The following is a 288,358-nucleotide window of genomic DNA, read 5'->3' on the forward strand; positions in this document are numbered from 1 at the left end:
TTCCACAGCTTTTAAAGGTGTTGCCACTTACATTTGTGCATAGGATTCACAGCTGATGTTGGCAGGAATGAGCTCCAGTTGACGGATTGTGAAGCTCGGGATCAAAGAAAACAAGTACAAGAACCAGAGTTCATAGTCTTTGGGCTCAAACTCTTGGAGCTTTGGAACAAGCGCTCTCCAGGTCATATTTAACATGATGTCTCTTACTCTTGGGTTTGTTATGTATGTGATGTTTCTCTGTAAAAAAAAAAAAGAAAAGAAAAAAAGGGTTCATTTTGGAAGTGAGGGCATAAAAACATGTTTTGTAACTTATTGGAGAACTTGTGAACTAAATAGAGATTTGGTAATGTGATGTTATTGTCGTCCATATATATTTGATCATGTTTGCGTAAAAGGATTTTACCTGAATGCTGGTGTTTGAAAAGACCTCAAAGAACTGAACAAGCTTATTATCATCATCCATGTCGTCATCATCATCAGCAGCCGGCTTTGTTAGGCTCTCAAACACTTTCTTGACGATGGTTTCATTCTCTAAAGCGCCACTCTCTGGATCCAGGAGCAGTTGTGCCTTTTGGTTTGGTGCGAGAGAGTCCACAATTTCCTCCTGGTGGGACAAAGAAAATGTTTCATATATTTTCATTGAAACTTAAAAAAACAAACAGGCTTCTTATAATGTGGTCTTCTCTATTGGTGGGAGATGTTTACAATCCTGGGTTTACCTGCGATAAATTGAAGACTCTGAGTTCGGCGTAACTACACAATTTCTTGAATGGGCCAAGGTTTATCTCCAGCCAATCAGCGGATGTTTCAATGCCGTTGTTGCATTCTAGGATGTATGGAGTTTATGTTAGCACATTTGTGGTGACAGTTTTTGCATCGTTTTATGCAAGCCTCAGCTTGTAACAACTTTTGACCATGTGACAAATCTGCTCTCAACCCCTACCTGGTTTGGTGATCATATTTGCAGGGTTCTTCAGGTATTGCAGAAGAACAGCTTTTAGTTCTTGCAGCCTTTTCCGACTCATGCCCGCGTAAACTCCGGACAATCCTTTGACACTGATCAAACAAAGCAGATTTATAATTCAAAGCACTCCCTATGTTCACAATGGAGGATTTCTGTTGTTGCCTGATTTAATGAGACTTACACAAAGCGATAGTTTGTGCAGTTTAGGTCTCCTGTCACTGTCCTGAGCATCCGAGGACTGAAGTTTGGAAGGACAGGTTTCAGTTTCACAACGAACCAGCTTTTCCAGTCATTTTCTTTGAAGGTGCGGAACTGGGGTCTGATTATGGCAAATGTACGATTCATGATGAGATCACCGGCATCAGCTTGTAAAACTGGGGGCTGTCAAATTGAGCATAAAATGACGATTAGATAAATGTTATTTACTGAGTGCAAGCATTGGACGACAGAGCAATCCACTCCGGACCCTCAGTGTTGAGGAACAACCTACCACTCCTTCAGCCAGCAGTTGAGTGAGAAACTGGTCCAAATTTTCCACAAGATCTCCTTCCTCTAGTCGGTCAAAGATTTTCACAATTGTGCGTGTGTCATTCAGGGCCCCTGAGCTCCGCGACAGCTCTGCTACCTGACCAGGGGTCAGTGCACTCAGTGTCTCCTCCTGTAAAAAGGGGACCATCGTTTGATCAAGGAAGAGTACGAGTCAACATGTTGGAAAATGTTTAGGGCTGAGTGGCCTCTTCATATGCGCTCTATACTTACAATGGAAATGTTTGGATTGAGGCTTTGCAAATCCTGCACTGTTGCAAATTCAGAGAAGCGGCCTAAGTTGTCCTGCACCCAGCGTCTGCTATCGTTGGAGGATAAGCGGCAACCAGGATCTGCAAAGAAAAAATCAAAAATGGAAATCTTTAGACTTGAGACATCTCACCACATGAAAAAATATACTTTAGGTGAAAATCTGTACCTGATCGGTTAGTTCTTGAAAGGAATGGTTTGATCAGGTGGGAGAAAACGTCTGGCGCTGCATTACGGTCCATGGATGTACTTTGGCTGTCGAAGGTTCGGATTCTGTAATGTGACATAAGAAATTTAGAGTCAATCAGGTGAAACTATTGCACTTTTGTTATGTTTAGCAGTGTTCTATAAAACTGAGGCTTACACAGCGTGGTAGCTGGAGCAGCTGAAGTTTCTGGAGCTGAGACAGAAGAGAAAGTTGCGCGATGGGGAGGCTAACAATGGGCGGATTTGAGTTTGGAACCAGTTTCCAACAAAGGTCTGATTTTGCAGCTGTGCGCTGTTAAAGCTGGGTGTTTGTATTTCTCCAATTGCTTCAAGAGCCGTTGACAAGGACGGAAAGCTCATGTTCCCAACCTGAAGAAAATAAAACAACAAATTGATAACATCTTTGCACTGGAAAAGGCAGCTGATGTGCAGCAGGAAAAAGAGATTTACCATGCTGGAGAATGTCTCAAGAGCTGCGTCAAGCACAGGGGACGCTTTCAGGAAGAGGAGCTTCCAGACCCGTGCGGGTTCCTCTGGGCCTCTTCTTGAGCATTTCAGGATGTTGGCTAAGTTGTTGGCTGTGATAGTCGTAGCCTTGAAAGAACATTGTCAGGAAAGAGCAATGTATTAGAGACGATATGCATGTGGCAGTGGGGGAATATTGGAATTAGATCTGATGTTGAGTGAAACAGTTGAAATCAGACATTCTTACCATGGAACAGGCGTGCTCAGTGACTGTGTAGTTGCATATTGTCTCTGATGATGCGTCGGTTGAATGGGTTTGTCCGAGTTTTGACCTAACAAGTCACAAAAATGTTGTGTTTACCCACACATGCATAGGTGACCCAAACTACTAAAAGCGGACCAAGTGGCTTACCTGTTTATTCCAGAGCAGATCAATTCGTCTGTAAAAGAACATTTGTTACATGTGAGAAACTTTGCATAAATATCTGGGCCACATTTGAAACGTCTTCATTGATCACAAACTTACCATCGACTTGGGTCTCTTGGCACTGTGAAAAAGAACAATTTCATTAGGGTGTGAAAAGTGTCATGATTGTAGTATTCCCAAGATTAAAAAAAACAAGCCCTACTCATTTCATTTTAAATGTCAAAAACTGATATGTAATGGGTGACAAGAATAACACTGGGTATTTCTAATTGAAACTAACTTACCTCAAGTGTAGCTTGATCTGAACAACCTGCACAAAGACACAATCCAAAGGAAACAAGTCATTACAGCAGTCAACAGAATCAATTTGTATTTTTTCTTTTTATGAGAGAGGGGTTATTGTGAATATTTGTACTTACGAGGATATCTGGCCCTTAGTGCTTGCTTAATGACTTCAACTTTACGGAAAGGAGTCAGAGGCACAGAGACCGAACTTTTCACAAAAGCAGAGTCTCTGAAGGAAGAAGACAACAAACGTCACAATTTGAGCAATGGTTTAATTTACATAAAACTTTCCACAGCTTTTAAAGGTGTTGCCACTTACATTTGTGCATAGGATTCACAGCTGATGTTGGCAGGAATGAGCTCCAGTTGACGGATTGTGAAGCTCGGGATCAAAGAAAACAAGTACAAGAACCAGAGTTCATAGTCTTTGGGCTCAAACTCTTGGAGCTTTGGAACAAGCGCTCTCCAGGTCATATTTAACATGATGTCTCTTACTCTTGGGTTTGTTATGTATGTGATGTTTCTCTGTAAAAAAAAAAGAAAAGAAAAAAAGGGTTCATTTTGGAAGTGAGGGCATAAAAACATGTTTTGTAACTTATTGGAGAACTTGTGAACTAAATAGAGATTTGGTAATGTGATGTTATTGTCGTCCATATATATTTGATCATGTTTGCGTAAAAGGATTTTACCTGAATGCTGGTGTTTGAAAAGACCTCAAAGAACTGAACAAGCTTATTATCATCATCCATGTCGTCATCATCATCAGCAGCCGGCTTTGTTAGGCTCTCAAACACTTTCTTGACGATGGTTTCATTCTCTAAAGCGCCACTCTCTGGATCCAGGAGCAGTTGTGCCTTTTGGTTTGGTGCGAGAGAGTCCACAATTTCCTCCTGGTGGGACAAAGAAAATGTTTCATATATTTTCATTGAAACTTAAAAAAACAAACAGGCTTCTTATAATGTGGTCTTCTCTATTGGTGGGAGATGTTTACAATCCTGGGTTTACCTGCGATAAATTGAAGACTCTGAGTTCGGCGTAACTACACAATTTCTTGAATGGGCCAAGGTTTATCTCCAGCCAATCAGCGGATGTTTCAATGCCGTTGTTGCATTCTAGGATGTATGGAGTTTATGTTAGCACATTTGTGGTGACAGTTTTTGCATCGTTTTATGCAAGCCTCAGCTTGTAACAACTTTTGACCATGTGACAAATCTGCTCTCAACCCCTACCTGGTTTGGTGATCATATTTGCAGGGTTCTTCAGGTATTGCAGAAGAACAGCTTTTAGTTCTTGCAGCCTTTTCCGACTCATGCCCGCGTAAACTCCGGACAATCCTTTGACACTGATCAAACAAAGCAGATTTATAATTCAAAGCACTCCCTATGTTCACAATGGAGGATTTCTGTTGTTGCCTGATTTAATGAGACTTACACAAAGCGATAGTTTGTGCAGTTTAGGTCTCCTGTCACTGTCCTGAGCATCCGAGGACTGAAGTTTGGAAGGACAGGTTTCAGTTTCACAACGAACCAGCTTTTCCAGTCATTTTCTTTGAAGGTGCGGAACTGGGGTCTGATTATGGCAAATGTACGATTCATGATGAGATCACCGGCATCAGCTTGTAAAACTGGGGGCTGTCAAATTGAGCATAAAATGACGATTAGATAAATGTTATTTACTGAGTGCAAGCATTGGACGACAGAGCAATCCACTCCGGACCCTCAGTGTTGAGGAACAACCTACCACTCCTTCAGCCAGCAGTTGAGTGAGAAACTGGTCCAAATTTTCCACAGGATCTCCTTCCTCTAGTCGGTCAAAGATTTTCACAATTGTGCGTGTGTCATTCAGGGCCCCTGAGCTCCGCGACAGCTCTGCTACCTGACCAGGGGTCAGTGCACTCAGTGTCTCCTCCTGTAAAAAGGGGACCATCGTTTGATCAAGGAAGAGTACGAGTCAACATGTTGGAAAATGTTTAGGGCTGAGTGGCCTCTTCATATGCGCTCTATACTTACAATGGAAATGTTTGGATTGAGGCTTTGCAAATCCTGCACTGTTGCAAATTCAGAGAAGCGGCCTAAGTTGTCCTGCACCCAGCGTCTGCTATCGTTGGAGGATAAGCGGCAACCAGGATCTGCAAAGAAAAAATCAAAAATGGAAATCTTTAGACTTGAGACATCTCACCACATGAAAAAATATACTTTAGGTGAAAATCTGTACCTGATCGGTTAGTTCTTGAAAGGAATGGTTTGATCAGGTGGGAGAAAACGTCTGGCGCTGCATTACGGTCCATGGATGTACTTTGGCTGTCGAAGGTTCGGATTCTGTAATGTGACATAAGAAATTTAGAGTCAATCAGGTGAAACTATTGCACTTTTGTTATGTTTAGCAGTGTTCTATAAAACTGAGGCTTACACAGCGTGGTAGCTGGAGCAGCTGAAGTTTCTGGAGCTGAGACAGAAGAGAAAGTTGCGCGATGGGGAGGCTAACAATGGGCGGATTTGAGTTTGGAACCAGTTTCCAACAAAGGTCTGATTTTGCAGCTGTGCGCTGTTAAAGCTGGGTGTTTGTATTTCTCCAATTGCTTCAAGAGCCGTTGACAAGGACGGAAAGCTCATGTTCCCAACCTGAAGAAAATAAAACAACAAATTGATAACATCTTTGCACTGGAAAAGGCAGCTGATGTGCAGCAGGAAAAAGAGATTTACCATGCTGGAGAATGTCTCAAGAGCTGCGTCAAGCACAGGGGACGCTTTCAGGAAGAGGAGCTTCCAGACCCGTGCGGGTTCCTCTGGGCCTCTTCTTGAGCATTTCAGGATGTTGGCTAAGTTGTTGGCTGTGATAGTCGTAGCCTTGAAAGAACATTGTCAGGAAAGAGCAATGTATTAGAGACGATATGCATGTGGCAGTGGGGGAATATTGGAATTAGATCTGATGTTGAGTGAAACAGTTGAAATCAGACATTCTTACCATGGAACAGGCGTGCTCAGTGACTGTGTAGTTGCATATTGTCTCTGATGATGCGTCGGTTGAATGGGTTTGTCCGAGTTTTGACCTAACAAGTCACAAAAATGTTGTGTTTACCCACACATGCATAGGTGACCCAAACTACTAAAAGCGGACCAAGTGGCTTACCTGTTTATTCCAGAGCAGATCAATTCGTCTGTAAAAGAACATTTGTTACATGTGAGAAACTTTGCATAAATATCTGGGCCACATTTGAAACGTCTTCATTGATCACAAACTTACCATCGACTTGGGTCTCTTGGCACTGTGAAAAAGAACAATTTCATTAGGGTGTGAAAAGTGTCATGATTGTAGTATTCCCAAGATTAAAAAAAACAAGCCCTACTCATTTCATTTTAAATGTCAAAAACTGATATGTAATGGGTGACAAGAATAACACTGGGTATTTCTAATTGAAACTAACTTACCTCAAGTGTAGCTTGATCTGAACAACCTGCACAAAGACACAATCCAAAGGAAACAAGTCATTACAGCAGTCAACAGAATCAATTTGTATTTTTTCTTTTTATGAGAGAGGGGTTATTGTGAATATTTGTACTTACGAGGATATCTGGCCCTTAGTGCTTGCTTAATGACTTCAACTTTACGGAAAGGAGTCAGAGGCACAGAGACCGAACTTTTCACAAAAGCAGAGTCTCTGAAGGAAGAAGACAACAAACGTCACAATTTGAGCAATGGTTTAATTTACATAAAACTTTCCACAGCTTTTAAAGGTGTTGCCACTTACATTTGTGCATAGGATTCACAGCTGATGTTGGCAGGAATGAGCTCCAGTTGACGGATTGTGAAGCTCGGGATCAAAGAAAACAAGTACAAGAACCAGAGTTCATAGTCTTTGGGCTCAAACTCTTGGAGCTTTGGAACAAGCGCTCTCCAGGTCATATTTAACATGATGTCTCTTACTCTTGGGTTTGTTATGTATGTGATGTTTCTCTGTAAAAAAAAAAGAAAAGAAAAAAAGGGTTCATTTTGGAAGTGAGGGCATAAAAACATGTTTTGTAACTTATTGGAGAACTTGTGAACTAAATAGAGATTTGGTAATGTGATGTTATTGTCGTCCATATATATTTGATCATGTTTGCGTAAAAGGATTTTACCTGAATGCTGGTGTTTGAAAAGACCTCAAAGAACTGAACAAGCTTATTATCATCATCCATGTCGTCATCATCATCAGCAGCCGGCTTTGTTAGGCTCTCAAACACTTTCTTGACGATGGTTTCATTCTCTAAAGCGCCACTCTCTGGATCCAGGAGCAGTTGTGCCTTTTGGTTTGGTGCGAGAGAGTCCACAATTTCCTCCTGGTGGGACGAAGAAAATGTTTCATATATTTTCATTGAAACTTAAAAAAACAAACAGGCTTCTTATAATGTGGTCTTCTCTATTGGTGGGAGATGTTTACAATCCTGGGTTTACCTGCGATAAATTGAAGACTCTGAGTTCGGCGTAACTACACAATTTCTTGAATGGGCCAAGGTTTATCTCCAGCCAATCAGCGGATGTTTCAATGCCGTTGTTGCATTCTAGGATGTATGGAGTTTATGTTAGCACATTTGTGGTGACAGTTTTTGCATCGTTTTATGCAAGCCTCAGCTTGTAACAACTTTTGACCATGTGACAAATCTGCTCTCAACCCCTACCTGGTTTGGTGATCATATTTGCAGGGTTCTTCAGGTATTGCAGAAGAACAGCTTTTAGTTCTTGCAGCCTTTTCCGACTCATGCCCGCGTAAACTCCGGACAATCCTTTGACACTGATCAAACAAAGCAGATTTATAATTCAAAGCACTCCCTATGTTCACAATGGAGGATTTCTGTTGTTGCCTGATTTAATGAGACTTACACAAAGCGATAGTTTGTGCAGTTTAGGTCTCCTGTCACTGTCCTGAGCATCCGAGGACTGAAGTTTGGAAGGACAGGTTTCAGTTTCACAACGAACCAGCTTTTCCAGTCATTTTCTTTGAAGGTGCGGAACTGGGGTCTGATTATGGCAAATGTACGATTCATGATGAGATCACCGGCATCAGCTTGTAAAACTGGGGGCTGTCAAATTGAGCATAAAATGACGATTAGATAAATGTTATTTACTGAGTGCAAGCATTGGACGACAGAGCAATCCACTCCGGACCCTCAGTGTTGAGGAACAACCTACCACTCCTTCAGCCAGCAGTTGAGTGAGAAACTGGTCCAAATTTTCCACAGGATCTCCTTCCTCTAGTCGGTCAAAGATTTTCACAATTGTGCGTGTGTCATTCAGGGCCCCTGAGCTCCGCGACAGCTCTGCTACCTGACCAGGGGTCAGTGCACTCAGTGTCTCCTCCTGTAAAAAGGGGACCATCGTTTGATCAAGGAAGAGTACGAGTCAACATGTTGGAAAATGTTTAGGGCTGAGTGGCCTCTTCATATGCGCTCTATACTTACAATGGAAATGTTTGGATTGAGGCTTTGCAAATCCTGCACTGTTGCAAATTCAGAGAAGCGGCCTAAGTTGTCCTGCACCCAGCGTCTGCTATCGTTGGAGGATAAGCGGCAACCAGGATCTGCAAAGAAAAAATCAAAAATGGAAATCTTTAGACTTGAGACATCTCACCACATGAAAAAATATACTTTAGGTGAAAATCTGTACCTGATCGGTTAGTTCTTGAAAGGAATGGTTTGATCAGGTGGGAGAAAACGTCTGGCGCTGCATTACGGTCCATGGATGTACTTTGGCTGTCGAAGGTTCGGATTCTGTAATGTGACATAAGAAATTTAGAGTCAATCAGGTGAAACTATTGCACTTTTGTTATGTTTAGCAGTGTTCTATAAAACTGAGGCTTACACAGCGTGGTAGCTGGAGCAGCTGAAGTTTCTGGAGCTGAGACAGAAGAGAAAGTTGCGCGATGGGGAGGCTAACAATGGGCGGATTTGAGTTTGGAACCAGTTTCCAACAAAGGTCTGATTTTGCAGCTGTGCGCTGTTAAAGCTGGGTGTTTGTATTTCTCCAATTGCTTCAAGAGCCGTTGACAAGGACGGAAAGCTCATGTTCCCAACCTGAAGAAAATAAAACAACAAATTGATAACATCTTTGCACTGGAAAAGGCAGCTGATGTGCAGCAGGAAAAAGAGATTTACCATGCTGGAGAATGTCTCAAGAGCTGCGTCAAGCACAGGGGACGCTTTCAGGAAGAGGAGCTTCCAGACCCGTGCGGGTTCCTCTGGGCCTCTTCTTGAGCATTTCAGGATGTTGGCTAAGTTGTTGGCTGTGATAGTCGTAGCCTTGAAAGAACATTGTCAGGAAAGAGCAATGTATTAGAGACGATATGCATGTGGCAGTGGGGGAATATTGGAATTAGATCTGATGTTGAGTGAAACAGTTGAAATCAGACATTCTTACCATGGAACAGGCGTGCTCAGTGACTGTGTAGTTGCATATTGTCTCTGATGATGCGTCGGTTGAATGGGTTTGTCCGAGTTTTGACCTAACAAGTCACAAAAATGTTGTGTTTACCCACACATGCATAGGTGACCCAAACTACTAAAAGCGGACCAAGTGGCTTACCTGTTTATTCCAGAGCAGATCAATTCGTCTGTAAAAGAACATTTGTTACATGTGAGAAACTTTGCATAAATATCTGGGCCACATTTGAAACGTCTTCATTGATCACAAACTTACCATCGACTTGGGTCTCTTGGCACTGTGAAAAAGAACAATTTCATTAGGGTGTGAAAAGTGTCATGATTGTAGTATTCCCAAGATTAAAAAAAACAAGCCCTACTCATTTCATTTTAAATGTCAAAAACTGATATGTAATGGGTGACAAGAATAACACTGGGTATTTCTAATTGAAACTAACTTACCTCAAGTGTAGCTTGATCTGAACAACCTGCACAAAGACACAATCCAAAGGAAACAAGTCATTACAGCAGTCAACAGAATCAATTTGTATTTTTTCTTTTTATGAGAGAGGGGTTATTGTGAATATTTGTACTTACGAGGATATCTGGCCCTTAGTGCTTGCTTAATGACTTCAACTTTACGGAAAGGAGTCAGAGGCACAGAGACCGAACTTTTCACAAAAGCAGAGTCTCTGAAGGAAGAAGACAACAAACGTCACAATTTGAGCAATGGTTTAATTTACATAAAACTTTCCACAGCTTTTAAAGGTGTTGCCACTTACATTTGTGCATAGGATTCACAGCTGATGTTGGCAGGAATGAGCTCCAGTTGACGGATTGTGAAGCTCGGGATCAAAGAAAACAAGTACAAGAACCAGAGTTCATAGTCTTTGGGCTCAAACTCTTGGAGCTTTGGAACAAGCGCTCTCCAGGTCATATTTAACATGATGTCTCTTACTCTTGGGTTTGTTATGTATGTGATGTTTCTCTGTAAAAAAAAAAGAAAAGAAAAAAAGGGTTCATTTTGGAAGTGAGGGCATAAAAACATGTTTTGTAACTTATTGGAGAACTTGTGAACTAAATAGAGATTTGGTAATGTGATGTTATTGTCGTCCATATATATTTGATCATGTTTGCGTAAAAGGATTTTACCTGAATGCTGGTGTTTGAAAAGACCTCAAAGAACTGAACAAGCTTATTATCATCATCCATGTCGTCATCATCATCAGCAGCCGGCTTTGTTAGGCTCTCAAACACTTTCTTGACGATGGTTTCATTCTCTAAAGCGCCACTCTCTGGATCCAGGAGCAGTTGTGCCTTTTGGTTTGGTGCGAGAGAGTCCACAATTTCCTCCTGGTGGGACAAAGAAAATGTTTCATATATTTTCATTGAAACTTAAAAAAACAAACAGGCTTCTTATAATGTGGTCTTCTCTATTGGTGGGAGATGTTTACAATCCTGGGTTTACCTGCGATAAATTGAAGACTCTGAGTTCGGCGTAACTACACAATTTCTTGAATGGGCCAAGGTTTATCTCCAGCCAATCAGCGGATGTTTCAATGCCGTTGTTGCATTCTAGGATGTATGGAGTTTATGTTAGCACATTTGTGGTGACAGTTTTTGCATCGTTTTATGCAAGCCTCAGCTTGTAACAACTTTTGACCATGTGACAAATCTGCTCTCAACCCCTACCTGGTTTGGTGATCATATTTGCAGGGTTCTTCAGGTATTGCAGAAGAACAGCTTTTAGTTCTTGCAGCCTTTTCCGACTCATGCCCGCGTAAACTCCGGACAATCCTTTGACACTGATCAAACAAAGCAGATTTATAATTCAAAGCACTCCCTATGTTCACAATGGAGGATTTCTGTTGTTGCCTGATTTAATGAGACTTACACAAAGCGATAGTTTGTGCAGTTTAGGTCTCCTGTCACTGTCCTGAGCATCCGAGGACTGAAGTTTGGAAGGACAGGTTTCAGTTTCACAACGAACCAGCTTTTCCAGTCATTTTCTCTGAAGGTGCGGAACTGGGGTCTGATTATGGCAAATGTACGATTCATGATGAGATCACCGGCATCAGCTTGTAAAACTGGGGGCTGTCAAATTGAGCATAAAATGACGATTAGATAAATGTTATTTACTGAGTGCAAGCATTGGACGACAGAGCAATCCACTCCGGACCCTCAGTGTTGAGGAACAACCTACCACTCCTTCAGCCAGCAGTTGAGTGAGAAACTGGTCCAAATTTTCCACAAGATCTCCTTCCTCTAGTCGGTCAAAGATTTTCACAATTGTGCGTGTGTCATTCAGGGCCCCTGAGCTCCGCGACAGCTCTGCTACCTGACCAGGGGTCAGTGCACTCAGTGTCTCCTCCTGTAAAAAGGGGACCATCGTTTGATCAAGGAAGAGTACGAGTCAACATGTTGGAAAATGTTTAGGGCTGAGTGGCCTCTTCATATGCGCTCTATACTTACAATGGAAATGTTTGGATTGAGGCTTTGCAAATCCTGCACTGTTGCAAATTCAGAGAAGCGGCCTAAGTTGTCCTGCACCCAGCGTCTGCTATCGTTGGAGGATAAGCGGCAACCAGGATCTGCAAAGAAAAAATCAAAAATGGAAATCTTTAGACTTGAGACATCTCACCACATGAAAAAATATACTTTAGGTGAAAATCTGTACCTGATCGGTTAGTTCTTGAAAGGAATGGTTTGATCAGGTGGGAGAAAACGTCTGGCGCTGCATTACGGTCCATGGATGTACTTTGGCTGTCGAAGGTTCGGATTCTGTAATGTGACATAAGAAATTTAGAGTCAATCAGGTGAAACTATTGCACTTTTGTTATGTTTAGCAGTGTTCTATAAAACTGAGGCTTACACAGCGTGGTAGCTGGAGCAGCTGAAGTTTCTGGAGCTGAGACAGAAGAGAAAGTTGCGCGATGGGGAGGCTAACAATGGGCGGATTTGAGTTTGGAACCAGTTTCCAACAAAGGTCTGATTTTGCAGCTGTGCGCTGTTAAAGCTGGGTGTTTGTATTTCTCCAATTGCTTCAAGAGCCGTTGACAAGGACGGAAAGCTCATGTTCCCAACCTGAAGAAAATAAAACAACAAATTGATAACATCTTTGCACTGGAAAAGGCAGCTGATGTGCAGCAGGAAAAAGAGATTTACCATGCTGGAGAATGTCTCAAGAGCTGCGTCAAGCACAGGGGACGCTTTCAGGAAGAGGAGCTTCCAGACCCGTGCGGGTTCCTCTGGGCCTCTTCTTGAGCATTTCAGGATGTTGGCTAAGTTGTTGGCTGTGATAGTCGTAGCCTTGAAAGAACATTGTCAGGAAAGAGCAATGTATTAGAGACGATATGCATGTGGCAGTGGGGGAATATTGGAATTAGATCTGATGTTGAGTGAAACAGTTGAAATCAGACATTCTTACCATGGAACAGGCGTGCTCAGTGACTGTGTAGTTGCATATTGTCTCTGATGATGCGTCGGTTGAATGGGTTTGTCCGAGTTTTGACCTAACAAGTCACAAAAATGTTGTGTTTACCCACACATGCATAGGTGACCCAAACTACTAAAAGCGGACCAAGTGGCTTACCTGTTTATTCCAGAGCAGATCAATTCGTCTGTAAAAGAACATTTGTTACATGTGAGAAACTTTGCATAAATATCTGGGCCACATTTGAAACGTCTTCATTGATCACAAACTTACCATCGACTTGGGTCTCTTGGCACTGTGAAAAAGAACAATTTCATTAGGATGTGAAAAGTGTCATGATTGTAGTATTCCCAAGATTAAAAAAAACAAGCCCTACTCATTTCATTTTAAATGTCAAAAACTGATATGTAATGGGTGACAAGAATAACACTGGGTATTTCTAATTGAAACTAACTTACCTCAAGTGTAGCTTGATCTGAACAACCTGCACAAAGACACAATCCAAAGGAAACAAGTCATTACAGCAGTCAACAGAATCAATTTGTATTTTTTCTTTTTATGAGAGAGGGGTTATTGTGAATATTTGTACTTACGAGGATATCTGGCCCTTAGTGCTTGCTTAATGACTTCAACTTTACGGAAAGGAGTCAGAGGCACAGAGACCGAACTTTTCACAAAAGCAGAGTCTCTGAAGGAAGAAGACAACAAACGTCACAATTTGAGCAATGGTTTAATTTACATAAAACTTTCCACAGCTTTTAAAGGTGTTGCCACTTACATTTGTGCATAGGATTCACAGCTGATGTTGGCAGGAATGAGCTCCAGTTGACGGATTGTGAAGCTCGGGATCAAAGAAAACAAGTACAAGAACCAGAGTTCATAGTCTTTGGGCTCAAACTCTTGGAGCTTTGGAACAAGCGCTCTCCAGGTCATATTTAACATGATGTCTCTTACTCTTGGGTTTGTTATGTATGTGATGTTTCTCTGTAAAAAAAAAAGAAAAGAAAAAAAGGGTTCATTTTGGAAGTGAGGGCATAAAAACATGTTTTGTAACTTATTGGAGAACTTGTGAACTAAATAGAGATTTGGTAATGTGATGTTATTGTCGTCCATATATATTTGATCATGTTTGCGTAAAAGGATTTTACCTGAATGCTGGTGTTTGAAAAGACCTCAAAGAACTGAACAAGCTTATTATCATCATCCATGTCGTCATCATCATCAGCAGCCGGCTTTGTTAGGCTCTCAAACACTTTCTTGACGATGGTTTCATTCTCTAAAGCGCCACTCTCTGGATCCAGGAGCAGTTGTGCCTTTTGGTTTGGTGCGAGAGAGTCCACAATTTCCTCCTGGTGGGACAAAGAAAATGTTTCATATATTTTCATTGAAACTTAAAAAAACAAACAGGCTTCTTATAATGTGGTCTTCTCTATTGGTGGGAGATGTTTACAATCCTGGGTTTACCTGCGATAAATTGAAGACTCTGAGTTCGGCGTAACTACACAATTTCTTGAATGGGCCAAGGTTTATCTCCAGCCAATCAGCGGATGTTTCAATGCCGTTGTTGCATTCTAGGATGTATGGAGTTTATGTTAGCACATTTGTGGTGACAGTTTTTGCATCGTTTTATGCAAGCCTCAGCTTGTAACAACTTTTGACCATGTGACAAATCTGCTCTCAACCCCTACCTGGTTTGGTGATCATATTTGCAGGGTTCTTCAGGTATTGCAGAAGAACAGCTTTTAGTTCTTGCAGCCTTTTCCGACTCATGCCCGCGTAAACTCCGGACAATCCTTTGACACTGATCAAACAAAGCAGATTTATAATTCAAAGCACTCCCTATGTTCACAATGGAGGATTTCTGTTGTTGCCTGATTTAATGAGACTTACACAAAGCGATAGTTTGTGCAGTTTAGGTCTCCTGTCACTGTCCTGAGCATCCGAGGACTGAAGTTTGGAAGGACAGGTTTCAGTTTCACAACGAACCAGCTTTTCCAGTCATTTTCTCTGAAGGTGCGGAACTGGGGTCTGATTATGGCAAATGTACGATTCATGATGAGATCACCGGCATCAGCTTGTAAAACTGGGGGCTGTCAAATTGAGCATAAAATGACGATTAGATAAATGTTATTTACTGAGTGCAAGCATTGGACGACAGAGCAATCCACTCCGGACCCTCAGTGTTGAGGAACAACCTACCACTCCTTCAGCCAGCAGTTGAGTGAGAAACTGGTCCAAATTTTCCACAAGATCTCCTTCCTCTAGTCGGTCAAAGATTTTCACAATTGTGCGTGTGTCATTCAGGGCCCCTGAGCTCCGCGACAGCTCTGCTACCTGACCAGGGGTCAGTGCACTCAGTGTCTCCTCCTGTAAAAAGGGGACCATCGTTTGATCAAGGAAGAGTACGAGTCAACATGTTGGAAAATGTTTAGGGCTGAGTGGCCTCTTCATATGCGCTCTATACTTACAATGGAAATGTTTGGATTGAGGCTTTGCAAATCCTGCACTGTTGCAAATTCAGAGAAGCGGCCTAAGTTGTCCTGCACCCAGCGTCTGCTATCGTTGGAGGATAAGCGGCAACCAGGATCTGCAAAGAAAAAATCAAAAATGGAAATCTTTAGACTTGAGACATCTCACCACATGAAAAAATATACTTTAGGTGAAAATCTGTACCTGATCGGTTAGTTCTTGAAAGGAATGGTTTGATCAGGTGGGAGAAAACGTCTGGCGCTGCATTACGGTCCATGGATGTACTTTGGCTGTCGAAGGTTCGGATTCTGTAATGTGACATAAGAAATTTAGAGTCAATCAGGTGAAACTATTGCACTTTTGTTATGTTTAGCAGTGTTCTATAAAACTGAGGCTTACACAGCGTGGTAGCTGGAGCAGCTGAAGTTTCTGGAGCTGAGACAGAAGAGAAAGTTGCGCGATGGGGAGGCTAACAATGGGCGGATTTGAGTTTGGAACCAGTTTCCAACAAAGGTCTGATTTTGCAGCTGTGCGCTGTTAAAGCTGGGTGTTTGTATTTCTCCAATTGCTTCAAGAGCCGTTGACAAGGACGGAAAGCTCATGTTCCCAACCTGAAGAAAATAAAACAACAAATTGATAACATCTTTGCACTGGAAAAGGCAGCTGATGTGCAGCAGGAAAAAGAGATTTACCATGCTGGAGAATGTCTCAAGAGCTGCGTCAAGCACAGGGGACGCTTTCAGGAAGAGGAGCTTCCAGACCCGTGCGGGTTCCTCTGGGCCTCTTCTTGAGCATTTCAGGATGTTGGCTAAGTTGTTGGCTGTGATAGTCGTAGCCTTGAAAGAACATTGTCAGGAAAGAGCAATGTATTAGAGACGATATGCATGTGGCAGTGGGGGAATATTGGAATTAGATCTGATGTTGAGTGAAACAGTTGAAATCAGACATTCTTACCATGGAACAGGCGTGCTCAGTGACTGTGTAGTTGCATATTGTCTCTGATGATGCGTCGGTTGAATGGGTTTGTCCGAGTTTTGACCTAACAAGTCACAAAAATGTTGTGTTTACCCACACATGCATAGGTGACCCAAACTACTAAAAGCGGACCAAGTGGCTTACCTGTTTATTCCAGAGCAGATCAATTCGTCTGTAAAAGAACATTTGTTACATGTGAGAAACTTTGCATAAATATCTGGGCCACATTTGAAACGTCTTCATTGATCACAAACTTACCATCGACTTGGGTCTCTTGGCACTGTGAAAAAGAACAATTTCATTAGGATGTGAAAAGTGTCATGATTGTAGTATTCCCAAAATTAAAAAAAACAAGCCCTACTCATTTCATTTTAAATGTCAAAAACTGATATGTAATGGGTGACAAGAATAACACTGGGTATTTCTAATTGAAACTAACTTACCTCAAGTGTAGCTTGATCTGAACAACCTGCACAAAGACACAATCCAAAGGAAACAAGTCATTACAGCAGTCAACAGAATCAATTTGTATTTTTTCTTTTTATGAGAGAGGGGTTATTGTGAATATTTGTACTTACGAGGATATCTGGCCCTTAGTGCTTGCTTAATGACTTCAACTTTACGGAAAGGAGTCAGAGGCACAGAGACCGAACTTTTCACAAAAGCAGAGTCTCTGAAGGAAGAAGACAACAAACGTCACAATTTGAGCAATGGTTTAATTTACATAAAACTTTCCACAGCTTTTAAAGGTGTTGCCACTTACATTTGTGCATAGGATTCACAGCTGATGTTGGCAGGAATGAGCTCCAGTTGACGGATTGTGAAGCTCGGGATCAAAGAAAACAAGTACAAGAACCAGAGTTCATAGTCTTTGGGCTCAAACTCTTGGAGCTTTGGAACAAGCGCTCTCCAGGTCATATTTAACATGATGTCTCTTACTCTTGGGTTTGTTATGTATGTGATGTTTCTCTGTAAAAAAAAAAGAAAAGAAAAAAAGGGTTCATTTTGGAAGTGAGGGCATAAAAACATGTTTTGTAACTTATTGGAGAACTTGTGAACTAAATAGAGATTTGGTAATGTGATGTTATTGTCGTCCATATATATTTGATCATGTTTGCGTAAAAGGATTTTACCTGAATGCTGGTGTTTGAAAAGACCTCAAAGAACTGAACAAGCTTATTATCATCATCCATGTCGTCATCATCATCAGCAGCCGGCTTTGTTAGGCTCTCAAACACTTTCTTGACGATGGTTTCATTCTCTAAAGCGCCACTCTCTGGATCCAGGAGCAGTTGTGCCTTTTGGTTTGGTGCGAGAGAGTCCACAATTTCCTCCTGGTGGGACAAAGAAAATGTTTCATATATTTTCATTGAAACTTAAAAAAACAAACAGGCTTCTTATAATGTGGTCTTCTCTATTGGTGGGAGATGTTTACAATCCTGGGTTTACCTGCGATAAATTGAAGACTCTGAGTTCGGCGTAACTACACAATTTCTTGAATGGGCCAAGGTTTATCTCCAGCCAATCAGCGGATGTTTCAATGCCGTTGTTGCATTCTAGGATGTATGGAGTTTATGTTAGCACATTTGTGGTGACAGTTTTTGCATCGTTTTATGCAAGCCTCAGCTTGTAACAACTTTTGACCATGTGACAAATCTGCTCTCAACCCCTACCTGGTTTGGTGATCATATTTGCAGGGTTCTTCAGGTATTGCAGAAGAACAGCTTTTAGTTCTTGCAGCCTTTTCCGACTCATGCCCGCGTAAACTCCGGACAATCCTTTGACACTGATCAAACAAAGCAGATTTATAATTCAAAGCACTCCCTATGTTCACAATGGAGGATTTCTGTTGTTGCCTGATTTAATGAGACTTACACAAAGCGATAGTTTGTGCAGTTTAGGTCTCCTGTCACTGTCCTGAGCATCCGAGGACTGAAGTTTGGAAGGACAGGTTTCAGTTTCACAACGAACCAGCTTTTCCAGTCATTTTCTCTGAAGGTGCGGAACTGGGGTCTGATTATGGCAAATGTACGATTCATGATGAGATCACCGGCATCAGCTTGTAAAACTGGGGGCTGTCAAATTGAGCATAAAATGACGATTAGATAAATGTTATTTACTGAGTGCAAGCATTGGACGACAGAGCAATCCACTCCGGACCCTCAGTGTTGAGGAACAACCTACCACTCCTTCAGCCAGCAGTTGAGTGAGAAACTGGTCCAAATTTTCCACAAGATCTCCTTCCTCTAGTCGGTCAAAGATTTTCACAATTGTGCGTGTGTCATTCAGGGCCCCTGAGCTCCGCGACAGCTCTGCTACCTGACCAGGGGTCAGTGCACTCAGTGTCTCCTCCTGTAAAAAGGGGACCATCGTTTGATCAAGGAAGAGTACGAGTCAACATGTTGGAAAATGTTTAGGGCTGAGTGGCCTCTTCATATGCGCTCTATACTTACAATGGAAATGTTTGGATTGAGGCTTTGCAAATCCTGCACTGTTGCAAATTCAGAGAAGCGGCCTAAGTTGTCCTGCACCCAGCGTCTGCTATCGTTGGAGGATAAGCGGCAACCAGGATCTGCAAAGAAAAAATCAAAAATGGAAATCTTTAGACTTGAGACATCTCACCACATGAAAAAATATACTTTAGGTGAAAATCTGTACCTGATCGGTTAGTTCTTGAAAGGAATGGTTTGATCAGGTGGGAGAAAACGTCTGGCGCTGCATTACGGTCCATGGATGTACTTTGGCTGTCGAAGGTTCGGATTCTGTAATGTGACATAAGAAATTTAGAGTCAATCAGGTGAAACTATTGCACTTTTGTTATGTTTAGCAGTGTTCTATAAAACTGAGGCTTACACAGCGTGGTAGCTGGAGCAGCTGAAGTTTCTGGAGCTGAGACAGAAGAGAAAGTTGCGCGATGGGGAGGCTAACAATGGGCGGATTTGAGTTTGGAACCAGTTTCCAACAAAGGTCTGATTTTGCAGCTGTGCGCTGTTAAAGCTGGGTGTTTGTATTTCTCCAATTGCTTCAAGAGCCGTTGACAAGGACGGAAAGCTCATGTTCCCAACCTGAAGAAAATAAAACAACAAATTGATAACATCTTTGCACTGGAAAAGGCAGCTGATGTGCAGCAGGAAAAAGAGATTTACCATGCTGGAGAATGTCTCAAGAGCTGCGTCAAGCACAGGGGACGCTTTCAGGAAGAGGAGCTTCCAGACCCGTGCGGGTTCCTCTGGGCCTCTTCTTGAGCATTTCAGGATGTTGGCTAAGTTGTTGGCTGTGATAGTCGTAGCCTTGAAAGAACATTGTCAGGAAAGAGCAATGTATTAGAGACGATATGCATGTGGCAGTGGGGGAATATTGGAATTAGATCTGATGTTGAGTGAAACAGTTGAAATCAGACATTCTTACCATGGAACAGGCGTGCTCAGTGACTGTGTAGTTGCATATTGTCTCTGATGATGCGTCGGTTGAATGGGTTTGTCCGAGTTTTGACCTAACAAGTCACAAAAATGTTGTGTTTACCCACACATGCATAGGTGACCCAAACTACTAAAAGCGGACCAAGTGGCTTACCTGTTTATTCCAGAGCAGATCAATTCGTCTGTAAAAGAACATTTGTTACATGTGAGAAACTTTGCATAAATATCTGGGCCACATTTGAAACGTCTTCATTGATCACAAACTTACCATCGACTTGGGTCTCTTGGCACTGTGAAAAAGAACAATTTCATTAGGATGTGAAAAGTGTCATGATTGTAGTATTCCCAAGATTAAAAAAAACAAGCCCTACTCATTTCATTTTAAATGTCAAAAACTGATATGTAATGGGTGACAAGAATAACACTGGGTATTTCTAATTGAAACTAACTTACCTCAAGTGTAGCTTGATCTGAACAACCTGCACAAAGACACAATCCAAAGGAAACAAGTCATTACAGCAGTCAACAGAATCAATTTGTATTTTTTCTTTTTATGAGAGAGGGGTTATTGTGAATATTTGTACTTACGAGGATATCTGGCCCTTAGTGCTTGCTTAATGACTTCAACTTTACGGAAAGGAGTCAGAGGCACAGAGACCGAACTTTTCACAAAAGCAGAGTCTCTGAAGGAAGAAGACAACAAACGTCACAATTTGAGCAATGGTTTAATTTACATAAAACTTTCCACAGCTTTTAAAGGTGTTGCCACTTACATTTGTGCATAGGATTCACAGCTGATGTTGGCAGGAATGAGCTCCAGTTGACGGATTGTGAAGCTCGGGATCAAAGAAAACAAGTACAAGAACCAGAGTTCATAGTCTTTGGGCTCAAACTCTTGGAGCTTTGGAACAAGCGCTCTCCAGGTCATATTTAACATGATGTCTCTTACTCTTGGGTTTGTTATGTATGTGATGTTTCTCTGTAAAAAAAAAGAAAAGAAAAAAAGGGTTCATTTTGGAAGTGAGGGCATAAAAACATGTTTTGTAACTTATTGGAGAACTTGTGAACTAAATAGAGATTTGGTAATGTGATGTTATTGTCGTCCATATATATTTGATCATGTTTGCGTAAAAGGATTTTACCTGAATGCTGGTGTTTGAAAAGACCTCAAAGAACTGAACAAGCTTATTATCATCATCCATGTCGTCATCATCATCAGCAGCCGGCTTTGTTAGGCTCTCAAACACTTTCTTGACGATGGTTTCATTCTCTAAAGCGCCACTCTCTGGATCCAGGAGCAGTTGTGCCTTTTGGTTTGGTGCGAGAGAGTCCACAATTTCCTCCTGGTGGGACAAAGAAAATGTTTCATATATTTTCATTGAAACTTAAAAAAACAAACAGGCTTCTTATAATGTGGTCTTCTCTATTGGTGGGAGATGTTTACAATCCTGGGTTTACCTGCGATAAATTGAAGACTCTGAGTTCGGCGTAACTACACAATTTCTTGAATGGGCCAAGGTTTATCTCCAGCCAATCAGCGGATGTTTCAATGCCGTTGTTGCATTCTAGGATGTATGGAGTTTATGTTAGCACATTTGTGGTGACAGTTTTTGCATCGTTTTATGCAAGCCTCAGCTTGTAACAACTTTTGACCATGTGACAAATCTGCTCTCAACCCCTACCTGGTTTGGTGATCATATTTGCAGGGTTCTTCAGGTATTGCAGAAGAACAGCTTTTAGTTCTTGCAGCCTTTTCCGACTCATGCCCGCGTAAACTCCGGACAATCCTTTGACACTGATCAAACAAAGCAGATTTATAATTCAAAGCACTCCCTATGTTCACAATGGAGGATTTCTGTTGTTGCCTGATTTAATGAGACTTACACAAAGCGATAGTTTGTGCAGTTTAGGTCTCCTGTCACTGTCCTGAGCATCCGAGGACTGAAGTTTGGAAGGACAGGCTTCAGTTTCACAACGAACCAGCTTTTCCAGTCATTTTCTTTGAAGGTGCGGAACTGGGGTCTGATTATGGCAAATGTACGATTCATGATGAGATCACCGGCATCAGCTTGTAAAACTGGGGGCTGTCAAATTGAGCATAAAATGACGATTAGATAAATGTTATTTACTGAGTGCAAGCATTGGACGACAGAGCAATCCACTCCGGACCCTCAGTGTTGAGGAACAACCTACCACTCCTTCAGCCAGCAGTTGAGTGAGAAACTGGTCCAAATTTTCCACAGGATCTCCTTCCTCTAGTCGGTCAAAGATTTTCACAATTGTGCGTGTGTCATTCAGGGCCCCTGAGCTCCGCGACAGCTCTGCTACCTGACCAGGGGTCAGTGCACTCAGTGTCTCCTCCTGTAAAAAGGGGACCATCGTTTGATCAAGGAAGAGTACGAGTCAACATGTTGGAAAATGTTTAGGGCTGAGTGGCCTCTTCATATGCGCTCTATACTTACAATGGAAATGTTTGGATTGAGGCTTTGCAAATCCTGCACTGTTGCAAATTCAGAGAAGCGGCCTAAGTTGTCCTGCACCCAGCGTCTGCTATCGTTGGAGGATAAGCGGCAACCAGGATCTGCAAAGAAAAAATCAAAAATGGAAATCTTTAGACTTGAGACATCTCACCACATGAAAAAATATACTTTAGGTGAAAATCTGTACCTGATCGGTTAGTTCTTGAAAGGAATGGTTTGATCAGGTGGGAGAAAACGTCTGGCGCTGCATTACGGTCCATGGATGTACTTTGGCTGTCGAAGGTTCGGATTCTGTAATGTGACATAAGAAATTTAGAGTCAATCAGGTGAAACTATTGCACTTTTGTTATGTTTAGCAGTGTTCTATAAAACTGAGGCTTACACAGCGTGGTAGCTGGAGCAGCTGAAGTTTCTGGAGCTGAGACAGAAGAGAAAGTTGCGCGATGGGGAGGCTAACAATGGGCGGATTTGAGTTTGGAACCAGTTTCCAACAAAGGTCTGATTTTGCAGCTGTGCGCTGTTAAAGCTGGGTGTTTGTATTTCTCCAATTGCTTCAAGAGCCGTTGACAAGGACGGAAAGCTCATGTTCCCAACCTGAAGAAAATAAAACAACAAATTGATAACATCTTTGCACTGGAAAAGGCAGCTGATGTGCAGCAGGAAAAAGAGATTTACCATGCTGGAGAATGTCTCAAGAGCTGCGTCAAGCACAGGGGACGCTTTCAGGAAGAGGAGCTTCCAGACCCGTGCGGGTTCCTCTGGGCCTCTTCTTGAGCATTTCAGGATGTTGGCTAAGTTGTTGGCTGTGATAGTCGTAGCCTTGAAAGAACATTGTCAGGAAAGAGCAATGTATTAGAGACGATATGCATGTGGCAGTGGGGGAATATTGGAATTAGATCTGATGTTGAGTGAAACAGTTGAAATCAGACATTCTTACCATGGAACAGGCGTGCTCAGTGACTGTGTAGTTGCATATTGTCTCTGATGATGCGTCGGTTGAATGGGTTTGTCCGAGTTTTGACCTAACAAGTCACAAAAATGTTGTGTTTACCCACACATGCATAGGTGACCCAAACTACTAAAAGCGGACCAAGTGGCTTACCTGTTTATTCCAGAGCAGATCAATTCGTCTGTAAAAGAACATTTGTTACATGTGAGAAACTTTGCATAAATATCTGGGCCACATTTGAAACGTCTTCATTGATCACAAACTTACCATCGACTTGGGTCTCTTGGCACTGTGAAAAAGAACAATTTCATTAGGGTGTGAAAAGTGTCATGATTGTAGTATTCCCAAGATTAAAAAAAACAAGCCCTACTCATTTCATTTTAAATGTCAAAAACTGATATGTAATGGGTGACAAGAATAACACTGGGTATTTCTAATTGAAACTAACTTACCTCAAGTGTAGCTTGATCTGAACAACCTGCACAAAGACAGAATCCAAAGGAAACAAGTCATTACAGCAGTCAACAGAATCAATTTGTATTTTTTCTTTTTATGAGAGAGGGGTTATTGTGAATATTTGTACTTACGAGGATATCTGGCCCTTAGTGCTTGCTTAATGACTTCAACTTTACGGAAAGGAGTCAGAGGCACAGAGACCGAACTTTTCACAAAAGCAGAGTCTCTGAAGGAAGAAGACAACAAACGTCACAATTTGAGCAATGGTTTAATTTACATAAAACTTTCCACAGCTTTTAAAGGTGTTGCCACTTACATTTGTGCATAGGATTCACAGCTGATGTTGGCAGGAATGAGCTCCAGTTGACGGATTGTGAAGCTCGGGATCAAAGAAAACAAGTACAAGAACCAGAGTTCATAGTCTTTGGGCTCAAACTCTTGGAGCTTTGGAACAAGCGCTCTCCAGGTCATATTTAACATGATGTCTCTTACTCTTGGGTTTGTTATGTATGTGATGTTTCTCTGTAAAAAAAAAAGAAAAGAAAAAAAGGGTTCATTTTGGAAGTGAGGGCATAAAAACATGTTTTGTAACTTATTGGAGAACTTGTGAACTAAATAGAGATTTGGTAATGTGATGTTATTGTCGTCCATATATATTTGATCATGTTTGCGTAAAAGGATTTTACCTGAATGCTGGTGTTTGAAAAGACCTCAAAGAACTGAACAAGCTTATTATCATCATCCATGTCGTCATCATCATCAGCAGCCGGCTTTGTTAGGCTCTCAAACACTTTCTTGACGATTGTTTCATTCTCTAAAGCGCCACTCTCTGGATCCAGGAGCAGTTGTGCCTTTTGGTTTGGTGCGAGAGAGTCCACAATTTCCTCCTGGTGGGACAAAGAAAATGTTTCATATATTTTCATTGAAACTTAAAAAAACAAACAGGCTTCTTATAATGTGGTCTTCTCTATTGGTGGGAGATGTTTACAATCCTGGGTTTACCTGCGATAAATTGAAGACTCTGAGTTCGGCGTAACTACACAATTTCTTGAATGGGCCAAGGTTTATCTCCAGCCAATCAGCGGATGTTTCAATGCCGTTGTTGCATTCTAGGATGTATGGAGTTTATGTTAGCACATTTGTGGTGACAGTTTTTGCATCGTTTTATGCAAGCCTCAGCTTGTAACAACTTTTGACCATGTGACAAATCTGCTCTCAACCCCTACCTGGTTTGGTGATCATATTTGCAGGGTTCTTCAGGTATTGCAGAAGAACAGCTTTTAGTTCTTGCAGCCTTTTCCGACTCATGCCCGCGTAAACTCCGGACAATCCTTTGACACTGATCAAACAAAGCAGATTTATAATTCAAAGCACTCCCTATGTTCACAATGGAGGATTTCTGTTGTTGCCTGATTTAATGAGACTTACACAAAGCGATAGTTTGTGCAGTTTAGGTCTCCTGTCACTGTCCTGAGCATCCGAGGACTGAAGTTTGGAAGGACAGGTTTCAGTTTCACAACGAACCAGCTTTTCCAGTCATTTTCTTTGAAGGTGCGGAACTGGGGTCTGATTATGGCAAATGTACGATTCATGATGAGATCACCGGCATCAGCTTGTAAAACTGGGGGCTGTCAAATTGAGCATAAAATGACGATTAGATAAATGTTATTTACTGAGTGCAAGCATTGGACGACAGAGCAATCCACTCCGGACCCTCAGTGTTGAGGAACAACCTACCACTCCTTCAGCCAGCAGTTGAGTGAGAAACTGGTCCAAATTTTCCACAGGATCTCCTTCCTCTAGTCGGTCAAAGATTTTCACAATTGTGCGTGTGTCATTCAGGGCCCCTGAGCTCCGCGACAGCTCTGCTACCTGACCAGGGGTCAGTGCACTCAGTGTCTCCTCCTGTAAAAAGGGGACCATCGTTTGATCAAGGAAGAGTACGAGTCAACATGTTGGAAAATGTTTAGGGCTGAGTGGCCTCTTCATATGCGCTCTATACTTACAATGGAAATGTTTGGATTGAGGCTTTGCAAATCCTGCACTGTTGCAAATTCAGAGAAGCGGCCTAAGTTGTCCTGCACCCAGCGTCTGCTATCGTTGGAGGATAAGCGGCAACCAGGATCTGCAAAGAAAAAATCAAAAATGGAAATCTTTAGACTTGAGACATCTCACCACATGAAAAAATATACTTTAGGTGAAAATCTGTACCTGATCGGTTAGTTCTTGAAAGGAATGGTTTGATCAGGTGGGAGAAAACGTCTGGCGCTGCATTACGGTCCATGGATGTACTTTGGCTGTCGAAGGTTCGGATTCTGTAATGTGACATAAGAAATTTAGAGTCAATCAGGTGAAACTATTGCACTTTTGTTATGTTTAGCAGTGTTCTATAAAACTGAGGCTTACACAGCGTGGTAGCTGGAGCAGCTGAAGTTTCTGGAGCTGAGACAGAAGAGAAAGTTGCGCGATGGGGAGGCTAACAATGGGCGGATTTGAGTTTGGAACCAGTTTCCAACAAAGGTCTGATTTTGCAGCTGTGCGCTGTTAAAGCTGGGTGTTTGTATTTCTCCAATTGCTTCAAGAGCCGTTGACAAGGACGGAAAGCTCATGTTCCCAACCTGAAGAAAATAAAACAACAAATTGATAACATCTTTGCACTGGAAAAGGCAGCTGATGTGCAGCAGGAAAAAGAGATTTACCATGCTGGAGAATGTCTCAAGAGCTGCGTCAAGCACAGGGGACGCTTTCAGGAAGAGGAGCTTCCAGACCCGTGCGGGTTCCTCTGGGCCTCTTCTTGAGCATTTCAGGATGTTGGCTAAGTTGTTGGCTGTGATAGTCGTAGCCTTGAAAGAACATTGTCAGGAAAGAGCAATGTATTAGAGACGATATGCATGTGGCAGTGGGGGAATATTGGAATTAGATCTGATGTTGAGTGAAACAGTTGAAATCAGACATTCTTACCATGGAACAGGCGTGCTCAGTGACTGTGTAGTTGCATATTGTCTCTGATGATGCGTCGGTTGAATGGGTTTGTCCGAGTTTTGACCTAACAAGTCACAAAAATGTTGTGTTTACCCACACATGCATAGGTGACCCAAACTACTAAAAGCGGACCAAGTGGCTTACCTGTTTATTCCAGAGCAGATCAATTCGTCTGTAAAAGAACATTTGTTACATGTGAGAAACTTTGCATAAATATCTGGGCCACATTTGAAACGTCTTCATTGATCACAAACTTACCATCGACTTGGGTCTCTTGGCACTGTGAAAAAGAACAATTTCATTAGGGTGTGAAAAGTGTCATGATTGTAGTATTCCCAAGATTAAAAAAAACAAGCCCTACTCATTTCATTTTAAATGTCAAAAACTGATATGTAATGGGTGACAAGAATAACACTGGGTATTTCTAATTGAAACTAACTTACCTCAAGTGTAGCTTGATCTGAACAACCTGCACAAAGACACAATCCAAAGGAAACAAGTCATTACAGCAGTCAACAGAATCAATTTGTATTTTTTCTTTTTATGAGAGAGGGGTTATTGTGAATATTTGTACTTACGAGGATATCTGGCCCTTAGTGCTTGCTTAATGACTTCAACTTTACGGAAAGGAGTCAGAGGCACAGAGACCGAACTTTTCACAAAAGCAGAGTCTCTGAAGGAAGAAGACAACAAACGTCACAATTTGAGCAATGGTTTAATTTACATAAAACTTTCCACAGCTTTTAAAGGTGTTGCCACTTACATTTGTGCATAGGATTCACAGCTGATGTTGGCAGGAATGAGCTCCAGTTGACGGATTGTGAAGCTCGGGATCAAAGAAAACAAGTACAAGAACCAGAGTTCATAGTCTTTGGGCTCAAACTCTTGGAGCTTTGGAACAAGCGCTCTCCAGGTCATATTTAACATGATGTCTCTTACTCTTGGGTTTGTTATGTATGTGATGTTTCTCTGTAAAAAAAAAAGAAAAGAAAAAAAGGGTTCATTTTGGAAGTGAGGGCATAAAAACATGTTTTGTAACTTATTGGAGAACTTGTGAACTAAATAGAGATTTGGTAATATGATGTTATTGTCGTCCATATATATTTGATCATGTTTGCGTAAAAGGATTTTACCTGAATGCTGGTGTTTGAAAAGACCTCAAAGAACTGAACAAGCTTATTATCATCATCCATGTCGTCATCATCATCAGCAGCCGGCTTTGTTAGGCTCTCAAACACTTTCTTGACGATGGTTTCATTCTCTAAAGCGCCACTCTCTGGATCCAGGAGCAGTTGTGCCTTTTGGTTTGGTGCGAGAGAGTCCACAATTTCCTCCTGGTGGGACAAAGAAAATGTTTCATATATTTTCATTGAAACTTAAAAAAACAAACAGGCTTCTTATAATGTGGTCTTCTCTATTGGTGGGAGATGTTTACAATCCTGGGTTTACCTGCGATAAATTGAAGACTCTGAGTTCGGCGTAACTACACAATTTCTTGAATGGGCCAAGGTTTATCTCCAGCCAATCAGCGGATGTTTCAATGCCGTTGTTGCATTCTAGGATGTATGGAGTTTATGTTAGCACATTTGTGGTGACAGTTTTTGCATCGTTTTATGCAAGCCTCAGCTTGTAACAACTTTTGACCATGTGACAAATCTGCTCTCAACCCCTACCTGGTTTGGTGATCATATTTGCAGGGTTCTTCAGGTATTGCAGAAGAACAGCTTTTAGTTCTTGCAGCCTTTTCCGACTCATGCCCGCGTAAACTCCGGACAATCCTTTGACACTGATCAAACAAAGCAGATTTATAATTCAAAGCACTCCCTATGTTCACAATGGAGGATTTCTGTTGTTGCCTGATTTAATGAGACTTACACAAAGCGATAGTTTGTGCAGTTTAGGTCTCCTGTCACTGTCCTGAGCATCCGAGGACTGAAGTTTGGAAGGACAGGTTTCAGTTTCACAACGAACCAGCTTTTCCAGTCATTTTCTCTGAAGGTGCGGAACTGGGGTCTGATTATGGCAAATGTACGATTCATGATGAGATCACCGGCATCAGCTTGTAAAACTGGGGGCTGTCAAATTGAGCATAAAATGACGATTAGATAAATGTTATTTACTGAGTGCAAGCATTGGACGACAGAGCAATCCACTCCGGACCCTCAGTGTTGAGGAACAACCTACCACTCCTTCAGCCAGCAGTTGAGTGAGAAACTGGTCCAAATTTTCCACAAGATCTCCTTCCTCTAGTCGGTCAAAGATTTTCACAATTGTGCGTGTGTCATTCAGGGCCCCTGAGCTCCGCGACAGCTCTGCTACCTGACCAGGGGTCAGTGCACTCAGTGTCTCCTCCTGTAAAAAGGGGACCATCGTTTGATCAAGGAAGAGTACGAGTCAACATGTTGGAAAATGTTTAGGGCTGAGTGGCCTCTTCATATGCGCTCTATACTTACAATGGAAATGTTTGGATTGAGGCTTTGCAAATCCTGCACTGTTGCAAATTCAGAGAAGCGGCCTAAGTTGTCCTGCACCCAGCGTCTGCTATCGTTGGAGGATAAGCGGCAACCAGGATCTGCAAAGAAAAAATCAAAAATGGAAATCTTTAGACTTGAGACATCTCACCACATGAAAAAATATACTTTAGGTGAAAATCTGTACCTGATCGGTTAGTTCTTGAAAGGAATGGTTTGATCAGGTGGGAGAAAACGTCTGGCGCTGCATTACGGTCCATGGATGTACTTTGGCTGTCGAAGGTTCGGATTCTGTAATGTGACATAAGAAATTTAGAGTCAATCAGGTGAAACTATTGCACTTTTGTTATGTTTAGCAGTGTTCTATAAAACTGAGGCTTACACAGCGTGGTAGCTGGAGCAGCTGAAGTTTCTGGAGCTGAGACAGAAGAGAAAGTTGCGCGATGGGGAGGCTAACAATGGGCGGATTTGAGTTTGGAACCAGTTTCCAACAAAGGTCTGATTTTGCAGCTGTGCGCTGTTAAAGCTGGGTGTTTGTATTTCTCCAATTGCTTCAAGAGCCGTTGACAAGGACGGAAAGCTCATGTTCCCAACCTGAAGAAAATAAAACAACAAATTGATAACATCTTTGCACTGGAAAAGGCAGCTGATGTGCAGCAGGAAAAAGAGATTTACCATGCTGGAGAATGTCTCAAGAGCTGCGTCAAGCACAGGGGACGCTTTCAGGAAGAGGAGCTTCCAGACCCGTGCGGGTTCCTCTGGGCCTCTTCTTGAGCATTTCAGGATGTTGGCTAAGTTGTTGGCTGTGATAGTCGTAGCCTTGAAAGAACATTGTCAGGAAAGAGCAATGTATTAGAGACGATATGCATGTGGCAGTGGGGGAATATTGGAATTAGATCTGATGTTGAGTGAAACAGTTGAAATCAGACATTCTTACCATGGAACAGGCGTGCTCAGTGACTGTGTAGTTGCATATTGTCTCTGATGATGCGTCGGTTGAATGGGTTTGTCCGAGTTTTGACCTAACAAGTCACAAAAATGTTGTGTTTACCCACACATGCATAGGTGACCCAAACTACTAAAAGCGGACCAAGTGGCTTACCTGTTTATTCCAGAGCAGATCAATTCGTCTGTAAAAGAACATTTGTTACATGTGAGAAACTTTGCATAAATATCTGGGCCACATTTGAAACGTCTTCATTGATCACAAACTTACCATCGACTTGGGTCTCTTGGCACTGTGAAAAAGAACAATTTCATTAGGATGTGAAAAGTGTCATGATTGTAGTATTCCCAAGATTAAAAAAAACAAGCCCTACTCATTTCATTTTAAATGTCAAAAACTGATATGTAATGGGTGACAAGAATAACACTGGGTATTTCTAATTGAAACTAACTTACCTCAAGTGTAGCTTGATCTGAACAACCTGCACAAAGACACAATCCAAAGGAAACAAGTCATTACAGCAGTCAACAGAATCAATTTGTATTTTTTCTTTTTATGAGAGAGGGGTTATTGTGAATATTTGTACTTACGAGGATATCTGGCCCTTAGTGCTTGCTTAATGACTTCAACTTTACGGAAAGGAGTCAGAGGCACAGAGACCGAACTTTTCACAAAAGCAGAGTCTCTGAAGGAAGAAGACAACAAACGTCACAATTTGAGCAATGGTTTAATTTACATAAAACTTTCCACAGCTTTTAAAGGTGTTGCCACTTACATTTGTGCATAGGATTCACAGCTGATGTTGGCAGGAATGAGCTCCAGTTGACGGATTGTGAAGCTCGGGATCAAAGAAAACAAGTACAAGAACCAGAGTTCATAGTCTTTGGGCTCAAACTCTTGGAGCTTTGGAACAAGCGCTCTCCAGGTCATATTTAACATGATGTCTCTTACTCTTGGGTTTGTTATGTATGTGATGTTTCTCTGTAAAAAAAAAAGAAAAGAAAAAAAGGGTTCATTTTGGAAGTGAGGGCATAAAAACATGTTTTGTAACTTATTGGAGAACTTGTGAACTAAATAGAGATTTGGTAATGTGATGTTATTGTCGTCCATATATATTTGATCATGTTTGCGTAAAAGGATTTTACCTGAATGCTGGTGTTTGAAAAGACCTCAAAGAACTGAACAAGCTTATTATCATCATCCATGTCGTCATCATCATCAGCAGCCGGCTTTGTTAGGCTCTCAAACACTTTCTTGACGATGGTTTCATTCTCTAAAGCGCCACTCTCTGGATCCAGGAGCAGTTGTGCCTTTTGGTTTGGTGCGAGAGAGTCCACAATTTCCTCCTGGTGGGACAAAGAAAATGTTTCATATATTTTCATTGAAACTTAAAAAAACAAACAGGCTTCTTATAATGTGGTCTTCTCTATTGGTGGGAGATGTTTACAATCCTGGGTTTACCTGCGATAAATTGAAGACTCTGAGTTCGGCGTAACTACACAATTTCTTGAATGGGCCAAGGTTTATCTCCAGCCAATCAGCGGATGTTTCAATGCCGTTGTTGCATTCTAGGATGTATGGAGTTTATGTTAGCACATTTGTGGTGACAGTTTTTGCATCGTTTTATGCAAGCCTCAGCTTGTAACAACTTTTGACCATGTGACAAATCTGCTCTCAACCCCTACCTGGTTTGGTGATCATATTTGCAGGGTTCTTCAGGTATTGCAGAAGAACAGCTTTTAGTTCTTGCAGCCTTTTCCGACTCATGCCCGCGTAAACTCCGGACAATCCTTTGACACTGATCAAACAAAGCAGATTTATAATTCAAAGCACTCCCTATGTTCACAATGGAGGATTTCTGTTGTTGCCTGATTTAATGAGACTTACACAAAGCGATAGTTTGTGCAGTTTAGGTCTCCTGTCACTGTCCTGAGCATCCGAGGACTGAAGTTTGGAAGGACAGGTTTCAGTTTCACAACGAACCAGCTTTTCCAGTCATTTTCTCTGAAGGTGCGGAACTGGGGTCTGATTATGGCAAATGTACGATTCATGATGAGATCACCGGCATCAGCTTGTAAAACTGGGGGCTGTCAAATTGAGCATAAAATGACGATTAGATAAATGTTATTTACTGAGTGCAAGCATTGGACGACAGAGCAATCCACTCCGGACCCTCAGTGTTGAGGAACAACCTACCACTCCTTCAGCCAGCAGTTGAGTGAGAAACTGGTCCAAATTTTCCACAAGATCTCCTTCCTCTAGTCGGTCAAAGATTTTCACAATTGTGCGTGTGTCATTCAGGGCCCCTGAGCTCCGCGACAGCTCTGCTACCTGACCAGGGGTCAGTGCACTCAGTGTCTCCTCCTGTAAAAAGGGGACCATCGTTTGATCAAGGAAGAGTACGAGTCAACATGTTGGAAAATGTTTAGGGCTGAGTGGCCTCTTCATATGCGCTCTATACTTACAATGGAAATGTTTGGATTGAGGCTTTGCAAATCCTGCACTGTTGCAAATTCAGAGAAGCGGCCTAAGTTGTCCTGCACCCAGCGTCTGCTATCGTTGGAGGATAAGCGGCAACCAGGATCTGCAAAGAAAAAATCAAAAATGGAAATCTTTAGACTTGAGACATCTCACCACATGAAAAAATATACTTTAGGTGAAAATCTGTACCTGATCGGTTAGTTCTTGAAAGGAATGGTTTGATCAGGTGGGAGAAAACGTCTGGCGCTGCATTACGGTCCATGGATGTACTTTGGCTGTCGAAGGTTCGGATTCTGTAATGTGACATAAGAAATTTAGAGTCAATCAGGTGAAACTATTGCACTTTTGTTATGTTTAGCAGTGTTCTATAAAACTGAGGCTTACACAGCGTGGTAGCTGGAGCAGCTGAAGTTTCTGGAGCTGAGACAGAAGAGAAAGTTGCGCGATGGGGAGGCTAACAATGGGCGGATTTGAGTTTGGAACCAGTTTCCAACAAAGGTCTGATTTTGCAGCTGTGCGCTGTTAAAGCTGGGTGTTTGTATTTCTCCAATTGCTTCAAGAGCCGTTGACAAGGACGGAAAGCTCATGTTCCCAACCTGAAGAAAATAAAACAACAAATTGATAACATCTTTGCACTGGAAAAGGCAGCTGATGTGCAGCAGGAAAAAGAGATTTACCATGCTGGAGAATGTCTCAAGAGCTGCGTCAAGCACAGGGGACGCTTTCAGGAAGAGGAGCTTCCAGACCCGTGCGGGTTCCTCTGGGCCTCTTCTTGAGCATTTCAGGATGTTGGCTAAGTTGTTGGCTGTGATAGTCGTAGCCTTGAAAGAACATTGTCAGGAAAGAGCAATGTATTAGAGACGATATGCATGTGGCAGTGGGGGAATATTGGAATTAGATCTGATGTTGAGTGAAACAGTTGAAATCAGACATTCTTACCATGGAACAGGCGTGCTCAGTGACTGTGTAGTTGCATATTGTCTCTGATGATGCGTCGGTTGAATGGGTTTGTCCGAGTTTTGACCTAACAAGTCACAAAAATGTTGTGTTTACCCACACATGCATAGGTGACCCAAACTACTAAAAGCGGACCAAGTGGCTTACCTGTTTATTCCAGAGCAGATCAATTCGTCTGTAAAAGAACATTTGTTACATGTGAGAAACTTTGCATAAATATCTGGGCCACATTTGAAACGTCTTCATTGATCACAAACTTACCATCGACTTGGGTCTCTTGGCACTGTGAAAAAGAACAATTTCATTAGGGTGTGAAAAGTGTCATGATTGTAGTATTCCCAAGATTAAAAAAAACAAGCCCTACTCATTTCATTTTAAATGTCAAAAACTGATATGTAATGGGTGACAAGAATAACACTGGGTATTTCTAATTGAAACTAACTTACCTCAAGTGTAGCTTGATCTGAACAACCTGCACAAAGACACAATCCAAAGGAAACAAGTCATTACAGCAGTCAACAGAATCAATTTGTATTTTTTCTTTTTATGAGAGAGGGGTTATTGTGAATATTTGTACTTACGAGGATATCTGGCCCTTAGTGCTTGCTTAATGACTTCAACTTTACGGAAAGGAGTCAGAGGCACAGAGACCGAACTTTTCACAAAAGCAGAGTCTCTGAAGGAAGAAGACAACAAACGTCACAATTTGAGCAATGGTTTAATTTACATAAAACTTTCCACAGCTTTTAAAGGTGTTGCCACTTACATTTGTGCATAGGATTCACAGCTGATGTTGGCAGGAATGAGCTCCAGTTGACGGATTGTGAAGCTCGGGATCAAAGAAAACAAGTACAAGAACCAGAGTTCATAGTCTTTGGGCTCAAACTCTTGGAGCTTTGGAACAAGCGCTCTCCAGGTCATATTTAACATGATGTCTCTTACTCTTGGGTTTGTTATGTATGTGATGTTTCTCTGTAAAAAAAAAAGAAAAGAAAAAAAGGGTTCATTTTGGAAGTGAGGGCATAAAAACATGTTTTGTAACTTATTGGAGAACTTGTGAACTAAATAGAGATTTGGTAATGTGATGTTATTGTCGTCCATATATATTTGATCATGTTTGCGTAAAAGGATTTTACCTGAATGCTGGTGTTTGAAAAGACCTCAAAGAACTGAACAAGCTTATTATCATCATCCATGTCGTCATCATCATCAGCAGCCGGCTTTGTTAGGCTCTCAAACACTTTCTTGACGATTGTTTCATTCTCTAAAGCGCCACTCTCTGGATCCAGGAGCAGTTGTGCCTTTTGGTTTGGTGCGAGAGAGTCCACAATTTCCTCCTGGTGGGACAAAGAAAATGTTTCATATATTTTCATTGAAACTTAAAAAAACAAACAGGCTTCTTATAATGTGGTCTTCTCTATTGGTGGGAGATGTTTACAATCCTGGGTTTACCTGCGATAAATTGAAGACTCTGAGTTCGGCGTAACTACACAATTTCTTGAATGGGCCAAGGTTTATCTCCAGCCAATCAGCGGATGTTTCAATGCCGTTGTTGCATTCTAGGATGTATGGAGTTTATGTTAGCACATTTGTGGTGACAGTTTTTGCATCGTTTTATGCAAGCCTCAGCTTGTAACAACTTTTGACCATGTGACAAATCTGCTCTCAACCCCTACCTGGTTTGGTGATCATATTTGCAGGGTTCTTCAGGTATTGCAGAAGAACAGCTTTTAGTTCTTGCAGCCTTTTCCGACTCATGCCCGCGTAAACTCCGGACAATCCTTTGACACTGATCAAACAAAGCAGATTTATAATTCAAAGCACTCCCTATGTTCACAATGGAGGATTTCTGTTGTTGCCTGATTTAATGAGACTTACACAAAGCGATAGTTTGTGCAGTTTAGGTCTCCTGTCACTGTCCTGAGCATCCGAGGACTGAAGTTTGGAAGGACAGGTTTCAGTTTCACAACGAACCAGCTTTTCCAGTCATTTTCTTTGAAGGTGCGGAACTGGGGTCTGATTATGGCAAATGTACGATTCATGATGAGATCACCGGCATCAGCTTGTAAAACTGGGGGCTGTCAAATTGAGCATAAAATGACGATTAGATAAATGTTATTTACTGAGTGCAAGCATTGGACGACAGAGCAATCCACTCCGGACCCTCAGTGTTGAGGAACAACCTACCACTCCTTCAGCCAGCAGTTGAGTGAGAAACTGGTCCAAATTTTCCACAGGATCTCCTTCCTCTAGTCGGTCAAAGATTTTCACAATTGTGCGTGTGTCATTCAGGGCCCCTGAGCTCCGCGACAGCTCTGCTACCTGACCAGGGGTCAGTGCACTCAGTGTCTCCTCCTGTAAAAAGGGGACCATCGTTTGATCAAGGAAGAGTACGAGTCAACATGTTGGAAAATGTTTAGGGCTGAGTGGCCTCTTCATATGCGCTCTATACTTACAATGGAAATGTTTGGATTGAGGCTTTGCAAATCCTGCACTGTTGCAAATTCAGAGAAGCGGCCTAAGTTGTCCTGCACCCAGCGTCTGCTATCGTTGGAGGATAAGCGGCAACCAGGATCTGCAAAGAAAAAATCAAAAATGGAAATCTTTAGACTTGAGACATCTCACCACATGAAAAAATATACTTTAGGTGAAAATCTGTACCTGATCGGTTAGTTCTTGAAAGGAATGGTTTGATCAGGTGGGAGAAAACGTCTGGCGCTGCATTACGGTCCATGGATGTACTTTGGCTGTCGAAGGTTCGGATTCTGTAATGTGACATAAGAAATTTAGAGTCAATCAGGTGAAACTATTGCACTTTTGTTATGTTTAGCAGTGTTCTATAAAACTGAGGCTTACACAGCGTGGTAGCTGGAGCAGCTGAAGTTTCTGGAGCTGAGACAGAAGAGAAAGTTGCGCGATGGGGAGGCTAACAATGGGCGGATTTGAGTTTGGAACCAGTTTCCAACAAAGGTCTGATTTTGCAGCTGTGCGCTGTTAAAGCTGGGTGTTTGTATTTCTCCAATTGCTTCAAGAGCCGTTGACAAGGACGGAAAGCTCATGTTCCCAACCTGAAGAAAATAAAACAACAAATTGATAACATCTTTGCACTGGAAAAGGCAGCTGATGTGCAGCAGGAAAAAGAGATTTACCATGCTGGAGAATGTCTCAAGAGCTGCGTCAAGCACAGGGGACGCTTTCAGGAAGAGGAGCTTCCAGACCCGTGCGGGTTCCTCTGGGCCTCTTCTTGAGCATTTCAGGATGTTGGCTAAGTTGTTGGCTGTGATAGTCGTAGCCTTGAAAGAACATTGTCAGGAAAGAGCAATGTATTAGAGACGATATGCATGTGGCAGTGGGGGAATATTGGAATTAGATCTGATGTTGAGTGAAACAGTTGAAATCAGACATTCTTACCATGGAACAGGCGTGCTCAGTGACTGTGTAGTTGCATATTGTCTCTGATGATGCGTCGGTTGAATGGGTTTGTCCGAGTTTTGACCTAACAAGTCACAAAAATGTTGTGTTTACCCACACATGCATAGGTGACCCAAACTACTAAAAGCGGACCAAGTGGCTTACCTGTTTATTCCAGAGCAGATCAATTCGTCTGTAAAAGAACATTTGTTACATGTGAGAAACTTTGCATAAATATCTGGGCCACATTTGAAACGTCTTCATTGATCACAAACTTACCATCGACTTGGGTCTCTTGGCACTGTGAAAAAGAACAATTTCATTAGGGTGTGAAAAGTGTCATGATTGTAGTATTCCCAAGATTAAAAAAAACAAGCCCTACTCATTTCATTTTAAATGTCAAAAACTGATATGTAATGGGTGACAAGAATAACACTGGGTATTTCTAATTGAAACTAACTTACCTCAAGTGTAGCTTGATCTGAACAACCTGCACAAAGACAGAATCCAAAGGAAACAAGTCATTACAGCAGTCAACAGAATCAATTTGTATTTTTTCTTTTTATGAGAGAGGGGTTATTGTGAATATTTGTACTTACGAGGATATCTGGCCCTTAGTGCTTGCTTAATGACTTCAACTTTACGGAAAGGAGTCAGAGGCACAGAGACCGAACTTTTCACAAAAGCAGAGTCTCTGAAGGAAGAAGACAACAAACGTCACAATTTGAGCAATGGTTTAATTTACATAAAACTTTCCACAGCTTTTAAAGGTATTGCCACTTACATTTGTGCATAGGATTCACAGCTGATGTTGGCAGGAATGAGCTCCAGTTGACGGATTGTGAAGCTCGGGATCAAAGAAAACAAGTACAAGAACCAGAGTTCATAGTCTTTGGGCTCAAACTCTTGGAGCTTTGGAACAAGCGCTCTCCAGGTCATATTTAACATGATGTCTCTTACTCTTGGGTTTGTTATGTATGTGATGTTTCTCTGTAAAAAAAAAGAAAAGAAAAAAAGGGTTCATTTTGGAAGTGAGGGCATAAAAACATGTTTTGTAACTTATTGGAGAACTTGTGAACTAAATAGAGATTTGGTAATGTGATGTTATTGTCGTCCATATATATTTGATCATGTTTGCGTAAAAGGATTTTACCTGAATGCTGGTGTTTGAAAAGACCTCAAAGAACTGAACAAGCTTATTATCATCATCCATGTCGTCATCATCATCAGCAGCCGGCTTTGTTAGGCTCTCAAACACTTTCTTGACGATGGTTTCATTCTCTAAAGCGCCACTCTCTGGATCCAGGAGCAGTTGTGCCTTTTGGTTTGGTGCGAGAGAGTCCACAATTTCCTCCTGGTGGGACAAAGAAAATGTTTCATATATTTTCATTGAAACTTAAAAAAACAAACAGGCTTCTTATAATGTGGTCTTCTCTATTGGTGGGAGATGTTTACAATCCTGGGTTTACCTGCGATAAATTGAAGACTCTGAGTTCGGCGTAACTACACAATTTCTTGAATGGGCCAAGGTTTATCTCCAGCCAATCAGCGGATGTTTCAATGCCGTTGCTGCATTCTAGGATGTATGGAGTTTATGTTAGCACATTTGTGGTGACAGTTTTTGCATCGTTTTATGCAAGCCTCAGCTTGTAACAACTTTTGACCATGTGACAAATCTGCTCTCAACCCCTACCTGGTTTGGTGATCATATTTGCAGGGTTCTTCAGGTATTGCAGAAGAACAGCTTTTAGTTCTTGCAGCCTTTTCCGACTCATGCCCGCGTAAACTCCGGACAATCCTTTGACACTGATCAAACAAAGCAGATTTATAATTCAAAGCACTCCCTATGTTCACAATGGAGGATTTCTGTTGTTGCCTGATTTAATGAGACTTACACAAAGCGATAGTTTGTGCAGTTTAGGTCTCCTGTCACTGTCCTGAGCATCCGAGGACTGAAGTTTGGAAGGACAGGTTTCAGTTTCACAACGAACCAGCTTTTCCAGTCATTTTCTTTGAAGGTGCGGAACTGGGGTCTGATTATGGCAAATGTACGATTCATGATGAGATCACCGGCATCAGCTTGTAAAACTGGGGGCTGTCAAATTGAGCATAAAATGACGATTAGATAAATGTTATTTACTGAGTGCAAGCATTGGACGACAGAGCAATCCACTCCGGACCCTCAGTGTTGAGGAACAACCTACCACTCCTTCAGCCAGCAGTTGAGTGAGAAACTGGTCCAAATTTTCCACAGGATCTCCTTCCTCTAGTCGGTCAAAGATTTTCACAATTGTGCGTGTGTCATTCAGGGCCCCTGAGCTCCGCGACAGCTCTGCTACCTGACCAGGGGTCAGTGCACTCAGTGTCTCCTCCTGTAAAAAGGGGACCATCGTTTGATCAAGGAAGAGTACGAGTCAACATGTTGGAAAATGTTTAGGGCTGAGTGGCCTCTTCATATGCGCTCTATACTTACAATGGAAATGTTTGGATTGAGGCTTTGCAAATCCTGCACTGTTGCAAATTCAGAGAAGCGGCCTAAGTTGTCCTGCACCCAGCGTCTGCTATCGTTGGAGGATAAGCGGCAACCAGGATCTGCAAAGAAAAAATCAAAAATGGAAATCTTTAGACTTGAGACATCTCACCACATGAAAAAATATACTTTAGGTGAAAATCTGTACCTGATCGGTTAGTTCTTGAAAGGAATGGTTTGATCAGGTGGGAGAAAACGTCTGGCGCTGCATTACGGTCCATGGATGTACTTTGGCTGTCGAAGGTTCGGATTCTGTAATGTGACATAAGAAATTTAGAGTCAATCAGGTGAAACTATTGCACTTTTGTTATGTTTAGCAGTGTTCTATAAAACTGAGGCTTACACAGCGTGGTAGCTGGAGCAGCTGAAGTTTCTGGAGCTGAGACAGAAGAGAAAGTTGCGCGATGGGGAGGCTAACAATGGGCGGATTTGAGTTTGGAACCAGTTTCCAACAAAGGTCTGATTTTGCAGCTGTGCGCTGTTAAAGCTGGGTGTTTGTATTTCTCCAATTGCTTCAAGAGCCGTTGACAAGGACGGAAAGCTCATGTTCCCAACCTGAAGAAAATAAAACAACAAATTGATAACATCTTTGCACTGGAAAAGGCAGCTGATGTGCAGCAGGAAAAAGAGATTTACCATGCTGGAGAATGTCTCAAGAGCTGCGTCAAGCACAGGGGACGCTTTCAGGAAGAGGAGCTTCCAGACCCGTGCGGGTTCCTCTGGGCCTCTTCTTGAGCATTTCAGGATGTTGGCTAAGTTGTTGGCTGTGATAGTCGTAGCCTTGAAAGAACATTGTCAGGAAAGAGCAATGTATTAGAGACGATATGCATGTGGCAGTGGGGGAATATTGGAATTAGATCTGATGTTGAGTGAAACAGTTGAAATCAGACATTCTTACCATGGAACAGGCGTGCTCAGTGACTGTGTAGTTGCATATTGTCTCTGATGATGCGTCGGTTGAATGGGTTTGTCCGAGTTTTGACCTAACAAGTCACAAAAATGTTGTGTTTACCCACACATGCATAGGTGACCCAAACTACTAAAAGCGGACCAAGTGGCTTACCTGTTTATTCCAGAGCAGATCAATTCGTCTGTAAAAGAACATTTGTTACATGTGAGAAACTTTGCATAAATATCTGGGCCACATTTGAAACGTCTTCATTGATCACAAACTTACCATCGACTTGGGTCTCTTGGCACTGTGAAAAAGAACAATTTCATTAGGGTGTGAAAAGTGTCATGATTGTAGTATTCCCAAGATTAAAAAAAACAAGCCCTACTCATTTCATTTTAAATGTCAAAAACTGATATGTAATGGGTGACAAGAATAACACTGGGTATTTCTAATTGAAACTAACTTACCTCAAGTGTAGCTTGATCTGAACAACCTGCACAAAGACAGAATCCAAAGGAAACAAGTCATTACAGCAGTCAACAGAATCAATTTGTATTTTTTCTTTTTATGAGAGAGGGGTTATTGTGAATATTTGTACTTACGAGGATATCTGGCCCTTAGTGCTTGCTTAATGACTTCAACTTTACGGAAAGGAGTCAGAGGCACAGAGACCGAACTTTTCACAAAAGCAGAGTCTCTGAAGGAAGAAGACAACAAACGTCACAATTTGAGCAATGGTTTAATTTACATAAAACTTTCCACAGCTTTTAAAGGTATTGCCACTTACATTTGTGCATAGGATTCACAGCTGATGTTGGCAGGAATGAGCTCCAGTTGACGGATTGTGAAGCTCGGGATCAAAGAAAACAAGTACAAGAACCAGAGTTCATAGTCTTTGGGCTCAAACTCTTGGAGCTTTGGAACAAGCGCTCTCCAGGTCATATTTAACATGATGTCTCTTACTCTTGGGTTTGTTATGTATGTGATGTTTCTCTGTAAAAAAAAAGAAAAGAAAAAAAGGGTTCATTTTGGAAGTGAGGGCATAAAAACATGTTTTGTAACTTATTGGAGAACTTGTGAACTAAATAGAGATTTGGTAATGTGATGTTATTGTCGTCCATATATATTTGATCATGTTTGCGTAAAAGGATTTTACCTGAATGCTGGTGTTTGAAAAGACCTCAAAGAACTGAACAAGCTTATTATCATCATCCATGTCGTCATCATCATCAGCAGCCGGCTTTGTTAGGCTCTCAAACACTTTCTTGACGATGGTTTCATTCTCTAAAGCGCCACTCTCTGGATCCAGGAGCAGTTGTGCCTTTTGGTTTGGTGCGAGAGAGTGCACAATTTCCTCCTGGTGGGACAAAGAAAATGTTTCATATATTTTCATTGAAACTTAAAAAAACAAACAGGCTTCTTATAATGTGGTCTTCTCTATTGGTGGGAGATGTTTACAATCCTGGGTTTACCTGCGATAAATTGAAGACTCTGAGTTCGGCGTAACTACACAATTTCTTGAATGGGCCAAGGTTTATCTCCAGCCAATCAGCGGATGTTTCAATGCCGTTGTTGCATTCTAGGATGTATGGAGTTTATGTTAGCACATTTGTGGTGACAGTTTTTGCATCGTTTTATGCAAGCCTCAGCTTGTAACAACTTTTGACCATGTGACAAATCTGCTCTCAACCCCTACCTGGTTTGGTGATCATATTTGCAGGGTTCTTCAGGTATTGCAGAAGAACAGCTTTTAGTTCTTGCAGCCTTTTCCGACTCATGCCCGCGTAAACTCCGGACAATCCTTTGACACTGATCAAACAAAGCAGATTTATAATTCAAAGCACTCCCTATGTTCACAATGGAGGATTTCTGTTGTTGCCTGATTTAATGAGACTTACACAAAGCGATAGTTTGTGCAGTTTAGGTCTCCTGTCACTGTCCTGAGCATCCGAGGACTGAAGTTTGGAAGGACAGGTTTCAGTTTCACAACGAACCAGCTTTTCCAGTCATTTTCTTTGAAGGTGCGGAACTGGGGTCTGATTATGGCAAATGTACGATTCATGATGAGATCACCGGCATCAGCTTGTAAAACTGGGGGCTGTCAAATTGAGCATAAAATGACGATTAGATAAATGTTATTTACTGAGTGCAAGCATTGGACGACAGAGCAATCCACTCCGGACCCTCAGTGTTGAGGAACAACCTACCACTCCTTCAGCCAGCAGTTGAGTGAGAAACTGGTCCAAATTTTCCACAAGATCTCCTTCCTCTAGTCGGTCAAAGATTTTCACAATTGTGCGTGTGTCATTCAGGGCCCCTGAGCTCCGCGACAGCTCTGCTACCTGACCAGGGGTCAGTGCACTCAGTGTCTCCTCCTGTAAAAAGGGGACCATCGTTTGATCAAGGAAGAGTACGAGTCAACATGTTGGAAAATGTTTAGGGCTGAGTGGCCTCTTCATATGCGCTCTATACTTACAATGGAAATGTTTGGATTGAGGCTTTGCAAATCCTGCACTGTTGCAAATTCAGAGAAGCGGCCTAAGTTGTCCTGCACCCAGCGTCTGCTATCGTTGGAGGATAAGCGGCAACCAGGATCTGCAAAGAAAAAATCAAAAATGGAAATCTTTAGACTTGAGACATCTCACCACATGAAAAAATATACTTTAGGTGAAAATCTGTACCTGATCGGTTAGTTCTTGAAAGGAATGGTTTGATCAGGTGGGAGAAAACGTCTGGCGCTGCATTACGGTCCATGGATGTACTTTGGCTGTCGAAGGTTCGGATTCTGTAATGTGACATAAGAAATTTAGAGTCAATCAGGTGAAACTATTGCACTTTTGTTATGTTTAGCAGTGTTCTATAAAACTGAGGCTTACACAGCGTGGTAGCTGGAGCAGCTGAAGTTTCTGGAGCTGAGACAGAAGAGAAAGTTGCGCGATGGGGAGGCTAACAATGGGCGGATTTGAGTTTGGAACCAGTTTCCAACAAAGGTCTGATTTTGCAGCTGTGCGCTGTTAAAGCTGGGTGTTTGTATTTCTCCAATTGCTTCAAGAGCCGTTGACAAGGACGGAAAGCTCATGTTCCCAACCTGAAGAAAATAAAACAACAAATTGATAACATCTTTGCACTGGAAAAGGCAGCTGATGTGCAGCAGGAAAAAGAGATTTACCATGCTGGAGAATGTCTCAAGAGCTGCGTCAAGCACAGGGGACGCTTTCAGGAAGAGGAGCTTCCAGACCCGTGCGGGTTCCTCTGGGCCTCTTCTTGAGCATTTCAGGATGTTGGCTAAGTTGTTGGCTGTGATAGTCGTAGCCTTGAAAGAACATTGTCAGGAAAGAGCAATGTATTAGAGACGATATGCATGTGGCAGTGGGGGAATATTGGAATTAGATCTGATGTTGAGTGAAACAGTTGAAATCAGACATTCTTACCATGGAACAGGCGTGCTCAGTGACTGTGTAGTTGCATATTGTCTCTGATGATGCGTCGGTTGAATGGGTTTGTCCGAGTTTTGACCTAACAAGTCACAAAAATGTTGTGTTTACCCACACATGCATAGGTGACCCAAACTACTAAAAGCGGACCAAGTGGCTTACCTGTTTATTCCAGAGCAGATCAATTCGTCTGTAAAAGAACATTTGTTACATGTGAGAAACTTTGCATAAATATCTGGGCCACATTTGAAACGTCTTCATTGATCACAAACTTACCATCGACTTGGGTCTCTTGGCACTGTGAAAAAGAACAATTTCATTAGGGTGTGAAAAGTGTCATGATTGTAGTATTCCCAAGATTAAAAAAAACAAGCCCTACTCATTTCATTTTAAATGTCAAAAACTGATATGTAATGGGTGACAAGAATAACACTGGGTATTTCTAATTGAAACTAACTTACCTCAAGTGTAGCTTGATCTGAACAACCTGCACAAAGACACAATCCAAAGGAAACAAGTCATTACAGCAGTCAACAGAATCAATTTGTATTTTTTCTTTTTATGAGAGAGGGGTTATTGTGAATATTTGTACTTACGAGGATATCTGGCCCTTAGTGCTTGCTTAATGACTTCAACTTTACGGAAAGGAGTCAGAGGCACAGAGACCGAACTTTTCACAAAAGCAGAGTCTCTGAAGGAAGAAGACAACAAACGTCACAATTTGAGCAATGGTTTAATTTACATAAAACTTTCCACAGCTTTTAAAGGTGTTGCCACTTACATTTGTGCATAGGATTCACAGCTGATGTTGGCAGGAATGAGCTCCAGTTGACGGATTGTGAAGCTCGGGATCAAAGAAAACAAGTACAAGAACCAGAGTTCATAGTCTTTGGGCTCAAACTCTTGGAGCTTTGGAACAAGCGCTCTCCAGGTCATATTTAACATGATGTCTCTTACTCTTGGGTTTGTTATGTATGTGATGTTTCTCTGTAAAAAAAAAAGAAAAGAAAAAAAGGGTTCATTTTGGAAGTGAGGGCATAAAAACATGTTTTGTAACTTATTGGAGAACTTGTGAACTAAATAGAGATTTGGTAATGTGATGTTATTGTCGTCCATATATATTTGATCATGTTTGCGTAAAAGGATTTTACCTGAATGCTGGTGTTTGAAAAGACCTCAAAGAACTGAACAAGCTTATTATCATCATCCATGTCGTCATCATCATCAGCAGCCGGCTTTGTTAGGCTCTCAAACACTTTCTTGACGATTGTTTCATTCTCTAAAGCGCCACTCTCTGGATCCAGGAGCAGTTGTGCCTTTTGGTTTGGTGCGAGAGAGTCCACAATTTCCTCCTGGTGGGACAAAGAAAATGTTTCATATATTTTCATTGAAACTTAAAAAAACAAACAGGCTTCTTATAATGTGGTCTTCTCTATTGGTGGGAGATGTTTACAATCCTGGGTTTACCTGCGATAAATTGAAGACTCTGAGTTCGGCGTAACTACACAATTTCTTGAATGGGCCAAGGTTTATCTCCAGCCAATCAGCGGATGTTTCAATGCCGTTGTTGCATTCTAGGATGTATGGAGTTTATGTTAGCACATTTGTGGTGACAGTTTTTGCATCGTTTTATGCAAGCCTCAGCTTGTAACAACTTTTGACCATGTGACAAATCTGCTCTCAACCCCTACCTGGTTTGGTGATCATATTTGCAGGGTTCTTCAGGTATTGCAGAAGAACAGCTTTTAGTTCTTGCAGCCTTTTCCGACTCATGCCCGCGTAAACTCCGGACAATCCTTTGACACTGATCAAACAAAGCAGATTTATAATTCAAAGCACTCCCTATGTTCACAATGGAGGATTTCTGTTGTTGCCTGATTTAATGAGACTTACACAAAGCGATAGTTTGTGCAGTTTAGGTCTCCTGTCACTGTCCTGAGCATCCGAGGACTGAAGTTTGGAAGGACAGGTTTCAGTTTCACAACGAACCAGCTTTTCCAGTCATTTTCTTTGAAGGTGCGGAACTGGGGTCTGATTATGGCAAATGTACGATTCATGATGAGATCACCGGCATCAGCTTGTAAAACTGGGGGCTGTCAAATTGAGCATAAAATGACGATTAGATAAATGTTATTTACTGAGTGCAAGCATTGGACGACAGAGCAATCCACTCCGGACCCTCAGTGTTGAGGAACAACCTACCACTCCTTCAGCCAGCAGTTGAGTGAGAAACTGGTCCAAATTTTCCACAGGATCTCCTTCCTCTAGTCGGTCAAAGATTTTCACAATTGTGCGTGTGTCATTCAGGGCCCCTGAGCTCCGCGACAGCTCTGCTACCTGACCAGGGGTCAGTGCACTCAGTGTCTCCTCCTGTAAAAAGGGGACCATCGTTTGATCAAGGAAGAGTACGAGTCAACATGTTGGAAAATGTTTAGGGCTGAGTGGCCTCTTCATATGCGCTCTATACTTACAATGGAAATGTTTGGATTGAGGCTTTGCAAATCCTGCACTGTTGCAAATTCAGAGAAGCGGCCTAAGTTGTCCTGCACCCAGCGTCTGCTATCGTTGGAGGATAAGCGGCAACCAGGATCTGCAAAGAAAAAATCAAAAATGGAAATCTTTAGACTTGAGACATCTCACCACATGAAAAAATATACTTTAGGTGAAAATCTGTACCTGATCGGTTAGTTCTTGAAAGGAATGGTTTGATCAGGTGGGAGAAAACGTCTGGCGCTGCATTACGGTCCATGGATGTACTTTGGCTGTCGAAGGTTCGGATTCTGTAATGTGACATAAGAAATTTAGAGTCAATCAGGTGAAACTATTGCACTTTTGTTATGTTTAGCAGTGTTCTATAAAACTGAGGCTTACACAGCGTGGTAGCTGGAGCAGCTGAAGTTTCTGGAGCTGAGACAGAAGAGAAAGTTGCGCGATGGGGAGGCTAACAATGGGCGGATTTGAGTTTGGAACCAGTTTCCAACAAAGGTCTGATTTTGCAGCTGTGCGCTGTTAAAGCTGGGTGTTTGTATTTCTCCAATTGCTTCAAGAGCCGTTGACAAGGACGGAAAGCTCATGTTCCCAACCTGAAGAAAATAAAACAACAAATTGATAACATCTTTGCACTGGAAAAGGCAGCTGATGTGCAGCAGGAAAAAGAGATTTACCATGCTGGAGAATGTCTCAAGAGCTGCGTCAAGCACAGGGGACGCTTTCAGGAAGAGGAGCTTCCAGACCCGTGCGGGTTCCTCTGGGCCTCTTCTTGAGCATTTCAGGATGTTGGCTAAGTTGTTGGCTGTGATAGTCGTAGCCTTGAAAGAACATTGTCAGGAAAGAGCAATGTATTAGAGACGATATGCATGTGGCAGTGGGGGAATATTGGAATTAGATCTGATGTTGAGTGAAACAGTTGAAATCAGACATTCTTACCATGGAACAGGCGTGCTCAGTGACTGTGTAGTTGCATATTGTCTCTGATGATGCGTCGGTTGAATGGGTTTGTCCGAGTTTTGACCTAACAAGTCACAAAAATGTTGTGTTTACCCACACATGCATAGGTGACCCAAACTACTAAAAGCGGACCAAGTGGCTTACCTGTTTATTCCAGAGCAGATCAATTCGTCTGTAAAAGAACATTTGTTACATGTGAGAAACTTTGCATAAATATCTGGGCCACATTTGAAACGTCTTCATTGATCACAAACTTACCATCGACTTGGGTCTCTTGGCACTGTGAAAAAGAACAATTTCATTAGGGTGTGAAAAGTGTCATGATTGTAGTATTCCCAAGATTAAAAAAAACAAGCCCTACTCATTTCATTTTAAATGTCAAAAACTGATATGTAATGGGTGACAAGAATAACACTGGGTATTTCTAATTGAAACTAACTTACCTCAAGTGTAGCTTGATCTGAACAACCTGCACAAAGACACAATCCAAAGGAAACAAGTCATTACAGCAGTCAACAGAATCAATTTGTATTTTTTCTTTTTATGAGAGAGGGGTTATTGTGAATATTTGTACTTACGAGGATATCTGGCCCTTAGTGCTTGCTTAATGACTTCAACTTTACGGAAAGGAGTCAGAGGCACAGAGACCGAACTTTTCACAAAAGCAGAGTCTCTGAAGGAAGAAGACAACAAACGTCACAATTTGAGCAATGGTTTAATTTACATAAAACTTTCCACAGCTTTTAAAGGTGTTGCCACTTACATTTGTGCATAGGATTCACAGCTGATGTTGGCAGGAATGAGCTCCAGTTGACGGATTGTGAAGCTCGGGATCAAAGAAAACAAGTACAAGAACCAGAGTTCATAGTCTTTGGGCTCAAACTCTTGGAGCTTTGGAACAAGCGCTCTCCAGGTCATATTTAACATGATGTCTCTTACTCTTGGGTTTGTTATGTATGTGATGTTTCTCTGTAAAAAAAAAAGAAAAGAAAAAAAGGGTTCATTTTGGAAGTGAGGGCATAAAAACATGTTTTGTAACTTATTGGAGAACTTGTGAACTAAATAGAGATTTGGTTATGTGATGTTATTGTCGTCCATATATATTTGATCATGTTTGCGTAAAAGGATTTTACCTGAATGCTGGTGTTTGAAAAGACCTCAAAGAACTGAACAAGCTTATTATCATCATCCATGTCGTCATCATCATCAGCAGCCGGCTTTGTTAGGCTCTCAAACACTTTCTTGACGATGGTTTCATTCTCTAAAGCGCCACTCTCTGGATCCAGGAGCAGTTGTGCCTTTTGGTTTGGTGCGAGAGAGTCCACAATTTCCTCCTGGTGGGACAAAGAAAATGTTTCATATATTTTCATTGAAACTTAAAAAAACAAACAGGCTTCTTATAATGTGGTCTTCTCTATTGGTGGGAGATGTTTACAATCCTGGGTTTACCTGCGATAAATTGAAGACTCTGAGTTCGGCGTAACTACACAATTTCTTGAATGGGCCAAGGTTTATCTCCAGCCAATCAGCGGATGTTTCAATGCCGTTGTTGCATTCTAGGATGTATGGAGTTTATGTTAGCACATTTGTGGTGACAGTTTTTGCATCGTTTTATGCAAGCCTCAGCTTGTAACAACTTTTGACCATGTGACAAATCTGCTCTCAACCCCTACCTGGTTTGGTGATCATATTTGCAGGGTTCTTCAGGTATTGCAGAAGAACAGCTTTTAGTTCTTGCAGCCTTTTCCGACTCATGCCCGCGTAAACTCCGGACAATCCTTTGACACTGATCAAACAAAGCAGATTTATAATTCAAAGCACTCCCTATGTTCACAATGGAGGATTTCTGTTGTTGCCTGATTTAATGAGACTTACACAAAGCGATAGTTTGTGCAGTTTAGGTCTCCTGTCACTGTCCTGAGCATCCGAGGACTGAAGTTTGGAAGGACAGGTTTCAGTTTCACAACGAACCAGCTTTTCCAGTCATTTTCTTTGAAGGTGCGGAACTGGGGTCTGATTATGGCAAATGTACGATTCATGATGAGATCACCGGCATCAGCTTGTAAAACTGGGGGCTGTCAAATTGAGCATAAAATGACGATTAGATAAATGTTATTTACTGAGTGCAAGCATTGGACGACAGAGCAATCCACTCCGGACCCTCAGTGTTGAGGAACAACCTACCACTCCTTCAGCCAGCAGTTGAGTGAGAAACTGGTCCAAATTTTCCACAAGATCTCCTTCCTCTAGTCGGTCAAAGATTTTCACAATTGTGCGTGTGTCATTCAGGGCCCCTGAGCTCCGCGACAGCTCTGCTACCTGACCAGGGGTCAGTGCACTCAGTGTCTCCTCCTGTAAAAAGGGGACCATCGTTTGATCAAGGAAGAGTACGAGTCAACATGTTGGAAAATGTTTAGGGCTGAGTGGCCTCTTCATATGCGCTCTATACTTACAATGGAAATGTTTGGATTGAGGCTTTGCAAATCCTGCACTGTTGCAAATTCAGAGAAGCGGCCTAAGTTGTCCTGCACCCAGCGTCTGCTATCGTTGGAGGATAAGCGGCAACCAGGATCTGCAAAGAAAAAATCAAAAATGGAAATCTTTAGACTTGAGACATCTCACCACATGAAAAAATATACTTTAGGTGAAAATCTGTACCTGATCGGTTAGTTCTTGAAAGGAATGGTTTGATCAGGTGGGAGAAAACGTCTGGCGCTGCATTACGGTCCATGGATGTACTTTGGCTGTCGAAGGTTCGGATTCTGTAATGTGACATAAGAAATTTAGAGTCAATCAGGTGAAACTATTGCACTTTTGTTATGTTTAGCAGTGTTCTATAAAACTGAGGCTTACACAGCGTGGTAGCTGGAGCAGCTGAAGTTTCTGGAGCTGAGACAGAAGAGAAAGTTGCGCGATGGGGAGGCTAACAATGGGCGGATTTGAGTTTGGAACCAGTTTCCAACAAAGGTCTGATTTTGCAGCTGTGCGCTGTTAAAGCTGGGTGTTTGTATTTCTCCAATTGCTTCAAGAGCCGTTGACAAGGACGGAAAGCTCATGTTCCCAACCTGAAGAAAATAAAACAACAAATTGATAACATCTTTGCACTGGAAAAGGCAGCTGATGTGCAGCAGGAAAAAGAGATTTACCATGCTGGAGAATGTCTCAAGAGCTGCGTCAAGCACAGGGGACGCTTTCAGGAAGAGGAGCTTCCAGACCCGTGCGGGTTCCTCTGGGCCTCTTCTTGAGCATTTCAGGATGTTGGCTAAGTTGTTGGCTGTGATAGTCGTAGCCTTGAAAGAACATTGTCAGGAAAGAGCAATGTATTAGAGACGATATGCATGTGGCAGTGGGGGAATATTGGAATTAGATCTGATGTTGAGTGAAACAGTTGAAATCAGACATTCTTACCATGGAACAGGCGTGCTCAGTGACTGTGTAGTTGCATATTGTCTCTGATGATGCGTCGGTTGAATGGGTTTGTCCGAGTTTTGACCTAACAAGTCACAAAAATGTTGTGTTTACCCACACATGCATAGGAGACCCAAACTACTAAAAGCGGACCAAGTGGCTTACCTGTTTACTCCAGAGCAGATCAAGTCGTCTGTAAAAGAACATTTGTTACATGTGAGAAACTTTGCATAAATATCTGGGCCACATTTGAAACGTCTTCATTGATCACAAACTTACCATCGACTTGGGTCTCTTGGCACTGTGAAAAAGAACAATTTCATTAGGGTGTGAAAAGTGTCATGATTGTAGTATTCCCAAGATAAAAAAAAACAAGCCCTACTCATTTCATTTTAAATGTCAAAAACTGATATGTAATGGGTGACAAGAATAACACTGGGTATTTCTAATTGAAACTAACTTACCTCAAGTGTAGCTTGATCTGAACAACCTGCACAAAGACAGAATCCAAAGGAAACAAGTCATTACAGCAGTCAACAGAATCAATTTGTATTTTTTCTTTTTATGAGAGAGGGGTTATTGTGAATATTTGTACTTACGAGGATATCTGGCCCTTAGTGCTTGCTTAATGACTTCAACTTTACGGAAAGGAGTCAGAGGCACAGAGACCGAACTTTTCACAAAAGCAGAGTCTCTGAAGGAAGAAGACAACAAACGTCACAATTTGAGCAATGGTTTAATTTACATAAAACTTTCCACAGCTTTTAAAGGTATTGCCACTTACATTTGTGCATAGGATTCACAGCTGATGTTGGCAGGAATGAGCTCCAGTTGACGGATTGTGAAGCTCGGGATCAAAGAAAACAAGTACAAGAACCAGAGTTCATAGTCTTTGGGCTCAAACTCTTGGAGCTTTGGAACAAGCGCTCTCCAGGTCATATTTAACATGATGTCTCTTACTCTTGGGTTTGTTATGTACGTGATGTTTCTCTGCATAAATAATTTGTATTAATCAGTAATTGCAGTCTAAAATACATGGTACACATTCATATTTACTCTTCTACCTTTTCTATAATGTTTGAAAACCTTTGAAAGAAGTTTTTGAGGTCCTCCATTGCTTTTGTGCTGTCAGATGTTATCCTTTCAAATATATCAACAACCATATTTCCACCGCTCTGTGCGTCCAACAGCAACTCGTCTTGTTGCTTTTCCGTCAGTCTTTCCATTACCTCCTCCTATGGAATAAAGGCATTTTTAACCATTGTCTTTTATTTTCATGTTTTTCATTTTACTTTTAATAATTTCCTTACCGCAGCAAACTTGTTGTTAAGTCTTTGTAAATCTTGGAGTGTTGCAAAGCCTGAAAAGTTTCTAAAGTTTTCCCTGAGCCATTCATCACTTCCATTCGTGTTTTGAGTGCATCCTGCATTTGATCTCATCAAAAACCTCTGAATAAAGCTTTGGTAAATAGATTGCCTTTGTGTCAGAGTCATTGAGTTGTCATTGCTTAACAGATTGATTCTGCAGGTGGGAAAAAGAAAATCGTACATTTGTATTATTATATATAAAAAACATAGACATTGAATCAACATACAAACATTTCTAGATCTTAAATTAATATCACATACATCAATCACATTACAGTTTAATCAATTTCATTCTGATTGTCACGGATTTCATTTTTTTTTTTTACTCATTTGCTCTGGACATTTTCTGTGCAGATCAAATGTTGACTATTTCCAGATTAGTTCAAAATTTCCATTTCCAAACGGCGCTTTGACTTTTGTGTCTCATACTTACATCTCTTGGTAAGATCTACAGCTGAAATTTCGGCTGCTCAGCTCAATCCAAGACTCTTCATCAGCAAATGGCAAAAGAGGGACCATCTTCGTTGAAAACCACAGTCGGGTGAAAACGTGGTCACTCAGGTCGCTCTGTTCGAGGTCTTTCAAAACATCAAACAAGTCCAATAGACCTGACACAGACCTGTTGTTCCCCTGCTGTAGAGGTAAGCACAGGGGTTGGGATTTCATTGTTCACTATAGCATGCTGTGCAGTTTTTAAGTTGCTTTTTTGTTTACCAGGTCAAGAAGGACTTTGAGCGTGGAAGCAATAATCTGCTTGAGATTTGCCTCCACGTCCCTGGTGTCATTTGCTGATGAACCTGAATCATTCCGGGTCTGACAGTGGAGTTGGTCAGTGAGTGCAAAAACAGCAGCTGAGATCTGAGGGAAAAGGCAGATTGTAATTACAGGTAGTTGAACACTAGAGGGCGGAATGCACTTTCACATATATTGGCATTGCCAGTGTTGGGGTGGAGTACCTTGAAACTATTTAGTTACACAATATCGAATACTAGCTTTAAAATATATTTTGTAACATATTCCGTTAACTGGTCCAATCAGAGTAGTGTATTCTGAATCCACCGAATACTTTCACGTTGATCTACATTATATTCATGCATTAAAGCGTGCAGCGTGCATGCAGCTACACTTATTTTTTACATCACTTGTTAAGAACGTCTTTACTACTCATTCGGAATGCAAACAAGTACTTTGCAAATGCCCACAGCCCAAATAACATAGAGTGAACAATTTCCCCAGGTGTTTTGATCTTTTCTCACTTATTGTTGTGAAAATGAAACAAAAACGCAATAATTAAGTAGTCCAAATTATTCCTTTGATACTAGGAGGACATTAACTGTATTCCAACATCTTTTATTCTAATCTCATACTGTATACATGCCCTTACCAACAGACTTAAAGGGATATTTCAGTATTTTTGACATAGGGCCTAATTTCCCAGTTATCCAGAGTGTTGTTGATTTCTGGAAGACATTTTTTTTTGTAATTAAAGCAGTTGCGTGGAGCTAGGCTAGTGCAAGGCTAGCACATTTCTACGGTATCAACTAGCCTGCATTAAAAACAGTCTGACCTACTCCACAGTGAACCTGAGGCAAATCACTTATAACGTCAGACTAACCATATAAATGTCTGTGTCAATAGAATAATTTTTGGAAAATAACTGACCTTGTATCACATGAATTATCGGATTTTGAGGGACTATTTTCTAGCAGATCACTCCGCCACCGTGTAGCTTATACAAACACGAAGCTGATGCTGCTCAGATATAAGTTATTTTAAATGCAAAATGGTTAAAATCTATTTACACAGACATTTATATGTTTAGTCTGGCGTTATAAGTGATTTGCCTCAGGTTCACGGTGGAGCGGGTCACACTGTTTTTAATGCAGGCTAGCTGACATCGTAGAAATGCGCTAGCCTTGCATTAGCCTAGCGCCAGGTAACTCTTCAAATATAACAACTGCATGAATTACAAACAGAAATTCTCCAGAAATCAGCAACACTCTGGATAACATGAGGCCCTGTGTCAAAAATCCTGAAATATCCCTTAAAGTTTCATCTTAAACATCATGCCAATCGGATGGACTGTTCTAACTTTCAGTTAAGGAGAAGAATAGTCTCTCAGTTGTTGCTACCCATTCTGGACAATGCAGATATTCTGCCACATGTTTACACTCTCTTGATGTGGTCTTCAACTGCCTGTGCTGATTCGTCCTTCGCTGCCTATAGGAGACATCATTGTGTGCCAGTTGTCCTGGCTTGCACCGTCAGCCAGAAGACAATACAACTGGCTACAGCTCATTTTAAATGTATTTTACTTTCAATATTCATATTATTTCTCCAATATAGCCTTCGTCACAACAAACATATCTTCTTTATTGTCCCTAGAGTTAAGAGAGGCATTGGGAATTATGCTTTCTGTGTTAGGGCCCTTCGTGACAGGAACAACCTAGCTTCCAGCTTCCATTCGCTCACTTACGTCGTTTCCTCTGTTTCGAACTGCTCTGCTAACACATCTTCAGAATACTTAAGATGTTTCTAGCATTTCATACTTATCAATATATGTTATGTATGTGTGTATATATGAATGTGTTTATGTATGTATATGTACATATGGTCAATCTGATGTCACCAAGTAATTAAGAGTCCAGGGCCAATGTTCAAGCAGCCAATCACCCTAAGCCTAGCATTGGTCTTGGGCAAACAACTTTACATTGACCCTGGACTCTTAATTACTTGGTGATATCAGATCCACCATTAAGATACATACAGGTGCTCGTCATATAATGAGAATATCATGAAAAAGTGCACTTCTGTTATTCAAGTTTAACTGTGAAACTAATATATGATAGACTCATTACACGCAAAGTGAGATATGTAGCCTTTATTTGTTATAATTTTGATTATTATGGCTCAGCTGGTAAAAACCCCAAATTAAAATTAATTATTAAAATTATAATATTTTCAAAATAGACTGTTACAACAAATAAAGGCTTGACACTATGTCACTTTGCATGTAATGAGTCTATATAATACATTAGTTTCACATTTTGAGTTGAATTACAGAAATAAATTAACTTTTATTAACTGAGGAGCACCGGTAGAAATGTTGACTTCTTCAGTTATATTTGTAGTAATTGTGCAATATGTAATATGTTACACCAGTGGTTCTCAAACATCTCACACTAAGTACCCCTCTTAAAACGCTTGCCCTCCAAAGCACCTTCATGCTGAGTCCTAGATCAAAAATGTTGTGTGTGTGTGTGTGTGCGTGGTGTGTGTGTGCACGTGTGTGTGCGTGCGTGTGTGCGTGCGTGCGCTGCTTGTCGCTTACCTGGCGAGTGGCATTCTGTGGACTTTTCTCCTGGCAGGTTCCTTGGAGAGGTTTGCTCACTCTAAATGTTCAAAGCAGAATTCATGTATTAAACCATGACACTGGTAATTAAAATTCTAAGAATGTTTCCTGCATACTCACCCAGCGCCTGTGAATCCAGGCCCTAAAACAATGAATCAATCATAAGTATCACATCTTTATCATTATACACTATCATTACTGAAGTAGAGGTAAAACACAGTGACAAACATAATTACTCAAGTAAAAAGCAAACAACAATTCAGCAAAAATACTAAGTGAGTATTCTGATATATCCAAAGAATAACACCCTGGAGCTAATTCTTAAGATACAATACAATAAAGGTTTTTCAAGTTTGAATGATCAAAACTTATACTTGAGTAAATGCACTACCACCCTCAGGAAGAAAAAAAAATCACTTTACCTTGAGTTGTGTTCGACTAAAAAAAGAAAGAAAAAAAATGCACTTATAATCTGAAACATTTTACTGAAGATTACATTTCTGTTTTTTTTTTGTATGAGGAAAATACTTACTGATGCTGATATCAGGGTTGCCATGAAAACTGGATTATAAAATAAAAAATCAAGTTATAATAATATATATATAATAATTTACATCATTTTGCACAAATAGTGACACTTACCAAGCAAGATGGGATCAAGCTTTAGGACCACATTTAAGGTCCTGCAGCCTCCCATACTGAGAAACTGGCTGCTTAACTCTACGCCCCAGTATACTCTTTCCTTTTGACGTCTTCAATTCAAAAAGCAAACTGTGGATTTTATGCAACAAAACATAAATAACACATGCAAATAAAACAATGCAAAATGTAAAAATCACAATGTAATTTCCTTTTTGCATGTCATTACCTATTTGTTTGTTTTGCTAATGTAGTATATCAAATATAAAGAAGAAGCTTTTAGGTTTCAATAGTTTTACATTAGTTATATGCTATACAGTGATAACTAAAGCCTTTTCAACAAAATACCCTTCAACTGTTTTATGATTAAGTGAAGTTGCAGAGAGCTGTCTCACCTGTGTTGTCCCTGTCACTCTCGGTGAAAAGTGAGTGGCGTCAGGGCAGGTGAGGCAGCTTTAGTTTGGGTGGAGTTCTGAGGCCACATCAAATTCAAAATATGCTGAATGCATAAACCTGTCATTAGCAACATCATTATACGGTTGTGATGAATGATATAGGCTACAGCAATTGTGAGAGCAATTAATGGGACAATGTATCAGTTTAAACAAGTAATTACTTAAATGCATAGTAACATTATTGTTTAATGGGATTTCTTTTATTATTGATAATAAAAATGATAATAGTTTCACATGCATCACCAAGAGAGTACTGCAAGGACACATTGTGTGTTATTGTAAGGATGGGGTCTTTCTGTGTGACTTTAACCATCCATCTGATAATACTTAGTAGGGCATCTTCTCTGTTTCACAACCAATAAAACGCACAGGCCTTATTCAAGTCATACCACTTTGAGAATGTAAGGTAAGCAGGGTTGGGCCTGGTTAGAATGTGGATGGGAGACCATGAGGGAAGGTGGAAGTGCTGATGGAGCAGATCAGTCTATCCCAGGGAAACTCGGACTGTACGTGGTTTATTATGTTTTGCATGTGAAGAGAGTATACATGTTTTGGATTATTGTGTTTGATTAGAGCTATAATTTAAGAGACCGGTTTGGTCTCATTGAAATCGATCCCCCATCCCTCCATTGTAATGGACCTCTCAGTTAATGATATATGTCGCTTGAATTTTGACGACAAAAGATTACAAGTGTGGTATTGTTCGGCATGATAAGTTTTATTGTTGAAGAAGAAGAAGAAGAAAAAGATCTTTATTTATATAGCGCCTTTCACAGACGTTGTTGCGATCCACACATGTACAGAATTTACAGCTGCACTGACAGGGTTCCACCTACAGCATGTATTCCAGTGTTCATACCTGAAAGAGTGTTTGGTTCAGTGCTGTCAGACAAGTGATACATTGAGGTATAGAACACACTTTTTGCATGATATCTTGTATAATACTGGTACATTTTAGTCCACTTAAAGTTATGGTCTACTCTTGCAGATACGTACATCCCTCCGAAATTCCCCACTGGTCTAACATTTTCTATGGTTTGAAGTGGTCACAAAAACACTGAACTATTCTGTTTATATATTTTAGGTACAGCTTTAACATACGTCAGGCAATGCCAATAAAGCAGACTTGACTTTGAATCACATGATGTGTAGATGCAGTGAAAGTGTATTGTTGCACTGTCAGTGAACAATGGCCTGCACAAATCACATACCACATTGACAAGACTAATCTACAGTTGTCATACTGTTTGGATAATATGAGTCACTCCATTGAGTATGAAACAGATGCATTTACAAGTCATACAGTGAACGAAAGTTGCTCAAACAATGAATGAAGCCTCTTAAATCTGCCTTGTTTACATACATTATTTTTTATTTGCATAGATTTTTTATTAATAGAGAAAATACCATCATCAAAATATGTACAAACTATAGAAGAGACTTGTATATAATGCAACATCAGACATCAGATTCTCACATTTTTAAATCAGGCATCAGTTCTCAACCTTGTGCTATTATAACCATTCATTTTTGGACTTGGAGTTCTGTAAACAATTTGTTGTATCACCCGAAGCACTTGCAATAAAGCTCCTGTCACCACTGGTATAGTATATGCCCCTAAGAAAATTAAACATTACAGACAGAAATATATTAAAATGCGACAATTTGCATTAAGTACTTTTTTGTGACCTCAGAAAGTATTTACTGAGAGTCTTGCCTCTACAGACCTGGCTCGTGACTTTGCAGGGGGCGGGGCACCGCCAGCTCATCTCCTGGGAGTTATAATTTGCTTAAACTGAAGGTAGCTCAACATAAGGGTTCATTTTGATAACCCATCGCAAAGAAACTGCGTCATCTGAGTCTTACTGAGCATCAGGAGCATGTTCAGAATCACGGCACGGTTTATTTTTCAGCGTTTCACCACAGTTTGCTTTTAACATACTATTATACCCTGAAATCTTCCACAGCATGCCTTTCATGAAACCTTACCACATGTTTGAATAATGCCGGAATAGTATACATGATAACTGATCAAGCTGGAACCGACCAATAAATACAATCAAAATACAAGAGTAGTTTGCCCTGCACTATGAGAGCTGATCACTGACTTATTTCACAAACTACTGCAGTTGCTGGCCTAATTTGAAACCATGGTAACAGGAGCACAAGGCAGCACCAATTTTCCAGAGGACAGCATCTCTCCCTGTCGTTCTCTGTCTGGACACTGTTGATAAAGTTTGAGTCATACATGTAGGATACTTATCATTTAAAACTGAGCCTTCTCTTGCCAAATCACCAAATTCATCGATGGTATTTGATCACAAGGAACATAATCTGAGGGAAACGTCCCGAGTCTGAAGGAGTCAGGGAGGACTTCAGTAATATCGCTGTTGTCACAAACGAGCCGGGACATCGACGTTTTCACCAGTTCGGCTTTCTGATGCCGAGTAAACTGACCGGCAGCCTCCCACCAGAACCTGGAAAATACCACGAGATAAAACATAAAAGTCGTTTCTTGATTATTGATGTTCTTTGAAAAGCAGCACAATACCTATCACCATCACGCAGCACTTTCATCTGTTTTGCAATCAGACATGAAAAAAGAGGACCGGTTCTGGAACCTGGCAAAAGCTTTTCAATAAGACCTCCAAGCCACACATCGATGTTGTCTGGATCTTTGTAAAGACTGAGAATCTTCTGGGCAACAGTTTTATCTCCCATAACCTCAGACAAATCTTCTACAGTTTTAATGGGCTCCAGTCCACAGAAGCTTCGCCATTTGTTGTAACCTGACAACGAAAACACAATGTCAAAACAAGTACGCCAGCATTTTGTTCCAGTTCACATTGTTTTTTGTTTTGTTTAATTGTTTTGTGAACCATGGGTATTGTCAGTACCAATTAGCAGGGCAGAGTTGGAGCTCGACATTAGTATTACCAAAAGTATGTTGTTATGAAGTGGTTTATAGGTACAAGTGACAACAATGGCATGGTGTGCTGTCAAAGGGCAGGGCATGTCCATGGGAACTACACTGACAGGTGGATTTGTTCATCCAGAGTCGAGAGCATTAGTTAACCCTGTGCCTGAGCCGCTCTTACCCGGCACTGCGTGGTCGCGGCCTCTCTGCAGATTGAGCGCCGCTAAGTCCATTTGTCGAGGAATATTGAGGACCACCAGTCGCTCAGTGAGCTCCTCTGTCAGCAGCATGTCTATGTGAATAGCTGGTGCTGCAGTCCCAGTGAGACCTCTTAGGATTGGCTCAATTCCCCCTAAAGACACAGAGGCATGTGAATCTATTGTAAATCATCCATTTACATTTTGTACACACCCAAAATTATCTGATCCCACAAATTTAGGATGACAAATCTCTCTTCTATAAAAAGGTTGTTTAGGTATGTGGCGGGCTTTGTTAGTTTCACATTCAGCAAGGCTAATATCTCCTAAAAGATTAAGTGAAGCTGTAAATATTATTGTAATACAAATATGTAAAAGATCTGTCGGTGTTGGATACTAGGTTTACTGTTTACTGTTGACACTGACCTTCTTTGACGATCCTCCAGGGGCTGAAAAATGTCTGATGCAGCCGGAGATGTGGAAAGAGCTCGTGTTCCTGGAAGCTTTCGTTGAGTCTCCGGAGGATTGGCGAGATAGTTGCGTGGCCAAAGCGGAATGCTGCAGTGGCGAACACATTGGAGGCAGAGGGATTGACTGCTGGGTCGTATCCTCCGTATGGTCCGATGTGATTTTCAAACGACTGAGGACCGACAATCTTAGGAACGTAGTCCCTCAAGGTTATGATCTACGGGGAATAAAAGAAGCGTTGTCAAGCCACTGTGTTCTGATGAGAGCTGATGCATGCTGTTAATTAACATTCCCTCGAGTCTGAAGCGCTGTTGGAAGTAAAAAAACATATTCTATGCTGTATTTATAAAGTAGGACACAAAGTCACAGAGAGGTTAGCACTATACACTACAATAATGGTCCTATTGGATAAGACTATTGATACATTTACAGCATTTTGCTGATTGATTGATTGAGTTTTGAGTGAAAAGTTGTCCGTTGGTGTATGTTACTACCGATCCAGACCGTATCTGTCAATTGCTCATGCTGGTACGAGCATGGGCACCAATATGGACTGTTTCTTAATAATGAGAGTTGCTAAATATATTTCATTTAATATATTTTCCAATTAAAAATCACACAAAGATTTTGTTTTATATGTATTTTTTCATCCAAGGAAACATCAGGCTTTCACAGAGTATGAAGATAACTGGTGGCCTAACCATTTGTCTTGCGAGCCGCCACTCCCTGACAGTCTAAGTGGCAGCCAATAGACAGTAGGCTGCAGACAGACTTGCCATGATGTTGATCTCCAAAAGTGAATCAATTAATATTAGAAATTAGGGTGGGAGAACCTTAAATAAGCCAATTTTCATGCTTTTTTATAGTATTTATTAATGATTTATGTTCAAACATAACCCATTAATAAATAGACATCATAGCAAAGTCCAAAAAGCCCAAAGCCCTTTGTTACAAATACTTTGAAACATAATACCTTACTGTAGCCTATCCCTTGTAGTTACCTTCTACCTTGCACCCACTACTGTCTGCTAGAATGAGCAGCCTGGGGGGAGTGCACTGACAGCGGCTGGGAGAGTGCCATATGGTCCGAAAATCCAAAACAATGAGCTGGAAGAGCCTGAAAGCTGCAGAGTTGGCTCTTTTAGAATCACTTCATTACAGGGCTAACTTTTTATGTGACTTTGGGAATTTACTGCATTCATGCAAAAACAGTGAACTGAAAGCACTTTCTTTCTAGGTCTATACTTCAGCAATAGAAAAAGATTAGTTAATGGTGACCTAAAACAGTGATCGATGGGAGCTGTGTGTTGCGTTTGCTCACTCATTATTGTTGTGTGTGCTGCCCTAATATATGAAAGAAGAGGACTAGTTTGCATGCTATGTCTTGAAGAAATATACCACATGAATGTAAGCATGTGTAAAAATAAGAGACCTCTCTATTTACCACTTTTCACAGTCAATGCTTTTGTTTTTGATGCACAGATGAACTATCCTGCTTATATATAGCTCTGAAAGAGGCACTTACAACTGGAGTTTTATCATGTGCTAGTTGCTGAACACTCATAATTTGCAGATAATTAAAAAAGAAAAGAAAAAAAAAAGTCCACCAAAAAGCTCCTCCAAATGGCATAACAAATATCTACTTGAAAATTCTTGTTGGTAATCTATGTATGATTTGCATATAAATCTTCCCCTTTTATAAACAGTCATGTTAGTGACGGTAAGTGGCGCCACTGACTGTATAAGAATGCAAAGATTCCCTGCGGTACAGACTACACCTGCAGTGCTATCAGAGTATGAAGTGGCTACTTGTGCAGCTTATTTCCTGTAATTGCCTTGTCTAAGTAGCAGAAATCGGTGTGACGTTTGTCAGACCTCTGCGGGACATTTTTGCAAGCTCCATCTGAAGCAGCTGCAGTCTGATAAAGAGGAGGATGATATGATGCATAAGGCTCTGCACAAGTGTCTAAGAGCAAAGATGTGAATCGATGCCTGATATCGATCAGACGCAGTTTCTATGAACACAAAGAAACATAAATCAACTTGAAGTCCTTTGATAAGGTTTTTATTCTCTGTAACAGGTCGCCTCCATCACGGCCTGACAGGAATATATGCGCTCAGTCTTCTTTATTGTGACAAGCAGCACTGCAGCAGGTATACACCACAGAATTAGATGTCAGATCAACTGTCTTTAAACACGAATAAGTATATTCAACGTCAGATGCTGTGAGCCTGGCAGGAGTTGTGACTTTTTGGCTTTAAATGCTGTTGAATCGCTCTTCCTCAGAAACCTGCCCACTTCAGAAAGCCCTCGGTGATGCTCAATCAGCATCACCAGCAAAGTACAGTTAGAGATGTTCTTTGGAGACGCTCTTAGAGTCAGATGACATTTTTAATTGCTTATTCAGGGCACTGGAAATGCTTACTTACTGTATACCTAAAAGTTAGACCATGCACACCAAGAGGGTATTCTCGCATTTCTCGCATACACATCTGAACTGAAACACTGGCGAACATTTAAATCAGACATTTCAGATGAAAGTTTTAAAAGTACAGCCCAGACAGCCCTAAAATGAAGTAAGAGGCTTGCATTTTACCGTGAAACTAATCTGGGGGATTTTCAAAGTTAGTCATGGTCGCTGCTGTAGTATGTAAATCCCCTACCTGCCGTCCCTTCATCCGTGCAAATTATTTCAAGACGTTTTGTGTCACTTTGACCCTATCTTTCTTTTAATATTTTGTCCCGGAGCTGGTTAAAATTAGGGGGTTTTAATCCACCGGTGCAGTCAAATGTCAGCTGCCAAATCTCACAGATTAAAGACTGCATTTCCGCACTGCTTCAGGGGTATGCTGCACACACAGTGAAGTAAAATATCGCTCCAGATAGAACTGAAAAACAAAAGCAGAGAGGAGATATGGCTCTGCGGTGAAATTAGGCTGAATTCCTTAAAGACCAAACACATAAAAGCTTTGGTGGATGTAAGGAACTTTTTTCCCATCGATATTTGATTCATCGTATGACAGTCTTAGTTAGGAGTGGTTTATGATCTGGTAAGAATGCACAGTCCAGGTTTTTTTTAGCATGTTCTATTGTTTGAGGCAGTGTTTCCCAGAACAGTATTAGGTGTGTTGGTAATTATATTTTGGTAAGATCAGGCTGCACCATCGCCCTAACACAAGCAGTTCTCATCTGATTTATGAAGGACACGATGCTGGGCAACTCCCCTGACTTATAGAACGAAAGAAGTATGTCAAGTTAGTCAAGGTTGAGTCATTGTAGTAATTTGTTCCATTTCCTGATGGTCCAGTTCTATTGCATCCACCTGCCACTCGCGCATCTGCCCCAGTGTTCAATCATCAGTGACGTAGTGGCATCTACATGGGCCTGCAGCCTCCCACTGACAATTCTTCTACTAATACTATACTGCCTTTCTCTCAAGATCAGCCGGCTCTAATTCTGAAACTTGTCACAAATGGAATAAACTCTCAGGCCTTAACTTCTTTATCAAACCTACAAAACACTTTTGACAGAAGCAAAAGCACACTGATCAACAGTTGAAACACAATGGTAACACCTTCTTTTTTCCGGATAAACACCAAAGTGCTACACACAATTATCACCATGTCTATGGACCAATAACGCTGATGACAAAACAGACTAGAAGCTCTTTTAGAGACAGACCACAGAAGGAGAAGATTGTGGGTCTATAATGAAATGAATAATGAATATCCAGTATACTGTGATCTGAGCCAGGCCCTGATCCAACACAATTAATTCAACAAAATAAAGCATTAGAGTGTCACATATCAGCAAAATTAATCTGGCTAAAAACATTTTAACAGTTGTACAACTAGTTTATGTCCCCTAATGGCACAAATCTTAAAGGGGCTAGATGCAAGTTTGCCATTTTATACTCACTACTGCCACTTCAGGTCATACGTGTAACTGCACCTTCTATATTAAGCTTGTGCATGACGGCACTTCAGACCCGAATCAACACCTTTTTGAGTGACAGTTCATGATTTTAGAGGCAGTTGTGGTGAACAGGGGCTGGGCTCATTCTACACATTAGGACATGGCTGGAACATGTAGGGGGAGGAAAATAAATTAGTTTAACATTTTTAAACTCTGTGAAGTCCCTTTAAAGTGTGTTAGATTTGTGCAGTATCTCGACTCTCAACTGAAGGGTCAGGACCCATAAGTGGGACGCAAATCCATTTTCATTTTGTGATCTTTCCAAGAAAACACTTTTAATCAAATGAAAAAGTGTAGAAATACTGTTGGAGTCTTAAAAATAACTGCTTTCAGCTTTATAGGTGTTTTTAACATTCTGAAATTGTTTGCGACTTGCACAACCTTTGCAAATGATGCACTAGAAATCCATAACACGTTTTAGAAAATCCGCAAATGCAATCTTTGAAAATAGAATAAAAAAGATGGTCCTGTTTGGCCAATTTTGAGGAACATCATGTACCAGAACTCAGTAATCAATGCGAGATAAAAACACAATGCAGATTGCTTTGGAAAGTTTTACCGTGTCAGAGGAGTGGTTCAGCTAGATTTTATAGCGGTGAATCATCTGCAGAAAACAGTAAAAGTCTCCACAATGTACAAAACATAAAACACATTGAAAGCGTTGAGACAAAACACTAGCTTTTGTCAAACAGCTCAGACGGCTGTTTTAAAGTTTAGTTTAATATTCAGTCTTTCATAGTTTCTTTTATGACCTCGACATTCAGTATATTGTATATCCTAAATCTCTTCAGTGTTTTTGACTTGAAAGGGCAATGTGAGTGGAAAAAAATGCAAGTGTTGAAGAAGTCATACTTGCAGTAGAAAGTTTTAGTTTAGTGAAACAAGAATATTTTGTATGACTCATTAGTACTTGATTAGATTTTGCGGAGACAAGCAAAATTTTTACTCAATTACTAGACAATAAATCAGAGGTAAGTCGGAAAACTTCTTGTCATTGTGTGGGGAAAAAGTGAAATGACCAGTATTTCCAGAAAAGTAAAGTAAGGTGTGGCTGTAAAAGAGGTTTAGATGCAAACTTAGCATTTGACAACTGCTTTCTAAGTCTACTCGTGTAAAGGCGAGAAAGGGCATCTGGCGTCAGACAATTCTCCAATGACACTGTTATATCTGAAACATTTATTTGAAAGAGAAGAACCTTTCCCACATCAGTAGCTTGCACAACGCACATGGTTGATCGATTTGAACCTTATCTGACCCGCTCACCTGGTGCATTGCTCCGATGATCTTGCGTGTCTCCTGGTAAACAGTGTCTGAGCTCCAGTGAGCGTTGAGGGCCCTCAGCTCCTGCGCGATGCGGTTGTGTTCTCTGAGCCATACAGTGTGGAGGGCAGTGAGGGGCAGGCCTTCATTCGCCCGACTGTCTCCCGCGTTAAAGCACTCCACTCTGGGCTCCCCCGCCTGCCGTGTGTCCTGCAGACAGCCAGAGGGCAAGGGGGACACGGGGGGTAGGAAAGGGCGCCCTCTGGGGTCACTGAACTTATCGTGGACAGACAGTTTTCCATCCAGACCCCGCAGAGAGGCCTGCAGGTCATCGGTATGGCCATAAACAACAGAGGCATCGATGAAGGAGGTGATGGAGTTCATCTGTTGCCGCTGTAGAGTTTGTTTGAGGTCAGGATCAGTGGAGCAGGCCGGAGAGGAGCGGTGGAAGGGCATGCAGCCATCACTCGTCTGAAAATATTATTCATAAAATATTTTTTTTTCATAAATGAACCGGTCCAAGAAGAAAACAACTAAAAAGTTTATTAGAACAATATAATGTCATGTGTGTACATTTTGAAGCATTATTTTTGTGTAGTGTCAGCAGGAACATGGAGTCATGGACTGTCTGGGAAAACTGGAGGTCAGATGAAATAGTATTTTTCATTATGTTCAGTAATGTAATACTCATAGCATTCTTCAAACACTGAATTACCTTTACAGGGAAACATGGATGCACATTGTCGCACGTGTTGAGGCAGGTCATGCTGGTGGTTTGTGGGGTGAAGGTGATGTCATGGTCAATGTACTGGCCCCACTCCACCAGCAGCTGGGAATATGTGTCATCGGTGGGTTTGCTGGAGCTTTGCAGGATCTGCTTGCTTACGTCCCACACCTGTAACATAAGGAATGGTCTCTAGCATTTTGGTAGCAAACTGTGTTTTCTTCCAAGTTTGGACGAGTAGGGTTTACAGTTGTAAAGAGATAATCCAAGCCAAACACTGTTATCAAAGGCAAATATCATCTCTTATGTTGGACCTAGATCAATACTTGATTACCCAAGAGGCACCAAGAGCACCCCCCCGCCACCCTTCCATCTGCAGCACAGTGGAGGCGTCACAAGAGGCACTACAGGAAACAAAAAAGGGGCAAGCGAAGAGCTGGTGAAAGGCCGTTGTGGTGCGGAGTGAACTGCGCAGGAGGAAGAGGAAAGAGGAGGAGGTGGAGCTGACCGGTGCAGGACACCACGCTCTGAAACAGGGACAAACCCAGGAGGTGCTGCACCGCTGCAGAGGATCACTGAAGGCAGGCTGCCAGGTGTCCTCCGAGTACTCCAGTTTCCCCTACCTCCAAAGGAAGGGGCTCAGGCGCAGTGGCTCAGGACTAACCCAACACCTGAACCTAATTTTGTTGTACAACCCTACAATGACAAATAAAGCACTGAACTTAACTTAATGCTCTATCAACAACTCTATGTGAGGAAACACTGTGTGTTAATATGATGTGTTATTACATTAAAGGAATAGGCCACCGTTTTTACATACTGAGATATGTTCTTACATTAGCTTAGACGAGTTGATGTGTACCTGTCTGGTCTTTGTGCGTGCGCTCAGTCACGCAAATGTTGTTAGGTATAACCCCAAACTGGGGTGAAGTTAGAAGCTACCAAGCTGTTCGATGTTTTTGTAGCCTGGTAGAGCTGTATCCCCCACCTCCTCCTCTTTGTGTGTCTTGGTGTGGCAACATAGGTGTAGGGAATCAGCTCTGGGAAACACTCTCTCTACTTAAGCAGCAGACGCACACCACTCTGTCTCTCTCTGTCTCTGGTTATACCTGTCCAGGTAAAGCACAGCAGCCCTCTCTACCTTTCTAAACAGCATACACTTTAATCACTTAACTTGATTCATATTTACCTTAAAACAAGTGTTGTACATTTGACAAACTCTCTCTGGTCTCTGGTTATAGTACCAGTCCAGGTGTGTGGAAGGGGGAGCTACGGGCGTGGCCCTTAGGAGAAATGAAGTGGGTCGACGGCTAAACTAAGGTCCCATAAACCACAGCCCAGCAATGCCTTGCGTCACCGCTGCATCGCCTTGCCATTTGGACCAGCGGAATTGTCCCAATGCCTCCACTGACTTCTCCCCTTCCCGACCATTACGCACACCTGCACCTTTGGACAAATGCCCCATTTTATCATACCTTTTAACATTATAACCTTTTGTAACAATAAAACTTAACCTTTTAAACTAGAACCCGGCTCAGCACTTTTGTCCACATATTTGTTGGTCAGACAGAACTCTGGGCGTTACATTTTCCCTATTTCAATACAGTTATATGAGCCAAGTGTAGTTACACAAAATCAAACATTGTCTAAGCGGATAAAAAGGGTACTATATTGCAAGGCGTAATGACATAGGAGCACTTCGACGTTCGCGCAGCAATATCTAACTTTACTGCACGGATTACTACACCTTACAATATAGTACCCCTTTTTATCGGCTTGAAAAATCGTCATGTTTGATTTTGTGTAGGTAGACTTGGATCGTGTTAAGGCTCACGTAACTGTGTTTAAATAGGGAAAACGTGGAACAGCTTGGTAGCTTCTAACTCCCCCCCAGTTTGGAGCTATACCTATGCTGGGAGCGGCTAAATGCTAACAACATTTATGTCACTGAGCGCACGCACAAAGCCCAGACAGTTATGCATCAACTTGTCTAAGCTAAAACAGTGGCCTATTCCTTTAAATTTGTATTTGGACCATGGGTCGACATGATAGGTTGTAAATTGGGTCCCAAACTACATTAGTTAAGAATCACGTTTCAAATGTTTTGTGGTTCTGCTTATATTGTATCACTTGTCAGAGAAAAAATATTTTAACCAGTTCTGTTCTCTTTCATTTTCCTACTCCAGATAGAAACTCCACTTTGGCATTTAATTAAACTGATTTATGAAATGTATTTAATAAGCAGGCATGCTGTTAACCCAACTTCACATTATGAAGGAGGTCGTTAGCATCAAAGATTATTGCTTTTCTCAAACACATTAGTAAATGAATGCAGCTCTATATGGAGGTAAATAAAGAGGCTCCATACAAATAATGTATATTTGATGAGTTTCTTTTCTCATTAAAGAACCCCCGTGCTAACAAGTGCATAAATTACTGCAACTGCAAAGAAATGAGCTTTGTTAGTAAGAGAAAGAAGTGAGAACTAAAGGCACTCGACTTGTTTAGTATGGGATGCATTCTGAATGGAAAAGGCTGTTATATGTTTTAATATTCTGCTAATTCTTCACTTTTTTACTCATACGAACAGAGGTTATTAATGTTATCCTTACATAAATTGAGGAAGCCTACAAAACAAGGTCAAATCGACAGTAAGATTAAAGGTTTGCTTTTATTGCGAACCTTAACATCAGAGGAACAGGTCATGTCAGGAGACTGCGATGGCCTGTTAGCTTTGGTTGTAGGATGAGCTGACTTTATGTCTAATTGTGTCCCCAGACTGTGGTGCCAGCAGCGGTTTGCAGATTACCGAGGGAAGTTGGAATCCGTTGTGGAGGCGCGCTGAGTTCCAACCCTTGGGTTCTCTCTCCCCGTCCTCATATTCTGCTGGAAGCCATCTGACCAGTGCGGTGTTGGCTGCTCCCCAGAGAGGATTTTGCCTGACAAAAAGAATCAAGAAGCCTCTCCAGAAATACGGCACTACCTACTGCACAGGGCTCCAACACACAATGACAACACCATTTGTCTTCTTACGGTTGTTAAGCACAAATCATTTCAAAGTCAAGTTAAAGACAGGCACAACGTTCAAAGCTAACGGCCGAGAGCACAGACTTTACAAAGACATTTCCGCTATCTCGCAATGATAACAGTGCACAGGCCTAAACAGAACATTCTAGTTCTGGTGTAAATGCAAAACCATGTTGATGTGTATTACAGCTGCTAATCCGGATTCGCAGTTCCCCCTAAATATGTACAATGTAAAATAGCGCTTCAGTCTTGAGCTGCTTGTGTCACCTGTTGTTGCAGAGTCCGTTGATGGAGCGGTACTTTCGGTGCCGTTCATCCTGGCACATGGCGGTGCTCGGGGCACAAGGGCACTGGGACAGCACGGACATCAGCTCTACATCATCCCACAGCAGCAGATCTAAACATCATCATGAGACAGTACAGGACGCATCACCCAATGTCAATCTGTCCATAAAACAACAGAAACTGAGGGAAAACGTGTTGGAAACAGTACAAAGTCTGCCCAAGGCATGAAGCAGGACAAAAACACACAGAGAAAAACAAGACCAAAAAAGGACAGGTCAAAGCTAGAACTCAGAATGTGCTAATGTCGGACTATACTAAGCAGAACCTTTTTGTATTTTGTACAGTTTATTGACCCAATAGGCCCTGTCCTGAATACATTTGACCCTTGTTGCTTCAGTGCAACCACTCTGGAGCACTCAGTGACCATTAGGGCAGCACAACATTATTGATTACTATTTTTCTAAATTATACATTTATACTTTGTTGTTACATCTACTGGGCCTATTCACCCTGAACGGCCAGTATCTACCAGATTTAAAGCAACAGCAAATGCACTAAGCTTGGTTTCTATTTCGGTGAAATGCAACAAATGACTTTCCGTAAGTTTCGCTTTTGTAAATATTAGATCTACACCAAAAGAGGGCAGAGCCTGGGAGGGACTGAAGACACACCCCAAGAATGAAGAGCCGAGAGGCAGACCAGACTTGACTTCACCTACTGAGCTGAGAATCATTTAAAACTGCTCTGAACCTCTTTGTAGAACTGGTCCCCAGCGAGGACTGAATGCTCTTCTTATGTATATCATGATGAAAGTTTTTCATCACAACTGGTCCACTTCCTAGTTATCTCTATCACAATCTTGTATCTGTGTTACTTGTATCTCAGTAACTTCGTCAAGATCAGAATCAGAATTGCATTATTGGCCATTGTTAGTGACGACTAACTCGCAGGTGATTTCAGCCTACCCACAGTTGTGCTCAAAAGTTTAAATACACTGACAGAATTTTTGACAATTATGAAAGATAACACAAAAAGGTTTTTTTCCGCTCATAGTTAGTGGTTGTGTGAAGCCATTTATGGTGTAAAAAGTTTGCTCTTTTTAAATCATAATGAAAAAAGAAACTACCAAAATTACCCTGATCCAAAGTTTACATGCCCTCATTCTGTGTATTGCTCCCTTTAGCATCAATGACAGCTTGGAGTCTTTTGTGGGAGTTGTGAAGGTTCTGTAAATAATCTAATGGTAAAGCGGCCCGTTCCTGTTGATCATAAACCTTGGATCAGGGTCCTTTTTGGTCTTTCTTTTTTCATGATGATTTAAAAGGAGCAAACTCTGTTGTTTCACCATAAATGACTTCACAAAACCACTGACTGTGAGTAAAAAAACATTTCTATTTTTATCTTTCATATTCTTGGAAAAATAGTCAAAAAATCAGGGTCTGTAAACTTTTGAGCACAACTGTATGTGTGTTTTAGGTTAACGGGGAAACAGATGCGAAGAGATTGGAAAATACACAGAGAAAGCCCCCACCTGGCCTGGAAATCCAATCCTAAACACTAACAGGAAGCAAAAGAACCAAATAAATATGCTAACCAACAAAGATTTAGATAAAAATGCAACCTAATTAGAATTGAACTGCAAAAAAGCTCAAAATGGATTGTAGAAGAGATTTTCAACTGCCCGTTTGAAAATCACAACTAATCTGAATATATAATTCAGAGGGAAGGGATACCATTCGGGGGCTCACCACTCAGAGTGTGAGAGTGTGAGGATAATGCCGTTTGAAACATCTGGACTGTTTATTCAGGACATCACTCTTTTCATATTTCCCCATGGATGTGATGAGACGAAGTGGAGTCTATACCTGCCTCTGTCACATCCCTCTTGTATCTCCGTCTCACTCGGCTCCTGAGCACTTGAAAAGTCGTGTGAAAAACCTCCGCAGCCCGTGACAGCTCCAGCGTCTGCGGCTCCGCCTTCCGCAAGAACATGGACATGTGCGTGCTCCGTCTGCTCCCAAAACACATGAATGACTATTTGCTCCACTACGTTTTGGTACATTACGCATTAACCAGTCCATTACCTTTCCCTGGAGTGGAATAGTGCCCCATTTACAATTTCCAAACCTTCTTGATATGATGAAACTAGCAAGTCTCTCATTGCTGTAGCTGAAACAAATGATCAATATTTCACATGCACAAAAACAAATCAATAATCACATGTAATTCAACATATTTACTTACAGTTTAATTCTCTGCCAGTTAGAAATGGTACATGAAATACAAAAAGGCAAATGAATCTAATAAAACACAACATTATGGCTGAAAACATCAGGATCACCGGCTTGGTCTTCTTCACCAAAAAGCAGAGCGGACATGGTTTTATATTCTCATAACAGCCTTCCCCTTTTGCCATGCTAAAGTAAACCTGAGCATCCCTCCCTGCGTTGAGTTTTCGGTTTACTGGTCTGCAACAGCACTCACAAGCAGGCAATATGTCAGCCACTTCAGAATATGCCAAGCTCCGGAAAAACCTCGGAAAACAACAATTAGAGAGAGGAGACAAGGAGGAAACAGACATCCTCCTGGGAATGGAGATGTTTTAAAGAGGGCCAGCATACACCATCAGATGTGTTCAGCTTTGAAAACAGTGGCACAAAAAAAAGGAATATGATAAGACTCCAAAGAGAAAAAGCACTAATGAGGAGCTGCCTGTTTAAACTGTCATTCCAGCAGATCCATTTGTATACATATATTAACTGGATATCACAAAGCTCTCTGTTCAGCTTTGGTGACTGTGAAAAGTACATCATGTAGTTTCCTTTTTATAAACGAAACAACACAGGTATAGTCGAGGCATCGTCACTGGAAAACATGTAGTGCCCAGATTTTGACGTGATGGTGGTTGAAACAAGTTTGCTCAAATACCTTTTCTTTGTAAGTCAAAGTGGAGGGGAGTAAATGAATCTAAATCAAACAAATCAAATTGGAATCTAAAATAATATAGACATAGCAAGTAATGATTTATAGAGGGGGAATTTCAGCGCAGAAATTATACAATGAAGTTGTCTGGAATTTAAAAACTAAAGGAGAGCTAGATAGGCGAATGTTTTGAACTGTTCATAAGGAGGCCTAATATGTAAGAATATGTAAGAAAACTAAACCTAGGTGTGATTTTGAGAACAGAAAAAAATGATTAAACATCACAGAGCAGACCTTTGCTATGTGAATCCCTCAAAGTTATTTGTTAACATTTTTCCAGTTTGCATCAAGGATCCCCCCAGCTGCGAGTGTCACAACCCATTGACAGCTGAGCAGAAGCACTTGAAATGTACGCTCCACGCGCCTCTGGTGCAACGCTATGATCTCAGTGTGTGGCAATGGAGCCAGTGGAGCTGGAGACCACTGTACTGCTGTCGTCACGGCAACTGCGTCAGACATCGAGGGAGGCAAAACAAGGACAGGGCTCCAGACTACAGTGTGGTTGGTTGCACTGGTCATTAGGACATTATTTAGGCGTACAACTTTAAAAATGTCTTCTACATGTGGAGTGCCCCAAGGCGCTATACTTGACCCTCTTTTGTTCTCCTCCCGCTTGGGTCGATCTGCCGAAAGCACAGTGTCATTTTTCATTTCTATGCTGACGACAGTCATGAAAACAAGGAAATGGTGACTACACCAAACGTCTTCTAAAATATATTGAGAAAATCAAAGCTTGGATGCCCTTAAACTGTCTTCATTTTAATGATAAAAAGACAGAGGTCCTGGTGCTTGGTCCAAAGGATGCTCCCCCCTCTCGAGTCCCTGAGGTCCTTACCGAAAACACACAAGCTCAATGTGACACTGGACAGTGCACTGATTAGCTCAGTTGTTAAGTCAGTTGCTCACTTTAATTCATGCTTTGTTACAAATCGCTTGGACTACTGCAATGCACTTTATGTTGGGCTTAATGAGTCGTCTCTCGTCCACTTGCAACTTGTCCAAAATGCTGCTGCTCGGCTTTTAACTGGTACCAAAAAACACACATTGTAAACACTGGTTCCCTGTTCCTTATCGCATTGAGTTACAAAACCTTCAATTTGTTTTTAATTTCCTCCATGTTCTTCTTGCCCCTCAGTATCTGTGTGACCTGCTGCAGCCCTACTCTCAGGTCAGTAGATTTACTGTCCTACGACCAAGAGGGAAATCATAGGGGATTGCTCTTTTTCAGCTGTTGGTACACAGCATGCACTGGTCACTTGTTCTACAAATAATTAAGGATTGGATATTTAACAATGCTGAAAACTCCACTGAAATCCTAAGTTAAAGTGTTGGCAGACAGTTTGAGCCTGAGCTGATGCGGTGAGGCTGTTCTGAGGCTGATGATGGAGCAGTACTCATCAGCAAAGTACAGCTTAACCTTAGCCTTAACTAGAACACAGCAGCAGCAGCAGCAGCAGGTGAGCAGAGTGAGTCTCTTTTCATAACTGTAGAGATCTTAAAATGCTCATCTGATTAAATTCTCCTTGGCGTTTGAGCTGTGCACATTCTGGTCAGTGTTTGCAGTGATAAGAGTTGGCGAGGCCTTACAGGGATCCAAGATAGCCCTCGCTTGTGCAACCAAACCAACCATTTTGGTTTATTTGCATCATTTAAGCGCACATTCCTAAAAACAGAGTAAGCTGATACTCAAATTATACACTTATTACTTATTACTTAGCTGTATACTCTTTCAATTCTTCTTTTATAAACTACATTTTACATTATGAAAAATGTTTATCACTGATCTTTTTAGTTTGATGCAGAAGGGTTTGGGTGTGGACAATAAATTGATAAAAATAGAGGAAAAAATAGAGGTACTATTATGTATCTTAATTAACTTAAATGGAATGTAAATTATGGTAAAGGGCTGGTGCACCAGTGCAACCGAGGAAAAATATAAAGCTGAACAGATACACATTTTGGTCGTAATTACAACCAATTTGGGTCCCCTCTGAAGCCCTGATGGATCGTGAATGAGCAGGTCAAAATCATAGCAGGTTTGCAGAGCAAATACAACTTCAATTGAGATAATCTGTATCATTGCAAGATATTTACCAACATAAACAACTTATTACGGTATTAAAAAAACAATTGTCATTTGGAAATGACAACAAGAGCAAAACAACTGAACAGTGTGCTCTTTCCATCCTTATATAAATCTATATCTACTAGCTGAGACCCGGCCTTCGGCCGGGCCTCGCTAGTCTCCACATTTGATATTCAGAGATTGTGAGAGACTACAAAGAAATGTCCAACCCGTCACACAGTTTAGCTGTAGACCAGTGGTTCCCAACCCATTCCAAAAACTATGGCCACTACAAATGAGTAAAAGAATGAAGGCTCAAAAAAATTTCAAACAAACTGCAATTGGAGTGTTTGATGCACCCGTGCTCCTCTCTTATAAACTACGACAGTATTTTCGCTAAACTCGGGGAACAGGATTGAAGAGACAGTGGAATAATTATGGATAAATATTAGGGGTTCAGCTCTAACGGTTTGGTTCACGGTGCAGGACCCGTGGTTTGGTGCATCACGGTAGTTTTTTTTTTTTTAACTGAAATAGCCTAATGATCGTTATTAGACAGTATTTATAACCTTACAATAAAATTGGCAATGCGTTCAAAGCTGCTTTAGAATCAAATATAGGCTACCTCTGGGCTCACAATACGTGAAAGCAAAATAGAAAACAAAAGGTACAGCAGCAAAGGAAAAAAAAAAAGGAAAAAAAACTACGCAGTGCAGGCCATGCGCTCGTTAAGTGGTTTCATTTTCGCTTTTACTCACACGGAGGATAAATCAGTCGGAGCAGCGCGTTTGATTAGAGGCTCGTGTTTGAGCAGATTAATCAAATTAATCGCAAAAATAATTAATCGCGATTAATTAAATTAATCGCGATTAATTTAATCATCCTATTTAAACAAAAAAAAATATATATTTTGTTCTTATATTCTATTTCATGAACCTAAAAGTTTGCAGTTTCTGTCCTAAAGGTTCAGCACAAAAGAAAATGTCTCTAAAAAGTGAGTTATCAATCCCGGGATCTTCAGCCATTTCTGAATATCCCGGTTATCAGCTGTTGGGCTTCTCACATAAATATGAAACTGTGGATTTGGTCAATGAAATGTGCAATCAGTAATCACATGCTTTAAATGTAAGTGTTTTATGTTGGATAAAACATAAAAACAAAAAAATGAATATAATTATTAGAAAAAAATTAACTGTGATTAATCACGATTAATCGCATTTCACAAGTGCGATTAATCGCGATTAAAAAAATTAATCTATTGACAGCCTTACTATATATCTATATATCTATATATCTATAGATAGATAGATAGATAGATAGATAGATAGATAGATAGATAGATAGATACATAGATACATAGATAGATACATAGATAAGGAAATCTATGGAAAGCCCTTTCATGCTTCTATAAATTACTTTCCTCTGTAATGCACTTATCCGACTTACCTTAAACAACAGTTTAAGTGTCTTATGAAAATAGCTCAGTAATGTACTGGCACAGTGCCCAGGTAATTTCCTTTCATAAGGGTGGAACCTCTACATGTTTTTTTGATGAATCATGATTATACTAGTGTCACCTGTATTAGAAAACAAATACCAGAGAATCTACTTGCTGGTAATTACAGAAGGAGGAAGTTAAGTAATGACAACTATACAGTATTTAGCTGTTTGTTTACATGAGGTTAAGGTTGAGGTATACTTTACTGCCCCCAGGGAAATTTGCATTTGACCCATCATCCAAACCTGTCAGGAGCAATGGGTGACCGCAGTGCAGCGCCGGCGACCCATCTCCAGATGAGTTATTTTCTTCAGTTATGCATACCCAAATCTCAAAGCTTACAACTTAAGGTTAAGCTTAAGCTATTTTTTTAGAATTTGCAGCGGGCCAATTAAAAGTGGTCCGCAGTTGACCCGCCGGCCGTAGTTTGGACACCCCTGGCTTACAGCCTATTATGCCTATGTGATAGGCTACCACATTTGAAAGCCAAGACCTTCTAGATGTTTTTAAGAAAATCAGTGTGAGTGAAAGGGGTAACATTTCAGATTATTGTAAAGTACCTTTGGGTATTTGTCCAGATCTGAAACAGATTTCTGACTTACAAGCACTGATGATAAGGAAACTGGAGTGTCTGGACAAAAAACAAAAAAAAAACATTCATATACACATTATCTGGGAACCCAACCTGTGACCTTTTGTTTGCTTCTTGAATAATTGGCAGATTTACTATGGATATCAATTTATTTAGAAAAATCAGAACTGAATCCATTACATGAGTAGACTGAAGATACATTGTTTGGTTTGGTTGTATGGATAAACTGTAGCGGTCCAATCACATTTCAAGTGCTTTGTTGACTACCAATATACTACTCAAACAATATATATATTTTATTTTTTTCATACAAAAATATGATCAAAAGTTTTGAAATGATCGTCTTTGTGCATAAAAATCCAGCCAATGTGCATCCGGTGCCTTCAGGAGTTTGTGTAGTTCCCAGGGCAAGTCTGAGTGCACAGGAACAGAGGGTCCATAGAAGCCACTTTGGCGGCAATGAAGGAGTGGATGCAATGGAGGACCGCTGTTAGGTTAGCAAACTCCAGCTCCTGAAAACGGCAAGGTAGAGAATATTATACCAAATACACATTGTTGTTTGTTTTGAACAGAAGGATTGTGTTAACACACGACGTACCTTCATGTCAATTTGCTGGCTTTCAGCATTCTTGAAAAGGAGTTTTACCCTGGTTTTTCCATCGTCAGATGAGCCTTTGAGTTGAGAAAATTTGTATCGCCACAGCAGAGTCTGCAAGACAGAGAAGAGAATAAAAAATTGCTCTCATCTTCTGAAAATGCTGCATATGCTCTGTTTTGGAAGGACCTACAGTATAGACTGATTTAAAAGACGCCAAATCAATCAAACCATACATTAACCTAAGAGAAGGAATGACTCACCACAAACAATGACTTTTTCATTTTGTTGAAAAGTACAAATAATTCTCTCTTTTCAAAATGTCCAAAAATGTAATGATTGTACTATAATGTCATGCCTCGGGAACACGGCACACTGAGCTGCTTTGTCAATGTGAAATGCGGAGGAGAGCTTACCTTGGAAGTACTTTCTGAACAGCTGAAACCTGATTCGAAGTCCATGGTGAAGCACAGCACACTGCCCTGGCTGCTGCACATGTAGCTTTTGGTCTGTGGACAAAACACATGCCATGGTCAATAGGATGATGTAGAAATGGCAAGAGGCTTTGTTCAAGGACATCATAACGGACTAAAACTCCTAATTACTCTTTATCGTTTATGGTCAATATTTCTGTAATTTACTTCACAGAAAACAAAGCATATGCACAACAGTACGTATAGTATACAGTTTATGTATAATGGTATACAATGCTTATTTGCTAGTACAATAAAATATCAATATGCCGAATGGCAACATATTATGGTCACACATATTCAGCTTGATAATTTCTTTATGCTTTGTCAGTCTCCCATGTCAGACCCTTCCGTGTTGAGCTGCTAAAAGAAACATTCCACTGGCATCGAGTCAAAATGTCAGGCAAATTCTTCTCCTCCTAACAACCTGAGAAAAAGAAAGAAGCTAATTATAAAACAGAGTTTGGTAGCAGCCAAAACCTAAGTGTGACCGAATTATGAGCAAAATCTGTATTTCAAACGAATTACTCAAAATAGAAAATGACAAAAACAAATGAATTTGGATTCATGAAAAGAAAACTGAATGCAATGTGCAATGTGTCTAGTCTAGGCTATTTCATCAACACAAGGAACACAGCTGTCATTCAAAACACAAAGCCTGTAAAACAAAACTTTGCAACCTGTCAATTAATAGTGTGAGGAGAAGCCAACTTTGTTGTACGAAATGTAACCGCGTAAATAAGGGTCCTCCCCTCTTCTTGGGGCGCATGTGGATGAAACTGCAATTCTTGTATTGTTTTACACTGCTTGTTCACAAACCACATAAATTAACTGCTAATCTGATAACATGACAGCCCTGCAATTTTGTTCCCGACATTTCTTTGGCTCTAGATTCTTCACTTTACCTTTCAAGTTAGGTTAGGTTAGGTTTTGATTCACGAAACATGACATAAGCTGAGCAGTCAGGTGCTTCCAGCTAATTAAGCTAAACTATGAAATGCCGAGGCCAGCACAGGCTGCTCACGTGACACTGTGCCACATAAAAGGCGTCACACCTTCTAATGTTAAATTAGCTCAAGAGACAACGCCACTCAATCACTCACCATTTCATTTTGAGTGATCCTGAAATCTTTTAATATGTTGTCATAGAGATCAATCAATCAATCTTTATTTATAGAGCGCTTTTCATACACATACACATACACATACACATACACATACACATACACATACACACATTAAAAACATTATCGCCCGTCAAACCCTCCCACCCTCCTAATATATACATCTACACCCCCTACCCTTTACTCTAAACTCATACTCACACACAGAATCGAAATCAACACCACACCCCCACCTGGGCACCCACAGGACAGCACCCACACAGCCAGTCACCGCTCCCGAGGCAGAGGGCTCCTTCGATGATCCATATAGTGTTATGCTTTGTTTTTACATGAGAAAATGTATCTACCATATTGGGGATCCCTGTCAGGTATGGGACAGCCAGGCAGACAATTGGCTTATCTACACTGTTGTCCTGCCGTGACATTTTAGCTCTGAAAGGTGCAGATAACAACTGCTCGGCCTCAGTGAGAGCCATGAGAGCGCACTTTGGAGTCCCCGATAATTGACATTGACAGAGGAAATACATTTCAGAAGCCATCAATCTTTAACAGTCATTTGCCGTGTCCCCAGCACAAACAAACCAGGGGCTCGCGGGGCTTTTCACAACTCTTTGGAAACTAGCCATGTGGAAGAAGCTCTCCGCCTCTCTTAAGACTTCTGACGTGTGTACACACAGTCACTGAATAACGAAACGTGGATCGGGATGTCCTTCATCATACTCTGTGGTCTGACCAGAAGGCATGGCATATTTAACTATCTAGAGTTTGAAGGATGCCCAGGGACACATGACACTTCTTCACCCTAATGTTTGTGCACACAGACCTCCCGTTTCTGTCGTGAATTCAGCTGTGACTGGGATGAAAAAATAAAGTATAGCCGCAAAGCAGACTTTCTATTTGGCCTGTCACCCTCTCAGGGTTTGTTGTGATGTAGTAAGCACTGACTACACTTCACTAATTGGACTCTTCAGTGGGAATTAACTGAATTTAAAAGGCAACAGAAAATATTCTCAAGGAAAATCTCTTTGGAGTGTCAGATGAAAATGTTGAACGTGGGATATGAAGTGCTTTGAACTTCATAAAGTGGCGGTTAAAGGTATACAAAGGTGAGATACAGTCAAACTACTGGGATCTAACTATAGGGTCGATGACACTACTTTGCATTTCACAAAAGTATTTACTGGCAGAAGGGCAGTCACTTTGAGGTGGGCTAACCAGGTGTGGCCGGGCTGGGACGGAGCCTGGGACTATTTGTGTAAAAGAAAAAAAACAATAACAATGTTCAATACAAAGGTCCAATTTTTAACAACAGCAAAAGGACCCTCGGCACATGTAATTTCATCCAGAATAGAGGGAAATACAAACCCCCACCTCCTGACCAAAAGGCCATACAGGCTTGGAACAACATGATTTACAAACTGCGTAACCGATGACAGCCAAAGTGGACACAACTCATCCCAATGGCATGACTGCTGACTCAACGGAGTGGCAGGTATTTTCATTCATGTTCGAGCAGCCAAAAAGAACATCTGATCATGATGGAGAAAAATCAGCGAACCACACCCAGACACACCTTGGAGGAAAGATCAGGGTCAACAAAGGCTTTGGAGACAGTGTGGAGGTCAAAACATGATTAAACTTTCAGAAACAGATGATTACTCACTTTTACATGTTTCCCATATATAAGAAAAAAAAAGAAGAGAAATGGTGAGGTGAACATGAAGTGCTCCCCATTTCAATAAAACCCCCTTATTATGCTATAGATCTACCCTCATCTGCATTTATTATTTGCCAATAATAAACCCTTTCCACAATACACCACCTCAGGGCCATTGTCTCACAGAAAGATCACTTTGAAAATAGAATATTCTGATAATAAACACAAAGCATTCTAGGATCAAACAAGAAAAAGGAAGTGAATTTGAAAGAGCTTTTGATCTACAGTTTTTCTGACTCAACCTCTTCTCCCACATTCTGAGAACAGAAAATCTCACCAAAATATCCCGCTCTCATCTTTTTAAATGGGAAGTTACATGTTTGTGCTTTGTTCATAACTTTCAAGACTACACAGTATTATTGAGTGATGCCGGCTGAGCCAATCACAACAAAGTCTGAAAACATATGGTAAAGCAATTGAATACAGTTTAAAGAATTTGTTTTTTTGTGTATGAGCTCAAATATTGTTATTGATGATGCACATGTAAAGCAAATGAAACAAAATTCATGGTGTCCACAGGAAGAAGCCGCCATTTGCCGTTTAGTTGCCCTCTTTGGTGATAAGTAAAGTGATTGATTTAGTCCGTTGAACCTGGCACAGAACAAGACTCTGCGCTCTTTTCTCTGATGGCATGAATGAAGAGGCTGAGATGAACACAGTCTCTAGCTTTGAGATAGCAATGTATGCGTGCATGTATGTAGACCATAGACGGTAAAAAATAATGTGACTCCTCCTCACTCCACCTAGTTTGCTATAATAACTATGTCCGAGGGGGAATCATGGAGGATTTACAGACTCCACCTCCCCAGCTCTGACGAAGCATGTTCCTAAAAAAGGCAAAAGAGCGGGAGCTTCACTGTAGACTCGGCCCTCGCAGGGCGTAGAGTTTGGTTGTAGCCATTAGCTCTAATGCTAACAGCATTAATCAATTAATTATACAAGATTTCTAAAATGTACCCTACGAAAACCAGCCTGGTCCCTTTGATTGCCTAACCCAGTGTAGAAGGTTCCAAAAAATTAGGCACCAGGCTTTAAAATTGTTTTAAACGTGTCTAAAGTGCAATGGTTTTTAATGGGAGACTAGCGGCTATATGGCAAGGCAAGGCAAGGCAAGTTTATTTATATGGCACATTTCATGTACTTGACAACTCAATGTGCCTCACAGTAACACCAAACAGAGCAAAAATAGAATAAAAAGCATTAAAAACACAATAAAAAGCATCAAAAACACAATGAAAATCAAGAAAACAAATCATTAGTTACAATTACATTAACATTTCAATCTCCATAGGCAGCAGTAAAAAGGTGTCCTTTCAGCCTGGACTTAAAAATGCTCAGGGTTGAGGCCTGTCTCAGATCCTCATTGAGGCTGTTCCAGACTTTTGCTGCATAAACCTGAAATGCAGCCTGACCATGTTTGTTATTGACTCTGGGAACCACCAGGAGACGCCTCCCTGACGATCTCAGGGCCCGAGGTGGTTCATACAGGTGTAACATGTCAGAGATGTACTTAGGTGCTTGACAATGAAGGGACTTATACACAAGCAGAGCTGTTTTAAACTCTATTCTCTGAGCAACAGGAAGCCAGTGCAGAGACCGGAGCACTGGACTAATGTGGTCGTATTTCCTGCTTTTGGTCAGGACTCGAGCCGCAGCATTTTGGATGTACTGCAGTTGTCTAACAGCTCGTTTAGAGAGGCCAGTGAACAGACCGTTACAATAGTCTAACCGGCTAGAGACAAAAGCATGAATTAGTCTCTCCAAGTCTGGTTTGGACACTATGTTTTTTATTTTGGCAATGTTTTTTAGGTGGTAATAGGCCGCTGATGTAATGGACTTGATATGATTGTTCAGATTCAGGTCTGAGTCCATGATTACCCCGAGATTTCTAACTTGACTTTTGGGTGCCAGTGAAAGAGCTTCAAGATGACCAATGACAACCTCTCGGTGTTTTTGTGGGCCAAAGACGATTATCTCAGTTTTATCTGTATTCAGCTGGAGGAAGTTATTTTGCATCCACGCACTAATCTGTTTGATGCAATGACACAGTGAATCTATAGGCCCATTTTCACCCACTGTCAATGAAACATAGATCTGCGTATCATCTGCGTAATTATGATAAGATACATTGTTACCTGATATTAATTGGCCTAGCGGGAGCATGTACAAATTAAACAAGAGGTACTACAGCAATGGCAGTCCCTAGTATCGCGGTTGTAAAGCTACGGCCATTGATGTAGACCCAGGGGGTCTTTCATCTCCCTATCTGGCCAGATAACCATGCTTACAACTTTCCCTGTCTCCGACCCGAAGACCCAATACATACTAATGGAATCACAAAGAAGCTAACTGGCTAATGGGCAAGCTAACTCTGGGCTAGCACCAAAAGAATTTACAGCCACGTTTGAGGGAAAAAAAATATCCCCATTGTGTAATTGGATGTACAATATCCCTCTCCCTTTGTCTTTTCTGTCAGCATAGTATTTACTCAATTAATGAGTAAAAAAACTTAACATGCTACGACACCTGCAGTGGCGCTTATGGCCTCTAGGCCATTTAACTTTTCAAAAATGGACTATCCAACAACACCCAAGTGCTCATACAGGTTGCCCCAGCGGCACTGAAGGATGGGACAAATGCAGAGAACGAATTTCAACTAAAAGTATACCTTAACCTTAAAAAAACAAATGCATAAACATGCATGTTCTTCCATTGACAAAAGCATTAATTTTCACCAACAAATTCTACTTGTTATTCCTTTGAACTATACGGCTGGCCCTATGTGCTGCTCACCATAAACCGCATTGGACAGGTCTGTGAACATGTTAGGAATGAGGTCCCATGCCGACACAAAAAAAATCACTCCCAAAACCCAAGCTCAAATTTACATTGGATAATTACATGCTCCTGAAGTTGACCCAAGCAGTTCTTGCGCCGTTGGTGATTCTAACTCAGTGTGACAGGTGCATGGCTTTGTAATATTTATAAATGTCCCCACTTAAGAGTCCGGTGCAACAAGACCCTTAGGCCTTATCATGTTTTTACACCTTATTTGCGCCCGACTGCACACACGAGTGAGCGGAGAGTCAAAATTAGGCCAAATTAAACACAGACAAGGACTGACGATTCAGACCTGGCATGGGGTATCTGCTTCTTAATGCAAGATGACACTTAATGGAGAGGGATGTAGAAAACTGCAGAGATGTGTATGGGCTGCTATATGCACACGAGCGACACATCAGAGTGGATTCTCAGGAGGCCACTGCGTTTCCTCTCTTATTATTCCCCTTTGAGTTAGTGATGGTGTCTTCTCTAATTCAACAAATGCCTCAAGATAACAACGAGTTAATGGTGGACAGTTACTAGCATCATGTTCAAAAACGTCACATGATCTGGATATTGGAGGATACTTAATACATGTCTTTGTCTTGAAGCTAATGGCTATAGAGCATAAAACAAAAATTAAACTAGCACCAAGACTGCTCAAAAAAATAATCGGCCTGTCTTTAGTACACATACTTTTTTTTTAGCTGTTTCATTTTTGTGGTGTTTTTACCCCCCCCAACTTTCATTCTGAAGCTTTCCTTCAGCCTTCACCACACACCTCAAGTATGTTGTTCAGGATTCTACAACTTTTCTGATAATAAAATGAAAAGCATAGCCAATTATCGTAGTTGAACAGAGGGGCAGGAAAACGTCCACTTAACAAATGGTTTTGGTAGAGGACGTCTGAGCATGTCAGCTGACAAAGTGATGGACATAACTGAAAGAAATCTAATAAAATAGACATCTTCATAAAGGACCAACCCCTCGCTGTAGCTGCTTGGAGAATTTGTAGAAAGTTATGTTTTGGGGGTTATATTTATAAGCTACAAGTTCTGTTAACAATAAACAAGAAAAATATTAATTTGTCCCTTTACTGACACCTAGTGTAAAAGTTCATGGGTGGTGTCTAAAAGAAAGTAAATGACATGCGCAGGCTTTGTCATTCCAGTAAATCTGGCTGCCATGTTCAAGAACATTCCAAGTCCAATGAAATGACTTCCTTTATAACATATTAAGCATCTAATAATATTATGAAACAGAACAAGTGTAGCAGAGGACACAGAAGTAAAGTGCTCGTCCAAAGTGATGAGGCTGCACTCTCCATGAGTTACATTTAACACACGGGTTATTAGCCCATGAAGCAATTTAATGGCTCATTGAGGTGGAAGACTTATTCTTACAAGGGCTAAAGACATTTAAATAACAGTAGTATTTAAGAAAACACACCATCAGCATACGCTAATTTAAAGCATTTTCACTTGTAGTCACTGCAGATCTGGGATATTTTCTCAGCAAGTCATGATTAAAACAATTTTGGTTGGTAAAGTACTGTATGGCTAATCTAAACTCTACAATTTATGGCATATTTTGCTATTTGATCTGAGCCACATACTCGTATCCGCTGCACCTCCATGAAGACAGCTCTTTGGAAGGACTTCTCCCAGCCAGCCAGGTCTGAGGCCAGCTCCACCCTGAAGCTGTGGCTCTGCCCGTGGCCCACCAGGATACTGAAGCTCAGGGATTCATCCTGCTGATCTGGGGAGTGCTCCAGACCCAAGTAGAGGCGCGCCTGCAGCCAGCAGTCCTCTGTCATCCACAACTGCAGCACATGAGGAAAATCATAAACATACACATTAGGACAACCACAAACATATGCAACATTATTTAGCACCACCACACGGCATTAGCAAGGAATGAGAACAAGGAAGGTTTCTGTAGAGGATCAAAGCAGCACCTCTGGTCCACAGTCCTGTTTAGTACGCAGCTCAAAGACTGCTTTGTTTGTAAGACCAGAGAAAGTGCCATCTCTGCCAAGATGAAAACACACTAATTATATTTTCTACAACCTTGATGCCCACTCACAGCAGTGGGCCAGACTTACCTTGTGAACCTTGAAGAGAACCTCATAGAGGTTGTATGTTGTTTCAGCTTGTCCCCAGTCAGCAGCACTGATCTGAAAAACAACCATCAGAGGGAGAGAGATGAAGAGAAAATAGTCTTGTGTGCACTTGTTAGCACTCCTCTCAAGACTGATATTTAATGCAAATTAAATTTACACAGGTGAACAATGTGTGAGAGCACAATATAAGAAGAAAAGACACAAGACCTGCATCTGAAATAAATAGAAGCAAAAAAAGAGAGAACTAATTGAAAATGCACACCTGTGTTTTTAAATATAGTAGTAATATAGTAATAACAAAGCTTTACTTTACAATGTGACACGCCAGTCATGTTTAAACGAACACTTGATTATAGGCCTGTGTCTACAAGAGAGACGGCACATTGATAATAGAAACATTACTTATGACAGTAGTTACACAATCACCAGAACAATGAGATCAGATCCACTCTCTGTAGCAGCTGAAGAGGTGCTTCTCACTGCACTGACGCAAAGGAGCAATGCCAGTCTGTGGCAGTCGACTGTATGAGGAAGTCATTTGTGACTGTGTGCTTGAAGCACTCAAAAGAAAATGCAATGAAGCAGTCTCCGGGAACCGCCCGATAGGGGGCTTCAGGGACAGACATTTGAGACCATAACAACATTCAAGGTCTTTACGGCCAAACTGGTAAACATCGAGTGGAAATTAAATGTTGGCAGTGATGCAGCTTTAAAACCTTAAAATTACTAAAAGCAAAACGCTGTGACTGAAATAACTTTGTGCTAAATTAGTCTTGTTCAGACAAAGAGCAAAAAGGTTTGACACATGAAACACTACAATAGAATAAGAAGTAACCACCAACAACCATCAATGTCAAGTTTTCACTCACTAATCTACTGTACTCTCTGTATCCCTTCAATAAATCATTCATTATACCTCATCCAAATGCTTGTGTTTATACACGCCTCTCTTCAAGTCTCAAGGCCCAGGCAGCTCTGTAGAGGACAGCCTTATGTGACCGAAAAATGATAATATCAAAACTCTAGAATGCTGTTTATTCATGCAACTTTACTCTAATAAAAAGTTTAGCCCTCTCAATTTTAAACTCCTCTGAAAGAAGATTAGATGTAAGAGGATACGGCTGTTGCTCCTTTGAGGGGAGTTGAGCGTGTGAGGGAGATCTTGTTATATTTAAATGATGACTTGGCTTTCAGTGGAGCAGAGCTGTCTAAAACAGGTTATAAGGTTATAAACGAACTGATGGACTCCATCTATGATTTAGAGATATTCAAATTCAGTTGCAAATGCAGTTGATATTAAATATAATCAGTCATAGTCGAATGGTCTTTGGTCATTAAGGAAACACTAATATAGTATAACAGGCGTGACTAACAGTATCACATTTATAAATCAACACAGATTTAGGTATGGACAAATTCAAGACTCACTGGTGGAGTTTTGAAAATAGAAAAGTATGGCCCCCGCAGTGCCAGGAACTTGAAGGCTGCTGTCCGGCCAGTGGTGCTGCTTACAAGGCTCTCGCAGGCCCAGCCCATGTGGACAACCTGCGCAAAAAAGAGCAAGTCATGTAAGGCAGTTCACCACAGTTTTACCAGGATAAGCTGAAGTCTTCAGAGCTAAACGTCCGGTCCACAGAAGCTCTGACGGAATGAATAAATCAGGAAGTACAGAGCAGATGTACCGTTCCCACTGTGGAGCTGCGGTGCTTTGATCTGCCAAAGACGAGCGCTCATGCAGTCATTTCCATTTTTACATTAGTCACATGTGCTGTGCTTTTAATTGTGTGGGCTCTGCGTTCCATAATGAATCGATAATGGCTATTCAGGTGAGGGGCGGCGCAACAGCAGGGATTTCTTGTCGAAAGAAAATCTCCCACACAAAACAGAACTGCAGTAGTTTATGCAGTGCAGTGTTTTTCTGCATAATCAAAATAATTGACTGAGATTAGTGCTTGTTTTCAGCATAAGGTCGTGATGAAGAGCTTGCTGATACAGAACAGTCTGATAATGTATGTACGGCATATTTTAAAGTTTAAAAAAACATATTGCTCCACAGTTTTTTTTAATATGCCTCCACGCCAAAACTAATCTAATATATGGAGATTGACATATGCAAACGCAATCGTACCTGATCATCTGAGGAGCAGAACTTGTTGATTATTTTTATCTGTGGGAAAGGAAAAAGAAATTGGTTACTAGACGCACAAAATGTGTCCCACATTTAATTGCCTTTCGATCCTCGAAATATGCAAAAGTGAAAATGCATGTAACCACAGTCAAAACATTGAAATATCCGTGGAAAGCAAACTAACAACCCACTCCAGCGGTTATCAAGCACATACGTTGCGCCGAGAGTGTCAGAGAGAGGTCGCAGGTTGTTGAAACAAAAGTTGCGCTCTCTCAAAACCTCGAAACAATCATCCGCTGATTGGCCATTTAGCAATCACACCGTGCGTCCGTGACGAGGTGATGCAGACGTGAATTCATCAGACGCTTTAAAGAAGGCAGCTGCGCAGGCCTTACAGTAGCATGCACAGAGACCGTCTGTGTTAATCAAAGTGGAATGGGAGGAAGGGAGAGACAGAGAGGCGGTGCATGAGCAGAATGACTACTTAGCAGTCATTAATTTGCTATGAGAGAGGGTTTGTCGCTGTGGATGTGAGCTGTCGGCACATGGTTCACTCGGTTCTGTGTCAGCTGCATCGCAATTATCAAAGGATCATGTACTGTCGGCAAAACACATCAGCGAACAGCTCAATAGCATCTCCATAAGGATGCAGCTGTCGAGACATAAACATTTAATAAAAGGAGCATTTCATGAGTTGTTAACTGTTTATTTTGCTGCAACGCAAGCAATATCACTTTGGTAAAGCAAGCGAGACTGAGAAATTAATGTTTTATTTGACAAATGACATTCATCTAGGTTCACAAATAGGGACCAGTTTGGCTGCATATTCAACAATTACACAGTAACAAAATTTGAAAAACGGTTTCAATCTATCACTGCTTTGTTCCTCACCTTTAAACACATTTTTCCCCCACTTTGTTATTTTACTGAAGAATTGTTCCCACTTATTTCCTTTTTATTCAATTCAATGTGTTTTCTGAGCTTTCTTAAAGTATCTTTTGTGTTTTGACAGTTGGTTTGAAATCCCGCACCTTGTACACTTTTCTTTGAACCCCTACGGAAGCCCAGCAGGATCATGTTGGTGTTCTGGAACTGCCACGGCAGAAATTGGCCACATTATGAGTTCACTTTACAAATCAATTCAGCTTTTAGACTCTTTAGCTCAGTTTGGTCCACTCCGCTGGATTCTACCAAGCTCCTAAAGTGAGTTACTTTAATGCAACTGTGCACTAGAGAAGAACAACAATTCTGCGCATTGTAGCAAAAAGGATTTCAAGTTGATATTGGTGCTGGGATGTTTAAGCACTGCGGACGTTTCGCTATCTTCCTGATCTATTTTTAAAACGACGAAAGTTTATATTGAAAAGCAAACTATATCTAAGCCTAGCTTTCTTCACAGGAATCTTTTCAACTTTTATGAATTGCTGGAGGACACTGTTCACGTTCTTTTCATGTGATTATCTGACAGCTTCAAATCCATGCACTGGCTGTTGTATAATGATAGCATTTAAAAAATAAAAAAAAGTGAGATCAAATAATCCCCCAAAAATGCGTAGATAGTTTTTTTCAGGGTAAAAGCTGTTTTTAATAAAAGCACAAAAAAATGCTCATATCGCGTCTGGCGTGTGTCGAGGTGGACTCACATTCTCCTGTGTCAGATCATTGATATTGGTAGATATTGCTTGGAGCCAGTCGGTGCTCTCCGCTGCTGTACAAAATTGAAGTATATAGGTGCCGGCTCCTTCCATGATGAACACTTCAAAACAGTTGGACCTGGAGGAACAGAGAGAGTGGAATTAGGCTCGAGTGGTGCGCCAGATTGAGAACACTACTTAGGCTTGAGTCACCGCCGCTGCAGTAAATGGGCTGTTCAGTGATTAGGACCCTTAGTTTTCAGGCAACAAACAAATATAGCATTTTGTGGTGGAGTTATTTTATTTTTTTCAAAGTTTAAAGACATTTCAGAGAAGGGGCCTAAGGACAGGGGTTGCTTGCTGCTTCACAGTATCCTTTATTTTTTATTGTTGATCAGCTATTCTCTTTTTTAGGAAATTGTTTGCGTAGCCCTGTGAGGTAACACCTGATATTGGACTCTACAAAATGAACAGACATGAATTTAAAATCTTTTTTTTTTCTTATCTGCATTTAGGACGGTCCCATTTAGGGCTGGATCCTTTGTGGTAATCAGAAAAGATGGCTCTCAGTCATGTCGGAGTGTCTTGTTGTTTATATGCACTGAGTTGTTGCTCATGATGAGTCAGTCTGCTACTTAATACTATAAGTAAGTAAGTAGGTAAGTGATTTATTTGTCATTGTACAAACATACAACAAAATAGTGTTCAGATGTTTGCCCTGAGCCGCAACAGTCTTTCACCATATTCTGAGAGGAGCTTCGCAGTTAATCTGTTAAATTCTCCATTGAACGTCCATTAGCCAGAACAATAGGAGGCATGTGTGGATTAGCTGTGAGTCTCGCCCGGATACCTCCTTGTTTGTCCCTTCCTTGATTCCTGTAGCTCCTCTTGTGACATGTCCGTTGTGCTGCAGGTGTAGGGGGTCTCAAATGGGTTTAGCAGATGAGCTAGCTGTTTACTTTTAAAAAGCAGCTTTCTACCATTAAGGACTCTTTGCAGTAAAAATCCACGATCCCCACAAAAACATGGCAAAGAGATACAAAAGTATCCAGAACAACAATGCGGAACACAGAAACCACAAATGCAGTTTGCAGAAAAAGGCAAAAATGCAGCTGTACCGAGAGAGAGGGAGGTTGCTGGCTGTTTACACGTCGCCATTCGCTATGCACTCTAATTTCAGTGTTTGACAAATCCTTTGTGGTGAAAGGCGAAATTCTATTGATGCCAGAAAAATGAACCAGGTTTATGTACTGGTACCAGAACAAAAAGGAAAAGAAAAGTATCCCATTTATTGTCAACAAGGAAAATATTGAAATAAATGTATGTATGTCTTATGTATGCAAGACTTGTGCCATGGATATTTTAGGATCGCACTTATAAGTGAGCGAAGAGTTGTGCCGGAATGCAGATATTGGGGCAGTTGTTAGCATATGCTCCATATTAGATAGATTTTGTGATGGTGAATTGCATACTGCTTTATTTAGCTGTTATGCAAGTCTGGTGTCACTATTCCACAGTTCAAGATAATATTTGAACTCCCCAACTATTCGAAAAAGAGATCTATTTCCCTTCTGGGCTCATAGAACAGTTTGTAAATCCCTGAGGGTCACTGGGGTCAGGGCTGACAGTTTTAATAGCGTGTGTTGATGAGCTGCTGATGAGGTGCTGTCCCAGAATCGCACGTATCCTCCTAATGTGCTGCTTGAACCATTGCACTAACACCATCTGCCACAAAAAAAAAAAAAAACGTCTATTCTCGCCTCAAAAAAGTCAGTGTACATGAGGAAAAAAGAAAATCCCACTTGATAACTGTGAAAGGTTGAACCAAGGCTGACGGGGTGTTGTTAGTAGTTGTTACAAGCTTGTTTCGCACAAATGGAGAGAGGAGATCCATGCAGACGTTTCTTAAAGCTAACATGTCGGCTCATCTGCAGCACACAGCAGGCTGTCTGTGATGCTAGAGTCAGCGCATCTCACAAATCCCCCACCGAGCTCCACTTAGACTGCTTCTATAAGGGCCTGGTTTGAAATATGACGGGAGAGGTTTGGGGTCCGACAAGGAGATATTGTATGTGGTTTGTAAAGTTGTTGAACCGTGTGGGGTATTTCAACTATTTCAATATTATTCATGGTTGTACTTATTTCATTTCACATATTGCAGAGGTGCATAGTTTTGAAAATTCATCTTTTAACATCAGCAGAGGTCTATACAGTTGGGAGGTCTAATACATAATATGATTCCATTAATACGATTTATGAAAACTTCACTTTCACTTCTGTCAAATATTTCACATGAAGTCCAGTAAATGACTCTACAGTACATAGTGCATGATTTCAAGCTTGTATGAAAACAATGGGGTTTCAGTGTATTATTCAGCGGACATGCAAAAGCAACCTCCTGCCAATCCTTACATGTTCATATGCGTTGACAATCTGACAAGTTTAAATCACACTGTTTAAACAATGTTGACGTCTATCTTATGGTGCAGGCATGTTCTGGCGCACCCTGTCCAACATAAAGCACTTTCTAAACTTACTAACTTACTAAACCTTCATGTGTGTACTAACATGTGCATTTACTTTCTTGTTCCTGTACCTACACATGGAACATGCGGGCTGTAATCTAAAGTGTTATCACCATTTCATCTTGTATTGCCCTATTCCGGAAATTCCCGCCATGTATTGGCCCGCCCCTACACCCCTCTTGCACACTAAGGTGAATGGGGTTCTCAAGATAATTAAAACAGGAAGTGTAATGGGCCAACCAGGACTGGCTCCAGAGTGCTAATAGAAGGAGAATGTTGTTTAGCACTCGACTGTAGCAAAAGTTCTTCAAAGTAATCATCTGGGCTGGATTGTTTAAAGGTTAGAATGTTTGGCTTGTCTCACCTTTTGCCTGTTCACACTAAGCCCTATTCACCTTATTCTGGAAGTTCCCGTGGGTGCCGCCATTCATAGCGGCCGCCCCTTCTCTCGCATTAGTTTACCGAGGACTGCAGACGTCACGCGAAAACTACACGGGTGCACGGACACAAAGCCGTTTCCAGAAATGTCATGACTAATGAATCGCTGATCCGTGGGAAAAAGAGACAAAAGTGGGCGGGGCGGAATAAGGTGAATACCAGGGCATGGAAGAACCAAGCCCTCCCCTCAGCTGGAGATCTTAAAGGCACACTGTGTAACATTTTGGATTATATTGTTGCCATCAATACAAAACATGCTCTCAGTGAGCAGCTAGACACAGAAAATGCTATTTCTGCAGTGTGTACTCAAAAAATGGATCAACATCTCCATGGAGATGAGCTGGAGACGTACCCACTCTCGGTAAATTTACAGTCATGTCTTAGGAGAGCTGAGCTGCTCACAGCAAAGGCACATGTTTGTTTGTACATTTATGAGGTATTTTATAATAAATGCTTGTATTTCAATTTTATTTATTGGGTAAAATTGTACACGGTGTGGCTTTAAATTTTGCACAGGAATTGATAAAGATATAACGATATGTCAAAAATAATAATAATTTAAAAAAGAGTAAAAACACATTATGCAAACCAGAAATCTGGTCGAAACCATGGAAGTTTTTAGGGTTCCAACTTTAGGGGTGCCTAGCACCTGGCAAGGTTCTCCTCCATTATGTAATTCCCTTTACCGGTAATTTGATGCATTGTTAATGAACTGAACACTGCAACACAATTGTAAAAATACATATATTTAAATGAGACATTATTTATTAAAACACTGTATAAGATGCGTATCAGATTGTGGCATAATTGTCTCTTAAGAGCATATGACTGTTATAACAATTTATTTTCCTGTCCAATTGTGCCATTGAGTGAGTTACTGTTGTATTGTGTCACTAATGAAACATACTTTATTTTCATACAAATATAATTAAGATCAAAATCAGTAGAAATAATAAAAAACAACGACATAAAAACCTGCTTTGCCCTTAAGGCTGAGTTAGACACATATCCTGTGTTAGTGATTCTCAGTGGGGCTCAGCCCCTGGTCCTCTGCTGCCTGTGCTCCTGCAGTTTGTCCTCTCACAGACACAGGGCTGTGACACAGGCTGCAGACGAAACTGAAGTCTTAAACCTCGCCCCTGGTCAAAACTATCTGAAATATTGCTTTGCTTCTGTAAAACAACAACAACAACACAAACATAGGTCTCAGTGCCCCTTGCAGAACCATGGTTGTATTAGTTTAGTTCACATTAAGTGTTCTCTTAAATGTCAGTGCTCCTCAACAAGTGCACTGTGAACGGTTTCCTAATTTTAAACCAAAAAATGCAAATCTGGTTGCAATACTCATAAAATACACACATATATATATATATAAAATCTTTCCAAGAGTGGTAAGCCATATCATTTGCATAACTCCCTGCATCCTCCGTGTGCTTAGCTGTGGACATGTGCTGCCTGTGATGAAAGAGAAGCGAATGAAGATATAATCAAAGCAATGGACAGCTGCCTGGTGGATCACTGTCAGGGAAGAGTTAGATCTCCAGAGCCTCTCCACCTTCAGAGAGATTGGACAGACATCCCCAGAGCATCATGGGAAATTCTACAGGGAGGGTAAATGTTTTATACATATGCACTGTATCCGCAAAGCAAAGGTGCGCCGAATGATGTCTGCTGACCAGGCAGGACTGACAGGGGAGATGTATGATCAGACAGCATGCAGACACGTACATGGAAGCCTCACAGAGGAACGAGGAGACCTGGAGAGGTGTACGCAGCTGCTAATGTGAATAGTAATGAGTGCAAAAAATGTGGCGCAGTTTTAGCAATTAGCGAAGCATGCAATGGTGGAGGAGCAGTGGGGCACTTGCAATTAAATGAATAGGAGAAACATGTTGGCTTTGAATTTAAAATGCACAGATAAGAGTTGAACTTTGAACCCACAGGAATGAAAGTTGTTACTTGGGTAAAAGGAATGGTACTTTGTGCTAGTAGCATTATACCTTACATTTCTAACTTAGGTGTAGGGCTGCTCGATTATTGAAAAAATAATAATCACGATTATTGTTGTCGTAATTGAAATCACGATTATTCAAACGATTATTTGTTGCCTTTAAAAAAAAGTATTTATTTTATGTATATATTTATCAATTAAAAAAAAAACGACGCTGAATATTTTCTGTTTTCTGAGCAGTCATAAAAGTACAAATGATTTCATGTATGCCTCGATTAAGGAGAGGTCTCTGTTTCACACCTGCCCCCTGCTGGCCAGCCCTCACACCTGCGCAAGTAATGATGACATCATCACACAGCACTGTTTGTTTTTATGTCAGGCAAAAGAATGAGCCATGGCACGTGAAATGTGAAGGGAAAATAATCCCAGCGCCATGAAATAATGCAAGTCTGCTTTGCCAGAAAAAAAAGGAAAAATAAAAAAATAAAGTAAAAAATAAAATAAAAACAAACAAACAAACAAACCATTATGCTAATTTTGTAATCGTTTAGTGTAATAATCGAAATCGTAATCGAATATCGATTAATTGCACAGCCCAACTTAGGTGCCTCAAATGCAATACAAAGGCTTTGAATGTCTGACAACTACTACAGTATTACAACTAGTACAACTGGTACATATCAGGTAAAGTAAGGTGGCACTTCATTGTCCTGTTATGGGCAACATTTGTCCTCCATCCGTGACACTGCAATAGCCACAGTGCAGTGGCTTTTAATCCCCGTCCTGGATCGATTAAATATGCATGTTTTAGGTCGAGAAAACACACCCGGACATGGGAAGAACATGCAAAAACACACAGACCCGGGACTCAAACCTTCTACCTTCTTGTATTTTACCATTTATTATTGTTATTATTTAATTATTGCCGCCATACAAATCAGATTATAGCGTCGTTTAAAAAATGCCCACTCCAAGATGAGTAATTCTAAAACTACTCTATTACACTTTCTCATTTACGTCTATTAAGATCTGGCATCATGTTTATCGAAGATGCCCGTGTCATTTTTGATCAACAGTAGACTACACTTTATCACTGAAAAGTGCAGGTTGGCAGTCCTTTCTCCCAAACCATCTGATATGACAGGTTGAACTATTCGGTGAAAGTCCGTCGAACTGTTAGACCAGCTCTGGCACTTCACAAACTGCTGCAGCCTGCACAGATTCAGGTGGCCTCGTTCTCACTCTGTTTTCACTTTCAGATGAAAAACAATGTGCGGTTTCACAATGAAGGGCCACTTTGCAGTTGGAGTGTACATGTTGGAAAAAGGTTTTCTTTGACCAGGATAGCACGACTGACTGCAATAGAATCAAAATCACACTTTGAATGGTCATAGGGGCGTGTCCAGACGTTTAAATTATGGTGGCACTAAGTAATTGTGCAAGGGTGGCTGTACATTTCAGCATTCAATGGTGCAATTCCTCAGGGTTGTATGATGTTGTCTGCAATCAACCAAATATTTCCTCTCTTTCAACCTATAGCTAATCTGAAGTGCATTCTCCAAGTCGTTCAGTCATATTTTTTTGTTTTGTTTTACAAAGTCAAACATTATATTCCCGCCACTGAAAGCATGTCTTTGGGAGAACTATGGGAGAGGGGTGAGTCATCTCTGGACTGACAGGAAGCTCTAAATGTAGACTTCAATTACACCCGGGCACTAATGATGTTTAGCCACGGAACGGCAACTGTTGAACCGGAGCAAAAGACCGGACTCGTGACTTGAAATCACTAGAATCAAACAGACCAGGTTGGAGATCTGGAGAGGGAAAACTGCACAGCGGAATATTACGTGTAGTGAGGAGTTAGTCAGGGTGAATGAATATCAATGTTGCATTACACTTGAGGCCAATGGTGCACAACACGTGTATAAGATAGAAAAAACAATGACTTGATTTTTGTCAAATGTGAAAGGCCAATAAAGCAATTAATCATAATTAGAATGTGGAAAGGTGTCAAGCCCTGTGTGTGAAACCTGTAATTACATCCTAAATTTGTCTGCATGCTTGTCATTGCTTGAGTTTGAAATAAAAAAGAAGCTGGATATATTTTTTAAAAAAGGCAGACGTCCAGCAATTTTTTTATTTATTCTTTGAATTTATGACGTAGACATGCTTGAGAAAGACCGTTCTTTCCACTCAAAGACAAAATGGCAATTCTGATTTATCTTTTCCAATTATGGGTGAATTGGGTGAAAAATACAGGGGGAAAATCTCAAGTGTCACTCAGTGGCAGATGTGCTCACCACTCCATCACTGTGCACATCTTGTACAATCATTTCGAAAAATAGCCTTGATTCTGTGCAAAGTGGTTCATGATTTGACCAGCTGAGAGACCCACAGTTGTGTGTCTATTTTTTTTTTTTATCAACTAGAATAATATTAGAAAAGTGAATGTGTCTTGTGCTGACCACTTGACACTGAGCAACAAAGTTCATCATTATGATATTTACTGTAATACATGCAATTAATAAGGCCTATCGACTAAATAAAGAGTCCAGTGCCCTCCATTACCCCCATCAGCCCTTCATTGATTGTGCGTTTGGGTGCTGGACTAAGTCATAGAAGTCTATTTGGATTAGATATCAACAGGTTTTTTTTTTTTTTGCCTAAGGGAGCCTCGGAGACTCAACTGCAAAGTTCTGATACGGCCCCGGCTCATTAATTTCACTGTGACCACTGCAACTACATCGATACTGCACTCACATTTAGCAGTTATTTAAGATATCAATGAGAATCTGCATTGAAATATCAATAGAAAAATTAAATTCTAAAAAAACCCAAGAACTTGTTAAAAAAAAAAGATGGCTGACCCCCCCAGTTTCATCCAATAAGTCTCCAATTCAACACACGCACATCTTCACATGTGAATCTTCACCCGTGCGTCACCACTCTGGCTCTGCGGCATGAATGCCAAAAAAGTCTGTGTTTTTAACAGATGTCACACCAGCTTGAATTAATCTGAACAAACTGTATTGAGCCAGACAAAATAAAAAATGAGACAACTTAATTTTACCGTTTCAAGATGGACTATATCACTTGCAACACGAAAAACAGTTTCACCTGCATCTTTTCACAAAGTTTGACACCCTTGTGTTTGGTTTACTTATAATGTGGTACAGAGATAGGGTAGGTCGAGAGGAGCCATGTTCAAAAGCAACAAAATACAGTTAATTGGCATGTCCATCAAGCAACATGGAGTAATTGATTGACTGCGGAATCCTTCCGGTTTTCACGTTCTTTATTATTATTATAGTATTTTTTTCCAAATTTTCTGCAGCTTTCACAACTTTCACAATTTCAGCGATTTCCACAAGTTATACATCAAAACGTTCAGCATGTTGGAGAGAATCCTGCTATTACTTTTGGGAATTCTGCAACTTCCGGTTTTTCCGCAATCGGCCGATATTCGGCCGATTTTTCCTATTAGTTATAATGGGGCTCCCGCAAATTCACAGATTCTGCAGTTTTTTCCACAGTTTCAGCAATTTCTGCAGTTTGTGCTTGTTCAGCTTCCACAACTTGTCAGTTTTCTGAAAAAATTAGAGTTCTACAGTTTTCGTGTTTTTTTCTACGGGCTTGGGAATTCTGCCATTGATTTGTATGGGGAATTCTGCCCATTCATTTTAATAGGATTTCTGATACAGTGAAGTCTGTGAGTGATTTAAACAGTTTATACAATGTTAAGACCTTATACAATGTCAAGTTTCTGCAATTTCAACAGTTTTTACAGTTTCTGCAACAAAATAGGGATTTTTGCAATTACAACACAATTATGCAACTAAATAGGGATTTTCACAATAAAAGCACTATAATGCAACTTAATAGGGATTTTCACAATAAAAGCACTATAATGCAACTTAATTGGGATTTTCGCATATAAAGCACTATAATGCAACTTAATAGGGATTTTCACATGTAAAGCACTATAATGCAACTAAATAGGGATTTTCACAATAAAAGCACTATAATGCAACTTAATTGGGATTTTCACTATAAAAGCACTATAATGCAACTTAATAGGGATTTTCACAATAAAAGCACTATAATGCAACTTAATTGGGATTTTCGCATATAAAGCACTATAATGCAACTTAATAGGGATTTTCACAATAAAAGCACTATAATGCAACTTAATAGGGATTTTCACAATAAAAACACTATAATGCAACTTAATAGGGATTTTCACATATAAAGCACTATAATGCAACTAAATAGGGATTTTCACATATAAAGCACTATAATGCAACTTAATAGGGATTTTCACAATAAAAGCACTATAATGCAACTTAATAGGGATTTTCACATGTAAAGCACTATAATGCAACTTAATAGGGATTTTCACATGTAAAGCACTATAATGCAACTTAATAGGGATTTTCACATACAAAGCAGTATAATGCAACTTAATAGGGATTTTCACATATAAAGCACTATAATGCAACTAAATAGGGATTTTCACATATAAAGCACTATAATGCAACTTAATAGGGATTTTCACAATAAAAGCACTATAATGCAACTTAATAGGGATTTTCACATGTAAAGCACTATAATGCAACTTAATAGGGATTTTCGCATGTAAAGCACTATAATGCAACTTAATAGGGATTTTCACATATAAAGCACTATAATGCAACTTAATAGGGATTTTCACATGTAAAGCACTATAATGCAACTTAATAGGGATTTTCACAATAAAAGCACTATAATGCAACTTAATAGGGATTTTCGCATATAAAGCACTATAATGCAACTTAATAGGGATTTTCACATATAAAGCACTATAATGCAACTTAATAGGGATTTTCACATGTAAAGCACTATAATGCAACTTAATAGGGATTTTCACATGTAAAGCACTATAATGCAACTTAATAGGGATTTTCACAATAAAAGCACTATAGTGCAACTTAATAGGGATTTTCGCATATAAAGCACTATAATGCAACTTAATAGGGATTTTCACATGTAAAGCAGTATAATGCAACTTAATAGGGATTTTCACATGTAAAGCACTATAATGCAACTTAATAGGGATTTTCACAATAAAAGCACTATAATGCAACTTAATAGGGATTTTCGCATGTAAAGCACTATAATGCAACTTAATAGGGATTTTCACAATAAAAGCACTATAATGCAACTTAATAGGGATTTTCACATGTAAAGCACTATAATGCAACTTAATAGGGATTTTCACAATAAAAGCACTATAATGCAACTTAATAGGGATTTTCGCATATAAAGCACTATAATGCAACTTACTAGGGATTTTCACATGTAAAGCAGTATTATGCAACTTAATAGGGATTTTCACATGTAAAGCACTATAATGCAACTTAATAGGGATTTTCACAATAAAAGCACTATAATGCAACTTAATAGGGATTTTCACATGTAAAGCAATAATGCAACTTAATAGGGATTTTCACATGTAAAGCACTATAATGCAACTTAATAGGGATTTTCACAATAAAAGCACTATAATGCAACTTAATAGGGATTTTCGCATATAAAGCACTATAATGCAACTTATTAGGGATTTTCACATGTAAAGCAGTATAATGCAACTTATTAGGGATTTTCACATATAAAGCAGTATAATGCAACTTAATAGGGATTTTCACATATAAAGCAGTATTATGCAACTTAATAGGGATTTTCACATGTAAAGCAGTATTATGCAACTAAATGAAGATTTTCACGATAAACGCACTCTCTTACACTCTTATGCAATTATGAATTTTTTCACAATTTTTATGCAATTTTTGCAATTTCTGCATTAGTAGCCTAGGATTCCGCAGTCAATCGCAATTGCGCAGCAATTGCAAAATTTTCTAGTTAGTAAGTATAGTTGATCTTAGCAGTAAGGGACTTATTTAGCCCATAGGGAAACTTCTCTGCATTTAATCCATCCCGTGTCCAGATTCTCCAAATTTTGCTGCGATATATTCTTCCAGTGAGGCACGAGCACTAACCACTCGGCCACCACTTGTTTTGTATTTGTTAAATGTTAGAGATGGACTATATGAGTGGTCAGAATGGCAAGGACATGTTTATTAAACTCATATCACATCACTGCTGAATTCCTGTCATAGAAAAGTAAAGCTAAAAATCTCCATATAATTCAAACTCACGCATCATTTTCCAAGAAGCAGATGGCAGAGATGATCCCAAAGAATGCAGAGCATAGCTGTTTATTATAAGTACAACACATATTAAAATGACTTAATATACAGTATATCACGGTTATTACAATTATTTATTTTATTCGGCAAACACTTGAGGTAATATTGTGCTTCTTGGTTTGAAAATAGAGCACTCTGAATGAATGGGCCTTTCCATAGAAACAGGGTTGGCATAATAATCAAAGACATTTACAAGTTTCGAGTTGTGTTCCTGCCACTGCTCTCTCCCTCCGTAACCTTTGCCGTTAGTTCACGTTATGTCCGTGCATAGATATTGGCATTAAACTGAAAGTGCTTTTTGCGTATGCCCAACAAGTGTGTGGGCTGGTCTGTGCACCTCAGGGTTGTATCTTATCGTCCCTGGATGAGCCCTTACCTTAATTTGTCCGCGCCTGCTTTGTATCTGGAGACGCGAGCCATCAGCAGGGGCAGGCAGACGTCATCCAGCCAGCGCTTTTCGTACTTCAGGGGCTCATTAGCTGAGGGCGACGGGGGCGAGGGGGCCTGGTGTCAAAGAACAGAAAGCAATCAGTTTATTTTTCAAGAGGAAGCCTCCCGCAGCAGCCTACAGGTTATTAAGGATAACTTTGCATAAATTGTTATATTGTGCATACACTTTTTAAATTCCATAAACTGGTCAAACTGTTGCTGAAGTGACGAAATTGCACCAGCTGCAGAAATGACTGAAAGACCTGGAGTCCCTGAAATCCTATTAAAATGAATGGGCCATATTCCCCATACACACTAATAGGCCAGATTCTACATACACACGAATGGGAAAAATTCCCTATCCCGTAGAAGAAAAACAGAAAACAGCAGAAGGTGTATCTTTTTCTGGAAACTGACAAGTTGCGGAAGTTGAACATGCAGAAATTTCATAAATTGCATAAAATGCGGGAAAAAATGCTGAAAACCATGAATTTACCCCATTATAAGTAAATGGGAAAAATGTGCGGTATTCCGGTCGATTGCAAAAAAAAAAATTGCAGATGTTCCAAAAGTAAAAGCAATAACTTCCCAAATATGCGGAACGTTTTGATATATAATCTGCAGAAATTTCAGAAAGCATGAAAGCTGTGAAAGCTGCAAACAAAATGAAAAAAAAAAAGATATAATAATAAATCGCATGAAAACCAATTATTGACTGTGAAAAGATTCCGCAGTCAATCAATAATGCAACACTTTCAGTCAAGTGCAGTTTAATCAAGTGTAAACCAACACGGTATAAGTAATACTTATTGCTAATGGAATTTTCTTCTCTAAAAATGATGGTTTCAAGCAGGAATTCTCATATACAGGATGATGAGTCCACTAAATCGATATGGGTGGACATGACTATTCAAGACGGAAATGTTCTTCCCTTTCAGTAATGCTCAATTTGTTCAAAATGGTCACCTGTTACATCCAGCTAGGTGAACTGTAAACACTTCTTTAACAGGATTGGTAAAAAATAGATTAAAAAAGAAAAAAAATGATAATGCACACACCTTATAATGAATTGAATAAATTGCAGTAAAGCGGTGCAAAAACATTTTCTTTTCTGAGTGCTGGTTCATAAACAAGCAAAACGTCCTCTTCACACACTCAAGTGGGTTTCTGAAAATGGACTCAAATTGGCCCATCGCTAAAATAAAAGCAAAACAGCGTTCTACCCTCTGGCTAATGACAGGATCAGAGGAGCGCATTTGAAACTATCTGTAAATACATAATGCTGTTTATCCTGATGGCTCACAATCACGCTTGCGGTCTCTCTGAGTCCTTTTGACTAAACTTCGCTGAATAATGTGCATTTATTATTATGTAAAAAGGTCAAAACGCGTTGATTGTGGCATGGCTTGTACTGTAAAAAAAAAAAAAATAGAATTATTTTCTTTTAATCCTCATCAACAACATCATCGTCAGCTTTTGTAAAGGGTTGATCATTTTTGTCTTTTTTTTCACTTTTTTGTCATTCGGCTGGCCAGAATTTTCCCTAGACGAGCAACGAGCCGGGCAGGACTCGAACCCAGAGCAGCCACGAAATGCTTAGACCACAGCACTACAGCCTTTTACTTATTTGAGCAGAGGTGTGTGTAGCAGCAGCGGTGGCGCATTGCACTCCAATGTGGACCCTATTGATAACAATGGGCTAAAAGCTTTAAAGCAGTGTGATGGATTGGTGACAAAGTAACAGCAAGGACACAATTTAAAAGGACTAAGTGGTCTTCACAATGACAGAAAATGTCAATACAGCTTACCACAAAACAAATTGAATTCACTTTCGGGGAAGTTTAATCCAGGGCAGCCTAAAATGTTTTCCACGAGCTGAATTCTATTACTGCGGCTCCTCCTGAGAGAAGAGAGAACTGGCAGAGCAGGCGAAGTCCGGTCGAGGGGAGAGGAGTTCAGCAAAAAAAAAAACACACACACCAAAAGACAAAAAAAAACAAGGATTTCTTTAGTGGACGCGTGGAATGGAGAGCAGAAACTTCACGTAACACAGGCCAGGACAATGTCACAATTACATCTTTTAGCTGCTTTGATATTAGCAAAACTAACACAGAGCAGCGTGAAAGGGGGTAAAGAGGAGCGGGCGAGTCATTCAGCAAATCATTGGAGCTGGAGCGATGTGCAGAATACTGTACATGTGTTGCAGCCTAATCCGCTTGGCCAGCGGTTCTCAACAGGGTCACTTTGGGCCGTCGCCTTCCACGTAGACAACTTTACGGATACTAAAAATGAGGATATTTGTCAGACACAATTGAGCCTTTGATTAAAAAATACAAAACACTTTCTTTTTGATGTACAGATATGATATTGAAGGCATAGTCAAACGCCTTTATCTGTATAGACGTTTCTCCATTAGCCGACACAGCGGGAGTGTCTGTGTGAAGTTTTCTGAATTTTATCGCTGTTTGCTGCCGATGTGTGATAAATTGTTTGCCCAAAAGCACATTCATCTCAATATGTTGTGCGGGAAAGTCCTGAAGGAGCGGCACGTTTAAGAGCTAATCACCCGCTGTACATAATAACAAACAGATACGTTATCTAATGAGGTACAAGCTCGGGAAGAGGATGAGAATCAAAGAAAAGAAAGATGAACTGTAAAATGTCATGCTTTTGCTAAGACACTGAGAAAACGACGCACCGTTATTCTCTCCAGAGCTCACAAAGCATATGCTTGAGGAAGGTGTGACTGCAAACTCACAAATAATGTAAGTAGAAATCAAAAAGAGAACAGTAGTGAAACAACAGAGCTACAACACATTTTCCCTCTGGTTTTTCAATAAAACACAGCATATGGCTGGGCGCTCTGTTGACATGATCAAGTGAAACAAAGCTACACAGAGCATCCTGAATTCTACAGTGGGCAAGAACAATATGACAAAATGATTAAACTTAGTAATTCATTCTAAACCTATATGATGTAAATTGCCAGCTTGATCACACATACATCATATTGTATTGATTTGATGCAATGTGATCACAATACAGAAATCTGAGACTGATACTTAAAGCAGTACTCAGTAACTCATGCCCCTAGAGGCCATAAGCGCCACTGCAAGTGTTGTAGCATGTGGCTTTTTGTTACTCATTAATTGTCCGTGAGAGTAAATTCTACGCGGACAGAAAGGACAAAGGGAGGGAGGGATATTGTACATCCAATTACTCATGAAGATAATTTTTTTCACTCAAACTTGGCTGTAAATACGGTTTAAGTGGAGCCAGCCCACAGTTGGCTTTGCCCGTTAGCCTGCTAGCTTCTTCTTCGCGATTCCATTAGTGTGTATTGATGACTCCGACCCGGAGGCAGCGAAGTTGTAATTGTGGTTTTCTGGCCATAGACACCAGGGGGAGATGAAAGACTTCCCAAATCATCCATTAACACTTGTATTGCCCCCAGAGGGACTACGGAAAGGATTTATTAAGGTAAACAAGTTACTTAGCACTGCTTTAATATGCTCATTTAGTCATTTATATTATGAAAAACACAAGGTAGTGAAGTAAGCACAACTTTCTATGTCCAAATATAGTCACAAATCACAAATGACTTTCTCATGTATTACACAAACAACTCATAAAAGTGTTATATAAATATATGGATGCAGAATGATCAGCTCACCCCTAAAAATGACCAGCTCAATGACATTTTGAACTAACCTCATCATACAAAATCACTCTACTAAATCCCTCTCTTTGAGCGATGGTTTGACAGTCGTGTAATCTCGATTCACTGCATGTGCTTTACATGTGGTAGAATTGACAATAAAGTTATCTGAACTTAACAACCTTCAATGTATTTAACAATGAAAAGAAAGCCGGTATACCTCTACACGCCCCTCCTGACAGCCTCTCCCCCGTAATTTCCTCATCTGTACAGAAATGATCATCCCCTGCTCCACTTGTGTCAGCATGAACAAAGAGCTTGGGTCGAGAGAATGAACAGAGGGGCTGAGCATGGAGCAGGTGAGGAGGAGGAGACACAAAACTATGGGCTGTCAGACAGGATTACACACACCTCTAAATCTCTACAATCCCAAAATGAAGTAAAAGCACTTCCATGTTCTAAAGCAGTTCATGTCTGCTGTACTTAAAGAGAAAGTATAAGTATATATAAAAATACGGACCACATTTGTTTTGATTTTCCCAGAACAATGAACCATATCAATGACAAATTTATTCAACAAAAGCCTCCAACCTGACTTGTCAATTAATCGTGAGCAAAACAAAAACATGAAAAGCATTTTGAGTGAAAACTGAAGGTTAGGAAAATTACTCTGCACTCTGTAATCTGACAAACCCAGATGAAAATTAAGTTGAAATCACACATTGTTGATTTATTTATAAGTCCCGGAGTGCACCCACCGACTTCACTGTGTTGATTGGTCTATGAAAAACAACTGTCAGTTGGATTAGTTCATTATTTCAGAAACTGTTTTGTGATGTGCCAAGAATCTATTATGGATATAGATGACTATGCATAAATGTACGTAAGTAGCATTGTAAATTAAAGCCAAATTGTGGAGCTGGCAATATAAATTGGGACTAACCCAAGTCACAGCTTGGCACTCCAACGTTTAAAATACTCTGAAATAGCTTTGTCAGGTGTAGATTCTGTTTCCCAGACTGTAGCACTACAACAATTCAACACACATAATTGGCAGCTTAAACCACCCAACATAACTTCACAATCCTATTTATGTCTATCCCATAAACTGCAAGGACAAACTCCTTTGAGAAACCCAAGTGACCTCGTTCATTATAAACCTGCGTGCAGAAGCTGATTAGATACAATATCTACCTTACGCTGGTCCCACTTTTCTGTTCAGTTATCTGCCCGTCTTCTATCATTATAACCACAATTTAAAGTACTTGTGCTGCACTACAAAAGACACAACACGCAATTACTCCGAGCCAAGAAAACAACACTTTTATAATGGCCCTGCTGAATCTTCCCTGGCACTTGTAATTTAAACTAACTGCAGTCCAGCTATTTTCACACCACTGTTTCTCATAAGTGCCACTTGTCATCTGCAAAGACGCTCGAACCAGTGCGGCGCTCCCTGGTGAATCCGTGCCCCGCCTGGTACGACGCTGAGTCCCAGGCTTCGCTGCTCCTTTCTAATTTTTGGTTTTGTTTGTTCTCATGCCAGTTTGTATGAAGCCAGCATTCATATTCTATTTTTAGTTGGCATTGGATGCTACATCTTTTTAAGACAATGCATAATGAAGACGGAAAAAACATATATAAGTTGCCCTGGAGAATAAGTCGCACCAGCCTTGGCAACTACGTGGGCATGGAGGCTTAACTGAACCATTGACAAACCTCTCCCGGCAGCATGTTGTTGAAGCACCCATTTGTGAACTCGTGATTAGCTTTTTTTGTTTTCTTCATTGCATTTTGTCTGCTGCTCAATTACCATTTATTTACATTTTCAGTACAGGAGCAGCAGATACTGGTTGGCTACACAAGCCTAGAGCGCCCTCTAGCGGGTGTCAGTATGAAAACAACAAACATGTGAAATTATATATATTGATGTATAAGTCGCACCTGAGTATAAGTCGCACCCCAGCCAAACTATGAAAAAAAAGTGTGACTCATAGTCCGGAAATAATAGAGTAATAATCTTTGTATTGATCAAACTCAATGTTTTGGGGGCATGTAGGTAGGACAGCACAGGTTGACTGGAACTTGAATCCGCAGCACCCAGGCCAGTTTTCTTTTCTTTTAATCAATATGGATTTTACTAATACGGTTTCTGGACATAGACACAATAAACCTTTTAAATAAGCCTCAACAAACAAACAAACACACTTAAAATCGATAAAAGGCTTTTCACTTCAGTACCACATAAATTGCTTAACACAAAAAAAGCATCCATTCGATTCCTCCAAACTTGTTGAACTGCCCCAGGATTGGCAGTAGACCTGTAGATGAAAAAGCCTGAGGCAACTACCGATTTGTCTACAAGTATAATCCCAGTTCGATATCAATATTCATTGCACAGCCCAAATGCTCATGCTCTCACATTCAAACAAACCAAATACACTACAGCGTATCGCACTTCAGCTGTTTCTGGTTCATACTTTTGTTGTGTCACTTTGTCGAAAGAGCCAAGTTTGGAGCACCAGGAAGTAGAAAAGGTTCCCCGAAGTCACGTGACCTGTTGTGTCACCTCCAGTCAAAGCGTAGTTAGCCCGAAAGAAGTGTGCCAGGGTCGATTCGGCTGCGCTCGCTCAGATAAATGCCAGCCCATCGCGGGACCTGCCGGGAGAAATGCAGAGCACGCAAAGCCAAAGTGCACACTGAAATACATTTCCTTTGCCGAGATTTTCTGCTCGGAATTTAAATGTAGATTATCTGTGAAAGGGTAAAGTGGCCACCTGCTGCCCCCTGTGCTACGCTGAATTATTCATGTTAACTATGGTTAAGAGATACGGACTGGATATATTTATTAGACAGCAGTATCCAAAATCCAACACACACCTACCAAAAAATCCAAAAGATTGGCAGTTGAGATTTCTCTGCATATTGCGGTTCATAAAATGTTCAGACAAACTTTAACTATTTCTGTCATAATTAATTACATGGCCTGATACTAAAGCAAATAGGCTACATTTCTTATCTATGGTTAAAAAATTGACACAAAATATCATACAATACATTTAAAAATATATGTAATTGTAAAAAGCTTTGGCACTTTACAAGCCTGTATTACCAAGTTTCTCTACACTGTTGTCATTATTCTATCACTCCATACTCGGTGGTAGTAAGCTACTGTTGAAGCCACAGCTGCCCTGGTGTAGACTGACGGAATCGAGGCAACCAGTCTGTGCCATCGGCCCCTTCGACCACCACCAACCACTCACTCGCTACATTCACCCTAGGCTTCCTGGTGTTCCCAAACGGTCTCCCATCCAAATACCGACCAGGCCCTTCCCTGCTTAGCTTCAAAGATCTGGGATTGGGCAGAGCAAAGGTGGTATGGTCCTCCTACCCCCGCCTGAACCTGTAATGTCTCAGTTGAAAGCTAAGACCTCTAAAAGTGATCCTAACTTTTTTGTCACATTTTTGATGTGTTTTGTCGTGTTTTTGTCCCTTTTTTGTCTTTTTTTGTCATTTTTTTTGGGCTTTTTTTCATACCTTTTGTAGCTTTTTTGTTGCTCTTTTTTGTTACATTTTTGTCACTGTTTTTTGGCTACTCAAATTCATCCTCGTATTTGTTGCAACTTTGCCGCTTTTTTCAAGAATCTTTTAGATTTGGATAAAGCCAAACTGGAAAATGTCTTGCGTTCACGTGGGGGTTAAGAGGTTAAGGAAGTGAAATGGATACAGAATCTGTAATTAGCGCTGCTGGCTATCTTCAAAAATGCCCTTCTAACTACTGATGTACTTTTAATCACAGCTTGTAATTAACTTTTATAACAATGCTTTACACACTAAAGGTTTAGCCTTACACAGACACCTGCTTGTGTCTGTTCGTCTCTTTGTTTGGCTGCTAACCAGACCAGATCTCACCGCATATACTTCACACAAAGACCGAAATATTTCTCTGTGGAGCAGTCCGAAACCATCTGCTCCGACACCGCACGGCTCCTGCTACTACAACTCCCCAAAGTCCACAGTGCAATTACAGCCATCACCGCTCTGACATCCAGCTCACCCGAAAGCCAATAAACTCCAGACCGCTGCCAACTAATAAGATAAGGCTGTTTGTTTTTGCATCTGACCCTGTGCTCCTCATACAACACTCACTCATTATTATGGTCTAGACAGATAAACTATTGTCAATACAAAAACAAGATTACAATTTAATCGCCAATCCAATTGAACAACAAAAGATCCTTAATTAGTGTCACCAGAAAAAATCTATTAACTTTCTCAGCCAAATAAAGTAGTAAGGGAGCTTCTCAAAATGTGTTTGTTTCTTTGGTTGGTACAGTGTGTGTTAATGAACACACACGGGACTCATGCATGTAAGTACGACACGTCGGTAGTACACCACAGTAGTACAGCGGTTCACAGCTAGGAGGTCCGGGTTCGATTCCCACCAGGGACGGAGCCTTTCTGTGTGGAGTTTGCATGTTCTTCCTGTGTCTGTGTAGGTTTCCTCTGGGTTCTCCGGTTTCCCCTACCACTAAAAACATGTACAATAGGTGAATCCTCCAGCCAGGTGTTTCTGGCCACTAGCCTGGCTGCACATCATGGAGATGGGTCCCCGAGCACCGGCCCACCCTGGCAGCTCACTGCTCCTACAGGTCGCCCCAGGGGCATTGAGGATGGGTCAAATGCAGAGAATAAATTGCCCTACGGGGATTAATAAAGTATACCTTTACCTTAACCTTAACGTCAGATTGTAGCCATCAGTAAACGCTCAGCTGTAATACAAATTTAAAACAATGACAGGTGAAAACGCTACAATAGAGGATGTTATACAATAATGCTCTGAGTGAAATGAAAGCATTCGCCACTTACTAGACCACCAAATCAATGGGGACCAACTTTATTCCATGTTTACAAAATAATTAGAAATTCTGAGGAGGCTAAGCTGCTGAGCCCTAACCCGCAAAATACAAAAATACATAAAGAAATCCAAAGCATTTGCAAAAAGGCTTAAAACCTGGGGGACATGTGATTTACATATATTACTTTGCATTCGCAGAAGCGAGCTGGCGAACGATCCCATCACCCCCTGGCCCTTGCACGCCCCTACAAGTAGCATGCCAGCAAATGTGTCCACTCCAAAGACAACGAAGCCTGGGTGTAAAAGTCCCTCTGACCTTTGTAGACAGTCGGGCCCGCTGAGAGCGAGCAGCAGCAGCAGCAGCAGGAAAAGACGGCTGATATGAGCTTAATGCTGCAGCCTGTTTTAAAGCTCTAGAGTGGAGCAGCAGATACCAGGCACACATGGACTCTGTGCAGAGGACATCTAGGATTACCTCACTTTCAATAACACTAAGATTTGAACCAGGCAAAGTCCAGGGGCTGTGGTAAGAGATGATACTGGAACTGCAACCTGGGGAGGGCTCAGGCAATAACAGAGGGAGGAGAAAAATGTCCAATAAAAAAAAGAATTGTTCCGATTGCCTTCAAATGAGTGTGTCCACTTCCAAAAAGCAAACAAACCAGAGCAGATTCGGAGCAATCACAGCAGGAAAACCCTTGGTGTTACTAAAGCCATAAATAATGGATGTGTGTTAGTGCTGTCCCAGAAAATCCAGCATTGGAAATAGACAATTCATCCAAACAGGAGTCGCCAACCTTTTTAAACTTATAAGCTACTTTTACGTGACAAAAATGGCAGAGAGTTACTTGGGCTTCAACAATACTTACTTACATGACTACGTTATTACACGACTTAAGTGGAGTTCACACTAGTGAGTTTGTAGCCAAGATGATATTTCCACATGATTGAAGAAAACGACTTGCTGAGCTACTTGGAAAGGGTTGAGAGCGACTTGTTGGCAAACCCTGCATCAGAAGGTCCCATTGAGATCCAACCATGCATACACCCAGAGACTGTTGCTCGATGATGCACAAGGCGACGGGGCGCAAGGCTCGACTGAACATTGGAACTTGGACCTGGGCAACATTTTTTTATTTTTTATTTTTATTTCTGCGTTTCAGTTGTTAAGCCGGAAAGTTTAATGAGGCATAAACAAATAATTAAACATACAGGGCTGTTAAAAATCAGATACAATTCTCTTTATGTAAAGTAGCTGGTCTATTTAAAATCTTTGAAAACATACTGTAGCAGCATGTTTTTGGAGGTAGGGGAAGCCGGAGTACTGCCCTCAGTCTCCTCTGATCCTCTGAAATGGTTGCAACGCCTCCTGGGTTTGTCCTTGTTTCAGAGCGTGGTGTCCTGCACCGGTCAGCTCCTTCCTCTTCCTCCTGCGCAGCTCCCTCCGCTCCACAACAGTCTTTTACCATCTTCTGGGGAGTGCATAGCAATTAATCTGTTTATTCTCCAGTGAAAGTCCATTAGCCAGAACAATAGAAGGCATGTCTAGCTTAGCTGTGAGTCTCGCCTGGATATCTCCTCGTTTGTCCCTTCCTTGTTTCCTGTAGCGCCTCTTGTGACGCCTCCACTGTGCTGCAGGTGTGGGGGGCTCTTGGTGCCTCTTCAGTGTCTCAGCAGAAGACATTTCTAGGTCTTAAATGGGTTTAGCTCATAAGCTAGATGTTTACTTTTGAAAAGCTGCTTTCTTCAGAGCCATTATGGTCTCTCTGCAGTAAAAAATTCCACCGATGCGCACAAACACAAACACGGCAAAGACGACAAAGGTATCCAGTATAACAATGTGGAACACAGAACCCACAAATGCAGTTAGCAGAAAAAGGTAAAAAATGCAGCCGTATCGAGAAAGAGGGAGGTTGCTGCCTGTTTACACGTCGCAATGATGTGACATCACCTAGATACCCTCTAGTAAGAGGTAGCTATTTTAGTTTGCACATAATATAACTCAAAACATACAATAGAAGATTAATATTAAAGGGACTGGATGCAAGTTGGCCATTTTTATACTCACTACTGCCACCTCAGGTCTTATGCGTAACTGCAACCTCTATATTAGAGAGTGATTAGAGGCAGTTGTGGTAAACAGGTCTAGGCGTATTCTACACATTAGGACATGGCTGGAACATGTAGGGGGAGGAAAATACATCATTTTAACATTTTAAACTCCATATAGTCCCTTTAAATAAGTAATCCTTTTTACCAACTAAAAATGGTAGGTATCTCTACAAAGACTTCCATCACCTGTGATCCATTCAGTGCATTATTGGGCAGGTGGTACTTACAGCGTTTGTTCCATTCAAATGCACTCCACTGTCAAAGAGCGGCGACGAGACGCGGCTGCTGTAATTGCTGGACGGCCCAGGCGAACCTAACAATAACAAAAATTATTTTACACAAAGTCATCGTTTACCACTCAGTCCAAGCACATGCCAAGCCTGACACGCTCTTTATTTCAAACCGATGGGCAAAACGATGGGCATTTTGTGCGGCGCGTGGTTCCATTTTCAAAGTGTAAGAATTACTAATGATGTTTAGTGCTGTCCTGGAGTGGGGATCACAGGGTGTGTCCAGGGGAAACGAATGCTGCCCTTTGATATGACACAAGCCTGGCTCTGCTTTCGGTCGCACTCCGGCAAAGTGTGGCAAAGCAAAGCGCCGCTGGCTCCCCCTGCGCCGCTCTGTGCCATGCAGAAACAAAGGAAGGGCTCAGAGCGGACACCACCTCGACTGTTTTATTCAGAAACAAAGCATAGCCCACAGCCAAACTACCTCCGTGAATGTTAACGTGTTAAGACTGGCTTTCTCTTTGAGTTTAGGAGAATGAAGGAGTTCAGGAAACAAGCTATATATATATCCACACAATTCCACTCTTTCTAATTCTCTGTCTTTGAGTGTAGTGTTCTTGGCCGCTATTGGTGAAATTTCATACCGCAATTTGGAATCTGGTGTCCCTCCTCAGTAGAGTGAGTAGCCCTTTAGGGACACACTGTGGTCCAGGTACAAAATCCCCGGGGAAATAGGACAGATGATGGAACAGGAAGTAATGGGTAATGAGTTTTGCTAAGCTGACTTTTTTTTTTTTTTCCTGTCATATTGCTAAAACCCTTTTTCGCATTCTCAGAAATTATAATTGCATTCACAACCTCTCCGTGTGTGGTGCGAAAAGTGTACAAAGAAAGTCCAGAGTAATTATCGGTTTGATTAAATTGTCAGTGTTCTATTCAACTTCATATTGCATTGTGTTGCTATTCAGCTCAAACTTTTGCTTTGTGAGAATATATTTTCCACTAGGATTCATATTCATATTACGAGGTGACACAATAGACTGCAAAATCACTGAGATTGCACACCTTTTTTTTCTACTAACACAAGCTGAAGCAAAAAACCATAGTCATTTAAATAGAAATCAATCTTTAAATAGCAACACTGTAACTTGCTAAATTTCTAACTGTACTTTTATAAGTTTGTTGGCTGCCCTACTTTTTGTCATTGTGAATGTCATTCAATCTATCTCTCAGACACGGCATGTGGCTTCTTCTTCCTCTTATCTCCCTCCATTTTTATCTTGCCCACACATCCCCGTTCCTAACCTCTTAGTGTCTCCGCTCGGGTGATTCAAGGTTTTTTCTCGCTTTTTTTTTTCTCTTTTTTCATCAGTTTGAGCAGCTTTACTGTACATCATGACCAGAGGCTGTGGGTGTTTGTGACATTACTGCTCGCGCCAGGCCAGCGAGCAGGCAATTTATTACAGCGAAATAAACACTCCGTTCCAACGGCTTTAACGTGTTTAGCCTGAGCCCCCCCCCTTCCCCACACACCCCCCGAAATCTTATAAAGGTGGCATATTATTTTAGTGCCACATAAAATAGCAGTTTCATAGTGGTTTCACACGGTTATAAAGGTGTGGGAATGGTACCTAGAGGCAGTTTGAGGAACGATGGCACTTCCCGCAGGTAGCGCACGGTGATGGTGACCTCGTCTCCAGCCGTCCGCAGGAGATGTACCTGGCAGAGATGGGGGGCAGAGATACAGACGCCGACAGAGATAGTGTGATAAAAATGTAATCTTACAGACGAGCAGGGTATAAGTAAAAGACAGGACAAGATAGAGAGGAGGGATGATGAATAAAATGGGGATATCACTGTCTATGGGTCTATATTTCTGTCTGGATGACACTGTGCAGCGGCAAAGAGTTGTGCTTAGGCCGTGGACTTCTGCAGGGATTACTTTCTCTATCCAGTCAGAAATGGTCCATTAAAATGCACCGATCCAGCTTATTTGCATCCGATACCGACACTGGGGGTTGAGTATCCGTTATTACCCGATACCAAGACACTTTCTTAAAAGTTGTTGCTGTGAGTAAAAAAGTAGTTCCTCTTCTCCATTGTGAGATCAATAAAATATTTTATTGCAAACAAGATGTTATCAGTTATAGGCTATCTATTAATAAACTAAAAAACATTAATCAAGAATAACTGAACTTTTCTATTCTAATATACTAGCTGTCCACATGTGATATTCTGCGATTATGAGTTATTCCAAAGAAATGTCCACCCTAGTCCCTGTTACCCGTCACTCAGTATAGCTGTAGACCCGCACTAAGTAGACCAGTGGTTCCCAACCATTTTACTGGAAGCACCCACAGAACATACCATTCCAAAAACTATGGCCACTACAAATGTATGAAAGACAAAAACAAACTGCAATTGGAGTGTTTGATGCACCCATACTCCTTTCTTATATTTGATGATTTGTACTCCTGACCTAACCCTTTGACCAGACAAAGCTCTGAACCTCTGCAATCCCAGAACTGCTGTAATGACTGTATAGTCTCGTGCAAAGTTACCTACTCACTGTATTGTGCAGAAAGGAGTGAGCCCGTTGTCCAGAGCACCAGCAGAATGAGCAACTACATCTACGAAATTTTCACGTAACTCAGGATATAGAATTCAAGAGACAGTGGAATATTAGGGGTTCAGCTCTCACGGTTCGGTTCACGGTGCAGGACCTGGGGTTTGGAGCATTACGGTGCAAGCGCAATAAAAAATAAAAAAAACGTTGGATTTGAAATGAAATAGCCTAATGATCGTTATTAGACAATATTTCTAATCTTTGAATGAAATTGTCAATGCTTTCAAAGCGGCTTTATAATAAAATGTACCTCTGTACAGCACCAAAGAAAAAAAAAAAAAGCAAAGCAGTGCAGGCCATGCGCTTGTTAAGTTATAGTTTCATTTTCGTTTTCCTCACACGGAGGCTGAAGCACTCGGAGCAGCGCGTTTGAAGCTCGTGTTTGGCCAGTTGTTGGACAACATTGTGCGTGTACTGTGTTTCGAAGACAAAGCTTTTGAGACGGAATATGGCCAGGATTGGACGCATTGGTCTGCGCCTCTGACATTACGCAGCACTGGATCTATAATTAACCACAGCCACGGTCGCCTGCAGGAGAGACTTAAACAAAGACACGCAGATGTGATGTGTTTTGGAGGATGTCACTGTACCGGTGCGGAGCGTCTACAGCTGCAGTTTAGCGGTGAGTGACGATGACACACATCGCCCTGTTTGGATGCTCGCACACAGGCACAGCAGTCAGATCTCGTGCACTTGCGTTGTTGTGACGGCGGGTTGTCCTCGGACAGCGGTACAGCAATGCACTGCGGCCCATATGGACCCGTGGCCAATGGTCACGGCCGGTGAGACGGTCACGTGGTGGCCCCTGGCCAATGCCCGCGGGCGGAGGGACCGTCACGTGGGGGCTGCCCGCGGAATTCTGGGAAATAAACATGGCGGCGCCCTTATGGAGCTTAAGCCCCGCCCTACTCTCGATTGTGTTTTATATTATAGATGACCAGCTAATTTGGCTAATATGAACTCAGCGATTGAATTCTCTGCTTCAAAACGAGGAGGTGCAGCATGCCCATATTCACTTTTATTTAGCAGTACTAAGTAACTTGTATACCTTTAAAAAATACTTTTCGGAGGGGTGTTAATGAGATGATTGGGGGTCTTTCATCTCCCCATGGTGTCTCTGGCCAGAAAACCACAATTACAACTTTCTTGCATTCTCACACTAATGGAATCACGAAGAAGAAGCTAACGGGCAAAGCTAGCTGCGAGCTAGCGCCACTTAAGCCAATATAGCTGGCGTGGCCGAAAATTACGGTAATTGGATGTCCAATATCCCTCTCTAAGTAAAAAAACGCAACATGCTACGACATCTGCAGTGGCGCTTAGTATACCGGATAGCATATTTTTTCAGATATCGGCTACGATATCCGATACCAGTATCGGATCGGTGCATCTCAAGTTATACCTGTACCTGGATTGAAGATCACTTTTCATTTCCAAGCTACTATAAACCGGAGGTGGGCAATTGATAATGATCTATTTTGTCATACTGAGGAAGGAGGCTTAAACACATTCCTTCTCCAAAGTCAGTTTCCAAATGACTAATCTACCGTCAAATTAACTTTTCAAACTTTAAATCTTCGAGGTGATCTTCCTAAAACCCAAATCCCTTTTCCTCCCTTCTTTGCGTTCCTATTCTTCCCCATCTGTCGTCTCTGGGCGGGGCAGTCTAGGTTTTTACAGCCAGTTAGTGCAGAGGAAGTGCTTGTTGTGTGTTCTTGATGCTGTCGAGGTACAGAGAAGACAGTGAACAGCTTGTCTGGGCTGAGAGGAGCCGACGGCTGACGGACGTGATCAAGTATTCTCACAGAAAGACTCACCTGAGAGCAGTGACAGACATTTTTAGACGCTGGATTGGAAATATTACAGGCTTAATTCCACTGCGGCGGTAGATAAAGGACTCTCTGCTTTAGAGTTTATCGCTCGCAAAAGAATAATAGGCTTTGCACATTTCATACAGTGGAGGGGATCAGACGGGGAGAAGCGTAAACAGTAGCTGACCCCCTGATTGCGGAGCGCCCCATTGTTTTGCATGACTTTGATGCATCGCACAAAACATGAATGCCTCCACACAATTTTACTGTGTACACCTGTCTCCGTTTTGTCTGCGTTTTATGTAAATTTGTTTGATCTGTGCACATTCACAGAGGGAGGAAAGCGGCTCTATAAAAGCATAACAATGTTAAAAGAAATTATTTTTTAGGAACTTCGAGGGACTTCAAGGAAAGGAGTTTTTTAAAGATTCAAAAGAAGCAAAGTTGTCTTCAAGTCGGATAACAGCGAAGAAGTTCCAATTGTAGTGTTAGTGACAGTACAGCTAGCTTTCACAAGTAGTTAAGCAATCTTCTTAGGGCACAGTCAATTCACAATTAAGTGCATTTGTATTTCCCTTTTAGACATACATACAGTTGCCAAATTATCTGCCAAGACTTGTGACAGCAATTAAATGCATGATATCATTCTTTGAGATTAAGATTCAGCTCACTGTGAAATTTGAATGCGGTCCAAAAACATGAACATTTGAGAGAATACTGAAATCCTGTATTAAATGCTGAACTAATATACACAACATTTTGGAACTTTTCGTAGAGGCCAAACAAGAAGGTGGATATTAACTCAGACACGTACTTTACTTTTACAAATCAGGACATTAAACTCTTAATCTCCACTTTAACGGTGCACATTTTCTCCAGTTCGACTTTACCCACATGTAAAAGCTCAGCCAAAGGGCCAGTATAACGCCGCATTTGAAAGCTAAGACCTACAAAACTGATCTAACCGTGTTTCCATGCATTGTTGCCGCGTCATTTTTCACGCTTTTTTGTCACATTTTGCCACATTTTTGTTGCTTTTTATCAGCGGTGGGACAAAATATCGGATCGGATTTGAAACGCAATACTTTGTGCTGCAATACCAGGTATCGCACAACTTTCAACACTTGCGTTTGGAGACATTCCAGCAACAATTACACGGCACCTTGTTACTTTTTGTGCTAATGCACTTTTCAGTCTTAACACATCAGTAAATGTTAAATGGCATTTGGTTTATAAATTTTGGACACATGACTTTTTACTGTTGTGGTCCAGCCACTCCTCCCTTTCTTCCTTCTCCCCCTCCCCTAGTGTGTTTACCTTGTTTGTCAGTTCCTGGGCGGTTCCTTCATCAGTTACCTGCTGTGCTTCCCACCTGCGTCTCATCATCCAATCAACTCTACAGAAAATGCCACCAGACCTCCACTCCTTTGCCAGATTGTTCCGTCACTCATGCGGTGATCACCTCTCAGGCTATTTTGACTGTTTTCGTACCTTTTTGTGATTTTTGAGACTAACCTGCCCTTTTTTCGTGTCCTGTTTAGTTTTTGGAGCCAGTCCTGTTTCACCACCATCGCCATCCGTCCTCTGTCTTTGCACCTGTCTGGATTCCTCACCAACCACCTACTTCCCCTCCGCTGCCGCCCAGGATCCCCCTTCCACTTACCTGCCTTGCCGCCCCGGATTCCCCCCTTTCCACTTACCTTCCTCGCTGTCCCGGATTCCCCCCCCCCATCCAGTTGTGTTGTCACTAATAAAAGTTCGTTCACTTCTGCATTTTTGGGTCTGCCAGTTCTTTGTTCACGACATTTACACATTTTAAGGTAAACATGTTACATAATTCCTTTCTGTATCACAATACGTATCCTGAGTATCATGATACATATCGGATCGTGTCCAAAGTGGATCATCCCAGCCCTACTTTTTATGTCACGTTTTTTATCACGTTTCTGTTACTTTGTTGTTTTTTATGTCATGTTTTTGTTTTGCTTTTTTGTCACATTTCGTGTTGCTTTTTCATAACTTTTTTGTTGCTTCTTCATCTTCGTTTTACATCTCATTTTCTGTGCTATTTTGACGCTTTTTTTCAAGAAGCTTTTAGATCTGGCTAATGCCTGGATAATAACTGAAGGAAATGTGCTTGGTTAAGGTGGGGGTTAAGAGGATAAACTCATATCACTTTTTTATGTTTACAATTTGGAAAAGAAAGGTAAACTCACCACTTCCTCGTGAGTGCAGTGCTCCACATTAATGCCATTGACCTAAAGAGAGAGAGAGGGTGTTGGTTACAGCTATGAATATTTGAAACACAGCCCCCTCTGGCACTGTTATAATAAATATGCAAATAAATGCAATCTTAAAAAAAAGATATATAAATAAGTATCACTCTGTAATGAAGCAAAGGTGGAGGCAAACGCAATTCAGATTATAATAAGCGCAATATGAATGTTTAATATTGCTCAGCTGTCCAGCGGATCTACTTGATATTCTGGATAAACAGCAGATCCAATAAAGCCGGGCCCCTGCCAGACGTACTCAAATTAACTTTTTAGATCCGCATTAAACGAATTTCATCATTAAATAAGACTTTTTTTTTTTTTTTTTTAAGACAACTCTGCGATCAAAATCAGTCTTTAGTGGTTTCCTGAATCCGAATTAGAACAGAAGCAATTATCTGAAATGAATTGTGCTGCATCACGGTTGAGTATATGAAACAATAATATTCCCGCCCGACAAAAGTAATGAGCTAATTTTCACAATGAAATTACAGCGTGCCGGAAAAGCAACTGTCGGACGCGTGTGTGTAAAGTGTGCGCTTGAAATCTGATTGCTGACCTGTAACACCGCGTCTCCCACAAACAGCATGCCCGTCTGATCGGCTGCGGACGAAAGGAAAATGTCAGAGGTTAATGAAAACATGGCCAAATAATTGCTCTTCCGACACACGCGGCGATGTAGTGGAAAACGGTAATCAGTTTTTCTGCCTGAGCAATCACAAGAATTGGTCAAAACAGGACACAAGAGAGGATGTAAAAAAAGAAAGAACAATAAAGAGCAAAGACAAAGGCAGCATTTTCAGCATTTATGGACAATTGTTGAGATTTGTCGTAGTGTAGTCGAGAGGTAATTAAATATTAAAGGGATATTTGGTTGTCCCAAGGAAGTCGCGCAGTTCGAGTTCAGGAACAGGAACAAACATTGAACACAATAAAATATACTGTCGATATCAAACAAAATAAAAAGTAGAAAAAAGGGGGAACAACTCTGTAAGCTGCTGGGTCACGACTATAGTAAACAAATCTAACACAGTGCAGCGTCCAAATACTTTTATGTGAACAATATCTCCACAGTATTACATTTTGAAATCTCCATGAGTTTATTGTTTTGGAACGTGGCATGTTTCAAAGAGTATGTTTGTGCAGGGCTCATCGTATTTGTCGTAAGCTTAACTTTTAGGGCTTCGAAGAGCAGTTGTCTGGAGAGCACCGACGTCGCTGATCTGCTTTGGTTAGTTTTGGAGGAAATCGTGTTTAAAGGAAGTGCAATGATTAAGGAGTAGATTTCAAAGGTTGCCTATTTCATTGGTTCCCGACCTCGGGGCGTCTGGGATTGCAAGGGGATCTGGCTCTTTTCTTGGGCAGAGAGTCGGGTCATAAGATAGATGATGGCAGAGGACACATGCAGAAAACACCACCATTTATGTATATTTGTTTTTGTGTTATTAGTTCATACATGGGCATTGGCCAGCAATTAATCCATATTTACTGTTTAGCACTGTTTTAATTTACTTTATTGGCACAATCAAATACAATTCAGTAGTGCAGCCAGATGGTGGTTCTAAATCAGAAGGATAACTCGAAGTCATCAATTCACATGATTACATAAATAAGACAAAAGCCAAAGTCATGTTTTCCTTGTGCATCATGTCGAAGAAGAGAAGTGGAAGCCTCCTCAAGCAAAAATCAATTGCACAAATCCAATCAGCGATATTGAAATCCACGATCTCGCCCGCATATGAGTTAATACTATATTCCCCCTTCCAATAACGTGCCTGTGCGTATGTTGGAACAAATTGAATAGACGATGGACTACCAACTTGTTAAAACCAGAGGCAGAACACCCTGAGGCGAAATAGCATGTTGATTGATTTTAGCTGATTCGCAGGTAACTAGCCCTTACAAGCATAAACAGTACCAGCATAGCAAGGAGTAGAAGGCATGGCTGCAATCCTAATCGCATCCTGGTTTATGGCACTCCATCAGCAGTGATCACAGTAGTAGTAGTAATAACAATATCAGATGTAGTAAAGTAGCAGTGGAAGTGGAAGTAGTCTGGAAGGAGCTGTGATAGAAATGATAAGACTCGTGTTTAAGGCGCGTCATGGCCACTAACTATGTTTTATTCAACATAATAAGAGTAAAGAAATGCAGTACTGCTTTTCGAATAAACACTTGATGTACTACTTCAATCGTAAGTTTAACCTTTAATCAAATCCAAGTTTGAACTCAATACTTGTTACATTTTTCATGAATTCCCTTGTGTGCTCAGTATGTTCTGACATATGAAGAACTCCTTGTACAAGAACAGCATTGAATATTTAATATCACGGAATACCCCAAAACCCACTTGTCTGAAAATTCTCCACTGTATTTTCCGGACTATAAGTCACACTTTTTTCAAAGTTTGGCTGGGGGTGCAACTTATACTTTTCACACTGACAGCCGCTAGAGGGCGCTCTAGGCTTGTGTACCAGTATCTGCTACTCCTGTGCAGTTGTACAATGACAAACAAAGCACTTGCTTACTTACTGTACCATTGAAAACAAAATTTAAAAAAAGGTAAAGTTTGGAGTCAGCAAGGAAAACAGATGTTACTCTTAGTGCAATGAAGAAAACAAAAAAATCTAATTGTGGGATAAAAGCTAGATGGCCGCAGCTTGAGGCACAAATTTGCAAATGGGAGCTTGAACAACGTGCTGCCGGAAGAGGCTTGTCATGCCCAAGTCGTTGCCAAGGCTGGTGCGACTTATACTCCGGAGCAACTTATATGTGTTTTTTTGTCTTCATCATGCATTTTTTGGCTGGTGCGACTCCGGAGCGACTTGTAGTCCGGAAAATACGGTACTTCTACAAACATCATCCCACCAGTGACCCCACAAAACCACGCTCAGCAATCTCTTACCGACTTGGTCTTTAAAAATCTTTGAGATCACCACAGGCACGTTGTGTTCTGCGCCGCCCTGGAAAGCACAACAGCAGTAACAAAAAAAAAGAGGTGAGAAGCAGCTGAATTTCTCCACTCAAAAAAGAAAAGAAAAAAAAAACTTGCCAAAGCCGCTTTCTTAGACACACACGGCATATGTGCCTCCCAAAGCTTTTTCATCTTGACTCCTCATAATCAAAACTGCTTACTTTGATGCTTAAGCCCAGCCCGCCAGCCGCCTGTCTTCGGAGTACAACAGTTCTGTGCTTTAGAAAGGGGGAGAGTTTCTTATTGGCAAAAAGGATAGCGAGAACATTCACAAAAACTGCTTCTTCTTTTTTTTTTTTTTTTTGCCAGTTATGCGGAATGAATGACAATGCGACTTACATTGACTTGGGATTCGCTTCCTTGCGTGCACACCACATCCAGCCTCTGAAGGGTTAAAGCCTCTTTGGTCAATTTCAGGCAAACGTCGTAAGTATTGTTGGTCTCTTCATTGTAGAGCAAGGCAATCCCCGATTTTGTCTGCAAGGAGAGAGAGAGAGGAGCATTGACATTTTCGACAGAACGGAGCAATTATAAGCACAATGAGCATTTTAAGCCTCTTTAGTGAGTGCGTCATTTGAGCCGCAAAAACATCATCTTTACCGGGCTAGTTTAGGGTTAATTGGTTTGCGTGGCATCGGAAAGTGGGGACCTTTGATGAATAATGTGTCATGAATTTCAGAAAATGGCAAACAGACAAGAGTTCATATATTTATATCAGAAATATGAGCGTAAGACAGAGAGAGAGAAAAAAAGATTTAATAGTGGCGCATTTTTAAAACAGCACAGATTATACCCACACAAATTATTTTTACAAAAGATGGAATGAAAAGACGCAAAAGCCATTAAAAAATATTATAATAATGTGTTCTATGCTGTTCTGCATGAAAAATATAATATCTGCACCCAACATCTCTCCTCCTATTCCTCTATTCATTCTTCTCTTCATCAAAGCCCTTTCCAAGTAACAACCGAAATACAGCCGCCATCTGCAAACATTTAGGCACATATAGTAATGTCTTCCTTCACTCAAGTCATTGTCTTCAATTGTGTTAGAATATCTTGGTGCTAACTCTCCAGGATGAGCGCCAAAGCTGCATCGAAGCGTAAGCCGCTTTTGTTACATAAAAGAATCCCACAGGGTGAAAAAGGTTGGAGACCCTCTATAGGTACAGTTCACATAAACATAAAGGAAGTAAAATATTCCACGAGTCCTATATCAACACCAAGTAGGGGAGACCGGGGCTATTTGTCACACTTTTTTTTCAAGATCACTGCTCATCAACAGAAAATCTCACAATCTTGAACCCTTGACTTGAAGTAGATATCACTTTTCTCTTTTTTCTATCATACTGACAAAAATGTCCCATCATTTATGCCCCATGTGACAAATAACCCCTCAGTTTTTGTGACAAATAACCCCGAGTCTCCACTTTACCAACAATGTAAGCTAGCTAACAAATGGCTTTAGCATGTTAGCTCTAAAACGGCTCAAATCAAGGCTAACGTCTCTGTCTTTCAGATCAGTGTCTCAAGGTTCAAGGTTCAAGGTCCTCTCCTCATGTCTTCAGTGCAAATGAGAAACTTATTATTGGAAGAGATGAAGAACACCAATACACATATTACATATCAGTACCAGTGTACAGCGCCCTCTAGTGTGGCTACAAAAAGCAATGTGACCAATTTACCCTGCGTGACAAATAGCCCCGGTCTCCCCTGTATGTAGAACAACAAATAAAACTGCATGACATTGCATCTGTTATCAGGGGAATTTGCAATTTATTCTTAAAAATCAAGATTCGGTTCACTGTGCACATACACGTCCAGGAGCATTAACATACAAGAGAAGATTGAAATATGAACTGATAAACAAATACAAAAATCCCATGCATTTTAAATCATGTTTGTAGAGGTCTAAACTACATAACAGGGCTAGCATGTTTTTTTTTCTTCTAATAGTATAACCTCATGGAGACAGGAAGTTAAGTTGTTGTGAAGGATATTGCACAGTGCACTGCCTAAATGATTGTGATCCCCCCCCCCACATTTTTATTCCAGGATTTTTTTTTTTTTGCGTGGTTTCCATTTGATCCAGCTCCTCCAGAGTTGCCGGTAAATGACACAGCTCTCACCACGATCAACTGCGTTCCCCACACTTTCACCGATCGCGTTTCTATGAGAAAATATATCCAGGCAGTGATTGCAAAAGCGTATAATTTTTCACATTTTGCCTGACTTCGCTTGTCATTGGGTCACACACGCTGCCTGAGATTTAAAGCAAAAACAAGCAAAAAATGGTTTGTAGGAGACGTGTGCGCATTGGCATTTTCACACAGGCCTTAAAATACATATTCATAAGACTGTGTTTGGTGGAACTGGAAGGGCACAAAGCCATAACATTATGATCAAAGGAAATAAAACAGCAACATGCACAACATTTTTACTCTCGGCTGTGCGCGTTTAATGCTGATTTTAGCTTAATGTGCAACAGCTGAACTGCGCAGCGTTCCAGTGTTTTTAAAGAGCGGCAAAGCAGGCAGAGGAGAGGAGTATAGGAGTTTTGTTAGTCACAATGTTTACATGCTGCATCAATGGTTACAATTTTACTTTGCAAAATGTCACACAGCGAAGTCAGAGGAACAGTGTGCTACGAGCCGGAAAACAATCTTAACGCACCCCACGCCGGCTGCAGCAGTTGAGATTTCTCTTTTAAAGGTGCCACAAGAGACCAAAACAACCTCCCAAAAAGTTGCAACTTGGTATCTGTTTCTGACATATTTATTCAGATTTGTATGCCAGACGTTTGTAAAGCAGATTGTCTTCGAATGAGCACAGAAAGGTCTTGAACCTCAGCCAGGCCAGGGTAGATTAGATCGAATGCCCTTTGTGTCCACTGGATGGTTACCTCTTATTATCCAAAAGTATTTGACAGCTGACTTTGACACGCAGACTGAACTGCGAGAGTTCAACCGAACAAAAGACATGCCGCTTTCGGAGAGTGGAACTGAAAGACTTTGGAAGGTAAATATGTCAATGTGAGTAGCATTGCGATTGGATTTCTGATTTATGTTTTCATTGCTGATTTACTGCTCCACATTCGGCATGAGCTTTATGTAAATGCGTGAACACTTGGCAGGAGTCGGACGGAGAAAGTGAAGAGACAGTTGGTGTTTAGCCCGGGCCTGTGCGCACCCCTGACCTCGGCCGTGCGATCCGTCTCACTCCGGTGCTTATGCCGTAATGACAAAGGAATCAGCCTGAGCTTTACTCTGTCACTGTCCGTGCCACCGCCGTTATAGACCCAGAAAATGACAAATCAATCCAGCGTAAGATTCATGCGGTATTCAGGAACGCCAAGGAACAAGAGTTAAGTAAGATTTATTGCTTAGGAAAATTGGTAAGCATTCCTATTGCCATCAGTGAATACTGGGGCAGATGTGGCTATAGAAGATGGCTACTAGCACAGAACATGGGGAGTGAATGAGTAATTCATGAACAACAGTCAAGAAAAAAGCGCTTACCATCAATTTATTAATAGTAGAAGAAGCAGGAGATTGTTTTGTGACATGAAACCATGCTGTGCCAAAAAAAAAAACGAGTGACAAAACATATCATATAGTGCTATTATTGCCTGTTGCTGAAAATGTGCAAGTATTCAAACAAATGAAACCACAGCCTCAGCTAAGTATAGAAACTTGCACCGCCAATACAAAAGCCGTTTTTTAGGACAAAGTCAAGCAGCATTTAAAACAGGGAATCCTACTCCCTCGATCACAAACTTTACTCATGCACAAAGTGACCCAGTTAGTTATAGCAGCTTTGGAGAAAACTATTGTGACACTGTGTGGTACGATTTTAACCGAGGGCCAAAGTCTCTTGGTTTTTGCGTAAGAGGCAACAGTGTGGGGCGGTGGATTCAGCCGCCAAGTGACAGGCGGCTGAATCCTCTGCACTATCGTCACATGAAACTGTACTGGAGGCTCCCACACAGCAGCAGCAGCAGCAGCAGCAGCAGCAGCAGGGTGCAAACCCAAGTTCAACATCCACACAAAGGCTGCAAGATTATTTGTACTGGAGTCGAAGAACGAAGACGGTAATACTATCAATAATCAACATGACGCTGCAAACAATAAAACAATGTGCAGGAACTTATTATGGACAAAGTTAAGACCCAAATAATGATGTTGGCATATTCTCCTCATGTTTGCATATTGTTTGTTTTCCACTGCTTTAGTTCGATCCTGTGGCTCCTTATGTGTCTGCACAGTTAGATTTTTTGTTGTTGTTCTGAAAAAAAAATCTGGTAAAATCTTAAATATTCCCATTTTGTTATTATGCAACATAGCCCAGTCTTAAGCAAGCAGCCACTAGTAAATGCCAAAGACAATAGAATGTTGAGGACACTGGAATTGTGTCCTCAACAAAGTGTCCTCACCTAAGGATCCCTTAGCTGGAAGATCCCTCTTTAGGCCCTCACATGATGTGGGAATCGAACTCAGGACCATCTGGCTTTGCGCTGATAGTGCTGATATAATCACTTTGCTACTAATGAGCTGGCTTACATCCCTGAGTAATCGGTGCTGGAATACCAAATCCTCTTACTCTTCCCTTTAGCCACGCACAGCCCATTTAAACTACTGAATCCTAATCCCAAGTTATGGAAGTAACTGTAAAGACATTCAAAATAGTTTCGCCTGAACTTGCCTTGAACTCACTGGCGCTATAGTGATGACTGGCTTCCTAAATGATCTCTTCTGACAGCTGTACGTGTGACATTTAGACGCATCACTGTCTTGGTCCCGGCTGTCCAACTGTCCAGTGTCATTGTGTCCACTTGCTCTTTGGAACAGCTCACATGTGCTGTTTTAATAATAAACCCCCATTCACTATGAGGCTTATTCTCATTTCCATATTCTCCTTTCAGTTGTCAGACAATGGGCCCGCAATGCAATAGTAATTCGCCGGCGCTTCATCCAGAACTGACGGCTTTCCAAACTGCTGCTCTGTGATAACAACTTCCTCATATTTAATTATCTGACAACACAAGCCTACGCTGCTAAGGAGAGCTTTGGCATTTAAGATGCTCTATTACAGAGAACTGCAAAGTGACAGGCAGTTTTTATAAGTGATTTGTATACCAGACCAGAGCAGTGTTTAGTATTTCAAGATTGCGGCTTGTTTTCACAGAAGCAAAGAAAGTTGATTTCTCTAGTTGCTGTTGGGTTTCTCGAGAAAAGACATTGAACGACAAACTGTCATTCTGTCCATCATTTATTTTATCTATAGTGAAGGAAAATGAAGTGTGCAAATGAAAGACATGCTTATTTTTCATCAGTTTGCACCAGGGCATCGGTGGTTTTCACTCAGTGATGTTTGAACCAGTCCATTGTTGTGTTGTCCATGGGCAAGACATTTAACTTGCTTTGCTTCCAGTACAGTATCTCTGTGTCCTCTGTGATTAAATCTTTACGGCAATGAATTACTCTTATCCATGAGTTATTACTCGGGACAGAAGGCATTGTTTACTTTCTGTTTTATCGCTTTATCTTCTGAATTTGTCTGAGCTTAGTCCACCTTTTACTCACAGGCTGGCCAACAGACACCCGAAGCCAGCCAAGTTTTACCTTTTGCACCTTTAGCCTGCATATAAAAAGAAGAAAAAAATACTACATTTGCCAGTCAGAAATCTAATAAAGTGTGAAAAACTTCATCGACATAATGTAAAGTTCTATCTAGACGTTATCTGTTTGGTATTGAAAAATCCTTCTACTGACTCTGCTTATGGAGACATATATCCTCAAGAGAACTTCGAAGTTGCTCCACTGGCCATCAGACATGAAATATTTACACGCACACTGTACAGAAAGTAAAAAATAATAAAGTTTTTTTTTGCAGGACATACAACATGCCAGTTTTAGACAGGCCGGGGAAAAAGGCTGTGGGGGCTCGAGAGCAACTTGGCATATTTGACAACAATAGCACTTGTAAATTGTGCGAGACAGAAGCAGAGAGAGGTCCGAGTCAGAGCATCTCGACTGTTGGCGCTTTGGTGCCAGAAAGGGAGGCGAGGGAGCGGAGTGAAGATTGGGGTGACTAAGTTAGTTTATCAAAACTCAAGTGCGAAATAAAACATCGTTGTGTGACCGGCAGTGGACTGGGCCCAGGAGAAATCCGAATGACTTCATTATTCCACAAGGAGAGATTCTTATTGTTACAGAAAGTATCTTAAAGGGATATTTCAGGATTTTTGACATAGGGTCTCATTTCCTAGTTATCCAGAGTGTTGTTGATTTCTGGAGATTTTTTTTTTTTTTTTTCATTCATGGAGTCCTTATATTTGAAGAGCTTAGTGGTGCTAGGCTAGTGCTAGGCTAGTACATGTCTATGGTAACTAGTAGCCTGCATTAAAAACCTCTTCAAAATCCTCAGGTAGTCCTCCATAAGTTGCCATATCTGATTTGTAGGAAGCTCCTTTGTGAATTCCACGTATGGAAATGCCGGCCGCAGGTAAACAAACTCCGGTAACCGAGCAGATCACTCCGCCGATAGCTTACAACCAGGAAGCTGATGCTGCTCAAATATAAGTTCTTTTAAATGCAAAATGGTTATATTTCAAACATTATTCAGTCAACACAGACATTTATATCGGGAGGCTTATAAGTGTTTTGCCTCAGGTGCACACTGTGCTTGGGTCAGACTGTTTTTAATGCAGGCTACTAGTTACCATAGACATGCGCTAGCCTAGCACTAACCTAGCACCACTAAACTCTTCAAACAGACTGCATGAATAAAAAATAAAAAAATCTCCAGAAATCAGCAACACTCTGGATAACTAGGAAATGAAGCCCTATGTCAAAAATCCTGAAATATCCCTTTTTTTAAAAAAAAACAGAACCACACCCCTTAGAAATAAAAGGTAGGCAGTATCTGTGCAAAGAGACGTTACTTCATTGAGTTCAGTAGTTTAACAGCATGGTTTCATAGCTGACCCCACGTGGTGGAGTGAGAAAGTCCAGAATAGTCCTGATTTTGTAGCGTTTCCTCTCTGGCACCACAGTCAGAGGACCCCGCTCTGACCCCACAACATAGCTGGACCTCATGATTCTGAGTCCCTCAGGCTGCTGCTCCGCCGACCACAACATCTGCCAAACATCCTGAGCACCGTCCAGCAGATCGTGAAGGTTCTCGCTCACCTCAGGGAGTGTAGGTGGGTTTGGCCCTTCCTCTAGACTGGATCCATAATCTCTCCCCGGGCCCGTTTATTGTACAACCAACCACCTTCACACAGGCTGCCCGATGTCCTTCTTTCAGACCAAATACAAATATCTAGTTGAATACTGTAACATAGTACTGTAGAAAGTGTAAAAAGTGCTCTGTATTGTAGACAAAAACTTTACTTATTTGCACGAGCCATGAATGCAAGAGAAAAAAAGTACTGTTTTCTTTGAGTGAAAACAAGCTGTTATCTTCAAATACTAAACACCACTCTCGTCTGGCAAACAAGTCGCTTTTAAAAACTGCCAGTTATGCAATTCTCTGTAATAGAACATCTTTAAACGCCTGAGCTGTGCATGCTTGTGTTGTCAGATGATTATATATTAAATTATTAAATATAAGCAAGTTGCTATCACAGAGCAGCAGTTTGGAGAGGACTCAGTTCAAACATCTCGAATAGTGTGGCTAACTCAAAAGTTTTCCTTCAGCTTTTTATTAAAAAAAAAAATCTTCTAAACAAACATATGTGCTGGGATGAGTGGTGGAGCTTTATTGTATAGTCACAGCCCAAAACAAAACCTCCCTTCAAAATCAACCACTCAAGTGTCATATGATTTCCCACAACACTGAAAGTCTCCTTTTCACAGCATCTCCACATCTCCACAGCAATTGGGCAGTGTTGACTTGGGGAGCTGTTCTTTCCGTCTTTGCCGCGGCTTTTCTGTTTTCCTCAATCTCCTCTTTTCAAATGTCAAAGTGGCTGACGGTTGAGTTTATTTTAGCTGCTGTGCAGGCAAACGGCTCAGACGCAGATAACCTTGAGAGGCAGTAGGCGGCAAAGTGATACCGACTCTGCCAGGAGAGCCTGATCACTGCCACACACTCCGGGCTGGAGATTTCAAGCCACAACCTCAAGCAAAAGTCATAGCATTTGAATAGAGAGGAAGAGCAACAGGTACAGCCATGCAAAAGCCATCATTATTACTCAGGTCTAAAGCCAGTCCTGTGGCGGTAACAGCACTGGAGCTTGGAGGAGTAGCGTACAATGGAAGATTGTTGTGTGTGAAATGACACAGGAGAGGAAATCTTCCATTTGTTTTTCAAGCTGGAATTTATTTATAAGGTCTGTCTTGTCTATGCTCTTGAATATTAATAGTAAAAGCTATGTTTGATGCCATATCACCACACAGGTCACCATGAAATAATTGCTTACAAATGTTATCAGTAAATTGTAAGTAAAGTAATAAATCACAAGCATGCAGACTTCCTTGGCATAGCACACGAGCCAGACACTACTTTCTTTTCGAATGCAGGAGCGTTTGTAATTGTGACAGATTGTCAATGTCAATGTCAATGTCAACTTTATTTGTATAGCACGTTTACAACAACACTAGGTGCCCAAAGTGCTTCACATACAGGTACACAATATAAAATAACAGTACAAAACAACAAGAGAAGCAAACACAATAGAGTTATAATACAGCTCAACTTGAATTGAACGCCAACGCAAACAAGATTGTAGGTTGGTCCAATCAAAATGATTTGTTGTGTGTTCCCAAAGGTAGAAAACATTTCCTCTTGAATAATCACTTCAATAATCACAACTTTTGAACTTCTGTTACCTCTTTGAGTGCTTCGCCTGTTGATTTGGGTGGAGATGGAGCTGTTTCCCTCTCCAAAGGCATATATGTAAAGTCTTTTTTACTCACATAAACTGTAATGTTTGTTTTGACACCGATGGAACATGCATTTCTCTGATGGATTAATCTATCTGTCAATCATCTGAACTGGGGAAGGCAAGAAGAGATCACAGACAGTCTTTGTACCCAATGGGAAAAGACCTTGACCATCTAACACAGTGTCATACAAAGACTTAAAAAGTACCTTAATAATGTCGTAAATACTAATATTACCTCACATTACAATGGTTCGACTTCGGAAAGTTTCATTTACCATTATACTTGAGTTTTTATTTCATAATGACTAAGAAAACAGATATGAGTCACACAAGATGAAGAAGGGTCTTGTCTTCTCACAAACAATATCTGCTGGCACAAACAGACCTTGAATTGTCACGATGAGTTTATATCATTCCTCTATATACAGTACAGTATTATCTCTGGCTTCTGTCAGACCCGTCAGTCATATCCAGGAGGGCAGGGTCATTTAATATCAGTATAGTCGTAATGCAAACTGCCCGTGGAACAGCACAAGGCACCACTGATACAATGGTGCAGCAGGTGGGAGATTCGTTCAAATAAACAGATGGGGAGCTATAACATACTTTGTTTATGCAGACGAGCCATGTGCTCCCCTCTGTGAGATGTTAGCACAGTTTAACAAGGCTGTGTACAAATGGAGCTTAAAAGTGGATGGGAGCTTCAAGTTTATTCTTCCCACAGAGTAGACTTTTGTCGGGTCGATTAAATGGATATGCTGTATTGTCGAACTGTCATTTTGGAGCACAGGTTAATCCATTTAAAATGTACATGCTTTGTCTCCAGCACTTATCGTGGCGAGATGAGCGGAAGTGGCTCTGTCAGTTTCGCAAATGAATGCACGCTTTGAATGTTGTGAAGAAATGTGTCGTCTAATTTATTACGCGCTCCTGCCCGGGATTTCCTTCAGCGCGACCATTCATAATCTGCTGAAGTGAAATGGTGTTTGGCGTATTTTTATCATGGAGGGCTGCAGAGTAAGAAAACAAATTCACTCATGGCTGCAGCAGAGATAGATGGCGAAAAACATCAGTTTAAGGCCCTGTAACATGTTTTTTTTTCCCCACTCGATGGTGGTCCAAGTTCCTTTACCATCAAAAACATAACCCCAAACAATGGACTCATACGATACCTCTTCACTTTTGGGTTTTACAATTGCTAAATAAGTTCATAATACTGTATGTCTCTTTTCCTCCACAAATGTCTGTGAAAAATACAATGCACTACACGAAGGTAAAATAGATTTCACTCTACAACAAGAAAAAAATAATGGCAAGATTATATAAGAGCCAGGGATGCACCGATATCAGGTATCGGCTACAAATATAAGATACAGAGCCGATAACCAGGTTTGGCTCTCAACGCCCTAAAAACACAACCTTTACTTTATCTGTAACATGCCACTTTTAAGAAAGTCTCTTGGTATCGGCAAGTATCGGATATCGGCAGATACTCAAACCCCAGTATCGGTAGCAAAAAAGCTGGATTGGTGCATCTCTAATCTTTCTAATAAGAAAGAATATTTGGATCTTGCAAATATTCTTTCTTATCACAGCAAAAAGAAATAATAAATCAATAAATCCAAACCAAAGGAGCTCATTATATGGATTCATATCCTCCTTAAGGTAATAGCAGTCTGAATAATATGTTCTGTCTTCTCCTTTGTTTAATATGAATGTGTTACTATGAAACCGACCATAATTAACATTTAACAGTCTTTGGAAATGTTCGCCGCCTTTCATGGGTGCCCTTGAGCTGCGTGACTCCGCTTCTGGGCCCATATTGCACTAGTGAATCAGTATGAAATATCATCAGGAATGATACATACGAAGCTCACTTGGAAACTGCAGTATTAGAAGAAACATAAGGACACACACCCACACAGAAAATCTATTGGGTGACAGTGGCTCAACAAGTAAAGCATTTGTCAAAAATAGAAAAAAGAAAATCATTAAATTGGTATAGTAAAAGTCCTGTCTCCCCACTTCACTGACCTTGCCTGTATAGTGTCAGGCTGAGGGGACATGTCTTCCTCATTCATATTATAGGGTTGGCAGCGGCTCAGTGATTACAGAATTCCTTCACACTTCACCCACCTTTCCTGAAAGAAGCGTGTGTGACTGAATGACGGTGGTTGGTGGTCAGAGAGGCTGATCGTACCTAATGGCAGACACAGTTCTCACCTTTTACATTGGGGAGAACCTTGAAAGGCACAACGTAAGTATAATTATAGCACTATTCTGCCTCAGGCTGTTGTAGCTACACTTTTATTTACTTATTTTATCAATATTTAAACAGCAAAATCCCACTGAGATTTGAGATCACATTTCAAAACATTTCAAAGAGAGTCATGTGGAGACTAAAGGACCTTGGAATCAGATTTGTGAATCTTGCTGTGAGGCCAAGATTCCCAAAGAAGAAGAAAAACTTTATTTATATAGCACCTTTTGCAGATAAAATCATTGCTTCACAAAGAACGTGAATCAAAAACAATTAAGTATTACACAAATTCACATAGAAACATCATAACCTTGTCAACTAAAAGCTCGTCTGAACAGTTGCTCAACAGTCGGCCACACGTAGCGACAGAGGAAGGTCATTCTACAATTTAGGAGCAACGGCTTCAAAGGACAAGTCTCCTCTGGTTTTAAAGCTGGTGGTAGCCTGGAAAAACTCAGACTCAGCGCTGTACCAGCGTGTGAGTCTGGTAAGAATCCGCATCAGCTTGATTTCTACAGTGTAACATACGCAAGCAAACAGGAAGCGGAGTAAACAGCGAAGGGCAGTCAGTGGCGTTAGTGGTTTTGCGTTAATATTCAAACAGAATTATGAATCACAAAACTCACCTACTGCCGGTGTGTTTTTGGTAATTTACCGTTGATTAGAAAAAAAACTGGGCTCTCCGGGACGCCGCCCGTAGATTGTTATCAAGGAGACTTCCGCATCCCAAGCGTGACGGTGCTCGCGGACAACACGTGAAAATCCCTGCCACTCCACTGTGTGCTCGCTGACTATGTATCATCGTGTAGCTATGACTCTCGTCTTTCCGAAGAAAAAAAAGAGCTTGTTTTGATCATTTATGGATCGGAAGATATCCACAGGTGCAGTAAGTAAAACTTCATCTGCCATGGGGCTACAAAAGTCTACACATTTCTTCTTCTGAAGCACTGAAGAGGCACAAAGAGCCCCCCCACACCTGCAGCACAGTCGAGGCATCACAAGAGGAGCTACAGGAAACAAGGAAGGGACAAACGAGGAGGTATCCGGGCAAGACTCACAACTAAGCCACACATGCCTCTTCCGCTATGGTTCTGCACTGCAAAAAGTGATTTCTAAGCAGGAAAAAAATTACTTACTTTAAAAAATAAGTTCTTATTTTTTCCCTAAAAAGTAATAATGTCTTGCCTTGCAAAGTTTTCTTGAGAAAAAAAATCTTATTTTAGGAAATTAAATCTAGCCATTTCTTGTTCAGATGTATTTGCTAAAAAACATGCCATTTTTTCTTGTAACAAGAAAGGAAGACTTTTTGAATCTTCTTCAGCATTAGATTATTTTAAGAAAAAATAAGATCACAACAACTCTTAATTTAAGAACTGATTCTCACCGGTAGATACACTCAATTTTTACACTCAAAGTTATTTGCTTAAGTTCTGTGTTTCTTTGTTAGTTTATAATAAGAAAAATATTCTCGAAATAAGAATTCGTAGCAAGAAAAAAATGCTTACCCCATTGACAGATTTTTTTATACAGAGGGGTATCATTCTGGATGCCAGGCTAGATCACTGGGACAGTGAGGAGGTTCTAGCCAGAGGACCCACTGGTGTGACCAGAGGAGTAGGGGCACAGATTTGGGAGCCATACCATGCAAGGCTCTAAAAGTCAAAACTAAAATTTCAAATTCAATTTGAAATTTGATGGGGAGCCAAACTCGATAGTGTACAATTGCCTCTCAGTCTGTTCATATGGCAGCAGCAGAGGAACTCGGCGGTCTCATTTGTTGTGACGGATTATATTCATCAATGCGGCCCCATGTCTCCACGCGCTGGTTTTCATGTACTTTGTGGAGCAGCAGGAGTTTAAGCCTGTGGTACAGTAAATAGGAGCGTGACTCTGCGCTGCCTCTGACTGCTCTGACAGTGGAGAGGCTGACAGGAATTTGCCACATTTGTGCTTAGATATCATTGCACGGCTGTTCACAATCCCCCGTTTACTGCTGAGTGAGGGATGGGTATTTTCAAATGTAGCAGTAGTAGCTGCAGTCTAAAGTGTTTTAGGATGTAAATGAAATCACACTGACCAGCGGCAAGGAAAGATAACCTTCACTTGGAGCACCTTACCTTTAATAACAATCCTGACCACAAACTCATCTTTATATTTATTTCAAGAACTGATACCTCTGATGAACTATTTCCTTTATTAGGAGATGGAGCAGCATTGGTATTTATCCCCATTGTCCACCAACTGCAACCTCTGAATAGCTCTCTCTTCCATATTTGTGCCACTGCAGCTTTTTGGCTAACAATGTGGATTAAGGCATATTTCTCTCACAAACTTGGGAACTGTAATAATCCTTTGCATCAGAAATGGTCAGACCACACAGTGAGGGTCAGTGACTGCAGCCGCCCTTTGCTCAAACATGACACTATATCAGGGACAGTCAGCCTGCTCCTGCACATCTCATGTATCTCTGCTCTGTATGCACTGCCTGAATCGCCTGGTCTCTCGGAGCTGTTCAAATAAGAGCTGGGCTTATGCGAGACATATGATTTTTTTTCCCCAAGCTACTGGATAGAGGGATATACCTCGTACTCGTAGCTCGGTAATGCCATTGCAGTTGGAATTCTCACTTTGTCAAGCTTCATAAGCTCAAGAGAAAACCACTGCAAAATGAAGAATGTAGAATAAAGTCATACATACACAGCGATATAGAAAAGTACATTGTACTGGGCTTTCATACAGAATTAGTGCCCTTGAGCTATGGAAGTCTAATCCATTAAGTCAGCTTTTGCTTTAGGCAAAACATCGATTTAAGTGCTAAGTTTGATGTCAATAAAACATTTATACTAAAACTTTTTTTTAACTCTTTACTGACCCCTTGAGGGTGGAGTTTGTATCTGTTTACTGTGACTAAATTCATACTTTAGACAAATACCATTTTAGTGTAAAGAAATGTGTAAGAAGTGTAAGAAATAATAGTCCTTGCATAAAGGATTTCTGTAACATAATGTTTGAGATCCATCTGAAAGGCAACACCGTGACAAGACAAAATGAAATTAGGCACATCATGACGTGCCAAAAACATTCGGTTTGTCAAATCATCAGACCATTCAAAGAGTTTCCATCTTCCAATCACAGAAGCAGCAACAGCAAACTTATTTTAAGGCAGACTTTGTGTGGCACAAAGGGACGACTAGCTCCGGGTGAATGCAAATTTGACAAGTATTTTTTTTGTCATTTATTTCAAGACGATAAAGATAGAGCAACTCTTTTAGGAGTTATTTCAGAAGTGTCCGCTTCAATTTGGCTGCTTGAAAATGAGACAAGGTACATTTCTCTCCATCTCCCTTGGTTATGAATGGGGGGACATTAAAATGCATAAGTTCCCTGCCTTGAATCTAAATAAAAATGCTAATGGGAACACCGTGGGTATTAATAATGCAGGGGGACGCAAAAGCCCTTTATTTGGTAAGGAAACATTTCAAGAAAGAAGCACTCCACGCTGACAGCGCTACTTGTTTTGATGCGTTTGGATTTATGACACGGCGCATCCCTCTTGACATTTGAAAAATTAAAACAGCAGCTAATTTGCACTTGGCCTTGAATAATGGAAGACAGTGGGACAGTGTGCATGCATGTGTGCTCTTCCAATAAGGATTCATTAGGAGCCAATTCACAGCTAATTCGTGATGCAACTCCAAAAGTGAGCCCTTTGGCCCACTGCACACATCTCATGGGCTCTGGATCACACCACACTGGAAGGAGATGTCATTGAAATTGAGCAGTTATCTGAAAGAATGAGTTTAATGTACAAGTAGTATGTGATTCTGCTCGATTCAGGAACCGTATGGAGAAAGGCCAACATTTGTTGAAGATAATTAGTGAAATTGATTAGCTGTTCAAACTCGCTTTGCCTTTTGGCCAGAGATGTAGTGAAATTGTGACTCATTTTTGGGATTTGTGACTTGGCTCGAACATCACACTGAGGACTAGTTGGGACTTAACAAACTTGTGAGTTGCTCAGGGGCAGTGACTCAACTTGAGGTTCAGGCTTGAGGACTCAGACTAGGACTTGAATGATTTAGCTCTCAAGTCCTCTGCACTGAGCACTTTTGAGTGCTTGTATGAAAACAACATGATGGTTTTAAGTTCAAAGGTAGTTAAATGGAGGGCTCATTGAGTTGTGGACACTGCTTGGAAATGAATGAGTAAACTCTTTTAAACGCGCTGGACTTGTGACTTGAACTCAAGACTTGGACTCAGTTTTACCTGATAGTGACTCGAACAATGAGAACTTTAACGGTTGCTTGGATTTAACTTAGCCTCTGCCTTGGACCAGGAACTATGGCGTGATAAGACATCATACACATAGTGTGTGGCAGGAGTAAACAAGCAAGGGCAATAAGAAATGAAGGCCCAAATTACGGTTTGGATAAGAAAGAAAACAGAGGAAGTATAATATGATAATACAAGAAAAGTATATCCACTTTTATAGGAAACACAATGAATAATAACACGGATCAATTAGTGGAGTAGTGGTTTACTACTCCCACCTCTAGTACAAGACGTTCTGGAACATTAAAACTGAGAACTTCTCCATGTCAAGCAAAAATAGCTTGGCAATATCATAATAAAATGAAACCTTGATCTAACATGGAAAGACAGAAACATAAAAATTACACTCGCTAAAGTCAATTTGTCTCTTTTAAAATGAGCTTTGAAAATCTATGTTTATTCCTGAATGTGACTGACGAGACTAGACAAAAGCAATAACTTTCATGTTCAATTGCAGAATAAGTACGCCAGAGCAGAGGTCAAAGAGACAGTGGTTCAATTATGATATGTGACACAAGCATCACCCATTTAAAGGGCTGAACCATGCCCAGTGTGAGGGGCTTGTAATTACATTCATTCACTTTTCCCACCAGTGCACTTGCTTGCACTAAGCATTACTACAGCACGTATAAAAAAAGGACATAAGAGAATTTGTCGGGCAATGGTAAGAAGAGTAGCCACTAAGCCACTATATTAAGTACTTTATAAAGACATAACTTAGAGGAAAGAATAGAATTGGTTGAAACTACTGGCCAGAATCCTAAAATGGGAGCAGTCAAAATGATGTGCTTCGAGAAGCTATTAAGTGATTGGAACTTTTTTTGTATCATCTCAAAATCCCATCACACAAGTGCAGCAAACCCCTAATTAATTTATGTATAATTGTTCATGCATTTAGTGGATTGTGTATAAAACTACTGCTTGGCCTTTTAAAAGGTAAGGTTTCTAGCATCAATAGCTGAAGTAAGTGTGTCTGTGTCAGCCCTGTATGGTGTGCGGCCGCCTAAAGCTCGGAGCTCTGTGATAGCTTTTGACGTTCACTTCATGATATAACAAATAACAGTAAAATATGAATGCTGTTAAAGCATATACATTTCCCAGCAAGCTTAAATCCACCAGATTTGTTTTCCTTGAGGAGGAATGAAATTAGTTTTGTCCTTCAGTATATTGTAAATAAAAGCAGACATCTAGAGGTGAAAGACCTTGGGCCTGATCTTATGTCCAATGTATAACAGCTTAAGTTGCTCAAGACGAGCTTGGTATCTTGCGTACAGACAACGGTGCGCTAGTGCTTGCGGCTAGTAGCCTGAGGGTGTCACTTAGGGAAAAATAAGTGTTGACTGAGACGTGGTCGGGCGCCTGCTGTTTCCCCCCTCGCTTTCCTCATCTTTACATCACGCGCAGCCTCGTATATTTAGGCTACATCCTTTGTACAGGAAAAAACAAAAAACTTTATTTATCCCACTGTGAGTTAAACACTGTCTGTGTCCCGAGAGAAAGAATATGCCGTTGGTCCCGCTCTAGCGCTGGTATTGAAGATAAGATAGCCTTTATAAATGTGGATGAATGGAGAAATTTACTACGATTTACTACGAAGAGCACGGGGGCAAAAACGTGATAGAAACTCCAGCATGTGCGCCATCCACAGTCAGCAGAAAATAATCAAGTCTGGTTTGAGGAAAAGACTTGGCGAGGGACCACTGTTGTACATAATATTGCCATGGATGTTGTTTTCTTTATAAATGTATGTGCAGCACTTTCTTGTTGTTTAAATGTGCTACATAAACTGGAGCTATATTTGCAGCTTTAGTCGCCATATTGGGAGGTTGTAACCCAAAGCACAGTCACTGTATAGCACCATATGGTCACCCCTTTGACAACGCACATCTAATGACCTATGCAAACGTAACCCCGGAGAATGAACAATATGTCGGGTTGCGAAACACTATTCTCCTCACGCGCGCCTTCACAGTCAGTCTCGGTGCAGTGGAACCTCTCTGCCATGTGTCTCCTGTGACCTGATTTAGAGCCATTTCCTGATAATCACCGCAGCGATCATTAGAAGCACATTATAATCTTTGACGCCAGATAAAAGGTAGGTCTCGCCGCGCACCGCTCTGATTGCCACTTCTAACTCCACACGTCACATAATAACAGCAATGAAGATCACTCATTCTGATTGAAAGCCAAGTGATGAGAAGGAAGACAGATCAAACGTGCAGATTTCAGGTCGAATTTGTGGAGGCAACCTATTTGAGGGTAGTGACGGAATAACATGGGGGAAAAAAAAAGTCAGGGGTGGGCAACATGGTAAAGATGACGAATATCACTATTCTGTTCAGTATACTGTAGTGAGTCAAATTTCAATTTCAGTTTTATTGCCATGATTTTAGTCTTGTTCTAGTCCTATGTTTTCTTATGGACATCATTTGATGAAACAAAACAAATGCCATTTAAAAAAAAAATATTGACCATACAATGTTGAAAGGGTTTTGTAATATATTGCAATAAAATTATCGTGGCATTTGCAATATTTCAGACAGTTGAGGAAAATTGCTATTTTTCTCATATTGTGCAGGCCTACTTTCGAGATAGAAGCAATAAGCCGAAGAAAGGAAGCAGCGTGACTGGGAGTGATGAGGATGAAGTTAAAGGAACAGTCCACCATTTTTACATACTGGGATATGTTCTTACCTGAGCTTAGACGAGTTGATGCGTACCAGTCTGGTCTTTTTTGTGTGCCCTCAGTCATGCGAAAAGACCAAAGATGTTAGAAGCATTGGCCTCTCCCAATGTTTTCCTATAGCTCCAAATGGGGTGAAGTTAGAAGTGACCAAGCTCTTCCACGGGCGCACACAAAGACCAGACAGGTACGCATCAACTCGTCTAAGCTCAGATAAGAACATATCTCAGTATGGAAAAATGGTGGCCTGTTCCTTTAAAAATGAGTAAGTCAGGGAGACGGTTAAAGGAACAGGCCACCATCTTTGCATACTGAGATATGTTCTTACCTGAGCTTAGACGAGTTGATGCGTACCTGTCTGGTCTTTACGCGTGCGCTCAGTCACGCAAAAACACCAAACATGTTGCTAGCATTTGGCCGCGCAGTAAAGTGAAGCTATTACTGCACTTTATGTCGAAGTGCTCCTACGGTGTTACTACGCCTTACAATATAGTCCCCCTTTCTATCCGCTTAGAAAATCGACATGTTTAATTTTGTGTAACTAGACTTGGATCGTGTAACTACTCACGAAGCCGTATTTAAACAGAGGAAACGTGGAAGAGTTGCTTCTAACTTCACCCCCGTTTGGGTCCATAGAGGAGAGGAGGAGAGGCTAAATGCTAACAACATCTTTGGTCCTTTTGAGTGACTGAGGGCACGCCCAAGTACCAGACAGTTACGCATCAACTCGTCTAAGCTCAGGTAAGAACAAATCTCAGTATGCAAAAACTGTGGCCTATTCCTTTAATGTTTATGTATGGCCTCACTAAGATGGACGTGTCATATTTTTGTTTGGACATGAAATGGATGATAGTGAAGGAAAATGAAAAAGACAATATAGAGCATCGCCGCTGACACATACTTTTAATTTGATCATATTGATTTCTTATTTGAAGAAAAGAGAAACAGTGATGAATTGGAGACAGGAAGCTTCAGCAGCGTTGCCCTGTGTAGCACAAAATACTGATGAAGTTCAGGTTGACCCTGGCAAAGCATGCTCTGAATAGAACGTGGATTGCAATTTCACAGCTACATATTTGTCAAGTGATTATCGTGTTATTGCTGATTGCTGTAAAGACAGTGAAGCCGGGTTCAAATGAGTTTTCATGGCATACAAACCAAAGACAATCCCATTATCATCTATGACACACTCATTACATTACCTTTACCATCTAATCCCTCACCTTCACCCTTTAACTAATGACACCCGTTTAATACGGCTAAAGACCTGCCGAATCCTGCCTTTAATTACAGAGAAAGCACCCAGCACACACTAGGTGAGCACACAGAATGGAGCGCAGCCTTCAAAGACTCGGTATAATTTGAGCCATAAGTCAGTGCTAAATGGAAGTGTGACATATGAGCACATGCGGAGAAGTTAAGCCCCCTCACACTCTGAAAAGCCCGAGAGGATCAGGGCTAAAAGCAAAACGCTCTGACCGGAAAGTGCGAGCAGAACCTCGAGGGAGCAGCGGAATTAAAGGTGCTATGTGACTGTGGGAGTAATGAAAGAAAACAGCAGCACAGTGGTGGGATGAAGGAGGGGCGCCATAGAAAAGCTGAAGTATTGAGGTCAAGATACGCTGTTTGAGTTAGGAAGGAAATAATTGAATTGCTATACACAAACTAATGATGCAGTATAGCCTAGCTGTATATCCCAGTAGATGCAATTAAAACAACAGAGATCAGATACAGATTAATGATTCAATCTCAACTCCCGGATAAATAATTTTCAGAAAAATGCCAATTTGGATTTTAATCAACCTGGGGGAATTTTTTTTCAAAATATAGAATTTTAACCAAAACTTACCTGACCCAGCCTTATTCATTAATAAGATGGAATACTAAATGCAATAATATTCATTTCTGTAGCCTTTTCTAGCAATCACATTCAAAGAGTATACAATAAACAAAATTGTTCATGGATGTGTCTAAGGTAGGAATTCAGAGAGATCTACTTGCACAAATTATTCTCACGAAAACTTGGGTTCATTCTTCACTAAATAGCTGTAACCTAATGTGAAATTGCCATACTTTCCTCCCTGTTAATTAACGTGTATTCTTGCTAACTTAGTTGCCATATTGTGGACACTATTATATGGCTCTTGTGAAGGCAGGCGGTATCGCGCTCTCATTTGGTAAAATAGCCTATCTGATCGGTTGGGCAAAAAGAGAAAAAAAATGCATGTTTTTCCTACCGAAGTTGGAACCAGGAGGCTGGCGGGTCGCTCTATCAGCTCAGGCAGTCTCCCCGCCACGTTCATCTCCCATAAAACAGCTTTTCTTCTGTCCTGTGACTTCGACGAGAGTTTCTCAAGTCATTTATCCGGGGGAAAGGCTGTTATTCGCCGAGGTCCTGTGGCGTGACCGCGGCGCACGGAGAAGGAGAAGAGGAGGATGGAGGCATGTCGGAGCTGCGAGGGGCTGTGCACTGCCTTCAATCCGCGGAGGACGAGCCCTGAGCCGGGGAAGCGCGCTGCCTTCCAGTCGCTCGGCGGTCTGTGTGTGGATCTCCACCTGCTGCGTCTGCTGCTGCTGCTGCTGTCCGCGCATTAACCAATCCTGCGTCAAAGCCAGTGCGTTAACCCGTTCAGCATAACGCACGCGTGGTGGTGGTCTGAGGGTTTGACGCCAATCGTGCAAATAAATATTCAAGTTCTTGAGTAACTTTGGAAGTTGACAATAGCAGCCTTTTAGCCTATACCCAAAGTTAGATGCAGTAGCTGTGCATTTGTAGACCTAGTTATGGGAGACATGCTCTGCTAACTGCATACACATTATTTTGAGGGAACTGACAGCCTTAAAATAAAATATTAAGTTAAAAAGTCACTTTTAGCATAAGGCATGAATCTGAACAGAGATTGGAAACAGCCCACCACCAATTGATTGTTGTTTGCACCTCTTTCTTAAGTGGTAAAGTAAGAAAGAATTAGCACACAATACCTGACATTCACGAGTGCTTTGATTGGCAAGTATTTTGATCAGTGCTGTTAGATCTTTCCATCAAGTTCTATTCTGTTTCCTTGGCATCAGCTGCACATGAGCCTAAACCAAGCGATAATCTCTATCTGGGTTTGTTGCTTTCAATTTCAAAGTGTCTAAAATCAAACGACTGTTTTAACCTGGACTTTGGAAGACTCGAAAATACTTAATCATAACAATACTCCAACAAAAGTATGGCAGAAGATCTTACAGTCCACACTACATTCCTGCACTAGCTGTATATCAAGTACGGTCCCTCGTCTCCAAGAATAATTAATGTGTAGGGGTCATAGAAAGATTGTAGTTTCAGTATTGAGCCGATAGCCTATAAAATTATTACAAAACACTGAATTATTGAAGTGTGCTGGTGGGCTGAGGGGTGGAGGGGTATCGTCCTGCACTGGCTCCTCTTGACTTGCCTCAGGGAACTGTGCTAACAACCTTCTTATAGCATACTCTGCAACACTTCCACTTATTAGCCACTTAAAGGTAAAGTTATATATCTGCTAAGCTCCCAAAAAGATTTACTGCTGGCCATATTCACTTAAATACTATGCTTTTTGTAATCCTTCAAGTGGTTTAGAGAGTCAAAGGTGGATGCATTTATAAATGTACAACTAATAAATGTACTACTTCTAGGAGTGCGGCGGCCACAGTGTTCATCTGTGAATCTCAAGGTCAGCAGCTCGTGCTTGTGCAAGACCCTTTCCCCAGTTTACCTTTGTATGGGATGCACGTTTTCCCAATTTTGTCACCAATTAAAAACACCCACCCTGGAATAAAAAAAAATGTGAAAAAAAAGAGTGAAATGTTTTGCTGTGTGGCTTTATAGTAATTAGTTTTGTCATTATATCCAGCAGTATTTGCAAGTCACAGAGTCTCTAATCCTCCACTTTGAGGTCACAATATACTTTAGCTTGAGAGCAATTTTGGGCAACTCTCATCGCTTCTGTCGGACAAAACATATTGAGGTTCTGGGGGAGAAGAAAAGGTTATGATTCAATGGCCAATTCTCTTTTCCAAGGACCCTGCAGAGAACCTAAAACATATGTGAAGTAAACAGACGGAACCAGAAAGGCAACATGATTACGAATCTATTATTAGCCATGTAGAGTTGGTTTGAAGAGCTTTAGGATTGCAGCATTATGTTCAGTTGCACTTGAGTGTGGGGCTATATTAGGCAGTGCCAGCTCTGCTCTGTCATCACGCGCTGTGAAAAGGTATCATCAGTGGATTTGAAAAGGCCCATTTGTCCTGAAGCTAAAGGCAAATAACCAATAATGAATTAAAACATATATAAATAACTAAATACAATTAAAACTATAAACAAGCTCATTTTTGTTGCACTATTTTAAATGTTGAAATGTATCAAATGAATAAGCCTCTAACTAACCTGACCACTTTTATACCTTTGCGTTGAAGTATTTACATTCTACATCAAGCTTCTTTTTTCTTTTGCTTTAAATAACTTGTTTACCTTAATAAATCCTTTTCGTAGTCCCTCAAGTGTTAACAAGTGTTCACGGGATGATTGGGGGGTCTTTCATCTCCCCCTGGTGTCTCTGTCCAGAAAACCACCCTTGCAACTTCCCTGCCTCTGGGTCGGTGGCGCAATACACACTAATGGAATCACGAAGAAGCTAACAGGCCAAGCTAACAGTGGGCTAGCGCCACTTTTGCAGTGTTTACAGCCGAGTTTGAGTGAAAAAAATGATCTCCATTCTGTCATTGAGTTGTGGCACAATGTACAATATCCCTCTCTCCCTTTGTGTAGTATTTACTCTCACGGACAATTAATGAGTAAAAAAAACACGCAATATGCTACGACACCTGCAGTGGCACTTATGGCCTCTAGGTGCATGAGTTACTTTGTTCTGCTTTAAAGGAATAGGCCACCGTTTTTACATACTGAGATATGTTCTTACCTTAGCTTTGACGAGTTCTTTAGGACCTGTCTGATCTTCACCCGTGCCTTCAGTCACGTAAACACAGCGCAGACGGCGTTAGCATTTAGCCTCTCCCTCTCTCCTCTATAGCTCCAAAACAGGTCAAGATAGAAGCTACCAAGCTCTTCCACGTTTTCCCTATTTAAATATGGTTACGTGAAGTGTTACACTACAAAGTATAATTACACAAAATTAAACAATGTGGATTTTCTAAGCGGATAAAAGGGGGAACTATATTGTAAGGCGTAATAATACCATAGTTCGAAATCCGTGCAGTAATCTTCACTTTACTGCGCAGTAATCTTCACTTTACTGTGCGGATGCCAAATGTGTTTAAAACCTACCAGATATAATTAACCACCCGGATGACTGAGAATTTACTCTGTTTTATTGAATCCTATGCTTTCACACATTTAGCACATTTACACCTCACACAATGTGTAATAAACACGTCCGGAAAACCTCATCATTTTTGAGCAAACAATTAAGAGGTTAGAGCTCACTTCTTTAGCATTTCAGTTCTCAGCCCAGTCATTTCAAAGAGCTTTACAACTCATAAAGTATTTAACCCTGAAGTTTGAGTTTGAGAGCAGCTCACCTTGAGACACAAACACGCAGATGCTCAAGTGAGTTCAGACGTTATAAAAGTTTAATCAATCTGAGGACACTTCTCTTTTTCGCATAAACTCAGAAGAGTTTGACGCAACAAGTTTAAACGAATTGTGCACAAAAAAAACAAGTGTAAAGGACATTTCATGTTTTTCTCCATTATGTTGTATTGAGATGTCCGTCTGTTAGAAAGACATAAAAGTCAAAAGGGGTGAAATGTAAGAAATGATTTTTGAAAGTTTTTCCCCATAATGGACATTTTCCTGACCCGGTCTATCATTAGCTGTTTATTACAAGACAGTTCTAGTGTCTAGTGTTGGCACACACATGGAAAATAGATCGTGTGTGCAAAAGTGGTGACAAAAACATATGCAGTTGAGGTTGTTGTCTTTCATAAACACACTATTTGACATTACCTAACTTAATTTTGAGGAGTACTTGCAGTTTGGAACCTGGCTTAGTAAATCAAGCTCATAGTCCTACTGTAACAATCCAATTATCTTAAACACATATTTGCCCCAGAACTAATTGTCTGAACAAGTTAAATGTTAGCTATGACTCTCACCAAATGTATTAATTATGCTATGTTATACACAATTCATAACAACCCCTACAGTAGTAACTAGTGATCCACAGAAGAGAAAAAGAGTATGTGCATCAAGCGTTTATTTTTACTGGCCCTATGATTTCCAGTTCTGAGGGGCTTTTGAGAAACTTATGTTAAAAGCTTCAAAGTCAGTCTGTCTGTCTTTGATTCCTATCTAAAAATGTGCTCCTTTAAAGTTTGTGTTTTACATACTGCAGACTTCTGAGTTTACAGTGAGTCAACAGTATGGAAAGTTATTTCTGTGTTAAATTAGAGTTAACAAATGGGGGCTTGTTCAGGATTTCATTATCTCAGCCCAGAAAAACGGCCCACCATGAATAGATATTAAAATAGTGTTGTTATGGGTGATTTTAGGTCAAACATCTTAAAGAAAGTGTCTCTATCTCCTTAGAGTCATTCTGCCCTTTTAAATCTTGCTTAGCTTTAAGAAAATCATCGGGAAATTGGTTGAGCTCATATCTTGTTCTTCCCAAAATCCTTTCCTCCAGACTAAAACCTCATCAGAAAGTCATTTAAGGGAGACAATAAGTGGGTCAGGGTTCAGCCAAGTTCGAATCAAGGGCTTATAAACAGTGGATATGTTGGTTTGTGGATGGGAACTAACTTCAACTCTATGCAATGTTTAAAAAAAACTATTAGCAAAAAGCAGTGATTCTCTTTGGGCCAGTGCGCCAAGTATCCATCTACTACCTTTCCGCCACCGCCAACACTGCACTAGAGGTCATGTTCTGCAAATCAAGGGTGTCCAAAATAGTGAATTGGCTCAGAAAATTACTACTATACGCATGCATGCCAAATATATAATCTTCATAGAAAACAAACAAACAACAATCGGATCAGATGAAAAACAGTTCTATATTTCCACAATCAACACATCTCTTCTGAGGAAACAGTTGGAGGGGGGGGGGGGGACAAAAACATTTGGCAGTTCCAAGGGTCTCTGCTGATGGAACGGGATGCAATCATCTCCAATCAGCTCCATTATTGATAGGAGTTTGGCAGCACATATGGACTGCACTGTGAGGACTCCGGCACACGCAACAATGTCACCGGGTTTCCATCACACACCACAGAATGGAAAACGCAAGATCAGCTGTCAAATATGATCTTAAAGAAAAGTGTGATGATTTTCACACGCACATTTTTTAATGCATTCTGAAATGTGGACTTCAGAAAGCGATACATAACGGCGGTCCAAACATTAAGCCCTGTGGGACTACCTTTATTGGTTTTACATTAAATGGTTGAAGAGTCATAGTTTCAGGGCAGGTCTTAGAGCTAGAACGAAAATATGAAAGGTTTTATGGTCAAATGCAAAACAAAGGTGATCCATTGTGATTCATGTGTATGTGCGTTTGCACTTGGACTACTTGAGGTCTGCCTGACCCGTTATTTGCCCAGTAACAGACAATAATACGTTCACCTAACTGTGAACTGAGTATTTTTATTATTATCATTTTCAACCAGCGAAATATTTTTTTCAATTGTGTTCCTATTAGTCTTTAGTTGAGTCTTAAGCATTCAGATAGATCAGGACGAACCCAGGTGTGACCTATGCTGCAAAAAGTGTGTGTGTGTTTTTTTCACTTACAATTCTGAGTTCAAGCTACTGTGTCAGCTCACATAGCAAAAAGTATACAGTATTAAATAAGAAATTTGAATATCAGAGCTACTTCTGAGATTTGTTGTGCCTTGTTTACATACATCTGAATAATGCGGACAAGCTGTGAAGTCAGAGACATAAAGTTCACACAGTGCCAAAAGCTACACCAGTCTGGATGAATTAATCAGAATCAAACACCGCAGCAAAACAGCTCAGGGCACCAAAATCTGTGGCTAATGTCTGAAATGTTAAATAAACAAGCCTCATACGAGCGTCGTTTATAATTAGTGAACCACAGCAATGTACGCAGTGAATTCTGAAGTGGGCTGGGGGTGGTAACTACCCATTACTGTTACAAACATTGTAGGAGTACTGGTACAATTATTACAGTAAAAAACACTATTGCAACATACTCCCCAAAATGTACCAAGTTATGTGACTTTGTTTGTCGGATGTGTTTGATGTCTTTATCTTACACAAGCAGAGATAAGTTGGACACATGAGGGCAGTCATTGGCGTGACATTCCTTCTGGCCCTGACAGTATGGCGGATGATCAGTGAACATGGGATTGGACACAGACTGGACGACAATCTGCAGAGAGATGAAGTGATCAGATGTGTACATCTCCAAATGGGTCAAAGCAGGCAGCAATAGTTTTCATTCATATACCAACACTATTATGATAAATACCAGTCCAGCTGGAAAAACTATTACTCTTATACTAAAACTATAGGAGTAAACACATTATTTTACTTAGCTTTTTTTTTTACCCTGCTGGACGTTTACTTCTCAGTCATTTTTAAGATATGCCCAGAAAGACTTGAGTTTCTAATATTGTCCTTCAGAGTCCTTTGCCCCATCGTGTACACCTTCTACAGAGGGACAACAGAGATCATCCTGACCAGCTGCATCACTGTGTGGTTCGGTGCCAGCCCTGCATCCTGCTGTAGGAGCTTTCAGCACATTATGAGAGCAGCTGATAATATCATCAGTGCCCCTCTCCCCCCCATTCAGGATATTTACTCCACTCGTCTAATCTGCAAATCACTTTGGGGATGATCCCACACACCCGTCACACAATCTCTTCAGTGTACTGGCTTCAAGGAGGAGACTGCGGAGACCACGGGGCAGGACCAGCCGACTGAAGGACAACCTCATCCAATGAATCTCCATGTCTCTTCCTCTACACCCACAGCCCATCCGGATATAACTAATCCTTACTGTACTATATATCTGTCATCAGAATTGCCTACAGACACTTTATTTTATAAAATAGTTCAAGCATGAATTAAAAGTTGTCAAGTGTTTGGGCAATTGAAAAGGCCTGGCTTTTGCTTCACTTGTGTTCCCCTTGAGACGAGACAGCCTTCAGATCGCACAAGGACTGAACCTGCCACGTTGGCGTCACTACACACAGTGCACATCCAGGCTTCAGACATAAGGGAGCAGCAGATGCAGCCACGAAGGCCACTGCCAACTATGGAGTCTATCGTGTTTCTGTGTAAGGCTGTGGAGGAGAGCTCGCCCGCCACCACTAAATCACAAAACATTTGATTTATGCTAACTACATTACTCCATTCAGCACCATATTGTAACCGCAAATTATTAAATCGAAGTAAAGCCGATGAAGTGGAACAAGCAATTAGAGACTCAATCAGAAAGAAGCTCAAACCCCCAAATGCTCATCACTATTAAAGCACTTTAATTGCTGTACATCATAACGATGCATGGTGCAATCCCATTTACGGCACCCCAGTCTTTAATGGCCTACTTTAGCACATTCAAACTGCAGGGCAGCTTTGATGTCAGCTTTGAATGGGAAGAAAATAGGTATCACGACTGCAATCTCCCTCATTTTTGCCAACAAGGCATGACTAATATTTTCATTGTAATGAGCAAAGTAAAGCTAACATGGAAAAGAAATTATGAGTGCATTGGCAAGTGTTTTGGATTGACTAAGGCTATGTTAAAGAAATTTAAAAGGAAAATGGATTAGAGGTGCACTGCCCCCCAAAAAGTCAGTGATGAAAACATGTTATGCCTATTGCTGACCAAAAAGGTATATATTTTTTTGTCAGTTAGATAGTCAGACGTTTTGCGTAGTTTGTGAATCATAGCAAAATGTAGCCCATAATATTATGTCTTTTTCTGCCGTCATAGTGGAACGAGGGGATTTTTATTTTTTCAGAAACTAATCACCTTGGCTTGAGAAAAAGAAAGAAGACATAAAAGATGGCAAAGCCCATAATAGTAAACAAGCAGCAAGTGAGATAAAGACCTTTGAGAGCTACACATTTCTTCTTCTAAAACACTGAAGAGGCACCAAGAGCCCCCCACACCTGCAGGCCAGTGGAGGCGTCACAAGAGGCGCGTCAGGAAACAAGGAAGGGACAAACGAGGATGTATCCGGGCAAGACTCAAAGCTAGCACACACCTTCTATCCTACTATTGTTCTGGCTAATGGCCGTTCACTGGAGAATAAAAACAGATTAACTGCTAAACTCTTCCCAGAAGATGGTGAAAGTCTGTTGGGGGGTGGAGGGAGCTGCGCAGGAGGAAGAGGAAGGAGCGGACCAGTGCAGGACGCCATGCTCTGAAACAGGGACAAACCCAGGAGGCGGTGCACCATTGGATCAGAGGAGAGCGAAGGCAGCCAGACAGGTTTCTCCCGGGTGCTACAGTGCTACCTCCAAAAACAGGCTGGTCAGGTCGGTCCACAGTAGCGGCGCAGCTCAGTCGCAGCGGCTCAGGACTAACACCTGAACACAATTTCTACGAATTATCTACGAGTTTAAATACTTTTTGAGTGAATTAAAGCATATAACAGCAGGAGAAGCAGGGTGTTCAACTCGATGTTCAATAACAAGATCAAGTCACAGCGCCCCCTAGTGTGGCTATAAAAAGCAGTGTGACAACCAACCCGTGTGACAAACAGCCCCGGTCTTCCCTGAACCCTTGAAACAGCAGCAGCAAGTCAAATCACATTTATATTCTCATGCAGTTTACCTCTAATAACAAGACAGCTAAGGGAAAAACAGTCTATAGGTGCCCGTCAAATCATGAGTTATCTGTCCCACTCCAAAGCGTGAAACTTCTGAACATTGCAGATTAAAAACGGTCTACTTAATTCTTCAAAAAATATTTGTCTGTTTTGCATGTGTAGACAGTTCATTATTTATTATTGGGTAGCAGTGAACAGGGAGCTGCAGTTGAGTGACTTGTGTCTCCCCCTACTGGTGGCTAAACTACAAAGACAAAAAGCAACAGTAAGATCAAGTTCAAAGAGAATGTCCAGACCCGCCGCGTAGAAGCTCATGCAGCTGAAACTTTGTTCTCGCACGGTGGCAGGTTTGCTAAGCCTAGAAGTGTTGTAATCTGTCAGCATGCATCACAGAGTCAACCACTGCTCCCTCCCTCATTATACTCGACTTACTATCAAAAATGCGAAGGCCCGATGCCTTTTTACAGTCCAACCACATCATGTACTGCACCCCATCGTGAACACAGCAGGTTTATTATGGGATGGGAGGTGTAGATGAAAAAGTGTGCCGAAGCATTTGAGGAGAGTACTATAGTAGAAGCTGTTGCAAATTACTAAATGCAATTGTAGCCTCACGCAAGAGCTCATAAAGGATCTAAAAAATGGAAACTGAAGCTTGAAGTAACAAGGTTTATGGTAATTCACTGTGGGCGCATACATGGGCTGCGCAATAAAAGACACACCTCAAAAGCCCATAAAATCAAATGGCATTTTATTTAGTTAGGAAATTACAATATGTACACAGGTTCTACTGTTCAGATTAAAAAAGACAAACATTAGCTTGATTCTCCAAGCTTATACGGACATGTTAACATTGCACTTCACCTACCCTTAAATAAAGAACCAGATTTAAATAAAGATTACAGTTTGTAATGGCATCCTCATTTGGACGATGTGCTTCCAGAACATCTTATTCCAACGTAACAAAATCATTTAAGTGTTCTTAAATAGGCTAAAACTACACTGTACAGTACATGACACATATCTAAGCATGTGTTCCATGGGAAACAAAGAAAAGGCAATGGTTTCAAAATCATCTCGGATGAAATAGTCGCAAGCCTTAAGCATTTCATTAAGGTCATTTACAAGAGGTGGGTCTCACCATTAAAGCAGTCAAATAATACTCCTATCTGCTACTTTGATCCAAATATACACAAAAACAGAGGTGCAAAATGTTCAGTTAGAGCTGTAGTGGCATGGCCCACAGTGCACTAAGCTGAAATCGCAAATATTGTTCTTGAGTGGCTCCTGTAGTTCCAGTGTGTGACTGTCTGAGAACATTTCATTACAGTGGTTACGTTAGTGTTCCTCTTTGTCTCTTTGACCTTTCTTTTCCTTCTCGTCCTGCAGAGCTGTGCCCAGCTTCTTTATGAGCACAGAAAGCACCTTGTCCAGAGGGTCCATGACTCCTCTTTGCAGCCACTTGGGAATTGTAGTCCTTGCATGATGAAAGCCCAGCTTCTGTAGGATGTAGTCCACACCAACAGGGTCGATTTTGCGGCCGGTCCAGGAAATGAGTCTGGAACAGGAGAGATGTGTGTGAGAGCAGGACCACCAGGGCACTCTATCAATACTTTGAGCTGAAAGTGGCAGGTGCTGGAAAGCACCCCACGAAGCTATTGACTTGTGTGTGTATTCTGTTTACATTCACTTTGTATAATTTAAAAAATGTTACATTTTTTAATGCTTATTATTATATTCAAGAAACCTCTGTGTATACATTCAGAAACAGTAACATTATTGATCTCCAAGGGGAGATCTATTTCAGTTTATAGACAATAATCTTGACCAAGTAAGAAGGAAACATCCCTAGTCAGTAATCACCTTTGAAGAAAAAAAAAAAAGAAAAGAGGCATAGAGCAAAAAAAAGAAAGTAATTGGGGAGATAACGTTTAAATAAAGTTGGGTTATTATCTTCTAACTACATTCTCAGCCAAGGTCCTTTGAAGTGGTGTTTTTATTCTAACTTCAGATAAACAGCCCTGTCATACAGCAGTTGCTGCTGCATCAGTGGAGCAGAGCGGGGCTGACCTGAGTGTGGGCTCTAGGTGCCACGTGTTGCACATGAACTCCCTCCAGTCCACTGTGGTGTAGTTGGAGCTGTCCTCTTTGTCTTTGTCGGAGGAGCTCTCGTCGTGCTGGGCGGTGGGGCTCTTCTGTCCGGGCCGCACAGCAAACATCCGCGGGGCGAACAACGCTAAACAAATGACAAGGAAAAGGCAAACAATAAGGGTTTTTGTTTTTTTTCCACGCTTCAGTGGCTTGACAGTTTCTTTTTAACACGTCAAAAACAAATCTCGCAGATGAAGGAATGAGTCCCAATGGTGAAGTACAAAGAACAATGTTGTTACCTTGAAACTATGTAGATCTATTCATCCATTCAGGGCACCTCTTTGTTAATCAGCAACACTAAAACACTGGGGAGAATGTCTAATGGTCCCTTCCTTTCTCTTCTTTTCAATGGCACAGTCAATAGAAACAAGTATTTTTGTTGTTGTGTAAAACATAAGGTGGTGGACATAAAGACTGCAACTTTATCCCTTTGCAACAACGTGCAATGTAATTAAAACACTGCCTCTATTAGCTGCAGTGTGCAAGCAAAAAGTAACAAACAACTTTACAGCTGCAAAGGTCCTGACGTGCTTTACTTTGTTGCCAAGTATTCAAAAAGCAATATGACAAACTCCTACCACAGATTATATTTTATTCATAGACCAGCTGTTGTGTTGCAGAAATATTGGATTGAACTTGTAGATAGACAGTAGATTTTTTAACCTTTCTCCTTCTCCTTGAGGTAAGCAGAGACCAGGTCATGGAGGAACATGATGAGCTCGGCATCCATCGTGACACAGATGTGGTCAGTGAATTCAGTCACCACACTGCACTCCACTTTGGGTTTACTGTTGGTGTCTGGCAGAAGAGAAATAAAATTTACATTTACAGACTGCAACAAACTTATGGAGGAAATGGTTCTCAAATGGTTCTCAAATTGTGGTTCAGATCTGGTTAAACTTTGAGATATAGGTGTTTTTCTTCACTGTTAATATCTGAAAACTGTGGTCTTGGTCTTGGTTAAGATCTTTGTATATTAATGTACCTGTTAAAGTAGGCTCCTCTGGATCCTGCAGATGTATAGACTTGAAGTCCAGTTGCATTCTGGGAAGGGCGAAGATGGTCTCCGTCTCGTGGTTGTAGCTGGAAGAGCCGCGGAAGCTGCTGAGGAGACTGGAGCTCTTGGCGGCAACACCACTCTCCTGATTGTTGGCTTCTACGTTCCTCAAAAGGTTTAGCTCTGGAAGGGGAGTTTAGACTGAGACTCCACCTCTTCACTGTCCCCAATTTTATATCTAAGAAAGAATGTAAATGTTTGCGCTGTCGTACCTTCGTTCCTCATGGCAGTGACATAGTTGAACCACTCTTTGACCGTGGCGACTCCGTGTGGTGGGTTTTCGTGCCGTCGTCGGGTGATCTTGGTGATTGTCGCCATTGGACTTTCAAGTGCTCCACAGGGTTTGGTCACCATCGTGTTATGACCAAGGTGGAAATCCAGTGTTTGGACAATGTAGGTAGAATCATCTTTAGAACCTGGAAGTAAAAATAAAAAATGTGGGAATAACTATCTTAATACAAAAGTCATACAAAATGTCAAACAGCCAGTGCAGTTAATGGTTTGTCTGCTCACCGTCCTCCCAGATCTTCTGTGCCTCAGTCCAGAAGGTGATGTTAGGTTCCTCCAGGTGGAACAGGGCCCAAGATTTGGAGCGGAAGTTGGGCCCGTGGAAGCAGGCCAGGGTCATGTGGTTGCCGTGGAGACTCATGGATCCACCGAGCTGCACGGCGTCCTCGGGCAGCGGCATCTGGAACAGCGAGATGTGGCAGCCTGCGATCACCTTTAACACCCCGGGCCAGTGGCGGTGGTGGGCTGCATCCAGGTCTGAGGCACACAGGAAAAAATCATGACAATCAGGAGAGGTACAATAGATAACTGCAACTGCAAAAGGCAATTATTGATATGTGCATTAGATATAGACTGTATGTAAGCCTCTATGGTAATATATGATAAAATATGACCCCTTTTCACACCCTCTGAATGTACTGAATCTTTATAGTCTCACTGTGCATTTCACTTTGACCTAAACCACTCAAAGTAAAGTACAATGTGGAGCTGGCAGTCAGAAATATTTAACTTAGCACACACAAAATGCCTTATTACTTCCTCCAGAATAATACAGTCTTGTGTACACTCATTTACGCCACAGTCTCTGAGGCACACTTGCTGAGGCAGCGGCCTGACGCTACAGTTATCTACAAAGCATTAGCAGGTGAAGTATGCTTACAGAGCTCTGCGCCTTTCTCATTGTTGATGACTGGGGTTTTTGGCGGCAGGTACGGTCCACCGGGCCCCCAGGTGGAAAGAGCCCGTTTGCTGGTGTCAAACTGCTGAGTGAAAAACTCCTGCAGCTTCATGCCGATCTTGATGAGGTCCGGTGTGGTGGAGCGTGAAATGATCACCTGGAAAATGTCCCATTGCAGGTCCCCATGGATGAAGATCTCACTGGAGCAAGATGAGTGTGGGGGGAGGGGGGTAAAAAGTCTTTTAGTAATCTTTTAAATATAACTCTATATTCAAATGTGACATTTGGCACCTTTTCTCGGACATGCTGGTGTCCACGGTGCAAAGGTTGACCTTCCACTCATCCTGCAGTTGTAAATCTGCATTACTGAACACCCCCATTAGTATGCTGGAGCCCATATAATCCACTCGAGCCTCAGTTGACCCCATGGTGATCTGGATTTTATGGCTTGGCTGCTGGTTGGGGTGTTCAGAGATGTGGGCTAAGGGGGAAAAAAAACATCTTGTTTTTTTTACAGTAGTAAAGCAAATAGAAAAACTTGAATGTATGTATGAAATATGAAATGGAAATCATCACTTTAAGAAATTATGCACATAATTCCAAGTGACAAAACTGTAAATTAAAGAAATGCAAATGCCCATATATGCAATGAGAGATATGCCCTCTTATTCTTTCTTAGCACAGAATGTAAAAACAAAACACCCGACCTGGATGTTTAGTAAAACAGCATTTAGGCGACAATAAATCAGGCAACATACTTAGTGATTTCATTCATTGTATCAACGTTTGTTTCGTAAAAATGGGGCTATAGTTCTTTTATTATAGTAAAGCCTACACAAATGACATCATTTTTCAACATAAGATATCACTAACATACAACCGCAACATTTGGAGTTGCCTTTCTTACTAGCTAACAAACATAACCTAGACCAACTAAAAGAAGCTAATTGTGTTTCTGTCTGCCCAGCTGTCAGTGCAGTGCGAGGATCCCGGCTCGGGCGAGTGTGAGGAGGAGCTGCTAATGAGGTGCAGTAAAAACAACTGATGTCTTTGGAGCTTTGTATTGTGTTTGGACTTACAGACCATCTCCAGGGTGTTGACGTCTATATTGCCACCCACCACTCCGCCCTTCGAGTCCAGTTTGGAGCGTCCCAGGCCGACGCTCATGCTGATCTCGCGGTCGCGGTTACTGCCCACGGACAGACGGCCTTGGCTCTTCAGTCCGCTGGTCGTCCAGCTGCGGGGGCCAAGAACACACTGTGAAGCGCTGCTGAATTATGGAACAGCACTCTATGAAACATAAATGACTCTCATCGCGGGCACTCGGCAAGGTATAAACACAGCTAACAGAAGAGAAAAATAAAAGTTGGCCCAAAGAAATGATTGACAGCTCGACTTTTGGATTTGCTACAAAAACAGCACTTGTTTGGATGCTGTATTTGGGATTTTAACAAAAAAACATATCAACCAGAGCTCTGTAAATATTCTCAGCGGTAAATGCTGCTACATTCAGACATGCCCTCTGACACCGGCTGTTGCATTCTAAAAACAATTGTTCTTTGAAGGAAAAAAAACACACTAGAGAACAGGAAAATTGTGTCCATAAAGTAAAATCTTTCAGTTTACTTTTTATTATTCCTTCAACATTAAACAACTGAGGGGGGGGTATGTGTGGCTAAAACAAATGGCCGCCCACACTGTTCCTTTCTGACGTTCTTATGCTCAGAGCTCATAAAACTGTACCGTTATAAAGGCGCTTTGTTTGTCAATGATTCAGCAGTTTTTTTTGCAATGCCACCTTAACTGGAGGTAGATAAAAGTTATGAAGATGGCAGAAAACACAGTGCGAGATGAGGCCGGAGAGCATAAGAAATCAGATTTAAAACGATGGCCAAATAATGAGGAGCAAAAAACTGCCCTTGAGAAATATACGCACTAATAACTGCAACGGACGGAGACTAAACAACGAAGATTAAGTCCATAATCAACCTATGGTCTGTCAGGGGACACACTCTTTCTTGACCGAGCCCGTTGCTGCATAATGTGTTGGCGATTGTGCATTTCCAGTTATGTGCCCTTACGTGTTGTTTCCCATGACGTTGCTCATGTTCATTTGCACCGTGAGCTGTTTCAAGTTGATGGCAAAAACCACAAGAGTCTCCCATGGCGCCCCCTGCTGACCGGTGGCCTTCCCATTTTTGACAAAGGCTGGAGTGGATGTTTTAGACACTGAATCTGAAAAGAGAGAATAAGTTTAGGTAATTTTTTATTTTGATAAACAGTTAAAAAAAAAGAAGACTTTTCTAATATATAAAGTGACATCATTATATTCCTACAATAATAATTAAAGATGACTGAAGAGAAACATCCTGCTGTGATCAGTAGACTCAAGATTGTGATATCTGTCAGCTATAGACCACAGGGCCCAGAAAGAATTAATAATGCTGCTAAAATCATAACTTTTTAGACTAAAACTTTGGTGACTTAAAGACTTACGGCTGACAATTTTACACATCTATTCAATCAAGTTGCTCTCTAATGGCGGGTTGGGATCCAAAAGTGGTTCTTTGCCTAAAATCACCAATTGTATTAATTCTATAATGAGTTCAAACTTAAATGTTCTATTCCAGCGTTTCTTTGATGGTTCCTTTATCCATCTACCTCTCCTTGGTGCTGAGGAGTCCGACACACTCCTTGTGCGCCCCGGCCCAGGCGACTTGAGGTGACTGAGCGCAGGAGACATGTTACTTCCAGTGGAATGTTCTGAAAACACATTCGGGGACTGGGGTGCGTGCTGCGCCCCGCTGCTGCCGTCCCATGTCCTCCAGTAAGCTTTCCTGCTGGATTCCGGAGACAGATGCTGCGTCTCAGCCGAGTCCGGGGTCGCGGGGCCAGAGGCTGCTGCAAGAATAAAGATGTCAGTGAAAAGGACAGGCAATGCAAATGTCAACACAGGACTGAGTGGGGTCATGTTGGCTCGAGCGGGGCGCACATGATAGGATATTAAAAATGAACACAGGGATTTCTCCTCTGAGACTGTGGCTCCGAAGACGTACACGAGCAGTGGCGTTATTGTGAAGCGCGATATTTGTGCAATGAGAGACTAATCAAAAATAGGTCACCTGGCAGGTTTATGGTCTGGTCCCCTAAAAACAAGCGTCTGGCAATACTTCGGCGATACCAGGCTTTGGGAAAGGCCAATATCTCGCTCAGCCGCCGCATGTCGTATTTGAAGGAAGCGGAGCCGATGTCGCACACCGCTAAAAGCAGGACAAGCAAGAAACATGCGACATGTCAGATTCACCTTTTCAACATTTAATGAGCTTTCTAAGATGATCCCGTCAAAGAGAACCCCCGTCGTAACAAATGTCAGTCTGATAATTGGAGGCGGAATGTACCTGAAATATTGATGAGTGTGGTGTCGATCTTGCCCCCCTTGGTTGGAATGAAGCTCTCGATCAGCACGGGGCCTCCGGTGCGCCTCATCCTCGATAAGCTGACTTTGACAAACTCCAGATTGATGCTCAGGGAGTCTTTTCTTCCCGTGACTGAAGAGGGCTCCTCGTCCACAGTGCCTTTAACCACAGATTGCAGCAAAACCATACACTTAATGCTGGAACCCGCATACGGTGTAAGCTCATGGTCAAACAGTAGTTTTCCATCGAGGATAAAGGTCCTTAGCCATCATCTATACTTGGTAGTTTAAGTGTTTCTACACACACAAACCTAATAACCTTTTTGACTTTCTACACAAAAAAATATATCTTTAAAGCCTTTTTTAGAATTTTTTTTTTCTTGCAAACAAGATGTTTTCAATATAGGCCATCTATTACAAAACTGTAAAGGAAAAACATTAAGAATAACTGGACTTTTCTACATTAAAGATATGACTTCTATTTAGATTACATTAATAACATTAATATGAACAACATTGATCTGATCATTACAACATGTGGATAACAAATGTGTTCCTTCAGCATTTCATAAACTGAAATACAAACACTGATTTTATTTTATTAGGCTACATTAAGTGATCAAATCATAGTTGCTGTCCTAGTCTTGATTACTTGACCTTAGCATTAGCATGTTGCCGCTAGCATAAGCATACTGTTGCTAGCTGCGGCATTGTGCGTCGCGATTGAATTCTCCAGGTTCTGCCCTTCAAAATGACATACAGCGTATCGGTTCAGTATCAGATATTTGTAGCCGATACCAGATACCGTATTTTTCCGGTATCGGTGCATCCCAGTCATTGCCTTTGCACTTAATGGAGGTAGTTGCCGCCCGAGTGTAGATTTAGCAAACTTTATCTTAATAACATAGGAATAAATGGAGAGGTATAAATGCTTCCTTAACCCACAGCATAACTCATAGAATCATTGTATTATAAATTAGATTCAGATTTGTCTCTCTTCCATACCTAGGGGTCCTGGGCCCGGAGGCAGCCCTGTGACAGCAGACTTCTGCTTGCCGGCGCCGTAGGGGTGGAAGACATACAGGGAGAAGTCGGACATGCAGGCGGTGAAGCTGAGGCCGGAGGAGTTACTAGAGGGGCCGCTGAGGTCTGACTGACTGCTGCTGTGGCGGCTCCTGCCCAGAGGGCTCCCCAGCAGAGGAGACGCTGCAGAGGAGACAACAAGGAAGTTATGAATATCTTTTTTTAATGAGGCACAAGAGCGAGACAAGATGTGGCGTGTACAGTGTGTTCAGGAAGTAGTCATACCCCTAATTTTATTCCTGTGTTATTATGCTGAAGCCAGACACTGAAAATGTTTTAATTCTAATTCTTAAAATCTTAACTTTCTACGTCTGGATCCATAAATGGAAAGGATCAAAGGCCTAAATGTTTATGAATGTTCCAAAATATCAAAGAAAACACACCCTAATGAAGATTGAAAAGTCTTTTTAGCCATATATGGCAACATTACAAATAATAGAAACACAGAAATCTTTTGCACCTTTGCTGGGGGGGATCTTTGGTACATGCTGCCCGGGTGGGGTTGAGGAGGGAGGGTGTGATGCTTCAGTGGCGTGGGCTACTGATGGAAGCTCCAGCTCTCCACGGTTTGAAGAGAAAACCAGGTCTAAGGAGGGCAGTTTGAGCATGCACTCCACTCTGGACATGGGCAGGCAGCTGAACCTAATCTGTGAGGGCTGTGGAAAAAGAAGCTTGGATTATTAATAGCATTAGGCTTTAATAGCAGAGATTTGAAGACGGCAGCTAGTGCCTTTACCTGGACTCTGACATAGACCACCACATCCACAGGGAAGGAGGAGTAGGCGGATGTGGAAGAGGAGACCAGGGAAGTGGTGGATTCCTCTAACGGGTCCACAGTCTCAAACTGACCCACGTCATCCTCGTGGGGGGCTACGGCTTGAAGGTAAACAAACACGGCCATGTCATTTATATTTAAACGCACACATTTTATATGTACATCTGCATTCATGGCATGCGACAAACCTGGGTAGTTCCTATCCACAGGAGTGATAGGAATAGTCTCAAGGGCCTTCTCCAGGAAGTCGAGCAGACAAGGGCTGATGACCATTTCCTCTGGCAGAGTTTGGAGAGCCACCCAGGCGTACAACTTGGCTGTCTTTACCCCTCCACTCCCCTTACCTTTGGCTACAAAGACAGATCAGAATTAAAATAGTCTAAACGTGTGTACCTCTGCATGCTTGTAATGAAGGTGTAATTTTGTATTGTATTCCAGTTGTAATGCACACATGCATTTTATATGGTTGTGACTGTGGAAATTTGGAGGTTTATGAACATGTCTAGGATTAGCGCATGCAATTATTTATGAGGGAGAACTCAGTACCTGATGGAATAGGTGGGGGCGGGAGAGGTAGCGAGTTAGTCTTGCTTTGGACTGTATTGGGAGGGTTGGAAGGACCATTATCTTTCATACCAAACAACTTGGATTCTTTGGAGAGAGTGCGAGGGAGAGAGGATCCACGAGAGGCAATGGGCGACTCTGTCTTCATTGTTTTGGAGTTGTAGTGCAACTGTAAGTTACATAATCATTTTATGGGTGAAATCGACGGACAAAATGTGCTTGAATTATACAGAAAGAGGTTGAGGTGCTCACCTTAACGTCTACTCCTGGAATGTAAAAAACTGTGGTCTCCAAGTCATTTGATTTGGTCTGGAGAGAGGAAGGGTTTTTCTTGCCGGCGAGGAGATGAGTGGTGGAACTGTAGGCGGGCTGAAGTTTTTTCTTTTTGGGAGGAGAGTCTTGATCCAAACTCCGAACACTGTGCTCACAGCTTCTAACAACAGCACAAAGATACAATTTAGAGTGCGGTCCAGGTCTGGTAATGAGATGTCACAAGGTTAACATCATAGCTTATAACAACGTTTTTTTTTTTATCTGACATCTTCTTCAAGTGGATTTTTCTATTTGAAGTCTAATTTGGCAATTTCAGAGACACCTCTATCCCTGCGGGAATCCGTGGGAGATGTCAGTCAGACTTCTAATGCGGCTCAGTATTTTTCAGAGTGTGAAAGCTCTTTTCATCACACCTCTTCAAGGAGACGTCCTCGTGCTCCGTCTGCTGAGTAGTGGGATGGAGAACACACTTCCCGCTGTCAATCTCCACGCGCACGTCCAGCTCAAAGTCGATGTTGCGCTCGGTCGCCGCGCCACCAAAGCTGCGATTGGTTGGCGTGCCTGGCCAGCGGTCGGAGAACAGCTGACTAACAGTGGAGAAACCGGAGGTCTTTCGTTGGGAGGGAGGTCTGCGGAAGGAAAAAATATTCACTGTAGGTCGTTAAGAGTAAAAGGTATGCAATTTAAAATCCTTCGTTTTGAAATGCAATGAAGTCTATTAAATCAAATAAACAATAGACTTACAAAGGCCTTCTGTAGCTGGGCAATCTTTCAAAGTCGTCCTCTTTTTCCGAGTCCTCAGAAGAGGAGGTGGAGAGGTCGTCGCGTCGGGAGTCGTCATGCTGGAAGGGAATGGTGGGTGAGAAGACAGCAGGAGTGCCCGGAGCACTGAACACTGAGTGCAGGGCGTCAGAGGAGGATGGAGATGGAGGATGGAGATGAGGTGAATGGGATGGATCGTCTATGGTGACTGACAACAGGTCCACCTCTGCCTCCTCTGGGAACTTCACAGAGCAACAGCGAGTCAGAGCCATCAAAGACAACAGACCTTTCTAAAAACACTTGAGTGAAATAGATGTGCAAATTGAAATAAAATCAGAAATGACTTTACACAGTTCACCAGCACAACCCACTTTGAAATGAGCTGGAAGATCATGCATTTCCAAGGCGTAATGATAGACTAAGTGACATGATGAGCATGAATAATACCCAGACGTTTAGATGAAGCACACTCCAGCAGCAGCATTATCAACACATCCCAGAAACAACACATGGCAACTACAGGTACAGCTTTGATTGATCCACCTTCATTATTGTTGCAAGACAGATTTTGAAGCTTGTCTTAATGATTGACTCCAAAAAAGCCCTGAACCAAGCAGGCAGGAAAGCAACCACCAACACTCAATTTATATACAGAATTTGAGTTTTAGAAGTGGCAAAAGATTAGACGATTTTATTTTAATGAAGCATAGACCGGATTTAGTGATAAAACATTTTCAGATGACAGAGTTGAAGTGATTTTGTATGTTACGTGAAATGAGTAAATATGGATTTTTTTTTCATAAGCTATGTGCAATTTTCCAGTGGTTTGGAGGCACACCGAAAGCTGTTAGGAATCAGCGGCTGAAGAAAGAAAAGCATATTGAAATACTCATGCATTTCAAGTCAGGATGAGAATGTGTGAATGTCTAATCCAATAAACAGCCTTCAACAATACACTGACTGCGTATTGTAATAACTCGGTTATAGGTGGATATTGTGTAGTCAAGGACAATCAAATCCACATTGTTATTTACTTCTATATACTTAGAAGAATTAAACATGGATGCATTAACATACAAATCTAATATCATACACAGTGCTCTGAATGTTTTCAACAGAATCATTCATCATCCTGATTTGAGTTTGCATCTGCTGCATCTTCCAAAGAGAAAACAAACTTTTGTTGGTGTTGGTTAGACGTCAGACTTAGTTTGATTTTTGTACCAAATACCTTAAACACTTCTCCTGGACTGTTGGGGGCATGAGCAGGATCCAAGGCCTGATTATTAGTCTTAAATTGGACACAAATTAATGAAATTAAAGGAGTCATTTTCTATGTTTAAATTAATTTCCAAATCAAACCATAAGAGTTAGTTGTATATCTTCTAACATTTATACTAATTGAAGCACATGATTTTTGTGTAGAAATAAAATACATAAGAGAAAAAAGGTATTACTACTCTGTCTAAAGAATAACAAGGTTTTACCGGGTCCTGAATGTTGAAGGTGACTCGGGGTCCAGGGGAAGCCACATCAATCCTTACATCAGGAAAGTCCTCCATATCTCCTATTCTGGAGCTGCAAACACAGGCGCTATGACACTTGCTAGAATAAACAGATGGTTCAGGACAGTAAAACAGAACATACCTCTGTCTGTCCATCCTTTTCAGAGGGGGTCTCCCAGCTGCGGCAGAGATGCTTTTGGACCTGTTGTAACTTGGTTTGTAGCCAAGGCCCCACTTATCCTTTAGGGAGGCCGCCTGACACAGAAAAAATACAAAGTCTCAAAACAACAGAACAGGGAAGCTGTACAGAGTGGAAAAAGCATAAGGACAGAAAAATAAACCGATATATACCCTCATGCTCGAACGGCGCAGTTTCTTCCTGACGTCTCTCCTGATGTCATTCACAGCCACTGACTCCAGTTGCTGATAGCGCTGGATTTCCTGGTTGATGGTACCTTCACTGGCCCCCAGTTTTCTGAAAGTTGTTCATGGTTGAGGTTAGAAGAGCATGCTAATAGTATTTATTAAGTCCAATGAGTAAACTTGCGAAAAGTTACTTGAGGTCATCGATGACTTTGGCTTGTTCGTTTAGTTCTCTGATGTCCACCACCCTTTTGGTGAACTTCCTTGCTCTGGCATCATTCACCTGGTTGCCCATCATCATCTGGCGTCTGGGGTCCACAGTCTCCTGATGGGTCAGATACATGTTAGGCTAAAAGGAAAGTGTGATGTGAATTTCTCCTCTGACAAGCCCAAGGATATGAAAGAATCAAACCTTCTGTCAACCTTCACACCGCTCCCACATCTGCTTTTATTTTTTTTTCTTAATTTATTTGGAAAGAGTCCACACACCAGAAAGAATAGATCTCAAAACGGTAAAACCACCACCACTATAATCAAAGTAAAAGTATCAGACAACCTTTTCATGGGGGACTGTGCAACACCAATCTAATCTTTATGATCTGCAAGTGAACTCAATGCGGGCACTAAATGCCCAGCAAAACCATTTACTGGTGCTTGATTTAAATGCTATGATTTGAAACAGCCTTGTTCGGCATTTTAGTAAGCAGCACCGCCTCCAATGAAACTGAGATTTGGTTAGCCCCGAGAGTGAATACTCTGTGTGGCTACATACACAGGCCCAGGAGAGCGGTCTTTGGGACCTGGCAGTGCCCGTTCCGGGACGAGGCGAGGCACAGTTTAAGTAGTCTGCTGGGACAGACACACTCTGAGGTCTGGGGCTCAGGCCCAGAATGTGGTTTACCAGACGCTTCCGTAAGGTCAGCCGAGGGCTGAACGGGGTCTCAGGAGGACTCTGTAATAACAGGAACAAGGAAGGGCAGGAGCAACGATCAATATGGCCATGATTTTACCATTAAACCGTATGTTGCAGGTAAGCCAGGTAGTATCAATGTAACATGGGTAAACCGCTCTGCTCACACAGCTTTTTACACATAAACAGCAACATTGAGTAAATAAAAACTATAGCTAGGCATACCATATGAAGGTAGGTGGTAGGTGACATGGAGTCAGCTTCGTCTTCATCAGAAAGGTCAGCCATATTGACTGAATTGAGGTCACCAATGTCATCGGTGTCCTCCTCTCCGGTCAGTGATGTCAAAGTGTTGCCGAGAGCATTGAGGCGCTTCCCAATGTTGGGGTCCATGTGAACATCAATGCCACACATTTTCCAAAGTACGTTCAGTGTCCAAGTACCAGCGCTGCTGCTCTCTGTTTAAGGTAAAGACACGCAGAGGAGCAGGGGAGGGGAAAGTGAAGGTTTGTGCTTATTGTGCATCTTTAGGATGTGATCAATATTTTATAGAGCTGCAGATAAATAAAAGAACTTGCCTGCAGAAGCTTGTCCTGTGGTTCTCGAGCAGACTTCATAAGTACCATCTGGGACGATACCTATACACAGACACACAACAAAGACAGACAGTCAGCTCGGTCTCAACATCCTTGACCTGCAGAGGTTACAAGAAGTTCATCATATAGGAGTGCAGTCTATAAGTGGATGTTGCACTCACATGCATTCATCACCAAGTCTCCTCGTATTTCAGGCTTCCAGTCGTCCCAGGAGGTCTCAAAGCCCTCAGCAAAGCGGATGCAGAAGTTTTTGAAGTGTCCTTTGCTCACCAGAGACTCAGAGGAGCAGGCAGTGATCAGTGTGCTCTCTATGGTCAGGACCAGAGCGGAGCCAGTGTCGAAGTCTATGCTGTGGTTGGCCTGTAAGAAGAATCCAAGATGGCAGTGGTAAAATGTGATCATGGGCTTATAAAAGGCAAAGTATCTTTTGAATTATTTTTGAATAATTTGAAGGTATTTTGGGGACACATTTTTAGTTATGTTTCACAGGATAGAAGCATTTGCAAAGCAAAAGTAAAAGTAGAAACCTTTATTTATTTAGATTTTGATCAATTCTATCAATAATTGTACTTCTTTGAGAAGTCATCAGTCATTAATTGATCATAATCCAGTCATTCTGAGAGTTTGCCAAAGAGTCTTGGTAATGATCTGCACATTTTCAGGACAGTAGTAGTTTATACAGTAGCTCTGAGTAATTAGAGCTGTAGGACAGCACACATTCACAAGTTAAGTCCCTCACACCATGTTGCCACACAGATGCAGTTTTAGGCCCAAAAACTGCCACAACCGCTTATTTAAAGACCCCGAAGCCAGCCAACACACCACTTAAAGCTGCAGTTGTTATGTCAGGTGACTGTCAGTAGAAACGTTACTGTTAATGTGAACTGCACTTTTCACATTCAGCTATTTTTTTATAAAAAGGCACAGTGATCATAGTAAGTCATTTCCCCACAACAAGCCACAGAAAAAGTAATGAAACACAAGTTACTTTTCGTGCATTTTTATTGCAGCCTACTGATGTACTTGTCCCAGCCTCAGAGCTGTTGACCTCCGTAGCTGGCACTTGTCCTTTCTATGGAATAAATGACACAAAATAGCTCATCTTGTGTGCACATTTAGAACAAGAGAACTACATGATGTTTGGCATGACAGTCGCTCCATACAAATTATACTGTATGTGCAGGCAATGGTGAGTGCCCAATGGGTAGTTGCTGAATGTAGCTAGGCAAAAGAGTTTCTTAACAAAAAATGGGGATTTGCCAAGTTATTTATAGTAAACCACTGGATAATACAAATAGAAAAACATACAGTACATATACAGGGTTAAAAAGTCACAAGTGCTGTAAATGCAACATGACTCACTTGTGAGGTGCTGGTGATGGGCAGGCAGATGCCCAGATCATTGACGGTCAGTTGCAGGAAGAGGGTGCCCAGGGCCTGGGCAGAGGTCTGCTGAATCCCTGGTAGTTTGTCCACCACCTCTTTGGTGGCCATGTGGATGTCCTTGTTCAGAGCCAGGCGCTGTTCATTCCAGTTGTCATATGCAGCCTTGTAATTCAGCCAGAACAGCACCGCTGGATGAGACAAAATAAGAAAGCTAAATTAATTACTGAGACAAGTCAAAATGATCTTAGATGAAAATCTACAAACCTCTGTCAAAAGCCACTGGCTGAGCAAAAACGATGGGTCTGTTGAGAGTGATAAGAACCGCCTCTTTGTCTGAGGAGCCGCTGATCTCCTCCTGCAGAGCGTTCCTCAGGCCAATGCGAGTTTTGAAGTATGCCACCTGATGGAAGTCTGAGCCAGCCTCTTCATACACCTTTGGTAAGAAAAGAGGAAGTAAGACTTATTAACCTCTGAAAATCTGGAGGATTTCTATGTAGAAGATATACTTTTGCTTTGCCCTACCTGGTGCCTGACAATCTGTCCAAGAGCAAGGTTGAGGTCAACTTGACATTTGCCAAAAAGTTTAAGGTAACTGCGGCTGCCACCGGGTTGGGCCTTGCACTGGATTCTGTTGGACAGCTCCAGCTCAATCAGTCCAGTTTCAAAGCGCACAGCTCGCATGGATGGAGTAGTGGCTGTCATTTGTATTCCCTAAAAACAAGGATAAACCTCTTACTACTTGTAACGAAGACTCAGGCTTGTAAAGATAACAGGGTTCAGGTTATGTTTAAAAAAAAATACCTTAAACATGAGGCTGACTGAATAAAGCAGAATCTTTGGCTTATCAGCATCTGTGGAGGTGTCATACTCATTCCACAAAGGAATGGGTTGTTCTCCTCCTATGAGAATGAGAACCGAGTACATACAATTCAATGGAATGCAAGTGTAGAGAAACAATAGCTGATGCTAAATAAATGACTCATATTACTTTTAAAACATTGCTTTAGTGCAATAATTTCACATTATTGTTTCCCTAAGTACACCTTAACCTTAACCTTAACCTTAACCAGTGTAATGGTGAAGTACCTGAAACTTTCTGGATGACCTCATTGACTTCCTTCATGAAAACCTTCTGCAGAAAAACCAGGTGGTTGAGCAGATCTGTAGTCAGGTTATGTTCAAAAGAGCCAATCTGCATACAAGAATGCACAGGAGATGGTTAGGCATCATCTTAAGCTACAAAAAACATTTTGTCAGCAATGATATGAACTGTCAAACCTCAGCAACACAGCGCAAATAATTTCCTTGCAAATAGTTTCCTTGCTTGGTTGGAAAGTCATCAGGTGCCCATCCATGGTCTGAGTGAGTGTCATGGTCCTCCATGATGTACTCTCCAGACATTGTAACCGGTGGTAGAGTGAGGCTGGCTGATGGCGACATGGTGGACAAGTCCACTGGTGACACTTTGGACTGGAAGCAGAGCTTGTGGTTTGGCAATTCAAAAGTGAAGCTGGTTTGAGCCCCTAGTTGTGCAGAGCATAAGCTATTACCACATGATGTGTTGAAGAACATGTAAATGTCTGAATACTCTGAGAGGCACTCACCGGTCATGCCATGGCTCTTCATGCGGCCCATCTTATACTCTGCCTTGAGTGATGGCAGCAGTGCAGCTCCAATTGTAATACCATCCATCATGGCACTGAATTTAAGCACAATGGGCTTCTTCTCCAGACCCTCAGGAAGTTGAGGAAACTCATTGGCTTCAACAGGCGTCTGATTGATGCTGGAGGCTTTGTCGGAAGGCTGTGGGGTGGGTGTGTCCTCACGGTTTGGCTGACTGTATTCAGAAACAATAAAATAAGATTGACATTGAGGTATTTATTCAGAGATTATTCAGTCTGATCCTGTTTAAAAAGAATTGAATGAAAGAGCACATACACATTAGAGGGTTGGCGAATGAGGTCTGATATTTGCTTGGAGAGCTGGTGGGAGCTGCGCACCATCATGCTGTGCAAAGTAGCTGGATGCTGGGGAATATTGATCATGATTGCCCCCACTTTGAAAACAGCTGCGTTATTGGTCTTGAGTCCCCGCTGGGCACTATATAGGGCTTGAGACTTGGCAATGTTGCACTTCACTACCGTTCTGAAAGAAAGGAAAAAAAAACAAGATGTTCCAAATAAATCGCACTCTTCAAGATAATGACGGTAACAACATTTAACCAGGCCAAAGTCATGCACCTTTAGGATGGCATTCACATGAAAAGGAATCAAATGGATTTTACAACGATGCCATACAATATTGAACATGGTCAGGAAGACATGTAAATCAAACTTCATACATTTTAAGAAATAGACTAATGGAAATATGATTTTTTTAGACTAAAATATCAGAGAGAGATATTTTAGTGCAATGTATGTCCAATTTTTCAACATACAAAAACACCGAGATCCGAAACGGCATGTGGTGACGAATGATGATGTACAATAAGGGCAGGTTGAGAGAAGATTGACAAATGGAGGCTCATCTTAATGTTTACAACAAGCACATACAGAAACTCCTGTTTAGCTGTGCTGGTGGGAGATGTTGGGAAATCCTCCAGTCTATGCACAGTTGGCAGAGAGGGCAAAAAAAAAGTAAAAGAGAAGAACAGAGGGATGCATGAGACAGTGCTAAGTACTAACATCGAAGGCTTAATCTCATTTGCCCCATTCCTATTTGACCAAAACGGGTACTCCCAACATCATCACAAAGAGCGGTATTTTAGAGCGTTCTGAAATGGCCTGAGAGGAAACAGTGTTTTTGAACATCTAACTTTGACGCTCAGTGAGAACACAGATTCATTGCTTTGCCTGGATGCATGACTGCAGGGCTTGTAACTTGATTAAGGTTGTTGTGTTTTAGGGAAATTGCTTTCAGAGCTGGAACAGCCTTTGTAATTGGCTCTAGCAAAGTAGAAATAGGCTCTTACAGACAAACACTTTACCCTTTTCTTATTATACTTATGTTGAAGGTACAATGTGAAGGCAAGACTGATTAATATTATTAGTAAATCAGTTGAGATGTTGACACTAGAATTGATCCAATACACACAATAAACCAAGGGTTAGACCTGACTGCAATCAGTATATTTAAATAAGACTTCACGTACTGAATGTCGGGTGTAATGCCCTCCAAGAGAACTATGTTAACTCCCCCTATGTGAGCGGATGCACAGGTCTCAGTCATTTTCTGGTGCAGAATATCTAGGGAAAGAAAATAAAGAGATCTTTTATCATTCGCAGTAGAGTACAATGATTGATTGATTTGCATAAATGGAATAAAAACTTTAGTAAACTGTTGTTGCTACTTCAGGACCTCGAACCCACCTTTCATCTTCTCCTTGAGAGTAAAACTTCCATGAATCTTCTTAAGCTCCGCCTCCATGGTCAGTCCACCAATATCAGCCTCTAGGTGCGTCCTGTTGACCATGCCGATCCCGAACACGATGAGGGTGACGTGCTGCGGCTCTGAGCTCACTAGGCTTCTCCTCCTGCCTCCTGACGGCTTGTTCGGCGTGGTGGGCTCCTGTTGCTCATTCTCAAAAATCACTTTACAGAGTGACTCGGAGGGTCTTCGTCCAGTTTCTATACAATTAATAAGAAAATGATTACTATTTACCATAAAACCAGGGACGTGACAAAATATACCGCTGCCATGGCTAACCTGTGAGGCAGTTCTCTGGAGAGTTTTTCTCCAAGATGCCCGTTGGATCAGAGATGAGAGAGTAGAAGTTTAACAGCTTGTACATGTTCTGCCAACATTCTGCTGATGGCTCACTCTGCTCCGACACCGTGATGGAGTCAGAGTCATCCATCTGGATGGCCATGTGGTCCGCCACGTCACGGGAACCCTTCCGAGACACCTGCAATCATAACACAATAATGAGGCAATTTCACAAGATCACTCCATTATTCTTTTCAAACATGTATGACATCTTTGAATGGAATGTCCACCATGTAATACTTGTAATCAGCTGGCGCCACCTAGTGGTAGCAAAGCCTTTTCAGCAACTCAATAAGGTGGAAGCCAATCCATATACTGATGCAAAACATGGACAAGAGTTAAAAAGGCTGCTCATTTTCTTAGTTCTAATTACTTTACAGGATTGCTTGTTAACAATGTTAACACATTTGAAAGTGTGACAACATAAAGGCAAATACTAGAATGACTAAATACTGTTTGTTCAATGCTATGTTACTACATTTAATAATACTACATTTAAACAAGAGGCAACAACTGACAATAAGAGTGATCATCCTTTTGTTCACCTTTGATGTGCGTCTCTCAGACCGCCCAAGAGAAGTGCGCCCCCGTGGTTCCCTCCTCCCCAGCGTGTCCATTCCTGACGGAGGTCCATTTGGGGGCACACCTCCGCTCAGGCCTGCTCCTCCCCCTGCACCTGCCGCGCCTCTTTTCTTCAAAGTCTGCGTGGCGCTGCGACCTGCTCCGTTGATGCTGCCCCTTGAGCTGCGGCTGAAATCTGATGATCTGAAATGGCGGTAGGGCCGGGCCTTGAAGGTGGGTGTGGGAGAAGCAGAGCCCGCGGTGTAGCGACTGAGCTTGATGTCGGTCTGTGTGGCCTTGATGTCGTCGATCATAGTGCTGAACTGGTGGATGAGGCGCACTAGGGCCATGTCCACACGCTGGCTGATGGCCTGGCAGGCAGTAGTGAAGTCACAGTGGAATGTGTTGTAGTGACGCCGGTTCAAGTCATGGAAAGACAGGGGGGCCGCAGTGGGGCCCTGTGGAGCGCTGGTGGACTTCTCCATCACAACAGCATTTACGCTGAACGTCTCAATCAACAGGGCTGGCTTGAACTCCAGAGGAGGCAGGTTTACCATGCCTTGTCTTTGCAATAGAAGGAGGCAAGAATAACACTTAAAAAAGTCAACAAAATAAGGAGAGGAAAAAAGGAAAACTGTCAGATTTTTTACCTTCTTGTTCTTTTGCTCTTTCGTTCTTTAGATGTATCTGAATCAACAATGTCTGCTCTGAGACGTTCAAGGTTTCCAGAAAAAGACAGGTGTTCTCCGAAATACATTTTATAACTTAATGGAGTGGCGTCCTGAGCCTGTATACCAGTGTAGCTTAGCAGTGGTTTGAAAACAACCTGAACAGCAGATAAAAACAGTATTAGCAGGTTATGTTTTGCCTTTTTTGCCTTTTGGAGAAGTACCTGGGCATCAGCCAGCTGAACAGCGGCTGGACACAAGTTGCCCTCCTCAACGTCAGCGATGTCCTCCTGGCTGGTGCTGTGCTGGGAGTGCTGGGACTGGGTTCCATCCAGAGTGTTCTGGTCACTGGATAAAACTGTGTTGAAGTCTGACGCTGACGGGATGGTGGGCAGATTACACGTCCCGCCTACAGTATAACGGGATTTGTCAGATTAGTGAACGTGCAACTCATTTTACAATGTAATAATAAACATGTATGAAAATGCTAATACTTGATTACTTAATATAGTGAAGTTGGCTCTAATGAAACAGTAAGTACAACAGAAAACTACAAAGTGCTCTTGTATATTTCATGGTTCATTTAAAAGTTGTTCTGGGGTAAAGGACTATCTACAAACAAGCAACAGGTGACTGTCACATAACTGATTTGCTTACCAAAATTGTTAAGGGATTTCTAGAAGGACATTCTAAAGCTAAACTCGACTAGACAGATAACAATCGGACAACAACAACAACCTTGACCTCCTTCTGGACTAATTGGTGGTAGTCGAGTATACTGGTATAAACTATCCAGAGATACGCATTCCGGAGAGTCTTGCAAAACAACATTTTAAGTATCAATTATTATTGAACATGTCACCAGACAATCAAATTACATAATTTCAGACCTGTTGGCAAGCTGTTGCGTGGGGCAGGTGAGTCCTGGGTAACACCGCCAGTTCTGCCACCCACTGCATTGGACATCCAGTTATAAAAACTTACAGAGGATGGTGCAGACAGCAGTGGATGTTCTGTCAGCATGTCTGTTCCAATGTTGTTCCCTGAGATGACAAAAAGGCATTCGAAGTTGCCAGTTCAGATAATTTATTATTCATAATTTTGCAATGAAAATTTCCTGAATATGAACTTCCTGAACCTATTGTCTTTAGAAATGTGAACGATTATAATAAATGAATCATGCTATTGAAAAGGCTTAATCTGAGTACCTGTCTGAGTGAGGGAGCTGCCCTTGGCTGCAGCTGCAGTAGACGGCTCATTCCTCTGGGGGGTGCCCTCGAGCAGGTTGTGCAGGCTTCTAAAACTGCCCGTCAGATTGCTCAGGAGACTTTCCTTCCTCGGGCTGTCCTTGGCTGGTAGGCCCGCTCGACTCACATGGGCAGGAGAGTCGGCAGCTGTGTCGCCGCTGGTGTAGCTTAGAGACTGGTACGGATGTGATCCCTATAAGTTTGACAAATGAAGAGGCTTGTGTCAATTGTAAACTATGTAGGCATAACTCAACTCAACTCTAATCTCTCCATCCTTCTTCTCGAGGCATTTCATTTCGTGTGTTACGACAAATGTTCATCGTATTTTACATATGGCCTCAGCACATTTTTTATGCAATTCTCAACAGTACATTCCTTCTCGTTTGCATATCAAAACCAGGTCACTCCCCCTTCTAACATCCAACATGAGCTATCGGTTCCCTTTTCCGTTCTCGCTTCACAGTAAAATGTATGATATTGCATTATAAATACAGTTATCGCATACCTTTATTCTGAGACCAGAGTCATTGTGTGTGTGGGACTTGGACAGCTTCCTCATAATTTCCACTCCACTGACACCACCAGAGTTTGCTTCCTTCGGTGGCGGACGACTGCACACTCCATCCAGCAACATGGTGTGTTCACTCACTGTGGCTTTACAAAAGAATACCAAATCAAACTCTAAGAAGACTTCTCCAAATGCTTAAAAGTGATATATTTTTCTTTCATGAAACTCTCGGCAAACAAATGGTTATTTATTTCAAGCCCTTTGCAAGCAGCAAGCTCCCACCTGCGTCAAACTCAAATTCAGCTCCGTCAGCGCTGGTGTCGCTCTGCAGGGCGCCGCCGTTGTCCAGGCCCAGAACTGTGTCGCTCAGGGTCTGTTGAGGCTCCGTCGGCTTGGCAAGCTGGTTAGGTCTAATCAGACCAATGGCTTTGAAACCCTGAGTCACTACGATAAATTTCATCCATTGCCGTGCCAAAGCCACCAGACCCTTCTTTAGTGTCACTAGTGCTGGAACGCCATCATTCTAATAAAAGAGATACAACAAAAGTTGCAGTGTCCTTTACTTATAACAATGAGCTGTGCAGCCATGTTGATACCATAGTAGCTTCTTCAATGATGGAATAATCTGCTTGTTGCAGATAGCGATGCAGGATGTTGCACAGCAAACAGGAGGGATTCTCGTGCAGATATCGAGCTCTCTTGGTAACCCTATTGTATTTGCTGCGGAATGGAATGTGAATACTCTTTTTCTGTTGGTATGAATATCAGACAAGGATTAGAACCAAACAGGAAAAATTGTAAAACATCAAAAGAGCCAGTTCAGCAGCCTCCCTAACCTCTAAAGCTTCAGTCATTATGCAGCCCATGACAGCACAGACTCGCAGGGTGCCTTCCATGTCCAGTTTGCGGAGGGATGACTTGAGCTGGTCAATGGGAACCAACCAGGCGCCAATGGCAGGTGTAGCTGTGCTGAGGAGATTGAGCTGCCTAAAAATAGCATACGTACAAGCACAACATGTTAGAGATGTACAGAAATTGAAGTTATGCATGATATTATTTCAAACTTGTACCTTGAAATAGCTTCTGAGGGTGAGCGCACATTTGTTGGAGCAGCAAAACTGAACCAGATTTCTCGGATGGTTAGTTTCATGCTGCTGGAGTCAGGGGGCGGGGGCATAAGGGGCAGATCTTTCTTAAGGTCATCTGACTCAACGCCTTCATCCTATGGAGAATGGAAATAAAAACGTTTAACTCACAGTATCTTGCAGGCCTGTTGACAATTCCTCACCTGGTCATCTGAGTCAGAGTTTTCGTTGTTATCAGACGGGGGACTGAGTGGGTCATGAGGCAGGTTGTCATCAGAAACATCTGTGCTGTAGCCGCTGCCTGTCTGTGAGCCTGTGGAGCCGTTAGATTTTGACGTTCCGGTCTTCCCTCCCGCGTCTGTGCGGCCCATCACTCCAAATGCATTGTAAAGAACAGCACCTGATTGTCGACCCCCTGCATAAAGAAAGGTTTTCATCTATAGTAATTTGTCCATTCAAAGCAATATCTGCTTGTAAAAAAAACAGGTTCTACCTTTGACAGTGAGATTCTCAATGCCACATTCAAACATGATCCAGCCCCATTTCTCCAGGGATGTCATGGAGCGACTAAGGTCACCTCCTGAGCTCTGATCAGTCTCATCCACCACTGAAAACTCATCCATTTCTTCAAGGCCAAAGAGCACTTTGGATTTCTCAAAAGGAATTGCTGTAATGGCACAAGTGCCAATATCTGCAGAAAGAAATATGTAACTATAAAGTACTTCTGAAATTGGTCTCAGTGAAACAGCCAGAGTTTACACTGACCTGTGGAGTCCAGGCCTCGGAGCTGGCTGTGAATGCGGTGGATGTTGAGTCTAGCAGCAATTTCTTTTCCTTTCTCAATTCCTGCATTTGAGCGCAACGAGCCTGAAGACTGTGGCTGCATTTTGGTGGCTGAGGCGTACTTCTCCAGCATGACTGAGGGTCGACCGTGTTCTGTTGTGTTAGGCGTCTCCTCCACAATCCCTCTAAAACCAGAGCAATTTGGTTCCTTTGAGTTTGTATAAATGTGTGCTACTTTGTCAATGAAATTACTATCTTGTTAAACAATCTACAACAATGTAATAACAAAAAACAGATTTACCTGTTCATTCTGAACTGGGTAGCAATCCGATCAAAGCACAGTGCCACAAGTGACACATGTGTGACAGACTTACTGGAACAAGATGAAGAACTTTCTTCTACAGAAGCTTGCAGAAGGCAAAGATTTACCTAGAGAGATGGCATGTGGACAGTGCAGTGAAACACTTTGCTAAAGAATATAGTCCAATTCAAATGAACAGCACAAATATTATGTAAAAATAAAATAATAGGAAGGATGTGCATAGCTAAAGTTATTTGAGTGCATATTTATAGCAATTCATAGCAAACTTTATGCTATAAATATGCCCCAAAATAACTAAAGATTACTCTCTGGAAGCATTTTTCTTCAGATTACATTTTGTGGAGCCTTCAGAGCCTCCATTAGTCTGGGTCAAAGGTCGTACCTTGGGGATGGAGACGTTGGCCTGGAGGCCCTTGATTTTCACATTATCAGGTTTGACTGACAGGTCTGTCTGGCCTTGGGGGACGTTCAGGGAGCCAGGGTTCACGGCCTCGGTCTTGGATAGCTTATGCTCCTGCTTCCCTGTTTGGCTCTGTGTGATACACATTTGAAAACAACCAAGCATCAGTCATTTGGTTTAAAAGGTTAATTCAAATTGTTGTAAGGTTATAAAAATAAACGGATTCAAGATTAAAGTCCAGAACTTACAGATTCTGTGACAGTAGACTTGCTTATCTGATAGGCCTCATTCAAAACTTTGCCGTGCAGGTCATCCAGAATTGTAGCAGGGTGTCGTATACTGGCAAAATTAACCATGGCCTCAATGTACCTGAAAAACAATTCAGTTTAAGTGCGTACCGATATCTGACACACATTTTTGAATACCATCTGTTATTAACCTAGTATATAATGACCATACTTCTTACCTGTCAAGAGATTCTGCCACCAGAGGAGTGAGCACCACATTGACGGCTCCTTTAACCTCCACAATGGCCGTGGTCCTGGTTTGGGACAGTGGCTGCTCCAGAGTCCAGTCATCAGTCATTGTGTCCTCATCTGTGTTCTCCATAGCCCGCTTATCAAGGGGAGTGTATGGTGTGCTGAAAAAAAATATATATATATATCATAACGGGTGATACAAAACAGTATAACCAATAATAATGCAAAAAAGGAAAAGAGTGACTGCACACCTGTTGTTATCTCCCATAAGCTGATCTCCTCTGTCCAGTAGAGAGCTTGCAGAAAGGCCTTGTTTCATCACCTGAATAAATTAAATGCAATGTGATGTAATGTTATTCAATGAAAAATACATTTTTCTGACATTTAATGCATACACTAAATAAAAATGCATACCTTAAAACACGGAACAGAAAGCTGGTCAAAAGAGCCAGAACTTTCTTCGCTGGTGGGTGTATCCAAGTCTAAAGGACGATGTAGTGAAGATTTGGAGGTCCTCTTGTTTGTTGGCTGTTTCACAGACCAATTAGACACCTGGATAACACATAAAATACATGAGCAATCTTTGCAGTGCTTGCTATGTCGTAGGGTTGTCTTGTTACGTAGCACTTCTACCTGGTAGTGGGCGAGGTAGCTGTGGTAGCACGCCATGACGTGAGGTTGCCGAGTGACAGGGCCCGGTTCAGCAGTCTTCTCGGCTTCCATGGAGCTCTCCTCCTCCATGGCCAGAGCAGAGACAAAGGAGGCCTGGGACATATGGCTGGGCAGTGGATGTGGCGGCAGAGGAGGCAGTGTTGGAGGTAAAGGCAGTGGGCGTGGCTCAGTGATCAGCTCTCCATTCAGAACATAGGTCAGCGGGCCCTCAACGCTGTGGTATATGGACGTCCGACTGTACGAAAGACAAAATAATCTTAAAATTTCATAACATTCTTAAAGGGACTATACGGAGATTAAAAATGTTAAAATTAAGTATTTTCCTCCCCCTACATTTTTCAACAATGTCCTAATGTGTAGAATGAGCCCAGAACTATTCACCACAACTGCCTCTAAAATCCTGCACTGTCACTCAAAAAGGTGTTAATTCGGGTCCGAAGTGCCGTCATGCACAAGCTTAATATAGAAGGTGCCGTTACATGTATGACCTGATGTGGCAGTAGTGAGTATAAAATGGCTAACTTGCATTTAGCCCCTTTAAAAAGTTGTATTACTTTATTACTGTATATTAATTCTATAGATAGTCCAAATTGGCTTTTGACACTTCAATCTTGTTTGTTTCTTATCATTGCAATAGTTTAAATCAGGTTTAGCACTATACAAGCCTGAAATATTATTCTCATTTATGAGCGCCAAATCAATCATAAAATATCTTAAGATCAATAACAGCATTGGAAGTAATAGAAATCTGACAAGGTAGTTACAGAGCAAGACCAAAATCCAATTTGCACAACACACCAGCAAGTGCCTGCTCGTGGATCAAACATCTCATTTGAAACAAGCCATTTACATCACAGCCACCTCCATGATTGAATCAATCTAATAATGCAAGCTTCAGCGTGTTTGGCTCAGAGCCAAGATGGTTTGCACAATGAATTGCTAAATGTGTTGTATGAAATCATCACACATCTCATTGATTCGGCCTTGTTTTTATGAAGACTTTTCTCAACCCCACAAAGCTGCTGTCAGTACTGGACATCTCGGAATCTTACATGTCTGAGTTTCATAAGTCCGTTATGAATTTAAATGAATGCTAAAACAAAAATATTAAAGAAAAAGGTGCGTAGGAGAAACAAAAAAAAAGGCTTTTTTCATTACTATTTAGCCCTGAAAAGCCACCATTAAACTGAAATAGCCATAACATTTACAAGTGTCCTTTTACTAAAGACCATTGTAATGTCATGCTTTCAGTATGGTACATTCAGATGTAATGAGTACAACATTGCCAAGTGCATAAGGAAGTATAAGATGGAGTCAGACCTGTAGTTCTCCATGTGATATGGTGGCGGAGGCTGAGGCCTCCTCTTCTTCTTCCGTCCGGGATAAGTGCCAGGACCCTCGTCTGCACTGCTGATTGGTTCAAAGTCCTCAGCAGCAGAGAAGTATGCCTCACTGTCTGCCACGGACATGCTGGAGTCTGCAGAGCGATACTGATGGAAGGTGTTGGAGTCTGCTGACGGTGTGAACGGAAAGGAGCCGTAACTCCTCCGCTGACGAGGAGAGTCCAAAACATTCTCGTCACTGCGGGATACTTCACTGCTGAACTGGACACCTCCAGCCAAAACCACAGGAGGTTTTTCAGTAAAGACAGCAGCTGAGAGGCTCTTAGTGCTGCCCAGTCGACCAGAGTGAACAGAGGACTGCCTCTTGAGAGGGGAGCACAAGGGGGAGCGCACTGTGGAGCGCTCCTGGGAGTTACTTGGCGATACGGGTGACACCTCTGGTACCTCTTCAAGTGTGCTGCACACACAATATACAGTGTTTTTATCATAATACTAGTGAGAGTATCAAGCATGCAATATTTCATTTTACTCACTCAGCTGGGATTTTGCCATTGATGGTAAACATGCGTTCTTCTATACTTGGAGAAGGTGTGTCTCTCTCTCCAGCCAAAAGAGGCAGTGCTGCACTAGAAGAGCTATTCTCTTCTGAAGAGGAGGCAGAGCTGTGGGAGCGCTGAGGCACCTGCAGGTTCAGGTGCTGTTGACATCTCCTCTCAGGCACCTCAGGAGGGATGCACGGAGAGTGTGTCTCCGTCTTTAGTCCAACAACCCTCCCTAACAGAACATAGAATATTGGTATGCATAATAAGGGATATGAAAATATGAAAAAAGTATGTGTTGAAAATATACCATCCACTTTGGGGGTTTCCTTGGTAATGATCCACTCCCCGGGTGTCAGCAGGGACTGTCCATAGCACATGTCTGCCTCAGTGGTGGAGGAGGAGAATGCAGTGGAGGCAGAGGGAGTGAGCTCCTCCAGTCTGAAAAAGTCCAGGCCCATGTTTGTGCCTCCAAAAAAGCGACAGCCTCCCAGACAGCCACAGCGATTTCTGCCACGTTTGTTGCGGATGCTAGGGTCTTCTGGCCACAGAAACCAAAGTCTGAAAAGTAAAGCAGAGTACATTAAGGAATTGAACAATTATGTAGCGCTCTAATGCTGGGTCATGCTGCTGATCGGTAAGCTAGTCTGTCAGCATCAAACTTTGTGTTTCAGGGACATAGTATTAAAGGCTCAATGTGACACTGAGAAGGAGATAACTGATGACACTGTGTATGTGTACCTTTTGGTTTGAGTATCATGCAGTTCCAGAAAGTGCCTCTGGACTTCACATTTGGCTGGGTGGTCAGCGGCCAGGGCGATGTCTGCTGTAATGAGGTTGAGGTTGACCGACCCCGCCTCCAGCCACAGAGAGCGTCGCAGCAGAGGGGGCTGACACTGACCCGCTGGCTGCCCGGGACCTTGGCTCTGAGCGGCAGGCTGCAGTCTAGAGGCTTCACTGTGCTGCTGCTGCTCAATGAACTGCCGGATATTAACGTCCTGCACCACTGCACTGATGCCCTCGCCCACCGCCTGGTTATGCAGGTTGCAATTTGCCACTCGGACAATACCCGTCTAATCAGAAAAAAAATATTGTAAATCAATTTCAAAATGTCCGATTCATTTACCAATTGCTTCATTGCTCTATACCTTGATGTTGGCAGCACATCCATGCTCCACGATGAAGAGGTCAATCCCATCCATTGCAAGTCGTGTCATGGTGTACTTGAGCTCCTCTGATGTGCGACAGTGACCCGGCATACAGGTCAGCTAAGAAACAACATAATCTCAGTATGGCATGATACACCAGTTTGCATTTACAAACAACATATTTTACTCATGTAGATGCCAGTTTAATATCATATGAGCGTGCATTTTTGTACAGTATATAATAAAAAATGACCCAGTAAAGTGAAAAGTGCCTTTGACTATTGCAAACTTCTAAAACACAGTGTTGCTTTTTGTTTTTAAAGTCCTCAACGGCCTTGCCCCTCCTTACCTGTCGGTAAATCTATCTGAATTAAAATTCATATTCTCTCTACCCTTTGCTCAAAGGAAGAAGATCCTACTGTACAAATGTGCTAAGAAGAACGGAGCACACCTACGGTTTGTTAGCTCAATCCAAATACAGTATAACCAAGTACAAACACTGGGGTGATCGGGCCTTTTCAGTTGCTGGGCCTAGACTCTGGAATAAGCTGCCCCACGACATGCGCACCATCACTGACTTTAGCATTTTTAATGCCCTGCTTAAAACCTATTTATTCAGACTGGCTTTTAATACTCAGTAATGTGGTGACATTTTATAATTTGATTTGATTCTATTTTATTGTTGTTGCATATTTTATTGTTGTGATTTACGTAACTGTTTTCATCCTCATTGATTTTACTGCAAAGCACTTGAGCGTTGTGAAGGGCTTTATAAATAACTAGCTGAGACCCGGCCTTCGGCCGGGCCTCAAATCTCCACATTTGATATTCTGAGATTATGAGTGATTACAAAGAAATGTCCAACCCGTCACACAGTTTAGCTGTAGACCAGTGGTTCCCAACCCATTCCAAAAACTATGGCCACTACAAATGAGTAAAAGAATGAAGGCAAAAAACAATATCAAACAAACTGCAATTGGAGTGTTTGATGCACCCGTGCTCCTCTCTTATAAACTACGACAATATTTTCGCTAAACTCGGGGAACAGGATTCAAGAGACAGTGGAATAATTATGGAGAAATATTAGGGGTTCAGCTCTAACGGTTCAGTTCACAGTGCAGGACCCGTGGTTTGGTGCATCACGGTAGTGTACAAGAAAAAAAATAATGAGTAGGTTTTGAACTGAAATAGCCTAATGATCGTTGTTAGACAGTATTCATAACCTTACAATAAAATTGGCAATGCTTTCAAAGCTGCTTTAGAATAAAATGTACCTCTGGGCTCACAATACGTGAAAGCAAAATAGAAAAGAAATGGTACAGCAGCAAAGAAAAAAAAAAAAGAAGAAAAACTACGCAGTGCAGGCCATGCTCTCGTTAAGTTGTAGTTTCATTTTCGCTTTTACTCACACGGAGGATAAATCAGTCGGAGCAGCGCGTGTGATTAGAGGCTCGTGTTTGAGCAGGTTTTGGGCACGCACACGCACGCACACACACGCACACATCGCCCTGTTTGGATGCGCGCGCACACATACATACACACACGCACGAACACACACACACATCGCCCTGTTTGGATGCGCGCACACGCACGGCAGTCAGATCTTGTGCACTCGCGTTTTTGTGACAGCGGGTTGTCCTCGGACAGCAGCACCACCAACCACGCACACACTCAGTACTGTCGCCAGGCTTCCTGGTCTTCCCAAACGGTCTCCCATCCCAGTCCTAACCAGGCCCTTCCCTGCTTAGCATCCGAGGAAGGGTCTCCCATCCCAGTTCTAACCAGGCACTTCCCTGCTTAGCTTCAAAGTCGGTATGGGAAATAAACATGGCCCAGGCGGCGGCCATTGAGATTGCGTTTTCTATAATAGATGTTGATTGATGGTAAATGATGAAAGTGAAGCCTTACTTGAGAATCCATAGCATGTACTATTCCTAAAAAGTTAACAATTTAAGGCAGTATTGTCCAGTAAGTTTCTTGTTTGTACCTTAGCATCACAGGCACGCCGGTCAACACCATGTTGGCAGATGACAGTGGGTTTGGGTTGCTCAAGTTGGAATTCTCGAGACATCACATGGAAGATAAACGTTTCTCCCCATTCTATCATACTGGCCAGCTATTGACAAATGCAATTAGAGATGTCAGCACTTTTGACAAACAATTTAATTCATTCTAATTGAGCCCAAGTTATTTTGGTTAGAAGACCTGTGGAATAGTGATCCTGCCCGTGAGGCCTCCTGTCTGCATGTCAATAAGCCAGGCATACTCCAGTGTATCGCTCCCAAGAGGAAGGCCCTGAGCAGAGAACATGGCATGGGCTCGCATCTGCATCCCAGACAGACTCAGGTGACCATCTCTCAGCACCCCATCCGCCGTGGGCCTCTGTGGACACACACAAAAAAACATGCTCATCTAAAATAGTGTACTGTAATTATCATAAACATTTGTGACAGTATTAAGCAGCAAGAGCAAATAGGGAAGTGCTTAAATTTAGAAATTCTGCGTGGTTACACAACGTGGCCTACATGTTTTCAGTTACGCAATACTTTTCTATTTCTTGTTCTTTTTTTCTGAATAGTGCCTATCCATAATATATGATGATACAAAAAATGTCCACAATCAAAGTACGTTTTATATATATATTTTTTTTTATTGAAAAGACAAAAACACAAATCAATAATACCTGGTAGTTATCACTGACAAAGATGTGAATGGGAGACAGAAGCAGCTGGAGCATGGTCTCTTTATAACCCTTCTTCATCTCAAAGCAGAGCCGCTCCAAGAAGCCTGAAGGTCCTTCTGGGCCCTCACTGCTGCAGTGCTGAAAGAGAGGGAACAATGTGATTTTAAACAATGCAATTTAAATCATTTCAAGTAATCTTGTGATGTTGTATTTGTTTTTTGTTTTTGTTTTGACAGAAAAAAGTGTCACTCTACATCCAAGAGAGCCCCTTCATGGCAGTTTTTGGTGACCGCCATGCGCACAAGACAAGGACAAGGAAAAAAAAGGAACTGCTGGAGACGGCTGGAACCTGAGATGGAAATTGCCATGAAGAGACTCTCTGAAATGAGAGTTGTCGTCTGTCAAAAAAAGTCCACTACTCTTGTTTTAACTTTACAAGATTAAATTAACCACCTGGATAACAGAAAATGTACACAATTTTAATCATTCAGTGTTAAAAATCTTACTATTGGCAGTCTTCCGTGCACTTTGTAGAGGTTAATATGCACAGTGATTTCCCAGGGCCGCAGGTCCAGTGGATGAATGTCAGCAGTATCTTTGTATTCACTGTCCTCCATCCCCAGAGGAGACCATCCCAGGCCTGAGGAGGTGGCAGTGGACAGCACAGGGCTGGACACAGCCTCCTCAAAGTCTATGTACATGTCATCTTCACCAAAGTAGTTCTCCTGTGAAAACAGTGGAGGCTGAGTGTTAGAAGCAAACAACATAACAGCACTCCTGTGTGCGTTGAAATCATTAGTCATTAAACATCTGTGCCTTAATGGAGATGAGTGCTTTGAGCAGAGGGCCATAGAGAATGATTTGGGAGTCTGGGGACATTTCCATTTCCACATGGAGCTTATCCGGAGGAAGCGCCGAGGGGTCAGAGGGCATACGGCTGTAAACATTTGAGGAAGTGGCAGAGGTGTGGCGTGGTTGTGTGGTGTGAGAGGAGGTCTCTGGGGGTCGCAGTGCAGACAACATGGACTCCTCCATTTCAGAAACTGTAACAAAGTAAATAAATATTAATACAAAGTTTGGTCTGTTTAACAATATTACACTGAAATGCTAACACTATTGCTACTGTTGCAAAGGAACTTACAAGATTGTTTGAGTTGCTCATCAGCCTTCTGGGGATAAATAGGGTGCCAGGTATAGTCGATGATGAGTAAGAAGTTGGGAACGCTCCAACAGTCCACCCAGCCAGCTCTGGAGTAAAGAAAAAACACCGTCTGCTGAGGGTTTAAGTGAATTTTCCACTTCATCATTTGCTTTATGGACCATTCAATACAAGGACATTGAGTGGAGATAAAAGACTGCAAATGGGTTGCGCCTGATTTCACTGCAGTGCCGGTGTGCACCAGCCCAGACAGAATTGTGCTCGTAATGTCCCAGGGGTATGGGGACTCTTCCATCCTACACAAGTCGTGTACATGTTTCCTGCACAGGGCTATTCATAATAGATGAACTCAATGTTCAGTCGCCATATACAGAGTGTACAAAACGCGCCTTTAAGCCAACTTGGGCTTTTGAACTTTCAACTAGTGGAATGGCTCTAACAATATGGTAACAAAAAAACATTAAAAGTAAATCTATTAAATGTCCAAATTAAATAATCAAATTTGAAAAAATGCCTCAACTGTTTTATAAAGATAACTAAATAGGTGTCATTAGAACAGCAATGTATAGTTGGATTTATGGTACCTTCCAGGATTCATTTGCCATCAAAAGCCAGTGACAATCATGAGTCATCAATCCTGATATCTTTCTTCTATCAAACACACTTTGGGCCCACGAGCAGTGAAGAGACTGTACTTTTATATGGAGATAAATGCTGCACTCACTCAGCGTGGGTGATGTTCCTCCAGCGTGGTTTGTTGACTTTGGGAGGGGGGGGTCCGTGGCTCTCCCCCGTCATGAACATGTCTGGAGGCAGCTTGACATTCTGGTAGTCTTTGGCCAAGGTGAGGAGAGGATAGCGGCTTGGGTGACACTCTGGCAGAGAAATGCGCATGTCTGTGTCCTCTGCCTGAGACGCACAAAACACACAGCGCCCACACACAGGAGTTAGAGGCACATCTGTAGGCGTAGCTCATTTGCATAGCGGTGTATTGTTCAAATACACCTAGAAATCTATTAACTCCTCATGACCAACCTTTAAACTGAAGCAAGTATTGCAGGTGGTGGGAACGAATTCATTGAAAGGCAAGGTGAAATCAATATTGAGCGTTTCCCCACATGCAGCTAGGTACACTGTGAAAAAGAATAAGAACCGTAGACACTCTTCCAAAGTTGTACAATATCATTTTATAAAATCAAGCAACAAATCCTGTTTATCAATAGACACTTATAAAAGTCTGTAGCACTTACCATTCTCTTGCTGTTTGGTGGAACAATCAACCCAGTTGTGCTGATTTGCAGCCCAAAGCATCTCAAATTGGTGAAACAGAATTTTAAATGTCCACGAATACGGCACAAAGGAATAGATATCAGGTGCACTGTCACTGGCCCAGTCCTTGATTAGGTCTAATGACAAAAGCAATGGAAAATGCATTATTATTGGTTTTACTCAACAGTATAAAGAAAAGGTTTCACAGGTTGTCTGTCGTGTTATGAAATCCATACCAGTGAAGAAGTTTTTCTGTGCATAGATGAAGTGGTATGTGGCTTTGTAGACCTCAATCTCACATTGCCAGGTCTGAGGCATGTTCCACACACGAGGATAGCTGGCGATGACATGGAACTAGAGGAGAAAGAAAAGCTTTGTAATGTTTATTTCATTTTTTTTACTTTCTCTTTTTGACACAGTTGGATATAGTACTCACAGCAAGCATTTCAGCCTCAAGGAGCGTTCTGTACTGCATGCTGCTGGTGGCGTCCACATGAAGCAACTGACCTTTGATGGTGGGAGAGTAGCCTAAAAGCAGAAATGAACAGCAGAAAATAAGAATTTTGGGGTGCAAACAGCTATATAGCACAGCATAAGGCAGGGACCAATAGATATACAGTAACTTACAAAGCATACAATCAATTATGCATTAATGCATCAATGAATAAATCAATAATAAGTAAGCGCAATAACTTGCTTACCGGTCTCTCCTACAGTCATAGGTATATTGACTTCCAGATAAGAGCCTGCTCCCACATTCACATGAATGGCATTGGTTTCCTAGTAACAAGAGGGAGAAATGAACAAAAGAGCAAACCTCAAACATGACAGAACAAAGGCCTGTTGCCTAAAAACAACAGACTCTACAGACTACATATTCCACCTAAATAGAAGACAACAGATTGAAAAACATTTAAAATGTGCTATATGTCCCTCGACATGCACCACATTTCTTCACTAACCCCTGAGGGAATAAGTGTAGAAAATAAAGAGTAGAGGTGAAGACGAGAGGTCAAGGAGGCTGTCACAGAGTAAAGCACAGATTGAGAGGAAGAATCACCCGGTTTTTGGTAAAAAGCAGATCAATGGTGGCGTCAGCGATGATGTTCATACGGAGCTCAAAGGCCTGGATCTGCCGAAGCTTCCCAGGCTGGGACAACTCTGTCACCTTCATGGCCTGATAGTCAGCAGGGAGGAAGAACTTCCACAGACAGTCCCTGAAATGGAAAGGACATTAATGTGATTATGTAACATTAACATTTATAAACACATTTGTGCGTCATTGTTGACACGTTATACTTTTTATTAGTTTTAGTCACAGATAATGAATCATCTACACAGTGATAATGCAGTAGTATTTCTGCCAGCCTCTTCCTTACCTCTGGCGATCAGCCCACGGACCATAGTTAAAGTCAGTGCCTTTGCCACACACTATGTCCAGACCCCAGCAGGGCGGCAGGTCCTGGAGCTTATCATTCTCACTGCACGTCTCAGCTTCCTCCTCACTCTCCTGTTCCACTGGGACCAGGCCTGCACCACACACACAACCGGAACATTTTACACTGAACAAGAGTCAAGAATGGAGCACATGCAGAGAAAGATAAAAGCAGATTATGCTGTGTGCCGTGTACCTGGTTCATCTTGATAATAGTAGATGTCTACATCATTGGATTGCATAACAACAAAACCTTCACCCATCAGCCTTGGAGGTCTGCAAAAATATAAGTTATTATTCATTTTGGTGATTCTGATGGACACTTCTTAACACAATCAATAGTGTTCAATAGCATAATCCCCAAGGTTCCTGCACACTTTGCAAGGTGAGATTTAGATTTTTAAGGAATTACAAAATTTAAGACCACAGGCATTTAAAGATGACCCACATTTTATGTCAATTTTAGTCAAATTATATTTGAAATTTAAAAAACAAACCCCCCCAAAAATATTTGATTTGGGTAAATTGTATAATTTAGAAAAGAAACAAGCAACTGATATACATATTATTAATTAAGAAATGGTTATGGAAATAAGTATTAGAGAGGGATGGAGACATTTTCTTTTACATATTCCCTCAATTTGCAATTTTATACAGATTATGTGGATAAAAGATATTTATATATCAATTAAATTAATTTATTATTCCACATAAAGAGACTACGAGTTCACACATGCAGAGTTCACTATGGAATTAAACAGTAGAAAAAATCCACTGCATCAGACTCTCTGTTGTCAGAATGGTACCACTTTGGTGCACACAGGAATCGCAAAACGAGTCTGTGCTGCTGCAGAGCATCACAAAATACAACCGCCCTTTAGTCAGGTGTGCACCAACGTGCTCCTCACCCCTGTACCTTGACTGCCCTGTCGTAGGCACAAAACGGGGAGTCTATGCTGTCCTTCAAGCTCATAGTTTGACCATTGTGGTGGTTGAACAACACCTTAACATTTGCATTGTACTTTACAAGCACCACGCTGTTGTCATTATTCAGTCACGTGACACTCAGTGGTGGTAAGCTACCCTGCCCCTGGGGTAGACTGACAGAAGTGAGGTTGTCAATCTGCGCCATCTGCCCCTCTGACCACACACCAACCACACAGTCATACACTCATTCATACTGCTCTATGTATTGTACGTTTTTAGTTGTAGAGGAAACCTACGTAGACACGGGGAGAACGATGTAAACTCCACACAGAAAGGCCCCAGGATGAAAGCCTTAATTGTCTCAAGGCTTTCATTCATATAACACTGAGACATTTTTGGGGGATTTTAAGACATTTAAAGATGCTTTTGGTTTTGTCCTTACTCATCATTCTGCAGGCCCAGGTAACGCGGACTCGGAACCAACATCACCCGCACATTTTCCAGTGAGCCTTTGACAATATGCATGAACTGGTCGAGGTGGCTGGACGGAGGCTTGGTGGCGTAGGTCAAAAAGGCATCTTCAAAATTCACACACAATGTCTGAGGGAGGTGGTGATTCCCAAAGGCCATATGTCCCTATAACAAAATAACTCAAAATAAGTAAATTTTATTACTCGCCTTAACATCTCTTCATTTAGAATAGAAGCATGATGTTTGTCTGGTCTTACAGTGCTGATGTTGACTTTGATAACGGGGATGAGGGAGCGCCATGATGACGCAGGATCTGGACTCTCTGCTTTGATGTTTACACTGTGGACAAACAACATTATTCAGTCTAACTGTATTTCTACAGCAAAACTAGATTTTTCAGATGTCAAAAATGTGCTCTTATGATTAAGAGTCACATTATTTTACTGCCACAGAGGGTCATAATTCTCTAAAACAAAGGCAGGTTATTAAGACTTTTTTCCGCCTTTGTCAGTAGGAGGAAACAATATTTTTGAGAGATTATTCGTAATTTCAATGCCAGCAACATTTGCATGGGGTAAATGAGCAGAAGGCAAATTACTATTACCACTTTTTTACCCTCCTGTAATCAAAAAGTGAAGTATAAAATCTTGGTTTGACTCCTGGCACCAAAAGCTCACCTTTCAAGGTTCTTGTCACCCTCTTCCTGTTCCTTTTCTTCTTCTTCCTCTTCCTCTTCTTCTTTTTTGGGTGGAATTAGCGTCGGCTCCAAGCCAAAGGTCTTCTGCAGTTGGGCATAAAGGTCTGTTCGATTGTAAACATGAAATTCAAACCCGTTCACCGTCACATGGAGCCTGGTTTCAGCTTTGGGATCTGGTAACAAGAAACACATGTGTAAGAGACAACGCAAACAGTTCAAACTAGAACAAGTTCATCTTTACTTTTCACTTTCCACCCCCAAGAGTAACTTCCCTTTTTAGTAAGTTTCCTCCCAGAGACAAAACTGACTTACCGTGTTGTTTTTGTTTTGGGTTGTACATTTTCCACCATCGGAATATAAGGAAGCCATCTTGTATCCTATTACATAAAAAAACATCAAGTCAGGAACAAGCTGGAAATGGAATAAAAAAAAAAAAAAGCAACAGCAGCCAAATATGGTACCTGATTGACATATCCTGGTTGATGAAGTAGACGTCTCTGAACATGACTTTCCCTGACAGCACAGAGAAAGAAAAGGAGCCTGGGGAGCAGATTTTACCCATTTACATCATGTTTTACAGTTAATAAATATTTCATCACCAAGCTGTTAATATTTTTTTTTTCTTTTACTTTTTTTCTGTTCTTAGATGCACATTGTCCTGGCACTTGTTTATCTGAATTTCCTTTTCCTGACCATTTTTTCACTACTTTGGCTTTTGTTTTAGTTGCTCTGCAGCGCCGAGGCTTTATGAATTTCAGCTTATGTCAATGCTTTCAATAGAGATCTTAGGAGGTTTTAAATTTGAGATGACTGTCATATATTCTGGTACCACAAGTTAAATATACTTTAGATAAGAGAATGTTTAAAAGATAAATAAGCTTGGACGTGAGTGGCTGCTCACTTTGTAGTGTTAACTATACCTCTGCCCAACATTTAAAAATTTAATGCAGCTGGAGCCATTACTCCAACACTTCCTTCTCTGTTAAAGGGCAGTAGATCAATGTCTCCGGTATCACGTAGCAATGTAAAGCCTAAGAAATCTTATTCCACATAAAAGCACTGCACTATTAACATGAAAAGTGCATCATTATGGCCTTTAGCTGTTTGTTTACTGCTGTCCAAAAAGCTGTAGCATTACGCACCAATATGAATGTAGCCATCTTTGTAGAGTCTGTTGATGATGAGGGTGAGGATGAGGCCAATGTTGCGGGAGTTGTAATAAGTTAAATATATGATCCATCCACAGGACAGAATAGTGGCTAAAATCAAGATAAGACAAGTGTTCAAATATAGACATTTTCCATACAATTTACTCGGACATTTAACATGATTGTATAAGAGCTTATGGAACCTACCCACAAGGAGCCAGATGAAGTTGGAATTGTGTTTTGTAAGAAACTTATCCAAATCCACAACGCTGGGAAATGTGTTGTTCCCATCCATGGTTATGGACTCTCAGTGTAACGTCTAAAAAAAAAAAAAAGACCAATCATACACTTTGGCCCTGGCAACAACATTGTTTATACAAAAGTAAAATGATTTACTTTTCATGAACATGTTTTGTTTTATTATTAAAATAAACCCACTTTAACGAGATTACATCCTCACATCTGGTACATTCACTGTCCACCCACACCTACAAGTCATGAGTTTAAGTACACATGAACAGAAACTGAAATCTATTCTAATCCTTTTAAAATGCCAAAGGATTAACAAAGAAAAAATGTAAATGCGTCTCTTGGAAAGCATGTAAGCAAGTATGAGGGCTCTGTGGAAACATGCAAGCCGATTTGAGTTTTGATCAGAACACATGCAGAGGCAGCGTGATCATCTGGATCTCTGTTTTGTGTTGTAAAACTGACTGAGTTGTAAATGAATGTGAAAAAAATAAATCTGCCTCTAAACTACAGTCACTGGTGTCTCTACATGTCAAAGGAAACTGAAACCAAGCATGTTCATTTAACAGTAATACAATCATCCAGCAAAACATTCCCAGTTCCAAAAATGTTGAAAAGCAAGTTGAGTTCTCCAGCCCCCAGAACAACAGTTTCAGCAGTCATTAAAAAGCCTGGGTGTAGCACTATGCCAAATTCTCAGTCAGTAAACAGTGACATACAAACATATGATTAGAAAGGTGCAAATAAGAATCAAGCATAAAAACAGATTACATAGAAATAACTAGGAAACGCCTGTATCATAGTATCACAATGAGAATAGTGATAACCACAGGAAGAGACACCTAAGGACAAACTATAAACACAATATTCTCACTTAAATGTGGACATTCAATGTGCCTATCAAACAGAGACGGGCCGGGTAATATGTGACGTTCTACAGGGCTAGCAATGAGACACCCTGTCCTCACTGCATTGTAATACCATCGTAATCACAATTAATTTACAATAAACAACAATCTGCAAACAACAGACAAATGAATAATGTAAAAACAGAGCCAATGCCATTGCCATCATGAATACATCTATGTTATGCCTTCAACTAATCCCCACTAGTCTTGACTGTTTCCACATAAAACTCATAACATCAACTTGTTTAGAAGTAACATGGTCCGATGTTTTATTTGTAGCATAAACCTAACAGCTGACATATCCTAAACGGGGGCTCCTTCGTGTGTGACGCTGTAGTATTGTATAGAGCAGTTATTAAGCTAAGCGCTAATATCATACTGTTAGCAGGAAGAGCTAGCGAGCTAATGACAGCAGGCCGCGCCCTGTTACTACTCTTTTAAATACAAATGTAGACAGTTGCGGCAAATACCGTAAAGTACCTTATTGTTCTTGACGCAGCATGTGGTTTCATCTTTCCTCCGATTTCTCAGGAGTAGTCCTTTTGTCTTGTGAGACATTGGAGCTGCTAGCATCCTTTGCTCAATATTTACCTGGAGGAAGGCCAGCTGACATCTCTTCCGGCTCTGAAGCGAACGGTCACAAAATCAACCAATAGGAAACAGCCAACCCCAGGAACTGGCCAATGACAAAAGAGAGGCGTGAACAATGATAGATGCGTAAAAGATCGACACCGCTTTCGACCAATCAGCGTCAATGTTTTCGTAGTAGTGTCATTCCATCCCTTTGCCATTGATTTTGGAAGCCAAATTAGGAGAGGACCCGCTTGTAGAAGTGATGGTTTTATTCAATTAGAATAGTAAGTGTTTAACGTCATTAACTCGAAACTTTTATCTCACAGACACATTTCTGATTCTTTCTTTGAGCAGTTACTGTAAAAAAAAAAAAAAATAGCAGTTGATTAGTCATGTTTCAAACATGTCATACGCCTTCAGAAGACATCTCTCCTATTGCTTGAAGCTATTAAGCATATTATTTAAAGAATGGATCAAAGTATGCACATGCAACTTATTAGGCTGCACTTAAAACAAAGATCCCCAGTTGCTTGAATGCTTATGCAAGCCTTTATGTAGGTTCACATAGAAGACGTTGATTATAACTTATAACAAAAAACAATATTGAATATTCTGACATTTAGGCAAATAAAAGATTCAAATTGAAAGAACATCTGGAGAAAACTGAAATGAACAAAGATTTCACATGCGGGACATTAGCAAAAAACTTTATTGTTGTAGTCAGAAAGAATTGATTTTGGCACATTACAATGTCAACATCATTTCCATTCTCCATTATCAATTGTCCCATCACAAATTAATGTGCTGGAAATAAAACACATTTGAGTGTTTGCTGTGAAGTTGGTTAATCTGAACAGCAAATATCTGTGCTGTTGCCTTGAAGCGGGCCCAGCATCAGAGCAAATCCATTTTACACACAGCTGGGCAAACATGTAATGACAACAGCAACAGACAAATCAAATTTAAGCAGGGCATTCATTTATTGTTAGTTAATTTCTGTGTGTTCAAAGGCAGCTAAATGATAATAAAAAGTGTTATTTGGCAAATATCACTCATATGCATTTTATTCTTAAAACATACTTTTACTAACATAAATAAAAAATAGGGCATGTAAATAATTTAACTTGCACAAAATAAATTAGACTTTTGTAAAACATTAAAATATATCACAGCTGGTAAAGGCAACATAAAATAATTTGGCTCATAATAGCAGTAACATTATACATCATCCATGCTGAGGATATAAAAGGCCAATCATAATATTTCTCAAAAATGATAAGGGCACTGGCACTGACTGCATGCTTCTAAAAAAACAAAAATAGAACAGGCAAAAACATATACCATCCAGCCTGAGAGTCAGAAGCTCATGAGTGCATCTCTTTCTTGCATGCTAGTATAAAATGGCTTTCCAAACACAAATGAGTGGAGGCCCGCTCTTAACTTTTCAGCAAAGGCCATAACAATGTTCAAATCGCCTTCCACGGTTAGGTCCAAGTCTGTTTTGAGATTACGCAATGACCGAAAAGGCTTCTTCCCTTTTTGCCTGTGAAAAGAAGGAAGAGAGAAAATTATATTATTATAACGTGTAACACAGTACTGGGGGTCAGACGATTTTGCATTCATATCTTGCTGGGGTGTGCAGCTGTGCGCAACGCTGCCATGCTACAATAAATTATGTATGCTTCAAAGAGGGATAGCCACGAAGCATAAGCAGTCTAGCGGGGGCACCTGTTAAGTAGCTTGCCCTTGGACCTCACACTGTAAGCAACCCCGAAGGCAAGACTTGATAAACACTTCTCTATTCTGATGTATATGGAGGATATTGGAGGACCATTGATCACAATTGAATCAAAATCACACATTTTAATGTTCGCAATTACAGGTCAATATGAATGTAAGACCTGCAAAGACTTCAGTAAACAAACTCCAACACATGCTATTTGTATTAGTTTAGCAGATCATATTCATATTCACTGTCAGTGTCACTGGACACGCCCTACACTTCAGCTACAGAGGACAGATGATGACTCAAGAACCTTCAGCTAGGATTTTCCTTGTAATGTTAATGCTGAGGTTATTTGAAGTGAAACTGGACAGCTTCTTTATTTTGTTACAAAACTAATTGCAATCACTATTATTGGTAATGGTAATAAATTGCTTCTCATTAAGAATAATTATAGAGTAATGCTAATATTCTGGATCGTATCCTTAGGCTAATTTTCATCCGTTTTCCAATTTCCCACTCTCGCTCATAAACACTGAAGGTAACAAGTACTGACCAGTAGTTTTTAGAAGTCGGAGCAGGAATCAAACCAATGACCCTCAGGTTAGCGGGCGAGCGCTTTCCCACCAAACCAACACCACCCTCACAATAACTTCATGTAAGTGCAACTATCAGACTAAAGAAATGATAGAAGAAAGCAACAAAACCCCAAATTAATAGTATGTAAAGTAGTATTCATTATTCAGGTTTGTAATGTACAGTATAGGGCTGAACGATATTGAAGTAACTTGCGATATGCGATAAGGCTGTGGAATATCGCAATAACGATATTATTGCGATATTTCACTGAACCATTTCATGACAACGTATTCCATTCAAATTAAACACAAATTGCAAGAAACTACTTTTTCAGCAAATTGTGTCAAAACAAGACTAAAATTGAGCTAAGTTAGTACATGTTTAACTAAAACTGAACCTTTACACATTTATAAGTTCAATGCATTGCTTGTTTTTGGGTGAGTCAATCTCAGTCGGATGAAGGGTTTAGTGATGTTGTGATATATTGTGGCTCCTTGCGATATGTATATTGGATCACGTAATATCGCGATACGATATTTTTTGCATATATTGTGCAGCCCTAGTACAGTACATAACTGATGTGATATGATGGAATGGTGATAACCCATATTTACTAAAGTAAAGTTAAACACAGTTAGAAGGTCAGTTCATTGTTTGGAAGCACTGGGTGTGTCCCAGATGGACCAAAGAGGAGGTCACCATACGGCCGAGGAGGAGAGGGAGTACATCAGTGTGAGTGGTTTTGGAAACTTTTCCAAAAATTCACTCTCGTTTTAATCAAAATTCTAGCGTACAAAAAATTACTTGTACATGTAGTTACACATTGGTCTAGGTATGGGTGTACATTATGGTAAGGTGACTTTCTAAATGTTTTGTCCCAATCATTTTGCTCCAAGTCCTCAAGTTGGATTTAACGTCCATCATTCTCTTGCTCGGCACAAAATTGCAACAGAGATATTGAATTTGTCATACATAGCTAACTTTGAACATTCATCATTTTATAGACCAGCTCTGTAGTGCTAAAATATTATCATTCTTGACCGAAAGGCTTTTGCTTCATAGACCTGTATACGTCTTTACCTTCATGAAAATCTCTGCAACTAGAAACTCACCTCAACTCTTTTTCTTCAAAAAATGTCATCCTTTTTTTGTTTCCTGCATAATTCCATGTGTTCATTCATAGTTTAATGCCACACTCAATGTAAATAGTGTTGAAAATAAAGAAAAGCCAAAACATTAAAAGTACTGTCATAAAAGGAAAAACATGCATTGTTAAAGATGTGATCAAGAATGTCAGAATTTGCTAGCTTCCTCAAATGAACGCCATTTGAACACAGCAATAAGCCCTTCCTCATTCCACTCTTAGAGCTTTGCATGCCCCTTAGCGTACCGCTGTCCATCTTCATTTAAGTCACTGTCTTGGAAGCAGTTAGAGATCGCTGTCTAGTGCCTATTCTCCACAAACATGTTTTTGTTTTGGCCTCTGAATGTGGCACATGGGTATTCCTCATTGTGGCTACATTTGACATATGCTTTTGTCCATGGCTGGCAGATGTTTTCCAATTGAACCTAGCATTGTCAGCCCATATTTACTTTATACGTGGTCATTTGTCTCGCTGAGTGGACTGTACCCTTGCCGCCAGTGAAGCAAAGCCCAGAGGATTACATTATTAACTACAGAAAAACATGTCTGTGTTGACTCCCGCTTTGAAAAGTGCATCAACAACAAAGCTCTAAGCTGCCTTGTGTCCTAAGGGGTGGCCAGCGGTGACATCCCTATCAAGGCAAGGTTGCGCTACTGCACTACAAAGTTAAACACTATCAAGGGCATGAACAGAAGGCATAACTAGCCAAGGTATTTGGACTTTCAAGCATTCTTTGTGTAATGCAGAGTGAGCGAATTAGAAAAGGGGCGACGCGGGGCAACAACACAGAGAGCTTTTTGTGATGGGGATTAAAGACGACTCTTACGTTTCGTCCTCGATGTACTTGAGCAGTGTGAGGGCTTTCCTGTGGAGCAACAGCAGGAACTGGGCCAGATAGGTGCTCCGCAGGGACAGGCCGGGCTTCAGCATGAACACCTGGGTGTGACAAGGGACGTCAGTTAGTTGTCTAGGATACGGCTCGGCAGGAGCGACACCAGTTATGTACGGTATACTGAGCATGCTGCCCCAACCACTGAGCTAACCTTGAGGAAGCAACATATTGCAGTTGTCGCGACAAAAAAAAACATAAAGAGCACCAGGGGGAGACTGGCCATGGAAACAGATGATGCTAACGACCCAGGACAATGGGCCATGTTAGCTCAAGATTGCATCAGAAATGTTCAGGGTGCATTTGTATTTAATTGCCATACTCATTAGCACTGTACTATGAATGGGAGGATACATTGTTTTATAACGACCTATGGACAAAAAAGTGTATCCATTATTTTCAAAATATTACACAAGCAACAATGGGTCATAATACGAGCAAATGAGCAAGTATTTTTCTTTTCCTCAAACTTTCCAAACAGTCTTTTATTGTATAGCAGGTGTTGTATACTAACCTCATCAATGAATGACTTCACCAAAGTGTCTTTGTGCATGACGTCTTGAAATATATTTCTAAAAACACAAAGGTAATAGTTATATATATGTTTATGACGTTAAAACAAAGAGTCCACTTGGTTCTCACAAATCAGGCGTAAAGGTCTCATCGGTGTGAATAACTGTGTCAGGGGGGATTTCGTCCTCACTGTCGGTCCTCCACAGGGCACTCAGCTCTGACCGCATGTAGCGCCGCTGGTTATACGTGTGCTCATGGCACGGCGGCATCTGCTTCACCGTGTTGATGTCAACGTCAATGTGTGTAGTGGGATACGGGGAGTACAACACCTGGCGAAAAGGCAGAACAAAGCTGCCTGTGGAGTCCTGGGGTTGGGGACAAAAGCATAATCACTACTTAGTGTATTTCAGTTGTAATAAAACGTGTCAAAACTTGTCACGCCTACACAGAATCTGGTTCTACAATCTAAAAACAACTCAAAAGAAAATATATGGAAAACATAAAGGGGAAATATAGATAATATTAGAGAAATCCAGAGCACAATCTGACTAATAAAATGTTACCTTGAGCAGACCTTGAACAAACAGGCCAGTGTCATATTTGAACGAGGAGTCAGCTTTGCAGAGGCGTGAGCACTTCCTCTCAGAGGGGGTCAGGAAGAGGCACAGGGTTCTGACAATCTGCCAGAAAGAAAGGTACAAGGTCACCGCTTCAATTTTTGTATAAAATATTTATGTAAAGAATTCAGGTCAGGTTCTTTGCACGTATCCAGCAAGCACAAAAGTCAAGTTATAAAATAAAAAGGTTTAGTGCTATTTTATTAGAGAATTCATTCAAACTAACAATTCTGTGAACAGGTGATGAAACAAACAATCTTTTAAGAGTTACCTTATTTACTTTTTCTGGATTGCTCCCAACCACTATTGAACATCCACACGTCTGGAGATGAGAGCTGACGGCCCTGATGTGCACGAAGACACAAATATAAATGAGACGCTATGAGAAAAAAGAGGACATCTCTATCTATGGCAGTTTTTAAACTTAATTGTCAGGTCAGAAGTGTTGCCAGATTAAGGCAATTACTTAAGCAATGCATAGATTCTAAAACATACCTGTGGGCAAAGCACCCTCGACTAATCCGATTTTGATTAAAACATTGATCGACATTGTCAAACTTTTGTCCACTTTTATCCTTATGACACAGGTGAGTGGGCAAGGATTAGCACATGCTTTGTCATCTCCATAGGACGCTGAAGCTCCCCTGCTCTGCTTTGAGCGATTAGGCACTTTATTGTCAGAATGTACTTTCCACAGGCTCTCGACACTAAGCGATTTCAGCCTTTTCTCCGGGGGAAAGTCGGATAAGTGGAAAGCCATTATTTATCATCGTGGGCCTGATAGGTGTTAAATGGGCAGTGTTCATCATCTGTCTCCATTTGCCTGTACTGCAGCGCTTACTTGTGGAGGAAATCCTCGTGGCAGCTGTCCCCAATGTCATCGTCATTAAGAACGGTGTCTTTAATCTGCGCAGCAGGAAAATGAAAAATCTATTATTAATCTTAATTAATCCTAATTAAGACAAAAAAAGAGAAATGAGTAATTGTATTGACAAAACGCTTACTGACATTTTTACCCCTTTGACCATAAAATGAATTGTAAGGTGTGTAAAATTCCAAAGAGAAACAAACAGTCTTAGCTTGATGACACATAAAGACTCTAAGGTGTGCCATTTATAAATGTGTCTGTATGAGGATATGTCAACTCAAATGAAAAGAGTGCAAAGAGACTGTGGACGCCAACAACACTCACGTCAATATCGTCTGGGACACTGTGGGTCTTCATAGATGCCAAAAGCTCCATAATCGGGATGATCTCCAAGCCTAGCACCGATATAATGTTGTAGCCCTGGAAGCACAACCACAAATAAAACATGCTCCTGCTATATTACGAGCTGGTGCATGTTCCAGTATTAGTGCCACGTTCAAAGATCAACTCACGATCACAACCCTTTTCATCAATGTTAGCCTTTACCTGACAGCTACAAAACATTCATATTGAATCAAAACCCACACACACAAAAAGATATGCCCTCAAAATAAAACTTTGAGGCGTTGTAAAATATTAACTGTGTCAAGGGAAGGCATTGAAAGCAGAAGGAGCTGTCACACAAGGTAAAACAAAACAAGACTTGTGATATTGAAACAATAAGGACACCGAGGCCGGCCGTCAACCTGAGCTGACCTGACTTTCTCCATCTGCAAAGCTGCAGGTTCTCTCGGCATGTGGCTATTTCATTTTGCAACACTTTTATTATTATATTATTACATGCGCTTTAGTTCCCCCCGGTTGGATCGTTCAGTGCTAATTAGCGGGTTGCCCCTCTGTGTTGAGAGACTGCAACTTTATTATTCTGCCAATGTTGCTACACGCCGTAATGAGTAAAGCCTAGGTGATGAATGAATTTAAGTTAAAAACGTTTTAGTCCTTCTGAGGAAATTGAGTTGGTAAGTAGCCTGCTGTGTATACAAGGACAAAAAAAATTGTAGATCAGTGCTAGTGCGGTGTCATTGAGAAAGTGTAATTATAGCAGGAATTTAAACACACAGAATTTTCTATTAAAAACACTGTCATTTTTGAATAAAGGACTCTAAAATAATAAAACATGACCATACTAAACTAATAATTGCAAAAGTGTTGTGGAATCTGAAGCAAATTTACATTTTAACCCACATCGCAGACATCAAAATACCAAAGATCTCCACTAATTTAAATCAACCACAAAACAATAAAATTTTCTAGCAACAAGGACCTCTGTACTGTACCAGACATCACCAGGGTGTACTTGGACATTAAACTGGACTGGAGCAAGAACAAGGACTACACTCTACTTCCTGGGGCCCAACATAAACAATTGTGATTACTTTTTTTCATCCTAACTCAGCGCTTCCTCTCTTGGTTGCGACTGTAACACAAATAATTTCCCCTTGATCGCAATACATGCTGTTTTTATGCTTTCCAAAGTACCCTTTGTAGAAGGTTCATACTGTCTTCTTAGGTTAAGGCTATTATAGTTTTGTTTCTTATAGTAAGACAGAAGGTTTAGTTTACCTGCTTGACTAGTTTCCATCACTTCCTGTGATCTTCCTCAGAAGCGACACATGGTGGTGGAGGTGTCGTGTTGTAGGCAGCTTACATGGATTTTCCAGTCAGTAGGGAGAGCTTACGCCCCCTACTGACTGGCGCCTTCTCCAGGACGGCGTCCCAAGTGTGGGATAAGGTGTACGCTCCCTCGTCCCGGTTCATAGATGTGGTCATCCGTGCCGAAAGTAACAAGTATCACCGCTGGATCAGAGAAGCCATCGAGATCAGGAAACGTGCAACAACATCTATGAACCGGGACGAGGGAGCGTACACCTTATCCCACACTTGGGACACCGTCCTGGAGAAGGCGCCACTCAGTAGGGGGCGTAAGCTCTCCCTACTGACTGGAAAATCCATGTAAGCTGCCTACGACACGACACCTCCACCACCAGGTGTCGCTTCTGAGGAAGATCACAGGAAGTGATCAAAACTAGTCAAGCAGGTAAACTAAACCTTCTGTCTTACTATAAGAAACAAAACTATAATTTCCAAAGTACGGCGAAATTGATTGCTTACCTTTTGCATCCAAATGCGTCCCTTGCGGATGACGTGCTTGAGCCTCTCCACGCAGATGGCGTGCAGCGGTAGGTAAAAGGCCAGCTCCGTCTGAGGCAGGATAATGGACAAGGCACATGTGTTCTTGTCACCTTTCAGCTCGCCGTCAAAGATCAGTGACACTATGATGACGCCCTTCTCCGCCAGCACGAAAAACTTCACATCCACAGCCCCGCATTCGGCACTGCGCAGGATCTCCCCGTTCAGAGTGTGGTTGGCTAAAAATGTCACTTCTCCATCGCTGAGGTACATGAGCTGGTTGCCCTTGGGTGACCATATGTGACGTACGCGAGGCCCCAGGATATTGTCCCAGTAGGCAAATGTGGCAGCAAGCAGCGGGCATTCCCCATCTACGGCCACTTCGGTCTTCGCCACAGCAGGAGACTGAGGTGGGCAGCCAGATGACATTGGAGAGTGTAGAGAAGTCACAAGGCTCTTCAGAGAAAGGCTAGATGTGCGTCTGCAAAAACAGAAAGCAGTTGTTTGTTTTGCAAGTGCATTCGTCGTGGTATGTGTAAAAGAAATGAAGACAAAGATACACTATGCTTTGAAAAAACTAAAGAATTTGCAACACTGATGTAACTAATACACATTTTTGAACATTATGAGCTTAAAAAATTCTTCTTGAATAATGCATGATCATGATTTAAAGGTGTTGGCCCATAGGTTTTCTTAGACAGGACAGCACAGAGTGAAGAGTAGGGACATTCAGAAGACGGGACTCAAACCTATGATGCTGTGTGTGTGTTTGTGTAGCCTTAGCTCAGTTATCGAGGCACAAACAAATGTGTTTTTAGGTTCTAAGGTTATTAAAGTAATGGGCACCGATTCTAAAAGTATGAAATAAAGTGCAGTGTAGGTAACAATCTACAATCTAGGTATGGTTTAGGATCTAGGTCTAAATGATATCTATTGTGATATGATATCACTATAAATAGATATGTTTGGCTTTTCATAATGCACGTGACACAATTACGCAATTAATCTAAAAATAATAATATATCATTTTGCCACCATGCCAATAGAATAATCCACCATCGCTCTCAGGCCTGTGTTTGTCACTGCAGCTAGATCATGTCCATCAGCTGACTAGTTACTTAATGTGACTCTTGAAATCACAGCTTTGAGTAGATTCATGTTTATTATGAGATGCTTTATCAAGATCATGTGACCTAGACATGCCCAGGAAACTATAAGAACATGATACTTCTGTCACTGTAGCTAAATATTTGAAAATAGAGCAAAAAACAGTATCTGTTTTAACCTAAATGCCGCTTTTACAGTCAACTGGTTAGCTTTCTAACAGCAAAGCGATAGCCAAAACATATATGGTAATAAAACATGCTCAGCGACTTACTTGATGTATATTTTTTGCAGCAGGTCACAACAATACCTTCATGGATAAAGCACCGAGCAGCTGTTGTCGCATCATCCTCGCTTTAAAACCGTATTTTTCCCCCACAAAATGAACCCTTATTTGACTTGCATCTCCGGTGCACAGCTACTTCCTGGAACGTCAGTCTACGTCACCGCGACTGCCCATGTCATACGCAGCGCCCTCTGGTGTCTACGTCCCGTCATTATACCTCAATGATGTCATTCTTATTCAAGGCGTCAACCTGCACAAAATGAGTTATTAAGATCCATTTATTAGAGGTCTGGACATACAAATGAATGTATCTGCAGGCAAAACACCGTGCGTGCCCCTTGTTAATTTCCTTTTTCCAGCATGACATTATAGCCAGAGCCAGAACACATAGTCTATCTCTCTCTTCAGTCAGGCAGAAGATTATTATGTGTGAAGAACATCTTCACGGCACAATTATATTTCATTTAAATAATATCCGGTTGAAGGAATTAGGCCTAATGCTGGTCACCCATGTGGTTCCTATTTTTTGTTCACCCACCCTAGAGGTAATCATCTATAAACTAACTTAAATCACAAGGGGGGAAAATATAACATAAATAAACAAACAAACAGATTAATTCATCACCACACAAAAATAAAACAGAGGTATAAAGATTATTAAAAACAAACAAACAAATAGCCTAAAGCTCCTACACATGCATTATACCAGTTGCGGCATTACTAAATGTTTGGATCACTATATCAAGCTCAGGCCAGCGTGCCAACACTCCCTGCAACTCCCTTAGTCTCTGCATTTTCTATTCCTTCAAGAATTCCTCCTGCGGCCTACCCCAACCCCATGACTACAAATCGCACTGAATAAACCAGGAAGTTGTAAGGCTTGTGCTATACCGAGGATCTCCCCAGTGGCCTTCTTGCTTTTTGCTGGTTGTTAGCTCACTGTCTTGGTTTAATTCCTTCTTGGTCCTATGTGCATCCTCCCTATACTAGCTCCCAGATCCCCGAGGCAAACAGCTGATGAGTTTGGGGCCACACCACATCTATATAGCTGTAGATCATTGGCCATTTAAAGGAGCAGCAGGGCAAATGTGCTGCGGATTGCTTTTAGTGTTTTGCCTCCAAGCCTGTTTGTCATCTCATAGTCGCCTTACGTTTTTGGATAATTTATGAAGCTCACAAACCACCTGCCGCTATAATGTCTTTGTCTGGTGAGAAGGATTCAGCCCTGTTTTTAAAGAGAAGGTTTTCAAGGTCGGTAGGAAGAAATTTGACAGTGTCCTGGTCTCCACATGTGACCCTCTGATGTTATTGCACACTGGTGATGTAGTGAAGTCTTCCTGGAGGTGAAAATGAATTTTTACACCTAGATAAAAGCTCCACAAGGATCAAAGTCCCATTAGGGTGACACATTATTTGAGTGAATTAACTTCACTTTGTCACTTGCCATGCTCATGTGCTGGGAATGTCAGACTGTCTTTGATTCCAGGGTAAAAAGAGTTTTCTTTCAAATTGGGGTTTTGACTTTGGTGTCTGCTGTAAATTAGGTGGATGATACATGTTGATATGAATTAAGGCAAAAATGTATCTTATATATTTCAATATTGAGAAAGAATGAATAAAAACATGAACACAAAAAAGCTCTACAAATGCAAACAACAGCTCAGTTCACATGGTGTAATGTGATTCTTAAAAAACATTTTTTATTACCAACATGTTTCTTCTTCAGTTTCAGATTTAAAACACCACGTTCATAGTACTTTGCTGTCACACTTTGGGCACCGCATTTACATCAAGTAACATTCACATATCCACGCTCTCATTCTCTCACTCAATATGCTCATGTGTGTCGCCCAAGAACTGCACTTGTATTTAATGGGATTAAACCCCCAACCCTTGAGTAGGCAAATGCTAAACCAATTGAAACACTATCTGGTGGTTTCTAATAAGCTGAAGTGCCGTCATGCACAAGCTTAATATAGAGCCTGCTGTTACGTGTAAGACCTGAGGTGGCAGTAGTGAGTATAAAATGACCAACTTGCATTTAGTCTCTTCAAGTATTGCATTGTTAAAGTGATATCTTCAGCATTTTTGGGGGGGCCTCATTTCCTCGTTATCCAGAGTGTTGTTGATTTCCGGATTTTTTTTAAATTTTTCATTCATGCAGGCCCTATATTCGAAGAGTTTAGTGGTGCTAGGCTAGTGCATGTCTATGGTAACTAATAGCCTGCATTAAAGATATAACTTATAACACCAGACCACCCATATAAATGTCTGTGTTGACGGAATAATTGTTTTAATTCAACCATTTAGCATTTAAAATAACTTATATTTGAGCAGCATTAGCATCCTGGTTGTAAGATAGCGGCGGCGTGATCTGCTAGGCTACCGGATCTACAGTAGTTTGTTTACCTGCGACCGGCATTGCTACTCGTGGAATTCACAAAGGAGCTTTCTACAAATCAGATGTGGCAACGTTTGGAGGACTACCCCATGATTGTGAAGAGGCTTTTAATGCAGGCTACTAGTTACCATAGACATGCACTAGCCTAGCAACACTAAACTCTTCAAATATAAATCTCTATGAATAGAAAAAAATAAAAAAAATTCTACAGGAATCAACAAAACTCTGGATAACTTAATTAGGCCCTGTGTCAAAAATCCTGAAATATCCCTTTAAACTTTGTGTGATCAATTCTCACTTTTTGATGGAAACCTTCACACAGCTAAGCACCTTGTCCCACATTCAGTAGGTCATTGTTAGCTTCTAATACAATAACTATAAGACAAATCACATCAACAGAATTGGATTTTGCCCACTTCCTTTCTTTTTGGCTGCTGACCAGGTTCCCGGATGCAATAAAAGCATCTGCGTTGCCCTCCCAGTGAGAGAACACCCAGAACATAACCGGCTTACACTGGCGCTAATGGTGTTACTGTGTTCCCCCCAGCTCCTCATGCACAAGGCGCCTGTTACACGCCACACTCTATTTACAACCGGATACAAGTAGAGCTTCTACTAGTGCCAGAGTGGAAAATATCGAGTACATTTGAACATTTTACAATTTTAGGCACATTCAATATTCAATATTTGATGTGTTTATGGACAAAAAGAACTGAAAGGACACATATTGTACAAATGTCCCACTTACACCATATCTTAGATTTTATTATGTACATTGCTGGGCAAATGTATCAGAATGTATGATTTATTTATTTATTGACCTTTATTTAACCAGGATAGATGAGAAATTTCTGCCATCATTGTGCATGGTAGACGATAAAGTTTTTTCTATTCTATTCTATTCTATTCTATTCTATTCTATTCTATTCTATTCTATTCTATTCTATTCTATTTTATTCTATCTTAAAATATCAAAGACTTAATTCCAAATTGATCTGTATACTTATAATTGCAAATAATTGTTCCGCTACAGGTATGAATGACACATCTGCAGAAAACAGTCACCTCCAAACCATTAAACAGCTCACTTCCTTGCATTCATATAGAAATTCTCCTCTTTTCTCATGAACAGCTTAATTCGCTTCTGTATTCATGTGACTACATAAATATGTGGCGTGTTTGGCAAGATAAACGACTCATGAATTGCTAATAACATAAATGAGGGTTTTTTCGGTTTTAAAATGTGTTTGCGGGGCTTACTGTGTGTATCAATGCACTTCTCCATTAACTGTAATTAGCTAGATGTGACTGAATGCCGTGACATCGCAATATCGTTTCAGAGCCATGTCATATTTGACACCTCGTGGTTTCCTGTGCCAGTGCGCCTTTCGTCGCCTACTAACCCACATGGCCCGGAGTCAGCAGATATGGGACAAAATCCCCACTCTGTTCCTCACTCATGAAGGGTAGGTGGCGAATATAGGCCTATTTATTTGTTGGAGCACCATTTGATAAATATACAGGATCAAGACAGAAGCAATCTCACAACACCCACAATCTAAAGGTTCTTGGACATTTAAAAGTTCAACGTAAATCCAATGTCAGCCTCGTGAAGGGCAGCAGATGTGACTATGATATAACTGTGCATCAAGGAAGATTAGCATATAAACGTGGTGCAGATTTAAAAAGGCTTCTGTAAAAAAGCTCAAAGTAGCTTCTAATGATGCATTAAGAATCCTACTGAAAAAAAATATGGTACACATGAGAAATCTGATGCACAGGTTTATACCTAATGAATACCTGTGAATCCTACTGTCTGTGCCATACGTTACCAGTATGGAAGCACTTATCCGTGTTGTATTGCTTTGTTTGTGTTGTGTGTCTTCATATGGACCTCGAGTCTGATAAATAAAGATGATGAAGATGATGAGGATGATGATGATGAATCGCTGAGTGTGACTGTTCTCTGATGTCCAACTTTTTAGGGCCAGTGGAGGTAGCATATTAAAATGTTTAATGAACTCAAATCATGACACTCAAGTGACTCATCAATATTGTTTTGTAGATTGTTCTTAGCCTCAGGGTCAATTGTGCTAAATGGATCATAGCGACGGCATCTTCACCATACACAACCCATAACAAGCATTGTGAAAATATAGATAAATTCTGGTGTATTATATTAGATGTCAACATTTTAGATGCCAGTGCTGAATAGCTCTGGATGTGTCTACAAGGTCATTGCGATCATGTTTGCTGTCGGTGACATGTTTGTTTATGTTTAGAGTTTTACTAGTTGCTCTGTTTGACAAAGGAAAAATTACCTTGCACAGCCTCAATTTCGATCAAGTAACTATTGACGGGCATGATTATCCTCAAGGAAGTTAAAATCAAGTATACAGTATATATATATGTGTGTATATATGACACACATAAATACAGTACATACATTCTGTTGACACATTTTCATCATTGAGACGGTTTACGTCGTTTCCCCATTATTTATGAATGTCTCTCTCTGACTCATACTGTCAAGAACTATGACGCAAGTAGCTCCCTCCATCCATTCAGAAGGGGCTCATTTGCAGATAGTGATTATTATTCTTGTTCTTTTATACAGGCCAAAATGTGGCATGAGTAGTGAGCGCGTAATAGGCTGTAGCCCTTTTGTATGGATTCAAAGACTATCAGGGTTTGAAACAACAACAGCAGCAGCAGCAGCAGCAGCCGTGTGGGGCTGTAACTTCAAAGACGCTCATTTTCCCCTGCCCAGCTGCATGGTCCTCTACCACGGGCCAATCATTATAATGAGATTTTAAAGACGCGGCCACAGACAAACACAGGAAGGCTGGAAATGATTGTGTGATGATTTTTTCAAAGAGCTCCACAACATGTTTAAGTCAATACAAGCTACACCCCAATAGTTCAACTTTGTAAGTACGAGTGCAAAGGGGAGGTCTAATGAAAATGACGTATGATCCCATGTTGTTAAAGTGAGCAGGAATATGCACACACAGCAAGAAGTGATTATTATTGTATAAAAGTGTAATACTCACTGTAATACTGATACTGAGAGTGCTTTACGTGGGGAGATTGCTGCACAACCACAACATTTTGATGCAGAGGTATGGTTTGAAGTGACTTTTTATTACTGTTTTTGACAATATTCGGATCAAAAATGATATTGAGTTTTGGAGACGGTTGCAGCTTAGACCAAACAGCGTTGGCTTGACATTTGTGAGAAATGTAATATTTGTTTCACTGCCGCCTTGATGAGGGTTTTCCGGACCATTGCATTTGGTTCCAAAAGGCTGTTATCACAGTTGCAGAGGCTGTGGAAGCTGTAAAATACCCCAGTGGCTCCTCGGTGCAACCACAAGCAAGACTTGAGTCATTGTGGGACAATTTCTGGATTGCAACTCTTAAATAAATAATAAGAATAATAAACAATTTCCAGAACCCAAAACTTTTGAAACTCAAAGTCACTAGCATAGTAGTCAAATATCATTCATTATTTACATTATGCATAATTGTTGTATTAGTGCAGATACATTCTTCTTTTACACACATTTTTTTTTAAATAATTTGATGATTGTATCCGTTGGGTGCCAAAAAATAAGGACAATTGCGGGTAAGTCAAGGCACGTTAATTTATACAGCAGAGAAACTGGTCACTAGACTATACGGAGTTTAAAAATGTTAAAATTGTGCATTTTCCTCCCCCTACATGTTCCAGCAATGTTCTAAGGCGTAGAATGAGCCCAGACCTGTTCACCACAACTGCCTCTAAAATCCTGCACTGTCACCCCAAAAGCTGTTTCTTGCCGTCATGCATGAGCTTAATATAGAAGGTGCAGTTTAAAGTATGACCTGAGGTGGCAATAGTGAGCATAAAATGTCCAACTTGCATCTAGCCCCTTTAAGGAGCGGCTTCCCTCTCAATTCATCATGTTATTATGTCATTCCCTCATTAAAAACATGCCTGAAGTGTTGCCTTGGCACATTCACGTATTTTTGAGTAATCTGTAAAAACTCTGATGGCGGCCATTTTAGGGATAGGTTTGCCTGAGTCCTCCTAGGAACGCCCCCACCTCCTGGAGACGCCTCCGAGCTTTCGTCAGCAGCCGAGTAACCAACCACTGCTCCTCAGCAGAACCCCCTCCCCACTGATGCCACAGACAGCGTGTGGAGGGGGCGTGTCGGAAAGGGTCAGAGGTTCTTAAAGAGACAGAGGCCTATTTCAAGACATTCACTACAGCCATTTTGAGAGAGCAACTTTATACAAGGCAGTTATTCTAATTTACTGCATTTACAGACCAACAGAAGGTTTGGTCATCATTGTAGTGTGCTATAGACTGGTGCTGTGTGATTGAAAAAGGCATAATACCCCCTCTTTAATGCGAGATGTCAGCTCTGTTGTTTTGCAGTTGTAAGAGTCAATTAGAAATTTATGCCACTTTTAAACAAGCTCTTAAAAGATCTGACAAAAAGATTGTAAAGCCTCTTCATTTTCTATGTTCAAATGGCACATTGCAGGAATAGCCTACAACGGCCCTCCTTTTGGATCGATACAAATTATACAAAGTTTTTGAAAGGGTTCGGAGTTCTATAAGACCGCGAATGCCCTCAGCACACAGAAATCAATAAGCACTTGTGGAGAAGAAGACTTGCAGAATGTTTAAAAAACCCACTCGCCTCCCCTGCCGTCTCGCAGAAAACGTGGACTAGCAAACACACTCAGAAGCCTTTCCTCTTCAAAGGCAAAGTGAATAGTTAAAACACGGTGACATATCTTCACGGCGCGTACGTCTGCAGGTGTGACGTTTATGACAATATGGACTCTCTTTTCATTTGGAATGCTTTACCTTGTCTTACCTCTCCTTTGGGTGAGATGAGAGGAAAATATGCTAGTGGGCTCATGAGCTTCGCTGCCATGCCCGTCTGCAGATGTGCCGATGAATAAAAAGTACTCAGCAATTATGTCACTGCGGTAAACATGCAGTCAAGCATATTGAGTAAAGAACGTGTCATCGCCGGGTGAAGAAGTTGGTGCAACTCATAACGTCCCTTTGGCTGTTGCGCTTTTGCTGACTTTTTTTGGACTCCTTCTGAATGTAAGGGAAAGCGGGGCTATTTGTCACGTGGGATAATATGTCACATTGCTATTTATAGCCACACTAGAGGGCGCTGTATGCTGGTACTCATATTGGTTATGATATGTGTATTGGTATTCCTCTTCTCTTCTAGTAATAATTTTCTCATTTGGACTGAAGACATGAGGACAGGACACATTTAAATTGTTTCTATGCCTTTTCCCAAACTTTAAAGCAGTAGGCTACTAAGTAACTTGTTTACCCTAAAAAATCATTTCCGTCGTCCCTCAGGGGGTAATACAAATGGATGATTGGGGGGTCTTTCATCTCCCCCGGTGTGTCTGACCAGAAAACACAATTGTAACTTCGCTGCCACCGGGTAGGAGTCACCAATACACACTAATGGGATGACGGAGAAGAAGCTAACAAGCTAACGGTCAAAAGCGCCACTTCAACAGTATTTACAGCCAAGTTTGAGTGAAAAAAAAAAATCTCCGTTGTGTAAATGGATGTACAATATCCCTCTCTCGCTTTGTCTTTTCTGTCAGCGTAGTATTTACTCTCGTGGACGATTGATGAGTAAAAAACGCAACATGCTACAACACCTGCAGTGGCGCTTATGGCCTCTAGGGGCATGAGTTACTTAGCTCTGCTTTAATGTTTGGGTTATTTCTGTAATGAGAGCTTTCCTTTTGTTAGAGACTTAAACAAAGGACACTGATCTGAAAGACAGAGATGTTAGCTTCGATTTGAGCTGTTTTAGAGCTAACATTCTAAAACCTTTTGTTAGCTAGCTTACATTGTTGGCAAAGTGGACACTCGGGCTATTTGTCACATGGGGCATAAATGGTGGGACATTTTTGTCTTTTGCGTCTACTATGTTTTTCTGATCACTTTAATTTAACATGAGCTTTTATAGAGGCTCTATGTTTGGGTCATTTTAGTGTATTTGTACATTTTACACCTCAGAGCATTTTATTAAAAAAAATCAACAGTTAGTTCAAATTAGTCTAATGAACACATCTGGCATTACGACTGCTTTAAAAATGTATTGTGTCCTTTTATCTCACAAAGCAAAAAAGTTACAAAGGTTTATCAAATTTCAAGATAACATCAAAAACAATAGTGACAACCAACTCCACGCGAGGTCTACTTCAAGTCACAGGTTGAAGCTTTAATTTAATGCAGGTCTGACTCTTGTGGGGTTTTCTGTTGACGAGTTGAAGAGAAACCGTTCGAAAACACGCTAAAAACTAAGGTAGGGACAATCATTCGTGCACAAGGAAGATTATCTATCTGGGGAAGTATTGATTTTAAAAGTTGATCATCCTTTGACTCAAAATCCCTACTTCAAACCAGTGATCAGTTTTGATGTAAATTGTCATTTGTATTGCACTATTAAAAAATAATTGCTTGGCTGTGTCCAGTCCGGTCCCATTGCTTTGGTTTGTTTTGGGTATTACACACTTCACATCCCGGCGTTATTGGTCCGCCTCAGTGCTTCTGATTATACCATCCACTGACTTGACTACACCCTCATCAGTATGCTGAAGGGGAAGAGCCACATCCTAACATTCTCTTAACTGTAAGTGACTGGGAGTGATGGAGCATGATATGAACGACACCATTTTAATCCGGGGGCCCATACATTTGGTTGCAAGTCAAGCAAATAGATGAGGAATGCAAATGAGAAGCATGCAGCGACTTAACTAACAGCTCACTGCACCAGCTGTTACCAAACGCCTCCTTCTCAACTGTCACTTAACACCTTTCACATTATGTGCTGAAAGAAACCTTTTCAAGAGGTGGGAAGAACTTCTGACTTTTAGTGACCAAATTTTGCACATATTTAATTAATATGTAGGCTACAGTATGTTCAAAAATGTTCAAGCTATCAGACTCAATTCAAAGCTGATTAAGCCACAAGGAAAATCCTCTCCTTCAGTGGAGTTGGTGAAATAGTAATTATTTCATTATGTGTAGCCCTTAGTGTGACTGTAATTAGTAATTTATGTGACATTAAGTCTGTCGCAAGAGTACTAGAATTGAGTTGTAATAGTTATAGTATCGAAATCAATCAGTATCATAATAGATGTGGCATTATGTGAAAATACTTCTACAGACAGATTTTGAGTGGGCACACATCTTTTCACATTGTTCATTGTGTTTTCTTGCTGCTCCTTGTTATACTGTACAGTGAGCCCGTTGTTTTCCAGGTTGCTGCTTTGTCCCTCCGCAGCTTTTCTTTGGTCCACACCAAAGCTCCTCTCTCCCTTTGAACCTTCTCTCCAATTCCCGCTGGCTGAGTGCCAATGGCATTCGCCTCGACATACACATCCACACCTGAGCAGCGGAGCACACAAATCCCTCTCCGTTTCTCTCTGCTATTGATCTTTGACTGGATATACGTGCTGTGTTTGGATGCAAATGACACAATGAGATCAATATCAGGGAGGATATCTGGTGTAGCTAAAATCCTGAGACCAACAAAGGCACGATTTTCTGTGGTGACTCATGTAAGGTAAAAAGAGTGATTGAGTTGTAGCCAACAGGATTCTTTAAAGCCAAGACTGGCCAAGTGCACAATGAGGACATTTTGAGTCCAGGTTTGCTATTGTTATATTTATTGGCCAGTGGTCAAGGGCACCCATAATTTTGTGTGTGTCTGTGAGTGTGTGTTTGACAGACGACACTATTGGGCACTGATGCTGCATGGCCAATGATGTGGCTTTATAAATACAAACAACCAGACTGTAACTTAGTTTGGGGTCATAAATAAACGTTGTCACCGTATAATTGTTTTTTTAAAATGTCCAATCAATGAACCACATGTGTCCTGTAAGGTGCTCATCTTCGTGGGGGTGGTGGTTTGGTGGGTCAATTGGATAACTTAGTTAAAAATGTCATGGCGACGGCAATGACAGGCAGCAACCTCCCTCTCTCTTGGTACAGCTGCATTTTTTTTTGCCTTTTTCTATGAACCGCTTTTGTGGTTTCTGTGTTACACATTGTTTTACTGGATACTTTTGTACGTCTTTGTCATGTTTTTGTGGGGTTCGGTGGATTATTTTTTAAATTTCCTGCAGAGTGTCCATAATGGTCCTGAAGAAAGCAGCTTTTTAAAAGTAAACAGCTAGCTTATCAACTAAACCCATTTAAGACCTACACATTTCTTCTGAGACACTGAAGAGGCACCAAGATCCCCCACACCTGCAGCACAGTGGAGGCGTCACAAGAGGAGCTATAAGAGACAAAAAAGGGAAAACGAGGAGGTATCCGGGCAAGATTCACAGCTATGCCTTCTATCCTGACTATTGTTCTTTTTAATGGACGTTCACTTGAAAATAACAGATTAACGGCTAAGCCTTTCCCAGAAGATGGTGAAAGACTGTTGGATGGAGTGGAGGGAGCTGAGTAGGAGGAAGAAGGAGATGGAGCTGACCAGTGCAGGACACCACGCTCTGAAACAGGGACAAACCCAGGAGGCTCAGCACCGTTTCACAGGATCAGAAGAGACTGAGGGCAGCCAGCCAGTTTTCCTCTGGGTGCAACGGTTTCCCCGACCTCCAAAAACATGCTGGTCAGGTTGTCCCACAGTGGCAGCCAACTCAGGCGCAGCGGCTCAGGACTAACTCCTGAACACAATTCCGTTGTACGCTTGTACAATGACAAATAAATAACTTACCACTTACTTACTTATTTACTTACTTAATTTGTGTGCTTCTATCTCGCTAACCACATGATTCCTTTTTGAATAAATAAAAAACAGCAACTACTACTGATTCATTTGTTTTTCTGTATTTTGTAGAACTGTTTAACCATTAAACCTGCAAATCTTCAGAATATTTTATTTTTTGGCAACGTTCTCTCAAAGATACTATCAGGGGAGTCCCATGGAGTCTCCTAATGACGACAGTCTTTGAACAAGGATCCGAGGGGAGAGGCAGTCGTCTGACTTCTCCATTTGTCTTTTATCTCCCATCAAACAACACACAACATGAAGCACTTCTACAGCTTCTACGGCTTATTGCTCCCCCTTTGGAGGAAAGAGCTGAACAAGCTATAATGATTACTCACGTGGCGGTCTTTGCTTGAAGTGGCAGTCTGTCATCCAGCAGGTAGGACCACTCTCGCAGAGTATATTTAGGAATGGGTGATTGTCGGCAGCTCAGCACTTGTGTCATTTTGTCAGTATAATTTGACAGGAGGGTGGTGTTTGCGATGTGATTATAACTGTTGAAACACCCATAATGGAAGTATGTCTATTAATCAGATGTGCTGCTAACAATCGCTGAAGTCCATAGCTGAAGCTCAACTTCAAAGTGGATGAGAAATGTGTAATATAGTCCGTAATAATGGCCTCTATTTCAAAACTTTTTTATTTTTTGACACTTCCTTAGCTCTTTGCTGAAAACCCATCTTTTCGCGAGTCTTAAGTATTATTATTCTTTCATATTCTACTTTCTTACTATTTTCACCTTTTTGTTGTACAGCACTTTGGGCAGGTGTCGCTGTTTTTTAATGTGCTATGAAAATAAAGTTGACATTTACATTGCTCTGGTGCCTCTATTGAAAATGCACTATGTCTGTGGATCGACATTTTGAACCAACCTATCACTTCATGGAATATCTGACCTTCCATGTACTGCCAGGCCTTGATCAAATCAGGTGTAACTATTTCAATTAGCAAATGTTTTCCGAAAGAATAATAGCTAAGATGACAAGGCAAACTAGCTTCAGGCATTCATTAAAGTGCCGTGAAATCAAACCTGATCAAATCTTCCCTTGTGGAATGGAGATCGCCGATGTTTCTGTGGTAAATGATTTGAGTTCCTCTTTTGTCCATAAAGCCTTGCATAGAGTGACAAACGTATCCGCTAGCTTTGATATGCTAACAGTTTCTATAGCTTGCCCGTAAGCTGTCTGCGTAGCTCAACCTCAAAGCTCTCTCAACCTGACAGTGGATTTCTGCGCGTAAATTAAAAGTATCGAGACTTACATCATCGGGAAATGTCTCGGGGGGGATTTATCTCTTGAACTGAGTGTCTTTCATGCTGTTGGTAATTGTGTTGCCCCCCCTGCAGGAACCATCATTCATTCTGGATAATTAGCTGGTCCTGACCGTCCATGCACAGCCCTGACCTCTTCATCTGCTGTAGGCTGACTGTTGGCTCCATCACGGCTCAGCGCTGATGGAGAGCTGACATGCGCGGCACACAGGTACGGACTTTGTTAAGTAAAACAAAGAGCTTTGCCAATATGTCAATCCCGCTGGAGATAACAGACCAGGAGCAGGTCTCGTTTTGCATGGTCAGCGCACTGTCTGGACATGCACGTGGGACATTGTTGTCTGCTGGTGTTTAATTCCCATGTTTGGATACTGTGGCGCACGTACATTCTCAGCCGTAGAGTTGTTGCAAGCAAACGACCCGTTTATTTTGTTGCTCATAAAGAACAAAATATCTCATTAAAAGACATTTTCCTTGATCACTTGTTGCCTCTGCCAAAATCCCAAGAGTTCAACCTTTTGCAACAGTTTTCTGTTTCCTAGCTGATGCCAATGGACCAACGGTAAAGCTGTCAGATATAATGACCAATTTCAAACAAACTGACTCTAAACAATTGGTGCCATGTTGGTCGATACAGGCCGGCGACCCGCTGTGCACGCCCTGTCCCTTGCTTCTGTGCTTGATTAGTCTGCCGGTGATAGAACAGTGCAGAAATAAAACTCTCGCTATGAAACCAGACAGACCTCTTTTGTACAAAAAGAACGAGGAGTCTAGCCAGACTGATAGGACTGTTTTGCTAATTGTGTTTTTTAAAATAAAGATGCAGCCCACGGTGCACATTTTGAACATGTTCAGGAGCATTAACATCAACATTATGTGAGAGATGAACATACTGCATGTGAGAGAAGATACATATGCGTTAGAGGAACCAAATCCTCGGTAATTGTAACAGGCAGTAATTGTTGTGTGGGATTAACGTTTCTCTCATTTCTTTATTTACTGACTGAGACTTTTTGGGGGGTAAAAATTTAAAATGCAAATGATTCCGGCCTGACATTTGTACCGATGGCCTGCGCATTGGTCCAGGCTGTCTTGCTGGCTCTGTATCCGTCTTGCTGCTACATGTGATGGGAGTAAATCTAGGGCTGGTGGACAGCGCGCCTGTAAGCGGCAGATTAATTGGGGAGTAAGTGACAAGAACGCTGTCGTGAGGAAGGCAACTGTGTGGCTGGCTCCCGCTGAACAATGGGCCGATTTAAAGCTGGCTGCCACAGGCTCGTGTATCCAGAATTAATGCTGGGATTAATCTGCACCTAGCTCTGCTGTTTCTTCCTCTGTGATTTAAGAGGCGAAACGTTCAGAGCTTGCAGAGTTATCATGTCATCATTTGCCGTGGCTTACGAATGTGATTAGCGCGTATATAACAAGGTACTATTAAAGAGGAAATAACGAGATACTTTTACTCCAAGAAGAACTGTTACATAAATGTTGCAGTGTCATTATGAGAAGTAGTTGTTTCAGAGGCACACTATGACTTTGTAGTTGAACCACTGCCTCAGGGAACTGGCTTAGGACATGGCTCGAATAAAAACTTTTAGGTAAAATGTGCTTTGCTGGCGTGTAAAGTTCAAATGCTTCCTGTATCTCCATGGCACATCCTAATAACAAATCCCCTGCTCATGCGTTCAGACGATGTCATGTTGAGGACAGAGCTGGAGGGCCTGAGTGCACATGGGCATGCCCGCAGGACATCTGTATAGTGGCGCTGATTCTCCGCGGCCCGGGCACAAATCTTCGTGCATGGCCCAAAGCAATGAGCTGTGACTGCACTACACGCTCCACTACAACAGGCTGCTCCACTCCACAGCTGACGTCACATGAACCGGTCTCCTCCGCCAAGAGGCTCCGGGGGCGATGCTCCAGCCCTGCGGCCCCAACCTCTGATGCTCTTCTTTGGATATTGCTCTCATCTTTCAACCCCGCTCTTCTATCTGACACTCGCCACCAGCTTTATTTTAAATACAGACCCTCAGAGACACAGGGACTGAGGTCAAACTTTGACCAGCAATTAGGTTCAATACATAACTATCTACTTTTTTGTTGACTTCATCATAGGCCTACACAGTGCCCTGATACACCCTGAGATTGCGACAAACAAGGCATGACACAGGGTATAATATGCACCCCTTATTATTCAAGTTCAGATCAGTGCGTTACTGAAGAGGCACACTTTGTTCTCTGCATGCAGTTCAAAGAAATGGCCAAGCCTTTGTGTCCATGGAAAACCCAATGAGCAGCTCGCTGAAAGCACGAGGTTTGTGTTTGGCAGGAGGAGGTGGCATATTGTACACATACGCCGGCGTGTAATCTGCGATGCGAATTTCTAATTTCACACATTGTATGCGGTGTTTGATACGCGCATCAGGTGCCCACATACAAACTAAATCTGTCCTCTCGCTCTAATCACCCCCTTGTTTCAGCCTCCCACACTGCTGACATTGGAACACTCATAATTGAAGGCTTGTTAATGGCAATTATGAACAAGAGCGGTGGTTATTATTGAACCAAAGGCTGTTCCAGTGCCCGTAAAACCACCTGACTGCAGATTTAAATCATCCAGATTAAACAAAGCATAAAAGTGAGGCAATCCGGAGGTAAACCGTGTAATTATTTCACCATTGTCGACTTCAAATGTATGTTAAAGTGATTTAGAAGAAAGGCTTTGAATGATAATGACCATGTGGACAGATTAAGGCCACCTTTTAGTCATTTTCCTGATCGAACAACTCCGTAGCAGTCCAAACCAGAAAGTGAAAGTACTATTCCTAACAAAATTACTAGTAGCAATAGAACATGCTGTCAAAAGTACTACCACTACGATTGGCACACGTCCTTTCTCCTCACAATTCCAATAGGCCATCTCAGTCCATGGAGCTTCTTCCTCCAGTACATGAAAAGTATTTGTGTCCCCTGGGCCATCGCAAAAATATGTTTTTCTCCCCTTCCTACTCTTCAGACACGTCTGTTGTTACGTCTCGTCCTCCTTCACATTTATCTGTCATCTCTGCAGTGGCAGTATCACCGCGAAGTCGCTCTATTGTTAACAATCTCCATGGCAACTAAACAGCGACGTTTCCGCAATGCAAGAAAATGTCTGAGCATAAAACTTCCTTCTTGTTCACTCCACCTCAAGAAAGAATAAGAAATGTTGCGCTTTTGAGTTTTGGATCCAGTGTTTTGCAAATTGAATGTTGTGGCCAAAATCCTCCACACAGCTCCAGCAGAAAACCGAGGGTCTTATCTTCAGGTACTTACTTTTTAACAACCTGGTTCCCAATTACTGTAGAGTCATATTTCAAAACCTGCCAACTAAACTGCTTTGGGCATTTTATTTCTACCATGCAAGCTAGAATGTGTGAATCGTAATTTATTTATTTGAGCAGTATGAGCGTTGTAATTGGAGCACTTTCTGTAATCCATTGCAAAGTATGTACTATCCATCAGTGGAGGATGGAAAATGCACCTCACGCCATTAAACAGTGTGTTTTGGGGTACAATGAGCTCATCAAAACTAGCTATGCATTACTGTAGTACGTGTCCACCCACCCCCAGAGAGTCTGCTGGGGTCCTTAACCTGCCATCTCCTCAGGGCTGTGTAGCTCGATTAGCCACTGCCCTTTCATTGCAGCTGCAACATCAGCAGCCAGGCCATAGGGCAGGGAGAGTATGGGAGAGGAGCCACCACCAAACTCCAATATCTTTTATTGATCTGGGCCACTATGAAGCATGCATCAAAACTAACTGGCAGGTACAGGAGCTGGATGGCATCTCAGGACATTGACAAATAATTGAAATATTATTTAAAGCTTTTTTCATACGTAATTGCGTGATCATCTTTCTCCTTATGCGATGGAAAGTAGCTGTTTGGTACAAAACATTTGTATCTAAAATAATGTATCTGCACAGCCAATACATTGAAATAAGCTTATTTTAAACCTTTTGTAAATGGAGCTCATACTCATCCATCACAATCTGTGTTTTTCAGGGCAGGGTCACAGAGGTACACTTCCCTCTCTTTCCCCTGAGAGACTTCAGAGTGCCTCCCTATACTGCCTCAAATGTGTCCTGTCCCCGAGGCCACTTTCTAAGAGGATATGCACACCGAAGCAGTATATTGAACTGAATCGTCTCATAGTGTAAGTGTTCAGCCCTTGTTTAGAAATATTGCAGACATCTCTCTGTTTTGTTTTTATTTTTCGATTTTGTGTGAAAGTAAAAGAAGCCCATCAACTTACCATATATTTTTTCTGTTGGTGACAATTAGGGTTGTCAAAGTTAAAGCTTTAACTCACACTTAATTGAAAAAATAAATAGTGCATTAATCGTGAATTAATTTCAATTAATCATACATTTTGATCAAATTCACTCTTGTTCCTGAGCACACACATTACCTTAAAGCAATACTAAGTAACTTGTTTAAGTTAATAAATCCTTTTTGTAGTCCCTCTTGAGTTAATTTGTTGATGGGATGATTTCATCTCCCCCTGGTGTCTCTGGCCAGAAAACCACAATTGCAACTTGACTGCCACCGCACCGGAGCAACCAATACACACAAAGAGAATCCCGAAGAAGTTAACAGGCTAACGGGCAAAGCTAACAGCGGGCTAGCGCCACTTAAACAGTATTTACAGCCAAGAGTGAAAAAAATGATCTCCATTGTGTTATTGGATGTACAATATCCCTCTCTCCCTTTGTCTTTTCTGTCAGCGTAGTATTTACTCTCACGGACAATTAATAAGTTAAAAAATCGCAATCTGCAGTTGCGCTTATGGTCTTTAGGGGCAACATTTACTTTGTACTGCTTTACAGGGGCTAGATGCAAGTTGGCCATTTTATACTGACTACTGTCACCTCAGGTCATATGTGTAACTGCAACAGCTCGTGCATGACGACAATTCAGACCCAAAGTAACAACTTTTTGAGTGAGTGCAGGATTTTTGAGGCAGTTGTGGTGAACAGGTCTGGACTCATTCTACACATTAGGACATGGCTGGAACATGTAGGGGGAGGAAAATGCATCATTTTAAAAATTGTAAACTCCGTATAGTCCCTTTTAAGACAAAACACTTGTATTAGCTACATAATGTCAGCCATGGGTCTCTCCAACCTCCAATGATAAGATACTTATATGTAACGAAAAGCGACAGAGAGCTACTTATGCATCTATGCTATTTCAATGAAAATGACTTTAATTTTTCCTTAAACTCTACTACTATGTACCTTAAAGTTGGCAGATTCTGTTCACAAGTTCAACACCCAAAAAAAACGTATATAAAATATGATTAAGTAAAACGTTTCTCTTCTGAGAGCCTCTTCAAAATAGTTTTTTTGTGATGAACACACCCGCCCGATCCAAACCATGTGGGTATCTGTCAAAAATGTATGTCCAGTTGCTGTATTTTAAACCTACAAGAGTGCATGTAGTGACACAAGTATTCACATCCTGCATAACATGAGGATAAAGACAAAGTATGAAGAGAAAGCATCTGAAGACCCATTCCACTGCTCTCAGAGTGCTGTTTTGAATATTCATGGTGGCTGTGTACATCTTTGGTAAATTTCCCAAATTTCCACAAAATCTTGAGTATAGATCTTTTAAATAATAATATGGCGAAAACCAAAGCAAAACACTCACCTAAAATAACATTTACTGTATCAAACTTCAACTCGATAACAGACATTAACAACTTCCTGGGCCCGCCGTATAGATGTGCTGAGTGGCTGAAACAACCACTTAAATGCACATCTTAGCGTGCGTGTTTGAACCTCTGCCTCAGAACAAGTTGACATTTTGGTGTCAATGGCTTTGTACAGTGTCGAGCTAAAGTGTATTAAGCTAAGTATTACTTCTGCTGCAAGGGCATGGTCACAGCCAAATTTATGTCCTGCCCTCTAACAAATCCAATTTACACCCTTGTTCCCAAACCAATAAGGAGGAAGCAGAGGGACCGACAGTGACTAGCTGTGCAAAAGTAGCTTTAGCACACAAAAGAATGAGCCAGCGCTGAGGAACTAATAACAATAATGCACTTATGTTTAACAGGAGTAGAAGAGACTTTATATTATTGTTCTTTATTGCGAAAACTTGCACGAACATTTTGACATTATATATGAGCTAAGAATGTGTAAGTCCTGTTGCAGGAGATGTCATGGGTGATTGGATTGCTTTATAAAGGAAGAGGAAACTTTCACGGCGCTTTTATATTATTTATATTATGCTTTATCAATTCATTTGAGCACATTAGCAACTGTACTTTATGAATTGTGACCTAAAAATGGAGAAAACGTCATTCAACCTTTATTGCTGAGCACACTAAAGGCATGTGTCTTTCTGCTGGCACAGAAGAAATGCCGGCAAAAACAAAGACTGAATTAACAAGAAATAATTGGAAGTGGAGGCAATTGGGGAGCAGACAGTGTGTTAGGTGAAGCTGATACCAGGAGATCGGCAGTGTTGTGTGCTCTTATGGACACTGTAAATGCGCATGTATACTCATATACTTGCAAAAATTGCGGAAAAATGTCCGTTTGTCACGAGGAAACAATTATATGGCTCTGTTAGATGAACATTTTACCACTTCCGCGTCCCAGGCAGCTGGTAAATTTCCCATCTCCCACTTGCCTTGGAACGCCGCTCAAACTGGTAATTACAACTTGTAAACTCGGAGACCTCCAGACTGCTCCGAGTTCGTATAAGTGATGAAGACAGTAATGGCGGCCCCCAGTGGAGGAGCCAATGTTAAAGCAGTAACTTGTTTACCTTAATAAATCCTTTTCGTGGTCTCTCTGGGGGTAATACAAGTGTTGAACCACAATTGCAACTTGACTGCCACCGGACCGGAGCAACCAATACAAGCTAATAGAATCATGTAGACGAAGCTAACAGGCAAACGGGCAAAGTTAACTGTGGGCTAGCACCACTTTAACATAACAGTATTTACAATCAAGTCTGAGTGAAAAAAAAACAAATCCATTGTGTAATTGGATGTACAATATCCCTCTCTCCCTTCGTCTTTTCTGTCAGCGTAGTATTTACTCTCACGGACAATTAATACGTTAAAAATCGCAACATTCTACGACGCCTGTAGTTGAGCTTATGGCCTCTAGGGGCATGAGTTACTTAGTACTGCTTTAAAAACTATGACAAAACCACTGTATTATGTGGCATGTTTTTAATTATATTGACTGGTTTTGAGAAACTTTCATACAACGTTAGCATCGTATGAGCTAACTGTTGTAGCATTAGCCGTTTTGTTTATATACGACTTTACTGTTCACTGACTTTACTGGAACGCTCAAGTCGTAATTTTCAAGTGGGAAAGACACCAGTTACCAGTTGCCTGGAACGCATCATTATCCAGTTACACAAAGTCAGTTAGATTGGCAACTGCACAGTGCAACCAACATGTCAAAGAAACTCGAAAAGGTTCCTTAACAAAAAAAAAGATAATAAAGTCCTTGTATAAATTACTTCTATCCATCTCCTGCCATTCAACCTTCAGAAAATATAGAACATCCAATTTTCTTGCTGCCAACTCACTTCGAAAAAAATTAACAAAGAAACTTACTTACTTGAGGGGTTCGCCTGAGGATTCTGCGTATAGATCCATTCCTTGACATTTGGATGCAACAGCCTCGCTCTCCTATCAGTCAGCCTCCTTTGATTCAGCCGCTTTTGATGAAGTCGTACAGCCTTGACTTATCCGTACGGAGGCACTTTGCAGTGTGTGAAATGCAACTTTTTTATTTTTCCGTCTGATTGAATTTAAAGTCAGATAATTTTCTACAAATGTTTATATAACGTCTATGCATCAAATGTGTCGAGGCTGAATCACACTAATAAGGAGCTATTGCTTTGGCTTCATTGAGCTATATTAAAAGGCTATAAAGCACTCTGTTTAAGCAATCATAAAAGAAAGGATATCCTCACGCAGGTTGGAGATAATAATACAGTGTAACCATGTTCATTAATTTTTTCCTCTATTGTTTATGCCGCGCCGCTGATAAAAGAGAGAGCTGCCAGGCTCTGCTAATAATAAAAGCAAACCACAGGGACTTTTGATCTCGTCTTCTGAACAGCAAGGTGAGTTTTCTCTCCGAGCCGGGACATGTAAAGGGCTTTCCTGTTAGCATGATAGCATCTGTGAAGTCTTTTGAATGCAAATTTAGACCTGCTCTATGTTTATCAAAGTGAATGGCGCAACCGAGAAGAATGAAGAAGTGCGTTTGCAAAATACTCACAAAATATCCAGATTTCATTCGAGACACACCTCACACACTTGGGGGCTTTTGTCTGATGTCGTTCCAAAGTGCCAGATTTTTGCAAGCAGACAGGCTATTTCTGATTTGGCGACAAGCTCGCTTTGGTGTCTCAAAATGTCCCAATTTGGATTCCCCCCCCCCCCCCCCCCACACACACACACACACACATACATACACACTCTTCTTTCATGTGTTCCAGTTTTGATGTTTTCTCTGTTTGTGATCAATGGGGACACCAGGACGCCATTTATCAATTCCCTTTAGGACAACATACATTTGCCGCATATAATCACAGCTGTGGGGGGTTCACAGGAACAAGCAAGCAGCATGAAAAACAACAACTCTAAAGAACAAAGAAGGGAAGAATATTGCCAAAAACAAAAAATGGCTCCTGTGTAAAGCTTTTTTCCCCTCCTAATTAGCTGACTTGTTTAACATTGTTTTGCTGAACTTTGTTTTTTGTACTATGTGCCTAAAAAAAACATGATACCCGACCTTTAACCACCATTGAAGCTACATATTTGTAGCTTACCTATGGAGTGAATGTAAAATTGCCTCATGTAAAATGCTTTGTGACCATGTCTGTGAAAGGTGCGATATAAATAAAGCCCTCCTTCTTCTTCTTCTTCTTCTTCTAAACACACTTTGCACACAGAACAGCTCAAAACGGATCCTCTGATGGATTATGAGCAGTTCCAGGTTCTATCTGATATCAATACACTGCAGGAAGCCTAAATCAGCTGCTGAAGAAGAGACAGTAAACAGAATTAGAATCTGTAAACAGAATTACTCAAACTTGTGGGAATGAGGTGAAGTATTATTCCATGTATGTTTTCGTCGAGGGGACATTATATGATAAAGCTGATTCACTGTAATATGACATGCCCTCTTTAAATAGTTTTGTACCTGCTTCATCCATCTGTTTTCACCCAGACTAGGTGCTAATAGTGTGATGAGAAAACCTAATAGTGCAGCCTTCAACAGAAAAGGCGCTTGCTGACATGTGCTTATACCCTTTACAGTGTGCTTGTGAATAACTCAATGTGTAAGGCAATTAGTACGTAAACATCTTGGTGAGCCACTGGATACCACTCACACTGAGCTGTCAAAATTGCCCGCAGGTAAGCAAGGACAAATTTAAATATTACCTGACATAATCCATAGTTGTGCCTTCACTTGTGCAGAAGGAATTATGGCTATTATTGCTGCATTAAGAGTTGATTAAAAAATCCAGAAGTTGTGCTTTTAGGGGTATGATTACGATTTATTTCCTTTTGAAAATATACCCATAAATTTGTCATATGAAAACAATTATACAACCTTGAACATTTTATCACAACAGGAACACAATTTTACACCCACATCCCTGTGTTACAAAGATTGCCCTTAGTTTAATTTTTTGTAATTTTTTACACTGAAAACATTGTTTGAACAAAGAAAAATAACAATACAAGAATCCACGACAACTTTCAATTTGCCATCGATGAAATACCCCTGAACCCTTACTGCCCTCAGGGAAGAACCTAGACACGCAAGCTTGAATTGGTGCGGTCAAAGAAAAATGAGAAGGGGAAATTCTACCCATAAATCTGTGAAACTCAACTTTGTCTTGTCCCAAAGAAGACGGTGGCCAGTAAATCTTTGCCATTGAGCCTGGCCACACTCTATTTCATTTCATATCAAGGGATTTGGGAGGCAGAAAAATCTGCCCATGATTTATAATGTTATAAAACGGGTTTAACGTGCCGTTTCTGTAGCTCAGAGCTTTTCAAGAGCAATAACAGCACTGAACACTGTTATTTCTCAGGAAAAGTGCAGTGACCGGAAGGCATTTCTTATGGCAAAGAAAGCTGACACTATTCACACAGTAACTGTAAGTGGGTCTACTGTAACATCAGACAAATCCCTAACTTTGGAATCATTGCAAGTGGGAAATTTAAAAAACAAAAACATATGCAGCATTTCTTTTCAGTACAATACTGTGATTTGCATACAAACATTTATAATTGTGTTTAGCTCAACAGTGACAATACTGCTGTTACACCAACTTAGCAATTCGACGGTCTGATAGAATGCATTGGACCCAATAATCATTTAAATTGTTCAGACCGACAAAAAGGCAGTACGTGCACATGCACAATGAAACACATGAATGCAACATGCATCCACACTCTTACACACAAACATAAGTCACACTTTCATACGGCAGCTAAGATGGAATAAGACAATTAAGTCTGGACATGTAGCAACAATGAAAGGTCTACTCACAGCCAGAGATGCCCCCTGTCATTCCCAGTGGCTCAAACCTTCACCTTGATGTCACGGTGAGTTGCCAATCATTACTCATAACGTCACCACTGAAACACGTCTAGTGCAGCACTATATCACTCCCATATTGATATGTTGGTTATAGTATTATATTCAACGTACTGAATGAGAACATTATTTCATATAAACACGTCCACGGTTTCATATATCACTTTTATATCAACATGTCCACTTGAGAACGAGTAAACCCTCATATGAACAGCCACTATAGATACATAACTTTTGTTTGTCACAAATCCACTTTGTCATAGAAAATGTGTTTCAGTTGATATGTGTTCACTGTGTATGTGTCGGACTCCCTCTCAGATCATCTTCATGTTGACCCGTCGTGGACCGCTGGTTTCGGCCACATCTGAGCTTGCCCCGTTCGATTTACGAGGGACATACTCAATATCAAAGTTATTCTTGTGGCGTCCTTTTCCTCGACTCCAGGCAAAAAGGAGTAGGAAACAAAAGATCACTACACCTAGGAATGACAGGCAGCCCATGGCTGTCGATATAATTATAGTCTTTATGTCTATAGGGACTGTCATGTTGTACAATACTGTTCCATTTCCCCAAGTGCTGTTAGAGTCTGGCAGATAGTTTGAGCTCCTGTTGCTATAGTGAAATCTGTCCCCAATGCCAAGGCTCTTCACAGCTAAGGAGGCGGACAGGCTGGCGTTGCCAGCAGGGTTACTGGCAATACATAAGTACACCCCGCTGTCATGCAGCTCTGTGGCCTTGATCTCGAGGGTCCCGTCTGGTTGGACCTCCACCCTGCCGCTGCTCTTAACTGTGACGTGGCGCCTATGAGGTGTAATCCAGACCACCGAGGGCCGCGGTGCCCCCTCTGCCAGGCAGTTGAGGCGAGCAGGTTGGCCCTCATCAGTCATCAGCAGCTGCGTTGTGTTGGGTCCTAGCCGTGGCTTGGTGCAGGTCATGTACCTAGAGACAAGAGGCTCCCTGAGTTCACGAATAGATTTCCCCAAGAGGTGTTCAGGGGCGCTGCACTCAGGCTGGACATCCAGAATGTGCAGAGAGGAGGGCTTGTGGTTGTTGAGTAGCCATAGCAATCTGCAATCGCACACCAATGGGTTTCCACCCAGACAGAGCCTCTGGAGGCTGTCTGGTGAGCCAAATACCTCCTTCTCTAGAGAATCCAAGCGATTGTGTGACACATCCAGTAGCTGCAAAGATTTGAGGCCCATAAAAGCAAAGGGCTCAATAGACAGCAGTTGAGAGCCTTGGAGGTGGAGTTCCAGCAGGTAAGGCAACTCCCCTAGCTCCCCCTGCTGGATGTGCCTGATGCGACAGAAAGATAAGTTGAGATGTGTGAGGTAGGGCAAGCTGCGCAGGGCAGCACCGGGAAAGGCAGACAGGTTAGTGTTGGTAATGTACAATGAGGTGAGATTGAGGCCGTGCAGTGATAGAGGTGGCAGTGTGTCTAGCCAGGGCCAGAAATCAATCTCCAGGTGGCGCAGGCGGGACAGCCTTTTAAAGGAGAAAGGTTTTAGAAAACTGATGCTCAAGTGGCGCATTCGCAGTTCCACCAGGCTGTGCAGGTGTGCAAGAGCATCAGTGGGGATTACTGTCAGATTAGAACGTTCTAGTGTCAAACTTTGTAGACCAAGCAATCCAGTAAAGGCCCGCTGAGAGACAAAAACAAGTTCATTATCCCCAACTTCTAAAGATGACAACCTGCGCAGATCTTGAAAAGCGTGATCCAGGAGAACAACCAATCGGTTGTGGCTCAGGTCGAGGCGGGTAAGGTTGGTGAGGCCTGACAAAACACCAGCTGGAACTAGTTGAATCAAGTTGCTGCGAAAGTTGAGGGAGCGCAAAGCCAGCTGTGATCGAAAGGCTCCTGGCTCAACAACACTGATGAGATTATCGCTGAGATCCAGATCTTCCAGCTGCAAGAACGAAGAGAAGTTGTCCGGCGTGATGATCCGTAGCTTGTTTTTACTGAGGTCCAAGACTCGTGACTCGATGGGGATGCCTTCAGGGATGGAGGGCAGACGCTTCCGATGGCAACTGACCGACTTGCTTTGGGCAGAGCACTCGCACCTCGCGGGGCAGCTCAGGCACGAACTGACCAGCAGAAGCAGCAAGGCTCCACCCAGAAGCAGGTGGCAGCGAGGCGGCGCTGGCTGACGCATATCTCTTTTACCCACGACGCCCTCTGCCATGGCACTCGATCTCACCCACACAGACCACCATCACGATTGAGCCCTGGAAGACAAAGACAAACATGTTCAACTTTTCAGGAATGCACTTTCCGATTGTCTGCGACTTTTGAACTCCTGCCTTTACGCATTTTCCCCACCTTTCACACTTCATGCCTTGTTATCCTGCCAAGCTTTTTCTCTGTTAATTAACCGTCCCTGTTTCTGCCAAGGTGGAGACGATGGAATTAAGCTCACAGCGGGGCAGGGCTGCACGAGAACTACCAGCAACAGAAAAACTGTGCGGTGAGAAAAAGGTTGCAGGCTAACGGGAGACAATTTCATAAAGATGGGGATTTCAGCAGCTCGGTGGCGAGATGTGACCCTCGTTAGTGTGCGCTGGAGCGAGATCTGCGAAAGCGAACGAGCCGCACATGTCTCTCTACTGTATGCAGTGAGACAGTGTGGGGGGGGGAGTACGCCGGTCTTCAAACTAAATTAGGAATGAAACGGCATGTGCGCGCGCTCCTATATGTGGTATCAAAGCACATCTGTAGAATGAATCAAACATACAGAGTCTATTAATACATCAACACCCGGAATAAATTATCAACGAGCTTGTGCCATCCGATTGCTTGAAAGTTGATTGTGAGGTTAACTAATAAAATTGGGCTTTTACACTCTTTTACTGAGCAAATATTTCACGATGAAGAGAGGATTTGCATCAAAAAATCGGCATGATCCATACAACTGTCATATTGGCTTCACTGTTTCCGTATTTGCAATCCTGGATCATTCATCATTCCACCCTCTGCTCCTTCTGTCTTATATTAAATCAACACCAAAAAAAAGATCCCAATTTGTTTTTTCACCAAGATTCATCTCCTGGAGAAATCGTGTGAGTCGTGCGACACATTAGAATTGCCCACATTTCCATAGCATATTCTAATAGCGTGGATATAGTTATGAAGCTGCACACTTCAACACAAACGCTAAGTACAATGACTCCTGGTACAGTATATAGTTGTCGCTTTTTTTAATCCCACCAACAACAACAAAAAAATCAATATTTAGATCACAAGACACATTTTTCAGGACGCCCAGAGGTATTAACACTTCCTAGGAGACTGAAATATGAACTGTGAATCCAATCCAAGAATCACATGCATTTCAGAACACGTTTAAAGAGGTCTACGCCACAAGGCTTGTTGCTTTCATACATAACAAGATCCCACTGAGACGAAATATTTTGTTGCCTGCGCAGGACAATAAATAAGAAAATAACACCTGCCTTTGTGATTTACACCTATTGCGTTAATCCAAATTTAATGGTTCTTTTGAAAAACATCGCGTTCAGTAAAGCTGTATGTTTTACTTATTACCCATTTGATCAAAGACATTCTTTGTGGCCGGTTTCATTTGTTGCCGTTGCCAGACAGTATTCAGGGGGTTGTGCTGGACGGGGAGATAATGACGGGGTAATGAGAAGCAGTATGTGCAGTTCAACTGTTAAACACTATGTTTCGCCGGGAGACTGTGCTTCTCCACCACTTGGGAAGACACAGACCTTGACAGAGAAGCACCTCGCTGCAGCCACAGGTTGTTGAATTGACAGATAGCGGTGTAGACAGAGAGGCTGCCCATAATTGCCTCATTACCACTTGTATCTGCATTCAGCTCATGGCTATCTCTGCCAATTAGGTGCGCAAACTGCAAGACACATCTGCGAGCGCTGGGAAATTTTAATGCGCTATCATGAAGGATTTTGAAAGAAGAAAAAAAAAATGATTTCAAAGCTTTTAGAACTATGTCAATCACCGCAAAATTGCCAAGGTGTACACGACAAAAGGCAGGAATACAACCGAAGTTGATTGTATAACTGGAGTGGTTTCCGTAAATTCAGAGAGATGAGACTTGTTTAGCGCTCCCGGTCCTCTGCCTGTTCCCACAGCACTCACCCCTCTCCCCGGCTCAGACGACGCGCCGCACGTATCTCCATATCTCACGCATCCCGTCCTCCTCGCTCTCGCCGATTTATCTCCCGTCCGCGCATCTTCCACAGGTCTATCCTCGCTCCGGCGTGGTTCGCCCCAGCCTGGCAAAAGCCCCGGCGCGCTCATCAGTCCCTGCAGGCTGGGCTTTCTATCGATCGCGGCGCAGACACATCAGATGCCAGGAATGTAGCCTTTAACAAAGAGCAGGCCGTTGCCACAGCAACTACAAGCCCTGGCTCCCATCCGCTCTATGCAGTCTGCCAATCAAATTAATGAAAAAAGGGAGGAATAGAGTAAGGAGGGTGGCATCTTCTTCATATTGCACGAGTCCATGGGTCGGGAGGTGGCACAAATTGAACACGTTCCAAGTAAATTCACTTTCATTGGGAACGCAGAGTCTAGTTTAGGGTGTTTCCGAGCTGTCATTCGCGCCGCCTGGCTATTTGTTGACCTGTCTCACTGCCCATCCATCTAAAGCTGGGGTAACTATCTGTGGCTGTCTACCTTATTATCCATCCACATCTAACCCCCGTTCAGTCTTTGTATATTTATCACTCACTCCTTTAACCATCAGCCCCTGCTCCTCTCTGCCCTGTTTAATAATTACAGTCCAGTTCTCTGTTGCCACGGCGAGGGACGGCGGCGGTGTGAGTTGTGTGTGAGCAAGCATGTAGTCCTCTGCTCAGAGAGTTGCTGGCCACATAAGAAACACTACAGCCTTATAAGTTATTTACGCTCCTGTCAGAACCCTGGCATGATAAGGGGGATATTGGAATTCTAAACAAAGCTTCAACAGAACGCAAGATCTCTTAATAAAGTGTAAAAAAAAAAATAAAGAAATATTGAGTGCCTGCCAAGTCTACTGTACAGAAATAAAAGATTGAACAGAATAAAAATGATGCCCCCAAAGTAAAACTCATGTCCTTGGAATAAAGCGCAATTCCAGTGCTCACTTGTTGGTGCGTAACCTTGAAAAATGATCTCGATCTGACCAGTGAGTCTGTTTGATGTCCCAATCCATATCTGACAGACGAGCTCGGTGCTTTTTAAGTCCGTCTTTTCCGCTGTTTGCCTGAAGACATGTTTCTCCCACCACACAAGAAGAAGAGAGCAAAGACAGAGGATGTAATAAGGCTCTGCCTGTAATACAACATAGGCTAATAATGTGGAATGGTGCATGTGCCAGAAGGACAAAAAGTGTTTTGATGTAACTCTATGTGGACATGTATTATTACTTATTTACTTGACATGGGGTTTTCATTGCATTTCTTGAAGAAAACAAGTATTGCTTGAAATGTAATGCAAACAATCACATTATTATTATGCAGTCCTTCTCATGAAAGTCGCCTAAAGGCCATTAGATGTAGAGGTTGTTAGTCTTTTTCAAAGGTACGCTAAAAAGCAGATAAAACGGACAGAGCACCACTTGCTATGCCGCCAATAAACCTTCTGCTGAATGTCAATGTTTCTTAACTGTGTGATGGCCGGCCGGGAAGGTCACTCCAATGCATTCACCATGACGACCAATAGACCTGACCGACAGAAGTAAACATAACGGGGGATATGCTCATAGATGGCAGAGGTTATCATAAATAAGAGCGCACTTTCAGGAGGAACAAGCAGAAGTGGATTTTACTGAACATGATGGGATACAGCACCAACAGTAGAAATCAAAGCAGTACTAAGTAACTCATGCCCCTAGAGGCAAGAAGCGCCACTGCAGGTGTCCTAGCATGTTGCGTTTTTATCTACTCATTAATTGTCCGTGAGAGTAAATACGACACTGATAGAAAGGACAAAGGGAGAGAGGGATGTTGTACATCCAATTACACAATGGAGATAATTTTTTCCACACAAACTTGTAAATACTTTTTAAGTGGTGCTAACCCACAGTTAGCTTTGCCCGTTAGCCTGTTTGCTTCTGCTAGGTGATCCCATTAGTGTTTATTGGAGCCTCCGACCTGTTGGCAGTGAAGTTGCAATTATGGTTTTCTTTCCAGAGACACGAGGGGAAGGTGAAAGACCCCCCCCAATCATCCCATTAACACTTGTATTACCCCCAGAGGGACTACGGAAAGTATTTATTTCGATCCAAACAGTATAGAGTACTAATGATCTTTGGGAATCAATACAGACATTTCAGCTTCAGCTTTACCCACTCACAGTTCATGGCTATATTCCCGTAGTGCTTGAACATGTCTTTATTTCTTCAAGATGGTCCTAAATTACCACGGCAATACTGTGACCCTCAACTGCAAAAAGTTAACACAACATAATCAACTAGAAAATTTTGCAATTGCTGCGCAATTGCGATTGACTGCGGAATCGTAGGCTACTAATGCAGAAATTGCAAAAAAGGCATAAAAGTTGTGAAAAAATTCATAATTGCATAAGAGTGCTTTTATTGTGAAAATCCCTATTAAGTTGCATTATACTGCTTTATATGTGAAAATCCCTATTAAGTTGCATTATAGTGCTTTACATGTGAAAATCCCTATTAAGTTGCATTATAGTGCTTTACATGTGAAAATCCCTATTTAGTTGCATTATAGTGCTTTATATGTGAAAATCCCTATTAAGTTGCATTATAGTGCTTTTATTGTGAAAATCCCTATTAAGTTGCATTATAGTGCTTTATATGTGAAAATCCCTATTAAGTTGCATTATAGTGCTTTATATGTGAAAATCCCTATTTAGTTGCATTATAGTGCTTTACATGTGAAAATCCCTATTAAGTTGCATTATAGTGCTTTTATTGTGAAAATCCCTATTAAGTTGCATTATAGTGCTTTACATGTGAAAATCCCTATTAAGTTGCATTATAGTGCTTTACATGTGAAAATCCCTATTAAGTTGCATTATAGTGCTTTTATTGTGAAAATCCCTATTAAGTTGCATTATAGTGCTTTTATTGTGAAAATCCCTATTAAGTTGCATTATAGTGCTTTTATTGTGAAAATCCCTATTAAGTTGCATTATAGTGCTTTTATTGTGAAAATCCCTATTAAGTTGCATTATAGTGCTTTATATGTGAAAATCCCTATTAAGTTGCATTATACTGCTTTATATGTGAAAATCCCTATTAAGTTGCATTATAGTGCTTTACATGTGAAAATCCCTATTAAGTTGCATTATAGTGCTTTTATTGTGAAAATCCCTATTAAGTTGCATTATAGTGCTTTTATTGTGAAAATCCCTATTAAGTTGCATTATACTGCTTTATATGTGAAAATCCCTATTAAGTTGCATTATAGTGCTTTACATGTGAAAATCCCTATTAAGTTGCATTATAGTGCTTTACATGTGAAAATCCCTATTAAGTTGCATTATAGTGCTTTTATTGTGAAAATCCCTATTAAGTTGCATTATAGTGCTTTATATGTGAAAATCCCTATTAAGTTGCATTATAGTGCTTTATATGTGAAAATCCCTATTTAGTTGCATTATAGTGCTTTACATGTGAAAATCCCTATTAAGTTGCATTATAGTGCTTTTATTGTGAAAATCCCTATTAAGTTGCATTATAGTGCTTTACATGTGAAAATCCCTATTAAGTTGCATTATAGTGCTTTACATGTGAAAATCCCTATTAAGTTGCATTATAGTGCTTTTATTGTGAAAATCCCTATTAAGTTGCATTATAGTGCTTTACATGTGAAAATCCCTATTAAGTTGCATTATAGTGCTTTACATGTGAAAATCCCTATTAAGTTGCATTATAGTGCTTTTATTGTGAAAATCCCTATTAAGTTGCATTATAGTGCTTTACATGTGAAAATCCCTATTAAGTTGCATTATAGTGCTTTACATGTGAAAATCCCTATTAAGTTGCATTATAGTGCTTTTATTGTGAAAATCCCTATTAAGTTGCATTATAGTGCTTTACATGTGAAAATCCCTATTAAGTTGCATTATAGTGCTTTACATGTGAAAATCCCTATTAAGTTGCATTATACTGCTTTACATGCGAAAATCCCTATTAAGTTGCATTATACTGCTTTATATGTGAAAATCCCTATTAAGTTGCATTATAGTGCTTTTATTGTGAAAATCCCTATTTAGTTGCATAATTGTGTTGTAATTGCAAAAATCCCTATTTTGTTGCAGAATCTGTAAAAACTGTTGAAATTGCAGAAACTCTTGACATTGTATAAAGTCTTAACATTGTATAAACTGTTTAAATCACTGACAGACTTCACTGTATCAGAAATCCTATTCAAATGAATGGGCAGAATTCCCCATACAAATCAATGGCAGAATTCCCAAGCCCGTAGAAAAAAACTGGAAAACTGCAGAACTCTAATTTTTTCTGAAAACTGACAAGTTGTGGAACCTGAACAAGCACAAACTGCAGAAATTGCTGAAACTGTGGAAAAAACTGCAGAATCTGTGAATTTGCGGGAGCCCCATTATAACTAATAGGAAAAATCGGCCGAATATCGGCCGATTGCGGAAAAACCGGAAGTTGCAGAATTCCCAAAAGTAATAGCAGGATTCTCTCCAACATGCGGAACGTTTTGATGTATAACTTGTGGAAATCGCTGAAATTGTGAAAGTTGTGAAAGCTGCAGAAAATTTGGAAAAAAATACTATAATAATAATAACTAGAAAATTTTGCAATTGCTGCGCAATTGCGATTGTCTGCGGAATTGTAGGCTACTAATGCAGAAATGACAAAAATTGCAAAACATTGTGAAAATTCATAATTGCATAATAGTGCATTATATGCGAAAATCCCTATTAAGTTGCATAATTGTGTTGTAATTGTAAAAATCCCTATTAAGTTGCAATATACTGCTTTATATGCAAAAATCCCTATTAAGTTGCATTATACTGCTTTACATGCGAAAATCCCTATTAAGTTGCATTATAGTGCTTTACATGCAAAAATCCCTATTAAGTTGCATTATAGTGCTTTATATGTGAAAATCCCTATTAAATTGCATTATAGTGCTTTATATGTGAAAATCCCTATTAAGTTGCATTATATTGCTTTATATGTGAAAATCCCTATTAAGTTGCATTATAGTGCTTTATATGTGAAAATCCCTATTAAGCTGCATTATAGTGCTTTATATGTGAAAATCCCTATTAAGCTGCATTATAGTGCTTTATATGCGAAAATCCCTATTAAGCTGCATTATAGTGCTTTATATGTGAAAATCCCTATTAAGTTGCATTATAGTGCTTTATATGTGAAAATCCCTATTAAGTTGCATTATAGTGCTTTATATGTGAAAATCCCTATTAAATTGCATTATAGTGCAATTATTGTGAAAATCCCTATTAAGCTGCATTATAGTGCTTTATATGTGAAAATCCCTATTAAGTTGCATTATAGTGCTTTATATGTGAAAATCCCTATTAAGTTGCATTATAGTGCTTTATATGTGAAAATCCCTATTAAGTTGCATTATAGTGCTTTATATGCGAAAATCCCTATTAAGTTGCATTATAGTGCTTTATATGTGAAAATCCCTATTAAGTTGCATTATAGTGCTTTATATGTGAAAATCCCTATTAAGTTGCATTATAGTGCTTTATATGCGAAAATCCCTATTAAGTTGCATTATAGTGCAATTATTGTGAAAATCCCTATTTTGTTGCAGAAACTGTAAAAACTGTTGAAATTGCATAAACTCTTAACATTGTATAAAGTCTTAACATTGTATAAAGTCTTAACTTTGTATAAACTGTTTAAATCACTCACAGACTTCACTGTATCAGAAATCCTATTAAAATGAATGGGGAGCCATCCCCATACAAATCAATGGCAGAATTCCCAAGCCCGTAGAAAAAAACTGGAAAACTGCAGAACTCTATTTTTTTCTGAAAACTGACAAGTTGTGGAACCTGAACAAGCACAAACTGCAGAAATTGCTGAAACTGTGGAAAAAACTGCAGAATCTGTGAATTTGCGGAAGCCCCATTATAAGTAATGGGAAAAATCGGCCGAATATCGGCCGATTGAGGAAAAACCGGAAGTTGCAGAATTCCCAAAAGTAATAGCAGGATTCTCTCCAACATGCGGAACGTTTTGATGTATAACTTGTGGAAATCGCTGAAATTGTGAAAGCTGTGAAAGCTGCAGAAAAACGGGAAAAAAACGGAAGTTTAATAATAACTAGAAAATTTTGCAATTGCTGCGCAATTGCGATTGTCTGCGGAATTGTAGGCTACTAATGCAGAAATGACAAAAATTGCAAAACATTGTGAAAATTCATAATTGCATAATACTGCTTTACATGCGAAAATCCCTATTAAGTTGCATTATAGTGCTTTATATGTGAAAATCCCTATTAAGTTGCATTATAGTGCTTTATATGTAAAAATCCCTATTAAGCTGCATTATATTGCTTTATATGTGAAAATCCCTATTAAGTTGCATTATAGTGCTTTACATGCGAAAATCCCTATTAAGTTGCATTATAGTGCTTTATATGTGAAAATCCCTATTAAGCTGCATTATATTGCTTTATATGTGAAAATCCCTATTAAGTTGCATTATAGTGCTTTATATGTGAAAATCCCTATTAAGTTGCATTATATTGCTTTATATGTGAAAATCCCTATTAAGTTGCATTATAGTGCTTTACATGCGAAAATCCCTATTAAGTTGCAAAATCCCTATTAAGCTGCATTATATTGCTTTATATGTGAAAATCCCTATTAAGTTGCATTATAGTGCTTTACATGCGAAAATCCCTATTAAGTTGCATTATAGTGCTTTATATGTGAAAATCCCTATTAAGCTGCATTATATAGTGCTTTACATGCGAAAATCCCTATTAAGTTGCATTATAGTGCTTTATATGTGAAAATCCCTATTAAGCTGCATTATATTGCTTTATATGTGAAAATCCCTATTAAGTTGCATTATAGTGCTTTACATGCGAAAATCCCTATTAAGTTGCATTATACTGCTTTACATGTGAAAATCCCTATTAAGTTGCATTATAGTGCTTTATATGTGAAAATCCCAATTAAGCTGCATTATATTGCTTTATATGCGAAAATCCCTATTAAGTTGCATTATATTGCTTTATATGTGAAAATCCCTATTAAGTTGCATTACACTGCTTTACATGCGAAAATCCCTATTAAGTTGCATTATAGTGCTTTATATGTGAAAATCCCTATTAAGCTGCATTATATAGTGCTTTACATGCGAAAATCCCTATTAAGTTGCATTATAGTGCTTTATATGTGAAAATCCCTATTAAGCTGCATTATATTGCTTTATATGTGAAAATCCCTATTAAGTTGCATTATAGTGCTTTACATGCGAAAATCCCTATTAAGTTGCATTGTACTGCTTTATATGCGAAAATCCCTATTAAGTTGCATTATATTGCTTTATATGTGAAAATCCCTATTAAGTTGCATTACACTGCTTTACATGCGAAAATCCCTATTAAGTTGCATTATAGTGCTTTATATGTGAAAATCCCTATTAAGTTGCATTATAGTGCTTTATATGTGAAAATCCCTATTAAGCTGCATTATATTGCTTTATATGCGAAAATCCCTATTAAGTTGCATTATATTGCTTTATATGTGAAAATCCCTATTAAGTTGCATTACACTGCTTTACATGCGAAAATCCCTATTAAGTTGCATTATAGTGCTTTATATGTGAAAATCCCTATTAAGTTGCATTATAGTGCTTTATATGTGAAAATCCCTATTAAGTTGCATTTTAGTGCTTTATATGCGAAAATCCCTATTAAGTTGCATTATAGTGCTTTATATGTGAAAATCCCTATTAAGTTGCATTATAGTGCTTTATATGCGAAAATCCCTATTAAGTTGCATTATAGTGCTTTATATGTGAAAATCCCTATTAAGTTGCATTATACTGCTTTACATGTGAAAATCCCTATTAAGTTGCATTATACTGCTTTACATGTGAAAATCCCTATTAAGTTGCATTATACTGCTTTACATGTGAAAATCCCTATTAAGTTGCATTATACTGCTTTACATGTGAAAATCCCTATTAAGTTGCATTATACTGCTTTACATGTGAAAATCCCTATTAAGTTGCATTATACTGCTTTACATGTGAAAATCCCTATTAAGTTGCATTATACTGCTTTACATGTGAAAATCCCTATTAAGTTGCATTATACTGCTTTACATGTGAAAATCCCTACTAAGTTGCATTATACTGCTTTATATGCGAAAATCCCTATTAAGTTGCAATATAGTGCTTTATATGTGAAAATCCCTATTAAGTTGCATTATAGTGCTTTATATGCGAAAATCCCTATTAAGTTGCATTATACTGCTTTATATGCGAAAATCCCTATTAAGTTGCATTATACTGCTTTATATGTGAAAATCCCTATTAAGTTGCATTATAGTGCTTTATATGTGAAAATCCCTATTAAGTTGCATTATAGTGCTTTATATGCGAAAATCCCTATTAAGTTGCATTATAGTGCTTTATATGTGAAAATCCCTATTAAGTTGCATTATAGTGCTTTATATGTGAAAATCCCTATTAAGTTGCATTATACTGCTTTACATGTGAAAATCCCTATTAAGTTGCATTATACTGCTTTACATGTGAAAATCCCTATTAAGTTGCATTATACTGCTTTACATGTGAAAATCCCTATTAAGTTGCATTATAGTGCTTTATATGTGAAAATCCCTATTAAGTTGCATTATACTGCTTTATATGTGAAAATCCCTATTAAGTTGCATTATAGTGCTTTATATGTGAAAATCCCTATTAAGTTGCATTATAGTGCTTTATATGCGAAAATCCCTATTAAGTTGCATTATAGTGCTTTATATGTGAAAATCCCTATTAAGTTGCATTATAGTGCTTTATATGTGAAAATCCCTATTAAGTTGCATTATACTGCTTTACATGTGAAAATCCCTATTAAGTTGCATTATAGTGCTTTATATGTGAAAATCCCTATTAAGTTGCATTATACTGCTTTATATGCGAAAATCCCTATTAAGTTGCATTATACTGCTTTATATGTGAAAATCCCTATTAAGTTGCATTATACTGCTTTATATGTGAAAATCCCTATTAAGTTGCATTATACTGCTTTACATGCGAAAATCCCTATTAAGTTGCATTATACTGCTTTATATGTGAAAATCCCTATTAAGTTGCATTATACTGCTTTATATGTGAAAATCCCTATTAAGTTGCATTATACTGCTTTATATGCGAAAATCCCTATTAAGTTGCATTATACTGCTTTATATGTGAAAATCCCTATTAAGTTGCATTATACTGCTTTATATGTGAAAATCCCTATTAAGTTGTATTATAGTGCTTTATATGTGAAAATCCCTATTAAGTTGCATTATAGTGCTTTATATGCGAAAATCCCTATTAAGTTGCATTATAGTGCAATTATTGTGAAAATCCCTATTTTGTTGCAGAAAGTGTAAAAACTGTTGAAATTGCATAAACTCTTAACATTGTATAAAGTCTTAACATTGTATAAACTGTTTAAATCACTCACAGACTTCACTGTATCAGAAATCCTATTAAAATGAATGGGGAGCCTTCCCCATACAAATCAATGGCAGAATTCCCAAGCCCGTAGAAAAAAACTGGAAAACTGCAGAACTCTATTTTTTTCTGAAAACTGACAAGTTGTGGAAGCTGAACAAGCACAAACTGCAGAAATTGCTGAAACTGTGGAAAAAACTGCAGAATCTGTGAATTTGCGGAAGCCCCATTATAAGTAATGGGAAAAATCGGCCGAATATCGGCCGATTGCGGAAAAACCGGAAGTTGCAGAATTCCCAAAAGTAATAGCAGGATTCTCTCCAACATGCGGAACGTTTTGATGTATAACTTGTGGAAATCGCTGAAATTGTGAAAGCTGTGAAAGCTGCAGAAAAACGGGAAAAAAACGGAAGTTTAATAATAACTAGAAATGTTTGCAATTGCTGCGCAATTGCGATTGACTGCGGAATAGATCTAATGCAGAAGTCACCTGAAAAATCCTTGAAAATGCCTTGAAACTGTTAAAATACTTTCTTTGAAACTCCTGAAGTCCTTGAAAGATTTGAAACATTGAAACTCCTGAAATCTTCAAAACTGTTGAAACTTTGAAACTGTTGAAACCTTGAAACTGTTGAAACTTTGAAACTGTTGAAACCTTGAAACTGTTGAAACTTTGAAACTGTTGAAACCTTGAAACTGTTGAAACCATGAAACTGTTAAAACCTTGAAACTGTTAAAACCTTGAAATTCCTATAATAACACTGTTGAATTCCTGAACACTCCTGAAATACTTGAAACTCATGAAATTATCCGGTAACTATGGAAATGTGGTCTGGACTTTGCCTGGCTTCTGCAGTTTTCCTGGTTATGGTTTTAGTTCCGGTAACTATGGGAACCTGGTCTGGACTTGGCCTGGTTTCTGTGGTTATCCTGGTTATGGATTGAATTCAGGTTACTATGGCAACCTGGTCTGGACTTAACCTGGCTTCTGTGGTTTTCCTGGTTATGGTTGTAATTCCGGTAACTATGGTAACTTGGTCTGGACTTGGCCTTGCTTCTGTGGTTTTCCTGGTTATGGATTGAATTCAGGTTACTATGGTAACTTGGTCTGGACTTGGCCTGGCTTCTGTGGTTTACCTGGTTATGGACTGAATTCTGGTAACTATGGTAACTTGGTCTGGACTTGCCCTGGCTTCTGTGGTTTTCCTGGTTATGGATTGAATTCAGGTTACTATGGTAACTTGGTCTGGACCTGGCCTGGCTTCTGTGTTTTACCTGGTTATGGATTGAATTCAGGTAACTATGGTAACTTGGTCTGGACTTGCCCTGGCTTCTGTGGTTTTCCTGGTTATGGATTGAATTCAGGTTACTATGGTAACTTGGTCTGGACTTGGCCTGGTTCCTGTGCTTTACCTGGTTATGGTTTTAATTCCGGTAGCTATGGGGACTTGGTCTGGACTTGGCCTGGTTCCTGTGGTTTACCTGGTTATGGTTTTAAATCAGGTTACTATGGTAACTTGGTCTGGACTTGGCCTTGCTTCTGTGGTTTACCTGGTTATGGATTGAATTCAGGTTACTATGGCAACTTGGTCTGGACTTTGCCTGGCTTCTGTGGTTTACCTGGTTATGGTTTTAATTCCGGTAGCTATGGCAACCTGGTCTGGACTTGGTCTTGGTCTGGGTCTTGGTCTGGGTTTTGGTTCGGGTCTTGGTTCGGGTCTTGTTCTGGGTCTGGCTTTTAGCTCCGGTCTTGGTTAGGGTTCGGGTCTCGGTCTGGGTTTCGTTCTGATCTTGGTTCGGGTCTTGGTCTGGGTCTTGGTTCGGGTCTCGGTCTGGGTCTCGGTCTGGGTCTTGGTTCGGGCCTTGGTTCGGGCCTTGGTTCGGGCCTTGGTTCGGGTCTTGGTTCGGGTCTTGGTTCGGGTCTTGGTCTGGGTCTTGGTTCGGGTCTTGGTTCGTGTCTTGGTTCGGGTCTTTTTCTGGGTCTGGCTTTTAGCTCCGATCTTGGTCTTGGTTCGGATCTTAGTCTGGGTCTTGTTTCTGGTCTTGGTCTGGGTCTTGGTTTGGGTTCGGGTCTCGGTCTGGGTCTCGGTCTGGGACTTGGTTCGGGTCTTGTTTCGGGTCTTGGTCTGGGTCTTGGTTTGGGTTCGGGTCTCGGTCTGGGTCTCGGTCTGGGACTTGGTTCGGGTCTTGTTTCGGGTCTTGGTTCGGGTCTTGGTTCTGCAAAAGTATTTGTACTGCAGAAGTATTTGAAACTGCAGAAGTATTTGAACTGCAGAAGTATTTGAACTGCAGAAGTATTTGAAGTGCGGAAGTATTTGAACTGCAGAAGTATTTGAAACTGCAGAAGTATTTGAAACTGCAGAAGTATTTGAACTGCAGAAGTATTTGAAACTGCAGAAGTATTTGAAACTGCAGAAGTATTTGAACTGCAGAAGTATTTGAAGCCGCGGAAGTATTTGACCTGCGGAAGTATTTGAAACTGCAGAAGTATTTGAAACTGCAGAAGTATTTGAAACTGCAGAAGTATTTGAACTGCAGAAGTATTTGAAACTGCAGAAGTATTTGAAACTGCAGAAGTATTTGAACTGCAGAAGTATTTGAAACTGCAGAAGTATTTGAAACTGCAGAAGTATTTGAAACTGCAGAAGTATTTGAACTGCAGAAGTATTTGAAACTGCAGAAGTATTTGAAACTGCAGAAGTATTTGAACTGCAGAAGTATTTGAAACTGCAGAAGTATTTGAACTGCAGAAATGGCTGAAAGTACCTGAAGTCCCATTAAAATGCATGGGCCTATTAAAATGAATGGGCAGAATTCCCCATACAAATCAATGGCAGAATTCCCGATCCCGTAGAAAAAAATGGAAAATTGCAGAACTCTAATTTTTTCTGAAAACTGACAAGCTGCGGAAGCTGAACAAGCACAAACTGCAGAAATTGCTGAAACTGTGGAAAAAACTGCAGAATATGTGAATTTGCGGAAGCCCCATTATAAGTAATGGGAAAAATCGGCCGAATATCGGCCGATTGCGGAAAAACCGGGAATATCTGAATTCCCAAAAGTAATAGCAGGATTCTTTGTAACATGCCGAACGTTTAAATGTATAAGTTGCTGAAATTGCTGAAACTGTGGAAGCTGTGAAAGCTCCCGAAAATCTGGAAAAAAATATAATAATAATAACTAGAAAATTTTGCAATTGCTGCGCAATTGCGATTGACTGCGGAATCCTAGGCTACTAATGCAGAAATTGCAAAAATTGCATAAAAATTGTGAAAAAATTACTTAATTGCATAAGAGTGTAAGAGAGTGCGTTTATCGTGAAAATCCTCATTTAGTTGCATAATACTGCTTTACATGTGAAAATCCCTATTAAGTTGCATACTACTGCTTTACATGTGAAAATCCCTATTAAGTTGCATTATAGTGCTTTTATTGTGAAAATCCCTATTAAGTTGCATTATAGTGCTTTACATGTGAAAATCCCTATTAAGTTGCATTATAGTGCTTTTATTGTGAAAATCCCTATTAAGTTGCATTATAGTGCTTTACATGTGAAAATCCCTATTAAGTTGCATTATAGTGCTTTACATGTGAAAATCCCTATTAAGTTGCATTATAGTGCTTTATATGCGAAAATCCCTATTAAGTTGCATTATAGTGCTTTATATGTGAAAATCCCTATTAAGTTGCATTATAGTGCTTTATATGCGAAAATCCCTATTAAGTTGCATTATAGTGCTTTTATTGTGAAAATCCCTATTAAGTTGTATTATAGTGCTTTACATGTGAAAATCTCTATTAAGTTGCATTATAGTGCTTTTCATGTGAAAATCCCTATTAAGTTGCATTATAGTGCTTTATATGCGAAAATCCCTATTAAGTTGCATTATAGTGCTTTTATTGTGAAAATCCCTATTAAGTTGTATTATAGTGCTTTATATGTGAAAATCCCTATTAAGTTGCATTATAGTGCTTTACATGCGAAAATCCCTATTAAGTTGCATTATAGTGCTTTATATGTGAAAATCCCTATTAAGTTACATTATAGTGCTTTTATTGTGAAAATCCCTATTTAGTTGCATAATTGTGTTGTAATTGCAAAAATCCCTATTTTGTTGCAGAATCTGTAAAAAACTGTTGAAATTGCAGAAACTCTTGACATTGTATAAACTCTTAACATTTTATAAACTGTTTAAATCACTCACAGACTTCACTGTATCAGAAATCCTATTCAAATGCATGGGCAGAATTCCCCATACAAATCAATGGCAGAATTCCCAAGCCCGTAGAAAAAAACTGGAAAACTGCAGAACTCTAATTTTTTCTGAAAACTGACAAGTTGTGGAAGCTGAACAAGCACAAACTGCAGAAATTGCAGAAACTGTGGAAAAAACTGCAGAATCTGTGAATTTGCGGGAGCCCCATTATAACTAATAGGAAAAATCGGCCGAATATCGGCCGATTGCGGAAAAACCGGAAGTTGCAGAATTCCCAAAAGTAATAGCAGGATTCTCTCCAACATGCTGAACGTTTTGATGTATAACTTGTGGAAATCGCTGAAATTGTGAAAGTTGTGAAAGCTGCAGAAAATTTGGAAAAAAATACTATAATAATACTAGAAAATTTTGCAATTGCTGCGCAATTGCGATTGACTGCGGAATAGATCTAATGCAGAAGTCACCTGAACAATCCTTGAAAATGCCTTGAAGCTGTTAAAATACTTTCTTTGAAACTCCTGAAGGCCTTGAAAGATTTGAAACATTGAAACTTTTGAAATCTTCAAAACTGTTGACACCTTGAAACTGTTAAAACCTTGAAACTGTTGAAACCATGAAACTGTTAAAACCTTGAAATTCCTAAAATCCTTTACACTGTTGAATTCCTGAACACTGAAATACTTGAAACTCCTGAAATTATCCGGTAACTATGGAAATGTGGTCTGGACTTTGCCTGGCTTCTGTAGTTTTCCTGGATCTGGTTTTAGTTCCGGTAACTATGGGAACCTGGTCTGGACTTGGCCTGGTTTCTGTGGTTTTCCTGGTTATGGATTGAATTCAGGTTTCTATGGTAACTTGGTCTGGACTTGGCCTGGCTTCTGTGGTTTACCTGGTTATGGACTGAATTCTGGTAACTATGGTAACTTGGTCTGGACTTGGCCTGGTTTCTGTGGTTTTCCTGGTTATGGATTGAATTCAGGTTTCTATGGTAACTTGGTCTGGACTTGGCCTGGCTTCTGTGGTTTACCTGGTTATGGACTGAATTATGGTAACTATGGTAACTTGGTCTGGACTTGGCCTGGCTTCTGTGGTTTTCCTGGTTATGGTTGTAATTCCGGTAACTATGGTAACTTGGTCTGGACTTGGCTTTGCTTCTGTGGTTTTCCTGGTTATGGATTGAATTCAGGTTACTATGGTAACTTGGTCTGGACTTGGCCTGGCTTCTGTGGTTTACCTGGTTATGGACTGAATTCTGGTAACTATGGTAACTTGGTCTGGACTTGCCCTGGCTTCTGTGGTTTTCCTGGTTATGGATTGAATTCAGGTTACTATGGTAACTTGGTCTGGACCTGGCCTGGCTTCTGTGGTTTACCTGGTTATGGATTGAATTCAGGTTACTATGGTAACTTGGTCTGGACTTGGCCTGGCTTCTGTGGTTTACCTGGTTATGGATTGAATTCAGGTTACTATGGTAACTTGGTCTGGACTTGCCCTGGCTTCTGTGGTTTTCCTGGTTATGGATTGAATTCAGGTTACTATGGTAACTTGGTCTGGACTTGGCCTGGCTTCTGTAGTTTACCTGGTTATGGATTGAATTCTGGTAACTATGGTAACTTGGTCTGGACTTGCCCTGGCTTCTGTGGTTTTCCTGGTTATGGATGGAATTCTGGTAACTATGGTAACTTGGTCTGGACTTGGCCTGGTTCCTGTGGTTTACCTGGTTATGGTTTTAATTCCGGTAGCTATGGGGACTTGGTCTGGACTTGGCCTGGTTCCTGTGGTTTACCTGGTTATGGTTTTAAACCAGGTTACTATGGTAACTTGGTCTGGACTTGGCCTTGCTTCTGTGGTTTGCCTGGTTATGGATTGAATTCAGGTTACTATGGTAACTTGGTCTGGACTTTGCCTGGCTTCTGTGGTTTACCTGGTTATGGTTTAAATTCCGGTAGCTATAGCAACCTGGTCTGGACTTGGTCTTGGTCCAGGTCTTGGGTCGGATCTTGGTCTGGGTCTTGGTCTGGGTTTTGGTTCGGGTCTTGGTTCGGGTCTTGGTTCGGGTCTTGTTCTGGGTCTGGCTTTTCGCTCCGGTCTTGGTTTGGGTTCGGGTCTCGGTCTGGGTTTCGTTCTGATCTTGGTTCGGGTCTTGGTCTGGGTCTTGGTTCGGGTCTCGGTCTGGGTCTCGGTCTGGGTCTTGGTTCAGGTCTTGGTTCGGGTCTTGGTTCGGGTCTTGGTTCGGGTCTTGGTTCGGGTCTCGGTCTGGGTCTCGGTCTGGGTCTCGGTCTGGGTCTTGGTTCAGGTCTTGGTTCGGGTCTTGGTTCGGGTCTTGGTTCGGGTCTTGGTTCGGGTCTTGGTTCGGGTCTTGGTTCGGGTCTCGGTCTGGGTCTCGGTCTGGGTCTTGGTTCAGGTCTTGGTTCGGGTCTTGGTTCGGGTCTTGGTTCGGGTCTTGGTTCGGGTCTTGGTTCGGGTCTTGGTTCGGGTCTTGGTCTGGGTCTTGGTTCGGGTCTTGGTTCGGGTCTTGGTTCGGGTCTTGGTTCGGGTCTTGGTTCGGGTCTTGGTTCGGATCTTAGTCTGGGTCTTGTTTCTGGTCTTGGTCTGGGTCTTGGTTTGGGTTCGGGTCTCGGTCTGGGTTTCGTTCTGATCTTGGTTCGGGTCTGGGTCTTGGTTCGGGTCTCGGTCTGGGTCTCGGTCTGGGTCTTGGTTCAGGTCTTGGTTCGGGTCTTGGTTCGGGTCTTGGTTTGGGTCTCGGTCTGGGTCTCGGTCTGGGTCTTGGTTCAGGTCTTGGTTCGGGTCTTGGTTCGGGTTTTGGTTCGGGTCTTGGTTCGGGTCTTTGTCTGGGTCTTTGTCCCAATCCTTGAAACTGCAAAAGTATTTGAACTGCGGAAGTATTTGAACTGCAGAAGTATTTGAACTGCAGAAGTATTTGGACTGCAGAAGTATTTGAAACTGCAGAAGTATTTGAACTGCAGAAGTATTTGAACTGCAGAAGTATTTGAAACTGCAGAAGTATTTGAACTGCAGAAGTATTTGAACTGTAGAAGTATTTGAAATGCAGAAGTATTTGAAATGCAGAAGTATTTGAAACTGCAGAAGTATTTGAAACGCAGAAGTATTTGAACTGCAGAAGTATTTGAAACTGCAGAAGTATTTGAAACTGCAGAAGTATTTGAACTGCAGAAGTATTTGAAACTGCAGAAGTATTTGAACTGCAGAAGTATTTGAACTGCAGAAGTATTTGAAACTGCAGAAGTATTTGAACTGCAGAAGTATTTGAAACTGCAGAAGTATTTGAACTGCAGAAGTATTTGAAACTGCAGAAGTATTTGAACTGCAGAAGTATTTGAAACTGCAGAAGTATTTGAACTGCAGAAGTATTTGAAACTGCAGAAGTATTTGAAACTGCAGAAATGGCTGAAAGACCTGAATGTACCTGAAGTCCCATTAAAATGAATGGGCAGAATTCCCCATACAAATCAATGGCAGAATTCCCAAGCCCGTAGAAAAAAACTGGAAAATTGCAGAACTCTAATTTTTTCTGAAAACTGACAAGCTGTGGAAGCTGAACAAGCACAAACTGCAGAAATTGCTGAAACTGTGGAAAAAACTGCAGAATCTGTGAATTTGAGGAAGCCCCATTATAAGTAATGGGAAAAATCGGCCGAATATCGGCCGATTGCGGAAAAACCGGCAATCGCTGAATTCCCAAAAGTAATGGCAGGATTCTGTGTAACATGCTCAACGTTTAAATGTATGACTTGCTGAAATTGCTGAAACTGTGAAAGCTGTGAAAGCTCCCGAAAATCTGGAAAAAAATATAATAATAATAATAATAAAGAACATGAAAACCATATATTGTCTGCGGAAGTTTTCCGCAGACAATCAATAATAAAGAACACCAAAACCATATATTGTCTGCGGAAGGATTCCGCAGACAATCAATAATTTCATGCAGAACTGCACGAGGCGTGGGACCAAAGTGTCAGGGCCATTCTATTTATTATGTCGGACAAATAATAGCGATTAGTCAAGTTTAAAATTACCCACAAATGTCCTATTTGTAAACGGCCGCGAGCAAGTCCCAATTCCCTGACCCTGACTGCCCCCTGTGACACACATACTGCCGTGGCCATTTCTGAACTGTCTTGGAGGCACAGATTTAGAAACGCGTCTCGGAGCCAACTGTGTCAAGGGCAAGGAGGGGAGAAGACGGTGAGGAAAAGAAAAGAAAAGAAAAGAAAAGGAAAAAAAAAAAAATCTGGGTAAAAATGGTAATGTCAACGGGGGTGTTCATTGAGAAGGGCAGCCTGCAGGGTTGAAGCGTTTTGGGATTTGGATTCTGAATTGGATTAGAGTGGCAGTAAAAAGTGTAGAAAATCTGACAGCCGAAAAGGAGCTGTGGGGTGATGTATGACTCACGGTGAGAGGAGGAATGAGTTGAGGAAAAATACAAACGGTGAGCGAGATAAGGCAAGACAAAATACGCAGCCACACTTAAGCGACCACATAAAGGCCCCTTTCTCCAGTGAATTCAAATGGGATTGTACTCTGCTCTAGTGTTCGCAGAATAGTTCCATTACACTCTTGTTCATTATCCTTCCACTTTCTAAATCTCCGGCCCCTGACATTACCAGAAGCGCATTTCGCTCCATCGAGAAATCTCCCCAATTTGCCACTACAAATTACGTTATTGCTTTCCACAAAATTATTAATGAACTAACGATGAAGTCTATTGACAAAATCCAGCACCTTGCTCCCCCTCCAGGCGTCCATTAAAGTCTGAGTTTCATCTTCTGGGAGAATCCAGAGTGCTGCTACTTTGTGCTAATGTTGGCGTTTACGAGGACAGTTAGTAAGGGCTGCGGCAATAAAAAGCGCCTGCCCACTTTGGCGTCCATGATAAATCTAACGATAAATCCCCGGTCGCCTTCGTATAGCTTTGCACATGACTGCAATTATCGAGCCCACAGCCCTACGGAAAAAAAAACTAACATTTTACACAACATAAATCTCATGACACAGGCTGCTACCTCGGCAAGTGCCTATCATTTGCATTTGCAGTTGTTTGCTGTTTTAATGAGAACACGTTGCTCTTCCTTTGCTGACTGTCACCTCAAATCTGTCTGTTCTGAAGCGTATTGTTTCATGATTGCACCTGCAAAGCCAGTGGATTACATTTGTAGATTGAACGGCGGCATGGACCATGGAATTATTTCACACGAGTGCATATGGATGCTGAGGTTACACATATTGTACAGTGCGGCGCGTGATAAGTGACCTGCCGCCAATGTTTACAGACTGAAGCCAGTACAAACAGAATGGTTCATTGAGTGCGCTGTTGTATAGAAGTGTTAACAACCAAGCCATTATAAGTACCATTAGTGAATATACCGTAGTATTTCAAATCAATGGGACCCACATTATATGGATGTTTCATAAATGGTTTAACTTTGAACCTTTTATGTGCATTTGAAATGGTTTTCAGTTGTATTAAAGCAGCATTAAGTAACTTATGCCCCTAGAGGCCATAAGTGCCATTGCAGGTGTCGTAGCATGTTCAAAGGGAGAGAGAAATATTGTACATCCAATTACACAACGGAAATTAGGGCTGCTCGATTATTGAAAACTAATAATCACGTTATCGTTATAATCACGATTATTTTAGTCAGAATTGAAATCACGCTTATTCAAACGATTATTTGTTGACTTTAAAAAAGTCTACTTTTATTTTATTTATTAATCAAAAAACGATGCTGAATATTTTCTATTCTTTTCTGAACAGTCATAAAACTACAAATGATTTCAAGCCTCGATTAAGGAGAGGTCTCTGTTTCACACCTGCCCCCTGCTGGCCAGCCCGAACTACTGCACAAGTTAACCGAGCAGCACGGCCTGATGACATCATCACACAGCGCTGTTTGTTTTTATGTCAGGCAAAAGCATGTGCCATGGCACAATAATATGTAATAATAACAATAATGTAATAATCAAAATTGTAATAGAATTTCGATTAATTGTACAGCCCTAATGGAGATAATTATTTTTCACTCAAACTTGAGCTGTAAATACAGTTTAAGTGACACAAGCCTGCAGATAGCTTTGCCCGTTTGCCTGTTAGCTTCTTCTTTGTGATTCTATTAGTGTGTATTGGTGGCTCCTACCCGATGCAGGAAAGTTGCAAGTGTGTGGTTTTCTGGCCAGACACAGAGGGAAGATGGAAGACCCCCCAATCATCCCTTCAACACTTGTATTACCCCCAGAGGGACTAGAAAAGGGTTTATTAAGGTAGACAAGTTACTTAGTACTGCTTTAACAAATAAAGATGAGATTTTTTATGTGTTTTTGGCCCATCGGCTTAAATAGATTTCACAGTAATGGGTGGAAAGAGATGAAGGGAGAGACATTTCGCAAATTGTGGAGCTGGGACTCAAACCCACAACACTGAGGCCGGAAGAGTCTCCAGAATAGATCTGCAGCAGCCTTATCAACTCATACGAAGGGCTGCTCAACTTAGCTCAGTTCAGAGATTTTGAGTTACACAAGATACATCCTTTTGGAGACAGATGATCATTGTATTACCAAAAATAATTACAGTTCTCCAAAATTGAGTTGATTGAGATGTATAGCACCGCTCTAAATGAAGTATTTCAGTTAGACGAAATAAAACACATGCAGTAATATAAAGCAGTTCTTGAGCTACCATGCGCTGTGCTTCCGCATTTTTCTTCCTCACACTGGCATCTCCACTGACTGGTCAAAGAGCCATCTTCTTATGGAAACTAAGGCACCATAGAGATCAATTCTGATAGACAATGATCCAACTTTGTAAATGACCTCTGTAAAGTTCTAATCCAGCTGTGGCGTTAGGGCATAGTTACAGTTGTGCCATAATGTGATGGTGTATTATTAAAAGGCTATTTTATTTATTTACTCCTAGCTTTGACAGGCCAAAGGGGTATTCAGATATTGCAGGCAATTTCATCATCTTAACGGACAGAAATGAAAGAAATTCACAATTTCTTTCCCTTCTAACAGTACTGTAAGTCAAAGTTCGTAAAAGCTAAGAGTCATTGAGAGTGTTGGAGGATGATAAGCAACAGACCCCAACCATGAGTCAAAATAAGATCAGAGTAGCAATTTGACAGCCCATTACATAGTCTGCAATTACCTCAATAAGGCCTATTATCAAATATCTGCCCATCTATACCAAATGTAGGCAAAACATGCAACCTTTTTCAGTTACTCATCTGAATTATGCATACATTTGTGAGGAAAATGCTAATACTTCAGACTCAAACCTACAGTGGGTGTTTGAACATGACTAACATCATGACAGCGCTACATGACACACTGAAAACAAATGAAAAAATAAATAAATATACACATAAACCAGATTCCGCGGTACAAAGCGCTCACATTATTTACTGTATGTCCTCGCCATGCAAGCAGTTGGAGAGAGGGCGGCGCGTGTTTGTGTTTCTTTGTTTCTTTCTGCAGGCTGTGTACTGTTCCTCCCTCTGTCTATCAGTATGAGCAAACACTGACTAAGTATTAAGCGGACTTGTCTAAACCCAGGCACCGCTGGGCCTGTGTGCAGCATCCCCCCCCCCAACACAACTCCCTTTAACCCCCCCCCGCTCCATTTTTCCCTGTGAGCCGCGCGGCACCCTGGGCAAGCAACAAGCCGCCACATGCTGCAAGAGACAGGATGCGCTCGCTGCTGATGGCCCACGGAGGAGACATGGGCACTGGAGCAGAAAGAGGCGCGTTTAATTGGCAGGAGTATGAATGCGCGATTGCTAATTAGCCGCGGAGAACACGGTTTTCGACTTCCCCGATTCCCGGCAGCGCCCTGAAAACTCCGTTGACATTTTGCACTCGGCAGGGTGGTCAGTGGGTGGGTGGGTGTGCGTGCGGTGGCGCAAGTCCCAGAATAGGAATAAAAATGCACGGGGCTTGTTAGTATTTGTTTGGAATACACGGAGAGGTTGCATGGTGCTGTATAGACAATACAAAAAAACAAAACAAAAAAAAAACACACACACACACACAAAAACTGCGTAGTACATAGAGGCATCAAAGCGTCCTCACAGAGCGCAGCGGCTCGCATGCCAGGAGTCACCAGAGATTTTCTCGCATTAAATAAGATGAATTAAACGCCAGTGTCAAAAGTCCTGCCATGGAGAGAGTAATTGTGTATGGCAGAATTTTACATGGGCCTATGTGTTACAGTACTGAAAGATTGCAATTAGGTTTGCATGTTTCTGTTCCTCTTGCGCACTAGAAGAATTCAATTTGGAGGAAGACAAATATATGACCTGCTGAAAAAACATGTGGGGAAGTATGCTGGGTGTGCAAGTTTTATTAAACATAAGAAATGTCCAGGGGGAACCTTTGTACATGTATGTTACTATTGTGTTTTAGTCTCAGTCAGATAGAAGATCTCAGTGGTTTTGCGATAAATTGTGGCTAACTAATCACCCATTATTGCAAACTATATTAAAACATATAATAATTCGGTGATAGGCTATATTGTGCAGCCTTACTCCAGATGCCTTTTGAGTCTGCTCCTTCTGATGGTGTCTTTTGTATTGAGCCAACTTTAAAGGCACTTTTTAGTCAAATGTGACGAAAAAGGTATTTTTACCGTCACGGTCGTCTTGCGGAGTCTGTGTGTGATGAAAAAGGTAAACCCCTAATTTGTCACATATGGACTATTTGGGTTCGAAGAGGAATGTTATCGTCATTATACAATTGTACACCGAAATACGTATAGAACATACACTCCCATAGAAAGGCCCGGCCCGGGGATCGAAGGACCTTCTACCTGCGAGGCAAGAGCGCTAACCACTAAGCCACCGTGCCACAAATGATATTTACAACATACTTTTATGGGGCAAAAAGAATGTCACCTTACAAAAATATGAAGGTATAGGTCCTTTAAGATCAGCAGCAAAACACAAAGGCTTCTGACCTGGTAAAAGCTTGGCTATTCATTAACAAAGTTCTTGCATACATTTTCATACTTAAAACGGCAACGGTTACTTTCTAGCATAAACAGTTGGTTGACGTGCTTTGTAATAACCATATTTAAACGCCTACTTCAGGTAATACCTCAGAATTATCATTTTCATTACGCTCCTTAAGGCAAAGCAAACAGAATTGCGCCTCTTTCATTCGTTTCCTGCACTACATAAAACGGTAATCTCATTCAGATGCATGTTTCTTTACAAACATCCTCGCATAATTTCCATGTTTGCCGTTTGATCTTTGGCTGTGGCAGTTGTACGACAGTAATCTAATGTCCTAGTCTGACTTATTCTTGTGGCCACAGCAGAAACCTTTCGTCTGTTGAATAATCCCTGCCTTTCATTACGTTACACAGCCACATGGAATATTTATGTGGAAGACACCTTTGTACGGAACAAAAGGCTATTAGCATATCATCTACATAGGTCCATAGGCTTTAAAACTGGTTTGGGATCATAAAATGAAAAGGCTGTGAAGAAGCGCTGCTGTATATTTTTACAAGTTTAGTTAATATTTCATTTCCCAAACTATAATGAATTTGGATTTTGAATGGATTTCGTCAGAATGGAAGATATGTTTGAGGACATGTGAGCCTCTTAGACATGCTGTAGGTTGCGCGTTTTTGTGTTTGAAGTCGGAAATGGCATTGTGGGCGAGGTCAGCAGAGAGAGAGAGAGAGAGAGAGAGAGAGAGAGAGAGAGAGAGAGAGAGAGAGAGAGATTGAAAAAGTAAAACAAGGAATAAGGGTCCCTCCCCCTTCCCTCCTGATTGGGCCTGAAAGGCTGCTTAACAGGAAAGCTCCTCTCATTGGTCAACGTTATGGTACAGGGGATTCTGGTCATTATTATTTATTTCAGTTTAAACTTGAAATATATTTGAACTTGCAAACTATCAAACAGTAAGCAGTGAAGATGACTGGACTGGTCAGGATGTCGAGTCAGCGTGGAGTGCCCTCTGCAGGCAGCGATCAGAATGGCACCTACTAAACCAAGTCCATACCCTGGCACGCCGGGGCAGCGCTTTGCATTCGTGCTGAAGGTTCCAGGTGTGGAGTTTGCATGTTCTTCCCGTCACTCCATGTGCTCTGGTTTCCGTTACTACAAACATGTACAATAGGCCAGGATGAGTGACGCGCGAGGGCATGAATGTTGGTGATCGGAGATGTGCACAGGTGCGTTTCTGTCAGTCTGTCCCAAAAGGAAGCCGAGTGTAGTTCTACCACCACTGTGCATGAACCGTGAAATGCACTTTATCAGCACGTCTGTGACAAGTGCTATACAAATAATTCCTTCCTTTTTCAGTTTTAATCACAGAATAACAAATCGACGTCACTATGATGAACACACTTTATGAGCGCAGAACTGCTCCGAACGGCTCCAGTGATGAATCATGAGCTTTAAAAAGGTGGAGAATAAAGAGGATTACTCAAAGCTGTGAGATTACTCCAGGTATGTTCTAAATAATGTTTTGAGCTGGAAAGTTGATGTTGCAGGAGCTATCTTTTTTAAAGGCACCAGTTATAGAGTTAATTAGGACTGATTCCATTTACTTATGCGCACTCTATTGTAAAAAGCTGACCATATGTCGCTTATAGGGTGGGAAAATAATGGTTAACGTATTACATGTGGGGTTTTCAGGCGTTTGAAAGGATCAAAAATGCTTGAGATTTTTATCGTGTGTCTTTCAAAGTTAAGAAAATGTGTGAGAATTTTGAACAGGGTCCTTGACATTGAGTGGAATAAACACATAAGAAACTCTTAAACTAATAGGCTGCTTTCATCCTGTTGTGAAGAGGGAAAATAAAGATAGAACTGAAAGGTGGCTGACAAAAAATGTGTATAAATCCTACATTTTGTCAATGGCATTTAAATGACAAATTACAAAGCAAGACTTTTAAAATATGTTTGAGCCCTGCAGGAAATCTTTTGATATATTTGACGTAGGTTTTGCAACAGACACTCTTCCTGGCATGGCCCACAATTCAACAAGAGTACAGCGGCGGGTGACCCCAAGAGACTGAAATATTAAAAACCTGTGATACTTTTTGTAAGATAGCTTTATTGTATTGATATTCCGCTACTACCTTTGTTGAACCAACTTATCAATATTCATCAAGCAACAGATGATCCTCTATGCCACTCTATACCCTAACTCACGGTGTTCTAGACACACACACAGTCGTCACGCGGCGCCCGGTGATTGCTTCAAACGTCAGAGAGCGACTTGGATTCCCTCACAAATGGAATAATCGCATTTTCCACGCTTTCCCGGATGACATTACGAATCTATACCTGCCTTTGTGGAGTTTTTCTCACCTGCCGTCCCCCCTTGTTGCATATAAATCAGACTGCTACTTGAAGGACATCTACTATATAAGGTTTCTGTCTAATTTTAGTCTGGGGAAGGTAGGAACTCATCCATTTTTCATGGTATATGTGTGTGTGCGCCTGTACCATCGGGATATCGTTTTCCCCTTACGCCAAATTGAGACAGATGTAAGCATTTCCCGAGTCTTTCTGTGGTTTACATACAAATAATCCATCTCAGACGACACATTTACAGATTTGAAATACGTTAGTGCACCTCAGCATTGGATTGTCACGTTTTATAATTTAATGATAGCGTATCTGGAGTCAGTAGATGTCCGCGTAGAGCTTTTAGCTGACAGCCAAGCTAAAAAAAAAAGAAAAAAAGAACTGTACTACAACGGGCAATTTGAGCGCAGGAAAGATCAGAATGAGCCACCAAAACACCACTTCATGACATCAACAGGTGGGAGGCACGCATTCTGAACTCCAGAGAAGGGGAATATGCAGAATAGTCTCTGCTTTCATATCGCAGAGACTGGAACTGAATCTTTCTCGGTTGAGATTTATCATGTTAAAAACCTGCTAACATTGTTGTTTAGCTCTCCACAAGCATGTTCTGAAATGCATGCAATTTTTGTGTCTTCAGTGTCCTACAGCGTGCTATTGCTAATGAGCTTAACCAAACGTGAGTCTACATTTTAAAATAAAAATCTCAAATCTTAAAGGAACAGGCCAACATTTTTACTTACTGAGATATGTTCTTCCCTGAGATTAGACGAGTTGATGCATAACTGTCTGGTCTTTGTGCGCACGCTCAGTCACGCAAAAAGACCAAAGATGTTGTTAGCATTTAGCCTCTCCCAGCATAGCCTCATGGATCCAAACAGGGGTGAAGTTAGAAGCGACCAAGCTCTTCTTCGAGGGAAAACATGGAAAAGCTTGGTCGCTTTTAACTCCACCTCCGTTTGGCCCCATAGCGGAGAGAAGGAGAGGCTAAATGCCAACAACATCTTTGGTCTTTTTGCGTGACTGAGGGCACGCACAAAGCCCAGACAGGTACGCATCAACTCGTCTAAGCTCAGGTAAGGACATATCTCAGCATGTAACGGTGGCCTGTTCCTTTAACGCGATACTGTCAGAAAAATCTAAATGAGTTTCTCTTTAATGAAGGGTAATGACGAATTATTCAAATGCATTAATGAAACAGAAGTTGACAAAAGTCCAGGTCATTTTTTCACAAGAGAACTTTGTTATAATGTGGTTAAAACTTAAACAAGGCAACCTGGGTTCTTTGACTTGCATAAAAAGTCCCATAGTTGTGATTATGTTTTGAATAAAGAACTATAGTGAATGGCTTAAAGTCACACAGAAAACGTCTATATATAGTTGAAGAGCCTCCTGCTGCTACTTTGCCACCAGTCTAAATTACAACTGACGTTTGCAGCCAAAAGGTCAGGTGTTAAGTTACATTAAGTCTAAACCCCTAAAAATAAAGAATGAGGCAGAAAGAAGCCGGCAGTTGTTAGATGGTGTCTTGTTGTCAACATTTTTATGGCGACCACAAGGCTCTGGGGAGGCATTTGTACTGTCCTGGTTGGGGCCCTGTTGCAATTATATGGTGCCGTATTGATCGCGGATATTGATTAAAGTCCGCCCTTGATTTTTTTTAGGATTCAAACCGACGCGTCTTAGGTTTTCTGAGGAAACGGAAAAAAAGTGGAATCATTTTGAATGCACCGTGGAAGCTGATAAACAAGACATTTTGACGAACCCTTGTCTCGCTCAATTTTTCACAAATCGTCCATGGAAAGAAACCACAGCTCCTCGCAAAGAAGCCGGCAGGACGCCCTTTGATAAAATCCAAGCGCGGTTGTAATTTATTTGGAAGCAATTTGAGGCAATTTCCCTAAATAATTATGCAGTTTCACATGAATTAGGCCTCTATTCACATGGCTGCTTTTGCATTGTTCTCCCGTGCTATTTTTAGACGAAATTTGCAGCAACTCCAGAGCCAGTTGGGTTCAGCCTGGTGAGTCTGTCTCTCTCCGCAGGCCGACTGTGGAGCTGGTCAGTGACAAATGCTGTTCTCACTGGCACTGATGGCGCCCACTTTCTCACTCATTTTGCATTTTGTCTCTGTTTTGTTAAGGCATGTTGTGTCATCCAGAATGTAGGAAACGATAGACTATTGTCCCCACTTTTAATTTATTGGACAATTATTTTTTAAAAAGCGTTAAAGTTCATTACTTCTGTAACAGCTAGGCAAGGTGGCTGAGTGGCTCGTATTCTGGCCTCTCAGCAAGAAGTTCCCTGGTTCTATTCCTGGGCCGTGTGGGAAGTTTGCATGTTCTCTCCGTGTCTGCATCGGCAAACCTTTCCAGCTAGGTAGTCTTCAGCAAACAGCTCCGCATCTGGGACTCTGCTGCTACTACTCTGGAGATGTTAGAGATAAAGATATACTTTGCCTACAGTTGCCCTCGGGTAGGTCTGGGCCATATGCAAATGAAAATCCTGTGACGATCTGCTATTTTTTGATACTATCATACCGGAAATCCAGTGCATTGTCAGTTTAAAGCAGTACTAAGTAACTCATGCCCCTAGAGGCCATAAGCGCCACTGCAGGTGTCGTAGCATGTTGCGATTTTTTACTCATTAATTGTCCATGAGAGTAAATGCTACGCTGACAGAAAAGACAAAGGGAGAGAGAGATATTGTGCATCAAATTAGACAATAAAGATATATTTTTCACTCTAACTTGGCTGTAAATACTGTTTAAGTGGTGCTAGCCGGCAGTTAGCTTTGCCCGTTAGCCTGCTAGCTGCTTCTTTGTGATTCTATGAGTGTGTATTGTGCCTCCGACCCAGAGGCAGGAAAGTTACAAATGTGGTTTTCTGGCCAGAGACACCGGGGGGAGATGAAAGACCCGAACAAGCTCAGTCACTTTTCCCCACCCACTGCTGGTCAGAGAGTGAGCGACATGGGATTCGACCAATCACAGTGAAGTGTGGTCTGTCAGAAGCAACCATGGATCTATTATAAACGAAGCAACAGGTGGCCTCTTAGCCTCTTAACCTCCACCTTAACCAAGTGCGTATTCTCCAGTAGCTTACAGCCTGCAGGCCAGTGTTACGCCTCATTTGAAAGCTAAGACCTACAAAACTCATCTAAATGGATCTTTTTCCTCACATTTTTACCACATTTTCAGCGCTTTTTGGATCACTATTTCATCACACCTTTGGTCCCTTTTTATACATGTCTTCATCTTTTTTTTTTTTACCATGCTCACACTTTTTTCAAGGAGCTTTTAAATTTGGGTAAAGCCAAACTGGAGAAAATGTGTGTGAAGGTTAAGAGGCTAAACACAAAGATGCACTTGAATTGTGATTAAATCAAAATCGTCACGAAAATCATGGCATGATTTTTTTTTTTTGTCGACCACCGATATGTGCCCGCAGCCCCTCCAACCACCACCAACAACAACATTGCAACAGCACCACAGACAATTTCCAACAGGTGATTCGAGTGAAGTGTCTTGATCAAGGACACAGCAACAGTGTGCAATGCTTGTGACTTCAGACTGAGCAATATAGAAGCACTCTCAAAGCGACGAGGTGAGAGCAAAGTGCTCTCTCAAGCATTGTCTCGCTCACAATGCATACAATCGAGACCTGGACTCAAATCCAATATGAAAATCCACATGAATCCTGACAGCCTTCCAGATTCAGTACTAAAGGGTAATTTCATCTGATATCTTTGTGGCAGCTAACCCTTTGCTAGGGCAAGCTGCCATAAAACAAATTATTTTGGTAGAATTCATTGTCCACTGAGAGATGATGATAAATCTGCAGTGACAGGGGAGAGTAAAGAACAGTAAAGAAAGATATTATTAATATTACTACAAAGTCTTGTTATGTCACAGTGCTTAGGACACCGCGTTCCTCAGCGTCATGTCTTGCTCCTCTTCCATGTCTACATTTACCATTGTGAGTTAGAAGAACCAGTCCTTCAGAGGGAATTCTTTACACCAAACTCTTCTTTTTCTATAGCCCATTGACAAAGTTGCTGAATAATAACTTTTGCACACAATGGGGAGTCTTTTTTGGGAACTGAGTTTACAGCAAAGAATGGATTACAGTCAGAGATTACAAACGACACACAGCTAGCTTTGTATAATTAGCCTTGAAAGCAGTGAATACTAAGCCATGGCCCTTTTTTTTCTTCTTGCCCACACTGTGCCAGCATGAGTCCGCTTTTATCTCTATATAACTGCTTATTGTAGGAAGTCATTCAGCCTGCAGTTCAAATTAACACTAAAATGTTGTGAAAGCATTAATACCAACTCGGTATTCATAGTTATTTCTTCAGGCAGATGTTTGAACTTGTGTGGACGTTTTGCGCACAGAAGTGAATTGCTCAATGTGTTTCAGAGCAGTGCGGTACATATTTAGGCAGCTCGAGTGGGTAATAAGCGGCAGCAGTTAAGGCGAAAATGATTATAATTACTGGCAAACTCAGGACGTTTCCATTCAGAAAGGTAAGTGGGTATTTCCTTTGACTGTAATTTCGTTTTGGACAAACTAGCAGCAGTAGAAATTGCTGCAAATATTCAGTCATTCATTTAAATTGAGCACCAGATCGTCCTGAAGCAGATTCCATGCAGATGCTGCAGCAAAGTTAAAAGCCTTCCAGAAAGGCGCAAAGAAAGAGAAAACCAACCAACTTGAGAATAAAGCAGACAGTGATGAGTAAGAGACTTCAGGTTGGTAATAAATCGCAAGGCACTGCGAAACATTGCATTTAAGGCATGAAGACACTGAAAGGTGGAGTTCATATACAATATGTCACCAAAGTCCAGGACAGACATCATCAGTTTGGTTTAATTTGAGTTTCAGGACCAGTTTTAAAGCAGCCAAATTAAGTTATAAGGTGTTGAATGTCGACAGCAGGGTTGACACGGAATTCTGCAGTGTTGACACAGAACAATAAATTACAGTATCATCTGCAAAGTAATGATATTTTACAGTTGCTAAATTATTGCAAAGGTCATTTGTATAAATAATGAATAAAAGGGGCCCAAGAATTGAGCCTTGCGGCACTCCTAGAAATATTTACTTACTCTATTGGTTATGATGTTATGGATTTCTGAGTGTTGCAGACGGAAAAATCTTAAGGACTATGTCAAAGAATTCAGGAGGGACGCAAGGTTAAAATAGGTCAGTTTTTATTTGCCTAATAAAGGATTTTGCTATGAGAAACTGTGTGCTTCGGAGCCTACCCACCATGGCAAGGCAAGACTAAATCCCACATTGCCACTAAACTGGTTTTACAGCCTCAAAACAAACTCAAACAACCTTTTTAAGATAAGGGAGTAAGATTAATTGTATCCTCAATAAACAAAAAACACTATTTTGGTTAAAAATAAGAAGCTAGCAAATACAGCGGCATGAAGATGGGGGAAAAAAATATTTCTTTGCAATTTTCCTTTAATAAGTGATTGTGATTTGTATTAAATGATATAATTTAGGTGCATCAAAGGAAGTCTTAGCAGGTTTTAAACATAACAAGACCCTGTGAGACTAGATATTTTGTGGTTTGCAAACAAATGAATATGCCCAAAAAACTGCAGCCTTTGTGATTTGCTAATTGCAACCATTCAGATTGTGATTAACCTGGCAGGCAGCGCTATCAAAACACTAGAACACTCAAAAACTAGTCTACAACTACAGTGAGATATCAAAACTAGGGTTGCTGCTTTTTTTGGGAAAACTTCCTGGCTGTGCCGTTGAGATAATTCTGTGCTGAGATTAATAAACTCGGCCCCAAATTCCTCAAAAGCCGTCTAGTTAGCGTCATCTCTTTCCACATCTGACCCTCGCTAAAGGATTAAGCAGCCCTCGCCGCCGCTGAATAACACCGGCGGATTAGCACTTTCGGCCGTCACCAAATCATAGGCCCGGATTAGCGCAACCCTCTGTCATCGCTGAGAGTTCTGTCCCAAACACGTCGGAGTCAGTGCCGTGGGGAAGGTGACTTTGGGGCTATATGAGCGAAGGGGGAGAGTAGTCATTCTCGTCACCGTCGTAGAAACTGTACACACTGCACACACTGACAGCTCCTAATTGAAATCATGAACAGGACGTCAATGAGAAAATCAAAGCGCGTCACGAAGGGTCAGGCCTGCTGCGCCATGTATGGAGATGTGATGTGTACTCAATCATGCGGGGCGGCAATGCGTGTCAGAGGTGAGCGGCGCTAATGTATACGAGAGTGAATTTATTTAAAGTGCGGGGCAAATAGGCGTCATCCGCTTGTGCGAATATGAAGACTAAATTTTGCATATTTATATTAACAACATGCTTTATATAACAGCTGAGGCCAATATTGTCATGACCTGGCTCACGGTCAGACAAAAAAAAAAAAAGCAGGGTCAAGCGAAACTTCATTTTGAACAAAATAAGCCTTTCAACAAATGAGAAAGAGAAGCATTCAGCAGCAACAACAAAAAAATCAATATCGAGTGAAAAACACAAAAAAACATGGTATTTTTTTGGTCGGATGTATTCTGCTGCAGCAACAGAACAAAAAAACAGCAAACTAAGTCAGAGGTAGTTTATAATGCAGGTCTATTGTACGTGAATTATGTCTGGGGTGTTCCACCTCAGACAGTATCTAGAATGTGATTATGACTGATTATGCTGGTTCAGCTCTTTTACAGATAGGATTTGCAACAATAATTCACTTAGTGCAGCTTGCAATATTAGACTCACAAGACTGAACAACATAGTAGTCTGTAAGCAAGAAGAACAAACTCTTAAATCCTAATTGCATATTTATAAAAGTTCAATAATGATATGAGTTCCCAAGATCCAAGTATTTTTTTATTTGTGTGTGTGTGTGTGTGTTCTTGTACTTACGACATTGTGAGGACCAGTTGGCGTTTTTAACCAACAGAGTGAGGACATTTTTGTAAAGTGAGGACATTTTGGGTTTTGGGTTTGAGGGTCAAGATGTGGTTTTAGGGTTAGGTTTAGAATTGGCTTTAGATTAGTTTTAGGGTTAGGATTAAGGTTAGGGTTAGGGTTCGGGGCTCTAACCTTAGGGCTAGAATTCCGAAAGGGAACAACTTATTACCGGTATGTGGCGCATCCTGGTCATATGCCACTTTAGAGGAACATTTAGCGCTGATCGACAGTGCCGGTGAAGTTTATAAAGCTTTTAATGAAGAGAAGGATACTCTTTGTTATAACTCTAAAAACTTGGCTTGATTACACGTATATAATTTCTTCAGTCAACACAATATATTGCTATGGTTTTTAATCTTGTTGGGATGACTCTCTAAGGCCTGCACAGTAACAGTACACAGAGTATATGAGTGTCTAAGTAACATTGGCCCGGGGCTCTGAGTCTGAGCAGACAGCAGCTCCTCTCTCATTTGTTTACTCCTCAGCGCCACAGACTTCATATATAACTGATTAATTTATGTGGGGAAGGGTCTACTTACTGAAGCCTTTCGTAAGATATTACCTGCAGCATCACTGGCCGCCAACAAAGAAACAGTGGAAAGCCCGTGTTTATGAATCTGCTGGGGAAAATGCATTTTGAAATGTTTAAAACACCTCAATCCATTATTTTGCAACAGTAAAGACGCTCCCTCAGAATCTAAAAATAAACCGCAATACCTCACTTGCATTGGCTGAATACTGCAACGGAAACTGCAAAGGAAGGTGTTTATTCTTGAAAGCAAGACCTGTCTCTTTTTTGGCCTCTTTCCCACCTAGTTACATGATGTCTCACTTTTTTAATTGGTGTCATCTTTTTTGGTATGTGAAAAATAAAGGTCTGCTGTTGTGAATCGGCACCACCTCCAATCTGCGAATATGTTAAGGAGGCGGCAAACCAAACATCGATAAGCGGAACTGTTAATGAAGGAGACGTACGATTTCGATGGACAGCTCACTTCCCATCATTGTGACATAGAGTAATATCATAATGCCAGAATCTCTCCACGCACTTAGCTTGCTATATCGGTTGCCGGTAGAAATGCGCTCTAGAGAAACAAACAAAAAATTAGCAATTGCTGTTGGGGTAGGACATTTGTACTTAATGAATGTTTGCTAAAACCTTCCGGTGTGTCCCGTGTGCATGCAGAGTCCAACGTCCACCTGAAAGACGTGACGAAGTAAAGCTCCTTTCTCTCTGGTCTCCCTTCCCTCAGTTATTACACACTCAAACACTATTTCTGAATACTGTAATGAATCTCCAGGGAACCAAGGCGGCAAATCCGTTCCTGGTTAGACTTCAATCCGTTCTGTCTATACACAGTAGCTCAGCCATCTCCACATTATAAATCTTACCACCCCTACCATTCTGCGTGCCAAAAAGAATCAATAGACAGAGCCAGAGGACAAACTGTGTGTATAGGAATCCCATGTTTTACAGCGGATTGAGGAATACCGGTGGCTGGCTACCATTAGGACCACATCTATTCTTATCAATGTGACAACAGAGCAAGGTAGCAAGGTGGCACTGCACTGTCCACACACTTTTTTTGGATGAGCTTGTTTTCTGGCACCTAACTCAGATGAATTCAATGTTGCTTGAATCTCTATTAATATTGATTGGATTGGATATTTATCTCACTACCCAAAACACGTAACGATGGAAATGTGCTCTCTGGTTTAAAAATGGCAGCATATCCACAACTGCACTTGGGTTGTTTTAAGCTGCACGATGAGAACACGAGTTTCACTTGAACGTTAAGAACTTCCAGAGTTCACTCACTGAGCGTTGGGTGACTGGAGGCTGCACTGGCTCTAATTAGGACTTGATTGTGGGCGACGGGGGCTGGGATTGTGGAAGTAGAAGAGAGTCCCTTTATGTGCTTTTCCAAGCTGGTTTGAGGATCTGGCAACACTGTGTGAGTCAAGTGTATCCTGCTTTCTCATTGGACATTCATCAAAACTAAAAAGCTTTTTGTAATTTAAAATAGATCAATAGGATACAATTGTTATCAGCAAACCAATATTTCATTATGCTTCGCTCAAACCAGGGGACAGACACACTTCAAACAAATTGCACAGATAAAAAAATGTGGATAGCCTAAACTCCTGCCTGACTTTTTCCTCACAATAAATGAGTAGCATAAAAGCACAGCAGAGACTAGCGGCGCTTCTTGACTCACCCCTTGCTTTTACAGCAAATAAAGTACAGACGTACGACAGAGATGGTGATGTTGGGGACTGAAGTGGATGTAGTGCTGATTGTCCAAAAGTGGCAGAGCACAATGTCCATGAGGAGAGCGCTAAGTGCACTTAGCACATGTCCCGGCCACCTGAGTGCGCCCCTCTACTGTGCTTTTAATGACCCATTACACGGACAAACGACAGGAGACTTAGCCACCACTCAGCCGCCTTTTGAAGAACAATCAGCCTCAAATTGTTTCATAACTCCTTTTTACAACTATTTTGAATCTGTAACAAAAAAGTTAATGGAAAAATAATAAAACCAGAAATGCTTGCAATTGTAAAAGGTTTGGTTCAAAAAGTGGTTGTGACATTGGGGTCCAGCTAGTACATTTGTGTTATTTCTTTCAGTAACAATCTTGTTTTGAGCTGACGGGATGCAGTTTATGGCAGTATATGCAAAGAGACGCCATAAAATATTACAATACCGCACAATAAAAAGCCACTTAAAGAAGAGATCAATGGCCACTGGGTAAAAACGCTAAAGTTTCGGGGTGAAAGATGAAGCCACTGTCGGCTGAATTCTCAAAGTTGATCAAAAATTAAACACAAGCAGCCCAATTTAAAACACTTTCATTCTATTCTAATAAATCCCACAGTGGGCTGCACTCAGAGCAAACGTGTCGCCTCCGAAATGAGGAGAAATGAGGAGAAATGAGGGGGAAGTTGTTGGCAAGAACATTTAAAGCAAAGCTCTATCAAGTAATATGAAAATAAGAGAGCATGGATGGGAATAGTCATCTATTTTGAGTTTATTTTGCTTAGCCATTAACCATTCAAGCCTCGCTAATGGGCCTCAGGAGTTCTAACAGCTTGGAGACTTATCCTAACACAGGACAATTGTTTATAGATGAGCCACAACCTTCTTCTTTGTTAACAGCAAGATAGGGCTAATGGAGACGTCTAATAATCTAGTTTCTAGACCAGGGAACTTCAAGCAGAACTAAGTAACTCATGCCCCTAGAGGCCATAAGCGTCACTGCAGGTGTCGTCGCATGTTGTGGTTTCTCATTAATCGTCCGTGAGAGTAAATACTACGCTGACAGAAAAGACAAAGGGAGAGAGGGATATTGTACATCAAATTACACAATGGAGATCAGTTTCTTCGCTGAAACATGGCTGTAGATACTGTTTAAGTGGCACTAGCCCGTAGTTAGCTTTGCCCGTTAGCTTCTTCTTCGTGATTCTACTAGTGTGTGTTGCACCTCCGACCCGGAAGCAGCGAAGTTGCAAGGGTGGTTTAATGGACAGAGACACCAGGGGGAGATGAAAGAAAGCAAACGTATTCTCCCTGGTTGACAACACATTGGGTTTTCTCTCCTTTAGTTTGGTTACAAAAAACAGTGTCTCCTCTCCTCCTCACCTACTGACACCCACAAACTTCCCACAGGCTGCCTGATTAGGAGAGAGGTCAGAAGTCACAAAAAAACAAAAACATACTTAAAGGGACTATACAGGGTTTAAAAATGTTAAAATTATATATTTTCTTCCCCCTACATGTTCCGACAATGTCCTAATGTGTAGAATGAGCTCAGACCTGTTCACCACAGCTGCCTCTAAAATCCTGCACTGTCACTCAAAGAGGTGTTAATTCGGGTCCGAAGTGCCGTCATGCACGAGCTTAATATAGAAGGTGCAGTTACACGTATGACCTGAGGTGGCAGTAGTGAGTATAAAATGGTGAACTTGCATATCGCCCCTTTCATTCCAAAACAAATAAACTGGCCCCAACACCCCCCCAGTCATCCCATTAACAGTTGTATTACCCCCAGAGGGCCTATGAAAAGGATTTATTGAGGTAAACAAGATACTTTGGTCTTCTCTAAGAGCCACTGCAGCTTTTCACATGAGAGGTGAAACGTCTTTGACTCAAAACCACCCAGTCTAGATGAATACTTTTTGAATCATTTGCCACAACTCAAACTGATGCACAAAAATGGCAGCCTGAAAGTCACAATAGAAACATGCTTTTGTGGCTACTACCAACCCTGCCACAAGAGGAGCTAAAGGCACAATTTTGATCCTCCAAGAAATGATTCCTCCCGAAATTAACTGGCTGCTTAAAATCCCAATATATATACTGTATAGTGCGAGTTAGAGTCAGCGTTTTCAAGGTTTTGTTGAAGAGTTCAACTTGAAGCTAACTAACCTGGGAATATTTATCAAATGAAATAAATGTGATATGTTAACAATTACCAGATGCAGCTAATTTCACAGAGCATACCTTTAACATTAATTAATTCAACACTTTCTCACAGCGCCTGCAGTGATTTCCGAGAGAATGCTTCTAAGCCTCATTAACACGCTCTCTCCGCATGTGAACACCAGTCACCTTTATAAGAACCCTTTTCTTTAGCGCCTCTAACCTGTTACATTTCACTGTCCAGACGGGGGTCAGACAATGCTTCGGAGGTGTTGCCTTCGTTAAAAGATGTTGAAAGATTGTTCAATGTGTCACAAAATGGAGGACGACTGCAAATGAACCCACTGGCTTTCTGTTCCAGCTGCATCAAGGGGAGGTGAATGATTGGAAGATAGATACAGAGGCTTCACCTGGAGTAGCGGCACACGGATTTCACACCGGTCATGAAAAAAAAACCTCAAAAACAATTGCCGCTGTTGTGACCCCTTGTGGATAGATGTGGCATGTTTGGCCCTATCTCGCAATGGTCATCCATCAAAAACTCCTAAAGTACAACGTTGTCTTGAAATTGGAAAGGCACACCCGACATTAAGTGAATGCGATGGAGCTGAATTCTTGAAGAGGGTGGCTCAGCTTGTAGACGCACTCGCTCCCTCATCCAAAAGTTGTGGTTCATTCTTAGATCCCGGACATTTTACTGTCATTGTGTCCCTGGGCAAACAGCCACCGGCCTAATGTAGGTGGGAAAGTGCTATGTAAATTCACGCCATTTACTTAAGTAAGAGATTCGGAAGCCAATAATCAAAGAAATCAGTTAAATTAATATCACAGCCCACAGAGGGAATTAAGTCAATGGATCATAGGTGTCGCAGTTGAAATAATAGAAATCCTGTGAGGCAGCTTCGGGTCGATTTATTACCAGATTTATTGAGCATATAGTCCTTCACAAAGGCATACCTACATTCACATTTGACAGAGTACGCAGATTCCACGTAGACCAGGGGTGTCGAAGTCGTTTTGGGTCGTGGGCTGAAATTCTGCCCTTACGGTGGGTCGCGGGCCGCACATATTGTAAAGGACTGTGGCCGCATAAATAATAACGGCTTACACTTATTGTGCTTCATCAGCCTGTGTCACACCTTTCTCAAAGTGCTACATAAAGTCAGTATTCATTCACTCCACATTCAATGGCAGTAAGTTACTATTGTAGCCACAGCCGCCCTGGGGCAGGCTGACCATTTACCACGCTACAATATAATAGGCTACAATATAATAGGCTACAATATAATAGGCTATAATACAATAGGCTATAATATGCTGTTTATATCCTGTTTTTATATTTAAGTCCTATTATTATGTCAGTGTCCTCTGCTGGACAAGTGTGGAATTATTTCCTTTTTTAATTTAAGCTGCCCCTAGTGGCTGGAGTGAGCAAACTGGTTATTTCTTTTAAAATCCATTACTCCGCACAGGAAGGGGCTAGAGACTTTTATTTTTGACGTGCTCAGGAACTCATGGGCCAATTAAATCATCTCATGGGCCACATGGCCTTGACCTCGACACATGTGTTGTAAAGGACTGTGGCTTAATAAATAACAGGTTAGACCTTATCAGCTTCATCAGCCTGTGTCACACGTTTCTCAAAGCGCTACATAAAGTAATTATTCATTCACTCAGCAATCAAATGCAGGAAAATGACTCTTGTAGCCACAGCCGCAATGGGGCAGAGTGACCATTTACCACATGGCTATAACATGCTGCTGATATCCTGATCTCTTATTATGTCAATGCCGGACACATGTGAAATTCTTTCCTTTTTTAATTTAAGGTGCCCCCTGGTGGCTGGAGTGAGCATTCAGGTTATTTCTTCAAAAAATCATAACTCTGCCCAGGAATGGGCACTTACTTTTTTTTTTTTTTTTGACTTACTCAGAAATTCATGCTCTACAAAGGGCCACATTATATCATCTCACAGGCCGCTGGTGGCCCGCGGGCCTTGTGTTCGACACATGTGACGTAGACAGAATAATGAATACATGAAAGCATCCACTAGTGAGATAGTTTGTCCTTGGCATATTTTCTAATCCTATGAGGAAGGTACATAGTGTGTCAGCCTCAAGGACCAGCACATGTTCATCAGGCATTCAATTTCCAAGTCCCTACTCCACATTTTTGTTTACAAACAATCAAAGAGGGAACGGTGAATTGTAAAATTGTTAGTTGTGGTTCGAACTCGGCCTTAGCGCTCCTTCCTTATATAAGTCTGTTTCAAAATATTCAGGGAACAGCACTGCAAAGGTAAAACAACAAGTATTTCACGGTCGTTGAAACAGCATCATTTATAAGTAGATGCACAGACTTGCACAGAGGTCTCCCCCCCCCCCCCCCCCCAAAAGTCTTCTTATACTGAATGGGAAAAAAAAACATATCACTTTTTATTCGACAACAAAATAAAAAAATCTGGTATAGGCTGAGAGGATAAATAAAACTTGTTGTGACATAATAAGGCAATAGGCTACGTTCTTTTATACGTCCACTCCTAATGTTATGTCTTGCTTTGATATTCCACCTATAATGACAAAACTGTTTACTCCAAACGCAATTTCTACCTCATTATGAAGCCTGTCACTGTTTACATAAATGAGGCTATTCTCCTGCACAGGTTGCCATGGTGACGTGAGCCTCTCTCTCTCTCTCTGGGCACTTATTGGACCTCAGTAACAGGCCAACTTATTCCTTACCGTTCCAAAGAGAGAAATGCTCAAATATGTTGAATTTTTTACACTTTTTATTTTTTTCTGTTTGGGGCCCATTTCCCCCACTGCTGAACACAAAACAAGTGTGCTGTTTGCAAAGTTTTAATTGATAGCTACGCCGTGGATCTCGTGCTAATGTTGATACACTAATTAGACCCCCACTGAACTGAAAAACACAAACAAAATGGAGAGAAAAAAAAAAAGTGCCACATTTGTAAGATTAGGAAAAAAGGCAAACACACGCTCGAAATGTTCCTCCATAAATTGTCACTGTCCCAAATGCACCAACCACTTAACCACTTTGCTGCTAGCTTCACTTAGCCCAGAAATATCGAGGCATCTGCAAAAACAGTCTCTCACCAAACACTCTCTCGTTTTTCCTCCTTGCAGCCCATTTCACCAGCTAAAGCCTTTTTCGTTCATTCTCACTACTGCCGTCGTCTTTTCGCATTGCGAGACGCGCTTTTCCGGGTAAACAAGTGAAACATGATATGACGGCACGAGCAAGTGGTCTGAAATGTGTTCAACTACAGTAAAAAGAGAGCTGCCGTCAGGTTTTTGCAAGGTTGGCAACATGTCTGACTGGCTATGGTCGACAAAAATGGTTATGTCTATGTGAAATTAAATATAGGCTATACGATTTAAGAGGGAGGGAAATGCCCATTTTATGAAACTGGAAAATGTTGCCTTCGATGATACAGGAACTAGCCATTCAAGAATTTCACTCAGTTCTCAAAAGCATGCGCCATTTCATTGCTCAGAGCATTTATCTGTATTCATGAAAATTCCTTTTTCATTCAACGTGTAGTAGGTAGAAAAGTGCTACATAAATGTGACCATTTACCCTTTATGTCTCCCCATTATTTCTTTTGTCTCTTTGAGTCTTTGAGTGTCCAGAAAAGCGCTATATAAAACCAATGCATCCGCAGACCTCCCCCTCCTGCCGACAGAGCCTGTAGTCTTCCTAGTCCTCGTGCAGGACCTGTGTGTCCTCAGTGAACATGATGAGACACTCCTCAGATGTGACTCTAACGCCTAACTTCACCACTCCTCGCTTATGTAGACGCTATAGTTTCTTATCAGCCAAACAGAGCCTTCACTCTCAAAAACGCTGGGCTAGTAGTGATTCCTCGAGTTTCCAAAACTGTGGGAGGTAGAGCCTTTCGCTACTGGTTTTATGGAATGAACTCCTCGCCCGTGATAAAGAAGCAGACACAGTCTCTACATTTAAGATTGGGCTCAAAACATACCTCTTTGAATCAGCTTATGGTCAGGTCAGATATACAGTAGGTAAAGCTCTAACCCACAGCCTAAAACAAAGCTGCCTTAGGAGGAACACTGCTATCGGAAGTACAGTACACTGAGCCTTATCCTCTAGCTCTTCTTACTGCATTAACTTTGTCTTCTAATTATGATACAATATTTGCTTTATCTGTGGGCTGTTCATCACTATTCACAAGGTGTCTAGCTCCTCTTTTTCAGATGGCCAGTCATTAGTATCACAGTCTTCAGCCCTATACGTGGAGGAACCCCTGTCCAACAAAAACTGAAGCTCCAACAAGGACTGGACGTTCTACCGCAGTCTTGGCCCAGCTGCTGAGGAGCTCCCATTGTTCCTGGGTCTATATAGCTTGTTTCTCCATGGGAGTGGATCTCTCCTTCTGTGGTTCTCCCTGAGGTTTCTCTTTTCTCCCACTGCTGGGTTTTTGAGTTTTTCTTTATCGTGTAGGAGAGTCTAAGGACGGGGAATGACTCAGGGCTCATCACCATCTTCCGCTGAGGCTTATTTGGACATTTCTTCTGTTGGACATTATGTTTTTCTGGACATTACAGTGTTTTGTTTTTTCTTTTGTCATTGTCATTTGTCTTGATGTTTTGTGCCGCCCTCCTCTTGTGATTGGGCTATACAAAATGATTGATTGGCGGATTTTTAGCTTTACAAATGTAAAGAATATAAACAAATATAAAGCTAAGTGTGCTTTCTTATCATATTAGTATAGTTTTTTCAGCGTGCTTTACCTTTGTTAATTTCCTTCACAGCAACAGCATGTCCAGGCAAGGGCCTAAATACATTTCTTTATATTATATAACAGGGTTGTATGAAGGTCTAAACTACAAGCAGAGGTGACAAAACACTGCACACTTGATGAATTAACAAGATGGATACAAACATGGTATGAGCCTGTTGCATTTTCAAAAGTTATTTTCTTTATCGACCACAACTCAAAACACTGTCCTCTTCAAACTCTGGTTTCAGATGGTGAAGATGATTTCTTGGAGACTTATCATTTATATGGGTGATAGATATTTCAGTGTATAACTGCCAAAACAAATGAGTATTTCCCACTAATTCTTCTTAACTCCCTTGTAAACTTTCGAACGTTGAAAATTCCCAGAATTTTGCAACCCTAGTCTAAAGCTTAAAAAGAGCTGCATATCTCCCTGAGCATCATTGGAGGGGTTTGTGGTGCCGTTTGCACTTGAGATTTCTGCCACCGCTGCAAAATGAACGAAGTGAAAGGAATTTGAATGAAATGGCTTATTCTCCAGCTTCTTTGTCATTGTCTATTCAGACTGTAAATAGGTTTTCTGCACAGTGGGATAAAGTGAATATTATTGATGAAAAGTCATATGCATCAGACAAACTGTGCTTGCAACTTTTTTGCAAGCACAATACAGGAGTTAAGAGATGCCAATTGGGCAGTAATTGAAAACTGAGACAGTTTGAATGATATCTTAGTTATAGAGAAAGTCAGATGAGAATAAATATCGTCAACTCAAGTGGACATTGAGGTCACTTACGCTCACCCGCAGGCTATCAAAACAATGGCAGATGTTGAGGATAATTGTTGCACAGTATTGCCTTGAGACCTTTGTGAATGCAGAATGGATGAGAGAATCAGGCACTTGCTGGTTCAATATTTATAAATATTTTCTTTAACAGTCCGTAAGTCAATTTTGTTTTTGTTGCCTAGAGTTAGAGTATGCATGGCTGCGTGGCCTGAAGGAAATGTGCATAATATTCATGTTAAAGCTTCTATATTATGCAAAATCGACTTTTTTGAGCTCTCATCCATGGTGTGTTCCATCCTTCAGAGGCAACATGCTTGGAGTGGTTTCACTTGTCTCCCTTTTCTGCAAATAAAACACCCGTCCACACTCCAATACACGTCATGTGAAGGAATCCATTAGTTCCTCAGTTTATTTAGAAGAATTTGTTCAGACCCTGTCCGTGATCAAACTCCTCCCTGCTCAGATTAGTAGTTAGTTTGTGTCATTGCTGTCAGTCCCTTTTCACTGTAGCAATGAGTGTATCTTAGTGTAACTTTTACTACACAAAGATCATTATATACAACCTTTATACGTTCAGTTTGCTTGTAGCATGATGGATTTGTTTGCTGTTTATTCAAAGCTAAAATGTACTTTATCTCTCTAGCATTTGATTCAGTGTGGGTAAAACGGGTAATTTAGTCCGATAGATGTGCATTTATTTGATAAGCCTGTTGCAATGGGGAAAAAAAGTGCATTGTGCTCGTCCCACAACCCGTAATAATCCTATCAGCCGTTTAAATGAGTGGTTGAAAATAAATAGGTTGTTGTGGCCTTCAGTGGAGATGATGAGGGAGCAGAAGAGCATGGGGCCACTGTTATTACAGGGCACTGCTGCTGTCATCCTAATAAGCCACTGGAGCTGTGGCAGCTCTGGCAGACGCCCAGCCGCGCCGCCCTGAGGCGGACACTGTGCACTCAGACGCTGGCACCAGGACAGAGAGGACCCGGGGACACACAACTGGACAATGGAACCTGCCACGGCACCGTGGTAATGTGCTCTTTCAAGTGCTACGGAGGGGCATGAGGAGTGACTGCTAACTGACTAACTTTGCTGCTGGTTTGCTTTTGCCAGGGTGGCTCCTAACCGGAGCAATGTTGGAAAATATAAAAAAAAAGAATGCCTTTGGTGAAAAAAAGAAAAACATCCATCAGTGTCTTCTTTAGGGCTCACCACTAAAGAAGACCAGGTACATATTTCAGCAAATACTCATGCGAAAAGACCATGATGCAACATTCATGCCATTTGTCCATGCGACTGCTAAGCCTTCTTAAAGAAGTACTAAGTAACTTCTTTACCTTAATAAATCATCTTTGTAGTTCCTCTGGAATTAATGCAAGTATTAATGGGATGATTGGAGGGTCTTTCATCTCCCCCTGGTGTCTCACCAATGCACACTAATGGAATCACAAAGAAGAAGCTAACAGGCTAACGGGTATTTATCATCATGTTTGAGTGAAAAAAAGTATCTCTATTGTGTAATTGGATGTACAATATCCCTCTCTCCCTTCGACTTTTTTGTCAGCGTAGTATTTACTCTCACGGACAAAAACTGTAACATGCTACAACACCTATTTTATTTAAATGTATAACAATGGCCAAATACAATTAGACATTGTGACACTGCAACTGCTTAAAGGGACTATACAGAGTTAAAAATGTTAAGTATTTTCCTCCCCCTACATATTCCAGCCATGTCCTAATGTGCAGAATGAGCCCAGACCTGTTCACCGCAACTGCCTCTAAAATCCTGCATCCTGTCATTCAAAAAGATGCTAAGTCAACTCGTCATGCACGAGCTTAAAATAGAAAACTGCAGTTACGCATGAGACCTTAAGTGGCAGTAGTGAGCATAAAATGACCAACTTGCATCTAGTCTCTTTAAGTGAAATACGTAAAGGTGATGTGTTTCCCTTGACCAGAAAATGTGTGGCTACAGTTCCTGTGGATTAGAGAAGGTTGTAAATTGAATATTATTTAGCAAACTGTAAAATCTGAGGGGAAATAAAAAATTAAGAACTCCTCAGGCAATCAGCACGCTGGTCATCTTTTCAATTATTCCTTGCAATGATACTTTACTTCATAAGCAAACAACAACAGAGATTTAAGGCTTCACAAAGCTCCACCCAATAGCAAAAAAAAAACATTCTATCAAAAAGACTGAAATAGAAAGACCTACTTCACTTCGAAAGCCAATTGGTCTGATTAGCCATCCGTGATTGTCGCTCTATACTCCAAATACACATGCCAAGTGTCCCTGCATACTGCAACAGGCTCCGCAGGTAATTAGTCTTTGCTTATACAACAACAAACGCAACAGGGAATACCAACCATTCATTATGCACACTTTGGACAATGTACTTTAGTTTTACAATACAATCATGGTGAGATAAAAAAAAAAAAAAAAAAACAGCCCAGATTTATTGCACGGAATCAATTTTTCATCCGCGCACACGACACGTCAATTCACAGCAATAGAAGATCTCATTTGTCACAAAATCTCCACAATGTCACGCCTCCGGTCACGATTATCTTATGGTAATCACTTTTCAAATTTTTGCCTAAATTTCGGGTGGATTAAAAACGCGAATGGGGTGCAGCAGGAGGCAAGCGGTGATAGATTTTTTCGGGCCAGATGCAGAGCAAACCCCGAACAGATGCGGGGTTACGGGGAGGGGAGCGCGGCTGAAATAAATACCAAATTGGAAAGAGATGAGGTGGAGGCCAAGAGGTGCGCAGACTTCTTGATATAAAATCAGCTCCGTGGCTTCTGTCTCATGGATTTCTTCACCTCGACTCTCTGTTATAAAATGTCCGAAAAGCGCCGGAGTGTTAGAGTGCGATGTTTTGCCACTGTTTTGTGAGCACTACTTTGTTCAGCAGCGCAGGGTTACGCGCAGCGTTATAATAATAAAGGCGGAGCCTCCCCATGCGGTTCAGTTCAGAACGAGCACAGGGGCAGTGTGGATACTACCAAATATGAAACATGTCTCCCGTGTCATGATTGCCTGGCGACTGAGGTGGATCTTCCGAAAGGATGTCCGATACTGAATCCGGAGAACAGGGTTCAGCTCCTGGTAGGCGACCCGCTGCAGAGGTGCCAACAGGTTATGGGCCCAGGCAAATCCCAGGTACAGCGATGCACGGAAGGGGACTGCCACCGCGCTTCGACGGAGACGAAGCCCGCTACCACATCTGGGAGGCAAGGTTTTTAGCGTACTTGAAAACCATCGGCCTCAAGGAAGCTATCTTGGGAAGTGATGTAGCAGCGGGGGCTAGCGCACAAGAAGCTGCGGAGCTTGGTAGGAAAAATGAACTGGCATATGCAGAACTGTGTGGTTGTTTGGATGATAAAACGCTAACGCTAATCCTCTATGAGGCACCGGATGATGGCAAGAAAAGCTTAGAAATATTGAGACGCCATTTCGAGTCAGAAGAAAAGCCGCGGATCGTCGGGCTGTACACAGAGCTAACCAATGTGCTAATGGCTAACGGGGAAGAGCTAGCGGACTATCTCGCACGTGTGGAGAAGATAGTGGCCGCATTAAACAGAGCTAAGGAGACCCTCAGTGATGCACTTTTGGTGGCGATGGTATTAAAAGGACTCACAGATGACTACAACCCATTTTCTGTGCATGTTACTCAGACGAGGGAAGCGCTAACCTTCAACGAGTTCAAGGCGAGGCTAAGAAGTTTTGAGTGCACACTCCGCTACCGTAGCAGGCCCCGAACCGATGAAGTAATGACCGCAAATTACAGGGCGTCCAAACCGAAGTTTAAAGAGGAGAAGAAATATTTCAATGGACAATGCTTTATTTGTGAGAAGATGGGACATAGAGCCAGAGACTGTAGAAACAAAGACAAGAAACCCCAGCGGAAAGTGACCAGTGCACATAACAGCAACAAGGTGGTCACTGTTACAGACACTGGACAAGTCACTCCCCGCGTTAAAGACCGACATAAGTCCACGGAGGACGAAGAGACGTTTGTGCTGCGGGTGAGTGAATGGAAACCCCATGGCATGGAGCAGCAGGGTCTACTCGTGGACAGCGGAGCCTCTGCCCACATCATGACCGAAGAGGGAGCCTTCATCAGATTCGACGAGACATTCCGGCCCAAGAACCACATCATGCAGCTGGCAGATGGGACCCGGATCACCGGCAGCGTACAGAGGAAGGGAGATGCGCAGATCGAGCTGACCGACTGCAACGGGAGAGTGGTGAGTGTCAAGCTCACTGACGCCCTCCTGATCCCAGGATACCCACAGAACATCCTGTCTGTGGATGCAGCAGCTTCGAAAGGAGCAAGGTTCAACTTTGAGAAGTTTAACAACAAAATGATTCTTCCTGATGGCACAACATGTAGAATGAAGGTAAAAGACAGACTGTACTATCTGGACATTGTCACAGAGAAAGATGTAAACAGTGAGGATTCCTGTAATGTATCTTGTGATCTGAAAACTTGGCATGAGATAATGGGTCATTGCAACTATGGTGATATATTGAAACTTGAAACAGTTGTAAATGGTATGAAAATCAAAGATAAAGCATGCAGACCGAGCCAATGTGAAATTTGTCTAGAGGGTAAATTTTCCCAAAGCAGAAATAGACAAAGTGATGTGAGGGCCAAAGAGCCATTGGAGCTGGTACATACAGACCTGGGCGGGCCAATTACCCCAGAGTCATTTGAAGGATACAAATATGCTATTACGTTCACTGATGATTTTTCTGGTGCTCTCTATGTGTACTTCCTTAGAAGCAAAAACAAGGCGGTTGATGCAACTAAGCAGTTTTTAGCAGATACAGCACCTTATGGTAAAGTAAAGCGTCTGAGATCAGACAATGGAACAGAATTTGTTTCAGAAGAATACCAGTCATTGCTGAGAGACAATGCTATAAAACATGAGAGGTCAGCGCCCTACTCCCCCCATCAAAATGGGACGGCGGAGAGGAACTGGCGCACACTGTTCGAAATGGTCCGATGCATGCTGATCGAGTCAGGTTTACCCAAAGAGTTGTGGCCTTATGCAGCCAGGACAGCTGCAGTCATAAGGAACAGGTGTTTCTGTAAGAGAACAGGGGAGACGCCCTATTTCCTTTTCACTGGAAAAAGACCAGATTTATCTAAAATGAAAAAGTTTGGTTCAGAGTGTATGGTGTATGAGCAAAACAGGAAAAAGCTAGATCCAAAAGGCAAAAAGGGAATTTTTGTTGGTTTTGATCGTCATTCACCTGCATATATGGTTTATTTTCCAGAGACCAACAAGGTTCAGAAACACAGACTGGTCCATTTCATTACCAAGAACGTGACTGAGAGTCAGACGCAGACTGACACGGACCAAATGGAGGACCACTTAGTAGAGTGGGTAACTATACCAAGTCAAACTAGTCAGCCACAGACTGACCAAACAGAGCAGACAGACTTAGACACTGAGCCTGACCCAGACAGAGACACAAATCTGACCACTGACATTGACACACAGACTCCACGTACCACTGGTAGAGTCAGAAATAAACCTAGGTACTTGGAGGACTATGAATGTACAGTGCAGAGCAGTGAGTTAACTATTGACTACTGTTATCGGGCTACTGTCGGGCTGCCACAGACTTTTAAGGAAGCTATGGCATCATCAACATTTGAAAAGTGGAAAAACGCGATGAGAGATGAAATGTCTGCACTTAAAGAGAACAACACCTTCTCACTTGTGCCGTTACCAGAGGGTAGACAGACAGTGGGGGGAAGGTGGGTATATGCTCTCAAAGAAGATGAAAAAGGGAATGAAACATACAAAGCTAGGTATGTAGCAAAGGGATACAGTCAGGTAGAAGGACTTGACTACTATGAGACATTCTCTCCGACTGCAAACCTAACGTCACTACGTGTACTGATGCAGCTGGCTGCACAGCACGACCTTACACTAAACCAGATGGACGTTAAGGCCGCATACTTGCATGCGCCTATTGACTGCGAAATATACATGGAACAACCCGAAGGTTTCCAGGTTAAATCAAAGAATGGTGTACAACTTGTGTGCAAGTTAAACAAATCTATCTACGGACTTAAACAGTCTGGCAGGAATTGGAACATGATGCTCCATGAATTTTTGATTGAGAATGAATTTGTGCAGAGCCAAGCTGACCACTGTATCTACACTAAACTGTCGGACAAAGAAAAAGTGATTTTATTAGTGTGGGTCGATGATATAGTTGTGGCTGCAAGTAATGAGATGTGTTTAAGAGAGGTCAAAGAGAAACTAAAGAGCAAGTTTAAAATGAAAGACCTCGGACATCTCACACACTTCATTGGGATTGATTTCACACAAAAAGTGGGCACTGTCAAAATGAACCAATCCAGGTACATTAAGAAAATACTGGAAAGGTTTGGTATGGCCGAGTGTAAAGCCAGAGCCACACCCAGTGAAACCAAATGTGACTTGTCACCAGAAGGGGATAAAACTGATCAAAGAAAATACAGAGAAATGTTGGGCAGCCTCATCTACATCATGACCTGTACTAGGCCTGATATCAGTTGGATTGTGAGTAGACTGTCACAGTACATGTCAGATCCCAGAGAAAAACACATGACAGCCTTAAAGCATGTGTACAGGTACTTACAAGGGACTAAGCACTATGAACTGTGTTATAGCCAGGGTACCACTAAACTAGAGCTGAGTGGATACTCAGATGCGGACTGGGCAAATGACGTCGAGGACAGAAAGAGCACTACAGGCTACTGCTTTAGCCTAAGTCAGGATGGTGCTATTGTTTCATGGAAAACAAAGAAACAACAAACAGTGGCACTGTCGACATGTGAAGCGGAATATGTAGCGCTGGCAGCTACTATTCAAGAAGCGCTCTATCTTACTCAACTATTAAAGGACATGGACCACAGTTTTGAGCAACCAACAAAAGTTTTTGAGGATAACCAGGGGACAATATGCCTTGCAAAGAACCCTGTGAACCGTCAAAGGAGCAAACATGTGGACATTAAGTATCATTTCATCAGGTCCAATGTGTTACAGGGCAAAATTGTTTTGGTGTACTGTCCAACTGATAACATGGTCGCAGATGTGTTTACAAAATCTGCCACTAGAGCCAAAATAGAAAAGTTTAAACCTTATATTTTTGGTAACTAGTGCTATAACAATGTGAGTGGCACCATCGAGTGGGGGTGTTAGAGTGCGATGTTTTGCCACTGTTTTGTGAGCACTACTTTGTTCAGCAGCGCAGGGTTACGCGCAGCGTTATAATAATAAAGGCGGAGCCTCCCCATGCGGTTCAGTTCAGAACGAGCACAGGGGCAGTGTGGCTACTACCAAATATGAAACATGTCTCCCGTGTCATGATTGCCTGGCGACTGAGGTGGATCTTCCGAAAGGATGTCCGATACTGAATCCGGAGAACAGGGTTCAGCTCCTGGTAGGCGACCCGCTGCAGAGGTGCCAACACGGAGGAATAGAGATTTTGGGGGCACTTTCCATGTTATGGTTTTACGCCGCTGATCAACCAACATTAGCTTTTAATTCTCCAAGTAATCCCATGGACAAATACTATCAAGAATGTTCAATATCTACATAACTAAAACACACAAGTCTATGATCCCATCTGCCTAAAGTGAGGCAGAGGAGCTTAATATGTCCTGGTGTTGTCCTCTGTGGAGTTGCCTGTTGATTTCCTGCAAGTGAAGGTGTGATAATCGCTCAGAGATATAGTGATGATGTGTTTATATATAGCGGCGGAGTGACATGTTGATAACAATTTTGACTTCCAGCCCCACGGAGGTGTTCCCGTCGTCATGAGCAACCGGTACAACATCTGCTGACAGCCGCAACACAATACGGAGCGGCCTGTTACGACGAGGCAAATGAGCGGAGCGCCATATTGATTCGAGCACGAGGAGCAAATGTGACCCCGTGGCCCATTGACAAGATCATATTCAAGCATCGACCAAACATAAAGCAGGAGGATTTGGCTGGCCCATCTCCAAGCAATAACCACTTGTATCGACGGAATCCTATTGTACTCATGGTGTAGCAACTATCTTCCCTGCATGATTATTAGATGTGCAAAACAACATTGGAATATTATATTTAGGTTCTGAGAAGTTGACCACTCGTACAGTGCGTAAAGGAAATGAGTCATGTGCCCACACAAACATTTTATATAGCATATGTGAACAATTCAATTTCAACAAAAAATGCCACATAGCACCTTATCATTCTGAGGGGACATTATGTTTCATGAGATCGGTATCATATCACATCATCTGGGTGTCATTTTGGAACAATATAAAGTCAGATGCTCTTCTTTTTTTTTTTTACGAGCAACAAACTGTGAATATGGGTGAGCTGTCATGCTCCATAAAAAGCAGTATGCGCAAAGCAAGATGTTTATAACACAGTGTAAACTTTATGGATAGTTGGCAATCTGATTAAAGGGGACATAGGCAAAATTGTCTTTTTGTGAGGTTTTAACCATGTTCCAACATTAAAAAGATACCTGCAGTATAGTCATGTTACTGTAGCGCAGCAGCGAGAAGCTCCAGGGTTCGATTCCCACCTGGGCGGGGCCTTTCTGTGTGGAGTTTGCATGTTCTCCCCGTGTCTGCTCCGGTTTCCTCTGGGTGCTCCGGTTTCCCCTACCACTAAAAACATGCACAATAGGCCAGGATGAATGATGTGTGTGAGTGAATGTATGGTGGTGGTCAGAGGGTCCGTTGGCGCAGACGTGAGCAGTCGTGACAGCGCTTGTCAGTCTCCCCCAGGGGAAACTGAAGCTACAAACGCAGTTTACCACCACCGAGTATGGAGGGAAGGTACAATTGTCTCATGTAAAGCGCTTTATGACCATGTCTGTGAAAGGCGCTATACAAATAAGGATGTTCTACTTCATTCACCCCACTAAACAAGTGCTCTGGTTTGTATATCCTGGATTTTGTTGCACATACGAAATAACTCAAACCTTTACTGGATCCACTCTGAGCAGCTCCGTATTCGAACTCAAAGTTTGTTACAACAACAATGATTAGTTAATATTACCATAGCTAAAAATGGCAACCTGTGTCTTGCTTATACTGTACATACAACTTTATTCAACCCTCCCCATTGTTTCCACAATCATAATGCCCCCTCTTCTACTTCGAGTGCTCTCATATTTCTAATAATAATTATGACCATATCCCATATATTAGTAATGGATATGATTATTTTAAAAGGCTCCTGCTGAGTGTTGAGCTTAGAAACACTGCTGACTTCTCTTTTCCCTCAGAATGTCACATGGCCTTAATTTTCTGAAGCGTCCTCTTTCACAGTCACGTATGAATTTTTGATTGTGAATATCTGCATAAAATAATGGGAGTTGGCAGCTTTCAGTTGATTTTGGCTCTTGCTCGAAAGGGCTCATATGGTCCCTGCCAGGCGAGTGTTTGTTTGGGAGAAAGGGAGATTTTCGGCTCAACGTGCATTACAATGGGGATGAAGGGTGACTTGAGGATATGCGGGCAACTACATAGGCATTAAATAAATATGCTATACTGTACTTTGGACGCCTTAGTCACGGGGTTGACACAGACATGCAAGAAACCGTTCATATTCAATCCAAGGAACAAGTTAGAGTCATCAATTGTTTAACAGTTGGAGAGGGAGATGAATAGCCTGGCGTGGCAGAGGAGAGGTCTATGTACCATGCGTAAATTAGATCTCAGTCTCTCAGTCGAAGAGGCGACTTTGTCCTAACAGCAATACATGAACTTTCTCAAAGAAGACATTACTCTCTAACGTATAGTGTCTAAAAAATTAATTGGGTCCAAGAAATTGTGGGCATCAGGGCACGTATGGACAAGTGGCAAGATACACTGCAATCTGTTCATCTCACAATCATTCACAAAACAACTGGCCATGACTCTAAATGAGGGAAGCTTGCGAAAAAAAAAAAAAAAGAAAGACTCCATCTTGAGAAACCAAAACTTCAACCTCCTCGCTAACCACACTGCCATCGTGGTCCAACGCACCGGTCTCCCAAAAAAACACTTTCAAAGCACTATCCTCCTCCCGTGCATTTCCCACGCACCACTGTGTTCCATTTTAATCGTGCACCGGAGAGCAAGGCGGGAACCTTGAGTTTTTGCTTGAAAGTGACGCCTCCAGAAAGTAGCATCTCTTCTGCATTGCTAATCGCGCTCGCAGCAAAGCACCCAACAGACTAACCTCGTCTTCCCCGAAAAATCTGGTCTCCAATAACAACGCCGGCTGTAGCTCCCTGCATGGCTAATGTGTTTTGAGCGCAAATTTGTATTCAGAGTGACGGAGGAGAGATTAGACAGTCAGCATGTCAACTGTATACCTTCCAAACTTGATTAGTTTTGTATTGAAGGTATTTTGTTTCATGCAAATTAAGGTGTTATAGGGTGAATCCCATTGTCTGAGATTTTTGCATAACTGGTCCACATGTTTGATAATGTATTCACGAAAACACCTTGAGAATAATGCATCATTTCTGGGTAGGACACAATGTATTGTTAGTGTTCCTCATGATTACTATGTAGAATTGAATGGTTATTGAAATATAACCTATATAATGCAAAAACTGAAGCCTAAAGAAATAATGCTTCTACCATAGGTAAAATGGAGAAGCAAAGAACAGTCGTCCAGTTACTCGTTAGTCACAGTACTCGAATAGTATTTCCACCCAGTAATTTCTTTTTTACTTTAACTTCAGTAACTATTTGTGTCACTTTAATCTGCTTTCAGCTATTTTCTAGGATTTTTTTTTTCGTCAGTAGATGTTAGTATTGAACCCTGCTCTGCAACTCCCTCCTTGCATCTCAAGAGTCTGGTGACCGTGGCATCAACTGCATTTACACAGCGGTTCATACACAAGCACACAGGAAGCAGAGTAAACCAGTCAGCAAAGGGCGGGCATCTGCCGTTGAAGCGGTGTTGTTAGCGGTTCTGCGGTTTGCACAGGATTATGAATCACGAAACTCACCTACTGCATTTATTGATGATTGGAAAAAAGCTCTCTCTCCCATCTGATTGCCCTGGCTTGTTTGAGTTTACTGATGCCGCAAACAAGGGCGTGGGTCACAGACTGATATCCCTCTGTATAAAAAATATAGAGGGGAATCATTCTGGTCGCACCAGGCTACGCCCCGCCCTTCACCTGGCTTTCCCTTTAACCCGCCCCTCACTCCCCTCCATACGAGGCCATGATGGTGCATTCAAAGGACAATGGAAATCTCATAAACCTTGTCTGAAACACACACTAATCTGCAGAATAAATAAGATATGTAGCAAAGGTGCTTGTCTCTGCTTCTGCGGGACAAAGTTGGCACGCTGTTTCAAAAGGTGGTGCATTTAGCAATTAGCCGAGAGCAGTTATAAGCTTCTTTTTTTTACTTTTTAAATTATTAAAAAGTATCATTACTTCAGTAAATAATTGCCTTGCCAAATTCCAAGGAGAAAACTGCCACTGCTTTAAAAGATATTAAGGCTAGAATAAGAGTTGGATTGACTCTGATTGCATATTAAAATATTTTATGTGAATATTATGTGCACAAACTAATATTGTACACAACATTTTTCCAAGCTGGGATCGCCTTTTGATAGTCTAATCAGCTGCTAAACTGTGTGATATTTTCTCACACTCCCAACCTTTTGAAAACGATAACAATATTGCTGTAAATTTGCCATTGCATTTGGATGGCTTTGAATCTGTAAAAGCCTTGCATATGTCCACACACCTTTTCAAAGCATAGAACTCTAATTATTAATCCACTAAACATGCACACAAAAACAGTGGCCAAGTCTTTACGAGCACTGCTCGACTGCCAGGTTCATGTTTATAATTATTACTCCATAATCACTTTATGCTAAAACAACTTTTTGAGCATTTACTTACTTACCCAGTATATCATAGGCATACCAAAGATTCTCCATCTCTCCCGTCCTTTACCCAGTTGTGGAGAAGACCATGAGTGAGGTTTTTATCCTTCACCTCCCCTCCCTGTCTGCTCCAGGTGGTCTTGGGTCTTCCGTTTGCCGGTTTCCGGTGTCCAGAAGAGGGTTGTTCTGGTGATAGACTCCCACTCCAGCCAATTTCATCTTCTCTACATTATACAGTCATCCTGGTGGTGAGTCGTTGGTGTCGCAGTCTTCAGCAATGTCCATGGAGGAACGGAAGAACCCTGACTACAGGGATTCGACAAGAAGAACTAAAACTCAGCCTTAGCCCATCTACTGAGGGACCCATTCACCCTGGGTCTCTATAGCCTGCCCGTCCAGGGGAGTGGATCTCTTCTTCTAAGAATGTCCCCAAGGTTTCTTTTTTGGTTTTTGAGTTTTTCCTCGTCGTGTTCACGGGTCTAACGACAGCAGACACCCACGCGGCTCGTCATTACCTCCTGCCGATATTTATGTGGGCATTATGTTTGCCTGAATACTTTATCTGCCTGAACTCTTCATTGCCTTGTTTATTGTTTTGTAATATGTTTCCCTGATGTAATGTGACCTTGAGTGCTTAGAAAGGCACCAAACAAATGAATGTATGTGGTAAGGAGAACTTGTTCATTGGTTTATTTGGTAGGGACAGTGCAAGTTAATGAACAAGTCACACCGGATTGTAGCCTTAGGCTAATTTCCATCCGTCGTCCCTCATGCGCACTCTCAAACACACTCTCATTCATCCTGGCCTATTGTACATGTTTTTAGTGGTAGGGGAAACGGAGTACCCAGAGGAAACCTACACATATATGGGGAGAACATGCAAACTCCACACAGAAAGGCCCCCATCCCTGGTGGCAATCTTGATTGTATTGTCTGCTAAAATAATTCTTAAAAGCCTCCTTAATTAAACAACTAGTTTGGAGGACAGCTAGCTTTTGTTTCTTTCTGTCATTCTACAGGACTGAAAGCTTTCAATCATGTTATAATGCTGTTCCCTCCATAAAGAAACTTGTAGTCATGTTTAAGAATAATTTATAAGGCAATAAAAAGACCATTTTGACATCATGTGATTTCATTATTTGTACTTGCTCATTTGAGCCTTACCCTCGGACCAAGTGTTTTGGGACAGCCGTAATCACTTTGTCCTAATACCAAGGTTAGGAACCACTGTTTTAGATTAAAGATTCAGGACTGACCGTTCTTACTACTATTACTCGCTTCTTTGTGTTGTTTTTGAAGGCATGGTAACTTTCTGAATGAAAGACAGTTGATTATTGCTACTGAAATTAGCTTACTCTGACTTCCTGCTGATTATGCTGTCTCAAGATAGTAAAGATACCCCTTCTACTCAGAGACATTTGGTCCCTCCCCATACAATCTAGCAGACAAATGCCTATTAGATGATTTCACTGAGTGATAATTATTTCCGCTTGAGTGAGAATGAGATCTAACATACTTAAGAGACGTATCCAGTATCACACAGCACTTGTTGCAGCGATGTGTGCGGCTTATCGCAGAAATGTAGGGCGTATTTATCCTTCCAGCGGCTCTCTCAAAGTTTAATGCTAATTTTATTTATGTTTTCAATGCTCCGGCCCATTTCTTGTTTTTTTCATTCGCTGTGACTTGAATGGAGGCGTCCGCGGCTTCACTGTGGTTAGCTCTCCATGCCAAGAGACGCTCTAATGGCGGTAATAACACTAACAATCGATAGAGGAAGGATGAAATGTGATGTGGGGAGGGCCAGGGGGAAATGCCAATAACACGAGTGGCCTGTTCATAGACAGTAGATGAAATGGTTATGGGATGAGCGTAATGGAAGTCAATCGCTTTTGTGAAATTTGGACATAGAAATGCAAAGCTGTTTTGAAGCGCGTTGTAAAATATTTTGGGCAACACTTTGGGTCTCCATCGCCCTATTGACAATTGAAGAAAGCAAAATTGTGATAGGATGAAGGAGCATTACTTTTACGAAAGAGTCGAGAGAGAGAGATGCAGGAAACGTCTCTAGAACGGCTGCAAGGTTGTAATCAAATCGAAATGACAATTTGAACGACTGCAATTTCCAAATCCCCAGGACTGCGATTATGATTACATCCTTTGCCAAATGGGATTTTAGAACATTTAGTAGTTTAGACTTCTATACAAACCCTTTGAAAAAAGACCAAAGATGTTGCTAGCATTTGGCCTCTGCTAGTAAATTTGTATAGCTCCAAACGGGGGTGACGTTAGAAGCGACCAAGCTCTTCCACGGGCACGCACAAAGACCAGACAGGTACGCATCAACTCGTCTAAGCTCAGGTAAGAACATATCTCAGTATGGAAAAACTGTGGCCTGTTCCTTTAAAATGTAAATCTCACATCTAATTGTAATGGCAAGAGTTGTCGAGGGGAATCTGTGTATTTTATAACATCATGCAGCCTTGCACTCTGATGTATCTAACACTTTGGAAGATCGAAGTCGCTGAGGTAAAGAGCCCATAAAACACCACACGAAAATGTGTAAGCACAGAAAGATTTATAGATAGATAGATAGATGGATGGATGGATGGATGGATGGATGGATGGATGGATGGATGGATGGATGGATGGATGGATGGATGGATGGATGGATGGATGGATGGATGGATGGATGGATGGATGGATGGATGGATGGATGGATGGATAGATAGATAGATAGATAGATAGATAGATAGATAGATAGATAGATAGATAGATAGATAGATAGATAGATAGATAGATAGATAGATAGATAGATAGATAGATAGATAGATAGATGATTGATAGATAGATAGATGGATGGATGGATGGATGGATGGATGGATGGATGGATAGATAGATAGATGGATGGATGGATGGATGGATGGATGGATGGATGGATGGATAGATAGATAGATAGATAGATAGATAGATATAGATAGATGATTGATAGATAGATAGATAGATAGATAGATAGATAGATAGATAGATAGATAGATAGATAGATAGATAGATAGATAGATATAGATAGATAGATAGATAGATAGATAGATAGATAGATAGATAGATAGATAGATAGATAGATAGATAGATAGATAGATAGATAGATAGATAGATAGATAGATAGATAGATAGATAGATAGATAGATAGATAGCACTTTCATGAGTTGATCTGCCCACGTCATGTAAGACAATGCGCAGCACAGTCTCAGGTATGTGCTCAGGGCGTTGTCAGCTCAGAGGAGATGATTATCACTGTGAATACCCTTAAAAAGGAAGTGCATTATGGAAGTCACAAGATGCAATGAACCAACACCGATGCCCCGGAGCAAGTTCCCCCCCCCAAAAAAACAAAAAAAAAGCGCAGCCTCTTCGACAACCTCTGCCCCCTGCTTCCACCTATAAGCAGCGGAGGTGGCGTGACAAGTAGGAATACAGAGAGAGAGAGAACAACTCGTAGGTGCAACAAACAAGACACAAACCACCTCTCCCCATTATCCGCCCCATCCCCATCCCCCTATTCCGCCTTAACGAGGATACACTTTTCTCTCCCCACTCTCTCTCTCTCTCTCTCTCCTCTTCTTCCCTCCCCACCCCACCCGTCCATGCCGTCTCTGGGGACCAAACACACCCCTGACAGGTTGCCATGGAAACGCCTCACTCAACTCAACTCACTCACGCTTTTGGTCCCTCCGCTTTTTGTCTATCTTGCAGTGGCGGAGAGGTAGGTGGAGAGGTAGGTGACGCCTCTATCTAAAGCCATATATTATGCTCTCTCTCTCTCTCTCTCTCTCTCTCTCTCTCTCTCTGCTTTTGGAGACAAAAAAGGAAGAAAGAAAGAAACAGATTCAAGAAAGACAGAAGGGGGCTGGGGTATGAACTTGCGGACCCCGATGAACTCGGTGCAGCTGTATTGAAAAACTTTAAGGGATGCTAGAATGAGTTTAAAAGCTTGATACAGCCTTGCTCCCCCCCCCACACACACACCGCATCGTAAGCCATTTCTCTTGAACTCTGCTCTCTATTACGAAAAAATAAGAAGCAGCTGATTAAATTTGCACACAATTACTGCAGCCAAGCCATAGTCAATTAATGCTCAGGAAAGCCAGACCAGCTCTCTCCTCCAATCCTCTATAGCAGGAGCATCATTTATAATTCACTTATACATGTTGCCTGTAAGGTCACAATTGGACAGTATATGGCTGTATGAACAAACATAATGGAACCCCCCCCCCCCACTGGTTTCCAGCGGATCTTGGACCACTCGGGGGGTAACAAGAAGCAAAAGGACTCCCGCTGCCAGGCCACTCCGACTCCGAACTTCATACAGTGCATGTGTCATCCCCGCTGAGCAGCTTTTGGGGGACAGATTCCTACATCCACCGTGACGCGTTGATGTCATTCTATCACGCAGCAGTGGGTTCACATCTTCTTTGCACTTGTACAGTAACCGGGCTATATCAGTCACTCACAGATTATGTTTTTTTTTTGGGGGGGGGGGGAAGAAAAAGTGTCATCATGTGCACCCGTTTCCTTTCCCTCTCCTCCTTTTGGCCCAAACTATAGGCTTTTATCTCCATACCCGTGGGAGTAAACTCATCAGGTCCCCTCGCCTCCACTGGTATATCCTTTACAATTTGGCTCCCCAGACCAAGTATAGCTACGCCTTTAGCCTGGTGGTGATGAAACCAAGTGTCAATATCTTTACCCCCCACTAGTTCGCAAGCAGTTGATAATGAGTCGTGCTGGAAAGACAAAAAAAAATGTTTGGACACGGGAACAAACCGCAACAATTGATTTTTTTTTTTTGTTGCTGTTGCTATTCTCGTGCAGCTTTGTACAAAAAAAAAAAAAGAGGAAATAAAAAACCCGCATGCTTATTTAACATTTTCATTGCGATTCTTACCTGTTATACCTGCTGAACCATGCGCCAAATCCAGCTTTTACATGACTGTGTGGGAGTCCGCGGTTCACTGACGCACAGTTGGGTAGACTGTGATAGCAATTCTCCCCCAGACTTCCATATGAAGAGAGAGAAGAAGAAGAAGAAGAAGAAGGAAAAAAAACACCCAAAAACTACTTCCAAAGATTGTTTTGTTCGGGTTTAATATTCGTTGCTGCTGTTTTGGAACCGGTTCATCCCTCTTCCAGACCGCTCCTCTAACGAGTCATCAGCACAGCGCGCGCGGGATGACGGGGAGCACGGCGGGGAAACGAGGCTGGCGCGAGATGAGCGAGGGAGAGGAGAGGAGAGGAGAGGAGAGAGGCGAAGGATGCGATGTGGAGCCGTGCGTGCGTCAAGCTGAAAAAGCGTCAGGCGCGTGTGGCCAAACCTTCAGCGCAAAAGCACGCAGAATATTGGACAGAGTGTGACAAAAGATTATGCATGTCAGAGGCAGGGGCGGTTCCAGTGGAGCGTGGGGGGCGCGGTTGTGGGCAATTCTGGGGGCATTTGCAGTGCACACACAGACCTCTAAAATGAATAAATGCATGTACGATAAGCAATGATCGGGGAAGAAACAACATGATAAAAGTTCCGACAAAATTAAAATGTCAAGTGGATTTTTCATAAGACTGTTTTGTGTACGCTCTTCCGTTTTGCAGGTGTGTATAGCCACATTGTTGTGAAGGTTTTCAAATTGAAGTCATTCATATTTATAAATCTATCCATTCTCCAAAGAGACTAGAGAAGCAAACTTGAGAATGTGAAGGTAAATAAACCAATGTAACGAAAGTGGCAATGGACAAAGCATTACTGAACGTAGGCAATACAATACATAGGCATTAAGTTAAAGCAGGACTAAGTAACTCATGCCCCTAGAGGCCATAAGCGCCACTGCAGGTGTCGTAGAATGTTACGTTTTTTTACTCAATAATTGTCTGTGGGAGTAAATACTACGCTGACAGAAAAGACAAAGGGAGAGAGGGATATTGTACATCCAATTACACAATGGAGCTAAGTTCTGTCACTCAAAC

The 288,358-nt window shown here is 41.3% G+C and overlaps 5 protein-coding genes across 20 annotated transcripts; all 5 read right to left on the bottom strand.

The window, feature by feature from the left end:
- Positions 1–58,751: 58,751 nt before the first annotated feature.
- tpo (thyroid peroxidase) lies at positions 58,752–71,463 on the bottom strand. The gene is made up of 10 exons (XM_079573035.1): positions 71,433–71,463; positions 71,214–71,359; positions 69,331–69,460; positions 68,846–68,975; positions 66,028–66,207; positions 65,316–65,783; positions 60,035–60,293; positions 59,593–59,763; positions 59,046–59,283; positions 58,752–58,971 (listed from the first exon to the last, which is right to left on the bottom strand). Exons 2-10 carry the CDS (start codon positions 71,344–71,346, stop codon positions 58,761–58,763), a joined length of 1,920 nt encoding a protein of 639 aa, XP_079429161.1. The 5' UTR covers positions 71,347–71,359; positions 71,433–71,463; the 3' UTR covers positions 58,752–58,760.
- A 5,205-nt stretch (positions 71,464–76,668) lies between these two features.
- Positions 76,669–141,974, bottom strand: sntg2 (syntrophin, gamma 2). Of its 3 annotated transcripts, none has more exons than XM_079573042.1 (17): positions 141,634–141,974; positions 121,571–121,708; positions 121,393–121,444; positions 121,163–121,220; positions 118,817–118,860; positions 118,201–118,242; positions 113,179–113,266; positions 111,545–111,630; positions 100,637–100,764; positions 89,111–89,240; positions 87,468–87,506; positions 86,768–86,884; positions 85,322–85,393; positions 84,833–85,039; positions 77,497–77,589; positions 77,084–77,194; positions 76,669–76,997 (listed from the first exon to the last, which is right to left on the bottom strand). In XM_079573042.1, the coding sequence occupies exons 2-17, from the start codon at positions 121,606–121,608 to the stop codon at positions 76,869–76,871; spliced, it is 1,434 nt and encodes a 477-aa protein (XP_079429168.1). In that variant the 5' UTR covers positions 121,609–121,708; positions 141,634–141,974; the 3' UTR covers positions 76,669–76,868. The 3 variants fall into 3 exon arrangements, with proteins under 3 accessions (XP_079429168.1, XP_079429167.1, XP_079429169.1); XM_079573041.1 differs by having other exon boundaries at positions 121,393–121,449; XM_079573043.1 differs by lacking the exons at positions 121,393–121,444; positions 121,571–121,708; positions 141,634–141,974 and adding an exon at positions 121,310–121,351.
- Positions 141,975–150,918: 8,944 nt separating this feature from the next.
- kiaa1109 (KIAA1109) lies at positions 150,919–191,288 on the bottom strand. Of its 13 annotated transcripts, XM_079572924.1 has the most exons (90): positions 191,157–191,288; positions 189,727–189,838; positions 189,514–189,630; positions 188,833–188,911; positions 188,684–188,748; positions 188,352–188,544; positions 187,932–188,013; positions 187,646–187,839; positions 186,473–186,552; positions 186,221–186,371; positions 185,902–186,058; positions 185,543–185,621; positions 185,278–185,369; positions 185,078–185,195; positions 184,823–184,978; positions 184,608–184,705; positions 184,297–184,481; positions 183,555–183,661; positions 183,230–183,456; positions 182,920–183,138; positions 182,414–182,551; positions 181,936–182,112; positions 181,718–181,846; positions 179,731–179,850; positions 179,324–179,655; positions 178,893–179,143; positions 178,577–178,817; positions 178,021–178,500; positions 176,662–176,935; positions 176,443–176,580; positions 176,280–176,350; positions 176,016–176,189; positions 175,798–175,918; positions 175,532–175,681; positions 175,129–175,256; positions 174,810–175,012; positions 174,538–174,735; positions 174,248–174,459; positions 174,030–174,181; positions 173,796–173,946; positions 173,556–173,708; positions 173,242–173,482; positions 172,957–173,105; positions 172,413–172,644; positions 172,095–172,247; positions 171,429–171,613; positions 171,187–171,362; positions 170,521–171,100; positions 169,916–170,114; positions 169,579–169,836; positions 169,362–169,455; positions 168,763–168,813; positions 168,149–168,355; positions 167,815–168,047; positions 167,489–167,733; positions 167,297–167,402; positions 167,012–167,109; positions 166,733–166,921; positions 166,475–166,643; positions 166,187–166,398; positions 164,986–165,184; positions 164,803–164,866; positions 164,454–164,682; positions 164,091–164,270; positions 163,513–163,643; positions 163,307–163,430; positions 163,098–163,210; positions 162,938–163,028; positions 162,682–162,741; positions 161,433–161,692; positions 161,102–161,317; positions 160,668–160,848; positions 160,398–160,584; positions 160,040–160,201; positions 159,813–159,952; positions 159,537–159,732; positions 158,999–159,199; positions 157,977–158,153; positions 157,701–157,838; positions 157,240–157,476; positions 156,660–156,813; positions 155,658–155,815; positions 154,870–155,059; positions 154,561–154,778; positions 153,906–154,157; positions 153,605–153,808; positions 153,321–153,515; positions 152,999–153,133; positions 152,255–152,420; positions 150,919–151,742 (listed from the first exon to the last, which is right to left on the bottom strand). In XM_079572924.1, exons 2-90 carry the CDS (start codon positions 189,812–189,814, stop codon positions 151,523–151,525), a joined length of 15,435 nt encoding a protein of 5,144 aa, XP_079429050.1. In that variant the 5' UTR covers positions 189,815–189,838; positions 191,157–191,288; the 3' UTR covers positions 150,919–151,522. The 13 variants fall into 13 exon arrangements, with proteins under 13 accessions (XP_079429050.1, XP_079429056.1, XP_079429055.1 ...); XM_079572930.1 differs by lacking the exons at positions 164,091–164,270; positions 183,230–183,456; positions 183,555–183,661; ... (15 more) ...; positions 189,727–189,838; positions 191,157–191,288 and adding an exon at positions 165,813–165,896 and having other exon boundaries at positions 157,240–157,479; positions 172,957–173,099; positions 182,920–183,195; XM_079572929.1 differs by lacking the exons at positions 164,091–164,270; positions 183,230–183,456; positions 183,555–183,661; ... (15 more) ...; positions 189,727–189,838; positions 191,157–191,288 and adding an exon at positions 165,813–165,896 and having other exon boundaries at positions 157,240–157,479; positions 182,920–183,195.
- Positions 191,289–191,885: 597 nt separating this feature from the next.
- Positions 191,886–201,319, bottom strand: c9orf72 (C9orf72-SMCR8 complex subunit). Its single transcript, XM_079574026.1, has 10 exons — positions 201,152–201,319; positions 199,756–200,254; positions 197,908–198,003; positions 197,557–197,621; positions 196,987–197,059; positions 196,662–196,778; positions 196,228–196,463; positions 196,100–196,157; positions 195,523–195,632; positions 191,886–192,792 (listed from the first exon to the last, which is right to left on the bottom strand). The coding sequence occupies exons 2-10, from the start codon at positions 200,200–200,202 to the stop codon at positions 192,606–192,608; spliced, it is 1,389 nt and encodes a 462-aa protein (XP_079430152.1). The 5' UTR covers positions 200,203–200,254; positions 201,152–201,319; the 3' UTR covers positions 191,886–192,605.
- Positions 201,320–223,236: 21,917 nt separating this feature from the next.
- lingo2b (leucine rich repeat and Ig domain containing 2b) lies at positions 223,237–287,647 on the bottom strand. Of its 2 annotated transcripts, none has more exons than XM_079573038.1 (2): positions 287,289–287,647; positions 223,237–226,527 (listed from the first exon to the last, which is right to left on the bottom strand). In XM_079573038.1, the coding sequence occupies exon 2, from the start codon at positions 226,482–226,484 to the stop codon at positions 224,616–224,618; it is 1,869 nt and encodes a 622-aa protein (XP_079429164.1). In that variant the 5' UTR covers positions 226,485–226,527; positions 287,289–287,647; the 3' UTR covers positions 223,237–224,615. The 2 variants fall into 2 exon arrangements, with proteins under 2 accessions (XP_079429164.1, XP_079429165.1); XM_079573039.1 differs by lacking the exon at positions 287,289–287,647 and adding an exon at positions 228,419–228,883.
- Between the last annotated feature and the right edge of the window lie 711 nt (positions 287,648–288,358).

The sequence above is a fragment of the Gobius niger genome (assembly GCF_951799975.1).
Source record: "Gobius niger genome assembly, chromosome: 16".
Taxonomy (NCBI): domain Eukaryota; kingdom Metazoa; phylum Chordata; class Actinopteri; order Gobiiformes; family Gobiidae; genus Gobius; species Gobius niger.

Excerpts from the sequence above, each read along its gene's own strand:
- tpo (XM_079573035.1), bottom strand. The coding sequence starts at position 71,346 with ATGTCCATGTTCTTGCGGAAGGCGGAGCCGCAGACGCTGGAGCTGTCA. Across the intron at positions 66,208-68,845 it reads ACGGATTCCAACTTCCCTCG|GTGTGGGACGTAAGCAAGCA; the intron begins GTAATCTGCAAA and ends CTTATGTTACAG. Across the intron at positions 65,784-66,027 it reads ATCCATGTTTCCCTGTAAAG|ACGAGTGATGGCTGCATGCC; the intron begins GTAATTCAGTGT and ends TAATATTTTCAG.
- sntg2 (XM_079573041.1), bottom strand. The coding sequence starts at position 141,699 with ATGAACGTGGCGGGGAGACTGCCTGAGCTGATAGAGCGACCCGCCAGC. Across the intron at positions 111,631-113,178 it reads GTTCCTCAAACTGCCTCTAG|GTTCGCCTGGGCCGTCCAGC; the intron begins GTACCATTCCCA and ends TGTTATTGTTAG. Across the intron at positions 77,590-84,832 it reads TGGAGGTGCAGCGGATACGA|ACCAAAAGCTACATGTGCAG; the intron begins GTATGTGGCTCA and ends TTTTGTCCACAG.
- kiaa1109 (XM_079572924.1), bottom strand. The coding sequence starts at position 189,814 with ATGGATGGGAACAACACATTTCCCAGCGTTGTGGATTTGGATAAGTTT. Across the intron at positions 183,139-183,229 it reads AAGCACTCATCTCCATTAAG|GAGAACTACTTTGGTGAAGA; the intron begins GCACAGATGTTT and ends CTGTTTTCACAG. Across the intron at positions 160,585-160,667 it reads TTCCAGGAGTAGACGTTAAG|TTGCACTACAACTCCAAAAC; the intron begins GTGAGCACCTCA and ends TGTAACTTACAG.
- c9orf72 (XM_079574026.1), bottom strand. The coding sequence starts at position 200,202 with ATGTCATCTGGCTGCCCACCTCAGTCTCCTGCTGTGGCGAAGACCGAA. Across the intron at positions 197,622-197,907 it reads GTGTCCCAGACGATATTGAC|ATTAAAGACACCGTTCTTAA; the intron begins GTGAGTGTTGTT and ends CCTGCTGCGCAG. Across the intron at positions 192,793-195,522 it reads AAGTACATCGAGGACGAAAC|GCAAAAAGGGAAGAAGCCTT; the intron begins GTAAGAGTCGTC and ends TTCTTTTCACAG.
- lingo2b (XM_079573038.1), bottom strand. The coding sequence starts at position 226,484 with ATGGCAGAGGGCGTCGTGGGTAAAAGAGATATGCGTCAGCCAGCGCCG.